The sequence below is a fragment of the Anomalospiza imberbis genome, chromosome 2, assembly GCF_031753505.1.
Source record: "Anomalospiza imberbis isolate Cuckoo-Finch-1a 21T00152 chromosome 2, ASM3175350v1, whole genome shotgun sequence".
In the NCBI taxonomy this organism is placed as follows: domain Eukaryota; kingdom Metazoa; phylum Chordata; class Aves; order Passeriformes; family Viduidae; genus Anomalospiza; species Anomalospiza imberbis.
Genome location: NC_089682.1, coordinates 35,746,983 through 36,029,492, shown reverse-complemented (window position 1 = coordinate 36,029,492; position 282,510 = coordinate 35,746,983). Strand labels below are relative to the sequence as shown.

Here is a 282,510-nt window from a genome sequence, read left to right as displayed (position 1 = left end):
GATGTCTACACAGATCTGCTTTTCTTCAGGGGGGTAGAAAACATGAGAGGGTTGGGATTGTTCAGCCTGGAGATGTGAAGGCTCCAGGAAAACCAACTGGCAGCCTTCCAGTGCCTAAAGGGGGCCTGCAAGAAAGCTGGAGAAGGACTTTTCCCAAGGGCAAGCAGTGTTAGGACAAGGAGAACAGCATCAAGCTGGAAGAGGGCAGGTTTAAATTAGATATTAGGAAGAAATTCTTTACTGTGAGAGTGGTGAGGCACTGGTTGCTCAGACAAGCTGCAGATGCCCCATCCCTAGATGGGGTTTTGAGAAACCTGGTCTAATGGAAGATGTTGCTGCCCATGGAAGGGAGGTTGGAATGAGATGATCTTTAGGATCTCTTCCAACATAAACCATTCTATGATTCTAGGTCAAAAAACCAAGTTAAAAAATTTTGTAAGATTCACTACTTTTAAATTCATTGTAGAACTTCAAGGTAAATGACATTTAGGATTTTATTTTCATTTACAGAAGAATTTTTAAAAATAAAATATTCACTAAACAAACCCTCACAATTTTCCAGATGTATTCATTTAGGGGACAAGATTCTCTTCCAACTTCCACCAGTCTAAATTAGAACAACTGAAATTAAACCAAATGGCAGCATTTTAACAAAAGCATAAATGAAAAAGGCTGTTAATTTTATTGCCACAGCCTTCAGAAAACTGGAGACAATACAAGAAACACAGAATGTGTGAAAAGCCCTGCATAATACTTCATCTTCCCGCCAGCCCTGGGTGCAATCTCAGCAGTGCTCTGAGTGAGCTGTGCATCATCCATTACTCCAGCACTTGAGAAAATCCAAATCACATCTCAAATCACGCAATATCCCAGATGCCAGTGATTAACAGAGGTAACTGTTTTATCCAGATCTCTGCGGGCATGAAAATGTGCACTTGTCTAGGAAAGCTAACTCTGGGCAAACAACTCCATTTCGAGCTGCAGGGAGGTAGCACAAGGGTTAAGAAAAACTTTACCAGCCCGTGTTGTATTGGAGCAATCACTGTAATGCCAGTGCTCTGGGCAATGACAATCTGTTAGGTCTTTTCTAAACCCAGTACAAGCATTTGTAATGCAAATGTTGGCACACTGAATATATCACACTGTTCCTACATCCACTGATACCAGCAAGGGGAGGAATCATGTGGCTCCATCCTCCCTCCGCAGCAGCTTGTTCCCTTCAGCTCTTCTTTACTTCCCTGTGTTTTCTCTAATCTAGTTCTAAAGGTCTTTAAGCACTGTGTTTGTTGTTCAGGACTAGTTATAGCATGCTAACCTATTTTCTCCCCTTTTGTGCGATTTTTAACTCGGTTTTGTTGAGCTGTGTTCGTGGTACCCCGAGTTCAGCACTCTATGAACAATCCTCCTGTTTAGAAATTGAAAACAGGAATAAAGGCCAAGAGTTGTGAGAAATTTATGGCTCGATTTCCTTGGAGTCTAGTAAAGTACTTAACACTTGGTAAAGTACTTAGAAAAACTGGGAAACTGGGTCTCCAACTGAGAAAAGTTCAAAGACAAAGAAGAATAGTCTAAAGGAAAATTATTATAATCTGATATTGCCATTCAGTTTGCTGCACACCATAAAGAGATAAATAACACACATACAGCCTTTTGTGTGCATCACCAACTCATTTGCTCTGGCTCACAACCGTCTTTTGTTTAGAAGCCACCATAAGGATTTTACCACAAAAAGTATTGAATACTTGAAAAAACAATTTAAGTCCACCACAGCTTATCTTTCTGACTGACTTTTAATGGATGTGCTAGAAACAGGCCACAAGTTTTTTGAGGGACTGGTAGAACAAGTTGGAAACAAACTGGAAAGTGTTACATGAGAATATTTACTTTTTTCCTGACAAAATCACTCCACTTACAGCTCACCATGCAAATGAACAGGAAGATTTTTTCCAGTTTTCCCTTGCCCTTTGTTAAAATAAACAAATACACCTCTCGGGAATAAAAATGAATCCAGCTACTTATCTTGGAAGAAATTAGCAGAGACAAATATATTACAAAGTACATTAATTGTATTCAACTGTTTAAGTCAGTTTAACCCAGAAAACGAAATTCTCAACTTATTTCTCCTTTCCTTTAAATGCATATTTGAAAACTAGGAAGCTACCAAATGTTCAAGGTCATGGCCATTCAAGGCAGACACATTTGTAACAGCAGTAGGCATAAGATCAAATTTCAGGGCTTTTTTGCACCAGTGCTGAGATGGAGTTCACAGCTTCTCACTTCTAGTTCTACAGAGACAAAAGAATGATAAGTGATATGACCTAAATATTACACTGGAGGACTTGCCATGACATGTATGTGAGCTGAACAAGACACGAGAAAAAGGTGCTAAGTGGTCTGCACAGAGGGTGAGCTTCCACATAGTTAAAATGTCTACAAAAATCTCACAGGGAGGGCTAGGAAGTACAGTGTAGACAAGAAATGTGGGAACTGATCCTGCAACAATCTGGGAACAATCCCAGTGTTCAGTAGCAGATGAAATTCCCATTCCAGGTGGTGTATTTGCAAAGCAGTAGGAACACACAATCCCACTGAATTAGTACAGATTCATTGGACTGACCATTGCATATATGAAAAGTAAAACAGCAATGAAAAGCAGAGTTTTACACTAACTAAAATTTTATTTCTATCCCTATGTATTTCCTAGTTTAAGAAATCACTGCTTCTAAATGAAGACAGAAAGTGTGAAGAACTATGAATACATTTTCAACAGTATCTAGCACTAGAATTATTCACAAAATCTGAAATATTTAATGGTGAAGGCTAAAGTTAAACTGATATAACCTTCACAGACAGACATGAGTAAAGCAGGAAAAAGTTTTATCTTCAAAACAGGAATAAGCAACTATTTACAATTCTACCATAGGACTGAAGAGCTGTTTGTGATGACATAGTAAACTAACAACTTGAAGACATAAGTCTTGTTTGACTGAACATCCCTTGTCCCTGCAGTAGACTCAAGCACCTACTCAGGTGATTGTTATGAAAATCCAACACTACATGTAAAAGTTTTCAATAATTAAATTAAGCACTATTTCTCAAATTCTCTCACTGACAATCAAGGACATTCCTGGGTTCTATTCAAAGTGATCCCCAAGCATGCAAGCCATTAAGGATTACTATTCTTCATCTACCTGGCTGCATATACTGAAAAGAAAATGAAAAACAGCCATTGCAGAATATAGGTTAGGCAGGACATTTATCTTTGTGCTTTACAGAGTAAAATAATCGAACTCATCAAAAACTAACTTAGAGGAAAAGAAATTTTAGAATGGATAGCATATAGCAACTTTCCTTATTGCATTTCTAAATGTATAGAACAATTCCATTTTGAATGGAAACAAATAAATTAATAATACTTTAAAAAACAGGGTCCACATCTCTTCCTCAAAGTATTTCTTTAACATTATCATCATTTCTTAGGGAAAAAAATAAAAAAAAGGATACAATTCTATTTAGCATATCAATGAAATTAGAAGGGAAGTCCTATTGAAGGACTAACTCTCCTTAATGCCCTTATTCTCCCTTCATTATGCCACTGATGCCCCATGACAACAACATTAATTTGACATGGATGAGTTATGACCCACAGTGTCTTGCACAACTCTCAGGAAGCCTAAGGCAGGGTTTTTCTGCTTTGGGTATTGGGACCAGAAGGACCATGCAGAAAACCAGTGCAATTGAAGGAGCAATTAAGCTACAGGTTGTTTTGCTGTCAGCAGTTAAGCAGCTGTACCTAATATATTATTTGATTATACAACATATTATAGCTTTGGCATAGATTGTAACCATGCATAAAACTAACATTCAGTGGCTTTGTATATTTGCTTATGTGATTATAAATTTAATTCCTCCTGCGACTCATTAGTGCACCCTGGCAATCCTAAGCACTCCTAGGTTTTCCATACCAATGGTCATCATGCTCAGAGCACTTCAAAAACATGGGCTAAAATACAATAATCTTGAGAAGGAAGTGGGAAAGGATTGCTATCACTTTTTCTTGCTGAAAAACAAGGCCACTCTCACCCAGAGCAGAAATGAGTAAGAGGGAGAAACTGAGGCACATATACATTGTATGTGCGTATATTTACAGTGGACACATGCAAAACACAACTCAATAGAGGTATCTGAGAAATTCCTGAACTAGAATCCTGATTTATTATTTTTTAATGGGTAGAATACCGTGCTAATGTACACAGCTTGTTTCTGGCACTTGCACTACCTTCCTCAGGAGCTCTCAATTATCTCTCTATGCAGTGCTTCCTGCCTGGGAGCTGTAACTATGGACTTCACATTCCCAGTCCCACAGTGACCCTGTGCTACTCTGCATCCTCAAAATTAAAGGGGAATTTGCTCTGTGCAAGGTCTTGCACAAAACTGAATTGAAAAAAATTCACTGCAAAACATCCCTCATAACCACTGCAAGTCTGAAGAGTTTCTCCCCATCAAGACAATAATTTTCTAAAAAATGCTGGTATATGAATCCTCTCCATTGCCTCATGTGGCCACAAAGAGCTGTGGAACCTGTCATTGTTCTCTAGCTGAATGTCCCAATCCTCCTTCGAGGACTCAAAAATTGTCAAGATGACTCAGAGGACCATCACACATCACATATAACAAAGCAGTGAATTAAGAACATCTCCAAAAAATTCAGACAGCAATTCATAAACTATTAAATGGAAGATTATAATAACAAATAGATGAATTCAGTCCTCCATGGATAATACATGTACAAAAATGCTAATCTTTGAGGCTAAATTATTCACAACGAATGAGTCAATCAGCCCTATTCCCTCAAAGACCACTGTTTCCGGGAGCTATTTATAAGTGAGACAAAACTGATGTGCTTGTATCATCTATTTCTCTACAAGAGGAAAGTTCATGATAACCCTCTTTTTATTCCCTTTATTAAGGCATTCCATGAATGTGAATGGCAACGAAAACCACAACAACCATCTGTAATTGATACTGCAGTGACAGCTAAACTGTTAAGTTAGAGAATTTGGCCAACATTACAAATTTCCTTGGTTCTGATCAGGCACTTAATAATGAAATACCTCACTTATTAAGTGATGTAGTCAGCAGAACTCTGAACAAAACAGCCCATGCCAGAATGCTGTCACTGTATTTTAAAATATCTGGTATACAAGGGACTATTTAAACCAAAATTTCTAATTCCCAGGAGTGGCTGCAATCAGAAAAAAAAAAAAAAAAAAAAGCAACTCACACATTTCTCTTCCCTGACTTTCTAGCCAGCTGCATTTCCCCCAGCCACAAGACCGCCTCCTACTTGGAGGGACTCAGCTCTCCAGGACAGCAGAGAAAACTATGCAAGTCCCGATAAAGGGACTTTTCTGCTGAAAGAAGGCTCAACCCCTTGAGGGCAGGTTCAGAACAACTTTAAGGGACTGGGTCATCAGAACTCTCTGTGGGCTGTGTTCTCCCTCTAAAATAGGACCAAAGTCCATAACTGTCATGCACACTTTTTTGGCAATTACAGCTCTATCAGAATCAAGGAGTAAGTGAACTTAATGATGATATTTTATAAGCAAACAGTTGCCACATTACTCATTTCAAAGGAAAAGAGAGCCACCACAGAAAGATGCATTTCCAGAACCAATTTAAAGGTTAAGCTAGACAAGTTCTCTGAATCAGAATCTAATGAGATTCCAAGGCTCAGCTCGGGAGACTTGAAGCTGTACCAGCAAAGGAGAGGCTGCTCACACCTCTTCTGTCAGCAACAGCTGAGCCTCTCAGAAGGATACTGACACTTCCATGGATCCTGGCTACCTCATTTACCAATGAAACATCCCAATTAACTTCTGTAGGGATTATGCATCGAATTCTTGCTGAAATTAATGTGCTCAAATGTCTTGCCTGGCTTTGTAGGATTGAAGCCTCATTTACGTGTGGCTGAGTGCCTCTCCCCATCCCTGGAAATGGCATATGTCTTATCCTAGCTGTATAAAGTGGCGATAGCATTAAAGGGTTAAAAGAAACTGTTAAGCATGATGTACAAATACAGTTTAAGCTAATCAAAAATAAATTAAATGCCTTTTTAAACAACAAAAACAACATTAGTTTATTTTTTTTAATTTGCTCGCACAGACAACAAAGAGAACATAGATTCAACTAAAATCAAATGAGATTCAAAATCGCTTCCAGTGTTGGTGCTGAAAACAAAGCATGCACAAGGGTCTACTACACTGCTCTCTTGCAAGGCATAAACCAGGTCTGCAATAAACTGCTTGATGCTGTCTTGCTGGTCATAAAGCTACCAAAAAAAAAAAAAAAAAAAAAAGGGAAAAAGAGATATGCCATTTTTTATGACACTTTAGGGTCCAATGCAATATAAAATATATCTTTCTGGCAGTGAATGCTTTCGGAGCAGATTCTAGTGACTTTGAGGTTTATATACACTTTTGTCAGAGAGGAACTGAACATATATTTTGTTGGATTGGGCTATAGGCAGCTATAGCTGTACCCAAAGGACTGTGTAAATGACAAGCATTCTGAAACTCGGAGGAAATATAAATCATTACCAACAAGACCAAGATAAGAGCTCCTTGAACTGACATTTCCAGTTTTAAGAGATAGTTTTCTATTCCCTTAATATTTAAAAGAAATATTAACTTTCTTAAATATATTAAAATCACATGGATTCTTCAAGAATACCATCACAATGCCACTCAGTAAATGAAACCCAAGAAGACCATTTCTTTACATCATTTCTTTGACCACATTGCCATTTTCATTGCCTCCTTCGGTCGTTCGCCACAAAAAGTGCAGGTGTCTTCAAGGTTTTCCCTGGCCTACCCCAAACTCCACCCTCACAGACCACACTGACTCCTTCAATTCTTTTTAAGCTTTTAGGACACTGTTATTAATTTTGCTTCTAACAAGCATCTTTTGTCTTCTCCTTACTGATGTTTTTTTCTAAATCTTAACTTCTTTTTACCTTGACACCTATGCACAGACAATATGTGAAGCTACGTAAATTGACTTCTGCTTTCTTTGCACTGCCCAGTTGGTTGACATTCACATACTATTCCTTACTATTTTGGGACAATATATTCTCTGGGGGATGGACTGATATTTTTTCCCCCCATATTATGCAGGATTCCAAACCCAAAGCAGTCATGTTCCTAGATAACAATGTCAAACAAATAACAAGCAGCAATAACATTAAGCTGGATTTTCTAGGTTTTAAAGGCATTATTTTAGAACTACCTGTAGTGTCTTTTACTTAAAAAAAAAAAAGAAAAAAAAAGGCACACATGTTCTCAAATCTGAACCTACACAACCCAAGCCTTGATGTGTTAAACTTTGATGTGTAGTGGACTTCAGCTAAATTACATGTAGAAACTTGACCACTAATGCAGCATTTTTCCTGGGCAAAATACACTGTATTTTATCTAAGAGACACATAGGGAGTACAAACAAGAATAACACTACCAAAAAGATCTTCTCTTAGGAACCTAAGATCTTCTCTTAGAATCAACAGATCTGGGTTACAGGCTAATTATTTGAAAACAAGTTGCTGAGGCAATATTCCATCAAAATGACTACTATCAGCCATAAACATATGGGACCCTCTAACTACCCAGGGTAATAAGTCTTGTATATTATTGCTGGGAATTCCTCCAAAGCCCAAATCATTTTTAGTTTGTGAAGTTCCCTAATTTATTTTCCATGGTTGGGAGGAATCTGGTGCTAAACTAAAAATACAGTTTTACCCCCCCCCATTATCTCTCCACATAAAGAGTCACAGAGCTTTGGGCTAGAATTAACATGAGATAGGCTATTATGACTGCAAGAACATTTAGCAGTCCCTGTAGACTTTGCAGTTTGTAATAATAAATATCCTCCCCATAATATCTTACTCTATTTTTTTAACTTGATGCCTTGAGGAAGTCTTGAAGCTTGTGATAAAACGCTAACAGTATTTACCTATTTTGTTGCTAGCCTGGATTTCCTTTTCTCCCTGGGAAAAGTCATTTAAAGAAATAATATTTGCAAGCAAAAGCTCTTAAAAGTATAACCTCTGATTTCATGAATGCCCTACAGAAATATGAAGTCCTACTGTATTTGATTACTGAAGCAAAACTGACTCTGCTTGTATAAAGTAATGGCACTATTTTATAGTGAAGCATTTGCTCTTCCACGAAGGAAAAACCTTGTAATCAGACGTGAAGGTTATAAAAGATGCAGTCTGCAAGTCAAAAGTGTCCTATTAGCACCAATCAAGGTGATAATTAAGACCAGATTTCTGTAAGGAGGGGGTAGGCTTTTAGGGGGCTTCACAAAGTACTAAACTTCACGCACATAATAAGCAGTTCAAAGTGCTCTTACTTTATTAGGAAGATGCTGAAAGTGACTAAAAGTAAGGTGTACTCTTGCATACATAAGTATCTTACTTTGTTAGGCTAACTCTGTGCAACAGAAAAAATTTGCCTACCCTCACATATATTAAATATGAGTGAGTTTGGCAGTTTTCTTTTTGTTGTTGGGGATTTTTTTTAGGGGTGGAGTTATTTTGGGTTGAGGTTTTTTTGCACACAGAATTGTTCATAAATGCATTTCGGAGAAAAAAAAATTGAGATGAAGACAACATCCTTTATACATTCAAGGTTTCAGTTCACTAAAAGCTTTTCAGCAAACTAGAGTAATGTTTCACATTTCAGGCACTACAGTTTTCCTTCAACTCATTCTTGCTGGTTTTTACTTATTCATAGGTCTGTCAAGCAAATTAAGCAGAGTATCAAGCAAAACATGCACATCACAAATAACCTCTCTCATAAAAAGACAATCTCAATCTCCATAGATGTCAGCAAGTACTCACAAGAACAAATTAAATCAAGCCATGCTTACACAACTAAATGTGTATTACCCTCTACCCGTTGCACCTTGTGTGGTGTAAAGCTTAGAGGAGTGGCAGTCTATTGGCAATTGATTCTTTTTAGGCAGGGAAAGCGAAAAACAATTAAGTTATGAATAAGACCAACAATAGACTCTCTGCTTCACACACATGCCCAGTTCAAGTTAAATTGTGAACAGATGGAAAGCAAAACATTCTCATATATTTCAGCTTCACCACATTCCTCAATATTTTTCTAGATATATAAAAATACATTTTTTAAAAATTAAAATGTTTAGAATTATAAGCTATTTCCAAATTGGCAATCCACTGATCTTTAGCTTACTGACTTCTTTCCCTTGGCCATGTCATTGATTGTGGCATTATTCTTACTGGACAGCAATTCCTAAAATGGGCATTTTTTGTAGACAGTTAATTTTCTCTTATGAAATCTGTTTTAATAATTTTACTTTCAGTGTTTATAAAGGTTATTTCATATCTGTGTATTTGCTAGATGTGACTCCTACAAATGAGGTATTTTTCAGTTCTTATGAGCTTTCCACAAATATTGCTGGAAAGATGTCTAATCTGCAAGGTGAGGGTGAGATATGCTCTATAAAACATTGTTTTTACACTTGCACAAATAAATAAATGCTTTCTTTTTTAATAAAGCAGGCAAACGAATCTGAACTCATTTGAACCCTCTAGAACTGCAGCACTGGAGAAAACCTCCACCATCTTACAGCCACAGCATTTCCCTGACTGCTCCTCCTCACCTTCTCTATCCTCTTTACTGGGGCTGTCTCCATTTTTTCTACCATTTCCAACTCCTTACTGTTCAAATATTTCCACCCTGGTTTTGTGCTGGCCACCACTCCTCGCCCGCTCTTTTCTGCTTCACCTTCTTCTAATCCTCCCAGATTTTGTGCCTCTTTATTTCCATGCCCTCCCCACCAACGGAGAGCCCACTCCCCTTGCCAGGTTCCATTATTAATGGGGGCAGTTAGAGATAACAGGATGACACACACCCAGACTTCAGCAGAGCCACACAGTGAACACAGCCACAACATTCCCCTGGTGCCACTGCAGATCCAGATGTCTGGGTGAACTGCAGCCTGAGCTTCATTAAGGTCTGAAATTTTCTCCCTGCTTTTTCCTTTCTGCCCCCCTCCTAGCTCAGCTCACCTTCACAAGACAAGGTATAAAGTCATGGAGCCTTTAGCACATTCTCATGAACTCTTACACAAGTACTTTGATTCCCATGGAGCTCCTCCAGGATAAGGTAAAGCATTGCAGAATTTGGAAAGTGGCCACTTGCTGAGGCACCAAAGACACTTTTCCTCATAACTTTATTTTACATGCAAAGTGCTGTGCATTTCATATAGCAATACATTTATATGGTCTTTGATAATTTATCTTTCTCAGGCCTCTGTAATTTTCAAGTTAACAACTTCATTCTTCACTACACAGAGCCTCATTTAATTTCCTTATATCAGCAGAGCAGGAATTACACAGGCCCAAAATAGATCAAACAGTGCTGAATTTGGGTCATTATCCACAAAGCATCCCAAGACAGTCTGCCTTAGTTGTCAGTGAAAGTTCAGTTGCAATATTTTACTCACACTAGAAAAGGAGATAGGGAAGACTGGCAACCTTCATTAGACCAGAAATCTTGAAAAGACTTAAAGCATGACCCCAAGAGCTTCTTCAAGGCTCACACATCTGAAAACACACCTCTCCTTTTTCTCCCAAGAGCATGGTCAGGAAAGGACTTTTTTTCAAATCAGATTCTTTATCTGCTAATCTATAGAACAGTACCTGAAAGTACCAATTTTCCAGGTCTCTTCATAGCAGCCATTTCCTCTGATCACCTAAACATGCTTAGACTTAAGCAGACTGAACCTCATCACCTGGTTTAAATTAACTATGTGCTTAAATACTCTAGTGCCCCAATGCTAGAATAACTTATCTATACCTCTAAAAACAAACCCTCCCTCCTGTCTTTTTCTAAGTACAACTCTAGAGTACTGAACACTAGCTTTAATCTGTTTCTGTTATCCATTCATTTTTCATATTTTGAATTGAAGGTTTTCATTTTTAAATTAATATAGGATATTAAATCCTCCTGCTAAACCAAGTTGTTGTGTCCCAGTTTCACTGTAAATCCAACAAACAGGAAGCACAGAGTCCTTGCTTTGGTTTGCATGAGATATTTGCATATAGTCACTAAGGAAAGGTTATTTATTCCATCTGATTGATTTTTAAGATTTGTCTGTAGCATAAAGAACTAAGGCTTTTTTTTTTTTTTTTTTTTTTTTTTTTTACATTTTGATTCGTGATTAGATCCTGAACCAAGTCAGAATCTAAAAGAAACACTGATATTTAAGCATTAATTTACAAGATAAATTTGAGGTCTTCTTTTATCACTATTATCAATACATACAATAGCATTCCAGCATTCAGGCTACAGAAAAGTAAGTCTTGGCAAGCAATAGCTCAGACATACTGTATTTATTGTAGTCATGAAGCCTATTATGGACATCTTTATCTCATCACAATTAAACATTCATGAAGAAATATTATGGAAAAATGCATTTCTGGTCTCATAGCTAATTAGCACAATTTAAGAGTACCCCATAGTTAAGCTGCCCAGCCTCTCTCTCAAAGAAAGTGGGGATCTGAATCTAAATTACAAGTGCTCTCCTCCCCCTCATCTGTGCATTTGCAAAACCTGAATTTCAGTCTTGCTTACTAACCCATGTCTGATCTGACCTAACAAAGAGTACAGACGTGCAGGAATAAACTTCAAAAGTGTATTTTATTTAACTTGCCTCATAGAGAAGCACCAAATTTCCACAGTATCAATGTCATTACACATGGTCTGGATTTCAGCCTGTAACAATCAGTGAAAAATAACTAAAAGGACACATGCAAAACAATGAAAACTTGCTATTTACAGCAAAAATCAGTGTTTTCAGAAAATCAAGGAATTCTGACAGCAAGCACACAATCTGTACCTTCCCATGCCCACATACATCCTTACACTGCTATTACAATATTCTAATAGATTGTTTCTCCATGCAAGGTTATAAAAGTGTGGTTTATTAGGGTACTGCAACCATAAACTTATGATTGTTTCTCAGGCTGAATTTACATCTAGCCATCAAAATGCATTACTACATTCCAGTCACTTCTTTTTTTCCTTGCACATTAACATAATCATCCCCAACACTTCAAAGTAAGGGAAGTTATATCTAGCCGGTATTCAAACCTACAGCTCTGTCTTTTTTAATAAAGGCCATCTTTTTATTTTCTAAGGGCATGATGCATATGTAGGCAATCGCCAACAATGAAACCACAGCTACGTTATAAACTACCTTATTAAAAATTTAGGATTGTAATTACATATTGAAACCAAGAAAATTATTGTTCTTTTTTCCTTACTATTGTGCACAGCGTTGCTTGTGACCCTCAAACAAAGGCATATCCAAGAAAACTGATGTGTGATGAGTTCTTCAAACTCAGCAATGGCTTGGGGTGAGGGCCCAGAGCCGGGATGATCCCGAACAAAAAATCCCGAACCGCACGGTTCATTTGTCAGGGACAGGCAGCGACCCCACTGCTTAACTGTGTGTTTAATTGACCTGTGCCCAAATCCCTCCAGATGCCCACGCACCAGGTTTCCCTATAGAAGCTCGCTGAATTCCCATAGTATCTGTGTACACATGATCTGGATTTCAGCCAGTGAAAAATAACTAAAGGGGCACATGAAAACCAGTGAAAACTTGCTATTTCCAACGAGACCGTTGTTTTCAGAAAACCAAGCGGCGAACCCGAAGAGCACCACGCTGCCGAATCAACTTTTGATATGTTTTCATTTTAATCTTTAATAACTACACGTACAAGAAGAGAACCCAAGGCACCGAGCGGGGCAGGGAGTGGGGAGCCGGGACAGCCTCGCCCGTCCCTGTTCGCCCCCAGGATGGCCGGGCCGGTCCCGCAGCGCTTCTCCCGCGGCTCGGGGTGGCCAAACGAAGGCGGACAGACAGCAAACACCAAGCCGTGAGCAAGACAAGCCGCAGCCGCTCCGCTGCCCACGCCAGCCGCGCCTCCGCGGGGCCAGCCCCGGCCGAGCCCCGCAGGGTGGGCGGGCGCAGCGCGGAGCCCCGGCCCGGCCCGGCCCGCCCCTCGGCGCCGGGAGGCGGAGCCGGGCGGGCGATCGCGGCCCGGCCGCTTCCTGGTCACCGGAGCAGGAGGCGACAGGAGCCCGCCGAGGCGGCTGCGGGGATCCGGCTGCTGCCATGGCCTCGCTCTTCAAGAAGAAGACCGTGGACGGTGAGTGGGCGCCCGGGGAGGCCCCGCCGCGCCTCCCCCCCCAGCCCTTGCACGGCCCCGGGCGCGGGGCTGGTCCCGGCCGGGGCTCCGGGGCAGCGGGAGCCCCCGGCGGGGGTCGCAGCCTCGGGCCCCGCGTCCCGGCGGAGCGGGAGCTCGCAGGGAGCGGAGCAGGAGGCCCCGGCCCGCCCGCCGTGACTCACCGGCGGCGCTCGGGGAGAGCCCCCGGGCCGGGCCGGGCCGGCCCTGGCACAGCGGGGCGGGGGATTCCCGGCGCACCGGGAGGCGTGGGAGCCGGGCCCGGCCATCCCGGGCCGTGGGTGAGGGAGGAGGAGGAGCAGCATCGCTCGGTAGCAGCGAGGGACACAAAACAGGCCCGCCAGGAGTTGGTGGGGCCCAGGGGGAGCCGGGACGCGAGCGGTGCCGCTGTGCGGGAGCCACGTCCAGGCTGCGGGAGCCGCCGCCGCCCGGCCCTGGGCTCCGCGCCGGCGTGGAAACAGCTTGGTCTTGGTTCTTTGTAGCCGCTCTGGTACCAAAACGCTTAAACTTCAGCAGGAATAACGATCCTCAAAGTAAAGCCCCAAAGGACGCCTCAGCTGCCAGCAGGCCGCTGGGCCATGCTCAGCTCTCCACATTGTCGTGCTCCAGGGCTGGCGAGCCCCAGGTTTGGCTCTCTGGTGTGTTGGGTGTCCCGTGTCAGAGCTGGTGGGTCGGCGTTTGAAAAGGGCTCGCAAAAAATGACGCTGCACATCAACCAATTGTGTGTCACCGGAGGGGAACACGCACGGGTCCCCCCTGGCTCTTCCCATTTTAGATGCGGCACCTGAGGGGGGAAGAAGGGGAGTTGGCATTAAGCTTCCGTGACCAAGGAAGGATTGCAGGAGCCAGGTCAAGCCCTGCTGGATGTCTCTTGTCCATCCTGTTTTAAGGAATGCTTCCTCCTTGCCCTGGTGTGCGTGTGACGACAGTGTGACACACAGGAGTGGCTATTGGCATAAGACCTATCTCAGAGTAACCTGTCGTATTCTGTCTGCTCTAGTAGCTGGGAATTTTCCTCGGTTATCAGAAACAAACAAGAACCAAGTTCTCATCTTGGCCTTCACTTAAAAAAACAAACAGTCTGTAACTGCAGATAGTTGTTTTCAGTTTATTGCTATCCTTAGTTTAAGCCACTGTGGGGGATCAGAAACTACAGAAATAAGCATCGTGCTTACCCTTATTGTCTCCTATTGTCTTATTGTTCATGTTTGCTATCACCTTGAAGTTCCTACCTCTCAAACTCACTATATTAAGGATTTTTAATAGTGTAGTTAGAAAAGCCAGTCTTGTATGTAGCTGTCAAGCTTTTTCTTTCAATTTCACCAAGTGCAGGCTGAGCAAGTAATATACATTTATCTACCTTCAAAATTACTTGCCTGTAGCATTTTCAGAATTATTTTCTCTGCTGTTTTGCCAGTGTGAGGAGTGCAGTTATATTCCATACCATCTTTCAGTTCTTAGTTATTGTCCACTGAAAAGTCTGCATCTCCCAAGGATGCTTTTTCTGTAGTACTCACAGTAGTAGTAGCATTGTAAATACATGTGTCATTTTCACACTGGTTTTTTTTATATATATATATATTTCTTTGCCCAAGAACTGGGCAATCTCCAACAAGGTTGGAAGAGGAAATGTATATTTTGTCTTTAAAATGCCACTAAAGGTTTGGGATTTTGTTCTGATTCAAACCTATTAATGTTGAAGTCATTTCAGCAGTGGATGTTCTACAGTATTTCTGGCTTTGAGAGTGAAGAATGCGAATGCTTCTCACTGTTTGTAGAAAAAATGCCTCAAACCTTAAAAAATGAAAAGGGTGGCCTGTGAGTCTGGAATTTATCCTTCATGAGCTCTAAAGAAAGATTATGTGACAATGTGCTCCTTTCAAACTCCCACCCAAAATGCAGACATAGGAGTAGCTGAATCTCTCCTCCACAACTGCTTTCTGCTATGGAGGTCAGAGGATGCTGAGTCACACGAAGACGTCCTGCTCTGCCTTTGCCCAGGTGAATCACACCCAAGCATGTGCTGTAAGTCCTATCAAAAGTGAGTTGCAGCTAGCATGATTGATGCCTAGACTGTAAATAATATTTGCTTTAATAAGAGGATGTTATCAGTATATAATTTTTAATAGTACAGGGCATAAAACTCCTATGAAGGAAGATAGGTTTCACCTGACAGTGTTCAGGCTTTGCTTGCTACATCAGTTGTCAGTAAACTGAAGTTTGTTGTGAAGGCCTTCACTTTCTTACCTTACTATTCTTAAGCATCTCCTAATTGAAAAGTTTCAAACACTGTTGCTTTATTGACTGACTTGAAGAAGGGCTACACAGATGTGGAGGAGAGGAAGCTCCCCCAGAGCAGAATAAGGACAGAGAAGAGCAGGATCCAGGACTTGCATCTGGGATTATTGTCACTGTTTTGTGGAGCTGGGAACTCCTCACCTGCTCTGAGATCTCATAAATCAAGGCTCCTTCAGCTGCCCTACCTGTTGCAGTTAGGCCTGGCTGGGGGAAAAGCAGTGGGATTGCAGTGACCATGATATTGCTGAGTTAGTGCTGGGCTTGCAGGAAAGTGTGTACACAGATTTCTTACTGTGGGGTTAAGGCTCTTGCTATGGTTGTGGTGCAAAGTAACATCCTAGGTAAAACAGCTTTTTTTGTTTTTAACAGGATATAGCCCACACTGCTGGCACGATGTTGTTGTATACACCAAATTGTATTTTGCTAATATTTTCTTTCTCTGAAACGCTGACACTTCACTCTGAATAAAGGTGTCAAACATGCTGCATGTCTGCAGGGTGCTTAGCAGATGTTTATGGAGTATTGAAAAACTTTGCCCAGCTATCAATATTTTCTTTCCAGATATAATAAAGGAGCAAAATCGAGAGTTAAGAGGTACACAGAGGGCTATAAGCAGAGATAGAGCAGCACTTGAAAAACAGGAAAAACAACTGGTAAGTATGACAGGGAACGTTATTTTGCTCATTAAAACACACACGTGATAGAAAACTTGCAAGGTTTTAAAGATAAAAATCAATGCATAATAATGAAATACTAAAAAAAGTTGTCTTCCCCTTTTCATTTCTCATTTAAAATTGTGTTGGAAAATATTTACTGTCTAAAAGTGATTCTCAGCCTTTGACGTAGGAAAATCCTGAAACACTGTGTTTAGATAAAATAACCACATTGGGTTTTCCCTACAGTTCCCAGCGTTCTCTGTCCTTCAGAAGGTTGTTTTTTTTTTTTTTCCTAAAAGGTTTGTAAATCAGTTGTCTTGTGGTGGAAAAATTAAAAGAAGTGCTATCACATGTTACCATAACTGTCCAGTGGGAGAGAGTACTTGAAAAACCACAGGATATCTTGAGTACCCCTAGAACTGTTCTTTTCATTCAGGTAGAACTTCCCTAAAATTAGCTGATAATAGTAGGACTGTTTGCCTAAATTAAGATCTATTCAGAACTTACTGTTTGTGAGCTTTCAAGTACTCAGTGGCTGAACGCTGCACCTGTGTGGCTCTATAAGAGGAGAAATGGATGTGCCAGATGGTGGGGTTTGATGCATGAAGAATGCTCTGACTGTGGGAAAAGCTGTGCAAATCCAGCCTGTTCCAGCAGCTATTGAGGTGGTGGTTCGTGGCAGCAGGTTCCATGAATACCAAGAGCAGGGAATAATAAGCTAAAAGATCAGAGAAACTGTTTCTGGAAAGCCTTGGATGTGTAAGATATAGTAGGTTGCTCATAAATAAGGCATTTTTTTCCAGTATGAAATATTCCAAATATGGAAATAACTTTAATTTTAGTGACTATTCAGGCTGGAGTGTTGATTACTTAGCACACTAAGTGGTTTCAGAAATGTTGGACTTCTGAGGAGAAGAAGAAAGGAGCAGTGAAATATGTCTTTGAAAAAGTTGAAATTTGCTGCTGGAATGAGAGTAGCAATGGACAATAAATACTAATTTTCAGTGTCATATCAGGTGAAGTAGGATTAGGGGCCTATCAGTCAATCTCAAAACATTTCATTATATGCTTTCTCTAGAAAGACCTTTTTTTCCCCCTTAAAGTACTACTCTGAGAAAACCCAGTTATACAGTTATATTAATTCTGTGGATAAAAATACCTTAATGTATGCAGACAGTTCTGTTTCAGTTCAGTAACCTGATATAACTATAAGAATTTTGATTTTTTTTTCCCCAGAAGAACATAACTGACTTCAATAAGCTTGCCCCAGACCTCTCAAAAGCAGACAATGTACACCAAATTTAGCTAAATTCTTTTTAATTAGGAATAAAATCATATGTATATAGGGTTTGATTTCTGCAGGTGGATTATCTGCTGCGATTTAGCAATGGTTTGTATTTTGCTTTGAAAAAAACAGGTTATAAAAGGTCTTTCAACTTACTGAGAAAATCCCTATATTCAAACATTTGCTGTTAAAATAAGGGGTGCAGACTAATCCCTCCAACCTTCACAATACTTTAGACACACACACAAAAAAATGAAGTAATATTCTGGTGATGTTACAGGAATTTTTATGGCTTCTGTCAGCTGCTTTCAAAGAGCACAGCTTTACTTCTATTTCAGGCCTGTAACGTTTGAACAGTCTCATGCTGCTTTGTTGCCACTCTATACCTTCCCGGATTAAAAATAGTGTGTGTGACACACCCTTTAGAAATTATGAATCTGCAGAGGAGATTTTGGGCCAGAGCCATCTCTGGAATAAACTTAACTATGAACTTTTCTGGTAGTCAGGGTAATGCAGTGGGCCAGTTTACATCTGCCTTTAAAATTGACTGTTCTGCATGTCCTGGGGAGTAGAATTTATCTTTTCATAGCTTCTTATAAGTGCAGTTTTCTGGATTATCAGTGCACATAAAGTGAAGCAACTCCCTACCTGTAGCAGGCATATTCTCCTGAAAAATCCAGGAGAAAGCTGGTCTTTAAAAGCTGCTTTTACTTAATGGTAAACATCAAAATGGACACCTACAGAAAACTGAGCCACTGTGGCAAGACCTGCTTAAAAAGGCTGTAAAGAAAAAATTGTTGCAATTTTTAATTACCAAGTCACAAATCAGAAGGCACACTTTGAAGAATCCCAGCTGACAAGATTATTTGTGCCAGGCTTTTTCCTGGTACCTCTGGGCTAAACAGATTGTTATTTCTCTTTGAATTGACAGATTGGGGTTTGGTTTTCTAAGACAGAAGTGTCTTTCTTACAGCATAAGCACATGTTAAATTATGCTATTTTTTATAATGATTTAAGTCCAGCTAAATCATAAGACTAAAGAGCCTATAATTATTGGTCATCTACCTTTATCTACTTCTTCCCCAAAAAGGCTGTGAGGTTCTCTTGAGGCTGAAAAAGGGTTGAAAAGAACTGTCCATTTCTTATATGAGTGTCGTTGTTTGATTGCAAGAAATCAAAGTTGATTAGAAGCATGGCGCCAGTAGTTGACTGGACATCATAATTCCTTCACTTTCTGGGGCTTTTTTTGAAGTGTGGCTGCTTATCCAGATATGGAATCAAATGCGCACATAGTAGTGAATGTGACATCATGCAGTGACTGAAATCTTTGGGGGAACTGTGTGCTACCACACTGTAATTCAGTTTCATTGAGTTTTTTCCTTGTGGTCAAATCATACCAGCATGACATTGATTCTGCTAAAAAGCCTTGTTAAAAAAGCAAGAAGCTATTTTTATAACTTAAATGTCTTAAAAGATTCAAGAGGATAGTAAATTTTGAATTTCATTATTAGCGGTTAGGCTTAATTATAGTCTTTGCGTGGATGGAAATTCTGTGGAATTAATCTCACATCTTTTTTCACAGGAACTGGAAATTAAGAAAATGGCTAAGACTGGTAACAAAGAGGCCTGCAAAGTGCTGGCAAAGCAGCTGGTGCAGCTGCGGAAGCAGAAGAATCGAACCTATGCTGTGAGCTCCAAAGTCACGTCCATGTCCACTCAAACCAAGGTCATGAACTCCCAGATGAAGATGGCAGGAGCTATGTCAGCTACAGCAAAAGTAAGGCACCACAGGACATTCTTTTATATTCAAATGCAGCATATGGTTACAAAAATTGTGTTATTTTGGGTAACTGCAGGGCTAAAACTCACTGCACAGGGGTAGTGAGGATACAGTATGGAAACATATTTTGGGTTTATATTATTACAGTTTTGTTTGGTCAGTCTATCCACATAACACCTATGTACTTTGTTGGGCTAGACATCTGTCAAATGTTTACATAATAAAAATAAACTAATGCCAGTGAATTAAATCTTTTAGTACATAAAAAACCCCAAACCCTGCTGCTACAGTGCTGTGTCTGTACTTATTGTCACAAGCAGTTTTTACTGGGAAAAAATAGGGCATGATTCATCTAGAAATCAAGGCAGTGTGTCACAATAGCTTTATGGCTTTTGGAAAATGTAGGTTATTGCTTTGGATCTGAAGTTACTAAAAAAATCTAATCTGGAGTTTGCTGTCATTCTCTCTACGTTCTCTCAGGAAAGAGTATTGCATTAAGTTTTCTCCCAAATCTCATCTCATAAAAGAGTGAAAATTCTCAGTTTTCCAAGCTAGGTGTGAACTTTCCCCTGTTTCCCTGAATTGATAAAGAAGGATTTGGCTTTTGACAAAGAGGACTGTTCAGATCGAGGTGCAGGAAGCAGAATTAGTATGCATCACTGTAGACCAAGCTGGGCTTTGATCCCAGTCCAAGTTAAATCCAGTTAAACACAGCAATGCAACTCGGTGCAGAAAGGAATTACCACAAAGGCTTGGTGGTCAGGTGCCTTTTTAGACACAGCATGAGGGCAGATTCCAGCCAGCTAGTGACACAGAATTGTGACTCTGCAGCAAATTTACAAATTGGACTTCTCTGACTGATCAGGTTCAACACCTTAGTCAGTGTTCTTACAACAGCACTCATGAACAAGTTAGTCTTGCTTTTTAATTATTACATGGGTGACTTGTTTTTACCTGTGATAGATGTTGGATTAAATTTCTCAAAACCAAAGTCACTGGAGTAGTTAGGAACATTAGGTCAGTAGGAAAAAAAAATCCAAAAATATTTTTAAACAGCAGGTAATTGTACATATAATTTGTGTAACATTATTGGACAGAAAGGTCTTAAATTCTTTTGATCTCTTTTAAACTGAATACTTTGTCTTATCAACATGGGAAGCTTAAAGAATTGTTAATCCCTTAAAACCATCAGTGAAAAATGTTTGGGATCAGTTGCCTTAACAAGCAAGGCAAATATGTGAATGCAAAGCTTTCAAATATGTATACTTTCAGTATACTTCTCAGCATATATGTTGCTAATTTTGAGCATAGTAAAGTCCAGTTAAGTTGCCTGTTTATTGTATTCATGCATCTGACCCTTATTTTCTGAAGATATGTGAACTCTCTATCAGTGCAGATACTTTTGACATCCATTTATGCCAACACCTTCCAAGTCCAGAACAACTTCTTACATTCAAATCATGTGACCATGAGCACAGTCTTTGAAATTCAAGTAACATTAGTACCATGATACATTATTGCCTTGAAAAAACTCAGACACGAAGGCAGAAGCCCTTCTGTGAAGCCTGTAGTGGCTTGTTACCACCTCTTTTAATTAACCAAGTCTTTTATCTTCTCAAAGATGGTTAAATTTTACATTTGGATCGTTTATGTCTATATTTAGATTCTGATATTCCACAGTAAGTTGCTTTTTAGGAAAGAGGAAAGTACCCCATAGCAGTGCCCACAAAGGCAGTGCTGCACACCTGTAGTAAAACGGGTGAAGTTTATTTCACTGTCACAGCAAGATCTCCACCCATTACACAGGTGCACCCTTAACAAGTACTTCCTCATCACTTGGTTATTTTCTTTCCAGAGTAAAGTAATTTTTCCATTAAATTTTAACATCAAGAAACAATTTAAGTCCTGTCCTCCAGTGGTGGTTCAAATAAATGGTCCTTTCTGAATAAGAACCTGCAGCCATTTACTTCTTTAATGCGTGTAGCCTTCAAGTTAGGAAAAGTTCTCCATTCATTTCATTCAGATCACTTGGATTTTTCCTAAGACAAGGCCAGGGGAGGGTCATGGTGCAAGAAAGATGCACACATTTAAAAGTCTGTCTTATCAGGCCACTAGATAGCAATATTTCTTACTAAATGCAGGCTGTACTATGTCACTTACCTGCAGTTCTCATGGGACGTAAAGAGACAAGGAAAGTGAAATTTGGATTAAAGCATTTTTCTTAATGAATGCACTGATATGTACTAATGTCTCATTGTACGATTTAAGAGTTTTTTCCATATTAATAGACAATGCAAGCAGTTAATAAGAAGATGGATCCACAAAAGACACTACAAACTATGCAGAATTTCCAGAAGGAAAACATGAAGATGGAAATGACTGAAGAAATGAGTAAGTTCTGCGCTGCAGGGGACTGGCTTCTCGTGGCAGGGAAGAACCAGCTTAAAAACACTGATGTTTGAAGTTTATTTCTATAGTTAATGAGACTGACAGCAAAAATGTAGAGCAAACAAAACAATCTATGTCTGAGTAGGAATGCTGAGCCTTAGACTTTTTAGAAGCTCTATATATTAAATCTAGAATCTGTTCCTTCCCATCTTCATCAAAACATCATATTTTTAGAAGAAACATTCTGAAAGGTGGGGAAGAGGGATTGAGACCCATTCAAGGCCTTGATGGCATAACTGGTAGGGAGACTTGAAAATTTGCCTTAATTTAGATACTGACAATCTCAGCTTTCTGCACATGGTGGTATGATACAGTTCTGTCTCCTTTTTCTTAAATTAAGCCATAAACAACTTTCCGGGGAGGCAGCAAGTTCCTTGTTCCTGAGTGTGTGTGTTCACTGTCAGCTAATTTCTGGTGTTGCTCACAGTGTTCTCCCCGTCCCAAATCCTGCCCTGTTGATCATATTAAGTAGCATGGACTCAAACCAATGCTGTTGACCAAGATGGAAGCACCTCAACTGCACACAAGTTATCTGAGTAGTAACAACTGTGCAAGGTACTCGGAGGAAGAAGAGAGGAAAGGGAGTTTTATGAAACTATAGGTGTTTTGCAGAAATGTTAAAATCTAATGGAGGGGGAGATATAACAGCTGAACTCTTTTGGTGGAACTGGATATTTTTATAAAATCAGCCATGTCTTACCCTGTTGTGGCCCTGGCTGTGCTCACAGGCTTTACAAGGCAGAGCTAAGAAAGCCTCTTTAACACCCAGGTGCCTTCTGCTGGTATCTTACACCATGGTATTACTGCTGTGTTCTGGGAGGGTAGAAAGATGGTTGCTTAATGCAGTCTGGATTTTTTTTTTTTTCTTTCTTCTAAGTTAATGATACTCTGGATGATATTTTTGATGCTTCTGATGAAGAGGAAGAAAGCCAAGATATTGTTAATCAAGTGCTTGACGAGATCGGGATTGAAATCTCTGGCAAGGTATGGCTATTTTTGCACAGTTCATGTGCTTTTTCCACTGCATTCCATTTTTTAAAAATAGTTTTTTCTAAAAGTCAGCTTGTCATAACCTGCATTATTCTGACTGAAGAAAACTTCTGCCTCCTTACAGATGGCCAAAGCTCCCTCAGCTGCCAGAGGTTTGCCCTCTGCATCGGCATCGACCACCACCACCATATCGGATGAGGAGATCGAGCGCCAGCTCAAAGCCTTGGGCGTGGATTAACTGATCCAGTTCAGAGTCTGCCTGCTGGGTGCTCAGCTCTACACACATGTACAAAGTGCAAATACTCTTTCAATGCAACTGATTTCTAGGAAAACCCTGAAGTCTCAGAAATGACAACTTGAAGATGAATTTGCAGAGAAAAGTACTTTTTATTCGTCCATTGCATGGAGTCATTTTGACTCTGGACCAACCAGGGCTGTAGTGCTAACAATAAATTCACTTACATCTGATCTAGATTTGTCCTTTGGATTCCAAGTTTTCTTCCATCTCAGTTCCTGATCTGTCTCTAGAACTGGCTATCTGTGGCTGGTCATGCCACTTCCTAGGACAGCACCCATGTAATATTCATCATTTTTACAAAACTATCATTAGAGAAACATTTAGTCTGTCATCTCCTAGCACAAATGAAACTTCACCTTGGCTCTTAGTTGGAAACTTTTTTTTCCATGAGAAATAGGTTTGAATGTCTAGCTAATTTAGGCAGAAAGAAAAACCATTTTATGTATTTCTTAAGAATTCCTTTTGAGCTGATGAAATAATAGGTTGTTACTCTTCTTACCAGAAGGGAAGGATACACTCCTTGTGCAGTTAATTTTTCTGGAAGAGGAGTTACATTTGTTAGTGAACTGTGTTGCATGAAAGGCACTGATTGAACTCTATTGTACTGTAACATAGCTGGTTTCAACAGAATTGCTGTGCCTTTATGTATATAAATCTTGTACCTTTGTGATTTTCTTTCAGAAGGAGTCTTTGAAAGGTGAGCAAACTTAATTATTAAGATGGTTTTACAAAATGCTGTGGTGAGACCTCTCTGTACACTTGATGGGACTCAGCGCTGAAGTGGAGAGATGCACTCATTCAGAAATGCAACTTGTGCACTTGAAAAAAGGACATTTGCCTGAAGCAACATTTGTATATATTTTACAGTACTTCTTAATGGAAGATAACTGCATAATTGTATTGTTTGCTAAGATGCAACTGATCACATTGATAAGCTAAATCTAAATATTAGTTTTGAGAACAATTTTGGATCATAAATAATAACTACTTGTCTAAACACTATAATAAAAGTGTTCTGGTTCTGTGAAGGGTTTTCTATGGTCTCTGAACTGCATCAACACAATTCTAGCTTTAAGTGGAATATGCATTGTGCTAAGTAATAAGAACTGTTGATACTGGAAATAGACAAAATGAGAATGCAGTTCCCAGATATTACTTCCTAGATGGGGTGATACTCCTCAGTCCTGACTGCTGGAGATATTTACCCCTCAGTGTTCATATAGTGGTGCTGCTCATTGAACAGAAACAACAATCATTTTGGCTTTAAAAAGAGAAAATTAAAATACCTCCTAAAAGCAAAACCAGGAAAACTGGGGTGGGGGGAACAAATCTCATAGAGAGACTTCACGGCTAGGCAAAGTGTAGCAGGAAACCTCAGTGAATCTGCTGTTGTTGCACCATCTGCTGTTTAGGACTGAAGTCAGCAAAGAGAATTCATAGGAGAGCCTTCCTCAGGTTTTAGGCCTGGAATTGCAGGTGTTCTTTCTCTTTCAAAGAAATAATGCAAAACTCAATCTGTCAGGTAGTGGGTAGGAATGTGTTAAGTTAATATATTGCATATATCCAATATGGGGTGATTTTTTTTTTTACAAGTTATTTTGTAAAAATCTAATAAAAGGCTTTTTATCCCACAATGACTTTGTCCTCTGTAGGGTTAGTCTTAAACATCTTTCTCTTACTGGGCTTTCTTCGTGAACTCTGGTAAATACTCCTTTGACTTGCTTTGGTAAAGCACCATCATATTTATTGTAGTTGCTTGTGGGCCTTTGATTCAATATTCAGTAAAGACTTGCTGAAGTTTGCATTCCCTTGTCTGGAACCTCATGCCCAAGTACTACTGCTCTGTGGTACTGAAAGAGAAATCATAATGTGAACACAGGGATAAAATGTTAGTGGTTGTTTGTAGTCTGGTTGAACACCAAGGCCTGTGTCCTTTTTGAATGAGGTGTGCAGTTGATCCTTTTAATAACTGTCAAAATTGGGCATAATTCCATAATGAGTTCTTTCCTCTGGGTCCTTGAGGAACAGGAAGAAAGCTACTGCTTTTTTGGTGCCATTAGGACTGCTGAACTAGGCCTGGTGTCAGTATCAATCCTGTGGTTTGTTACGAGTTACCTTTTTAATCCTGCAGCTCTAACCTGTGTAAAAATCTTTATGTAGCAGGGTGAGAAGTGCTGTATGTGTCTGCAGTTATGGTCAGTATGTTGGATCAGTCTAAAAAAATTGCACCTCCTGCTTAGATATAAATTCCTTTTAAATCACATTGAGTGATAAAAAAAAAAAAAAAAAAAAAAAAAAAAAAAAAAAAACAAAGAAACCACTCAATCTTAACCCCTTCCTTTATAATCCTTGCTAACACCTAAATAGGAACTGGATCTGAGTCTCCATCTGGGAGCAATGACATAGTTGTGCACACACCTAAAAATGGCTTTACCCAGAGTCCTATTCCTCAAGTGCTCAGAGGCAATTCCCAGGAGAGCAATGAGAACACAATGAACATCGATGATGCTTCTTCCCTTAATACTCTTCCAATCTCTGTTTCAAAAACAAAATACATCCAGAGCAAGTTCTACTACACACACCTGCTTTAAGTCACTTTCTCATCTGAGAACTCGTCCATACAAAGGAACTTCTGGCACCCACATGTTTTTTTTCCACAGATGTTTTTTCCCAAGCATGTTAAAAACCACCACTTTGTTTGTTTGCTTGTTTTAAGCTTCTTTCCACTTTCCATCTTCCTGTATTTACTCTTAGTTCTTTTATTAGGCAGGAAGGTGAACAGCCTTCCTCCATCAGCTTTTTAGTACAGTCTATAAATGAACAGACTGTAGCATCCCATGCACACACATAAAGTCTAGCAGAGAGTAACTTCAAGTTATTCACCTTACCTTTGCTCAGCAGCTTGGCCTCTGCTTGGTCAGTTGCGCCCCTCACATGGGGGCATCACAGTTCTTCAGAGACAGCTGAACCTCAGATTTAAACGTTGTGATAACGCCTTGTTTTGCCCTCGAGTGTGGTTTCAACAGCCTGCCTAAAGTTAGCATGGGAAAAGAAGAGCAAGAAAAAAACCCCACAAATATCTCAAAAATAGTGCAGCCCAGCTTGGCTGAATGGCCAACTAAACTCCTGCAGGTTTATAGAGCTACTCCTTGGAAATCCTGCTTTGTATGCAGGTTGGGTTCCCCCCTACCCCAATCAAGAGTAATTGATGGCAATTAAGTTGTTCCTAGTGGAAAAAAAAATTAATTGCCACTTTCTCTAAGTAAAGCTCCAGCTGCAGCTGTTGAAATTTATTTCGTCCAGCTTTTCTTCTTTAAATAATTCTTATTTGTTTGTATTTCTGTGGCAGTAGGTAGGTGTGTTGAAATGGTGGCTGCTTCCTTCCTTGGCCTTTTGTCATTCCTTTGCAAGACGATTTTGTTATGTGTCACTTTCATTTTATTGTACTCTGTTGCTGCAAATAGTTTTCACTTGTGAGACTTTTTGAAGGGCAAGAGACCACCATGTTACAGTGAGGCTGCTCTGGAACTATCTGTTAGAGCATTCTAAAATACACTTCAGCATGACACACAGCTTAAAAAGAGTAAGTGTTACCAAAACAAAACTACAAACCATTGCCTGGAGTGCCAAAAGTATAGGAATACTTTATTGGATGAGGAGGTTGGGGAGTACAGGCTGATAGCATTTCTAGGAAGCCTTTTATAATTAAGAAAAATAATTTAGAATATAAATATAGTTTTTATATACCAGATAGTGATTTCAACATACATAACAGTTGACCACATCACATGAAAGGTACACCAATGCATGCCACCACCTTTCCTGAGTGCTGATCCTCTCAGCTAAAACTTTTTTTGTAAAGTTCATGACCTGCTGATAACCTGTGGTGGATAAAATATGCACCTTGGTCTCTGCTATAGTGGGTGAGCTATGCTAACAATGAAAGCAGCCTGAAGGGATTACGCAGCCACAGTTTCTCTCCTTTGAGTTATTAAATTGAAGTTTTCTTCTCAGTTCAGGGCTTAGAATGGTGCATTCATCCATAAAAATGTATTTTTTTTAGAAATCCAGGAGCCTAATTTCCATTTCTGAATATGCTTACGGTCAATGTAATAAGTATCAGAGATAATTTAATGTACACTGGAGAGTGAGCACTTAACTTGTACATGCTGCTCCTAAGTGGTCTTGAACATTAAACTCCTTTGGCTTTCTGTGGGCCTATTATATAGACATTTTCTAAGTCATCAGGTTTGTTTTATGGAAAAATAAAATGTATCTGGCCAGTACTACTTGCGTGTACTCACTTTATTTCAGCCCTGGGAAAACAGTCAAAATACTTATATGGTAATGGGCTAATTCCCATAACAGTTAGCAGGGCTGATGAGATGGCTGGATAATCTATCCCTGGTGAGTACTACAATCATTAATTCAGTTTTCTTAGTGCCTGCCTGATAGGTGGAGCTCTGGCACTGGTATTTTTTCCCCCCTCGATTATCTCTAGGCTAGAGGATGACAAATAAGGGATTATTTTCAATTAGTGGAATATAATAGAGGGGGGATATGCAGTGCAATAAATTCTTCTTTTGTATACTTTTTAGCTTAATGCACCATCTCTAATGTAAGTAAGTCCACACATGGTTTTAATCAGAAGAAAGTACAATGCAGAGAAAGACCAATGTAATAAAACCCCTGATAACTATTTTTCTTCCCCTCAGGCCACAAAGTCCTAAGGTCAGATAAATTGTATTCCTGTTTGTATAGCTAAGCCTACCCAAACCAAACTTTGAGGCACATAACAAATTAGCAAGAATTACCTTTGATAACAAGCATTATCCAAGCCACTTCTACTTGACACCAGTTCAAGGCAGTCAAATGTTGGGCTGAGACAGAGCATACAGTAGGAGCAGCGTGACAACTCTGTCTGGGTGAGCTCACAGTGCCTTAATTAATGACAGCAAAATCCTTTCCATGCTACAGCTGCTGCTAGCATGTAGGAGGAACTAGTGGTTTACTGATTTTTCTCTTTTCTCACAACACAGTATTTACAATATTTACAAAAAGCAAAACAGAAATCCACATCTGTATATGGAAAAGCTTCACCGGCATTCATGGTGCTCCTTGATAATAGAACTGAAGGCGTTCTGGTGTAAACTGGTCTTCACTCTTTTTTCCCTTTGTCTTCTGTTGCAAAACCAAACTCTCACGACTTCTTTCTCAAGATTGAGCCCCTCAGCCATCCTCATAATTTCCTGAGAAGATGGCTTACTTTGTTCTCCAAAGTGCCTCTCTAGGGCTTCTTTGGCAGCGATGCTGGATACAGGGGTAAAATTTCACCTTTAAAAAACTTTTCTGTACATTCAGGCTTTCACCACTAGTTCAAGACAAAGATCAAGTAGCAACACTGAAGGCAGTGACTTGGTTTGTTTCATCTTTCTCTACATAAAGGGAGCCCAAAGCCCAAAACTAAAAATACTCTGTAGTTCTCTGCTGACACAAGCAGCGTGACATCGTGCAGAATTTTGGCATGGGGTGATTAAAAGGCAAAAATAGCATCAAGTTCAGTGCAATTTCAATGTTAATTACAAAATATTTGTGCTTCTCCTAGATATTATCTAGGAGACACAGCTACTAACTAGTTGTGAGTGGGGTCACAGGAACTGGAACAAGCCTGACCAGCTTTCTGCCGCAGGAAATGCACATCAGTGGTGTTACCTGGTTGTATCAAATCATTTGGGTTTACAGAGAGGAAGAGCTCCGTCACTTAGATTTGGGAAATACTGTGTGTTTTACTTCTCACTAATTATAGAGACAGCACCAGAGTATTCCTATAAATCACAGAGATTATGGCCAGTTGTTTTAGCCATTATCACATTCTCCAAATGTCTGTCCTCATCTGTTCCTCAGAGTCAGCAGTGACCAAAACTGAGTGGTTCACTAAATAGAATAATTTAATACTGTTATTTTTTTTTTTATTTCCAGATAGAATTTGCTTCCAATTTCTGTTACATACTCTAAAAAAAACACCTATGTGACATGCTTGTGTGCCACTGGGAGGCATCCAGAAGTTTCAGCAGTAGCTGTAATTTCTTTGAACACGAGAGGGCACTTCATGCATTACTCTGGAGGTGAAGTGCAGGTATTTGCTACAGAAATACAGTATCTGCTCGAGTTCTAGTAATTTCATCTCTTGGTCTTTCATTTACGGGTCAGTTTTTCAATATTTACTAATGTTTAACAAAACTGGCTAATTAATAGCATGGTGTTCTGCACATACAGAAGTATAGAAAGATCATTACTTTTGACTAACAACTTCTTAGGTTTTGAGCAAAGTATGAAATATAATATTTTGGAATTAATTGGGGGTCTGGAGGGTTATGCTGGGTTTTTTTCACTGGAATATTTCCAAATATTGGAACTTTTAGAAGCCCAAGATGTAGATATTCATTAATAGAAAAAAGCACTTAAATTTTGACAGAAGAAAAAGAAGCATCTTAGCCAAAATTGTTTCTAACCTGTAATAACCTAAACATTTATTACCTTATGGTGGTTCTGCGCTTCCTCTTCCGTTCATTCACTCCAACTTTTTCATTGTACAAAGCTGTATTAAAAAAAGAAGGAGCCAAACAACAAAAGCTGGCAGTGACATTCCACAGGGACTGGAAAACAAGAACAATCATTTCCAGAAAAATAGTCACTGTCTTTGAAGGAAGAAGAAAGCACAAGAGAAATTGCTGCTGAATAGGAGCATCACACACAGGATCTTTCCATTGTTAGGATGGCTGGTCATGGTTTTACCTCCAACTGTAAATGGTTATAGGCAGAAATGGTTAGAAGCAAAAGGACTTTGCTAGTGAAAAATCCCTGTACACTGCTAAATGGGCTGTCCTGCAGATCCTACTCTGGCTCTCTACAGGACTGGAATTGGTTTGCTGGGATGGGACTGGAAGAAATTTCTTCCAGCAGCCCAGGAGATGTTTCTGCTATTCTGCACACTCCATGCACTTCAGTTTTCCCCTCCATGCTCACCCAAAATAAAGATAACTATACTTTAACACAAGCACACCACAGCATTTAAAGCTGGTAAAACAAAATCTTTAGTCTGCAGAAGATAAATAATAGCTCTAAAACATTTATATGGGATTCTGCTTGAAGTGCAAATCACCATTTAGAAGATTTCAGTTCCCTACCTCCCACTTGTTCTGCTTCCTCCAGCCACTTGGACAGGATGGATTTCAGTTTGCACGCGTTCTTGAAGCTCAGCTGCAAGTTCTCAAACCGGCAAATCGTCGTCTGGCTGAACTCGGAGCCGTGCACAGCAGCCAGGGCTTCTCCAACGTTGGTTTGTGTATAACCTGCCAGAAACAAGGAGGAAAAAGCAACTTTGAAGCTTTCTAGGAGGGTTACTTTCCTTGAGATGCTCACCCTTCGCTGCTGGCTCTCGTGGAGAGTGTGTGCTGCAGTGCCTTCAGGCTGAGCTTCCTGCAGAGGTCTCTGTGGCCAGCTGAGCTCACCTCAGAGCTGTGCTCAGTCTCCTGGTGGTTTCTGTGGAGTGTGACACTGATTTAGTGGAGTTTCACACTGCAGGATTAGGGATTTGAGAGGGATTCAGACACGCTATGTCTTTCTGTAGATGGTGCAAGAGCAATAAGCGAATCCCTAGAGGCACTGCTGGTCTCCTGTTATTTGTTGCAACAACTAAGCTGAAGTCCTCAGAGAAATCCTGCAGTTTCCAGGCAGACTCTGACTTTGCTTCTACAGCTCCCCGCTCATTTCTCTGAATGTAGATCTGGGGGACTGGACCATCATCCTCTTTTTCTGCTTTGGTGCCAGACAAGGTAGGATCTCTTTAGGCACTCAGTGTCCCATGAGGCACCTTTTAAGCTCCTTTTTGACTGCACTAACCCTGTGTGTCTCAGACCCACAACCTGTTTTGTCGTGTAAAGTTCAAACTCAGTTTATTTTTCCTGTGCATATTGCGTTTCTCCCATTCTACAGGCTCCATGTCATTTGCTTGCACTAAAGGAGGTTTTGTTCCCTCAAAAATTCCAGATGAAGGTGCAGTGATTAACTATGTGTGGCCTGGCAAACGCTTTCCTTCACTGTGGCTGACATCAAATACAAGATATACAGGAAAATTGGCTAGTTTGCAAATAATTTTTAAACCCTAATTTCTTTTATTTCTGTTTAGACTGCAAATGGAACATACTGGCTTTCTAGCTGTTGAGATAGTACACATACCCCATATAACCTTAGAATTTTTCTAGATTTATAAAATAAAAGGATTCCCTATAATTCTGATGCATTGTTATAAGTGATAATGCCAAGAACGATAGGGCTCAGCCCACCTTTGTCCTCAGCAGTTATCTCACAGCAACAAAGATATCAATTGCTTCCCAACTGTCATGGCACAAAAAAAATAAACTAGGAAGAGATGCTTCCTACTGGTGTGAAGGATTTCCCATGGATGTCCCTCAGTTTATACTGAAATGACAGTGGACCATCGAATGAAACACTCTATGGGGAAAAGAATGGGTATGGGAGATTAGATGGTTATGAGGGCATCTGCCCTTAGCTGCAGAAAATTTGGAGCTGTGCAAAATATTGCACCTGACACTGAATGTAATTTATTGAACAGAAAAAAATTTCTCTGCATTTAACACAAATAATTTAAGGGCAGGAAAGTTTAAAGTCCCTTTCTGCAAACTAAAAGCTGACATTTATTAATTCCATGCAAGTCTTCTAGGAATAGAGAAAGTTTTGCAGGGTAAGGCAGGATTAGAGTTATGCTCAGACAACAGCAGAGGCCAGACCATAAAACACTCAGAAATAATTGGGCTTTCACTGGAATCTTCCAGCCTTTTGTTCGTGGACATGAAGCACATACCCAGCTTGATTCTCCGCAGCTTAAACTCATTGGCAAATTTCTCCAGCTCCCTGATTTCAGGAGAGTCCATGTCCATGGGCTCCTCCACAGGCTTGCTCTTCCTGCGGAACTCCTGCTTGAAGTCCGTGGCAGCGGGCTCGTCCGTCAGGAGGGGCTGGGGCAGGGGAGTGAAGCCGTGGCCCAGGGCACAGGAGCCAGCACTCAGCGCGTGCTCCGGGAACTTGTACAGGCAAGGGGTCAGACCACCTGGGCAACGCCAAAGAGAAAGTTCATTGCAGTGATTCTCTGCTGCTGCACAGGAAAAAACCTCCCCTCACCGCCTCGTCATCCCTGCCTGCAATTTTAATTATATAATACACTTGAGAGAATCCAGGAGTTGGAATTTCCTAGGATGAGTTTTCTCTTTTTTGCCCCAGCATACGGAAACCTATCAACAGCCCTTTTCACCAGCCACAGCCATCCTATCACTTAGCAAACTGTGAAGCACTTACATAAGAGGCAAATGGCCTAAACTTACACAAATAAAAATCCATGCTCTAAGCTGGACTTAAGTGGCACAAGATTGATGGATCTGCGTCATTTTGAGTCATTTAAAATGTGCCAGTCTCTACTTTCTGGTACAAAGAATATTTCCATGTAGATGCCATTTGATGCTCAGACAAGGTACTATCTTGGCTTAGCTGCAGCATAGAATTTCTTTGAGGAAAGTACACAGGTAAGATCTCAAAGGAAAAAAAAAAAAAAAAAAAAACTCATTCAGAACGATCCTCCAAAAAAGAAATTGCTCAAGGATAAAACAGAACTATCTTTCACTACTTTTTGTTCCCAAATGTCAAACTTAATAAGGAGATGCAGTTAAGAGTGAAGGCTGATTTTTTCCCTAGATATTGTATGTAGAGCTAAAAAGTCCCTGACCTGACAGAGGCATGGAGGGAATTATTGGAGAAATATTAACACTCCTCAGTGTATCTGGAGCAGCCAGTAAATTCCAGGTTCTCAGGTCATCCTTCCCAATTTTCTAAACTACACAAAACTGTGTAGAAGAACTCAGAACTTCATTAACCTCCCGCTGCTTCCTCCATTTATTAGGGCTAGGTTTTTCTTCACTGGCCCAATTACTCCCATCAGTCTTGGAGTTTCTAACCCCATAGAACTATTTAATACACTTCACGCAGGATAACCACCAAAAAAAAAACCTCAAAAAATAATGAAAAATACTTTAAAAGAGGGGGACTTGCTTTGCAAGGTGCTGACACCATTTACCACGTTGGGGTGGGGCATGCTGCATGTCTGTAAGATGCGAGTCTGGGAGAGACTTGCTGAGAGCATCTCTGGAGTTGCAGGCTTGATGCCTAAGAAAATAAAGAAAAGAAGATGGAAATAAGAAAAGAAAGGAGAAGAATACAAATGTATTTATTTTGGAATTAAAGAAAACTAATTTAAGCAATGTAATTTATTATTACTTATTAACTGTCTCTAGGTACCTGGACAATGCCAGGAATGTTTTCAAAAGACACAGACATGCATGATGAAATACAAGAATTTGGAAATTTGCATACCATGAAGGAAGCCTACACTCTGTCCCTATGCAGGCATATTTAGTCTATGCTGATTTACTCTAGTATTTCCTTAATTCTTAAATGAAATAAAATTCTGAGTTTGATTTTGGAATATTTCCAAGTCCCAGTTATTTCCTGGGAGTTATGTTAACTTGGTTCATGTCATTATCTCATTGACTGCTACTTAAACTTGCACAGGACAAAAGTGCCTCATTCTTACTGAGCCTGGGACAGGGAAGAATGAGCAGGATGCATTCATGAGTATAAAAATCCATGATCACATGGCTGATCTGCCTGCTGATTTCACCTATTCCTTCATTATGCCATCGTTTTATATTATAGCTTCAGCCAGGGCTTCATCAGCCCAGGTACTGGTCACGCACAGGTGCGTTGGGTATGTCACTTCTGGCCCCTCAAAAAGTGATAATCACCAGGAGAAGTGGCCAGATGTGAGCAAAAAGAGCAGGACTTTCCCAGTCTTGTAGGGAGACATAAGATACAAAGTGATTTCACAAGAGTTGCAGAGGTTTGGGACACTCTGGGCACTAATTTCCTAACACCTTAATCCAAATCCCATCTTCTTTAAACAATTGTCTTGGATTGGTCCCTCTAAAGGATAACTGGCTAAGATCCACATGCTGACAGCTCACCCAGCTGAGAGGTGGCCTCTTACCTGTCATCACCCCGTAGGTGGAAGGTTGATTCCCATAGTGACAGGAGGGCACAGAGTAGTGAAGGCCTGGCCAAGGGTGTCCCAGCGTTGTCGCGGCAAAGCCAATGCACGAACACGCACGAGTTGGGAGCAAAGAGAAAACAGATGACACTCGTAAGAATTCAAGATTCAAGACAGAGGCTTTAAGTTTGAGGCAGGCAGTGCCTTCTGTGCAGTTGTAGCTTCTTCTGTGAGCATTTAACACAAGGTCACAGCCATCAGGTTAACAGGGAGAACTGCCACTAGAAATAGTGGGACATCCTCTGAGGCAGGACCAGGAATTGCCATGCAGTCCCTTGATGAGCTGCTTTTGGTATAATCTATGGGCATAACCCGGTTTGCACAAACTGCTGAGCAGGGGAAGCATTGCACACTTAAGGAGGAGACCTGTTCCTCTCCTCACACAACTTCCACTGATTCATCCAATCTCACACAAAAACTAATTCTATGGTCTCAGGAAATTGCCTTCACTGTCGAGCAAATCCTGCAGCAAATGAAGGCCTGGGTTTCCAAAGGCAGCAGTTTGGGACATTTGCTTTGATGTGTCAAAAAATCACAATTTCTTGGGTGCCAAGCAATTTCAGAGTGCTTTGTTGAGGTGGTAGAGAAACAAGATGGTAAATTCTGGATTCTACTAACAAGTCAGGCCTAAATAAACATTTTCCATCACCAGCACCAACAAACACACTGTTAATTTATCTCTAGTGTTTTCACAGGGGTATTTCAGGTCTGTGCTCAGTAATAGCTACTGCCTGAAGAATAAGACCGTTTTTTGCTGAATGCAATATAGAGATATGGCTGTTTCTCATGTATAAATAGAAATAAAAATGCAAGTACTACCCCCTCTAACAACTACAATAAAACGGAATATTAAAAATTAATGTTCACGGACATTCAGATATGTAAGACCACATTTTAAAGAACACATTCCTGTTGTTCAAAACAGTCTATTTAATTAGGGATTAGAATCTTTGATTTTTACAACAGTAATCATAACAGTAAAGTGTTCTATTTAAATATACTCGTACAGATATAATTACTACGACAAACATGCTTATACTAATGTAGATGCAGTGAAAATAAAGATTGTGCTAATAACTGCAATGCATGTACAGCAATTCAACTTTTCTGTCAAGATCTGAGCCTTTATAGATTGCATTTTTCCTATATGTCATAATCCACATACTATAACTTTTACACATAAAAATACAAATTTTTTATTTGCTAATAATGATTTAAAATTAAATAGTGAGGATGATGCTATTTAAATGAAATAATAGCAGTTAAAGTGTTGAGGATACTGCAGCTAAATGGCATGGTGTAGTATTTGAACAAAGTATTTTCACCTTTCTTGTGATGAAGAATTGTTACATCCATTTTTAAAGCTTTTGACATTTAAAATAAGTTGTTATGCAAAATTCTTTCACCATTATATTGTGCACAAATTCTCCTCACCTGTGCTCAAAGTGGCACTTTTTATGAGAATTCCTTAATCTATGTATGAAGTTTGTAAATCTTGACTCATTGTAGTTACCACCCTCTGTTTCTGCCTTCCCAGGGTCATTTTTTCACAGGATCATCTTTTGGATGTGATCCTGCAATCAAAATTTCCACTGTCTGCAGTGGTATTTGTCCTTGGGTGGCAGATACAAAATACCAAAACCTAAACCTGCAGCAGGTGAGCAGATCCTTTGGGCCAGCCCTCATCGTGTCCTTCCCATTACAAGTCAGATGAACCTAGAAAATACTGCTGTGATACAGACACATAAATTTGACCTCATACAAAATTTAAATTCTCCTATTCCCTGCCACTATTACTAACCCACAGCTGCATTGGGATATTTTGAGCCTCTTGCTTAATGTATAAGATGATCCTGTTTTCTGTTACCGATAATCCATTTTCACTACATACACGCTTTTCTTTTCATTAAAATGCTTTATTACCAATGCTTTTCAGGAAAAATCTGGTTTCTTGTTAAGACTCCAAATGAAATTCTAATGTTAATGCAATTTCAAATAAACAACTATTTATTTTTCTTTCCCTGAAGGCTTTCTATCAACAATTCCTGTATTCCAGAATCCCACTTTCTGCAGTATTAACGCTGCAAGAAAACTCTCTTTGGCTCAGATATTCAGTGATTAAATACTCCTAGTATTTAAATGCATCTAATTGGATTATATACACAAACATACAAGATTCAAAAATAATGACAATGTTTCTACTATGCATTTTGAACAGCACATTTAAACCTTAGTCTTGATTCAGTTTGCAATATGCCTTGCAAAGCAATGTTTTTCCTTCTTTAAAATTCCCCCAAGCTATATTTACGCTTGAGGTCTTCCAAATATATTTCCTATTTAAGGTAATTTATAATATTTGAAATTATGGTTGCATAATAAACAACCTCTCAATTAATTTACATGACAGTTGTCATTGAAGACTGTAGTTATACCAGCATCAGTGCCTGAACCTGTTCTAAGTTGGCAGCATATTTGAGTCTAATCTTGTAACAAACTTAAAAGAAAATTACGTATTTAGCTAAAACACCAACATTTGTGCTTTTCCTGATTCACTCATATGCAGAGCTTTGTGAAATTGCTTCTACTTTGGCATAGTCCCAATCATACATAACACTGGCACTGAACACTTTAAACACTGAGAACTCAGTGAACTCATCTATAACCCAAAAACTACAAATGAGAGCAAGAGTATTTTCAAAAAGTACCTGTAGACACAACATTGGTGGTATGGTTGGAGACCTGCAGGCACTCTGCAGCGCTGTGATGCATTATCAGAGGCAGAGAGGGAGAAGAGTCAGAATTCAAGGGCACAAAGGTGTCTGAGGAAGCAAATGCTTGGCAGCTCATACCCTCCTAGAGGCAGAGCTGCCTGTCCTGTGTTCTACCAGAGCAGATCCTGCAGGATTAATGGCACCTCAAACTCTATTCCAGGACTTTACCTGCATATACCCACAGAGGAGGGCTCTGGAGCACAGGGAGGTCGTGTGCAGGTATTTATACCACTAGGAAATCCCTTTATCCATTTTAATGTTCTTTTCCCAGCAATATTGCTACCCTGGTACAGAGCCTCCTTCCTTCCCACACAAACACAATACGTGTCCAATTAATGGAGGGGCGGGGGAAGAAGAGGGAAACCAGAGACATGATTTGACAGATATTTTCAATTAGGTCTTTTGTGGAGGACAATGACCAGGAAAAAAAATTAAAATATCGTCTCCAAAGTCGGTGGCAACAGACAAGTGAGTTTAATACTAAGTTTCCACAGTTAACACCTGCCTCCAAAATCTCATCCAGGCAATTGTCTGGAAGGCAACCTGTCTGAGAGCTCAAACAGAAGTCTGCAATAGTCAAGAACCTATAGCAAAATAATCTGAATCAACCTAATTCTCAGCAGTTGCACGGTGATCATTTGTCTTGACCTATACCAGTATAAATCAGAGCTGTGTAATATGAAGCAGCTGTAGCCAGAAGGAAGTTTTTGAACAGATAGCTTTCCATAAGCATGATGTGCTAAATGTTTATCTAAGATGAGCTCTTGACATAGTCCATGGTGTCCCTTAAAACTCATTCACAGGTCCTCTTATTAGTTTATACTACTGCAGCATCTGAAGTCCTCTCCAGAAGATCATAAGTAAAATCAGAAACCTTACTCAAAGAAGAAAAGTGATTTTTTTGACATGAAACTGGAATAATTTTGGAACATTAGAGAGCATACAGGTTACCCTAAAAATGATGAAAAATTCCGTAGTACACCACAGTCACATATTCTATATAGATGCAATAAAGGTGGGCTTGGTGTGGATTTTGCTACCAAAGATGTTTGGTCATATTTTATGTGAAGATGACAATATTTTTTCTGTGTTTCATATTCCAATGGGTTAAATGTCTGAACTAGATTTTTGACAACAGCAACTTCAGATACATGAGATGGAAGCAATCATACTTGTTATTGAACCATTTTTCAGGTGTTACTGCAGAAAAGTGGCATTGCATTGAGCCATTCTGCAGAATCCTTTAAGTGTGTTTTGGGAAAGGCTGTGTCTAAGATTGTGAAGAAATTTCAAAAGGACTGCTATATGGCAAATTGCACTTTGTGTGCAGTGTCTTTAAACTGTAAACTGTGTCTTTAACAGTGGTGATCTACTACTTACACAGGCACTTTCAGATTGCAAAATATACAAGAAATATCAGAATTATTATTACAGTATTATGGAAGATACTGTCATCAAATGAACCCCATCTGCATTACTTTGGCCTTGGCTCAATGTATCCTAATGCCTGTGGATTCATATTCAGAAATTATTTTAGTTATTTTCACCTCCTTTTCCCCCTCAGCAAGGGGCAAGATAAATCTAACAGGGGGTCCCCTCCACACACCAGAGTTTTGAAGCCATGGGAGAAAAAGAATAACTTTACACCCCTGTCTTTGACAATTTTTTTCTCAAATCCCAACAGGTATCACTGTAGATAGTGATTCAGTACACAGAAAATTTACAGTTTCACTGGAAACTCACGTCTAGATGCAAAAAAGTCGCAGCCTGTCCCCAAGTACAGGATGGAGCTCACTTCCAGATTTCCCTTTCTTGATGAGGTCAGGAGAAGCTTACCCAGCTTTGCCCAGGTGCTCAGGCTTTCCAGACCTATGGAGCTCATTAGAGGGGGTGGTTGTGTGTTCGTGGATGTCGCTCACCCACAAAACCTGGGACTGGGAAAGTAAATTCAGTCAGGAGTCACAAGGCACTGAGCTTTCCTTCAGAGTGCAGTATAAAGGTGATCTGTGACAGCATTCCAGACACCACCTCAAATGAGTTTTTTCATGCCCTGGCTATTCATTATTGTGCTTTACAGTGCTGAATGAAAAAATTCTAATTTTGCATGTTTGTGCTATATTGACTACTTCTTGCTAATAACTTCACTATTTTTAATTTTGATTATGACCAAGTTTCTTTAGTTGCATTCAGTTTCAAATAAAGTTTTTTTGCATTATTTTTGAGGATCCTGGAAAGCTGGATTGTTATCAATTCTAGGTACTGGAAAAATTTCACATTCTTCAGAGCTCATTTCTAATAAGAGTAGCACCTCTCATAAAGCTTTGTTACCACCCTCCACAGATACTGTGCTAAGGCTGCAGATTGCCTGACCCAAAGTTACCCTATATTGTGATTTCTTGGTCAGTTTTAAGACTGCTTCACAGCACACAGTTGAGCTGAAAGCTTTTGGCAGGAATTTCAGGCCACTGACTGAAAGAGGTCATTCCTTCTATACACTTGTAAGTGCTCTCAAAATTTCAGTGGGAGTTTTCTGCCCTGAAACCCATACCCCATTCTCCATTTGGGTGGTGGCATGATGCTGGTAAATGTCACAGTGAATCCCATCTGCTTCCTGCTGAATCCTCAGTTAAACTGGCCTTTTGAGGGGCAATTACTTCTATAAGGAGGATGGGGGAAAATGAAGATTTATTGGATAATTCTGAGCTTACCTTAATGTCTTTCCTTAGGTTGAACGCCAAACCTTATTCCAAGTCAGTAGACTGATTCTTTGCCCCATAAATCTCTTCCGATTGAATTCCAAAATAATGAAGACAGCCATCAAAAACCCATTGAGAGTTTTTAAGACAGCATGAAATTGTCTGTTTTAGTGGCAAAATGATCCCTTCATGTGGTTTTCTTAGCTCAGAAATAGCATCTCCTTGTAAGATCTCAGGTCTGGCCATGAGATAGCCAGGGAAACACCATCATTTTCCTCCGCAGGAGCACAGCATTTGTCTGTGAAGAGATGATTCCATGCTGGTCAACAAAATGGATTTCCAGCCTCATCTTTGCCAAGAACCACAAAATGACAAAGAAAATCTGGCACAGTGCAAGTCTTGGCAGCATCTTTGATTCATTCATTCCTTTTCCCAGGTCTCCAAGCCCGTTTGCAGATAAATTGAAAACCATAAGGCTTGTTCAAATAAAGAGCTTGCAAAGGTGGAAGTCTCTACGAGCCTAATCACTATGACAGTCCTGCAGCTGAAATATATCCCACTGAAACAGCCTCTCACATATACATTTACACTTTGGAGAGGAGCGTGTTTGGATGTCAGTCTGTCTGTCTATCTATATATCCCAATAATGCATCTCAGACAACTTGTGGTTTTTTGGGAAGTGAGCTTCATTTTTGCCTTCACTGCACATGTAGAGGGTGATCTTCAACTCTGTTTTCCCCCAATAATACTGCAATTTGCATCCTGTCACCCCCTACACTTTTGTACAATGTACTCGTGTGTAAATATTTGTGTCACATTTCATTTTATTCAGAATACTGAAATTCACAGGTTTTAACTCTATCATAATTTCATGGTTATTTTTTATTGGGTTGGTAAAAACCATAAAGCTGCTCTAGAGATCTGCACATTTACCCAATTCTTTCCCTTGTTTTTCCTGTGCAGAAAGTCCTCGAATGGGAATGACCATGCTCGTGTTATTGAAACCCCCACAAGACAGAGGGATATCACAGATCCATGGTGTACTTCCCACACTGTAAATGAAAAAAACATCTCTAAGTGCATAACACTGTGCATGGGGAAAGAAAAAAAAAATAGTTTTACTTAGGTAAGACACAAACTGACTCACAAACTGTCAGTGTACGCCACAGATAGTTTCATTCACAACTGATGAGGGGAGGGAGAGAGGATTAAACATTTTCAAGGAAGACACTTTCCCAGGGAGCAGCACAATGCAATTTGCTTTTAAAAACCTACAGAAAGCTTATCCAGTCTTGCTGCCAAAGTCTGGCTCACTGGAGTCTGAGTGAAACACATGTGCAATTGCATTAGAGCAAACAAAAACCTTAAAGCCTGATTTAGACTGAGTGGGACTACTTGATAAAGACCATAAAGAATGTAAGATTAGTTGTTTCTCTGAGCCACCTGTCCTTAACTTTAGATCACCTCTGCGGAAAAGAGCCCCCTGAACATGCAGCACAGACATGATCTGTTATCTGCAGGGAAAGGTGGTGTTCCCACGGCTCTCAAACAACAACCTGAGCCAGGGCAGCAGCTCCCATCATAAAATATGGTTAAACTTTGCTAGAAGAGCTACAACCTGAAATAACAGATACAAATTCCACTGCTTTTCTTCATGCTCCCAGTCAGACTGGTGGTCCTCAAAATGATTCACATTGCAAATATACTGGTGGAGACCCTGGCACTTAATGGAAATTATCCAAGTTCATTCCAGCCTTATTCCAGTGAAAAACAGGGTAGGATCATAACTGCAAACAGTAATGACTGGGACCAGACAGGGGACCCATACCAGGAATGAGTTTGGTCAAGTAAGTGGAAAAAAAAAAAATCAACTTGCACTCAACAACTTTAAAGCATTTAGAAAACATTAGTACTGACAAAGATTTCACATTTGTTGAAGGCCAGGTTTAAAACTCACATGCATTAGAATTGAGTTTGTACAAACATTTTCAGTTTTTTCAGGCTGATGTAACAACTTCAATAGCAAAAGTCTTTTCTCCCCACGGTTTCCTTTGGAAAATTAGAACTTTTCCACAGAGAGAAATATATATATATATACCCAGTTATGAATTCAAATCCCCATAATGCTATTTCTAGGAACCTAACTTTTCAGGGATTGCTTTTATTCTTCTCCAAGTGACTTCTTTCCATTTTTGTTATGTCATTTCAGAAAGGAGATCTGTAATTTCAGGAAGTTTTCATCATGCTACAGTAGCCAAACCATTAATTCTTTCCCAGTTTTGCTTTTAAAGGCACATGTCAAACATTGTTTTCACAAAGCTTTGGTAAGTATCCCTCTTCATAGAATGCAGTGCAAGTGGTACTTTGAATCTTGCACATGCACTTTACAGGTCCCTTCACATACCATAAAATGGAGCAAAATATGCATCCCCTGCTTCTGAGTTTATGCTTTCATTAGCAGAACACTTTTTCCCCAAATGCTGTTAATCAACAAGTCTTGTTTATTTAAAAATAAAAGAGGTCAAAAAAAAAAAAGGAAATAAAGGGAATTGACCATTTCCACATCTGAAATGCTGCAGAAATGCCCCTTCAGACATACCCTGAGATAACACTAAGATGGAAAGAAGAGAAAAACTGAATGAGTTTAAATACAGCAGGGCAAAAAAGCACAGGAAATGAATAGAACTTAAGGGAGATTGCTTGCCAGGGTAAAGCTGCTAAGTCAGATTGCTGAGACGACAAATCTGACCCTAGAAAATACCTTGGAACCACCCAGGTCGGCCATTTGAATATCTACCCCATTAATACTGAAATTCATCATCATTACACATCACCTAAGAACACACCATCTATTGCTACATATCTGCTATGAATTTGTCCTTTTACTACTTAAGTTGGCAAGAAAAGTTTCTGTCAGAAAGCCAGAATCTAACCAGCAGTACAAACTAGTAATGCTAGGCCCCTGCCCACAGTGCAAAAATCTACTGAACACAACTTTTCCTTGGAAACTGGGCTTACATAATCAAGCAAATTAATGAAAAATAAAAAAGGACAGTGAACAACCCCCCACATACTTTTCTTGTAAGTATCTTTTACTTCACATGTCCCTGAAAGCAAAATTTCCTTTTAGTTCCCAGACAATACAACCCTCACCATCTTTTGAAAGGATTTCAGAAATTTCCAAAATCCTGAAAGGCTCAGAGTACATTTAAAGGCTCAAAACATTCTTCCATGGCTGTTTGCCACAGCAAGATGCCTTTGGCATTACAGCCTGTGCCACCTTTGAACAGCTTGCACCTTCTGCTTTTTGCTGGGGAAAAGAACTCCATGGTCTCAGCGTTGCTCCAGCACTTGGTGGGTCCAAGAAAATTTTCTGCTACAGCAAGACAATCCTTATTAGCATCTCCATGACACATGTGTAGCCCCATCTCCAGCTATTAAAAATTAACTTAAATAAAAGCAATAACCAAGAAAATTTCCTAGCCCAGGCACTTTCCATGATTCACAGGCAGAGGTGAGTGTGTGTGCCTCACCTGCCCAAGACTCTCCAGGGAAGTCTGAGGGACATGTAACAGGCAACAGCTGAAATAAGGTTCTGTGAGACTGATTAATAATTTTTGCCCATTGGTAATTTTTTTTTTTTTTTTTTTGAAGCCTGGGACAAGCATGTGGTAAAATTCACAGGGAATGCACTGAATAATGAGGATGTTCTTTTTTTCTCCCCCTTCTTCTCCCTCTGGAATAAAAATCAGCCTCTGCTGTGCTCGTGTGCTTCGTGCCTCCTGTCCCTACTCCCCACTCCTCCCTCGTTATGTGTTACATGAAAGAGAAACTGGATGATATGTTCCCAACTACATTTGGATATCTGACCAGCAGAACTGATAAACACTTCAGCTCTAAAATTGTTCCAAAACGAAAAGCGAAATCTTCAGTTTCAGCATAAAATCAAATCAACAAATTTAAATGGAAGTTTTAATCTTCAATAAAAAGTAATTCAGTATTTCAAAAACTGTATCAAAGTTCACTCCTAATGCTCTGAGAGTCTTTCATGAGCTTTCATAAATTAATTTTTTTTTTTTACTACCTGAGGTTATTTTAGAAAAAATATCCAAGTTTTTTTATATGCAGCATTGTGAGCACTGTATGGGACAAATTGTACAAACAGAATAAACTGTGGGAGGAAAATTTTCCAGACAAACATCAACTTCAGACATCCACTCTTTTGGAATTTATCCAGATTTGTGATCATTTATACAATGTTACTTAATAAGATTTTCAGTAGTAAAGGCACAAGATAAAAAGGAAATCTGTGGATTTTTTAAAATTCAATTGAATCTTCTGAGGTCTCGATTTTTAATTTTTTTAGACAACTTTAATGCTTTAGATCACAACCCTGTGCAGATACATTTTCTTTTTTTTTACCAAGACAATTGTAATGTTCATACTTCAACCTGGTAATTTACTTGCATTCCTCTAGTTTGAGTCTAATGAAAATGAGCAAGCAAATAGGAAAAAAACAAACCAAACCAAAAAAAAAAACAAAAAAAAACCCCAAACCCCAAAAAGACTGAAATTCATTCAAAATATTGCAGTCAGACTTTGATGTCTTTACTGAGCAGTGAATTAAGCAGTAAACATTCTCGCAATACTTCAGAAACATTACTCAGTAAAAGTACAAGATGAAGGCTAAGTGGAACTTTCTGATTTCACTAAAATGATTAGTGATGAGAAGTCAATTATTTTCTGTATTCATGGAGATGAGTGATAGAGTAACACCACTTTCTGTCATTATCAGTGTAAAATAAAGGTCATCAGCTGGTTACAAAGACCAAAACCTAAAGGACACCATTCTATGAGCTCCCAGAAAATCCTGGTCATCTATATTCATCCCTGAACTTTGCCTGCACACACTGCATGGATGAATATTACTGTCTTAGACAGACAAACAGCAGCAGCTCAACATGGTCAGCAGTTTTGTGTTTCATTACCAAACAAAACATCTTGCCAGCAAAGTGATTTCATTAGCATATTCAAACCACTGGCTGGCTCAGTCTGAAGGTCATTTAAAATTCCTTGAAATATGAGATAAAATTTTAATTCTTAAATCTCAGATAACATTTAAAATGCATTATTCTTTAGGAAAGTATCTCATAACTCTCACTGAAAATTTAATCCACACAACCCGATTAATCAACACCAAGAAGTGTTAAAACTGAAAAGTTCACCTTCTCAGGAGAAGAATAATCATCATGGTAGAGCATGATTTTTGCCCTTCAGGGTCTCCTGTCAACTAAAGATCTCGTTTTTGTCCCCAAAAGGTACTGCTTGAATATTTTGGGTGAGGAAATCATGTGTTAAGCAGCTTGCCCAAGAGAATACAAAATCAGAGGCCAGCCTGGGGATAGCAGCCAGACCTATTGACATTTTGATCAGATCTTCACTTATAAAACTGTACAGCTTTTAAATATATTCCTGTGTCATGGGGGGAAGTATGAAACCTCTCACTAGGCTGAGATAAGAACTCAGAAATTCCACTTGCACTTGTTCTGGGGTGTGTCCACAGGCAAAGAACCATGTGAGCCCAGTCTTCAGAATTCAGAAGCCACTGCCCAAGATCTGAGCTGATTCAGTCTCTGTGGAAGTTGACAGCTGAGAGAGCATTCTTTTCTTCCAAATATAAACGAGAATGGGGGTTAGGGAGAGAGGGCTTTCTGGTTTATTTGAGGGTGAGAAGTAAAATTATAACATTGGTATATGCACACCTCTTAGAATACTGTTCAGGTAAAAGATGGAAAGTGGGAACTTCCCAGAGCAAAAACCAACTCAAACAATAGTGCTTGGAGCACCTGTTATTTACAATTTGCATGGGCATAGAAGAATTACTTACTCTTGGAAAACATTCAGATGTTTTCATTTCTCCCCAAAGCAAATATTTTAATGCTTCTCCTCAGAACTGTGTCTACAGCACTTTCACAACATCACTGCTCTGCTAAATCCCTTTGAAGAGCCCAGCTACACAGACACCACAGTAAAAGTCAGGAACAACAGGGCTTTGAAAATTCCTTTTAAATCCCAGCGCTGCACTTGAGTCTGACAGCATGTACATTTAACATATGGCTAAAAGCTTCTCTCCATCAGCAAATGTTCTGACCTGAAGAAGCAGATATTAAAAAAAAAAAACCATCACACCATTTTCCAGGTGTTAAAAAAAAAAAAAAAAAAAAAAATAAAAAACGCAACTGAAATAAGTACATGGGAGGAGGAAAGCAGAAGAGGGGGAGCCCTTCTGTTCTTTACATAGACTCATTCCAGGGAAACGAATCCTAGGTTTAACTCAATAGCATTTAAATCTTTGAAATAAATTCCCCTTTCTTCTCATGCAGGGAGAGCAGGAGTAGCTGTGGGTAAGGAGCCTGATTCTCAGCCTGGCTCGGTCATGGTGACCTCCTGCTTTGTACCACACCCGAGGCTGCCCTGCAATGGCAGGGGTGCAGGAGGAAGGCCACCACGTCAGGAAGAGGCACAGTGGGCCAATTTCCATTTGCTCCAAGGCTGTTGGCCAGCCTGTGAGGCCACAGGTAGCCAGGGAGCACGAGCACAGCCACACAGGAATTCTGACATTTCACTTGTGAGGTGCAGCAGCAACAGAACTTACTGGGAATTCCCCTTTGGAGGGGGATTTTTTTTTTTCCCTTCCAGAGCAGTCAAGCACTCAGCACCCAGCTCGTTCCTCGGTTCCTGAAGTAGCCCCTCAAGGAAAGGATGCTCCAGGCCATACCCTTTTACTTCACCTTCCAGATCACAAGCATCTCAGGAGCTGGGCTTTTAATGAGGCCTCTGTTAGGACATTTTTGCAAAAGCTGCTTTAATTCAGGGGACTCCCAGGGTACCGAGCACAACACACAAGGGATTTTAAACATGATTTTTCTCTGTACACTCCTTCCTATGTGGGCAAGGATTTCACCTGAGTGAAATTCCTCCATCTGTAATTGCAGCCTCCCCTGGCAGGGGAAGGAAAAGGAACGCAAACTGAGCGCCATTCCCTACATCTTTTACACCATTTACCAGGACATTGCAGTGGATTAGAGGAAATAAAGGAGTTATTGCAAGGAAAAGGTAAGCCAACCCTTGCTATAATTTAAGGCATAACACAAATAACATTCTTCATAAGTCACTGTCAAACTATTGGGGTTTTATTTTACAAGAATAATAATTATCCATGTGTGATGCTGAATAACAAATCAGCCACACAGGGGATTCTGTGCAGACTCCATGCTCCAGAAGTGTTGTACATAGGGAAATACTAACTTTTCCTAACCTCATACCTGGACCAAGGCTGGGCAGATGCAGGAATAAAACATAACACTGCCTTATCAATGTAACACCGCCTTAGGAAGAATTCCAAGAGAATTCCCCTCCTCATTCACCCTCAGATCAGTAAGAATGGGTATTTTCAGTAGCAAAGGGGAAGCAAGCACAGGGACATGATTTATAAATAGCATCTCTGAGTTTATTATGGTCGCAAGGTCTATGCTGCCAATGGTGCCATGATCCCACCACAGCACTATAAAATCTATTTCCAGGTGTGGACTTCAACAGACCTCAACAAATCTCAACAAATAACAAATCTAAATTAAATTTAAAAAAGAAAATAAATGGCCACTTTTACTAACCTTCCTGTGACATGATCCATCACAAACCACAAGAAAAACCTGAAGCCATAGACCTATACAAAACATGTTACCCTGAAAAATATAATTCAGCTGAGTGCATCTTCCCAAAGCTCTTTAGATAATCAAACAAACATGGAAAATTTTTGCTTTTCTGCCATTACCTTATTAATTATCTTTGTTATCTTCTCCTCTTTTCAAACATTGCTTTCTCCCTGACTTGGAACTGGCTATAATTCCCTTTTCCAAACTCCCTCCAGCTACTCAGTTAACTCAACCACACAGTGCAAAATCACTTGGAGAACAACATTATTTTCTTGTTGCCCAGTAAAACTTAAAACTACAGAAACAAAAATGTACACCATATTAAATAAAAGGTTGGCATGTGTAAGAGAAAGCCTATATTAGCACATTTTTTTCAGAGATTAGGCATAGTCCAACCTGTTTATATTTAACTAGAAGTGAATTTGGGTGGTGTATTACTGCATCTTCAATAAGAAAGCAATGAAAAAGCCAGCACATCCCCTGTTACAAAACTGTAGTAAAGGAAAAAACCACCACCATTGCCTCTGCAACTTAGCATTTATTAGAAGCAGATCAGAGTAATACCCTCATATTCCAATTACTTTTATTTGACACTAGTTTTATAAAGTCTAAGTGGAGTTTTTCCAGAACATCCCTTTGGATTTTTTCATACTGACTAAATATCTACTTTCCACACAGGAGAGAGGTTTCCTTAGACTGAATAGACACCAACTTTCCAATTCCAGTCCTGTTGGAGCTGTTTAAAATACCTGGTGCACCACCTGACTGCTCCTTTACAGAGAGCATGCAGGTGTTTGCCTCCCTCTTTGCACCCCAAACACAGAGCAAAAGGAACATGAAATCAGATCTCCCTTCTCTACTTCAGTTCACTGAGAGCATGGTGAGTTTTTTAAATGCCTGGGGAAAAAAAAAAACCCAAAACATTTGATTTTTTTTAACATCCCCATGTTGATATGATTCACAGCTATTGGTATTTGTTCTGTTTTACAATTTTCAAAGCAGATCATCAGCCGAGCAACCTGAATGATTAATTAAGTTCTTACAATTAAATTCTACTTCTGCCCTTCATGACTGTTCTATACCAGCCTGAAACAAATTATCATCAAGTCCCCAAAAGATTTCACAGAGATTAACAATGTTAATTCTCTTTAACAGAGAAAGATAATTAAGAAATATGGAATTAGAGAAAAAACATAGGCATTTCTAGCAATGCCTATGATAACTTCTCATCTCCACAGAGCAAACACGGTACCTGAACAGAAGATTTCCACAAAGCCAGCTCTTAATCTCTTTCTTAATCCAACATTCAGCCTCATCTTCATGTTTGCAAAACATAACCACTTGTTCTTTTTTCCCTCCAACTGTTGAAATCCTGTCCATATCACCAACAGAATATTCTTCTAAATGAATAGCAAGATGTATTCCCAATAGCAAGCCATTTTTCAAGATGCAACAAACTTTATATAGAGTATAAATAAATTTATAAAATGAATACTTCATATCTGAAGAGAGAACTAATTGATATTACTAAGTGCCTCCACCTGTCAGAGGATTTTATTAATAGCTTTGTTTTAAACATTCATTCTCAGGTAAAGATTGCTTATTTAATTTTCACCGCTTGCTCAATGGTTAAAAATTTTATAAACCACCAAATTATCACACTGGTCTGTGTTTGTTTCAAGAAAATCTCTTTTGTAGAAAAAGCTACCAGAGTGATATTAGAAAGGAATATTGGAAAGGAGTTATATACTGACACAAAACAAACTTGTCATAGAAAAGGGAGGCAAGGCACCGTTTTAGTGTGAGTTTGGATTTAAACACATCAAAACTCCAGAGAGAATTTCCATGTTCTTACATTAAATTGCATGTTAAAAATAAGGGTACCAATCTAAGAAGTTGGGGCAGGATGCTTTGTTCTCACTGCCAGATCTCAAAAGGTGACTTCTGCAAGATCGAAATTTTTCTATGATCGAAAATCATCTTTCAAACATGGGAAATGCATGGGAAAAGGGGCAAAACTTGCAGCATCTATTTGTTTATATGCAAATGGATGCACGTACTTTACAGCTCTGCTTCAGACAGAGGGACAGAGCTGATTGTGTGCTTATATTACACTTACAGCTGAAACACTGAAGTTGTTCAATACCTGCACAGCCTCCTTCAAAACAGAGATGCTTTTAGTTCCATGAAAGGACACTCTAATAATTCTCAGAATTTTCATTAATATTAGCAATTTTGAGTAAAGCTGAACAAACAAAACTACTAGAAAAAATGGCATAGTGGAAGCTATAAAATATAAACCCTAGGACACATTTTGGTCACATTAGTAAGCACAGAATGTGACAAGCAGACCCTGGTACCAGGGTGTGTTAGGTCAGGGTAACTGGTACAGACTATAAATATCCATTGGTCATGCAAGGTTTTTTCCTGTTCTTCCACCAATTCAAATTAAATGTGGGTTAATATTTGAATTAATAGTTTTTGACTGCTGTGAAGAGGAAAGTACTGTTAAAGCCTTCCATTTTGAAAGTTGCCACCTTTTTGTGTTCTCTGGTGCTGAGAGTTGTAACTTTGAATATGACACAAAACAGGCTTCAAAAATGATCAAGAGATGAGGTTCAGAGTCATAGCTAAGTGTAATCTTTAAATAAATTTCACTGAGGAATAAATTGTTGTATGCAACACATAAAACTTTCTTAGCAACTGCTTTAACACAGTGATCACAAAATTAAACTTATTTAGTACCCACTTACTTTCAGATTTCTAATGTAAACTACATATTAATTTAAACTCTCTTAGCTCCTCAAAAACACTCTTCCCCACATTAAATTTTTAAAGTTTTTGTTTACTAATGAACTAAGTAATAAAACATGATGGTGATTAACACCACCATGGTGGTCAATGAAAAAAAAAAGATGCTCAGAATCTGCAGTGCGATGATCACTTCTAGAAAAAGCATGGACCTATGAACATATGTGACAGGTAAATTTTCATATCAAATAACTAGGAAAAAAAATGTGATTTGGGATTAAATGAAATAAACTGAAAGGTTAATAAAAGTAATTTATTAGATTTTTTTTTTCTTACTAATTGAAAAATAAAGAAGCAATAAATCTATTTCAAAATTCATCTTTCATAAAAAGAAGTAGCTGGCAGCATCCAGCATGTCTTGAATTGCAGATTTTACAACACACTTCTTTCTGCCTAAAGAAAAAAAATACCATAAAAATGAATCCGTTGTTATGAAGACACCAATTAAAAAAGATTCTATCCTTCACACAAACCTCTGCATTGTACTCTTTCCATACATTGGCTTGAATTTTTTGGCACATCAGGAATCAAAAATAAGAGTTCTTTGTGTCAGCAGGTATTTTGCATCTCCATTCAAACTAAAGAAGAGTGGATAAATTAATGCTGTCATAGTCAGTCCAATGTCCAACTCCATGTAGTTTTAACCTTGTTTTTCCATAGAGGGCCAGAAAAATTGCCTCACAGAGATTTTAGGTTTTCATTTGCACCATTACTCCTTGCATTTAAAAACAATGAGGGATAAAACAATTCAGCAATGTTTCAGTGCTTGAATTCAATCAGATACCATAAAACTTAGTTATAGGTCTGTTTCATTATCTTCTCATTTCATTGTATGTCAGCGTCAGGCAGAAGCAACAAATTCATTGTGCTGTGCCAGCACCCAATGAGCCCACAATCTGAGGAACTGGTACCCAAAGGTTGGTGGAAGCCTCTCTTGAGGACTGAGATCATGATTCATGAAATAATGAGTGGGAGTCAGAAATGGAGACTGAGATCACCCAGCTGTTGACCTCCTGCTTTAGCAAGTGTCCCACACCTCTTCTCTCCCAACATCACCCACAAGCTGCTCTGTCTGAATACCTCTCCTTCATGATTTATAGGTCAAGCTCTTAGAAAGTAGAGTTTTAGGCCTTCAGTGGAAATTATTTAGGTTGTTCTCAGAGGTGCCTCATCTGCATTCAGTGAAGAAAAGATTGATTTGCCTTCCCTTCCACCCTTAAAGTACAGGTGAGAGTGCATGACATCCTCCTTAAAAAAAAGAAAAAAAGTCCTATATCAGGGTAACTTTTCTGGTGTAATAATAGGTCAGCTTGTGTTGTTTACCACAGATCTAATAGTTATAGGCAAATCAAAGCCTTTTTCTGCCCTAGCCTAGGCACACACCTTATCTGCAAAGCCGAAACTCAAAATGTGGGTACCTCAAAACTAAGGATGCCTTCACCTAATCACTTCAAAATAAACATATTCTAGGAAAGACACAAACATGCATGCTCTTCTCTTTTGATTCTTTATATGCTTGACCTCTTTTTGTCCTGTATTCTCCAGCCTGTTCCTTTCTTATATTCCCATATCTCTGTCTCATCATCACTGCTCATCACCTCCTTGAAGACATTAAAAAATATGGATTATTGCATGCTTTTAACATGCTGAGGTTTTGGGTTTTTTGTTATTGTGGAGAAAGTTACAGTCTTTTCAATGTTATTTCCTTGACCAAGCACAGGCCAATTTCCAAAGGCACATTAAAAGGCACCTCTCCTTAGTCCAAATTTTGAGCACAGAGAAAAATAGATATAATTGAAAAGATGCTTTTTTGTATTGGTGGGTTTTTTAAAAGATGATCAAAGCCTTTTCCCCTTGCTCTTCTCTCATAAAAGTGGAATTGCTGAAAGTGTCCATAAATATTCATCTGAAACACCCTCTAAGCATAAAAAATCTGATCCTGAGGTGTCAAAGCCAGGCAACTATAGCATAGCAAACATAACAGACAAAAGCTAGGGCAGTCTTAACAACAGGTTATAGCTCAACACATTTTTTCAATGAACAGACTTTAAAAAGTCTTGACAAAAAGAAAAAAAGACATTCAAATGCCTTTAAAGAAACAGCTAAAAGCCAAGGAATCACCTGCCTCATCTCCAGTGCCCACACACCTCAACAGGGAAGGTGGGGAGAGGAGTAGAAAAAAATTCTTTCATGAACTGGAGGGAGAGAGGGAAAAAAAGCAAAACAAAACAAACAAAACCAGCCCAATAACAACAACAACAAAAAAAAAAAAACCGCACAAAAAAAAAAAAAAAGAGACAGAGGGAACCTGTGCTCCCTGTCCTTATACCCATACAGAAAGGGGAGAAGTAGGTCCCCGTTGCAGAAGTGTCCCATGACCTCATACCCACAATCCAACTGAATCCACCTGAAAATTAACTCTGTGCTGCTTAGGATCAAAAGAGAGGCACAGAAAATGGGATGGAGCAGGACCAGAGAGCACAGACCTCATGGCCTTCAGTAAAACCATTCTGCTATGTCAAGTCCCCTTCAAGCAGCTGCCCTGCAGGTCCTCACAATGCCATTTGGGTTTTGCCTTTTTTCTTTTACATGTTCTCTGTATTCTCCACACACATTTTTGTAACTCTGTCACCTGTTGTATTAGGGACTAGTTTTCCCAGTCATTTTCCACAGCCTTTCCCTAGGCAGATTCCAAACAAATTCCAGAGCCCCAAGCCCTGGGAGATACAAGGCCTCCATCCTACCTTGGTTCTTCCTGGGAACCAAGGCTGAGAACAACTCTTTGAGATCCATTCTCATGGACAAAGCACAGCCAGTGCTGAAGTGGGGGCTCCAGAGAAGGGGCTTGGGCCTGGGGTGGGGGGGGGGGGGGGGGGCAATTGCATCGCCACTTGTCCTCCTAATTGGTGCTTTTTATCAATTATGCTAATTTCCTAAAACCTATAAAAATGTACCCACCCCTGAGTGGGGGTGAATACATTTTATCTTTCCATAACTGCCCCTGAAGGCCTTCATTAAAGATCCCCTTTTATATTACCTCCTTATTAAAATTATCTTGAGTTTCATATCCAGGTTGGGAAAAAGGCAACACTCAACACTTCCCATTTGGAAAGTCTCCCTTTCCCTGTGGCTGCCACAGGGATGTCTCAGACCTTGCCTATGCCCAGCCCTCCCCAAGTTATCAAATCCCTGCTGAAATAGCAGATGGCACACACTCCACAGGGTTTCACATCAGTAACTGCCAGGAGGCAGCTGGTAATTCTTGTGCTGTGCCAAAATCCATGTTATGCAGAAGACAATGAGATTAGTTCCTGTGGCAGGCTGGCAGTGGCCAGCACAGAGCTGTCACACACCCCACACCTTTTGGAGCAGAGAACATCATCTCCTCACCCCTCTGGGACTATTTACCCCTGAATTTGAACATGGATATAAGCTTTCAATGCCACGTGGTGCAGAAAATCTTCGAGGCAGCAGAGGTGCTGCAGGGAAAGGGAAGCCCTGGAACAGGGACAAGGACAGGGGCTGCAGCAGCGCTGTTAATGTCACAACTTGCAAATCACCACAGTTTGGGTGCTTGGGTTTGAGACAGAGACAGCACGGGCTGTGAGGTGGACGTGCCTAATTCCAGGAAGAAATCCACAGCACCTACCTCTGCTTGCCACCAAAGTCATGCTCTGGAGAGCGTTACATTGGAAAACTGAAAAACGAACAAGAAAGGCATCCTCCTCAGACAAAATAAAGGCTGTGTGTCATAAGATTTCTCTGCACTCTGACTTCGACTCTGGGCACAAAAAACCTGCTCCTTTCATCCTGACCAACTTTTGAAATGCATTTCTGGATAAGCTGTCCAAAACTGCTATAGGCAAATTTAAAACCTGGAGTTTAAATGGGATTGCCAAATTCAGGTCTTTCAGGTCCCTTTGAAAAACCAATTGCTAAAGTGGCTTAAAAAAACCTTCAGTAAACTAGGACTGAGCCTTGGCACTTTATAAAATTTAAGCGTTGCTCTTTGAATATTTGGCAATTTGCATAATCTGCAAATAAACCAGCAGCACACCCACACAAATTATATTTGAGAAAAACAACTATAGCCACACTCAAAACAAATTCCCAAGACAAGACGAAACAAAACAAACAAACAAACAAACAAAAAAATAAGGAAACCATTTAATCAGAGGAAATACTCCTGTAGTTTTTCTGTTCACTTGTGCTCCCATGGAAGACAAAAAACAAGTTATGGCTGTTCTTGCCAGCAGGGAGCAGTGCCAGCAAAGCATTTTCCCGCTTCCCAGCAGGATGAGGCTGCTGCAGCTGCATTTTGTGCGTGCACATCTGCTGCCACACCGAGGGTTCTCTCCCAGTGGTACGGATTATTCCAGGTTGGACTACACAATATACAAGCAGCTGAGCCCAGAGCTCAGCCTGGGTGCAGTGTGAGCTCAGCCCATCAGAGCTGGCAGCTCACAAGGATTTACAAGAATTGATTTGTTCAAACAAATTAACCATCCAACAACATGCAGAAACAAACAGCTAACTGAAAAGCACCCCAAATCCTACAATACAAAAAAACCCAACAGATTGTAAGAAGGATACAGAGCCAGAGGAGCAGAGCTTGGTTTCAGCCCTCTGGCTAGTTTTGGGTGGGTACCTCAGGGTGGAGGAAAGCACAAAAAACCAGCCTAGTTGTTAAAATCAGATTGAAGAATAGGGGGGCAGGGGGAACCAAACCAGCTTGTGGCCAAAGTGGGATTAATTTTCCATTTATTTCCAAGGCTGATTTATTTCACTTAACTTTGTAGATCTGCAGTAAAGATGTCAGCAGCTGGGCCTGGAGCCTCAGACTCTTTATAATTAATAGTGAGAAATAAGTACTTGAGGGCCCAATTGTCTGATCCATTTTTAGACTACATTCTTTTTTCCCCCCGATGAGTTGAATTGGAACAAAATGTGCCTGTTTCTCTCTACTGACCACAAAACAAATCCAGAACAACCAGGTTGGACATAACTGGCCTATACACACATTTTCTCAATAAAAGTTCCCTCCCCGGAGCTCTGAAAATCCATTAACATTTCTTTCCACAATTAACATCACCAGTTGAGAAGCAACCCAGCCACGTGCTTATCAAATGTCCCTCCATCTCTCTAGGGAAAAAAAAAAAAAATCTCCAGAAAGGTACTCCAAAGAATAAAACTTGTCTCCAGCACTCTCAAGGCGTTTTCATCACCACCCACCCCCAATACTTTTACTCCTCTCATACACAGGCTTAAAATATGAATGATTCCTGGCAAACAGAAACCGCTTCATGCTTTAATTGCAATAAAAATCCATTTTAATTATGTGACCACCTGTTGAGAGAATAAGTTAACTGATGAGAACTGTATAAGCCAAGAACAATAAATCAAGCTGAATGATTGAGTAAAGCTGAGAGAATTAGCCTCTAAGTATTTGATTTAATCCTTTGATAGAAGCATCTCATGTGCATATCAATAGTAAAAATTGTGAGAAAACAACAGGAAAAAGTTAATTTTCTCATGGGCTAAACTCTCCTGCTCTTGATTCTGTTACCACACTAAGCTCTTCACATCTCCATCTCCTTTGATATCTTACCAGGCAGGACTGAAAACAGAAAAAAAACCATAAGAGACAACAAACCTGTGACCACCTCAATTGTTTTTGTATTTACCTGCATTATTCTGTAATATTTTTCTCATGCATGGCATCCATATTAATACAATCTGACCTCCCTCCTCTGAAGCTTCATCTGATATTCAGTCATTGATTTTGATATTTGTCCACCTGGAAAGACATCAAAAAATAGAAACCACTGTACTTCAAGCAGCGATTTAGTGACCTCATCAGTTCAAGGTTCAGGAAGTCAGGATCGAGTCTAAATATATTTCAGTTGATTCCATCTTGGCTAGATAATGACACTTCCCAATGCTCTTCCAGAATATAAAACACGGGAACAGCAAGGATTGACTCTAAATTATGTGACTGTAGATGACAACTTCCTAAGCTTTGGCTCCTGGCACTGTTCCTGCAGATGGATAACTATCTTTATGATTTCAAAGGGCATGACCAGTTGAACAAGCTGGGTTTTTTCCCAAGGAAATCCAGTCAGTTTTCCTGCTACTGGAGGGCCACTACCTCTCAGATGGATAGTGGTTTCTAGTTATGAATCAGGAAAGTGTGACGTGCAGCTAGGCACAGAGGAGAATAATAACCAGAGCTCAGATACTTAAGAAATCCACAGCTTCCCAGGGCTTTAACAAGGAACACCTGTCCTATTTTTACTATCCTGATCCTCAGATTTGCCCTGAGATTTCCTTAGATTTGAAAGCTCCTGAACCTTGGCTAATTTTCCCAATCCTTTCCCTAAGGGAGATCCCTTTTGCTTTCATTTGCACTGTGATCTCTTCCCAGCTACAGAGTTAGAAACCTTCATCCTTTCTGAGCACTGAAAATAGATCTCGGACAGAAATTACTCTCCTAGAAATTCAGTAATATAATTTTTTAAAAAGTACCAGAAGGGTGCATACTGTAGTAGCAACAACTGATTATGTCAAACCATAAGAACATTTTCTGAATCTGAGTGATTTGGGAAAGTAACCAGCTCACGAAGGAAATAATTAAAATTCCAGAGAGCTGCACCTGCATCCAGAATGCTTTAAAGAAAGAGAATCAGAAAATGAATACTCCTGATAAATAACCAGGTCTGTGAACCAGGAACTTTTTTATAAAACAATACTCACTACTTATGGACCAAAAGCTGGATAACACACAGGGAAATGGCCACAAGGACACACAGAGTAGTGTGTGCATCTTCCAATAAGCACCCCAGTTCTCGATGTGCAGGGAATGAGCTGGCTATTCCCCACGAGCCAAGAAATCAGGACTCATGGCACACCAGCAGATATGGTCAGTCTAATCTCTCCCTCTATTTCTCTCCAGTTTTGGACATCAGGACAAAATTTTATCCTGCTGCTCTGCATGGTTAAACAGGGAGAGGGCTCCAGCCCAGTGCACTGAAATGTTTTTGAGCCTGTAGTTCATGGTCTGCTGGTGCTTCATAAAACAGAAGGTGGACTGTGAAATGCTTGCTACATCAGCCCCTGCTCCAAAAGCATATTCCCATACACAGGAGCAAAGAAAAAACAAAACCAGGAATAAAGAAAGACAAGAGAATGTTCCAACTTCTGCTTAACATTTTCTTAGTTAAAAGCAAATGCTGTGGCAAAGCTGCAAACACAGGTGTTTTCCAGAAGGTAAGCTATCCATAGATTTTAAAAACCAACTACAAAACCAAGAAAAAGTACAAGATACTGTTTCCTTTAAAGGACGCCTTGTATGCCCCTGGACTTCAGGGCTGTCAGGTCTCTAAAAAACTGCTTTCTCTTCAGGAGAATAGTAGAGGAAACATTGGAGAAGTAGCCTTCTGTTGAATTCTGTGTTAGTCTGCACTCACACACCCCTGTTTGTGACGTGCAAAAATAGAGCCTGTGCTGTTGCCAGTGAAACCCATAAATGTTATTCTCAATGAATTCAGAATCTGGACTTTACATATGACTTAAGCACTGATTGAAATCGACAGATTGTTTTTCTCCCTCAGTTCAACCCCTATAGGACCGAGTTGTTCCAATTCATTTCCTGACAGGCAGGTATCCAGATCACAAACAAAACTCCAAATTAACGTTGGCATTCTCACCAAAAATCTCAGCAGAGATCCAGAGAGAAGAGCAAGTTTGCAGGCCATCCCAAATACAGTCCAATGTGAATACAGTCTGAAAATATAAAAATACGATATTCAAGGGCAAAAGGAAAATATTTCCTATCTCTGCATATGTGTTCCATACTCCTCTAAAAGCTTCTGATTCCAAAGCGCCACTCACTGCCTTTAGTGGCAGAGGGTGGAGGAGGGCACCTGAATTAGTGACTGGTGGTTTTTAAGAATTTTCTTGTACTCTCTGGAAGGGATTTTAACTGTGTGTCTGGCCTTCAATTGTTCAGTTTCTGAAAGGAAACCCTTTTCCTGACAAGCTCGAAGATCCTCGAGTGAAGAGCCACTTGAGAACTCTTTTTTTCCTGAAAGAAAAAAAAAAAGGAAAATTTAATTTCTTTAATAATTTCTGGTAGGACATTTGCTTATTCCTATCTTATTTCCATCATTCACATTTAATTACAGTTAATAAGCAAACAATGTAGTTTTCTGTTTGCTACAGATGAAATGCACTTTGCTGTGCCTCAGAACATGGGCAGCAAACAAAGCAAAGCAGTAAACACATTTACTGCCTTCACTGTTATGCAAAGTAATTCTCCTAAATATTGAGGTTCAATAGTGCAATTATTTCCTTCTGAATGAAAGTCACTCAAATATATACATATATATATATATATATATATATATACACACACACACATATAGACATATCAAGGAAGTAGTATAGAAAATGTTAGGTGAATAATTTTCTTGCTTTGTTAGTTTTTTTCAGTGGTCACGGATATCTGATGTATTTTCTTTCATTTCCAAATGTCATCAATTAAAAAGAGTAAAACCACATTTTTTTAAGCAGTGGTTGGAGAGGCTTTTGGCTTTATCTTGTTAGAAGCGGATATATTAAGAGAGAAACCACTGTAATATTGAGAATGCATGCAGGTGTCAAAGTGCCATGCTCTGGGTATGCTGATTGCTAAGTTTTTTTATTAGCAGCCTTTTTTTGCCAGTCATGTCCTGCCAGGAAATGCTCAATAAACAGAGATAATCCTACAGAGAAGTTTGTAACAGCTGATGCCAAAAAATAAGCCTGCAAAATAACTTGTCATTCTCTTTAAATAAAGAAAAATGTACTATGCAGTCTGAGAATAAACCCTGATTTAATACCAGCTACTGAAATTCCAATGAGCAGCTTCAGCAACAGTTATCTGCCCGCAGTCATCTTCTGTGTGATGTAATAAAAAAAAAAAAAGGAATAAATAAAATTACCTTCTCCATTTTAGAGTCTTAGAACTCCATACTTCAAAAATATACTTCTTCACTGCCTGAGAGGAAAAATACAGGACATTGTTTTACACTGCCCTCTTCAGGAGCAGATTACCCTGGCTGGATTCCCTCTCCCTTGGAGGCATCCTGGCCCACACGTTCCTAAACCCCTTTAGGCAGGGCAGTCCCAAGCCCTTGGCTCTGTCCTCAACCCCCCACAGGTGCAAAAAGGAGACAGGAGGGCTGCCCAGGGTGGTTCTTCAGTAGGCTTAAATTAACACTTCAGTAAGAGAGCACACATCAAAGCCAGCCTGGATGGGGCTCTGAGCAACCTGCTCTAGAGGAAGGTGCCCCTGAACACAGCATGTGGATTGAAACCAATTGATCTTTAATGTCCCTTCTAACCCAAAACACTCTGTGATTCCATGATCTGCACCATTTTGGTCATGTTGGCATGATGGAGGAGTGGTGAAGGCAGTTTCAAGAATGGGATTTTCATCTAATTCTCTGGTTAAGCCATTCTCATAAAATTTCTGGGCACTCCAGGTGAGTAAATAGGAATTATTTTTGTGTTATAGTTTGCTTCTACAATTTTGGTTTGTGGTACACACATCTTTGAATTCAGAGCATCTTTTTTTTTTTTTCTAGAAATGTGCAGGGTTGAGCAGGACTGCCACACTTCAAATACAGGTGCAATTTCTCAAGTTGAAAATGGTGTTTCGCTGATGCCTAACTGTGCCTGCCACTCAAGAGGAAAAATATCCACTGTTAATCACTCTTAGATTTACAAGTGCAGACTCCTTCTCTCTAATGGATCTGAATCAACATATTAGAATTCTCCCCACTCCCCCCAACAAAATAAAAGTAGCTCAAAATCCCAAACAAAAGAAAACAGAACATTCTTCTATTTGTACTTTATAACAATATCATAGTTCCTGTTGAAGTCAACTATACAAAATCACATACAAAAGGAACTTAATTGCAGGTATAAACAGTATGGGCAATGAAAAAAACTATATATATATATATAGTAAGGAAAAATCTCTATATTGCTGATGCACCATGTCTTGTGATGCCAGCTAGGAAAAGCGTGTAGGTGTTCTCCTGACAAAAACTCAACCACAAACCCAAACACAACACCCACACCAAAATCATGTCTGTTTGTCCTCTAGCAATGGATTGTGAGAGATGACTCCATGCTTTGTTGAAGAGTATTTATTCCCTTGTACTGCCTTTCAAAAACTTAATTGAATAACCCTCAGGTTTCAAGTGCTTCAGTCAAGGTACACTGAACCACTTTCCTTTCTAGTCCAAATCCTCTCTTTTGCAAAGGTCACTGTCAAAGCCTCTGCCTCTCATTTTTTGTGCAATAGACAACACATTCAAAAAGTGCCATCATGCCCTACTGAAACCTGGAATCCAAATCACATCAAATTTTGTGAACTGACTGCGTCAGTCAATAAATGATGACCACACCTGCTTCCCAGGCTGTTAATGGTCATGTGCTTGGGCAGAAAGAGCTTTGTCCAGATTGTGGGCATTACTTTCTGCAGAGATCTACATTACTTTACTCATCTCAGAGAAGCCAAACACACGGTGGCTTTCTATTTCCAATGAGCTCTTTATGTCTAGATAAGCTGTGTCCATCTCCTGTTCATCACAGAGCACTCAGGAAAGTGGCAAATGCTCAGGATGGAGGCATGACAAAACAGAATATTTTCCTTTACTTTCCTAAACTTGGCTGTGGTCTCAGAGCCTGCACTGAAGCAGGTTCACTATCTGCCTTGAAGTGGCACCAAATGCTCTCCATAAGCCACACAGCCCCTCCTAACCCTCTCCAGACATTTCCTAGGAGATATCAAAGCTTTCCACTTGAGAGCTGTTGTGGACTTTCATACATGACAGTCTCAAGACAGCCAGCTTCTAACCACCGCATTTTAGGTTACACTGGAAACAGTCAGCAAACACAGCTAGAAAGTGTTATTTTAAATTCCTGACAGGAAAAATAGATGCAAAAAAGAAAAAGGTGATAGGTCTAGTTGCATTGATATTTTTATCTCAACTCTTTCCATGGTTATTAGGACACCACCAACTCTATGGACAAAATGGAGACTGTCAGAAGCTGAGAATGGAAGTTAATTCCTGTAAGAAGCAGGAGACCATAACATTTACTGCTATTTGGCCAAATATCTAACATAACTGATATTTGAACAAATAATCAACATAACTTCTTATGTTGACATAACTTATGTTAACAATAGCTAACATAAGTGATATTTGACCAAATAAAGGTCAGGAGTGACAGCCAAGGCCAGAGTGGGAAGTCATCTACAGATTGCCACTTGACTGTGAAAAGGATAACCTTGTCCTTAAACAAACAAGTTATTTCTTTAGAGGAGACAGCTAAAACTAAATGAGCTTTTGTCGTGGAAATGAGAATTGATGTTGACTGAAGGCTTCAAAATCAGTTATAATTAGAGAGCAGTGGTTTTAGATAAATAGCAAAAAGAACATGCTGCTTGTACATCGGTGAGCGCTACCCTAAACTGCAAACCTGATTGTAGGTCTGTGAAATGCTCTGTAAAATAAGGCACAAATAACAGCTTCTGTCTCCCTGGACATTGCTGTAAATAACAGCAGCAGCAGGCTGGGGTCAGCTCGTAACCATTCTAATCCTTGCATTAGCAAAGGCATCCATGTTATTGCTTCCTGCCCTGCTTCTCTGGTGTAAATCTATTCAGCTATTCCCTATTTAGTTAAATCCAAGGTGGGGATATTAAATGTAATCCTAAAGAAAGATGCTAATATAATATTATTAGGATATATTCTATATGTAAATTTATTCTATTAGGATTACACATAACAATCCTAATATAATCCTCCACAAGGTATTATCACACTGCTTTAAATTACTCAAATTCTTAGCAATTATTAGCCAGCTAATCCACACCTTGCTGGGTATGTAAATGGTGGGCAATGCACATCTCTTAGGTGGATCCTCTTCCCACACTTCTTGAAACCATTACTAGAAACACACTGATTTTGAAACGTGAAAATTTTCTTTTACATCTGCAAATTTAAATGTAACACAACACACTGTTTATTATCTGTTCTGTGGGAAGCCCAAATGAACATTGAGAAGTACATTTTTAATTGGATTTTTTCCGGTTTTTGGTGGAGCCAAGGGTCAGAATTTTATCCCATTGGGAGAGGAAGTTTGAATAGTGTGATCCCAATGGACCATATGGAACTCCATGTCCATACTATGGGTCCCACATAGCATAGGAAAATGGATCAGATCTATCCATCCAACATTAAACTGACACGTTTTAAAGCCAAACTGTCCTCTTGGAATGAAGGCTCAGATTCTTTATAAAAATACATATTTGATTAATAGTTCATTGGTGTGGATCATTTCATAGCACAAAAAGTCAAAGCTCTTACAGAATTTCTGCTTAAAATTGTGAGTAAAATCCTCCTCCTCTCTTAATGTACATTGATTTACCAAATTACAGCATGCCTAAAAGAGCTATGCACAATCAAAAGAATGTAGATAATTTCTTAGAATATTTCTCTATTTTCTCCTGTTCATTTACTAGGGCAATATAAAACTTTCAAAATATTTGCTTCTGCAACCATTTCAATGCCCTATTTATAAGGTGAAACAGAAATATAAACTTGACATTTGAACTCCTTCATAAGTTGTGCAACATTCTGGTTACTACTGTTTTGATTTAATTACTCCTATTTATGCTGCAAACCACCAGCAGTGAAAATTATGAATAACATAATTGATTATTAAATTCAGAATTGGCTCAAATTCAAGCATACAAGCTAACCTTTTATTTGTATTCAGACTAGTAAAAGCCCAACAAAACTAAAAAAGCCCCAACCAATTTGTCTCAAATTTTGAAGTGATTGCAACTCAACCCAGATTCCAGCAGTAAATCAATTTTGTGCACAGTATTCCTGTCACCATACAGACAATAGCTGAAAGAGGCACCATGCAAAGAATTTTCCCAGATTGACAGTATTTTTTTAAGCCTGGATTTTCTCAGGAATAAAAGGCAGTATCAAACTGAAAGTTTATATTGTAATATCACATAAAGTCCTGCACATTAAAATTGGAGCTCTGGATTTCACGTGAGATATACATCATGGTAGACACTACTCAGACTGCTGGGGAAAAAAAAAAATAAAAATGTCCACGTGTTTCCAGACAATTCTTGAAAAATTCTTGTCTTGCTAGCACTTGGCCTTGCTAACAATTTCTGCCAAATTAATTACTATGCAGGCAACCAATTTTTTCACCTTCTCTAATGCATATTTCTCCTTTAATGCACTGCTACTGGTGAGTAGATATCACTGTTCTCTTGCATTAGGGTTCCTGTCTCAGTCCAGTCACCCTGACAGTGGGTTCTTTGCACACAGATTTTGAAAATATTATTTAATTCTTTGGCCAGGGGATGTTTTTGGGCTTCAAATATCATGTCAAACATCTTAAGTAAGTTGAGTGACACCTAAACATCATTTTCTCATACACATGCTGTAAGAATTATTCTTACTGACTTATACTGTAGATTATAAGAGCTCTGTCACCTCCACTTCTTTTTGCAACAGTGACTTTAAAACATACATTCTGAGTAAGATGCTAAATTTGATGTATGTTTCATGCTTCTCTGCACTTAAATAATATTCTATCTTTGACAATAATATTCTAAAGAACTTTGCTCAAGACTTAAATACTCTAAACAGCAAAAAATGTGAGATTTTTGCTGAGTAGCTTCGCCCTCCTAAGTGTCAAACACAACATATCATGTACTGGGAGGGGAAGACTGAGAAGGAGGAAAATAATTATGCTGTGCATCTTGGAAGGCTGCTATGTGTCACAGCTAAGGATTTTTTAGACTCATAAGAAAAGTTGCTGAGCCTTGTACTCTCAGATAATTTTGTGAGATGTGTATTCCTGTGTCTTGTACTGCTGCATAGTCTTCTGCCATCTGCAGAGCTGAGGCATTGCCCTTCCACCTCCTTGTGAAATATTCTCGTGAGCAAGGGCAGAGTTGCCTGCATTAAAAAGCCAATTTCCTTGCTAATTCAGTAGGCCCTTATGACCTTCCAGAAAGTCAGAAAAAAGAAAGGACTGCAAGCCTGCAACATGTCTGGGGCACCACTGGAGAGCACCAGGGACAGACAGAAGAAAGAGGGATGGAAAGGCCAGTACTGTGATGCACCCCTAAAAAATGAAAAGTTTGTAGTCTTTCATTGCTTCACACAGGAGAAGCTCCATTCACTCCCACACATACACAGAGGTCTCTGCATTTCAAGCTCTAGTTTTGCTAGGAAAGAAACCCCCCAAAAAAATCTGCCTCCTGTCTGTTCCTGTCAACATTTTAAAGCCCAAATCTCTGAGTTCAGTACTTCTTTCATGTGCTAGAAATGTGGCCATGTCAGTCTGCCCAGCCTGCATGCAACACACATAAATGCCATCCTGACAAGTTTCCTCTCTTTATCAAATGTAAAGAATACAATTTAAACCTGTGGCAGGGGATACAGGAAAGTCCTAAGGCTGAAAATGGGTAAACTAAACTTTATCAAAAAGTTTACAACCCGATTTCCAGAAGATGTTTAAAGGCCAAATAGACAGCACAAGGAGCCATCACCTCTTTTAAGTAATGATTGGAACAAGAAGGCAACTTCTCTCTCTGATGCCAGTGCACAGAAAATAATGCAGTCATATACAAAGAAATCTCATCATTCAAAAGCTTTGTAGAGCACCAAGCCAGCAAAAGTTGTCTCTGTTCAAATCTGTGGTCCTCCTGCATAAAATCAACAGCATTGTGCTAATTACATCTTTTGAAGAGAAATATACAGATAAAACCTGCAACCTTTGACCACACAGAGTCTACTTTGATATTTCTAGCATCCTGAGTGAAAAAAAAAAATTAAGGATCCCCAAAAGACCATTAACAGTATGAGTTGTATTTTGTCACAGATTAACAGACTGGAAATTATAGAATCCTGCTTGCTCAAGAGTAGAGAGTCATTATCATGGAATTTTGATCCAGAAGATAAACATTGGCACAGACCTGATGTTTTTGCATGTTCTAAATCCTGATGATTTCCATTCACTCCCAAAGTCTCAATAAGTTAGACTCCTTACATGTCTTAGCAAGAACAAATCTTCTCAGAAAAAAAGATATTAAAAAGACCAGTAGTTGTTATGAGGGCTAGTCTTCAAATGGCAAAATTAATGCCTTTGTAAGTTGAAAGGCAAAAAGGACAATATCACTGAATGCCCAGGCTCATACTTCCCCTGGACACAAACCTTCTTGATGGCACTTCATCTCCAAATATCTAAGAACCAGACATGAAAGAGAAGATGGTTTTGTAAAAGACAGGAAGATAACAAAAAACTGTGTCAGAGTAGGAAAACAGACTCTGCTTTCCCTCATTTTGAGAAGGGGCTGTTGATGACTTTGCGGACCATCCTGAAGATTTCCTCTCACTCCCATCCTGAAGTGCAGTACCACAGTCCCAGACCAGCTGTAACCACTGTGCTAGCACAGAAAAAGGGTAGAAATATTTGAGAAAATCTCCTTGAGAGGTCAAGAATTTGTGTGCATGAATTCTTCACACTTGAGGAGCTGCTGCCTCTTGAGGGAAGGCAATTACACACTTTCTCACCTGGCAGTGTTCAGAATGAGCTGGGAGTTAGGCAGGCAGCACTGGCATGCATGGGCAGGAGCTAATTAGAGTCAGTTCCCACATGGGGAAGGCTGCAGATGAGAAAGTTCCAGTGTGGAGCATCATCAGGGCAGTCACCTCAGACACTCCTTAACGCTGGCCCTCCACAGCAAGTCACCTCTGGTGCACTTGTTCACTGCTGCTTTGAGCTGTTCCTCTGGTTTTCTGTCCCTGGCAGTCAGATTTTTTTTTTTTCCTAGAGCTGGCCTTTTACCAAATTCCTCTGTATTCACCTCAGGCTGTCTTTCTCTGGTTTGCTGACAGAATCACCCACAGGTGATATCTCTGCGTTGCACTCTTATGCCAAATTCTGTTCTTGTTATGATGTGACAATTATTTATGCCTAATGCACAGGTTTAAGTTGTGTCTTTTATCCATAAATCCATGCCCACATGAGGCCATCAAATCATCAGGATATTTTCTTTGTAAAGAAACTTGAGATCAGTTAAGATGGTCAGTAAGAAAAGATTGCTAAAAAAACCATGAAGAAAACAACAATTGAAAACCCACACCAAATAATGCCACATAAAGAGCAAACAGCCAATAGAGTTTCCCCCTCCAAAAAAAGAAAAAAGAAATCAGAGATGAACCTAGGTAACTTTATAATGGAATTAGCCTTAAATGGGCTCCATAAATTAAAGTAGTGCTTCACACAAATCCACACTACTCACAGCCTACCATTCCCAGCCCTCTTGCCCCCTCATCTGTGATTCTGCTTCCCATTTTCTTACTGATAGATGCTCCAACAAAAATTATTCATCAACAAAACTAAGTTTCACTTAGCAACAGTTTCCAGGTGAGATGTGCCATCCAAACCCTCAGCAGAGGCATTTCTTTGACTGAAACAAAGGAATATCAAACCTAATAACACTTAATACAAAATCTGTTCAAAATACAGCAATCTTTCTCTATCCTAGCAACTACCACTCTCTTAGAAAAAATAGTAACTAAGAAGACAAGCAGGAAAGTAATTTTTGCATCACAGCAGGCAAGAGAATATATTTACTGGACAGCATTTGTTAGACAACCTGGGAAAAAGTACAGCTGTATGAGGAAGATGCATCTCAGACAGGAAGATTTCAGCTAAGCCTTGAAAGAGGAGCACACAATGTTAAAAAGTTCCCAGAGGATCATAAACTACCTGAGTGCTTCCCAGAATTTCCATACAAACACAGGACAAATGTTTAAAATGGCAATATGGAAGGAGAAGAGGGAAACAAAACCCATGGACATTGATGGAAAGAGCCAGAGGGGGAAACTATGAATTCAAGGGTTGACAAGAAGAACCAAACATCTTTACATAATAATATGAGACAGGTATATGGGATGAAGGGCACCTTTTTTATCCAACCAGTTGGCTTTTGCATTTTTTTGTCTTCTACTCAAACAAACCGAAACTCCTTGAGCTCCAGCACTCTAATATTACAGCATTTTTGAAAACAGATGGAGCCATACTCATTGCATGCAAATATAGTCAGGTAAAACTGACTGAATGCCAATGAAAGATTTTTTTTTTTTTTTAACAGTTGTGGCAATGGAAAATTGCCACTGCAATGACCACAGCAGAGCTCATGCAAGCATGAGAACCTCCTTACACACTGTATATGGTTAGAGTAGCATTGAAAGCCAAATTATTGGCTATGATGAGGACCATTATTGTTCATCCAGCCCTGCACTGCTGCAGGACCCCACTTGTTTACACCAGACACAAAACAAAAGGGATGGGATTACACATAAACCTGGCTAGTACTGTAAACACCAGATATCTAATTACTGCCTTAATGCTTTGTTAAATTATTTTTCTCGGTTCCTCCTGTTAACAGGTCAGCTCCAACAGTTGACCCCTAGATTTTCTCTTTATAAGCAAAAAACTTTTCTTAGGTCATTTGAATACAGAAAGAAAGCACTTTACATGTTTGGTTGCAAAAATGACAGACTTTTAGGGTGTTTAATGCATGAGGTAAGAGAGACCAGTGGATATTGGGACAGAACAGGCAGATTTGAAAAAAATCTCATTACATTTATAGACTTTTCAGAGTATTTCTGTCCATGAAAAACAGAAGACAGCATTCTTTTAATTAAAAATTCTGTCTTTTTGTTGATTTTTCTGTTTGCCATTTGTTTCAGTTTTTCTTTAATTAAGAAAATAACCTGATTTTTATTTCTTAAACAGCAATATAAGGAAGTTTCTGTATGACAAGCTCCAAGTATATGCTTGGTAAGGGTTCTTCACAGTAGCACTTGAAATTCACTTGCATTCAAGACAAAAATGTCAAATTCATTTAATCACTGATACACTCAAATAGGAAGTTTTTCTGTCTCCAGTTATTTTTTTAATGAAATACTCTTCCACTCCAGGTAGTTATCAAAGAGAAGTAAAAATGTAGGAAAAGATATTTTGGCGTAACACAGATGAAAATTTTTAATCAATATTAGTTTATATCTTCTACCTGCAAGAGTATCTTAAGCCAACCTGGGGAAAAAAAATTGCTACTTTCAACTTGGCTGCCATGGTAACATGAAATGGTCCAATTTATTGCAGTTATCATAAATGCTATCAATCCTGGGGATAACGATGGGTGGCAATGAGCCATACTGAGGAGGATTATTTTCTTTTAAGTTTTGCTAAGGGATTTGGGAAGAAATAGAATAAGCAGTACTGAAGATGATAGCTGAATACAGACATTGGTAAAATGAGTTAAAACTGAAGATCTAAGCAATTATTTTGTTCATATTCCTATTCTGAATAGCACCAATCACTGAAAAGGTGAGGCACAAGTCTGCTTGCTTTTGGCAGAGAGTAGCAAGTTGAGACTTCTTTTGCTGCTTTAGGTACAGCTGGAAACAGTTTTCTGAATCTGTAAGTCTGGTTTCAACCACACTTTTGTTTCCCATGAGAACAAAATGAGACCTTTAACTGTTCTGTCTTTTCTTTTTCCTCTTACACTTTTAAAGAAAGAACATGCTGGTTTATATACCCTCTCCCTCCCCTCTCCCTCCCTACCAGGGAACTTGACTACATGTCCAGATATTTGAGATGTGAACCACAAATCATTCTGGTGGAAAGGTCTCTAGAGATCATCCAGTCCAACCTTCAGCTCAAAGCAAGACAAACTTCCAAGTCAAAGAAAATGGCTCAGAGTTTCAGCCATTCAAGTTTTCCATACCTCCAGGTATGGAGGTTCAACAGCCTCCCTGGGCATCTGCTGCAGTATAAGACTTCTCTGACAGCAAATCAACCCCCCATTTCCCCACAACTTCTCTTATTTTCCATTGGAGTTTGCCTTTTCATGACTTATGGCTGTTGCCCCTTGTCCTCTTGCTGTGCCCTGCCAAGGGGAGCTCACATCACCATCTCTCTAATACCCCCAGCAACCAGAACCTCTCCAAATCCTTCCTTCTCTAGGGTGAATAAATCCAGGATCAGGCCCCTGAAGGCACTGACAAGCCTTACAAAGGTATTGCTGATCAGTAGCAGTCTGAGATATTTTTCTGATCGAAGCAAAATTTAAGAAACACTTCAATATAACTATTCTTAGAATAGAATGTTTCCATGCTATATGAAAAGGAGGGGTCATCATAAGAAAATTACTGCAAGAAAATTTTCCAGCACAATCATTGTGAAAGCACAATCATTATTAAGAGCCAAGACTTGAATCATGCTGCGCTCTTAAGGCTGGGGGTGATACAGATTGCAGGAAACAATCCATACCTTCTGTTGATATGATAGTCCAGAGTAATAGAAATGCATGCATCAAAATTTGTACTGAGGCCCTTATTAGGTGAACCCTAAAAAGTGCCTCCTGATGCCCAGGGACTGAGCTCACCTCTGAGTAAGGGTTTCAGATCTTCAGAATTTACAGAGAGAGCTACTAATTTCCACATGTGTGACCACAGTGGAAGGTTTTCCAGTCAGGCCTTAAGGATCATTGTCTCACTCCACACTTCTACACGCTCATTTCTGGCTCAATTAACAGTTTGTTAGAAGCTGTTCAACCTCCTGTTTCACAACGTTTTTTTACCTTTGATGTGCAACCCACAGGGAACGTCCTTACCTTGAAGTCCCTGGTTGATTAAATATTTTTTGTTGCTTTTTCCCCCTCTTCTTTACTTGTCTACAAGCAAAAAGTCTTGTCCCACAGGTATGACAACTGAACAACCCAAACATAGGCAGCAGTAAATAGTTTTAAAAAGGCATCCCAAAAGAAGGGAAATAATTTCAAATTAATTCTTTAGTCTTGTTCTGCAGATGACTGAAGTGTAAGGTAGGTATAAGATGCTTCACAGTCACTAACTAAGCATAAGAAGCTTCTGAAGCGTAATATGCATGGATTTCTACAGAATTATGCAGAGTTGGCATGTGTTGTTTATTAAAAAGAAAATCACACTTATTAATGTATTTGGATATAAGGCTAACTGTACTCTGGCAAAGGGTAAGCCTCACTTTGCAAGTGATTTTCTAGGGCCTTAGAACAGCCACCCTTTGAAATGAGTGTAAAGAAAATGTCTCTTCCTAACAAATACATTTGTACAGGAGCCCTATTGAAGCAAGTGAAAGCATCCTACTGTTTGGAAAAGGATATTCCTGTCTTAATTCTTTGGAACAGTGAGCAACTATATACATGACAGAACCAAACATTATTCTAATCCTGGAAAAATAAATCACAAAAATGGAACTTCAAAAAGTCAGCATGAGAAATATAGGAGATTCCTCCAGGCTATATTTTAACTTCTCATTAAACAGGAGATTTTTTTTAACAAATTACATTCCACAATTTCAGTGCAAATAGAAATTTGTAGGGGGTAGCTGGAATTAAAAGACTTAACAAAGGTTTTTAATACAGACAGTTTTCTTGCAAATACATCTTATTGACAGAAGATTTCACAAAGGTTAATTGTTGCCATCAAAAGGTGATAATTAGGCATTTCTCACAGTTCAGCTTACTTAGAGAAATACATCTCTATTCAGGAATATAATCAATCATAATCTTAAGATAAAAGGGAACTTCCCAGCATTCACGTTTACAGGAGAACATCTATCACTCAAACCTCCTAGAGAACTAATGATAGAAGTATTTCCATTGTCCTCATTACTTAATACTACAGATTACCTCAAATGGCAGGAAATACTCATTAGCATTTATTTTTGCCTAACTTGAATCAGAGCATTTCTGTTTCAGCCACCTGGAATAAATTAAGCCAAGAAATAAAGAGATGGGCAGCAGCTTCCTCTCCACCCTCAATATCCATGGTAAATGGAAAGGAATGCTAAATTAGGAGACACAAAAGAGATTTGGATTAGAAATGCCAGAACAACCAATACCAGAATATCTGATATAAAAGAGATTAGGGAATTTTCTTTGGCATTGGACAGCAGTAGTTCAAATGTGCTTACAGAAGAAGGCACTGAACTTCAATATTCCTCACTTATTGAATACATCATAAAACTTGATCTTTTGGTGAATACTTCACTCCTAATTAAGCCATTTGAGAAGCATAATTATAAATTAATGGGCAGTTTTGCTTTTCCTTGAGCCTATGCTTTTCTGCTGATAGGACTGGTAGCTTAAAAAGTTCCAGCCTTGAACTACAACATTTATAAATAAGTACATTAAAATAAAATATAAAGATACCTTGTGTTATCATTAGATTGCTTAAGACTCTTTCTTCTTATTCTTCTATAGCTAACAGAGCAAATCACTGAGGCTAGTGCTATCTATATCATATTTCTGTCCAAAGTTGAATTTTTAGGGTAAGGAGGGTTTTCCCTCTTTGCCTTGGGTGGTGTGGGGATTGTTTTTTTTTTTTTTTTTTTTTGTTTTTTTTTTTTTTTTTTTTTTTTTTTTTATAGGAGTCAGCCATCTCAGGAAGAAAATCAGAATAAAAGAGTTCCATTTCTTTTAGAAAGGATAAAACATTCCCTAATTTAAAACCTCCCATATCTACTTTAAAGGCACTGAGGGATGGGTAGAAAGAGTGTATCCCTGATGTTGGAAACACATAATTTCCTCTGTTCAAACTTGGCAAGTTAAATGACTTTCAAAACTCTGGGGGTCATGAGTAGCCAGCAGACACCATGACAAAAGCAACTCATTTCCAGGAGCCATCAGCAGCATTAGACAAGCTCCAGCTCTCTGGGGAAGCTGAAGGATGACCTTTTTACACCCATCACTCTCCTGGGCAGGAATTTCTCTGCTTCCTTCACACATGCATAAAGAGGTGCAGGAACACAAATGTCATTTAATGTCCTCGACTAGCCTGCCACTTCTGAATCCCCAAAGGTGTGGAAATGAGGGTGCATTATTACTTTAACAAAAGGCAAGATAGATGGCAAAGCAGAGAGATGGAGCAGGACTTAAGCCATGTTGGTGACAAAGCCAAGGAGACCGAGCATGGCTCAGGTGGCTGAGTAAGGAGCAGCTGAGTGGCACACAAAGTGGGATTGATTTCACCCAGTTTTAGATGTTCATCTGTGGATTAGCCCACCCCTCATTCAGAGGGAAGTGCTGGCATGCAACCCCCTTGTTCTGTTTTAGATGCCATCTGTGAGAGTTCAGATACAAAAGCCTCTGTTGTAAATGTTTCTGTTTAGTTGTGTGGCCCTTCTGAAGCCTTTTGTGGAGAATGGGCAGAGAGCTAAGAGTCAAAATTAGGATTCTTACTCAGAAGGAGACCACCAGGACTGGGAGGTTATGGTTATTTTTCAGACAGCCTTGATTAAATAAATGTTCTCCAGTCTGAACAGTGTTTCAGAAAAGATTCCACTTTTTGTGGGGGGGAAATAGTAAATAAACATATTAATGAAATGCATACAATGTGTGGGAAAATAATTTTTCTTCGTAATAAATTTTCAGCCCCTCTCTCTCTCTCTCTCTCCTGTTTTTGGGCCTAAACCATTCATTGACAATCTGAACAAGCTTAGTATTTTGCTCCTGGATATATATTATTGTCAGCAAATCCTTTAAATATCAGAAATACATATTCCATAAATTAATCTGGCTCTCCTTGCAGAACACCTGCAATGCTGCATTTTTTTGTTGGACAGTGTTTAACTCCATCTACAAACCCTGTAAGGAGTGAAGGCATTGCCCTAAGGGTTGCAAAATCAAGTAGGTGACATAAATTACTGAATTAATCTTCACATTGGTGGGTTTATACCCAGCCAAAAGATGAATAAGTAACAAACTCTTTATAAATGCCTGGAGTTATATTAGATTTGTTTTATTCCTAAGAAATAATATATCTTTCGAGATTTTGTTATCAAAGAGAAACATCAGTCCCCAAAATTATTCAGACAAACGCCTTCTCGGTTCTATGTGTTCAAGTACAGGATGTAAAACAGAGCTTTAAGTAAGAAAAGGCCAGTATATTTGGATTATTTGGATAGGCATAAAACTGTAAAACTGTTTTCCGTATGAAATTTTATAGGCTTGAATACCCTCCCCCTTCTCCTGAAGCTTCAAATAAATCACACACTATGCAGTGCTTAAGTTGTACAGTGCAAGAAGACACCAATCACTTTCATAAAAACACCATTTCCCCCTCCACTAATCAATACAAGTCTCCATCAAGTGCACTACGTTCTCCATTAAGCAATCACTCTGCACATTGTACATTCACTCCTTCAAGGGTTCTCTAACCTCCGTGTTCTTAAATGGAGTCAAACTGGCTTTAAATTGCTAAATGTGTTGTTCCCCCAGAACTGAAGCTCATCCAGATGATCCAGGGTGCTGAAATTACTGAACAGCATAACTGAGAACTGAGCAACTCGCCCTGCATCATTCCTTTAATTTATGTGCTGGGATTTGGACATGAACCAATTGCAGATTTCCGTGCAACCTGACTAATTGCCAGTGCTCTTGAGCATCATGGGATAATCTCATTATAAAGAGCATTGGATGCAAAATCTGCATCAGGGTAGGTTTTCCTTCATATTTGTTTCCTTAACATTGCTCAAGTTCTGCTTGTTTTCATGCAACAGTTTCCAGAGTTTCCTTGTGCATGACAAAAAGATTTATTGCTGTTTGTGACACCACGGATCGCTTTAGGCTTTAATATCTTCATTAACTGTATCTTCCACATCTACTCTTTTCCTTTATTTTACTACCAAAATTTTGACAAGAAGCTGAAAGTTTCAAAAATTGGAAGCCTTTCTTGTGTGTGTGAGTATTAAGTAAAGTATAATAACGGACTGAAAATGCTATAGGTACAATAATTTCAGTTTTGCTAATACTGAAATATTTATCTATAAAGTTTGTTATCATATGGAAAAACTCTTTAACTCTTCAAAGGCCTTCAGTGTTGCAGCTAAAAATACCAAAAGATGTGACGCACATTTAATTTGCCTTTTAATTAAGCAAGAAATTCAAAAACCTGCACAAGCACAGCTGCCTGTTGCACCTTGGTGCCAATTTGCTAAGCTGGTACTGGGGAAATGCTCTTCCAGGCTATGCCATGTACAAGGAAACACCATTTTTGCAGACCTGGATTGGCTTCCCTAATGCTAAAGGGTTTAAAAAAAAGAGGTGGAGAGGAGAAGGAAAATTTGAAGTAACTCACTTAAAATTATGATAGAGGAAATGGGTTGGAATCTGAAATATAGGAAATTCTCAGAACTTTGGGTCTGTAACCCAAAGCTTAAAATTAAACACAGGATTTGATCTGAAACCTTAGAAAAGGTTTCTAAACTTAGGTGATAGAAGCAAGAATGAGGATTTATAGTTCAAAACAGAAACACATTAAGTTAAGAAGAGGAAAGTTTAGAGTTTTAGTTTAAGATACAGAAAAAATAAAAGTAGTTACAAAGGTAAACAAGAAGTTTAGAATGCAGTACTATAAGTTTGTGCATGATTGGCTAAGAAAGCTTACACTATAGCATGAGTCCATAAAATGAAATATTAAAGGATTGGGTCAAAATCATAAATATTCTTGTTGGCAGTGTTTTATTGGTCATTAAATCCTTAAAAATCTTGTAACTAGGGATCTTGTGACCTTCTGAACCATGCAGCATAGATGTGACTCAAACTCACCCTTTCTGTCTGTGTAGAAAATAAGAAAATTAATTGCATAATCTAAAAAACTTACAGGTCCCATCTCTAACTAATTCAAAATTCCTTCAAAAATCCCCATAGAAATGTCTAAGGCTCTAGAGAGGATCATTCTGGGTGCCATTGCAGCAATTTAAAAAGTTACTGCTCACAAACCTTTTTAAACTGCCCACTGCTAACCTGCTCCAGGGGGTTCCAAAAAAAGCTCCACATGGCTTCATTCAGACCCTGATGGGCTCATGAGGACCTGAACTACCCCTCTGACCTTGAGCTGTCACAGACTTGCATTCCCAAAATCCCATGCCAGGTACCAGACTTGTTCAATGGCTGCACTAAATCTGTAAATCTCTGTTTATCTCTCCCATTAAGAGCAAATGGGTCTGGCACACCCCATCCTCAAGAACTGAAGTAAGCCCAAAAGTCTAATAGGAGTAAGAATGAAATCTATCTTCCATATCTCCCTACATTCCCTCCCCTCTCCCCTTCTCTTTAGGTATTTATGTCATTCCAGCTATTTCAGACAGGGCCATCTGGTGGTCTTCTAACTATCAAGAAAAATAATGAAATAGCTGAGGTTGTCAAGAGACCAGTAATGAGCTGATATTCGGGCAATGCACCATAAAGGATTTGTCCTGTGACAGGCTTCTGGGTACCAAAGCTATCAATTGTTCAAGACAAATTCTTCCAAACAAAAGATGGACATGATTCATCTTGATATTCAGTTATGTTTCATTCTAGTCCTTCTGAAAAAAAAAAAAATAATAATTCAAGAACATAGACTATGCAGAAAAGTTTTTCTGTTTCATCTGTCATCTCTCTCTTCACACTGTTCTGGCAAGGCTATTTCCACTCTCAGATGCATTACTTTTCCTTTTTAGTACTACAGATAGCTAAACCACTTATAGACCAGTAATATAGCCCAGTCTGCTTTTCCTTACTCAGTTTCATAAAATGCATCTTATTTTATAATAATCTGTTTTATTTATGTGAGAATCCTTCATTGAGATTCAAAACTAGTGGGTTAGCAAAGCTTCAAGCACACATTGGCATTCACAAGGCTATGATTTTATCTCAGCCTTCCTTTCCATTAAATACTATTGGCAAAAGTCCAAGGTACAGATCCACAGATCAATAAGAGGCAGGTCCTGCTTGCTTCACTCTCCAGCAGACACTACCTAATGGAATTTATGGAGTTATTTCACCAAGAACAGTGGATGTTAATGAACTATAAGGTACAGAGCCAAGACATGCCTCTGCCCCAGTTTTTAGTCACACTCTAGGTCTTTATGGCATCAATGGGTACTACAGCAGCCTTCAGCCATAAATTATAAAAGGCACCCAAAAATCATAAATGTTTTTGGCAAAAAAATTCAACCAAATGGTACCATAAGTATAATTTTGCATCCTAAATTAATCACCTGTCATGCTTTACTTTTCATTTACAAAACTGACCAATTTTGCAGAAGAAGCAAACAGTCTTTGCTGCAAATTTTAGTTCAGAAAAGGACTTTCAAGTAAGTAATTACTAAAGACAAGGTTTGGCTGACTGTTTTTTTTTTGACTCAGCAGCCAGTAGCTTCTTAAGGTTTAGGGTGTGCGCAAGCCCTGTAGGAGTCAATAAAGGAGAAGCTGAGTACATTCTAGTGAAGTTAGGATGGATGCATCTGTATCAGAAACAGTTTAGCTGTTTTCTCGTGTATAAAAAGTCACCTTCCTAGTCACTCTGTTCTTTGCTGAAGAAAGATGGTTTTCTATCACAGACAATTATTCAGCTAATAATAAGGAATTAGTTAATACGCATTGCCAATTTCAGAATAAGAAGCCTTGTACTACTGGACCATCCATCACCTTAAACTCTTTAAACCTTGGATTTTTCTGCAGCCACTGCTACCTGTTTGCACATGACATTTGTATAAAGAATTTGCCATCAAGAATAACAAATGACCTCTTTGATTAAATCTTTATTGATTCATTTGTTCAAGAGGCCCTTCCTTCACTAACGAGGGAGGTTATTCATGCTGTCGCTTCAGCAGTTACTGGAGCTACTGTCCTTGGCCACAGAGAAACGTTAAAATAATAAAGCTTTGGCATCTACTTTTTGAAGACAGGCTTACATTAAATGGCTAAGCAGAAATATGCTGTCAAGGCCTGAGTGAATTCTGGGCTCTTCAGAGTTTCATTTAATCTTAAGACTAAAATCACTTCCTCTTTAAATGGTTTTTCTTCTCTTTACAAGAGCCTTCTCTCTTGTACAGATAGAAAATTACCTCCTGGACTTCCTGAATACATTCTGTGCAATAGTCAATATACTGCCATATAATTTTTTGTGGTATTTTTCTCTACAAGCAATTGTTTTCAAAAAACACCCACGTTTTCTAAAGACTATTAACTTGCAGAAACCTTTTGACTTTAAACAGTCTCAGTGGAATGTAGAAGGAAAAACATCAAGTTTCTCATCTGCTCTTGCAAGTTTGCTCCATTTGTAGGTGCAGGAAGTGAACAATGCAAAGTTGGGGGGAGGCAGATTAAGCAAATAATTATTTGAACATTATATATTTTGGCTTAAAAAAATAATCATTTACTTGTTTCCTGTTTTAATTCTCCACCACTCAAATGGTGCTCTCAGGAAAGAGCAACTTCCCCTGCCCTATTTCATATAGACACAGTGATTTCTGTGTCTATATCACAGACAGCGATTTCTGAGGTTTTTCTTTGCAAGTGACTGAACAATTATCAACACCTAAAAGGCAACTCTGCCATCAGCTGCTACAGAGCCTCACTTGCAAAGGCTCTTACTTGCATTTGTGAAGTCCTTTTCATTGCAAAGCCCATTTGAGGTTAGAAAGTTAAATCTCTCAGAACTAACAACATGATGTGGTATCAACTCTTCTGATACAACAACTTTGTGGTTGCTTAAAAGCCATTCCCTCCCCCACTTTTATATACTTATCAACTCCCATAGGGTATTTGTAGTCACTAAGTTTAATTTTACACAGAAATAAAATTCCTCCGAATGTCAATGTCAGAACTCCAGATATTTTCCTACTGTGTATACTCGAAGATGTTTGGGTAGATCTATGATCTTCTCAAGAGGAGATAGCTATATTTGTATTACAGAACAGAACTCATTTACAGTTTAGAGCATGTGCAGCATGCAAAAGATTTTAAATTGTCCATGAGAACATAAGACCATAAGCTGAAAATAAGATATTCTGAAGACTACACTACTGAGCATGAAAATACATAAATTCATGAGTAGAATTGTTCTCAGTATTCATAAGGAATATTTTTGCATCCTCTTCCTGACCTGATTCAGTTGCCATCCCAGCATTACTCTTCCTGGTTTAAGCACACACACTGAGACATAAGAGTTGGTATAGATATTTTTATCACCCTTTCTGATCCATTTATCACATCTGTGTTAAAAGAAAGCTTTTCCACTTCAGCTTCTAGCTTGCTCCTCTTGCCAGAATTGCCTGTACTTACTAGCTGTTCTTACTAGCTTACTTACTACAGTCCCACTGACTCCAGACCCCCCAGGGATTTAGGCAAAATCTGGTGGTGGCAGCAGCACCAGCAGGGAACAATGTTGTAGTAGGTGATGCTCTTCTTCAAAGGAAAAAAAAAAAAAAAGCATAAATCCTACTCTTTGGACTGCTGCCTACTCAAGCCAGCCTTAGTCAAACCACAAATATCTGAGCTATTTCAGACACCCAATCTCTCCCAGTTTCTAGCCATTTCAATGAGCCAATGCGTGATGCAGCAGAGCAGCAAGTAACAGAATTGGATTGTCAGCATAAGGGAAATTAAATCTCATAAAGAGTTCATTTATTTAGGTTATAGAAAAGCATGATTTAAAGTCTGAATAAGTTAAGAACTAGTTGCTGTTTATAACCAACATTTTGGCAAGGGACAAATGAAAAATTCTGTCCCAGAGCTCAGCCAGTCCCTCAGCAGAGGTTTCTGTTTTCACCAGGCAGAGCCCTGGCTGAAGCTGTTTCCTCTTTAGTGCAGAACCCACTTGGCAGCACTACACATCTGCTGGAGAGGAGCAGTCCTGCTGCTGCAGCAAATCTGAGGCCAATGGATTTCTGATCACAACTGCAAGCTGAATGTCCCTTCGTTCTGTGTTTTTACGCTAAAGAGACCTACTGAGTGCAATGAAATACTTGGGGGCTGGCTAAGCTGGACAAAACCTGATAGGTCTCTCTCAGATATCAAACCTTCTGCATGTGGTGAGCAGATTTTTAAAAGGAATCACCTGGCCTACACTCCGTGCTGTGCAGTTCTCACCTACACTGCTGCCAGCCACTAGGTGGGAATGTTCGCCCTGCAGACTTCAAGAGACAGCAGAAGCCCCAGCTGAAACCCTGCTTTCAAATAAATGCTCCCCTTGCTTAGAGATGTGCAGCCATGCAGTAAACCAGAAATGAATTTATTTCCTTTCAGATCAACAATTTTATTTATTTTTAACTATGCTTGCTTTTATGCTAAGCACAGAGAAGCATTGTCACAGCATCTCACATCCATTTGCTGCTGTTTTTCCCTTGGACCTGTAAACTATTCCAAAGCAACTCCACCCACCAGAAGTCAATTTCCTTCAGTGGAAGTTTCACAGGGCAGATGCATGTTGCATCACTACCATTCAAAGCTGATAGTGTAGCATTTTCCTTTGTTTCTCTGATATTGGAGCTAAGAGACAAGCTAGGAAAGAATCGGGATTTTATCCTCCCAGGTAAATTCAGGGTTGATGATTTGCTCATAAAATGTTACATTGAAGTCACCATGAAAAGCATACAGAACAGGTCAGAGAATCATGCACTGAATTTAAAGGAAAGAGAATATTTCTCTATGCATCCAAATCCTTCTGTGCACTGAAGAACTTATGAGCAAACGTGACAGAAAAAAATGAGGGCAGCACAAAATTCATATGCTCCAAGAATTGCAGAGAATAAAAATGAACATGAAAATATTCTGAGCACAAGAATGAAAATTAAAGCTCAGTTTCTACTCCTAGCTATTTAATCACAGTATTTTTCTGATATTACAACTTCCCTTCATCATATAACTGTTCTGTGAAGCTGAAGAAAAGAGGTAACTGCTGCAGTTGGTCACAATGTTCTTTTTTTCCTTCTTTTCCCCTGAGGAGCTGAGGAACAAGGAACAAAAGAAGATAAAACTACTTCTGCTTAAATGAAGGTTTGTTACACAGACCAAGAGAGAAACGAGAAAGTTAAAAACCTGGTTAAGCTATTTTAGGGAGGTCCCTCAAAGTAGACTTATTTCAGAGTTAGACCTATGCCTGACAGCAGAAACAGAACAGAGACTCTCTGCACACTTCAGAATGTCCTTCTCACAAAGTCAGCAGGACAGTCTCCCTTGCTCTGTGTGTTCAACTAATTAAGTATTTAGAGGCTGAAAGGGGGAAATCTCCAAATAGCATGAGTGAAAACCAGAACTTATCCGAGCCACATTTGCTCCAGAGATGAAAGCTTCAAATCACTACTATGAAATGAAGTGACAAACACTTCTGTTTAGTCTGGTCTCTTACTGGCAGCTATTTGGACCCTTGTGCAAACGTGTGCCACATCCTCACAGATGTTGCCTGCACTGGTGTGGGAGAGCCCTGTGTACAAATGCTTGCTCCATTACAAAACAAACCACTATATTTGCTAAAATCATCCCCTTGAAAACCAAAATCAATCCCTAAACCAGGCAGGAAGTTTGCTCAAACAGCAAACTTCACTCTTGGTCACAAATTTTGGATAGATTTGTGTGAATTACTGCAATTACTTTGGAAAAATAGGGGAATAATTCATCTTAACCTAGATAATTCATCAGAGAAGACAGCTGCTGAAAGCAAGGGAAAATTGCAACACACAATATAATTTTACAGTTTTATTTCACCACTAAAGAAATATTTTTAAGAGTAGTTAAGATAATTTGAATTGCAGATGAATAGAACTTCAGGTCTTGGATTGTTTCCTGTGTGGATAAACCAGAATTTCAAAGGTCAAACAGTAGATTAATACAAAGCAAGCAAAGTTAATGGACCTGCACCTACTTACATCAGGACATAATTTAACTTATTTGTGGGTTTTTTCCTCACATTTCCTCTCTGTCCCATTTAATGGAAACTCAGCAGCTAATTCCAAGTATTTGAATTTGTTATGTCTGTGCATTCTTAGATTCTATCCAAGGCTACCCTTGAAGGATTCCTTGTCAGAGTCATGAGTTGCTCTCGGCTGTACTTCTTGCTGAACCCTCTGATAAGCTCTTAGTAATATTGTCATGGAAAATTGGATCAGACCTTATGAAAAGGAAATAACTTATTCCTTTTCTTCCATACATCTTCATTCCATTTTCCTTAAATAGCTGCAGAATGGCAGAAAGGTCTGGGCAATGTCCAGTGAAACAGCCTGGCAGCTGAGCCATGGCCCGAAACTGTGCTCCACTAACATCAAACAGGAATTATTCATGTCAGCACTCCTCGTGTATTCATTGGTTGTGTTGCACATACTACTTCACAGAAGCAGCCCTGCTAGCTAAGACCAAATCTGAATATTCTCAAAAAGCCATCTTGGCCATCTGATCATAAAATTGTGGAATGGTTTGGTTTGCAAGAGACATTAAAGATCATCCAGTTGCAGCCCCCTGCCATGGGCAGGGACAACTCCCGCCAGAGCAGGTCTCTGAAAGCCCCATCCAACCTGGCCTTGGACATTTCCAGGCAGCCAAAACTTCTCTGGGTCAACACAGACCTTTACGATTTTAAGGAAGAGCAAGCAGAAAGCCATGGAAAGAAGGACCCGTCCCCTTCCTGGGCACTGCTGGGCTGGAAGCAGCTCTAACAAAAGGACCTGGCCACAAACCAGCGCTGTGCTCTGGAGAAAAGCTGTCCAACAGCATCCTCGGGTGTCATGGCAGGAGTACAGCTGGCAGGCTGAGGGACAAGCTGGTGCAAACATTGACAGAGCTCATCAGGGCTCAGCAGAGGCTGCTCAGGGACTGGAGCTCTTGCCCTGAAGGAGAAGCTGAGGCACTGGGGGTTGTCTGTCTGGAGAAGAGCTAGTGCCAGGGGAATCTTAAGGCAATTTACCAGTGCCCAAAGGTGTCAGGGAGCTGGAGCCTAATTTTTCTCTGCAGTGCATGGCAGGAGGACAAAAGATGAACGAGTGAGCTGAAACATGGCAAGTTCAGATGAGCCATAAGGAGAAACTTTTTCAGAGAGAGTATGACCCAGTGGAGCAGTTTGTTCAGAGCAATTGTGAAGATTTTCAACACCTGTCTTGATAAAGCCCAGAGCAACGTGCTCTGACCTCATGACTGACTATGGTTTGAGCAAGTTGAACTAGATACTTCCACATGTCCCTTCCAACTTGAATGATCCTGTCACTGTAGGAATTCACAACTTAGGCATTTAATATTAAAAGAAATTCTGAGAAAAAAAAAAAAAAAAGTCATTTTTTACACTGGTTGTGATGAAAACCCAGAAAATATAATGGGAGTTTTCCTGTCTCAGAGAAGCAAAAGGATTATGGCTCACTACAACCCATAATTTTTAAGGTGATGGAATTCTTCCAAAAACTTTTAACAAATAATGGGAACCATAAAGGGACAAAAATACATTTGAATACTAAGCAGCCATAAGCCAACTATATATACAGATAGTTTAATCAAACTGCTAAAGTGGTAGGAGAGATCCAAAGAGTTAGTGATGCAAAAAAAATCTGTAATTACTTGCTAGACATAGATTAAAGAAAATTTAAGAATTCTGGAAGTCCTTTATAAACATAAGATAAAACATTTGAACGCATATGTTGTCAGCATCTATTTAAAGTGTTAGCTTTATCTTTAAGATAGTTCTGATAATGATTTAAGCAGGAAGGAACTGGGTTCTTGAAAAGAAAAACTGGTTAAAACTTCATGGTTAAAACTTCAAGGTTTGGCATGACGGTTTGTTTTTGACTCAAATAAATGAGTAATGAGGATCAAAGTTTTTTTGACATTACAGACTTTTGTGAAACATGAATAAAGTCACTACAAGTGTTAGGGATTTTGATAGAAGATTTGAGAGATTTATGATCCCAGCAATGTGGCCAATAAGACAAATGAACTATTTTTTATTTTAATAATGGAAATATATTCCAAGTAAAGTATAACAATTATACAGAAACACATATATTTTTACACTGTAATTAAGTCACCTTATTCTGCCAAGCAAAGTAATTTTCAAGTAATCAAAAATCTTATTTTATTACCTCCAGATTCCAAGTAAATTCCATAAATTGAACTTCTAACAAGAAAGAATATTACCCATACATCTTGGATTCCTCCTAAAATTTTCTTTACCAATTGAAGTGTGAGAGAGAAGAACCAATCTTGAGGGAGAAAAAAAATAAAAGCTTCAAAATAAAAAGCCAAACAATGCATCAAAGACATTAAGTTTTGTTTCTAGGATCAGCCCCAGCGAGGAAATTTACTCCAAGATACCTAGCCTGTCTCATGCCAAGAAATACATGGCTTGTGATGGGTATTTTTCAGTTTGAAAATGCAGTTGGGTGTTGTATTTTCAGTAATGTAGTTCTGTTTGAGGAATACTTTAGAGTACAATAACCTCTGTGTCATACTAGATCATTGCAAATGCTAAAATAATGGAACATTCCCTTAATGGAAAAGGCTACAGCCCTAGATTTCATCTAGTTTCTAAAATAATGCTCACAAAATAATTGGCCACCCAGACATTTTTAGTTTATCCAGCACTTTCCAGAGAGAGACCTTATAATTCTCTCCTCTTGGTCTTTATTTTTTAATATTTTTCTTCTTAAGTTTATTAATTGCTTGTAATTGACTACTATCAGATCCCCATTTGATCAGCACCTTCATTGCTTATTTTCCTAGAATAATTCATCTCCCTAGATGAGAGGGCATGAGGCACTGTTAGTCATTTCCTCCTGACCCATTATCCTGACTCTTATCTCTATACACTGGATATAGTTGTGAGCAATTTGAAACAAAGACCAGACCTGAAGTAAAAAGTTTAGGTTTTAAGTCAAGTCCCTACAAAGGCTTTTATGTACTGAAGCAAGAGACTTCCTCCAGAAGTAGAGATATAAAGTAAAAACAGGGAAATGCCCCAAGTTTCCAGTTGCTGGATCCCAGGTCCAGGTACCTGAACGGTTCAGTAGCCTCAAGAAGAGGAACTGCAAGGTGCCTGTGTGGAGCCTCAAGCCCTTTAAGCAGCCTGTGCCATTTCTTTCTTTCTTAGTGAAACAGTGCTTAAGAGAGGGATTAACTCTCTTGAGATCTCACCTGATATCTAAACCCCTTTTCTTAAAACATCAATTTTATCAGCAAACTTAAGAATACTGGAAATTTTCCACATAGTCACAATTTTTTCTTCCCCCACAGTAATTGTAGGAAGTTTATTTGGTGAAACTTTAGTTTTTCCCTCGAGTTTCAGGGCATCAGATACATGTGCAATGTCTCGCCTTCATTAAAGCCTCAAGGTGACCCTAAATTAAAATTCAAAGCAAACATTGTCATGGGATATATACAGAATGAGCTGAATAAATGCTGACAAATTATAGGACAAAAAGTGAGTAAAATGTCACTTGTCAGTGTCAGCCCTATGTCACTGATGCTGTTTAGAGAACAGACCTGATTGAAACATCAGGCTAATCAAGTGACCGAGATGATGACTCAGATAAAGAAATATTTGTTATTTTTAACCAAATCAATTAAGGGAAAGGTTTGCCACAATTCACCCCTAAGAGATCTACACAAGAAATTCACATAAATCAGACTTCCACTATGACAAGTGGGTTGGAAGGCTTTGTTACCTTTCCTTTTTTTTTTTTTTTTAGTAACAGGAAGAAATAAAAAAACCCCAAAACTTATAAGCTGTCCCCCTAAGTTTCCAGGGGATGGGTTCTAGTTATAATGTCAAACACCAACTGATTAGTTCTGCACTGCAGAGAGAGTCTGTAGCAGAGGAGAAAGCCAGGAGTTCACTCAATCCATGCTTTGAAGTACCACACTCTCCCACCTGCAATCATTTCCTCTGTTTTCTACTGCATTGGCAAAACTACATCCCAAAATAACCAACATTTGCACCACAGTCAACAGCCTAACTCTAAAGCTTCATCTGTTGCTTTTTGCTTCCTAGGATTATTAAAAAAAAAAAAAAAAAACTGTTGGAGGTTCTCCCCCTCTGAACATACTGCACTTTTTTTCCTGTTTATGTTCCTTGCTAAATATTTTGGCCCAACTTAGAGTAGCTTAGAGACCTCTACATTCCAAAATAGTAAATCTTCCTTGTCAAAGACTTTTTTTTTCTCTCGACCCTCCTTGGGGAAAGAAAAAAAAATTGAGTATTTCTCTGCATTTGGTAGTTTAAGGGGTTATTTTCTAGGGAAGTGTAAAAGTATTTTGTGTGTGTGTATGTATCTTAATAGAATGCACACAGCTTTTACTATGAAAGCTCAAGGGCTTCTTGGAGCAATTCTTGCATGCTTACCAAGAACTGAAATGTAGATAATGCAGAAAACCCCCTTTTTTGTTAGAGACTGGAATCTATTAAATTTCAATTTTCCATGCATTCCAGTTTAAGCAACTTGTACCACAGGAAACCAAGTGTGTTTGGCTTGGCACTTCAGAAGCTGCAGAACAGATAAGGAAGACAGCCAGAGGGAAAATCTGTTTGCAGACACACACAAAACCCTGATTCCTTTCAAGAACAGGTAGGAATCTGTGTTATTAAATACACATTTCATCTTAGTTTGTCACAGTAACTCATCTCAAGAGATGTTTTTGAACTACAGCCAGAGCTGTGTAGCAATAGAATAGTTTGTGTTCCAAGGAATAAAGAGCTGATTATGGAAGCTGGTGCCAGCCTCTGCCCCCCATCATGGTATCTTATATCTTCATGCTCACTTCTTGCACTTTTAATCATATCGCTTGAAAGGACGCACATAAAACCTGTGTTCTGTTAATCATCTCTCACTTCCAAGCAGAAAAGAACTTCCATGGCCACCAGCAGTGTAAAACACCTCAGATTTTACTGTAAAACTTGTTAGTGTAATTGACCATCTCTGAGGAATTGGACACATGCAAGCACAGCATCAGATTGAAATGTGTCTGTATTTTACCTGTCTTTTTTTTTCCTCTTACACCATTAAGTCTTCTGGTGCTATTGTTTAAAAAAAAAAAAAAAAAAAGACTGGCTCATTAGATATTAATGAACATAAAAATTTCCCAACACAAATTTGGAATAAACAGTACCCATGTATTGTAATGCAGTTGCAGTCCCCATTTCACCTTGTCACAGAACCTTTTCTTATAAGTAATATTTTGAAAACATACAGAAAATATACACTATTAGGTTAGGGAATACCGTGTTTTCAAAACAGATTTACGTTTCAGACAGTTCCTGACAAAACACAAGCAGACATACCAACAAATCTTTATGCAAGCACCTCAATGTGGACATGATACACAAATATAAAGCAACGCATTGCAGGCTACTGGTAGATGAGTAGCTACTACTCATTTAACTACTTCATTTGTCTTTTGTGGGAGCATAATGGACATCCTGCGGATTAGGATATTTGGATAACCTCATGCCCTAGCCTTTCAGCTCAATGATTTGAGGAGAATAATGTACTACTGGAGACCTGTTCTGCAAAGTGTCCATTTATCAAACAACAGGCAGTCTGTCAGAGTATTTCTATTCCACTCATGACATAGCTGCAGGTAGTTTTAAAGAGGGAAATATCAGTAGAAGGAAAATACCCAGTTAGGACAGAACTTTAAGGCAGGGCAGAGGCTAACAAACAAGGGCAGGAGCACAGAGCTCACACTCGAGTAAGATACTAAACTAACAGCAACTACAAAATCTAACAAGAGGAAATGGCCTGCTTGATGAGAACTTCCATGAATAAGTGAAAGAGATACTCTCTTCTGGAAGGGGCTAGAGAGAGAATTGTTTTCCAGAGCTTTCCTGAAATACTATTCCATTTCGTGACAAGTAGTGATGCTACTGAAAATGCCCTCTTTTCAGTAAGCTTATAGAAACTCAGCAGGGTGTTTTTGAAGGCACTAAAATGAATACCATAACTAGGCTTATTCTCCAGTAATTTATGAAAATTAATTCATGAAATTATTTCATTGTGGTCCTGTTGTATTTGCAGTTAAGGCTTCTTAATTTTTTGTATCATCATGCCACTCCACAAATGGAGACTCCGTGAGACATTCAAATGCCCCAAAACTGAACAAAAACTTGCATTCTTACTGCTAGTAGGCAAATTTGCTTTCTCTTTCACATGAAGTCACATGAAATATAATTGACTGAAAACATTAGAGTTACCTTTAAGAGGAGGCAATTATTTGAGCTCTGATGTATTTCACAATACAAAGCCAGAAATACACTGTGTACTGTTAGAGTATCTTTAATTCATCTCCAATAAAGTAAAATATTTTTCCTATTACTCTACAGTGCTTTTTTGTTAATTCATGGAAAGTACAATCATTAAAACATTGAAAGACTTAAAATGGACAAATTAGTTTCAAATAATGTCTCTGCTTCTGCTATACTTCTGCTAAGGAAAAGTAGCACAAAAAACATCTTTCACTGGTCATCGTTAAAGGCTGCCAATTTGCTTAGTATCCTGATCTAATACAAAGTCATTTTAGTTACAGGTCACAAGTCAGACCTAGCACCCAACACATAGATAAAAAGAAAGACTGGTAGAAAGACAAAGATATTATTAGAAAAGAATCTGGTGTTTAAGTAGTCAAAGTTTTCAGAGCCACTAACTTACGCAGAGAAACTCTAGTTTTAGTAGTTAATTTGAAACATCTGTAACATCATGTAAAACCAACAGAATGATTTTTCTTTTATCAGGATAATCACTCAAGAACTGACATAAATTCAACTAAGTAAAGATACTATACAAGAACTTCACTTTTCTTTTTCTAAGGTCTGTTCCCCTATTCATATCAATGAACAAGACCTAGTAACCCTGCCCTTTGTTGCTTGAATCAGATAGCTCATGAGACACTTCTGAGTTTTCCTCATGTAAAGATCAATACCTATCATTCCAGTCCTGATCACCATTTTTTAGGGGTTTTTTTCTGACTGCAAAGAAAGGCAGCAAAATCAGGATGGTACATTTTATTTGGTGTTTCCAGGGACTAAGATATTCAAGAGAGTCACCATTAAAAAAAAATATTATTTTCTACCCCTACAAAAGGGATTGTCTTTTTCTAGATTTAAGTAGTTTTTTTGAAGTGCTTACACAGGAATTGTTACACTAAGACACCAGGTAATGTTGCATTTCTATAAGTTTCTACTACTTATTCTGGCATTTAAGTTTCCAGAACTGGCATTCTCTGTAGTGACCAATTTAGGAATAAAGAAGGTGCAAGAAAATGTGGTTAAATTTTTCCACTTTGGAGAATGACAGAAATTTTCCAAAGCGAGTCCTGGATTGCAACATCACTTCTGGATTAACTCTTCTGTAATTTCTATGGTGTTATACAGGGCCTTTGCACAGCCTATGGGACAAATGCAGAGATAAAAAATGTGGGAGTTGGGAAGCCATCCAAAGCTAACTGGATATGAGTGGAACTGTTACCTTCCCAGGTGGATATGATTGGCCATGGATGGTTTTGGAATTGCTGTATTTACTGCCAATTTTTGTTCACATTGTATTCTCAGCTGGGCTGTTTGCTAGCAATCTTTTATTATTTTCAATATACAGAGCCTGTTTTAGTTAAAAACAATAACGTTATTTTACAAAAAAGATAAGAGCCTCCAATCAGCAAGTGCCAAATCTGTGGCTCAGAGATAAATTAGACATTCATGTTTGCTTAGAAAGGAGGCGGGTTTTAGTTTAGTTTCCTCCCACAATTTGACTTTAAACAAATGTATTTAAACACTTAAGCTCCCCAACCATGAAGCCAAGGTCTTGACCATATTAGAATGTAAGACATAAAGGATATACCCTATAAGAGCAGGCAGACTTGAGGGAATTAGCTGAAACATAAATCTACTTTAAGGTTCCAGGTCACAGAAGATATTCAGGTGGAGTAGCAAAGGGAGGCCACGGGCTCAGACAGATTGCACATGAAATGACTCTGTTACACCACATAATTTCACACAGCTAGGATTGGCAAGGAATGAGATTGGCAAGGAATAGTTGTATATTAGCCTGTCCTACAGAACAAAAACATGAGAGATTGCAGCCTTACCACTCTGGCTGCTCAAACTGATTTTCCCTTTGAGCAAACTGTATTCTGGGTATTCGGGAGAATGTCCTGAATGGTTAATTTTGATTTAATTAGGAGGAAAGAGATAATTACCCTGCCTAGCAAGACCTGAACAACTCAAAGTCTTAATATCCTCAAAAACAAGTGCCATGTAAAAAAGTTACTTCCTTCTGTTGCGAGGAGCATCAAGCTGTTTAAGCCATGGGAAAAATCAACTTTCAATATCATTACCTAGAGGGTGACAGTCACAAAGTAGGAAACAATTACATTGAATGCCAGAAAGGTACAAAGACTATCAAGTGTGCAAAAGTATTTTTGGAAGAATTAACTCTCCATTTTCATAATGCAATAGCATTTGAAATAAATACATCACAGGCTTTCCATTGAGAAGCTTGCTTCAGCTTTCGTATTTTTCACATTAGGAGAGTAAAAACCACAAGTGGCTACAGATTTTATTATAAATTAAAACATACACAACATGGGGGAAAGAAGTAGTGAATCCTCTAAAAATACAACTGCTTTCACATAATTTACAGTTATAAAATACCATCTTTAGTCACTGTCATCAAGGAACCTCAGTAAAAATATTCATAGTAGGGTTAACAGTGAGACCCTGTTAAAAAAAAAATGATTCAGAGACTAATTTATTTTGTTCAGAATGAAATACATCCCAGGGTGCTGTTTGTCTTGCACTAAGTGACTCATGGAAACTTTCTGGCATTTCTTAAACACTTCCTGCCCAGCAGCACAGATTTCCTGTTGGACTTGTATGGAGAAGGGAATCAATACCAATCCAGCCTGCTGGTCAGGGAGGGATTTTATTGGCTGGATGCTTTGGAGAGAAGCCAAGAGGAACCCTACCTTTCCACTTTACTCAGAGATGCTGCCACCTGGGTGCAGACTGTCCAGAAGCAGGAGCAGAAAGGAACACACAGGCACCAGAGATGTGTGAACATGCTCTGTTCTTGCTCTGCTTTGTTGGTTTGCTGCTTACCTGGCAACAGCAGAAGCACAGAGGGTTCATTCCAAAAGATATTTACCTGAACTTTCTAAAACACATCCTTGCCTCTCCCAGCAGAAAACAGAGCATTATGATAGAGAAAAAAAAATACAAATAACACAAAAGAATCAGTGCCAATGAATTTAGCTCTCATTAAATGCTGTTTGCAGTTTTCCTAATTATAAGGCCTGTGTATGATCAATTTTGCCTTTAAACATTTCTTTCTGTCTGCTGTTTTTATTCTTGCTAGTTCACTTTCACTAGTCCCAAAAGCAATACAAGCATGATGCAAATTTCATCAAGTGACCAGTCAAACAATGTCTGCAGACCCCATGCAGGTCTTCTCCTGTTAACAAGAGAAGCTCTCATACAAGCTAGTATATTAAAAAATCACCAGAGAATCCCAACTGAAGGAATACTTCCCCAAAGACTCTCATTTGGAGGCTGTTCCCTTGTTTCTGGTGCTCAGACTTGTCTTTGGTGACAGAGGCAGAGCACTGACACTCTCTGTGAACACCAACAAATGTATTTGCCACTGCACACCTCTGTTCCCCTCATTACTGTAGGAGCACAGCGATGCCACGAGCCACCCTCCATCACCTCCTGCTATAAAGACATTATCTGTCTGCAATTACATTACTAATTCGAGGCAAAGCAGGTGGTAGCTTGGAAGTTAATGAGAACAGAACACAAGCAATGTTTTGTTTTCAGATTAAGAATTCCCTAGAGAAATGACAACTTTGTAAAATTGCTTGCAAAGCCAGGCTCTGCAGCAGCAGCAGCCCAAAACCTGAGCAGAGCTGTAGCACCTTTGCTGGGATTATTCCCACAGAGCATGAGTTCAAACAGCAGTCAAATAATCTAAAGATAAATGCAAGGTCAGTCTTCATACATCAAATAAAAATGAGATCTTGGGAAATAATAGCTGTTAAGTTTTACAAGATGAAAATGAGGAAGGAGTCCTACAGCAGCTATACCTGAGGTTTTTTCTCATTTATACTTTTGTTTGTTGTGCCTTTCACAAGGTCATTTTCCCAGTGCTCTCATTTCTTTCTTGCTGGGCTTAAAAAGTTCATTTTTGTAGGCCTCTTGTATCTGTTGGTTACACAGAAAGATTCTAAGCCTTTGTCAGAAGTTGTTTCTCAAGATGGCATCAAACTACCCTACATAACGAGGTACTAAAAGCAGTTTTAAAAGACAGAAGTTCCATTGTACCTTTTCACTGTGGGACCAAACATGTTATTGGACTAAGTACATAATTCTTTATATCTGCATGACCCAAGAAACTCCTGAAGTGAGTTTCTGAAGTGAAACTCCTGAAGTGAATTCTCACTGAAGTGAGAATATATCTCACTTCATTTCTATTGACATCAGAGTAGTTATATCACTATTAGAGCCTGCCCTGAAAACTCAGAATTTTGGGTTCTCAGTTTATTAAAGAAGTGAACCTTCCTGCCAAGAAACAATTCCACCACTGGGATGTATATAAAAATCAGATACAGCAAAAGAAGTGAACCTCAGTTTAATAGAACAGCTATTAAAAACAAAACCACACCATACACTAAATTAATCCTAGAGACTGACTCAAGTTATTTCAGGATTATTTACTTTTTCTGCACCTTGTGCTGATCTTGTGGGCTATTTATTATTCAGGGTAGGAGGGAGATAAATTAACTTCTATTCTGAGAAGGCCTTTGATTGCAATGAAGTACAAATTAATGGTTTAATTGACTTATTGCAAGTAGATATCAACATTATTACAACAAACTTCCAGCTCAAGAAAAAAAACTAGGTAAAATATTTTCAAAGAGGAAACATAGGCAGAAAACAGCTGTTCAAACCACAAAGATGCTATATTAAAGTCAAATCTTACTTCTTGGACAGTGTTAAAATAGCTATGATAAATCACAGGTAATAAAAACCTCAGTTTTACAGCTCCTTTGAAAAATGGTTTCTCTGTAAGCATAAAATAGACATGACACACTTCATTCACCCTAAAATGACCTAGAATACACAAGGTGCCTATTGAATTACAGCATTCTGTAATGCTTCCCCAGACCTTCAGCCATGTGCCCCATCCTCATGCCAGGCCAAACTGCTCCTGGCTAAAACCAATTATAATCTGGCAACATGGATGGATCATGCCCACAGGTTTGTGTTTTAAATTGAAAACCATAGAAAATATTGTATTAACCCATTTTCAAAGCCAAAATAACATGCATGAAGCAGAATTTTGCCTTCAGAGGTTGAAGCAAGCACTTGCTACCTGCAGGGAGAATCCATACACTGACCCTACTGCTGCCTTTGGACCTGTAGCAGAGAGAGTTTCACACAACATACAAAGTTAACATAAGGACTAATACTGAGTAAAAAGACCCAACTTCTGATATTAAAAAAAAAATCTGAGAATGCACTGTAATTTTGGTTGGCTTTAAAATATGGTATAATTATTACTCTCCAGTTAAACACAACTACTGCTTTGTTCTCAGTGCAAGAAGACCCCATATTTAGAACATCCAGTTCTTGTGTGCTGCTGTCAGCTGACCTGATCAAACATGATATTAAATATCCTATTTATATGCCAAGGAAAGGAGAGCAGCAGAACTTTCATAGTCTAGGGTTTTACACACTATGAAATGAGGCAGAGGTGGCTGCAGTGAAAGGCTGTGATAGAGAATATTCTATGTCAGTAGAAACAAAATTCTCTACGTCCTATTGCCATTCCCAAGGTCTGCATGCATTTAAGTTTGGCCCAAGGTTCCAGCATTTTCCCTGGATTAGATGCAGATGTGTTCCACATGTGGATGTTCCTCACACCCCTCCCCAAATGCTTCTTGCTCCTCATCTTGTATGAAATTAAAAAATGACCTTAGAACAACTCTTGCTGGTTACAGCTCAGCAACATAAAATCCACTTCTCCAAGACTCTAACCTGGTATCTATTCACACACTCAAAACAATGGAAGACAACTATGATGTACAAAACCAGAAAAAGATGTTCTTTCTGATGTTAACAATTCCAGAACAAACCAGTACAGCCTAAGCTACATTCAACAGACCTATGGGCTACACCCAGGCCCACACAATTTCTTCACAATTTCTTCATTGTCAGCCCTGCAATGGCCGTGCAAGGTCTTGTTATGCTAACGTAGGATACACAATGCCAGAGAAAGTTCCTAGAGTTTTCTCCTTCCTGTTTTAGTGTCAGTCTTTTTCTCTCACTGTTCATTTTTTCCATGACTCATGCTATCTTCAGATTCAAATAGTCACAAAGAGCAAAAGGCCTTTATCTTACACTATGTCACAGAGCACATTAAACAGCACCCAACACAAAAAAAAGAAAGATGATCTCTAATCTTCCAATTTAATCACTTAAACAGCAAAACTACAACTTCTCATGAAATCTAACAGCACAATCTCTCCATTTTACTCACAAAATGTCACTGAATTCCAAGGCACTACTCTGCACTTCAGATTTTGAAGCTCAAGACCCAAAATAACTTTGCTCCAAAATTTCTGTGAAAAAAGTCTTTCTGTTCTGCTGGTGAAAACAGACTCTCAGAAGATGCAGCAAACCTCATTATGTTAAGCCTTTTAGAGAAGGAGATTTAACTGTTACCTTCTTGTACCAGTAACTTCAGTTATGTGGTTGTTTTCTAGAGACACCACATGATCCAGTTCCACTTGCCACAAACTTGTTTTGTGCCTTTATCCTACAGACTGCTCTCTCAGACACAAAATGGAACAGGCTGTGGAATACTTAGAATAGAATCTATTCCATCTGTATTGATAAAATGCTATCCTAGTTTAAAAATAGGAACTAAGTTTAGGCAAGTCAAAATGGGAATCCTATAATGAGAAGAGAAGCAACCATATGAACAAAACCTGCTCAGGACCTGCTGATTGTTCACACCATTGTTGCAGTTCCCCAGAACCAGACTCTGTTGTGAGTCAAGGACAATTTGGGAAGGTGTAGGTCTCTTCTGGCACTCACTCACAGTAAATCAGTGAAGGGATCACTTCAAAGGGCGGCAAAAAGTGAAAAGTTAGAGCAGTTGGGGATTAACTGTTCCTCATGAATCATTAGGAAACAGAGTCCTGACAGATATTTCCCACAGCACTTTTGGAGGCTCTCTCATTTAGAGCCTAGCCCTGTATGAACAGCCTTCAGCCTAATTCCCAGTTCCAGTGATAAAATCTTCCCAACGCCTCAGTAAGACAGCTCAACTTAGATCTCAAAAACCCCTTTGCTGTACTTTAGGTCACATTTCAAATATTATAATGCCAGTTTCCAGTGGTTTTGGCTATTTGATCAATAAGGAGGTGATATCGTGTCCAAGACAATTGGTTCTCTCTTCCAGCCTTTTTCACCCTTTTAGAGAGTATTGCAAAAATATGACAAAAATTTACTGCTGTAACTTGAAAGAAGGTGGCTGATCATTATGTGAAGCAGGTCTTCAAAGTAATTCAGTTGAAGTCCCACACTATCCAAAAATATCAAATATCCCATTTGTTCCACAAAAGGTAAGCATTTTTAACAGTACCAATCAAATTACATCTTTCATGGATTTACTTTATGTTCACACTTCTAATTAGCCAGAAATACTTTTTTCTTTTTAATAAAATCACCATTATGCAAATAAAAGATGGCACTCTGTCATATCCTTGCATTGACTTCAACAAATCCTCAAAGGTACATCATTATTATTTCAAGCATGTTTTGAAGATTTCTCACTTTCTGAACTTGTTCCTTACCAGTTAATCAGTAAAAAACAGTCTCAAGAACATGATGAAATGAAATTTAGCAAAAAAAAAAATCTCAGAATAACAACATTATTCATTAATAGCTCCAGGTTAAAAGCATTCTAAGACCTAATGTTTATAATTTTTTCCACTTGAAACTGCTGAGACGCAATTAAATCCTAAGTTAGTTCTTGTCTCTTCAGCAAACAAGGAGCCCTGATTTCTGCTTATCCCACCAGACACTTCATACATGTGGACAATTAGGAGTGTCATTAATTACACTGCTGCTGGCAGAGACTGGTTAGTTGTCTGGAGTTGAGATATTTTTCTGAGGTGCAAATATCCCTTCACACTTTGGAGCAGACCCTTGGTCCTTTAATGACAAATATTTAGTATTACAGGAAATTCAATTGTCATAATCAGGCTACTCTATTCAAAATTGTTCACAGGCAACAACTGCTATTGATCTTGTGAAGGAAATACCAAAAGGACCAAGAGGACAGTCCTTTGACATATTACTTGCAACAGGGAGTGACACAAAAGGAAATTAAGTCTCTTAAAAAGAGAAGAAAAAGACCATCTGATGAAAAGTGCAGCCCGTATGCCTAACAAATGAGAAATTCAATAGATTAAATGTAGCCTATGCTGTCATTGATTTTTCTACAAGAATGAATATGGCAACGTGCATGTTGTCAAATTTCCCCTAATATGGCTCAAGATGAAAGAGGAAGGACTCATTCTGACAGAAAAAACTCCTGTGTGTAATGTAGAGGACTGGTTCACAGGGCAAAGCTACTCAAGGCAAACTACCACCACCAATAACTACTGTCAGGGTTATTCACATGCTGAAATTGACTTATTTTATTCCAAAAAGCTTTTATTAAAAGCTAAATTTCATCATAAAAACATGAGAAAATGACCAACTCATGGCTGGTGGCACAAAGGTGGCCAAGTCTCACCAGTTCGCACACAGTGATGTTCTGTGTGAGCTGAAGGGAGAATAGCTTTAGAAAGCAATTCCTCCTGAGCCCATGTAAATGCAAACAGCACAAAAAACTGCACTCTGAGAACACATTCAGAGCACAGCTAATCAAAACCTCAGCACACATCACTCTCTGCTGCTGTCATTAAAATGAGACAGGCCAAACAGCAAACCATCTTGCACAACCAGTTGCTTAAAGAAGATATAAATTACAGAGCATATGCTGCTTTTCAAACAGCTACCCAGCACTTCAATGCAGCTGCTCTTCCATCCTACAGCAAAACAGAAAAGCAATTATTTCCAGTGACGCAGGCCTGCCATCTGAAGTTATTGGATATACTTTGGCTTCCGTTTCTCTGAAAACAGATTAGTTTGTATAAACATCATTTTCATGCTTTTATCACCCCAGACTGATTAAGTGCTTCCTGGACCACAAAGGAAAGAAAAGAAAAATCCCTTCTTTCTCTGTTATCAGCAACCCAAAAACTTACACTATCATAAGCCTGGCCTGAAGCCCTCACACCTTGGAATTAGAGCCTGGAGGATAAACACCAGCTATCAGGAAACAGTAACCACGATGGTCAGGGAAGCCCCATTTTTACACAGAGCCCTTGTCAGCAGCACCTGGGAGAGAAGGAAATCTATTCCTCAGCCTTTTCATGGCCATGATAAACCCAAGTGTATAAGCTATCCCACACAGTGGCACAGGCTGTTGGCAAGTTGAAGATTTATCTCAGGACCTCCAGTGGCATCTGTGTGAGAGCCTAAAGTCTTCAGGCAAAGCTAAAAAGGGCATTTGTGTATGGCCTCAATTTTATATATTGATTTATATTTAAATCAATCTTCTTTGATGAAATTTATTGTTCATTTGAGGTGTGACACAGCCTTAAAATGAGCCAGCATTTCATATATTCCAAATTATTTTAAGCCTGCATACAAATTGATAAAAATTGAATACATAGTCTTAAAATAAATTCTATAATTGCACTATCTCAAACCTAAAGGTAAATAAGTTGGATCCCTCCCTGCCTCAATCCTGCATTTTTTAAACACCCTTCTCTAAACAGGATAGGTGATAGCACCCAAATTTCATAGAAGTGTAAACCATAGTTGTTTCACTCCTGCCAGAGATCACTTAATTTAGACTCTAACTACATGTAAATCCAGATCAGTTTGCTAGGTCTGAATTTTTATATTACATTTCAGGTACAAATATTTCAGCATTTATCTCAAACTGCATGTCAATCACACTCAGAGCTAAGCTATGCCATCAAGTTGTGTCAGTCATTTGAACACCCAAGCTCACAATTCCTGATAACCATCCCTGAGAATTTAATGTCTCTTTCTCTTCACAGCACTGAAAAAATAAAGGTACTGTCTAAAATAAAGGTACAAGTGGAAAATAAATTTCTTATTCTTCCTCTTCATGACACTGCTCCCTTCCCAGACATGAGGAATTAGAGGCTTGGTAGCTGTCTCTGTTCTCTTTGGTACTACCCCCTTTCATAGGAAAAAAGCCAGAGCAGGGGTTTCAGTTGGCTGATATATGTCACTGTCCTGCATCACTGCACTGATAAATAGACTTTTATGACTCTTTGAGACCTGCACAGAAGTTGTAAAAAAAAAAAAAAACACCTCTTGTTTACTATATGATTTATATTCCAAATGAAGACAAAAAATATGGGAAGCTTCTAGGGAAAGCAAGATGCTGAATAAAAGAAGGGTCTGGTATAAAATAAACACTTATTTGCTCTACTTAATGAATTTTAAAAGAAACACTATTCCTTCACATATAAAAGGTTTCAGAAAGTCCTAAAAATTGGCCAGACTTGGTAAGATTAATTTTATTTTCATTGATGTTTCACTAATGCTTAGTGTGTTTAGGAGGAGGATTAACCTGTAGCCTAACCCAGATCAGCATGAGATTTCAGAAAGCCTCTCCATAAACATATTAAAGTGTTTTGATTTGATCAAAATGAGAAATAAGTAAAAATCAATGCAATTTAAGGTAATATAAAAGCAAATGGAGCAAATATGATCAATGAGCTGACAATCCCCAGAAAAACACCAGTGATTTATCGGAAAACACAGTAACAGAAAAGGTGAGCAGCAGTTATCTTCCTTTGAGTACAGAACAGCCTCCATGTCTACCCAAGCCTAGTACCTTGACTGCATTCTTTTAAAACCTTCTGCACAAGGAGGGTTTAAGGGTTTTTCAAAATACTGAAATCACAACAAAAGCACAACAAAAACTGCACCATACATTTCAATCAATATAAATCAATTGTCATTAGCAGCCTTTGTATGCTGATCATCATGACACTGGACTTCTTTTCCTTGCCAGTTCCTTAGTTTTCATTCCCTGCTATTGAGCTGAGCCAAGTACAGATTAGTTCACCCAGGCTGAGCTAGGTGGCTCTTTCAATTAACTTGGGCAAACACGTTTGCACAATCAGTTGAGCCACTCAAAGGATATAGCTGGTTAATCTAAAAGAAAGGCCACCTTCTGGTTACCTTTCTTTTGAGGTAAGTTCAGTGAGGGTTGGGTTTTTTACTGGTTGATTACTTGGTTTGGAGTTTTTTCTCCTTAGGGGCTTGGAGGTTTTGGTTTGGGGTGGGTTCTTGGCACTTTTGTGAGGGTGTTTTAGGGTTTTTTTCTGGAACAGCTGCAGTCAGTCACACTCTACTTTCCTCCCTGAGCACGTCACACTTGCACATCTCTGAGCCTTCTTGCACTGCAGGGGATTATTGAGTGGTCACTGTGCTGCCTCTGCATCCCTTATCCTTGATTCTTCCCACTTCCTCTGCCCCATCAACCCCTTCCCTCCATTCACATCCTCCTTTCTCACTGACCTTTCCACCTGGAATTGCCACCAAAACATCCTGCAGGGCAGAAGAGAGTCCAGCCCCACGTGGCCTGCACAGTCCTCAGCCAGGCACTGCTCAGCTGTTGGCAGATACACCAGAAGCACTTTAAAACCCTCTCAAATATCCAGGAAAACACAGCCAACCTCATAAGCAGCCAGCCTAGGGTAGACACAGAACCAACACTGGGTGAAAAGTGAGTGTGAACTGTTGCCCTCAGTCCCCAGCATCACCACAGCCCACCTACATCTCAACCAGCCTTTCACACATTGTGATGCACTCCCAAACTTCAATTTTCTCCCTGTCAGCATGTCATCACACATTTAGGCTTGGGCTGGTCTAATCTTGGTCTACAGACACTGCAATTCTTTAAAAATTATGCCAGCAGATAGGCTGCCTGTCTGCCCATATCCTGATTTTAAGGCATCTACAAAATAGTCACATAGCAACATATTACAGAAATTAAATCTTTTACTAAATAATTGCAATAGCATCATTCCTCGGATCAGTCATATCACAATGAGCTGTGTTTTCACAGCAAAAAATTAAACACCATCCTTGCTAACTCATTTTAAACTGACATTTTAAAATGAAAAGAAGGAATAAGAGCACTCCAAGGCAGTTCAAGAATCATACTTCAGATAATCCATAGCTAGGCTGCCACATACAGCAAAATCTGTCAGGTAAATTTTCCTCAGATTCAGGCCAATGATATTTGTCTGATATTTCCAGACAGTGGAAAATCTATGTGTCAACTTGCCTTTGAGACACTACGAAATGTATAATCTCATATTTTAAGAATTAAATACCAGGTTAAACATAGCAAGCCCTTTAAAATACAGAGCTATAGAATCATTTTGAGGCTGAGAAGATGAAAGCTTCCTTGCAAGGAAGTTGAATTTGTTACTCACTACCCATCAGGGGAAGAATGAATACATTACTAATATTGCTACCTGAGCTTCTGTCCTGGCTTGTAAGATAAGCATATATTCTATTTGCCATCTGTTGGAGGTGGGGCAGGTATCTTCTGTTAAGTTGGACAGTTTTCTTATCTCTTCCAAGAACAATGTCTCCCTCCGGGGAGATATCTTCTGTTAATGGGCCATTGAATGACTCACTGTGACTGATGGGGTTACATCATCCCATTGTGAGATGCTCCACCCAGAGGGAAGAGCCAAGCATCCCTACCTGCATAAAATGAGCAGTTTTTGGGACATCACAACAGCTTATTCGCTGGATTCCCAGAAGAAGACCATGCCCATCTACTCTTTTACCAGACTTTCAGAGAAAACTACACCCTTCTACAGGACCACCGCTTCAGCAGCATTTCATCTGCCACTCTAGGAGGAGCAGCCACCATTTAACTGGACTATCACCAACACCCTAACTCCTCAGGGTGTCAGGTTTCTGACTCTATCAGTAGTTTTCTTTGTACTAATTACATTTTTTTAATTTAGATTTTTCCTAGTAAAGAACTGTTATTCCCATATCTTTGCCTGAGAGCCTTTTTATTTTGAAATTGTGGTAATTCGGAGGGAGGGGGTTTACCTTTTCCATTTCATGGGAGACTCTTGCCTTCCTTCACAGACTCCTGTCTTTTCAAACCAAGACAGTTTCACACTTGAAAAATGTTTGTCCCCCTGAAAACATGGTGGATTACTTCAAGTGCTGGCTCCTTGTGATCCAAGTGCCAAAGCTGCACAGTGGTAGTCACTGAATGCTCAGCATTGTTGCTTTCCAAGAGTTATTTACCTTGTTGTTTAGGAGACAGAAATCATATTCCACAAAACTAACCATTATTATCTACCTCTGACAATGTTTGCCAGCACAGCCAACAGCTCGCAGAACAGCTTTCTCCTCTGTGCTGCTTTTATCCCATGCAGCACCTCACAGCCTCTGGTCTCAAAGCTGCACAAGCTCCTTAAGACTGTCTCACTTCCCTCACAGAATTTTTGTGCTTTTGTCTATTTGTACACAGCTTTAATGGCTTTTCGTCATTGCTAGCACACTCCTGTTTCTCCAGCTTTTTGTTAAAAAATTAACTCCTTATTAAAGAGTTACCTGGACACCATGTGAGTATATTAAAAGTGCAGAGCTTCCAGCCCATTTAGTGGGACTAAAAATACCTAAAATTGTAAAAACCTAAGTTCCTTGAGCTTGAACTAAAATACTCTCTTCCAAAATACCTGTCAGCTGAATTTCATGGAAATCACAACAGTATCCTTAAAAGAAAATAACTTCTCCACAAGAACTTTTTTACAGAAGCCACTTTTTTAGTGAGCCCAAATAATCAGAATGCTTTAAGAAATTCCACGAATATGTTAGAAATCATTAATACCATCACAACAGTTTTAGAATTATTTTTGCAAGATGTAAAAGAGCAACTATTCAGAAAGCTTCAGAATCATGCCAATTATAAAGGAACTAACAACAAATTCAGTGAATGCTAATGGATGTTGGGAGTAGCCAGCAAGATTGAAGGATAAAAATATAAAATAAAAATTGGAAGTGGTCTTACCACAGAAATGCTTTTTTCCAGTACATTGTTTCTTAAATTCAAAGTTCATTCCTCCAGCCTAAAGTATGCCATATTCTTTTTTCTATTTTACTGCATATATTATCACATCATACCATGATCCAGTTCTGTTCACTTTGGAGAATGCCAGTTATTTAAAGACAGCTTTGCAAGAGTTACTGTGTTTATATTGCTCAATATATAATCAATATAAACATTGCCATCTCCTACAGCAGATGGAAAGTGCAGTTCTTAAATTATACATTGGTAAGAGGCTGCTCCTTTGGGTTTATCTGAAAGAGCCACTGGGAAAGATATGGATTAAAATTCAGCTGAAATTACATAAAAAGAACTTAGTGACAAATTGGATATTTGTGACATCAGCATTCCATGATTTGATATAGATTATGCTGAATCTGTAACTTAGAAAGACTTGGGCTATAAGAAATAACTGGGGGGTTGAATCTTTTCCCATTTTATGCTGTGTCTTCACAGGGCAGACAGGAACTGCACAAAACCAGTAATTGTCTACAAAATGGTAACTCTTACATAGTACCCCTTTAAACTGCTTAGAGTGTGTGGGGATAAATATACACCAAAGTGCACCACTGGAAATTAAACCTAGTTTATGGTACAGAATAAGGCAGAATAAAACAATACACAATGGGTATGCCCTAGCTACAGTGCACATGAAGTATTAGGAAGTTGCATGCAAAGTAAGATCAAATGAAACCGCACCTAAAGCATTTTAATTTGAATTCAGCAAACTAGAGTTTCCTGGCTTTTCATCAGGAAGAAAATAATTTATATTTCCACCTGGTAAAGGTCAAAATTTTAATTCCAATTTGAGAATAATTAATTTTGAAATACTGAAGCTTCCAGTCAAAACAAAGTTCATGGCTTTTAGCTCACAATTTTTTAAATAACTAGCCATACTGCACATAAAATTTGAATAAATAAGATGCCACAGAACTGATCCATTGCTTATGTAGCATTGTGAATGCCAGGGTGGAAGTTTTTTGCCTCCTGTATTGAGACCCATAAAAGCTCCAAAATATCTGCCCTGTGGAAACAAAACAGCATGTAACAGGGTCAGAAAGAAGAAGATGATCTGAAAAGGGCTTGTGGCTTTGATTATGGAAATCTAAATGTGCACATGAAGCAGTTCTCTAAAGACTGTTGCTACGCCCTTCAGGCAAGATCTGTCACAACTCCGGGCCAGGAGTAGGTGGAAGCAGACTGGGAAGAGGTACACACACAGATTCAGCGACCGTCCAGCACTGCCATAAGCCACAATATTTTCCTATTTGTTAATTTAACATCTCCACTAATTCTCTGGTGCACCTGTAGGAGCTGTATTATTCATTCACTTACTAGAGGTATCACCACACTTGGCAAAGCAATGAAAAGCCCTTGGGCATTGAGCTGAAAACCTGAGCACCTGAGAAAGCTTCATCAAGGAAATAACCCTGTTATTTCTATTTCAAACAGCAAAAAAACCTGGTTTGTATCTCATTTCAAGACCATGATTTCCAAGCCAAAACCCAGGAAACCACCACCAATTTTGTGAACTGCCTCTGTTATAAATAATAATATCACCAACAAATGTGAACATAATACACCTCCTAATGCAGCATATTCCCTCATTTTGGATGTGAGCATCACAGCAAGAAGGGAAAGGTACCATTCTGTGCCTCTGACAGTACTGCAGACATCTTTTCTAATTTTGCTTTTCCTTTGGGAAATTTTCTGTTAGAGTACAGACTAGTGCTTTTTCCCACACACTGATGTCACTGAGATGTAAATGGACCATTGGAAATATAGTTACATACAGAGATGATTTCTCAGGCTTTTGTAGTCTTCATGGGAAACAGCTCCTTCACAATCATTTTCTTGGCACAAAAAGTCATGTGATAATAGACATGAGCAAATCTCTTTTCAGCTCAACAAATCTCCATGCAAACCAGTGTTTCACATTTTGGAAAAATCCTCCATGTTTTAATATTAGGTGCTAGAGTAACATCACAACTACCTACTCTTACCTAACACATAGTTTGACTCTTTGGCTTTTCTTTGGAAAGGTTCAGAAAGTTTTCCCTTGTCAAGCTGGTTGGAAGGGGAGGGGAGTGGGAAGAAGGCAGTGGAAGTCTGAGAAAACAACTTAGTTATAGGAATGTCTCAGAATACTGCCATCAATGGATTAAAACCTACCTGCATGTGTTAGGGGGATGATAAAAATGTTGCATTCTGCTCATTTAATTTAAACTTAGACTGACAGCAATTAAAATAGAATTTTTCACATTGTTATCCAGACAGTTCTATTTCTTAAGTTGTTGTTTTTTTTAATGATAGAATAGTTCCACTTGGATAAATTACAACTGAAAAGAAAAAAAGATTGCAGTACAGCTGCCAGAAGTTGTCTTTCCACTTAATTTGCTGGGGTTACAGTATTTTCAGTAAGTGACACTTGGAGACGAAAGGTAGAAACAAGTCACACAATGAGTCTTGGCTTCTTGAAATATAGACTGAATTACCTTTTCCTAAATAAAGGCACCAGCAAGAAAAACAATCCAAATGTCTCAAAGTCCTGTGATCTTTGAGTCAGTGTCATGTGGTATTACACTCAAGGCTTTAACAACAAACTGCTGTGAATTAGTAATTTAAAGAAATATGTGTAATTAAGCAGTAAATTATTCATACAGCCATGAACAGCTGCTCTGTAGGATTCAAGACATGAACCATGATATTTATAGAACTATTATGCCTAGTCCTGTTTAAACAACTGGTAAACATTTCAAGTGAAAGAATTATTAGAAAGAAAAAAAAAAAAAGAAAATAAAAGAAAAAAAAGAGCAACGTAGGAATCCCAGCCTAAGCCTCTCTCAAAATAGGGCAGGCTCATTCACCTACATTCTTGAAAATATCACCAAGAGTTTGCTCTTTTAGTTTTGGACAAGAGCTATAAAGATATTATTTATTTAGCAATAAAGATATCGCTAAATAAGAATGGGAGTTTTTTTTTTAAACTTCCAGTTCAGAACAGAAATAGGAAATAAAGCAGGAGTAATTCACCTCATAAGTAGCATTAAAACCAGGACACAAAAAAGCTTTTGATGAATGAAGTTTGCAATACCTTTGGCAGCTGTATTTTGCCTTAGTTCTACAATGAAGACTTTCTCAGAGACAAATTCATAACATAACACATGATATCTTTATCTTCCAATCTGAAGACAGGAAAGTTTCCAAGCTATCACTGTCTTACTCTTTTCTTCATGTTGAGTAAGTGTTCATAGCTGAAACACAATTTAGTGTGTTTAGAAATATTATCTAAATTATTTACTTTGTAATATTGCTCAAAATTATTTCTAGATTTTACCTCATACATATTAGTCTTTATATTACAAAAATCTCATCTGGTTTCGAATGGCATTCAGGTTTTTATGTGGTAATAGATAATTAGTTGACTGATTTTCATAGGGCAGAAGTAATTTTTAAAATTAAATAGTCCAAAGATATTTCTAGAAAAAGTAATTGTTTCTTTTTTGTAACTTCATTTTTTATTTTTTAAATTGAATGTGAACTGTGAGACATTAATCAAAACAAGGGTTCAGTCACAGAGGATATCTGATAATGTAACACTGCATGGAGGGGAAAAACTGAAGGGAGTTATAGCAATTTTCTTTTCAAGCTGTTCTCAAAATGGTTATTGAGTAATGTGATACTTTGAAATAGTAGAAAATTATGACAAATTGTTAAAATAATGAAATTTTCATTAAAATCTTATTACCTTTACAATAAAACCTTTACAATAACAGCCTGAGACGTGACTGTATAAAGCTGATATTTATTCTTGCAGAACTGTCCCAAATGTCACCACAAAAATGTTAATGTTAAGTAAACTAGAATGATTTAAATGTATCGGAGCTCACTGCTGTACCACTTGGAGTTCACAGACCAGATGTCATAAATAGAAACAGACCCCTGGGTAATCCTTTACATAACACACCTATTCATTTGTCCTAAGCTTGTTTGTTGTTCTGCTACATCTTACACCAAATTAATATTTTTTTCCACTGCTATGAGGATAGTAACACTGGCATTGATTAAGAGAATAAAACCCACATGAAATAATCCTGCCCACTCTTGTTTCCAGATTTCTTTCTACTACAGTATGAATGCTGTCATGTATTTTCATTTGATAAACCACTCCAAAGTTTATTCACATGCAAAGCTAAACCAGACACTGTTTAATAAATTCTGATTTATGCCAAGATTGTACCATCTCTGATCACAATGAGCATCATATATAAAATTATTTCAACAGATGGCAACATAAGTCAAGGGGCAGAATAGGGTCTTTAGAGATTATCAGTATACCTAGTTTCTGTCAGAGATAAAGTGTGTTGGTGGTTTTTTTTAGCCATATTTGGAACACTTAGAGCCAGGTTTTTGCTAAATGTGTACAAGCACCAACTCAGGCTGGAGCAGATTTGATATAAAATCACTTCCAGAACAAACATTTCCAGGCAAACAGCAAAGCCTCCGTTGTGGTAGAGAATCATCTCAGCAAAAGAACATGCAATATTTACCAACTAAAAGTCATCTCAAAATAGCAGAAAAGTGTTTGCTTGACAACACAAACAGCCAGCACACAAGGCAAAGAGTACAACCCAAGAGGTATCTCCCAAATCCAAGTGGAACACACACTGAGAACTCCTGAGAGGAAACCTGTATCCACAACCATCTTTATAGAGGCAGAAAAAGGAGCAATTGCTGATGTTCCTCAATCATCTCTTGGACACGCTTTCTTTTTCTTCCTTCTTTCTTTATTAGAAGGAAGCTACAGGTGGGTTAAGAAGGAATGAGATGAGCCAGTGGGCTCTGTACACACCCAACCCCATCTCTGTCTGCTCTGGTGTCATTTGTCACCAGACACGAAAGGGGAGATTTCCCCACTCAACCGGATTTCAAGCAGTACTGGGGTTATCCATCTATGCAAAATCCAGCTGGAGACATTGGACCAAGAGTAACATGTTTGTCAAAAATAAAACTGTCACTTCTCCTCACTCCCCTGGGGTGTGTGATTAGGCAGCAGAAAATAAGGGGTTTAGGCCCAAACTTTTTCTTCTCATGTCAGACAGAGACCAGCCACTGAAAAGTTATAAAAAGCAAAGCAACATGTGATGTAGTTCCCAATGAAGTCTTCTCTGAAGCTATAAAACATCCTCAGCCTAAATCCCCCTGTGATCTGTGGCTCTGCTATTCAGAGCCAGGTCCCCTTTTAGAAATATGAGCACATTAGTGGCTCAGCTGGAATCAAGATATATAAAGCAATCAAAAATTGAAACAGATTATTTGAATACAATAAAGGAGCACAAGGCTTGATTTCACCTTTAATTCCATCTTTCTCCTTGTTTGCCTCTACTTACATAGTTTATCCTTAAAGATTTGAGATTATCTAAGATAAAACTCCTGATAGACTATCAGCAAAGTCTGGAAGCTGACCAAAACTGTAACATTTTTAAAAAATTTAAATGCAAGAAGTGCTAATAGAGGAGGAAATATTTTAATCTCATTATTTGGATTACCATTAGGACTCCCAAAAGCTTGGCAACTAAATGTTTAGCATGATCCATCTGTGAAGGTTTTTTGCTTCCTCAGATTTAGGAAGCTGAACTGAAGTGGAGCAGTTCTAACCTTGAATCTTCTCACACAATTTCTTTCGCCAAGTTTAGTTAGGAGCCACTGCACAAGCACTCACCTAATTTAGTCTCCTAATTTAGGCAAGGAAAGGTCAGTGCTTAGCTTTCTGAAGGAGACTCTGCAGAGAGCAGAGTTCAAGCTGGCACCTCACCCCACACATCTGCAAGGTGGTTTATGAGCCTGAAAACCAAAACAAAATGCAGCTTTCTAATTGCGAGATAAATTTGGAAGGACTTCCGTAGCCTGAAATTATCTGAGTATTTCCGATGCATTTATAAATGTATCTTTGGTGTTTTGCCATTCAACTGTCTTGTACAGTAGAAAGCCAAAGTTTCTGTGGAAATAAGGTATCTGACACAATGGAGAAAAAGTGAAATTCTAAGTGCTTCAATAACCTCCAAATGCTTCTCTCCCTTTTCATTAGAGATCCATCTAACACATAGGCTGGCCTGAATGTTCCCTGATTATGATTCAAAAGGCAAAACAAAAGAAATTAAGATTATGGAAGCCATAATATTGTTGTCTTAGGATAACTACTCAAATTAATCCACCACCTGTACAAAATCTTCTGTCCTTTCTCCCTTATTATATTGTTTTATTCTGCTTCTAGAAAGCTTGGCATTTTAAGTAACCACAGAGTCAGATATCAGCTGCTCTGCCTGGACCCTAGAGTATAAAAACTTCTAAAAATTATTTATACTAGAATTATTTTTCCCCTCCAGATTTTTTTTTCATATTTCTGAGACAATGTAAGAGTAAGGGCAGCACTGAGGAACAAAAGGAGGGGCAGAACTGTTTGAACACAGAGTTCTAGCAATTCATACCAGGAGTAGGCAGTTCCAAGTCCTCCTGTAAGACTGCAGGGCCATATCCCCAGTTTTCACAAGCACAAAGCAACTGACTACTTGAGCAAGCTTTTATCTGTGTACTTCTATGCCATCATGACATTTTAGGCAGACCTGCTCTGATATATTCAGGGTGAAAGTTTTTCATTGCAAACCAGTGACATGTAAGGGTATGAATGTTTGTGAACATTTTAGTGACATTTTCAAGAACCTCTAACATTAAACCCCAGAAGTTAGACCTAACTTCAAGGTAGGCATTGGACTGGTAGTGAGAAGTTCTCCCCAGCTGTTGAAGGGCCAGTAGCTCACTTACTTGGCCATGTTTAGAAAAAACAGGAACTTCCTGGGCTACAGGAAGACCTTAGGTTTAAATTAAAAAAAAAAAAAAAAAGGCACAAGCATTAAAAATATATATAAAAATAAAAATAAAAAAGGGAAATCAAAGAATTACTAGGATACCAGGAAAAGCTTCTTCACCCACAGCATGGCTGAGCACTGGAAGAGGCTCCCTAGGTTAGTGGTCACAGCACCAAGACTCACAGAGTTCAAGAAGTTGTTTGGACACTGCTCTCAGGCACAAGGTGTGACTCCTGGGGTGTCCTGTGCAAACATCTAAAGAAAAGGTTTCTTCCCCTTTTTTGTGAAGTCCTGAGCCTAACGAGGACTTTGAACAGGACAGCAATAGGCCACCCAATCCCCAAAGCTGCCCTCACCATTTGTGCCTGTGAGCTGGAGCCATGAATGAAACCAGTATTACTGGGGATTAATATAAATACCAAAATAATACCTGAAATAAGGAAAGACATATGCTCTCAGCCCATCTCCAAAGGGAGATAAAGATACTGCAAAGATGAAATAATCATTTCCCTAAGGTTTGGCCTTTTTCTCTAGAGGCTTTCAGCTAATTCAGGTGAAAGCAAACTCCTGCTAAGCCATCCCTGGCTGTGAAGCTCCCTGAGGAGTTACCAAGCAGTGATATCACAAAGTGTTTCCCAAACAAGCCAGCAGTTCTTGATAAACATCATTTATTTATCAGTGATTCTTATTAACCAACAATGTATCATTTAAAGAGATTGCAATTAAGGATCTCAGTGAATAAGTGAAACTTAACCCATCACAGCTTGTAATTGGAACTGCGTTTAATTAAAATGTGTGCAACAAACCAACTTATTTTGTACCACTGCACTTTTGGATTTCACTGCACTCAAAGGACAAGAAATAAGTTCAGAATTTGTAAGAGAGAGCTCTTCAGAGCAGCAGTGACTCTGCTTTACCTTGCATATTGAAAACAAGTTGCTACAGGATTAGTTCCCAATTCTGGTCAGAGCATCCTGGCAGCAGCTAATGCTGCACAGGCAACATCAGTGCTATTACTTAATGGTTTCAAAACTACCAGAAAAATCTTAAAACCATTAGGATGATCACTACTCACATTTATGAAGATTAATATGTGACAGGACTTAAATGCCTTTAAGTCACTGGCTACTGTAATACTGAGCTCATTGCTGTTGCAATTTTAAGGCCTGTAAAACTTCTTCTAAAGATGAAAGGATCATGGCACAGAACTCAAATAGCTTTGATTCAAAGGGTTTGTTTCAAGAAAAGCATGAGCAGCACAGCAGGTAAATTATGGTACAAATCCAGCCCGGGATGTCAAGTGAATTTCATAGTAATGAAATGAATTAGGCATGCTGGCAGATGGAAGCAAGAAAGATATGCATCAGTATGTTAATTGTGAGAGTCTGTCAATGACTTCATCAAGTTTAATCTGCTTGGTTGCCACTCTCCATAGCCTCTGTGACAAGACCACCCCATCTGTCTGGAATTATCAGACACATCCTCTCCTTCCTCAGTGAGTGCAGCTTGATCAGACAAGCAGCAACTGGCATGGAGAGCTTTGGGTTATTTCAGTGACAGATTCAAAGAAAAGAGGCAAGTAATTTTCGAGGAGACAAACAAAAAACCACTGCCCGAGCTTTGAATGTGCACAGAAGTGCAGGAAAGCCAAATTACCAGGTAGAGCTGTGATGAACAGACAGTAAAACAGCTGCATGATTAGAGTACGTAATTATACTGAGTCTGGCTGGGACAGAGCCAACATTGCTCATAGGAGCCTGCAGGATGCTGTGCTTTGGATTTAGGTCTAAACCCATGTCAATACACACCAGTGCCCTGGCTGTTGCTCAGCAGCACAGCAGGAAAGGGGGTTTGAGGTTAGGTTTCTCCATTCTACTCTGTCTCCAGTGATGCAAGAAGTCGGAAGAGAACACAACCAGGAGAGCGAACCTGAACTGACCCATACCACTTCTCATCGTGCTCTGCAATTACAGCTCAGGGAAAGGAAAGAGACAGGAACATTTGTGGTGATGGCACTTTTCTTCCCAAGCAGCCACCATATGTGATAAGGCACAACTGCCTGGACACCTGCCTGCTGATGGGAAACAATGAATGAACTCCTTGCTTCAAGTTGCTTGCACACAGCTTTTTTCAGTTTATTAAACTCTCTGCCTTGACCCACAAGTTTCCCTCTCTTAGTTTTCTAGTTCTCTTCCCTATCCTGCTGTGGGGAATGACCAAGAATGACCCACTAACTTAGTATAAAAATAGAAATACCTTGAGTTCCACTATCAAGAGATTGGCACCTTCTGCCTGCAGTGCCCACTAAATCCCTACTTTATTTTCCTGCTAAATTCTCATTTAGATAAGTAGAAAGCAAAACAGCAGCAATGCCAATGCAAATATGTTTAACCTGTAATTATAAATACTGTGAGAGGATACATGGTCTTCACAAAGTACTGGTTTAAAGGCATTTGGATTCAGAAGTATGCAGGTTCACACTGTCACAACATTTGTAACATGTACATTGGGAAAGAGCTCATATTTCTACTAGGAAAAAAAAAAAAAAAACTTGGAACAGGAACCAACAGAAAGCTCTGGTTGCAGATTCTCAAGATCAAAACTGATATCAGCTCCAAAATCTAAACATTTCTATCCTAGAAAGGCACAGAAGTGCTACCACCAAGCCTCTGCTGGTGTGTCCCTGTAGCTGTGTGTCCCACATGCCAGGTTTTTCCATCATGATGGGTCCATTTACAGAGCTCCAGGACAAGGTTTAACTGTCTGCACAGCTTATCAGAAGAGATGGATCACAAAAATCAATTTTCTATGTAGAGGATAGAGAAGGGCTCAGTTCCTCAGGGTCTTCTGTGTAATTCCATGCAACTGCAATGAGGTGATTTGCCAGGATTTTTTTTCCTCAAAATGCAGCCTTGGAAACAGTTGAACAAGCAGCTTTATGAAGTAGGAAGCTAATCAAATACACATTTGTAATAGGATAAAGGATTACATAAAGTCTAGATATGAATAAAACTCAGTTGCAAGTAATCACGTTAATTAATCAAACTGGTGACAACCCTGAACTAAAAATATTGCATTTTCTCAACAAAACCAGCAGTATGATGGGAACTGAGAACTTCTTCCTCTTTTCCTAGTGTGTGGAGGCAAGCAGCCCCCTTCCCACACACACCACCACCTATATGAGCAGCCCCAACACCAGTCCAGCCCTTTACCTTCACAGGGGACTCTCTTTACCACTCCACATTACTGTCAGAGTCATCATGAAAAACCCTGATGAATTTAATTCACAGCTATTTTAACAAAAAATAGCTAAAATCTTCACCTACTCTGTCTTCATTCACAACACCTGCACATCAAACAGGCAAAAGGATTTGTGATCTTACCAGAAGTGACAGTAACTTTTCAACCAGATGCCCACCACATCTTGCAGGAAATTAATCAAAACAACCATTATTGGCATTAACAAATTATTGATCAACAATCAAGGGGTCATTTTCAGTATACATATGTTCAGTCTCCATAATTTTCCCTTTTCATGTTGTACAATACATTTAAGAACAAATCCATTTTCACAAACACAATTATGTCACATTTTCTAACACCTGCACCTAACAAGAAAGAGGGGTCATAGAAAAATAGAAGAGCTTAGTACCAGTGAAATCAGCACCTTATTTTTCCTCTTGCTGTAACCAAGATTTCAGTGGAACACCTAGAAACCTCAGAGGAAGCTACATTAAGAAATTAACTTCGAAATCTTTGCTCAACTTGTTGACTATAGAGAAAGAAAGGCTAACAGCTGTCTTACTGATAGGTGACTAAAAGCTACTGTAATTAGAGTGGCTGAACAGCAGGTAAGATACTTTTATTGTATTAAATATTTGCTACTTTGTTGGCAACATTTTCACACAAATTATTCCCTTCCTCACAGAATTATTTCCTTTCATTTTCATCAAAAATTTTGTTAATGAAAAGCAATATCTCTTCTCTTAAATCAGTTAAGAATAAGCCCCTTTACTTTCATTAATCTTCCTGGCATATCCATTTTACTTTAGAATTGTTAAAATTTCTCCCTCCTCAGATATTATCCTACCAGCCACAAATTCATCACATAACACCTACAATAACAGATTCTCACTAGGTTCAAAGTATTTTCTTCAGTACCCAGTAAATGGACAAGAAAATAAAACAGGATAAAAGACACATTTCTGAAATAACCTGTAATATCCCTCCCTCTCTTCCAGGAATACCCATTTTACTTGATTTGCTGAATTCCATGGCTAAAAGATAGGTGTGAAAGAGCTCTACTGGATTTTTAAAAACGTTTTTGGCTAAGCAAACACATTCTTTGCATGCAGTAAAAAACACAAAGCAGTCCCATTCCTGGCACGAGCCAGCACAACACACTGCAAAGATGTTTCAAGCAAGGCAAGAAATGAAGAACTGAAAATTGTTCCACATTTCCTAAGTTCACTGCAAAGTTTTAGTCCCCCTTTTTGCACTTTTACTATGAACACCACAAATATCAACAAATTTCTGCCTGTATTTTACGAAAATGCAAAACTACATCTCATTTCATTCGTTGATAGATGCTGCTTTGTTTTCTGAAGAAAGATACTGCTACAGTCACAATGACTAACCTAAACTGGTTAGGAAGGATCACACCAAATGCTCATGTCTAAATCTGGATGAGTCACCTTTGGTTCTCTCTCCAGTCAGTGGAGAAAAATGGGCATTCACAGGGCATGAGTCATCTTGTCCCAGCATCCACCAGATCCGAAGCAGGTCAGACAAAACACGACCTAAGAGCACCCCTGTCTTTTCCCTGACCATGAAGTGCCTCAGCTGGCTGGAGCCCAGATGAAGACATCAATGCTGTGCAGATATAATGGTGGATGATGTGAATCCTGCCCGTTGTGACCAGAGCACAGCACAAGGTGCGACTGTTACCCCAGTGCTCCTCACACAAAGCTCTCCCTGCACTACTCCTCTCCTGGTCCAGATCTCCAAGTCCAGGTGATTAACACCACATGAATAATAGGTATGTCTGTCTGGCAGCCAGACTTCAGAGAGGACAAAAAAGAAAAATTACATTTAGATTGTTCCAACAAATGCTAAACACCTACGGGGAAAAAACCTTCAGAAGCACTTCTCTATAAATGGGTGGAATAATAGCAAGGGAAAAGAGAATGAAAAGAGAGCACATTTCCAACATTATAGGAGTTGGGGAGTCTCTTGGCTGGCCACAATTACCACTGCCCAATGACTTTTTTTCCTTCTTCTTAAACATGTTATCACAGAGGCCTTATCACCATTTCTGATTCCATCGTAGCTGGCATTGGCTCTGTTGGACATGGGGGAAGTTTCTGGAAGCTCCTCACAGAAGCCACCCCTGTAGCCCCCCCACTACCAACACCTGGCCATGCAATCCCAACACATTCTGCAATTCAGAAGCACCTACAGATGTTCTAAATAATGTTATCTGTTACAATTGAGCATTTTAATCCCCTGCTTTCCTCCCTGTATGTAGCACATTACGAGCACACACCACAGTCAGACCACCTCCATCTGAAGCTATAGGAAGGCAGCTTTCTCTTCAAGCATTAGACTTCACTGTCAAACTGACTCAAAAATCAGACACAGAGAAAGGACTGAGCAGGACTGCTCAATATTAGAGCTTTCTTCTTTAAAAATAACATACTCACACTTCCACAATAGCCAAACATCTTAAAAAAAAAAAAAAAAAAAAAAAGCCCAAAACAAAGCAGGAAACAGGAAAACCACAAAGCTCCTTAAAAGATGGAATGAATGTCAGTGCTGGGTACTGCAGTCTCATTTTCCAAGTCTGTAAGATCCAGAAAGTTGATGGCACCTTTTTTTAACAAAAGCTGTTTAAAATGCTGAGGGAAAATGTCCTTTTTCTGTAAATCACACCTATTCTACACGGCAAGTATAATTGTATAGATCCTGCTCTGTACAGTAAGTCATGATGAAATCCAAGCTGTGCAAGTTTCCTTTCCCCTCCATCAACTCCTGACTAGATTCAGCCACAAAGAATGTTTCCTCAGCTCTAGCTTAAATTAAGACATCACAAAACCAGTAATTTCAGATAGCTGAAGCTAATTAGTCCTGCTTGATGTTCAGCTGCAAGATTTTGTAGTGGGGGAGTACTGTGCCAGCTTATGTGATCAAATACCTGGCTTTAAAATATTTCAGAGTGGACTAAAGGGATTGTAGCACCAATTACTTTGTTAACATCTCACAGGCAGGATTATAAACTTCTGTCAGAGGGTACAACACTGCAGCCTTGCTGGAAGGTCTGTAATGAGGAACAATTTGTCCTTACACCAGAAATCATCCATGAAGATTCACAGCTCCTAACCATCCAAAACTGCAGCTTGGTTTCAGGGATGGGAGAATACATGGATACATAGCTTTGGATAAAAAAAAAAAAAAAAAAAAAAAAAAAAAAAAAAAAAAAACCACAGCAGCAGCACCAAAAAATTCTGTTGGACTTCCTAGCCATGAAAACAGTAGCACCAGGAAATGGGTGGTAATTTGAAAGCACTAGCTGCTCAGCTGAGTAAATAGATCACAGATGTAACAAAAGTACTTGAGATGTCCCGTCACTGCAATAAAGAAGCAAAAGGTCATGTACCCATCTGTCTGCCTACTTCTAGATCAGCAACCAAAATTGAGATGAGATGATGGAGATGGAGCTTTTGGACAGAACAAGGTGCCTTGGGGTCAACGCTGTCTGCATCCCAGCTTTGGAGAAGACTTTTGGAGGAGCTTTCAAAGCCCTTTTTGAAACATGCCACCTTATTTCTAGTTATTGCAGAAATTGTATAAGCCATTTGAGACAGAAAGCAGTTACAAATATGCAGTAATTTTGTCTGCAAGAGATTATTTTCTTTTCATGTCAGTGAGAGACTGTGTGGATGGGAATTCTGATAGTAAAGTTATATAGATATTAGCCTATGAATTTCCTACTGTATAAAGCTACAGAAATTGACATGTTTCAGTCTTACCCCCATGTTGTAGCAACCACTTAAGTTTAAAAGAAAAAAAGGGGGTGATTTGTAGCTAGCAATTTCCACACAGCAGAATGAAAGTGACAGGAGAAATGCCTACAGGATACCTATTTAAAGGAGTTTTAAAAAACTTGTCTTTCCTCACATTAAGACAGCATTTGCAGAGGTATTATCCCTCTTCATTTGTCTACAATATTACCTTGTTACAAATTCCAATGAGCAGTCATGTTATAAAACTTCACTCAGTCAAAGGAAGGGGGGGGGAAAGACTGAAGCAAAATAATTGAAGCCATTAAAACTTTCATACCTAGGAGACTAATTTTAATCATTGACTTCAAAAATAATAGGGTAACACAGTTCCAGCAAGTAGATGTTTTGGTGATGCTGTAAGCACTGCAGAACAGCTTCCTTCTGCAGCCACATCCTGTCAAAAAAATTGCTATTGTACAAGGGCAGAATGATGGCAGGCACAAGAGCAAGTGCACCCTGCAATAGTGCTGCCTCTTCAGGAAACAAAGTTAAAAACTCTTCAATGGTGAGCAAGAGTTCTACTGTACATCAGAAATGTGTTAAAAAACCCTAAAGGCTGGAACTGTGGTGTACAGCAAAATAAGCAGCTAAAGGCAGGGAACTGCAGCACCTGGGCAAGGCTGAGTGCAGTGCCCTTCCCTGCAGGAAGGCAAAGGAGCAGAGAGCACAGGGACCCAGAGCACAGAGTGGAGGGACTGAGGTAGCAGGACAGAGGAAAGGATGGTGACAAGGCCACCAGACGTTGTAATTACAAGTGAGGAATTGCAGAACTCGTAGCACTTGTCTTGTTACACTTTCTTACACGGCTTCAATTCTGTTGCACGTCCCTACCTGTGCAGCTGAAATAGCAGCAGTGATTTGTTTTACCTGGCTAGTGTGTGGATAAATGTGTTTATCAAGAGGTGCAGATTCTACCACCAAGGCAGCAGCTGTGCTGGAACAAGCCTGTGCTTCTCCCCTCAGCATTCACTGCAGCTCAGGGTTTCTACATTGCACCATTCCTCCCTTACCAGGAAACACTGCCCAGCCTCACGGGCAAGGTGCATGTCCTCCCTAATTAGTGGAGGAACTGCTCACTCCATGAAAGCCTTTGGTTGCCAAGGGACAGCTTCATTCATTCCCACTGAAGATGACCTGACACAGGGATCAGCAGAATTTCTGTTCAGCCTTTGCAGTTTTGGGGTGGATGAGCCACTGGATGGAACAAGGCTGCTGAGGGATGAAGCAGTCGTAGCAAAACCCTTTTGTGCAGAAATTTTGCTGCAGCTATGGGGTCCCTTTAAACTTTGAACTTGATGTCTGCTTTAAAGATTCATAGTTCTCTGTGTTTTAGGCACAGAAAGATGAAGATTTGGGGGCTTTATTCAAGCTTTTCAAATCAGTGGACATTTTTATTCTGATATTTCTGCCTCTCCATTCCCCTCAGGTAAAATGGGAGGGCATCACTTCACCTTGAAAATAGCTACATTGATGGTAGCAAAGCTTGTAAGATACCACAAATACAAGCATTACCAAAAATTACTGTTATAAAAAGTATTTTCTAGTCAGATCAGGATTTGAATAATCTATGTGAACAACACACAGGACCACCTTAAAGCATAAAATCTAAAACTAATATCAACTTGCTTTTAATGCCATCCATCTTACAAATTTCATGAGTCATAAATCCATCGAAGAAGTATATGACCTCATAATTAAGAGCAATTGTAAAGCACATACACACACGAGGAAGCTTATATAGGGTAGCTTTGAAAGAGCAGTTGTTTAAAATAAATAGAATTAAGATATTACTAGAGTAGCAGAAAATATACAGAAGAAAGTATTCTCTAGAAATGGTTTTTTGCTGTGGTGTTCAAATCATTAAAAAAAAGAGCTTTCCCCTTTCTTATTATCTCTATTGAAGTCAAGATCCCAGGCTGAATATATTACTCCTGTAAACCATCACAGCATCTCCTACCCTGTGCAGTCAATCCCTTTTTTCAGTAGTTTGTTTTCACATATGTTTGACAGAATGGGTCAGCTGGGAGGGACCACAGTGGGTCATCTGGTCCAACCTCCCCGCTCCAGCAGGGTCATCCCAGAGCACATGGCACAGGTTTGTGCCCAGATGGTTCTGGAATATCTCCAGTGAGGAAAACTCCACAGCCTCTTCAATCAATCTGTTCCACTGCTCAGACAATGCACATAAAACGTTATTCCTGTTAAGGTGCACAGCTCCCTGCCCATTGCTTCTTGTCCTGTGAGCTTCAACTTTGTTTCCATGCCATCTCATCAGTCACTTTGGAAATCTCAGATACAAACCAGATGTTTAACTCTTCCTAAATTTCTAGGGGAAGCACAATTCCCACACAGCTGCCATCCACGTGCTGCCCGTAATACTAAAAATATTTTATTTCAACTTCCAGTTTCAAAACTTGCTAGTGTCATAATGAATTGAGAGAGAATGGAGAAAAAATACTTCAATGCATGATATTTTACATATGAGGAAGGCTAAGAAAATAGCACAATGCAGGGACTGCTGCAAATATTTCAGTGAGTTGAATTACACAGGTATTGCAGAGCAGGGAAGCAGTCCATTTGAAATCCTTTGATGCAGTGATCTTTAGTCCCAAAGCCAAATGGTCATAACCACATTGCCAACCATAACTGTAAAACTTAATTTTAAATGTAAGGAAATATTAAAAAATACTCATTTTTTCAAAACTAAATGCAATGCTAAAACAGATAAGCAATTATGATGTGAACTTTTTACTTTCTCTTTAAAGTATGGATGACATTTATTCTTCCACAGCATTTGCTCTTCATTGGCCATGGCTTAGAATTACACTAATTAAAACTATAAGCCACCCTCTTTTATGAGCAGGAGGATGCAGAGTTGCTAGGAAACAGAAAGTTATGATCCCAGGGTAAACTTCCCTGACAGTTAGAGGAAATATTTCATTGGAAATCCAACTGGGGCATTTAGGGAACAGAATAAGAGACAATGGAAGTGGGAGTCTTTTCCATATTTAGTTCTTCTAAATTAATAGGACATTTTGTGTAGGCAAATTCCTGCATCTCATGCTAAAAACTCTGTCTTTGAGGAAACAACCTATTGAGAAATATTAAACAGAAAAGAGCTTCCTCCCTGACCTACCCCTCCAATCAACTAAAAGCCACTTAACACCCCACACAAAGTCATAACTGCAGTATTTGCAAACTGGAATTAGCTGGAAATCTGGGAGTTTAGCAGCTGAAAGGAGCTGAAGAGGTCCAGAAGAGGTGTGCAACCATGGGATGGTGTGACCAGACTTAGAAATGGCACTTCTTACAAATCTATGAGGTAACCAAAAGGAGGGATTAATATGGTATTAAGGACTTATGGGAGCTCATCTTTAACATGACACCCTTTAATCAGTGATGTTTGGCTTGAATTAATACAGAAAGGTGCAGACACACATGAAAGACCCCTTTATTAAAGAAATGGTGTTATGACAACATGAGAGTTCAGGAGCCATGCTATGCAAACAGAAACTATAGCTATATACACACTCAAACATATTTATATGTATGCACTTGGATATGATTCTAAACCAATGATACTGCATGAAAGTTTTCTAAATAAGATTTCCTATCTACAAAAACTTCTCTCTGCAACTGGGCTGCCTCTAAAGAGTTCAGGTGGCTCTTTTTGTATTGAAATGACAATTCAGTATTTTGCTCATTTAGCCAAGTGAAGCAAACAGAAAGACCACATACTGGGAGCAAAACAGACGGGACAGAGAATGTGTGCTCTCAAATCCAACCTGGGACATGTAAGGGTTAATTACAATTCAATCCTTATCAGACCTCTGTAACCACTGAACTCACCCACTTCAGGAACAGGTGTTCACTTGGGGTTTATTGACACACTGGTGGAAAAAAACCCACTCTTCCTACTTCTTATCTCACAGTTGGCTGCATATTTGGGTTTTTCCCACATGCAAAGAAAAAGGAAGTCCTCCTAGAGACAAGAACAATCAATCATTCTCCTCATTATCAGTCATCTGAGAAAGATCTGATTTCTAATCTCAAATCAGCTGCTGCTGCAGATGAAGACCACAGCACGCTGAAGGCATCCGAGAGGTTTTGGTGTCTGTATTCTTGTCCCTGTAGGAGGCACAGCTCCCTTGACATGCTAATTTCCCTTTCCACTAAAGAAAGCCTCACGGGAAGGCAAGAAAACTGAACTTTAGTCTAGGCTAAGTCTGGGTACCTTCCCAAGGGTGCCCAAGAGCAGCTTGGCACCCAAACCCAGCCCAGTGCCCTCCTGCACCATGGAAATTCCAGAAGGATGCAGCTCAGCTGTGCCAAAGCTGGATGTTAGTGGTACTGAAGGGGGAGGTGTTGCCCTCCTTCCAGATTCTCTCCAGCAACAGCCTTGCCAGCCCTTCTATTTTCATCAGCCCTGCAATCTGACCATGAAATATCATAGGAAATCATCATGATTTTCAGGCTGTGCAAAGCAATAAACAAGCAAGAGGCAACATAGATTTCTCCTTTATAATCCATTTCACCCATAAGGATCAAAATTAATGCCCACTGAGGGTGGATCAGGAGAGTCTGGCAGAACACACTCAACACCAGCAATGGGGACAGCAAGCACCAGCAGCAGAGCTGGGTGAGAGGCCATCACCACCCCAAGCAGGATGGATACTCTGTTCCCTACAGAATACTCAGACAAAGATTCTTAGAAATATCTAAGAAAAGCATGCCATTCAGTGTTTTCCTCAGTGCCTTTCTCCACAACATGCATTATTTACCTCAGTGACATAGAGAACAAAGTGCCCAGCACTTCCCACATCCACTGGGACTTGGTTAAAATCACGGTTAGCAAAGCAGAGTGGGTGAAGAATAACAACTGAAACACAAAGGCTGCATCTGGATTCCTTCCAAGGTCTGTCCTAAAGCAACTTTCATATTTACAGGTGTTTACAAAAAAATTCTAGTTTGGGCTCCAAATATTTTTAATAACAGAAATGCATTACTCTGGAAACTTTATAGGAAAGAGCTAGTCACCAGTAAGTCTAAAAGTTCTGTTTCTGCATGCAATCTTCACCTTGCTTTTGTTCTCAGATCACCACTGCTGTAACAATTGCATTAGCATTCTTTACAAAACCTGCTAACGACTCAGTCAGTCTCTATGTACACTATGCAGTACTGATCTGGCAAAAAAGCTGAGATCTCAGACATCACTATAATAAACATTCATCTTAGAGGACAGGATGTTTTCTCAATACCTTTGTTGCACATTACTGACTGCACAGAAATCCAACACTGCCAAGTAAAATCTGTCACTTGAAAGGTTACAGGATGCTTTGCAGAAGGGGCTTGGCAAAGCTCCCCTTTGTTCCACAAGCAAATTCCCAAGCTCCTGAAATCTGTCAAGATTCACAGCTGATACATCAGATGAGGGAGGGTGATCAGGTTAAAAGCCAATTTAAATGAAGTTTGGTGATGGCAGATCAAGGATTTTTATTCAGAGCAATATATACAGAATATATTTAGGGTAGGTCTGCAGAGCCTGAACTCACAAAACATCATGTCTAAAGCCTAGCACTGAAATAAATCAAAAGCTGAGAGGAATATTCTAGCCCATACATGATTTTTAAAATATCACTTTTGTTTTGCAAACCAAAATTCATTGTTTTATAACTGTGGTGATTTTTAAAGACAGACAGCACTAGCAAGCAGATGAAAAGAGACAAAGGAGAAAGTTGAATGTAGACTCCCTCTGCATTTGAACAGTGGCTCCCCTTTTATCAAGACTGCGTGTAGGATGTTCAGTCTTTCAATAACAGGAAAGCAGAAGTTTGTACCTGCAGGGATTTACATGTCAGGAAAGTCTGCGAGGAACCACAGACCTGACACGGAGACAAAGGATTCACCTTCCCCACTTCCATGCATCCCACTGGGAGGCCTGCAGCTCCCCAGGACTGCTTTCCTGGACTGAAAAGTGTGGTGAGTCCAGCATCCTCTAAAGACACCTGCTGCTAAAAGCAAAGGCCATGGAACCAACATCCAAGCACTGCTGGATTCTCCTGATTCAGGGCACGTAGCCACTGTTTCATTTAGCACATTTAGCTCTCTGCTCTTCCAATAAATATAAAATTCACAGGAAAATCCTCTTAATTGCTATTTGTTGATCAAGATGTCATGTGAAAACCATTTAACAATTTGAAATTAAGAATTTGAAATTGCCAAAAAAGAAGCCCAGCTCTCATAAAATGGAAAAAGTGGAACAAGAGGATTCTTGCTGTAATAAGTCCTCTGTCAACCTGTGATTTCTGAACGTGAACAGTGGAAGCAAGATTTCCATCAATTATCCCTTGTGGTGCAGGGAACTAAATTGATGGTCTCTTCAAACATCACTGTTTGGGCTCCAAATACTAAGTCATTCCTCTGAGCAATAGAAAAATCCCTTCTGAGAGGGAAAGATTTTGGAAGAAATTATCTTATATTTAGTTCTGAATCACTGTCTGTATCCAAGTAAAATCAGGGCAGAGATATTTGCAGGTATCCAGTCAGGTACTGTAACTTAATATTTACTTTGAATAAAATCCCAGGAGCTATTCTGGGATATTCACACAGGGGAAAGTGAAAAACACAGTTTTAGGTGGTTTATTTTAATGTGAATCCAACTAACTTGCTGGTCCACATATGGTAGGGCTGTTTTGCTCATAATCCAACAGATCCTCCAGAGAAACTGCCTGCAGGATTTCAGCTAACACAGCTTCATTCTAGAGTTTTAAACAGTTTCTGGATGGCTGAAGAGAGCACGAATCAAGGGCACGCCACTGACAGAAACCTCCAGGTCACATCAATTCCTATTGGCCATTTATACTTGCTTCAGGCTTAAGGTATAAAAAAGGCCAGCTTTTCCCTTCCCTACACGCACACTCCAACCCTGCAAGACTAAGTAACTTATCAATTTTCAGGGCTACATTAACTGCTGATTAGTTGGGTGCTAAGTTAATTAAGCTTGTCTCCTTTTCATTATCAGATATGGCCCAGTACTCCATTTGCTCATTAAGCGGAATGCCACGGTCATTAGAGGTGTTCTGAGTGCAGTTTTCCAAAGAGGGAGATAAACAACCCTGTATCTTTGCTAAATGTCTGTATCAATGTTGTATATATACTAAAAAAAACCCGAACACAAAATCCCCAAACTGGGACATGATGTGGCAGCTGTCTCAGGTGGGACAGCAGGGATGGATATTGTCCTGGTTTCAGGTGGGGTAGAGTTAATTTCTCTCATAGCTGGTACAGCTCTGTGTTTTGGATTCAGAGTGGTGTTAATAACACTCGCATGTTTTGGGGTTTTGCTAAGTTATGTTTATCCTAAGTCAAGGACATTTTTTTCCCTTGTCCCATGCTTTGCCACTGAGGAGGTGCACAAAAGAAAACTGGGAGGGAGCATAGCCAGGACAGGTGACCCAATACTCAAAGGAATATCCCACACCATAGAACGTCATGCCCAGTATATAAACTGGGAGGAGTTATCCAGAGGGGTGGCCAGTCTGGGTTCAGGAAAGGGGTTCTGGCATCACTCAGCACAAGGTGAGCAGTTGCATTGTGCATCACTTTTTTTTATCCCCCCTCTTTTTTCCTTTTTTGTCCTCCAGATCGACTACAGCAATCAAGAATTTTAAAGTCACTGAGTAAAAAGCCTTTACCAGAAAGAGTCAAGCAGGACAGGCAGAGTAAAAGGGGAGGAAGAAGCAGGACCATAAAAAGGGTGACTTTTAGAGCTATCATCAAGGTCATAATCAGAACCAGAAGAGACAACCATGACTCGATCCCTATCCCTGAATGAACTGCAGGAGATATGAAGGGATTTCAGCTTTTGTCCTTGTAAACTGAGACAATGGAGCCAAGAGTTTGGAATCAGAGGGTAAGGAAGCCAGCTGGGATTACTTGCTAAGGAACCAGGCATTGACAACACAACTGGGAAAAAACCACAAGTCCTTTATCTCTGGATGTGACTCTTATCAAGTGTGAGGATAAGGTGTACCAACAAAGATGATATTCCATGCCACTCAGGCAAATGGACTGCAACAGAGAAAAGTATTTAATACCTGAGGGAATCAGTCATGGGAGAAATTACCTCTTTTGGAACCAGGACTTTCTCCACAGTGAGACTTTTTATATATGATGCAATTTGAAAGCATCTCTTTCTGTCCTTTCCCATGGTCCATACTGAAAATAAATCCATCTGGATGGATCAAATTACATCCAAGTGAAATTAAGTTTTTCATAATGCAAACAACAAATGTGAATCTTGGATAGAAGAAAAGGGTTTCACAGACTTGTGAAACTATGGTTAGCAGGGATTTCATATACTGGCATGGGTCTCTAGCTAAGAATTCTGGTACTTGCCAAGGCTGATGTTGAAGAAAACCTGTTGTAATTCTTTTACCTATTTAAAGGCATACTAAATAAATAACAAAATACAACAAGTAACAATGGCTGAGGGTTGAAAATAATTCAGAAATAAAGTGTGAGAGAGAATCCAACTTATTTGTGCAGCTGCAGCATTCCCATTGTAGAACAATAAATTAGTCTATAATTTCCTTGCTGCATTTCAATATTTTCCATCCTAAACTAACTGTTCACCTGTAAAAAAAAAAGTATCTCTTCCAAATATATGGAAGCTGGATGAGAGAAAGCTAAGTTAACACATGGTAGTTTTCAGAGATTACCTATATTTCAGCAATACATTTATACACTTTCAGTGTAATTTCAGTTAAAAGCATTACCAAGACAAAAGCAGATTGAAAATTGATTCAAGACCTTCGCTGCACTTGCATTCATTTTTCTTATTGTCAGAGCCAGTCTATTCATATAATGGTGATATGCACAGTATTTAACCTGAATTTCAGGCCACCAAAGATTATAGTTTTAGGTTACAAGCTTACACAAGTGCTCTATCTGGTTGCAGTTATTACATTTTTGTGATTTATAGGTACAGTCTCTCCTCATGAATTACAGAAGCAAAGTGACACCTAGTTTGTGATTTCTGGGTATTTTTTTCTTTGTTATCTCACCGTAAAACACATCTCTCCTATAAAAGAGCACCAGAAATAATTTAAAAATAAAAATTTTAAAAGACACAAATTCAGTGTTGGCCTTGAGATGCATTGCATATGAAGAGCGAGTTCACACTGGCATTGGGCTGAGCTATAACTCAATGTTCCTATGTGATCTGTGAAGCACACAGAGGGCAATTTAGGACAGCCCAGGAGCACATTCTCCCCGTGGACCACACAAAGAGCTACAGCTCTTTATTCCTGCCTTCTCATTTAGCTAAAGGTGGGCTCTGAGGCATTCACGCCATCCAAGTGATAAAATGAGGTCATTTACATTTGTCTGCTGTTCACCTAATGTGCACCTAGGAGGCTTGAAGAGCAAAATCCATTCCTGGCACAAACAGAAGAAATGTTAATTGAGGTCAGTAAGACGGGCATTTGCTTGCTGCAAGGCTGCCCTCCACTCTATGAGCACAGGGACATCATATTGTTCAGCTCAGAAAATCCTTATCTCCTGCCTTCTAGTTAAATGCTTTTCCACCTACCTCTTCCCATCATCAAGCAGTCTGTCTTCTTTTGCTTTTTCTAAGTTTGTGGAAAGGGGACTGCTGAAGGTCTAAGGCTATTTTGATTTATCTCATTATACTTAGGAAAGTTTGTGCACAAACTGTACTCCCCAAATACCAGATTATCTGACTTTGTACATAACTAACAGGAACAGCAGCTTCTATCTGACACCTCCATCATACCTCATCTGTCAGCTTAGATGACACTAACATTTATTTCTTTCAGGCCTCAGTGTACATCTCAATACCAGGGAACAGAAAGAAAAATATTAATAATGGAAATTGGATTATAGTATTATTTAATTCTCATGGCGCTTTCTGCACCAGAAAATGCAGAACAGCATGGACAAAAATCCCCTATAATTAAGCAGAAGATGAAAATCTGATGGTTATGCCTTGTGATTCAAATGGAAAGATGTGTCATTTCACTATATACTGAACTAGCAGGACAACAATAGGCACAGGTTAAAGCTCAACCTGTATAGTTTAACCTAAAGATGGATCAAGGCAGATTGGATTGCACTGACTGAAAGAAAGAATTCTGGTAATAAAGGGCTTTAAATCTACCCTCCAAATTCTAGAAACTACAGGCAACTATTCCATATTACATGAAGGTACTTACTTTAGAAAGCAAAGACAATTAATTAGCAAGATGTCTGGCTCAAGGACAGAGCTTTCACTCTGTAACAATTTTAAGCCAACACAAGACATCCTGTAGGAGATGAGCCAGGACTGAGAGCCTCTGACAAGCCAAGAGCCACCTGACAAGTCTCTACAGCTATTCAAGACAGGGAGGTCATTGTGTTGACTTAAATATCTACACTTAAATAAGAAAGCTATCAAGATTTTAGCATAAAACACGGTACTTTTATCCTCAATATTCTCCTTTAATTTAAAAGTAGGTATCAACTACATTTGTGACTGCCCAAAGCACCTACAAACAGCAGTAATTATTTCTGGTCTCCTGAGATGAGACTCACTTCAGTCTGTTTCAAACACTCTTATCCCAAACATTACACTGTCAAGGTAGGGCAGCCAAAGAGGACATTGAAATGCCATTCAAAGCATTTCTGTCAAAGGTTAAGGCTATGTATTTATTTATTTTAAACAAAGTCACTGTCACCATCAGTTTACCATGGAAGAAAGCTGGGATTTTAATTAAGAGAACAGCAATTTCTCAGGTAATGCCTGGATTGTCACCCCTAAAGTATCACTGCAAGCACAGACTTCTCTCAAAAAGGATAGGCCTATCCCAAATTACTTCATATCCCATTAAAGCAACATGGAGGAACCTGTAACTGTCTCTAACTCCAGGTGACTCAGCACCAAGTCGGGGTTTTTCTGTTTCAATGAAGATCACAATCAAATCAGAGCACTTGTGTCCATGTCTACTGGACTTCCATAATCAGACTGTCAAAAAGCTGGCATTTTTGGTTCTGAAAGTTGCAAGATTTATATCTCTCCCCTCCCCCATGAGCACTTTGCAAAAATACCAGATAAGTCCCTTAATTTCTTCATTTTGCAACTTCACTAGAAGATTGCTGGTAATACCCAACTTGCACTTTATTAAAAAAAAAAAAAAAAAAAAAAAAAAAAAAAGAGAGAGAAGAAACCACCAGGCTTCACCCAGCAATTGCTATATAAAGAACTGGCATTAGCAATATTCAGAAGACATATGATGTCCAATCCTGAGGGAAAAAGCAAGGAAACTGAAGCACTAGAATGTGGCTGTTTTTAGCAACATAACAGCACTGACGAAGCTGTAGGTCTGAACAGATCCTGGGATGTCAACAGAGCACTAATGTCCTCACATTAAGTACCACTGGCAAGATTCAGTACCAACCTGGATGTGGGGGAGGAATGGAAAGAAAAGCAAAAGACAACAGCAAAACACAGTGTCAGGTAAGGACAAAGCATTACCAGATCAGATCCAGGTGGGAAAGCAGCCCTGGGCTTCCAACAGCCCACAACAGCATCCCGTCTCTGGAGGACACACAGAGTCCACAACACATGGTGCTGAACACAAGTGGGGCCTGAGTCAGCTCTTGCCTCAAGCACAGGCATTCCCCAAGGCTCACAGGGAAAGATGCAGCCAGGCAGAGTTTTGGAATAATCTCCGTTCTTCACAAGCTCTTTCTGAACTGAGCTGAGTAAATGAAGCAAATCCACTGCACTTTCCCCAGAAGCTACAGAAATTCAGTTCAATTACTTGTACTACATCTAGGGGGAAAAAATACACCCCAGGACCCTCACCCTCCTCATAAGAAGCAGCAGGAAAGCATTTGAGTATCAGGAATTGTAAACAACATTCAGATTTCAAGGACAAAAGTGGTTTAGGGATATACAAGATCAACAATCTCTCCACTCCAAAGGTAAAACCGACAAAATGCAATCAATAACTTCAGAACCTTTAAAAAGAGGTTTTTTTCAACTATCATTTCAGATTACACACTTGGAATGAAATGCTGTCCAAGCTAAAGCAGGCAGCACAAGCCACAGTCAGGAAGATTAACTGAGCTGGATTAACTGAGTAACTGAGTTTTGTAAATTAAGTAGCTGCTCTAAGTTTAGCATATATCCCATATCACCATAATTGTAAAAACCACCATTTTTTAAAGTCCTGAGTCAAGGAATGGGTAAGAGCCTGCACATCACAATCTGAAGCTGCATTACCAGAAAAATGCTTATCTGTACCTCCTCCCTACCTGTGGTGAAAAGGTGTCTCACCAAGTGTCCTTAACAGAAACCAACAGATCAATTAACATATCAATTAACTGGGAAGAAGAGAGCACAACTCTGCAGCAACCCAGCCTTTATTCATGTTGTGCTGCCTTGGAGAGCAAGGTAAAGATCACCCACCCCAAGTTAAAACAGGTTTGTTTCCTAATAGATCATAAAGCTGACTCAAAACACTTCATAAACCTATAGCTGTATTTTTTTATAAAATGCTTTAAAGCTGAAGGTGAATAGCAAAGGTTTGGCAGACTCGATGCTGAAATAGATAGGGATCCAGAATGGATCAGGGCTGGAACTGCCAACAGGGGGAAACCCGGACTGGATTCCCCTGGGATACGGAATGGGGGAAAACCCGGACTGGATTTCAGCTGGAATACAGAATGGGGGGAAAACCCAGACTGGATTTCAGATGGGGTACGGAATGGGGGGAAAACCCGGACTGGATTTCAGCTGGGGTACGGAATGGGGGAAATCCCGGACTGGATTTCAGCTGGGGTACGGAATGGGGAAAAAACCCGGACTGGATTTCAGATGGGATACAGAATGGGGGAAAACCCGGACTGGATTTCAGATGGGATACAGAATGGGGGAAAACCCAGACTGGATTCCAGCTGGGGTACAGACTGGAGGAAAAACCCAGACTGGATTTCAGCTGGGATATGGACTGGAGGAAAATTCTCCCAATGAGAAGTAAGTTTTCTTGCTTTAAGTGTTCACCTTTTCAATGGCAAAGACTTAGGGAAATATCAGAGGATCGGGGCTGGGTACAGAATGGCAAAATGCCCAGGCTGGATCTTCAGCTTGCAGGATGGATAGATGTTGCAGGGATAAAGGAAACAAGATTAGGTTTGTTTAAGCAAACAAAAAGAAAATATGGGAAGCTGCAAATTTAGGGGTTTCCAGCATGTATCCTGAAAATACAGTCACAGTCATTCACAGGAATGTCTGAGCATAGTGAGGAGAAAACATGGATATTAATTAACCTCCAGTTTCACTGTCTCAGGAACAAGGACAGCAGCATGTGCCTCAGTCTAAGGGTGAGCTACAATAAAATGAATGGCTATTTGGGGACTGCAAATATATTTGAGTTACATTTTTGTCTCAGATATGATACTGAAGGTGGTTGTCATTGTCCAGTTTTATTGTGGGGAAGATTCCTTCCTTCACCACACTGCTCTACCAGAGAAGTAAAATCCAAAGAAGTAAAATCTTCAGGTCAAGGGAAGGAAGACAGGCAATGCCCTTTTTCCACATGCACACTCCACTGGGAGCCCAGCAGCAAAGCTTCTAATTCCAGGGGTTTTCAACCCACCCACAACTTCCTATAAATAAAGGGTCATGGCCAGGCATCGTCTCAAGGTCAGCTTTTTTCTGTTGTTGAGCATGGCTCACAACACAAGAGAGTTTCTCTGAATTTATTGCCTGTTATGTAAAATCTTCCTCTGCTCCTGGGTTCACAGTCCCAGGATATCCTAGCAAGGAAACACACATGAGGCTGCACTTTGAGATCATTTAAATAAAAGAGAATTATAATGAAGAGCGGAGGAAGGGGGAAGAGGAATTTTCAGAATGCTTAGTTTACACATACTTATGGTTAAAACCTCCCACTGGGTTAAATTCAGTTTTCTTGCTTTAGCATTCACCTTTTCAATGACATAAAGACTTAAGGAAATATCAGAGGCAGCCAGTGAGCCCTTTGAATGATACTGAATCAGGAAACATGACCACAACGTGAACCACTTAAACACAGACATCCATCTTCAGCAATTTTTACTTAGCTGAAGCAAACGCTCCATAAACCTGTTCTCTGCACAGAGTACAGTCATCAAACATTTTCTTGTGAGGATAAAAGGGGAAAAGGCCTCTCTAACAGCTTTTTCCTTGCTCTTTCTTCTAACAATAGTTGAATTTTTTTTTAAGAGAAAAGTTCCAGAAGTGTCTTTTCAGAGATGTTGCATCTATCTCATGCCTAAAATTTTATTTGCAATGAATTTTCATATTGATATCAATGGGAAAAACCTCAGAGCAGTCTTATATGAATCTTAAGCTACAACATTGCAGAGCAACCTTCACAGCAGCAGTTACTCAGCAATTTTAACCCACTAAATTACTCTGCTAAATAGTCTTTGTCCCAAATACAATCCCAATACAAGCTGAGGAGTGGTATTTTCAGCAGGTGTATGCCTCTTCTGTGTGCTGTGCACAGAGCAGGTTAAAATAGCCCAGAAAGAATGGAAGGCAGAGAAATTGCCCTATGAAGACCTGTGCAAAACCAAAAATGCAGTGCAGTCTCCATAAGAAAGGGATTGGTGGCTTCACAGAACTAAAACATTTTCCTCCAGCCTTCCCATATATTCCAGCAGGTTGCCACTGAAGCTCAGAAAGCCACTAACAGTCCTGAATGTCCCTTTTTGATAGAGCTGGAAGGATCTTGATAAAGAACACATTCTGAATCTGATTTTGGAAAAAAAAAATACAGAGACTTCCCCCTAAAGGAGAAGTGCTGCTGAAAAACATTGCTTTGTACCATTCACTGACATACTATGAAATTTGACTTCTGATATTTCTATTTTCCATGAATCAAAAGAGTATTTCCCTGGTATTAGAAGTGTGAAATTTCATCTGAAGAGAAAATAGTGCTTTTACCAATCAGTGACATTTCCCTCTCTCCCCAATGTATCAACCTAACCTGAACTGATGATTTCTAAAATATCAACTATATGCTTTCATAATAGTTAAATGTCTTGGGGTTTAACTAGAGCTAGTGAAATAAAATTTACTCAAGGATGGTAAATTAAACTGGGATTGCAATATTTGAACAGGAAATTAGAGTGTACAGACATACTTTTTTAAAAACCTAGTGATTAGATAAATGCAGACCTTCCTGTCTTTCTTTAGTGAACCCATACCCTATGTTCCTAGAAAATATGACAGCCAGAAGAGTTTCAGGTCAGAATATATATCTGTTCTCATCATTACAGTCTCTCCTGTCTGGGACACCTTGGATAATGCAACAGCCCACAGAGATGCATTTCCTGAGCAAAGTTACATTAAGAGTATTTTTTTAGAGTTGAATCCAAATCATTGGTTGAACCCAGTATCCATACATTTCTAACCATTTGGTGATAAAAATATACACAAAGGCTTAATAAAGAGGCAAGGAGATGTGATATAATATAAAAGTAAAATTCATAAGAATAGAAAGTAGTTTTGTGCTCAAGGACAAAGCTTGCCCTGGTAAATTGTTTTGTGCATATGAAGTCTCTCAGCCTGAAACACCACCAAGTCCAGCTGACTTGCCACAAAATACAAGTTCAGCAAGCAGGTCACTCCTTTGATCCCAGCACTCAAAGTTGTTTTAATAGCTATGAAGTTCAGGATATCAGGTAAAGCAAGTTAGTTATGGAGAAAAAAAGATTCATAAAGTTATTTGCCCTGATTGCAATATTTCCATCCTAAAGCAAAAAACAACAAAACTTTTACCAGGAAATCATCCAGAATAAACCAAAGTCCTACAGGTTAATTTAAAGCAAAAATCCTTAACAAAAGAACCTACTCTATATGCACAGACCAGACTAAAAATTACCTAAAATTTCAGTAAGCATATTTATCAAATTAAATATTTAATACAAAGGATCCAGTCTAGGAAGTTTCTTGAATCAGGAAACTTTTATCTATCTGTTTTTAAGGGGATATCGAAACAAAACTGAAAGATTAATCTTCTGCAATTGAAAATTAGGCTTGAACATATCAATTCTTTCATGTTGCTGAAAAAAGATTATTTAAATGTTCATTGATTTTTGACACCTTATACAAGTGTAAATGATGCTACATGAAAAAAATTATTCAGTGACTATGGTGAGTAAAATTCACTATGAAGAAAAATTAGAAACTACTTTATTCCCTGATTTTTCACTTCATACCCATAATTAGCATAAAATATTTCTAAATACACCATCTGGGAAGGACACACTTGATGTGAAGGAAGAGAGACTGAAGATACAACAACTACTTGTGTGTGGTCAGGGTGACCTGTAGGAACAGGGCTGAGAACTTGCTGAGCTTCATGCTGCAAAACCTGATGCACCCTCTGTCAATGCCCCATAAGTTAAAAGCAAGTTAGTGACTTGTTTTTCCTTTGGAAATGGAAAACTCTTCCATCTTCCTATGGTCCAGGAGCTTTCACCATTGGCTTCCCTTCCCTCAGGGCAGGCTTTTCTTCTGCTGGTGGGAGTCATGTGTATAAATAGAATTGTTTGCAGCTATGCCAGGCACATTTCCAAGCAGCTAGAAAGTTAACTTTAAAGAGGACTTCTTAGTTCCCCTGCTTTTTTTTCTGTCATAAAGATATTTCAGGAAAGCTGCCAGCCCCTTCACCAGAACAATGTACTTCCAGCATATAGAAACCCTCCTATTTGTACATTTTTTGCACAGTACAGTTTTATTAGAGATTCCGTGCCACAGAATAACATTAAATCATGATTTTCAGAATATTCAATACCTTGAAGGTACAGCTACCATAGAATGACATCTTCAGCTTCATTTATGGGATCTATAGTGATACACACCCTGAGACAAGGCATTTTGTACAAAAGGGAAGTGACTTTTCCTGGAACTTAGCAAAAAAAATTGAAACTTGGGAGTTCCCCATATCTGCTCCTAAAATGATGATCTGTTAAGACCTTCTAAAAAGAGCAGGGTCATACACACAACTGTTATTTGGGCATTCAGCAGAGGGACTATGTGAGTGAGCACAGTGCAGTGGTTACATACCCCAAAGGACAGTAGTGATAGAATCACACTGTGAATTTTGACAGTTTATCCCCTCTCCTGAATAGCCCTGTCACATGTATTACCTAGTAAAGAAGTCTCACTTCTAAAAACCTACAGTATCACACCAGGGATAGAAGTCATTTGATACTATTGCAAGTGCACAAAGACAAGAAAGAGCTGCACAATGTTTCAGGTAAATTAAGATGACAGGATGCTGAAGGGTTCAATGAACAGTCTGTTCAAATGCTACAGCACAAAAAGAAAATCAAAACTTTTTAAGCATCAGAAAAGGAAAACAGCATATTTTCCCCTTTGCCCAGCTTTCACCAAGCAGATAAAATCCAACTTGTTGTTCTGTCTTGCTCTGGCAGACTGAAGTAGTTTCTAGGTCAGATACCAAAACTGATGTTTCCAAAATATCTACATGAACATTCTTTCAAGCATCTTCAGGCACATTTCAGTGCACAAACAGGCAAACATTTGCTTAGGAGCAGGTACAAACTCAGTCTTATATCCAAGAGAAAAACAGTGGCAGTGAGGAAGACTAGACAAAGCCACTTGGAAAAGAGAAGGAAAATACAGATCTGGAATAAGACTGAAGGAGAAGGATGGGGGAGATCTCTGCAGGAGAACACAATGCAGTGGCAAAGTGACCACCTGGGGAAGGGATGAGCAAGAAAACAGGATCAAAACTCATCTGGCAGGCAAAGACTGAAGGATCCTACCTTGTCAGGAAACAGGGGACAGCATGGATCAGAAATGGGATGTGCTAGAATTGGAAGAGAAACCAGGGAAAAAGGTTTCACTGATATGGGGTGAGTTAGGCAGGATACACAGAATCCTATGCAAGACGGGAAGCAGTGGACACTGCCTCTTCCTTGCTCTCTCCCATTTTTCACTTTCCTCCTTTTCCTGCTGCTCCTTTTTTTTTTTTTTTTTTTTTTTTTTTTTTTTTTTTTTTTTTTTTTTAAGCTACCTAAACCCAGCAGTTATACACACAGCCACTCTGGCCTCCCCTAATTGAGCCTTGTTCAGTTCTGGTTGTCACAATACAGATGAAAACCATGTCTTGTGTTTGAAGTGCAGAGATTCAAGCTCAGCCATGTAGAAATGCAGCAGTACAGCACAGTCTGTCCTGGAATGTGAGACTTGAGAAAATGAGAAGAAAAATAGTCCTCTATATTGTTCCTATTGTACCAAGACTTTCCCAAAGTCTCATAGGCCCAGTGCTGAATAATTTCGAAACACAGCACAATTTCTGGAGACAACCCTCTTCATATGCATTGCCATATTACACAGCATTCACCATTTCCAAACAGCTGTCCTAACACAGTCATTTGTCAGTCAGGTCTGCAACTCCCCAAATTCCTATAGAGAGCTTGGAGGAAAGTGTTCAGAGTGCCTCATCAGTATTTTGCCCACCAGTGTTTTAGGTGCAATGATTTGTTACAGACCTTGGTTTAGTTAAATTGCTAAACCAAGCAATTTTGTTGCTGTTATGAAAAAAAAAAAATAACCAAGACCTCAGCCACTAGAGTTAGGAAAAGCTGAAGCAACGCCTTAAGAACCTGCAATTCTGCCAGTATGACAAGTAATTGAAGCAACAGAAACTATTTGCAAACTTATTACAAATATTTAGTCTATACTGAGAATATTAAATTTGTGCTTGGTACTCTGAAAGGTACTTAGCACTTATACATGAAACTCAATTTTTGTCATGCAGTGAGTTAGAAGAGACAGCAACCTGGCAATTCCATAGAGGTTAAAAGGTCAACAGGGCTTCTCTCAACAGATCAATGCAATGATGGGATCTCAATACAAATTTTTTGTAATCGTGAAGCAGTCACTCAAAGATCTGGAGAACTGACTGCTATCAGCTCAGCTAAACAAGATATTGTGAAACAGCACAATTTAAGCTTGTTTTTACTTAAACAGAGGACAATTACACACTGAATCAGGTCAAGTATAAGGGGTCCACGCCCTCACTGCCTCTTGCCACTACTAGCCATTATCAATACTTAAAGAGCACCTAGCCAGGACATGGCTCTGCCCATTTTCCTACCAAGCAAGAACTGCTGCAGTTTGGTACAAAAACCTTCTGAAAAAGAAGTGTTGGTTTTTTTGCATCTTATAGTCCTTGACAGTCTCTCCCTCACCACCATGAATTCCTTCAGCTTTTAGTTTCCATAGCTTCCCATGGCAGGAGTCACACAGCTCAGTGGGCACCATCACAGGGCCACTCAAGCGCCTCCTCTGCCTGCATGATTCTGAGAAGAACTTGGGGGTTTTTAATGCTTCTCAAGAGTCAGACCATGCTTTCAGATTAAAGGCTTTTTCTAAAGTTCTCTTTCATACTGATGCTACAGTGAATTTACACAGCAAGAGCAATATCAATATCTGTTCCACAGTTCTTAAAGGCACAGACACTCTGCTGCTACAGCAATGGGTCTTACAAAAATCTTCAAGGCACAAATTTCCATGTGTTTCTTTTCTGACTTTCAGCCTTGATCTTGTGAGCATAACCTCCCCAACAATCCCAGCCCAAATCTTTTCACCTCAGGCAAGTGCAGATGCATGTGGCACAGCAAGTAATGACATTACTCATGCAGGAGCCACATCACACACAATAGCAACACTTGCCACTCAGCATTACAAGGGAAATGATTTCTGTAGCTGGAGCTCTTCTCCTCTAGATCCAGAGGAAACACCATATCAGGTATTAATTAATTTCTTTGGGTTTGTGGTGCTGCTATTTTCTTCCCAAAACATTAAGTACTCACCAGTGAGAACTGTTCTGCTTTAGGCATTAAAAAAAATTGAAGGTTTTTCTGTGTTTATTAAGAGAGAGATGGGGTGCTAAAGTAAGAAAACAAATATTAGGTGATATTTGCATTCCTGTAAGGAGTCTTAGCATCTTAGTCAAGCACTGGAGGACTTCACAGGCATAAAATATCCACAGATTTTAAAAATTCTGTGAACCATAACTGAACTATTTCAACTCAGTAGAGCCAGAACATGCATAGTGTGTTCATCAGCTCTGAGAGTTATATTACCCCTTATCCATTTTATGGAATAAATTACGTAAGTACTTTCCCTGCTCCTCTGATGCACCTCTACTGTAACTTAGAAAAAGCTAAAAGTACTACCCTAGTGAAAATCTACTTTTGAACAGGTTAAAAAGGTTTCTGTAAATGTGAAGATGAGAAAGCCACATGTTTTATAGCAATCCTGCTTTCACTGGAGGAGGGTGTCAGGTAGAATAGCAGGAGCTCTGCAAAGAGCAGGAGAGGAGTGCTTGCCCAGAACAGCCGGCTCAGCCCCCAGAACTGACTTGGGCTGTGCCATGGCAATCACTCTTCCTGAGGAGAGTAAATACCAGTGCCCCAGGCAGCTCATCCCATCCTTGCCTGCCCACCACTGCTCTCTAACCATGGCTGAACACCTTCTGAGGGATGGCTCTCAATAATCCCTGCCCTTTTTTCAAGGGCTACCATGGCCCAGAGCCCCTGCCCAACCCCAGAGATGACAGCCAGTGACCCCCTCTATAACCCATGGGAGCCAGTACCAGGATGCTTAAGGAAGGCTCCTCCTCCACTCTAAAACTACCATTTGTTTGCTCTCTCAGAGCAAACAAATAAACTGATAAGCAAATTTAAGCTAAAGCCAGCCCCTCTTAGGCAAGTCTTGTTGTCAGGGGGTCAGGCTGTTCTCAGCTTCCAAAAACAAAGCTCATGAAGATGGTGCAAGCCCGACAGTGCTGAAATATCTTTCACAATGCTCTCCTCACTAAGCAGCAATAAAGCCCAAGCATTGTAAACAGATGTTCAGTTTTAAAGCAGCTTTCAGCTGCAGTATATAAATACAACTTATGCTAAAGAAAGGTCTTCAGTGAATTTTGTTAACAACAGCTCGTCATGAGAAGCCAGTATGTTTATGTGGCAGCATTACAGATTGTTACTGTGGCTTTATGGGTAGAAGTGGGTCAAATGGATTTATACAGCAGCCCTGACAATATAGATGTTATTAATATAGGGGTAGTTAAGTTTATGACCAAACAATGTATTCTTATCTCATTTTCTCAGTACTCCAGAGCAAAGTCCACAATATGATGCACATATTACATACACACCAGAGCAGCAGACAGCTGTGTTATTAAAGGCACTGCACCACCAGGAGCACTGCTTCCTAAACAGTTATGAATCATGAAATAAAACATTAAAAGTGATATCTTTTGTGTGGACGTGAAGAGAAGCTTTAATAGAATTAGAGACTTCATTTGGCTGTTATGTCACAGAAGTGTTCATGAGCTATTAAGTAATTTGGCTGATTAACTCTTTTGTAAACCAGTAACAAAGCTAATAGAAATCCAAAGACAAATGCCATTACCATCTTGTTAAACAGTACCAGAAACAAGGAAAATGTGTTTTGTTTTGCAACAGTGTGTAAACAAACACGATTCTTACCCACACAGAATATAAAAGCAAAACAACAACAAAAGTCCTGTAATTGCCATAGAAATATTCAGAGTTTTTTGGGAAGCCTTTTATTCTTTTCTATAAAATATTTTGTTTTATTCTCTTCTATAAAATACTGACTTTTATGTTTGAAGCTAATAAACTACACCTGCCAAAAATCAGTCATGTCACTCAAAAAAAAAAAAAAAAGTACAAACGCAGTCAAAAAAGCTACATGTCTGCTCTGGCTTAAAAAAAAAGCTGAAGTCAATGAACCAAGTCAGCAATTCCTGAAGTACCTTGGGGCTAACATACATGTCTGTAGGAACATCCTTCATCATCTTGTAGCAACATGGACCATGCTGAACAGCAACTCCCACAGGCACAAGCTTTGAAACCACTTACCCTCACATTTCTAAACTGGAAATTACTTTATTAAAAGGCACTTTAGAGCAAAAAAAGCCTCATCTGATTATAGCATTATTAGCCAAATAAGGAGCTTTTTCCCTGTTTAATATGCAATTCAAATGAAGTTACAAAATGCAAGCAGCTCTCAGCCTGGTTTGAGCAGCTCCCTGAGCACCCTCCAGGTCAGAAGACCCAAAAAGCAGGAGGCAGCATCCAGCCAGGTGGCACCTGGAGGTGCCACTTCCAGAGAAGCTGCAGATCACAGATGTTGTAGGGTTTAACCAACAAATCCAGACACCAGGTACATCTCAGACATCTCACAGAATCATTAGAGCTGTGCCAACCCACAGTGCCCCAACCCACAGCGCTGCTGCAGCTCTTGCTTGCGGGAGCACTCTCACGTCTCAGTTCAAATTCCACACTGCATTCTGTGATCATGTTTCCCCTCCAAGTATCCTCACCCACTGGCCAGGATCCTGATGGCTTCGTGTCACATTTCTGGAATAAGCAAAGTGTCTCTCCATGTAACTGAAAGGGTCATTCTGCAGTCATGAGAGGGCGGGGGAGAGAAGAGTTTTCATACTTCTGTTGCCCAGCAATCCAACAATACACAATCCATTTTGGAGCTTTCTTCAGTGGTTCTTTTAGTCGTTTTGTCTCCAGGAGAATGCTCCCAGACTCTGCACACCTCCTCTTAGCAGAATCTTTCCATACCACTAATTATTTTTTGCTTCTTCCACCTCCATCTCTACACTCTTGACAGCAGCAGGCTAAGAAAGCACACACTGCTTTCCAGGTGGCTGCACACCACACTGAGGGTGACTGTTATTATTTCCCTTGTTCTTTCCCCAATCTGCTGGCAATTATGTTTCTTTATGGTGGCAAGCCATTTGTTATTTGTGGACTGAAGCCAGTAAAAAAAGAATGTAAACACCACACATTATTCCTTCTGTTGTACATGAACTTTCACACACCAAGGAACAGTTTGACTGTGCTATACAGCTGTTTCATTTTGCCAGGTCCTTGCAAAGCTCCTTAGTGTAGCACATGCCTATTAAGCAGTAAACAGGATGCTTCAGGGTTCAAGAAACCTGACTTGAACATGCACTATCTGAAATGGGACCTGGTAGTTTCTGTGATGTGACAAAAATAGTAATTTTTACTCCCATAGCTTACCACCTTCCTTTAGGACCCCGTCCTCCATCAGTTTCCCTGGTATATTTAGTGTACTTTGGCACTTTTCAGAGGATTGTGAGGAGAAGGCAGGCACAAAGAAGAACTGAACAGCAGGACCCAAATCTGCTGACAACACCACACTGGTGTGTTCAGCCTCTCCAGGCACGTGCAGAGGCACCCTTTAGCCCAAAGCATTCAAAGCTCCTCAGCTCAGTTTGAAGGCAGAAGGTATCATTTATGCAGATCCAAGGATATTTATGCCTCTCACACAAAGCTCCAAGTCCCTTTCCTGATATTTAGTACTGCAGGATCAATGTTTGGATATGGTTCTGTCTAGAACTGCTCCTCATAGAAATAATTTCCAATACATACATCTTATCTCCAAATACAGCTTATCTTCAAATGGCATCCAGATGCACAAACAGGTAGCCAGCAGTTGACTACACCACTGGAAGTTCTCTGGTTGTTATTCAACATGAGTAAAGGTGGCCCATAATTGAGCATTTGTTGCTCTTTATAGCAATCTCAATGTTTCACCACTTGGCAGTGTGATCAGAAACAACACTGAGAAGTCCACCTGGCTAAATCTGAGATGGATCTCTCCAAGAAAATTAATTGCTCAGACTAGCATGTTTCACCTATCCAGCAATAACATTGTGTGAGCACATAAGTGCACGTATTTATGTAAAAGAGCAACACAGGGTGTTGCAAGAGGAAAAATGAGAACTAAGGCAAAGAAACACTTTCACAAGATGACTCAGGAATTTAAACATTTGCATGAAAATGCTTGAAAAGGAATATAAAAAAGGCAAAAGGTGGAAGAGTTGTAAAATATTGTAATTACCAAAAAAAGAAAAAAAAAGAAGTAACAGACAGTAGAAAACAAGCAGACATAGAAATTAGTTTTATTCTACAGGCATTTTGAATATGCCTTGGTTGCACAATTAGGAAATTGCAGATGCCAAATATATTTCCAACTCTACTGAAGGTCATTTGAAAACACAAGGTGAGGGGTGAGGGGAACACGGGGAGAAAGCTGCTTCTAAAAGGAAAAAAGCCTCCAAAGGCAACAAAAAATCCAGGACAATTTCTTAAAATAGTTGAGGTTTAAAATGCTTCAGAAATAGAAAGATCCATAAAATGCTTGAAAAGCTATTTCAACACCTTGATATTGAAGAAGACTACAAGGCATCCTTTGAACATGACTGTCATGAGCTGGGGAAGTCTAGGATTGGGAGAAGTTAAGAACTAGAACTTTCAGGAAGCGCACAAAAGCCTTGTTGCAACTGCAAGACCCTACTAAAGCAAAATCTTACTTGGACTCCACGTGTGCTGCAGAGATAGCTGGCTGCTCCAGCTGGGCTAGCAAGAGCAGGATGCAAGGCTGGAGTTACCTTGCAAGAAGCTTGCCATCAATCTGCCCAGTGCACCTAAAGTCAATAAATCCTCAGGCAGCTCTGAGAAACTCTTTATAGACAGCACCATGTTCAGAATTCAGCCCACACCATTACAAACTCCACCAGACAACCACTAACATGAGGATTTCAAATACAGCATTGATTTCCTTCTCCAGCAGTTCCCAAGCCTTCTTATAAAGGCATCACTGGTATTTGTACTTCAGAGGAAGTATACAACCTAGGGTTCATTTGTTTTGTAAATAGTTGATAATGTCTTAGAAAAAAATAGGTTTCCCTTCTGTCCCCTGCTATTTTATGTTGAAGATATAGGAAGAAAAAAAATAATACTCTACAAACACAGCTTGTGGTTACTTCATTTATTTGGATTACATCAAGAAAAATGTTTTTGCAAAGTAATATTGCCCAAGGCAACAACTATCACTCAGATGAAAAGAGAATTCACATATTTTCAGTCATCACTTAATCCAGTTTAGCATCTGTACTGACACTTCCACCTAGTTTTTTGCATCCACAAAATCTCAAACTGATGTTTGTGCTGAAGAACATTTTCTCTCAATTCAAGGAAGGATCTTTGCTCTTTGCTCCTATAAAAGAAGCAACAAGCAGACACCTCAGGATAAGCAGCCAGCTCAAATGTCTAAGGAAGAAATAAAACCCCAGATTCTGAGCAAAGACAGCATCTGTTCTATAGCTGTGGAATTTCTCCCTGGGGCTTCATTGAAATGCAGTTGCTTGTTAAAAGCAAGGAAGCAGGATAGATTCAGTTGTTTTACCTACAGCTACTCTTATTCCAGAGGAGAAGCTGAAAAACAAGGACAGAGTGCCTGTGTAAATCCCAGATGATGATAAAACTGGAACCTTGGGCACTTGGGCACATACATTTGCTCATTAAGAATTAGGGTTCAAATCAGCAGGGAGAGATCCATGAGCACTCCAGACAGATCTATAAGGGAATTGGCCTAAGGAATATTTTTTTATACAAGGCAGCACAGAAAGAACAGAGGCTTAGAGATGCTTGCTGCACAGGTCCTGGCAGTACAGTACACCACCATATCCTGGCCATTAATTTTCAGTGTAGAGCCTTTGTTTTTTCCTTTTTTTCAAGGACAACAAGTAGCTTAGAAAAATGCCCATGAGGAGGGAAACCCGGGGTCTGCACTTTTACATGGAAGCTGTTTCACTGAAAACCCATCCTTTCTTCTTTCTACATGATAGAAGTCCTCCAAGAGCATTTCTGAAAAAGCACCAGGGACACCTAAAATACTCGCCACTCTCTCCAAAGAGCTTCAGTTTGGAATTCATGGAGTACAAAGTAAAACAAACCATAAAGCCACATAATAGGCTGAAATATTACTCAGCTGTGAGGAAACATCAGAACTGATGCCATGACAAACACTATATACTGAGATAAGCAACACAAAACTGCTGGAGTGAAAGAAACATCCTCACCAGCACACATAGATCCGGGTTCTTGAGAGAGCTGCAGTCTGAGCGCTCTGGTCACACAAACTAAAACCACAAATTCCAGCAGAAAGTGAGAGAACAAGAGCAAACCAAACTTCTGGGAAGCAATCAAACAAAATTAAACCTGCTTGGCTACATCAGAAAAAAGATTTCCTTGTCTTGGGAGCACTCAGCATGCATCAGCTGGTAAAATACTGGACACTTGCTTCCCAGATGGATTTCTGCATCAGAGCTGTTTCTATCTGGCTACAGAAGCACAGCTCTCCTCCTGCTTTACCTGACAGTGTATTAAGCTCTACAGCTACAGGGAAAGCACATGAAACAGCACTCTGGGCACATCTCTTGAAGTAAATGAGTGAGCTGTTTACCTTGGAAAATCCTGGCTTATTGAACTGTTAGCAGAGATTTCAGTTTAATATCTTCTTGCTGTAGCATGCAGAAACTAAGCCATAGTTCACCCACACAAGATAGTGATCAGTTCAATGCATTAACATCAGCATTTGTCTTTTATGCTTGATCAAATACAATCACTTGGAAATAATTTATTAGCTTGCTTACCATCTCAGTTGTTCCAGAAATGGAGTCAAACTAGAAGGAAAACAATAAATTGAGCCACATAATAATGTACAACACTGGCTTGTGTCACTCAAGTATTGCTAACAGCTAAGACTACTCTAAAATCTAAGAGTAGAACTAAGACTGCATCACAACAGCATTCTTAATATCCAGCCTAAACCTCCCCTGACACAACTTCAGGTTATTCTCTTGGGTCCCTCAGTGCCTGCTTCTCCTCTTCCCCACATGAGGAAGTTGCAGACTGTGATGAGGTTTCTCTCTTTTCCAGGCTGAAGAAGAATAGAATCAGTAGCAAGACTGAAAGATTAATTCATTTGAACCAGTTACAATAGCCATTATGAGAAAGTAATATCAACTTTCAGGCGTGTTGTTTGTTGACCTGCTCTAAACATCTGCAAAAAATAAACACCACTAGTACCACTGATGGTACTTTGTGTTTCTGAAGTGAGTTGGGGTTTCTACTGTTCTCAAAAATTAATACTTTTTTTATGCACAAACCCCCAAAGTCAAGATGCTGAATGATTTGCATTGAAGCAGCAAAAGATAAATGCTGACAAGGCAACCACTACCTCTTATTGCTGAGTATCACAGCTGAGAGCTTGAACTTACTCCATCATTTCAGGTTGCCATTGGTGAATTTATTGTCTCCTAAAGACTTCCCAGGATGCCTCTCAGCCAGCAAGAACTTAAGTCATGGCCATATTAAAGATAATTAGCTAACATTTACCTGAAAATAAATTATTTACATCATGGGAATCTGGTCTATTTATAAAGTGGAAACCTTAGGCCTTCACCTGCTTTGTATCTTTGTGTTTTCAATAGCATCAACTCCAAGTACAGCACAGGATGTTCCTTGGGATCACTTCCATGTTTGCACACAAATCCAAACCTACTATAAACTCACCTTTCTCAGCCTTATCAAGCTACTTGATCCTATCATAGAAATTCCACTGTGGCAATGGTAAGAACAGTCATTTCCAAGTTCAGATCTCTTTCACTATGAATAGGAAGGAACAAAGGCATGAGTGTGACACCTCATTTTTGACACAGCCTGGATTAGGCAAAGTGTTTTCTCCCCTTCCCTTTCAAGGAAAATGCCATAGTAATTCCTACAAGCAGGGCCACTCCCTTACCAGATCTGCTGCATGACCCCTGACTGACTGCCAACTGCACTCATCCCGAGCTCTTTTTTGAAAGCTGGATTAAATTAAACCAGAATTTACATCACCTTCTACACATTTTTTAAAAAGTACATCAGTGGTGAATTGTATAGGCAAGGGACAGTTGTTGGGCTCATTTTGTAGTCATTCACTTTTGGGAAGTCCTTTCACCTTTCTGAGTAGCCATTTTGGGGACAGAGACACAGCAGGGTTGCAATCAGTGGCTCCACACCCATTTGTATGGCTCTCAGGAATCTGCATCTCAGATGTCAGGAAGACACAGTAAGGTCACTAGAAGTACTGAACAAGTCCTCTTGGTACTTCAAGCCAGCAAAATTATTATCCACTTCAACCTGTTCCACTCAGATCCCTTTGATAAAAGCAAAGCTGTGTTTTGCAAGGACAGGCAGCAGTAACCTGTAAGTACTTTATCAATTACTGGGTGTTCTGGATGTTTATTCACTGAGTTGGAAATACTACAACACTGAAGAAATACAGTCCTTGTTTCTGGAAACAAATCCTATTATAGCCCAAATCATTAACTTCCCCAAAGACATGATGAGTCAAATATTTTCCTGCATGATAACAACATCCACTGTAGCAGAGTACAAATAACAGCATGTGTGCTCTGGCAGCTGAAGAATCACCATTTCAGTGGTAACAGCTTTTCACTGTAAGGATCAACTAAAACTTTAATTGCTTCATGCTCACCTCTCTTTTCCTGCTCATCTTTTTTTATATTATACCCATCTTATCATTATGCTGCTGTACCACTGTCTTGCTATCCTCAGTTCAAAAGCAGAGTAAGATAAAATGGTTATCTTTAATCACTGAAAAGATATAGATATTTGCATATGACTCAGTCTTACTACTTCAAAAAGTAGAACTTAATAAATTAACTTTTATCTTGAAAGATCATTTCTCTGACCAGTATCATTTCAACTACTGCTCTAGCATCTTTGCTGCACCACAAGTAAGTTATTTCTTCCATAGTACTCCTCACATGACACAATGTAGCTTTTTCCCTTCTTGCTTTACTTCATATAGTGAAACTGCAAATAGAACACATAAAATGTGAGCACAATCACACCTGTTTATAAAGTATTGTTCCATTCTCCTCATGCCTTTTTAAATTAAAACACAAGCTTTTCAAACTTGAGGGTAGATATCTCACACCATCCATTTCAGCAGGTTTTGTCTTTGTTAGTATAGTGTATTAGGTACTGCAGCCAAGCTCTTTATTATAATTTTCTTTACTCTTTTGTTATTATCATTATTATTATGGGGAAGGGACAGGAGGGAGAAGGAAGGAGAGGACAGAGGAAGCACTCTTACCCTTTCTATAGGGGAATACAAACTGACCAACCTCCTGAGTAGAAGAATTTGTTGCTACAGGGACACTAAAAATGAACTTGACTCAATGATATCACAGTGAAATGAAGGTGCAGAGACTGTTACTAGAATTAAATATTGTATAATAGCCCCTCTCTTTATAATGATCCAATATTTATCTAAATTTTACAAAGATACATCTTTAGAAATTGCAAAAAATAGTAATGTTTCAAGATACTGCTAGTGCTGCAAAAGCACAAATCAAAATGCCTGTAGTTCTCTAGTCCCTTATGCATCCATCAAATAGGAATAGAAAGATGACTGGCTTTAAATTAACTGACAAAGCACTACAAAACACAGCTATCATGGAAAGATTGATATTTAGTCTCTTATGTTAATGAAAAAATAAATGAACACGTAAGCCTTACAGACAGATTCAGACTTTTAAAATAACTTAGCCCAACAGCATTGATGTGTCATTATTCTCAAGTTCAGTTATATTAATCCTTGCAATCTTTCCAAATGCACAGCTTAAAAGCATGTCTTCCAAGCAGTTTGCAGTCCCTTTGATGACTAGAGGTTCATCCCAGGAGAAATCTTTATGTAATAACCTCATCACCAGTTACACAGGTGAGAAAAAAGGAAGTCAGAAAGCCTTATTTGTAGCTGTGTCTTTCTCTAATGACTGTTATAGCACAAGATTATAAGCAGGCCTAGCAATACATTGTTACACCTCAGAAAAGATCACGTAAGTGACAATACAGCATTTGTCCATGGCAACATACCCTAGGGTAACTAAAAGTTACGAGTTACTAAAAGTGACAAGTGCTAAAAACAGCAGATGAATTCACAGAGAAGGTGTTCCTTGTGTGGATAGGCTAAAATCTGGAAGCCCTGTTCCATCTTCAAAGAGCAAAACTTTCTATTTTCTTAAGAAGTGCAATCGTTGTGGTTCACAAAGCCAGCATAAATCAAGATGGCTGTTTTTCCAGCAGTTACTCTACGTTATCAAAGCTTTCTTACTTTACTATTTCCCCAAGTACTCCATAACATCAAGAATTTGTGGATTTGAAGGGGAGCAAAGTAAAATAAAAAGTATACGGGGAGGAAAAAAAAGCATAGGCGACCAACAGGAAATGTAATTCAGAGAAGAGCAAGTCAAAACCAATCCCTCCCATACAGATGGCTGACAATGGTGCCCTCAGAACTAGAACTGGAGTTGGCTATTTCATCCATTCTCCTCCCTGCACAGGCTCCTCGGATAAGCCATCTTCTAGCTTTGAGCTGAGCTTCCAAGTTGTGCTTTAGAGTAGATTTAATTACAGCACAACCCAGTCTTTAAAGAACAGGAACACAGAGCACACACAGCTCCCCTGAGCTATCACAGCATTGGGGTTTGGTCCAACTCCTACATGCTATCCTTGAGCAGAAGTGTTTGGAATATGTCTTTCCAGTTAAGAGCTGATTGCATCAAAATACTCAGCAGGAAAAAATATTCCCCAGTTCACAGGAGTGCCACACGAGTTCACTTCTGGTTGCAGGCAGGGTTTAAACAGACTGCCTGGGGATACAGAACCAGTGTGTGTGGGGAGAGTGAAACACCTCCAAGGGCCGCACAGATCAGCTGCTAAACCCCGCTCCTGCACACGCAGCTCCTCACAGTGCACAGCACACACTCCTGCTGGCAAGCTGAGCCTTTCTGCCTAAGGCAGCATGCTTCTCAGCCTGTGCTCTCCTGGCTCAAAAAAACTCTGTTTCTCTACTTGCTCTCTCTGAACATAAATTCTCCACAAGCTGTGCTGAGGCTTTGCCTCCCCTCAGCGAGTTGTTTTGCAGAGCACATCGGCTTTCTGCAACGTACTTCCTCCAGCAAAGGGCTGGTTTTGACTTTTGGGCAGGATACAAAGCTTAAACATATTAAACATAGATTTATTTACAGGATTAGCAAATCCCCAAGTTGTGGTTTTGGTGGGAAGGGAAGGATGGTGTTTAGATGTAAAAACTATGATAAGACAGCATTATGATTAAGGTTTTAAGATATGAAAACCAGCAACTCTCCCTTGATCAACTCAAATGCCTTTAACTCTCTTTTCTCCTAGAAATCTAACTATCACTAGGAACAAGTTGTACTTTGCAATGTTTTCAAGCCTGCTACTTTGATAAACCTCCTTCCATATACTGGATCATTCACGCAGAGCGGCCACTATGCCCAATGTCAAAGAGGAGAAGAAGAGCCTGAGATGTACTGCATAAACCTCTAGCTTTAGAGTTGCAAACACAAACCAAACACCATTAAATCAACACTGAAGTCCCAGGCATGGTAAGGCAGGAGCCAGGCAGGGTACCAAGACAATCCCTAAGCCAGTTCTGTGGGGTTGGACCTGGCCAGAGGATCCCCCATGCTTCACTGAGGGAAGACAGGTCTCACTCCCACAGGCATTTCCCATCTCACTTCTCTCAGGACAGTGTGAATGATTTTTTTATAAAAGATGACCAGCAATCAGCACATTAATAGCACCAAGAAATGTTTAGACTAATGCTCTTTCAGCAGCTGGGGGTGACCAGAGTTTAAAACATCATCAAGCCATATTCTCCATACTGGCAGAATTGCCACTACTGCATTATACTTTCCATGCTGGTAGACACAGCTGGCAGGAGCAGTAGGTCAGGATTTAAGATATATTATGGCCAGAAATAGGCCACCACACACACCAGTGGATCACACTGGGGTAGAGCCTGCCCTAGAAAACCATGGTTTGCTCTACAGGCATGGCTGAGTTGGCCACCAAAGACATGGCTTCAGTTACCAAAATCATCTACATGAAAGGTGCCCATGACACTGCATAGAGAGTCTTAGTGAAGGATTTGAAAGTGACTAAAATATTTTAAAAATTCACCCTTCTCTTCTGCAAAACAGTTCCTGTGGCTGCTTAAGAAAAAGGGAAGATGATGCCGTCTCCTCTATCAACATTTGCATCAGAGCAACAGCTTGCAGCAGCTAACACTACATTTCTGTGATCACACAGAATTTCTGGCCAGTACCATCTTCAGATCTTGTTTTTCCCCTTTCCTGGAGGGATGACAAGTCCATGCAGAGAGCACATCATTAGAAATAGGAGCAAGGGGCACGTAAGTGTCTGTTCAGTTCCATATCCCTCCTGATAAATTGGTAGTGAACAAATGTGTGCCAGCTGTTTGCAAATGGATACCTGTTCACTTGAATTACAATAGACACTTGTTTTGTATTGTTGCTGTGGATAAGCCACATCTACCTCTTCTCATCCTTTAAGTCTCACAGCAGCTTCAGATATTTGAAATGCAGTGTAAGCTTTTCATGTTTAGCAACAGCTTCTTTTGTAATGTTCCCTGTGTTTGTGAGCTGTACAAAAGAAACTGAACAAGGAACAGCTACTTGTACTAGCAAACAGCTCTGTTGGGTATCTTGGGATACTGAATCTCTCCCATGCCATGACACCAGCAGTGGGACAAAACAAACTGACACTCTTCCCTGTTAACTTCCAAAAAAACATTGGGATTCTACATGAGGATCTTGCTCAGTGACTGCAGTAGAATCCTAAAGACTCATTAAAGTTATACAGATTTCTTTAATAAAAAAGGGCACCTGCACAAACCCAGGTCCCAGAATCAAGTGCATAACCAGGTAGACATGGTTAAAATGCTGCTGTGGCACAGAAATAGACTTTCAAAGCCTTTTTCAGTATCTTTCCTTTTGCTCATAGCCCTCTGATTTTCATTTTCTTATGAGCTTTTTCATTCTCTCTTTCCAGTCTGACTTAAAAGTTTGCCAGGACATCTCAGAGGATCCACACAGAAGCAATGAACACTTTGCTGAAGACTATCACATACTCAAAGAAGAGAGGTAAGAATGTCTTGAGATGCAAGAGCAAACCTCTTCCCTATCAGGGAGAAGTCAGTCACTAACAGCAAGGATTAAAGCAGAATCTACTGTATTTCAATATCATTTTCTCAAATATAGTTTTCAGTAAGACACTGGACAGCACATCCTCTACCCAAGGTTTCTATCCCATGTCTCTTAGCAAGATTATCCACTCACACCCAAGGTCTGGAGCTCTCAGCCTTGCCAGGAGTGTTTGAAAGCCAGGTGGGCTCAGAAACCTCACAGCCTCAGCATTTCTCAGCATGGGAAACTGGTATTGGAGACACTCCACCAGACTCTGATCTTACAAGTGAATCTAGACAACAGTGCCAAAAAATGTGACGTGAAAGTGAAAAGGCTTTTTATTGTTTCCCAATTGAGACATCTACAAATTCAGCAAATGGCATTTTCAGGCAGTTTTCCAGGTTGCAGATGTTGGCATGAGCATATCAGCTCTTGGATTCTTTGCCCACCAGTTCAACCTTCAGATTTTTCCAAATCATTAGCATAAGATCTCCAAGTAAAATATTTTCCTTGATGTAAAATATGAAACTATTTCCACAGATATTGATTGCTGAACTACCGCTCTTTTCAGAAGAATCCAGATATAGACAAGGATGTGCATTATTAGTCTGATGACATACAGTGTAATCAAGCTAATTAATTTGACAACTTGAGATTGAAAGGTACAAATTGAGGCATGTGCTGTAACAAAAGTAGGAAAACATGACAGATTCAAGCAAAATATTGCATGCAGAATTCAATGTTTAAAAAGGAAGTTTAATTAGAATGACCATATTTTTATTGTTTTGAAAAGCAGTAACTAGAAAAATTTCCAAATTGTTAATTGGAGAGAAAGTGAAAAAATTCTTTCTTCACAGTGATGGAACTGAATTAATTTACATACAAGTAAGCCAATGAAAACTGCATTAGAAGACTCCTAGAAATTAAAAAAAAAAAAAAAAAGTTCAAAATGATACAATAAACTGAGAGCAAGAAAAGCACTTTTTGTTTCAGGCACCTAGTAACTTATCTTGGAAAAATGGAAAAATCACCATAACAGGCAACCCCATTGAAGTAAAATTCACTGGAGGAAATATTTTGCTCATCATTTTATTGCTAACTACCTCCAACTGGCAGTCACTTCCAGTCCAAAGCTGCATCTCTACTGTCCAAACTTTTTGACAGTATTGAGCAGCACACATAATGCTTACACAGCAGTATTCATTTTCTTAAGAGCTTAAGATGAAGAAATGCCAATTGCAATGTCTCCCTAAAAACATTTTAAAACATCATTCCTTCTCAAAAAGAAAAATGTAACCCTAAAACACATTTGTGAAGAAAAGGCCATCAAGTTCAAGTTATTTTTGCAACCAATATCCAAACACACCAATTTCATTTAAATGACACAGCATCTCAGTTAAGAGAAAAGGCTTGAAATCTTCTACTTCAAATGGAAATTTCTGGTTCTCCAACTCAATTCACTCATCAACTCCATCCTCCCTCCAAGCTACACATAATTCTTTCAGATCTTCCAGTAATCAGAATGTAACACAGAGGTAAAAACTGATCTTCCATCTTATAATTCATGTTGCTATTAAGTGTTCATAAATATATTTTGGGAAGTAAAAATAGCTAGTCTTTCTATTCTTGGAATGGGATTAAACACTATCAACAAAAAAATGTGAAATTATTATACTAAAACAACACAGAATCTCTTTAACCCTCCTAGAAAGGGTTCTTAATGAACTTCTATGATATAAAACTGAAAATATTGAACAAACATCTGTACATCTTACAAGAAAAAGTGGGTGTAGTTATGTGGAAAAGATCGGTGGATTCCTGTTATAGAAGATTTAGATCCCCTTAGACCCACACTCAAGTATGACAAAATTGTGTTTACCATTATTCATGGAGAGGGTGAGCACACATTGATGTTGAAGAGAATTAGCCAAAAAAAAAAAAAAAATTTTGAAGCGATAAATGGTTTTCATCCAAATCCCCTTAGGTTCATATCCATACAAGCCATAGCAGATAGGAAAGGGACCACTAGGTTCAAACATCACTCTGACACATTTTACCACCTATCCATTCACATTAGCATCGCCAAAATCAGAGTATTGAATGCTTCAAAAGCCCAAAAACAGGTGGGGGCAGAAACAGTAGGGCTCTCACCTATTCTAGAGACACAAAAAGCCCACAAAAGAGGTTTGGGGACACACTCATGGTCTCTGATATCTGAGCCATATATTAATTTCATGACAGTACTCCAAAGGTTCCTTCACTGCATCCAGAATTAATGGGGTGGTTGCTTATAATTTATCGATGCCTCACAGGCAGCACAGGTACAGAGGCTTTTAGGTGTAAAGTTTAATGACTGAATACACCAAAAACAAAATACCATTTAATCTTGCTTTCTGTCTTATGAAAGCTTCTTCAAAACCATTTCATTGTTCAGGCATATTTTCCCCCCTGGTTCATATTTTTCTTTTTTTTTTTTTTTTTTCAATTTTAATCCTAAACACATTTTCAGGGATTAAGTGTGGCTGAGGTTAATGCCACACACAGCAGACAAGCACCATGAGCTCTTTCCTGTGCAGTGAACAAGATTATTTCTTGTCACATATAATCATATAATTCATAAAGCAAATTAAACATGTCAGAGTTGGTGAATATTGTGAAAGTGACTCTTGGAGAGCAGTCAATATACGGAAAACAGCAAGGTAATCATGGCCTCACTAATTACTTACAGGCTGAGATTTTTTGACCATCTCAAAATTGTAGTCAATAGAGCAAGGTGAGACTGAAAACATTTGGCAAATACTGAAAGAGTAAAAGTTCTTGGCAAGATCTCTCATAAGAAAATATAAAATTTTTCTTCTCCATATGAAAGGAGCCAAATTCTCACAAAGTGCAGAATCTGGATAATTTATAACTGAAGTGTTGCACTAATAAACTAAAGTAGAAGAATGTCTTATGTTTTTTAGTAAGGCAGAAGTGTTTTGTATAGATACCATTGCAGCCCTGCCTAGTGCATGCCAAACATGAAAAATTACAAAGCTGTGAGTGCAGCAACTTTAAAACCCTTTATGAAGGTTTATATATACAAAGATGAAAAGTTTGGCATCATTTTCTCTTGTTCCAGAGCATTACTAAAATTTCTCAAAGAACTTGGCTTTTGCTAGTTCCAGAGCTGGATTAGATAGAAAACAAACCATTTTGTTGCAAATGCCAAGTCAAAACGGGGAAGAACTGCTGACTTACTGCAAGTTTGTATTTTGGTCCTTCTTGTGAAGAGGAGGAGACTTCATGCCAACAGCCTTGGTATCTTTCTGTAATAAATCACATCTCCTAGTAATTATACTATCACTCATAAAAAATGGTGTCATCTTCTCATTACTGTGATTGCAAATCTGCCTCTGTCTCACCAATCTTGTAAGAAAGGATTTCATTTTCTTTGGGGCAACAGAGTAAACGGGAAGAATCAAAAGGGAAAACTAACAAAAAAGGGATTTGGGAAACGAGAAGGAGAAAAGAACTAGTATAAGAAAGCAAGCAAAACAAGAAAATTCAACATTTCTTCTCTTTGTGAAATTTACTTTGTACTCAAAGTCAGAAGCTACTGCCATTATTCCATGCACCCAAAGCAATATATACATATACAAGTTGCTGCTTATTGTAAAGCTAAACCAAAATAATTTTTAGCTGTTGTGCTTGGCTCATTTCTGCTCATGGAGAAACCTTTTCTATGTAGAGAAAACCTTTAAATCTGAACTAGCACAGCCAATTCAGGGTGTGAACCAGAGTTGAATTCTCCCTTTACTAACACAGCACAGGAAGCCCTCCAAAGCTCTACCACTACTTTATCCTTCTGGGTACATGGATGGAGAACTCAGCAGTAGGTTTGCTGACAAATAATTCATTGCATTAAGAATTACAGGGAAAGTTCTTAACACAGCCAATAACAGCAGCACTACATATGACTTTAAAATAAATACCTCTGATATGAACTGAATGTCATTTGCAGTGGAAAAATACCACTGGCAATGAGCCCTTTCCCATTATCTAAGTACATTTTAAATTCATATAAAATTATATTAGTATAAATAATAAAGAGATAGTTACTTATTTTAATTGCTGTTAGATTTAAATGGTAGAATATGTTACTGTTAGTGGAAGAGGACTAAAATATTTCAGTTACATAAAATGAACTTCACCAGTGAACCTAGATCAGTGGGCACCAGAAACAGGTGACAAACTTCTCTTAGAAGAAAAGATACAACACAAAGGAGGTTGTGTGATCATGTGCACATCCATACAAGTCCTCAAAATCTAAATTCCTTTATAGCAAAGACAAAATAGGCATCCACATCTCCACAGTGACAATTTTTGCAGAGGGCCAATGCTGCACTTGTACATAGAGCTGGAAACATTTTTATTAATGAAAATTATGCAGCGGTCACCAAGCATCATAAAATCAGCTCTACCAACATCAAAGAGGTTCTCATCAGAGAGGACCTGTCAGTGTGACCATATCTTACACAAGTATGGGGCCAGGGGAGAGAAATGCTTCGACATTCAAAAAAGACCCTATCAAATCAGAAGGCAGAAAACAAAACAAAATTTCTATATTTATATTGTAATTGAAAGTCCAAATATCTTCAGTAAGTGGTCTCCATGAAGTGGAGCCGTTGAATTTCCCATATTTAGGATCTTGCAGTGTCAAGAAAAGAACAATGAAGTTGTAAAGGTCCAGTCTCATTTATTCATGACTGATATTCCAGCATGTGCTATATCCATGCAGCAGCATTAGTGTTCTGTGGGCATCTTTTTCAATTTGCACCAACAATACCTCTGCCATTGTAACTCAACCTAAAATCCATTAAAGCTATTATATTGTGCATAAAAACTGATGAACAGCAAAATTTTGAGCAAACCTAATCACCCATATATCTGGAAACATCTGTTTGATTTTTACAGGAAGGCTCAGCAGGGTATAATGTGTGTCATAAAGCAATGTAAGTCTCAGCTAACTACAAACCCTGTAACCAAATAAGAATTAGAACAAACATAACAAATCTGGGGTTACCCCATGGTTTCACAGCAGCCTCCTGCTGTTAATGACAGTTTCAAAAACTGATCTAATCTAACATTTACCACATAGCTGTTCAATCCTTCTCATAAGGAGTAACAGATAGCCTGATTTCATATCAGCACAAGAAATAAATATGAACCATACTGTTCAACAGCTTAAGTCACAACCTGAACTTAGAAGAAGCTGAGAGCTCAAGATTTCAGGTTAGAAAGAAAATTCTTCAGTGAAGAAAAAAAGAAAGGGAAAAAAAAAGGAAGCAAAGAGTTTTTGGTTGACCTTGAACTGCTTTGGCATGTTTTATTTTTCAATCAACACCTTCAAGCACAATTAATTCCCATCTTCCTCCATGTTACACAGCTGTTTATTTGCCTACCTATACTTTCATGAGTTCAAAAATTCATATTTCACTGAAAATGTGGAGCTCAGGCAAACTTAGAAAAGCATCTATTGTCATTTGTCCTCCTAAAAACCTGCTTGTGTCCCCTGGAAAAATCAACGTACCATAGGTGAAAGGGCAAGACATGCCAGCACTCCTTGAATCACTCAGCACAAGCATCAGCACTTTATAACACAATAAGAATGAACTATTTCATGTCAAGATTTTACGCATCTTCAGAATGGGCACTTCCTACAAAGAATGAAATTTTGTCCTTAAACCAATGAAAAACATTGCCTGAAGTCAACCCTCAAGCAGCTGTGTGACCTTTGGATATTCTAAGGAGAAAAACAAAAGCTCTTGCAAATATCTGCATTTATTTGGTTACAGAATTAATGGTGCCAGCCCATCTCACAGATGACACATGAAGAAGCAGCAGCAGCTGCTCTTTCAGACTCTGACTGTAGCCAAGTGACCGTGCCTTGCCTTGAAAAAATGGATTGCACTTCATCAAAATTCTCTGTGATGTGATTTTATGAAGGCAGTGTGATTTAATTCCTAGTGTAGAAGCAGATACTTTCCTGAATGATGGATTTCACATCTAGACATCCAAGACACTGGACAGATCAGGTTTTTCATAACTAAAATACCAGTTTCTTATTAAATTGACAGCTGAGTGTGTGTTCATGCACATTCACACTTTGCAAGGAGTTTAGGAAGCTCACAGGAAGCACATTCCTGTGTGTGGAGCCCACTCTATGGGAAGCAAAATGAAAGCCTCCTCTGGTCCATTCAGGTTTCCATGGACACTTCAGAACCAGGTTGGTACCCTGGAGGTGGTCAGGAAATGAAGAGCACACTGAAGAATCAGGTGGTTGCTACATCATCTCACGATGGGGTTCAGCAGCAAAATCAACATGGTGAATCCAGGCACTTGATGATGGGAAAGGTTTGTATGATTTATGTGTTCCATGGTTAAGTGTTCTGTCTGCCAGCACACAGACTTGTTTAAAACTCCTTTTATAAATCCCTGTATAGAGTACTCTTTCCTTAAGCATCGATTGCCTTGGCCATCACACTGTTCACTCTCTCCTCACTCCCTGTGTCCTTACAGGGCACTGGGGGAGGTGGCTGTCACTCCTCCATCACCTCAGTCCCTTGCAAACAGAGATAAACACTCTCACAGCCCACCAGAGTGGGCAGTGTTCCCTCCTCTGCAGAGCAGAGGAAAAACCTTGTGTCTCCAGAAACAGCAGGCTTCAGGTGCTCAGTGACTGACCAGTAATTTATTATCCCAAAGGAGGAACTTGAAGGTTTGAAGCACAAAGCTGATCAATAGTGTCATTAGAAAGAAGAACGCTCACCAATCTTCTGTGCCATTCTGGAAGTGCAGCTTTCAAAACCATAATGTAAAGTGTTCAGGCATTGTATGTGCATTAGTCTATTTGCATTGTGTATCTAAGAGTTTCAGTCAATTTTTTTAATAAACATTTTTTATTTGGAACATTAATCTGAAAATATTCCAGCTTCCAAGATTTCCTCAGTTGTCTGACTACAGAAGACCCTCTGCCTTCTACTATTAGTATAATAATAATAAATAAACCCAGCTGATTTTGGGTTTTTTAAAGAGATGTACAAGTGTCACATCAGCAAACTCCATATGATGAAACCCTCTGGAAAGCATTAAAACAAATACCTGTCCATCCTGAGTAGTAGCCAGAGCTTTTCCACTGGTTACACAGAAAAAAATCCTTGTTATATGATGCAGTCAGAATATTTGTGCTCAGTCCTAATTTACCCCTAAAAAAGCCCTACCACAACTTCATTCCCAATTATGACCAGAAATTTTATCCAGGACCCAAGAGAGTTTAATTTCCTGATTAAGTCCTGTCTGAACTGGCACTTGAGAGAAACATCTACTGCAAATTCATGATCACCACTATTTTGAAACATCCTCACACAGCCAGCAGATTCAGTGAGAGAAAGAGGTCACTGTGAAATTACTGCTGCTTACAAAGTTTTTTTAGTGTGTGGAAAACTGGGCCATTATTTCCATAAGTCATATTTTCCATACATTTAGTATTATGCAAGAAATCAACCTTATATCAAAAAAGTATTCTCCATGAAGCATTCCAGAGAATTATAAAATATCCATTAAAAAGATATTTCTCACTTTTTGTCATTGTCCCCAGTGGTCAGTTAAGCCAGGTTTCACAGCATTGTTTCTTTTAAGTCTGTTTTATAAGTGATTGAATGCTAGAGAGATGAGCAAAAAGCTGCCTGCAGTATTTATGCTTATTTGTCAAAGCTTGAAATTGAACTGGGATACTGAGAGCATTTCAGAGCCTGTGCAAATCCTCTCTTTGGATTATTTACAACCTGTTGATGCATATTCAGAAGCACACCATAAAATATCATTAAAATGATAAATCTGTCCTCAACTACTATGAGCCTCCCCATCTCCTCTTGCTCTTTCATACATTTTCAATTGTTTTCCTTTCACTGCTAACCCAAATATGACACCTTTCTAATAATAAAACAGACAGAAAGTGCACAATGCTGAGATAACTCTGCAATATCCTCACCCATGGTGCTGTGAAACTGAGGGCAGAGACTATTTTACTGAAAAACAATTATACTGAGTGAAGAACAGGAGTGACAACTATTTACTGTAAATAGATGCTGCAGATATCAGCTAAGATGCATTTCATTGTCACTAATTAAATTTTAATATAGGAATTGCAAAAAAAAAAAAACAACCCACAAACCCAAAATGATAAATGGTTCCCATCCATAGCAGAAAATCTTTTCTTGAAATCAGCCTCTGTGATATTCACACAGCAGCATTGCTGTTAACAGTTTATAGTGAAAACTCTTCTCTCTTAAATCTCCAAGTCACCATCCTGCAAGCCTCTATTTTACTTTTTCCCCCTACAGCTTTGATTAAAGTCAAGAGAGTTAAATTCTTAATTCTTGCCATCATTTCTATTCCCATATTGCAGGCAGAGTTTTTTGTGCTAGAAATATCCATATTCTAAAATAGAAAAGAAAGTCAAGGTCCCCTGGAGTGCAGTATTTCTTTATCACAAACATCCTGTATACTAAATGGCATCTGTCACCCTGAAGTTTTTCCTTCTTCCAAAGTAGTCAAATATGGAGTGCACTGAAAGCTGTATTTTGTGGTTATTACACAAAAGAAGAAATATCCCAACGTTTATTCCCTTTCCCCAGGTGACTGTCAGATTACAGCCAACTGTAATTCAGAGAGAGGCAGGGGAGAAACACAAGTGCTTAATCAGCAAGCAGAAGTGTTCACAGGCTAAAGGGAGTGTGTGCCTTCACAAGAGAGGATTTTGATAGCAGGAGAGGTTGACTGTATCTTACTCATGTGCTGCTTCTGCCAACACCATCCCTGATGTTCCAGGGCTGCATGGTTCCAGAAGAACCACACAAAAACACACTTAAGGAGCAAAGATTAAACCAACATTTTATTGCTCAGACACTATGAGCTGTCACAGGCAAGCACGTGGGGGATAAAAGGCAGAAAATCTCTTCAATGACAGTTACAAGACAGCCAAGAGTCTTTGGCTGATGATGATCACACTAAAGCCAGGGAATCTCTCACACAGAGTCTTCCTCAAGGCATCACCCTTGCCATGCCTTATCCAAAGCATCCTCTAATCCCTCTCCTCAGGGCTGTGCTACAGCAGCTGGCAACCTGCTAAGCCACAGCTTGAGATTCACAGAGGCTTTTGTCCCAGGAAACACAGCTTAATTACCATCCCAGGAAAAATGGCACACTACCTAACTGCCTTTTGCTTGACCCACAAGCTCTTAAAGCAGTCAGACATTAAAATATAAGTAATCTTATCTCTGGTTTAACTGCTCCTGCATCACAGTGCTAACCAAATCCTGGCTTTACACCTTCTGCTGTACAACCATGTATACACACACCCCCATCATCAAAGGAACATTATTATTAAAGCCAAACTTCCAATGTAATGTGAGGACAGGAAAAAAAAAACAACAAAACATAAAAGATAAAAACAAACCAAACAAAACAATCAAAACAGAAACCACTTGACATCAAGAATTGCTCATGGTGTACATATTTAATTAATTGAACAGAGAAATGCAGCATCAGGTTGATAACCCATCTTCCCTGATCCCAGCCAGACTCCTGGGCAGGCCCAAGTATTGCAGCTTCCAGAACAGCTTGTCCGTTCACTGAGCAAAGCTTCTGATAACAATTCTACCCCTCAAATATCTCAAACTGCTTTTTACTCAGGAATTAGCCTGGCATCTCACCAAGGTGCTTTTTTCTGAAGAGAAATTCTCTTTAACCTGTCATCTAAAGATTGTTTTGTTTGTCTCATTTACACTGCTGTAGGAAGTGTACTTGTGATCTGAGGTGATGGTTCCTCCTATTTCTGTGGTTAATAACTGCATTAAACAGGTTTTCTGCAAAACTAGGAGAACATTCCTCGCTTACTAATGTCTTACTCTTACTGGAAGAAAAGAAACCAATAATTTCCATTTAGATTACTGATCAGAAAATGGAAATATTACATGTAACAGCTGTCAACATGGTTTAAAGGACTCTTTTTTTTGCCGTTTCTTGAAAACTCTTCCAAGTCCAAAAATCAGAAGTCAAGAATTAATTCACAAAATATTATTTCAGATATTAAAAATGGAAACCTAACCTGAATCTTGCAGTTGTCGCTATTTACTATCAATTTATGGCCACATCATTGTTATATGTTTCTTAAAGACCATTTAGATAATTTTGAGGCATGTCCAGTATGGCACAGTTCACTGAGATGAAAGGTAACAATAGTAGGCAACACAAGGGATGAGCTGTATGAAAAGAAGAAACGTGTCCAGTCTGTGGGCATAAGTTCTGTCTAAAGTTGCTTCATTTTTTTATACATATGTTTTTCAAGCCACACACCAGGTTTTATTTACAGTGTTAGCTATTAAGCATTTCAAATACTTAAGACAGCAACCATACAGAAAAATTATGTTTCTGCTGTAATTAAAAAAAAAAACAGTTTGCAGCATCAAGAGACTTCCATAATGATTCAAAAATCATTGTTATTATCCAAAAGTTGCATTATGCCTAGTGCTTTATTTATATTGCATTAAAGCTGTCTGTAAGTAACTTCAGACTTGCAGGTAATTAACAAAGTCACTGAACTCAAAGTAAAAGTATACATACCATAGAGGAAAGAAAAAAGCCCCACATCTTGTATTTAGTTACTGGTTATCACCCTGCACAAGGACACCAGGAGAACTTTAGGGTAAAGATCATCTCTATAAACCATAACTTCCTATCCAAACCATCAGCACCACCACATCTTCAGGCCTCTCTGTAGCAAAATTCCTTTCTTCTGCATATCAGGCAAGTTCAGCTGATCATTTCACATTTACTCTAGGTGATACCACACAATGAATTCCTCCACCTGTACAGATACTTGGGGATTGTGTGGCTCCTCCGGAAACAAGTTTTTTGCCAACTTTTCCACAGGAAAAGAGAAATCAAGAGAGTTAATCTTCATGTAGGCATTAATAATCAGTGAGTGATCTCTGGCTATTGTAGCAGTCCTAGGAGAGAACAGCTCCTCTGAAGAGCTGGGCTGCTTGTACACAGGGTAGGCAGCCACTCATCTCACTGGGCTCCAAAGCCCAGCAAGATCCCCTCCAGCTGTGGAGCATTCAGAGGTCCTGACTGGAGCACATTTTTCAGAGAGAAGAAAAACCAAAAGCAAGTTGTCTGCTGAGAGAAATTATAAATATTTCAGAGACTACTGTAAGAAACACTTCAAAAACTCACTAGGATGAGGCAAGATTCCTGAACACAGGTAGTGGAGGGAGGAGCTGTGCAGAGTCAGGCACCGCAGACTCACAGAGAGGCTCCCCTGAAGAAGCCCAGGGCAGCTACAAAACAGCCTTTACATTTTGTCTGCAGTTCCTGACAGCACATCTATCCCAAAATGCTCTCAGTGGAGTTCCTAACTCTCACCTTGGCCTGAGCTTGGAGGAACGACGGTGCTGGATCTGGAGCAAAATAGGAATCAATGACCAATTTGTGCACAGGCAGATGTTGGTATGAAAGCACAGTGTAACAGTATACTGAACATTGCACACAGAGACATGGATGTAGACAAGCTACATCAAGACTTACAGATAGTAGGGGGGAAAAAAAAAAAACTTGGCAAAACTCTAAGTCTCCCAAGTTTCTTTTGTAGTGTTGCAGCCTTGAGCAAAATTCTAATAGCATCATTTGGATTTTACATTCACAAAATTGAGTGTGCAAATTCTGCTGCATACAAATAAGATATTTGCATATATTTGACCAAGTTCTGTAATTTTTGATACAATTTATTAACTGCTATATCAGTACAGTAGAAAAATCCACCCTGATGTTGATATGAACCACTTTGAGGAACAATAACAATAATAAATCAGGCTTGGCAGAAATTGAAGTTCAGAAGGTAGGCTGATCATCAAACTCAAAAATGTTATTTAGGGATGTACAATAAAACAAATAACCTGCATTCTCCAATTCCCCAGTTAATGTTTATTGATTAAGTTTTGTTAGGAAAAAGCTATTAGCAGTGCATATCCTTGGACAGGTGCTTAAAGCAAGTGGTGTAACTTATATCTAACCGTTTGTTCACTGAAAAGCACTTACAAGGAATTGTTTTTCACTCTTGAGGGGGAAAAAAGTGGGAGTACTTTGCAACAATGCAAGCAGGACAAATTGAAAAAAATGCATTCTATTTTATTGGGTTATAAAAATAAATCATTGCCAAAGTTGCATAGAGGTACAGTTAGTATGTTCAGCCTTATGTTGTATTGAAAAAGTTGCTTTTCTATTTCCAAACTTCAGAATAAGCTTTGGAAAAGAAATCCCAACATTCCCTAATGCATCAGAAATAGATTTAAAGTACATTAATTGCACACAGCATTCCATTCACCTACATCTATTCTGAAATTAAGCCAGTCTTGAAGATTAGAATTTCCACCACCATTCTTGCATGTTTTAATCCTGCGGAGCAGTTTTCATTCTAAATTAGTCAAGGAGAAGGGAAAAAAAAAGCTACAAACCATTAGCAGGCAGCTATATTATTGCTGTAAAGGCATCAACCAGGTGAATCACTTAAACCTAGACAGAAGAGAACACTCTGTTCTTCTTCAGTTCTCACCTTTCAAGAAAAGGAGTTTACTACAACAGCAGCATGATAGTAATAAATTTGTAAACAAGTATGAACATTACCTGGACATTCTCTTATGACCTTTGCTTAAAGCAATTACATGTTTCCGTCCCAAACAATCTTTGTTTTTAATTGCATTTTGGGGAATCATGGTTTAATGAGCTCAGCCCAGCCCCACCCAGCCACTCACTCACTCCCCCACAGTGGGATGGGAGGAGAGAATCAGAAGGCTAAAAGTGAGAAAACTCATGGGTTCAGATAAAGACAGTTTCATAGAAAAAGCCATAGATGGAAACAAAGGACACTTGTTTAGAGCGAAAGTAGTCATCCAACAGTTTTCTACTGAGTGAATTTTACATCAAATAATTAATGCACAACATGTTTTGTGGTCTCTTCTGCAAAACTGGTAGTGTTTCAGCTTAGTATTCAGCAAAATAGATGTTCTTAAATACATGTTGGATCATCATCAATAAACAACACATTCTAAAGGTCAATATATACAAGTTTTCCAAGAAAGTATAAAGGAAAGTCAGCTTTAAACAGTGGGAGAGCAGGAAGAGCCAGAAGGATACTAAAAATATTTTATTAGAGTACAGCATCCTCACAGGAACAATCTCTCAGTAATACCACAGGTGCTACTCTGCTGAATCTTTTGTTTCTTTCCAAGCTTATATTAGAAAGAGTTATCACAAAGGGACAGTTTTGTTTAGGAAAGTAAGTGTGGAAAAAGGCTAGTGCTGCAGGGTTTGCATTTCCAGCAGTATTCAAAACCTTTCTGTAAACTATCATTAACTACAAACAACTACACAGAAAAGGAACCAAGTACTCTTGCCCAACCTCTCTTGTGCCACACCAAAGCCCTTTACAAATTATTTCATTATTTCATTTTTTTTTAATTTCATAAAGCCCAATTAATATACCTTACCTTGACTTCACTGAGATCGATTAGAGATGCTCGGTGGAGTCAGCAGCACTTGCCTGTTCCCCAGCATCCACCAGGCCTCACCCTCTGGCCACAGCCTGAACGCTGGCACTTCAGGTGCCAACCCCAAACTCCCATCTTCTCTTCCAATAACTAAACTTTAAGTTGCAGAGCACCAAAATAAGCTGACAGCTTACCCCGAGGAACAAGAGTTGCCACTGAGGTGTTACTTTTGAGGATACCCTCTACTGCTGAAGCAGAGTGGCCACCCAGCCCAAACAGCTGAAAGCAGTTAAGACCCCACCACCACCTCCTCCAAACAAGCAAACCCAACTCCTGCTTCTGTTGCTTTATGGAAATCACCTGTTTCCCAATTGGATAGGATAACAAAGTCAGCTGGTTCCCAGCCTCAAGCTCCACCTAGTCTGCAAAGCAGGTCAACAGTTACACTTGTGAACTCAATGTGTTTATAGTTTTGAATGTGTTTTATTATTAACTTCAAGTGCTTTTCCTCATAAACACTTTGCCAAAGACTAGTGAATGATGTTCCTATGTTCATTATATACATATATATACATACACACACACACACATATATCCAAATGTGTGCATGTGCATAAAAGTTCAAGAAAAACACAGAGGAAGAATCTCAATTTTCATGTTGGACTTCTCTTTTCCTTGCAAAGGCAGTTTCATAACATTAATGCAAACCAAGAAGGATTAAAGTTCAAGGAAAGCAGTAGCCGAGCTCCACACAGATGATGTCAGGAACAAACTAATGAGACACTGGTCACTCCTATATCAAATAAATCTCAAGATTATGGACGTGACAGATGTCCTAATGATATTTTACTATTCCTCATAAAGATTCTAGGCTATTCTAAGACAAAACAGGAGTAAGAAGCAAGATCTACCCTCAGGGTATGAAAGTGATTTTGAAAGATTGTCCCTACTAAACGTTAAGACCAAAGGTTTTGTTAGAGGTGGAGAGTCAGATTAAAGACTGAAAAAGCAAAAAGCATGCACAACACAGGAATCAGAGGAAAGAACATGCTCAGAAGGCATCTTTCTCTGTGAGGGAACAGGTGAAGGTCTAATAGCTTTGGAGGCATGCAAGGGTTTGCAAGGCAGAAGAGACAGAAAAACACTAATGGAAGGACAGAAAACATTTGTAGAAAGTGGATGCTCCCAGGAAATGTATGAAAGAAAAATGTTCAAAGCTCCATGGTGGCAGAGAGAGCCCAGCATCTCGCAGAAAAAAAAGGGGGAGGCACAGGGATGAGTAATGCTAGGCAGAAAACTTAACAGAGGTGGTTTTCTATTGGGAAACAATGGGAAAAATTAGCTAAAGCTTTTCATAGCAAAACACAACTGCCAGTAACTTCCTCAGTCTTCTTGTCTTTGGTGAAAGGCAACTATCCCTAGAAGTTTTCCCTCCATTTTAAATAACTGGAAGTCTGGATGTAGTGAATGACCATGAACTTTATCAGCCTCAGAACTTGGGGGTCTCATCCAACATGCAGCCAATCAATATAAATCTATGTTAGTGCTTCCCCATGACAATCTCATCATCACTAACAAAGTTACATTTAAATATCTCTTGAAAAATAAAGGCGTAATCTAGTGATTTATGTAAAAAAATAATATCACAAAGATTCACCTATATTCTTCCAGCAGGACTTTTGACAGATTGAAACTCATCTGAACTTCAAAATAGTATGTTTTTCAGAGATGGAGGAAAACATATAGATTATATGAATGGGGGAGGGTCCTTAAAAAGGATTTACATTTTTACAAGTCAAGAAACTGAGGGGAAAAAAACCCTGATCTTACAGATTTCAAGAGATATAGCTTGGTGGCAAATCTGCTTTTTAGAAAACAGAGACTTTAAAAATCTCAAACCCATTCCATAGTCTCTACTCAAAGCAAATGCACCAACATTTTGCACAAAAGAAGGTGAACAATCAGCCAGCTATACACTATTCACTAATGATGCAAGAAGCTATTTCAGAGAGTGGGATCTTTAAAAACAAATACTGTAATGGAAAGATGCATTTATTTAGAAGTCATTAGAACATTTGTCTCATCTATTCTTCCATTTTCTCACCTGAGCTCCGTCTGTTTAAGAGCAACACTTTCAAGCTGTTTAATAATGGAAAAATCAAAACCTTTGCAATAAATATGTCCCTAGGCTATTTATTTTCCAATGCAATTTTCAAAATATTAATCAAAGCAGCAGAAAACAAAAAGACTCAGAGATATCCAAGAAAAATCTAATAATTTTAACTTATATTAAATGTTTTCTCTCTTGTGTGAGCAATTTATTTTTTACTCAGTCAGAACCAACTATACACAAGGATTTCTTTAAGAGAAGCAGTAGAAGCTATTTAGTGCTAAGCTGGGTTGGAATTTTTTTAATATCTTTCTGGATGTGGTGGGCTGACACCAGGTGCCCATGGAAGCTGGTCTATCATTCCCCTTCTCAGCTGGAAAAGAGAGAGAAAATATATCAAAAGGCTGATAGGTCAATATAAGAAAAGGGAGAGGTCACTCACCAGCAAAAGAGATTTGACTTGGGGAAATGGCTTTATTACCCATCAAAGTCCTTTTTCTTAGTTTCAACTTCACTCACAATTTTCTCTCCCTCCTCCCCACCAGCAGCACGGGGTAGAGGGAATGGTGGCAGTGCTCAGTTCCCCACAGCCTTATTTCAGGCATCCACTGACAAAGTCACATTTAAATATCAGGCTCCACTGTGGGATCCTCCATGGGCTGCAGGGGAATCCCAGGGGTCTGGAGCACCTCCTGCTCCTCATTTACCCTGGGCGTCTGCAGAACTGTTTCTTCCCTTCTCTGCTCTCTGTCCAGCCATAGGTTGTTGTGCAGGTTTTCCTCCTCCTCCTACTCAAATCCCAGAGGCTGTTCCACCAGCCCTGAGGGGCTTGGCCTCTGCCAGCAGTGAGTCTGTCTTGGAGCTACCTGGCATTATTTCTGTTGGACACAGAGGCAGCTTCTGGCAGCTTTACACAGAAGCCACCCCTGCAGACCTCCACCAGCAAAACCTGGTCATGCAAACCATTATACTCAATCAAGAAGGGGAAGGAAAGAGAAGAAGATTTTTTTTTTTTTATTAAGAAGTCCCACAGTCTTTGTGGCAGTCAGCACTTGGTTGAAGCAAACAGTGGCAAATACTGATATAGCTGTGCTTGTGTAACATCAAAAAGTCATGTTGGTGTCATTCAGTTAAAATCATGACAAGTGTCCATGAAAAGTGAAAAAAAAAAAGCTTAGAGCAAGGGATGCTAGACTTGACAGCACTGAAATAAATGCATGCACACCATTTAGCCACCTTGTAAGACTTGCTTCATTACTCCTCTGCTGTTTGGCTGTATTTTTCTGATTCTTCTCCAGCATAGATCCTAGGTTCATTTTGAATAAGGTTATGTAGAAACCTCCTTTGTCATTCCTGATGACTGATATGGATGACTTTTTCTTTACTGAAGAAAACAGATCTAAGTACTCTTAACATTTGCATTGTTAGACCTGCTTTTTTTACATCAGGTGGAGGCAGTTATTCCCTTCAACAAGTTCTTATTCATTTTAAAACTATCTTGAATATGACAAAGATTCTCATTCTCAGTGAAAGTGACTGAGCCCCACAGACCTCAGTAAATCTTCAACAAATCTGATTCAGAACAAAATCAGCCCAGTAACTGGTCAGCACCCTTGGGCAGACACCAGAGTGGATCTTAGCAACATGATTCTGGTAGTTTGTTGGAGGGAATGAAGTTCTGGGTTTTCCAGACAGGAGTCCAAACAAAATGCTTCTAAACTCTCCAAAGGGAAGGAGTGTTGTAACATCAGAATGTGTTAGGGGTTTTTTTACCTCTTCATCAAATCATAGAATTTTAATGGGCTTAATGATGTGCTGTAAGGACACTATTACTGTAGCTATCAGGATATTGTACACTTGCTCTGTAATAAGCAATTTTCCCTTTTGCTGGTCAAACTCCTCCTTTTCCAGGGGGATGTTGCCCTGATAGCAGGCTCTGTGTGTTTGTGTGTGTGTGCATGTGTGCAAACATGATCACAGCAGCTGACAGAACAGCAGCACTCAGCCAAGTGGAAAATAAAATTTTCAGAAGATAAAAAAACATGCATTCCCAGAGACAGCAACCTGTCTAAATAAGTCATCTGGTAAATATAGTTAGCCAGTAATGGAGCAGTGAAAATGATCAAGATTTCTAGTGTCTCTCATCTAAAGTTTTTCGATGTTCTTTGTTATAATTAAAAATAGATTTCATAAAATCATAGACTCATTAAGGTTAGAAAAGACGTCCAAGGTCATTGAGTCCAACCTTTGACCCAACACCACCATATCAACTCAGGGCTGTCATATCCACCTACCTCTTAAGCAGTTATCACTTTGGATAAATAATTGTATTTCATAGAATCTGAACTTTAGAAATATACAAAATATGGAGGACATCCTCACTTTTGAAAGACTGAGGAAAATGCAGGGCTTTTGGCAGCTTCTGTGGTTCTTACATGAATATACACTCTGGTATGCTGAAATGAAGAAAGTCACCAAAGTCCCAGTGGACAACTGGAATGGAAGTCACTAAATCTAAGAAAGAGGTAATAAACTTCTCACTGACATAATAAATTAGGATATAAGCATCCTTGTCGTCCCTCTCAGCTGTGTGTCATATCCAGTTTCCACATTCTGAAAACTCAAATTAATTTTTCTGGTGACAGTAAGACCCATGCTTTTCTTCTCAGTGATTTCTCACTGCATTCTGCTTTTCCTGTCCATTGTGAAGTAACATTCATGCTTTTTTAAATTCCAGTCTTTTTCTTCAGTCTCCAGGTGCTGGGCATCTCCTTTCCCACCATCTGACATAATAGGTGTGGCATTTTCTTTTTTCCAAGAGGCAGCCTGAGCTTCTCCAGTTTTCTTTCAAGAAGAGTAACACACCATGCCCTGCCCCATAGCCCCTGCTAAATGTGCTAGAGTGCTCCCTTGAGCTTAATGCCTTGGCCTCTGTGATGAGAGCAGGTTTGAATACATGAAGTGTAAATATTATTTACAGGGAACAAACATCTTCACGTTTTTCCCTCTTTAGACAGATAGCAATGAGACACACACATTTCATTAAGCAAAAATGATCATCTGTTTTCCTAAGCAGCAATCTTCATTCTTGCTTAATAATCAGCCTTTAAGTGAACTAAGAGTGTTTAATTAAAAGGATGCAAACAAATGGTCTGACTTTGAGAGATGCTGAGCACCTGGAATTGCAAACTGCAGATGGTCTGTCCCTGCTCCCCTGACCTGCTCCTCTGACCCTCGTTAAGGGCACACCACAGCACATGATGGCTGTGCAGAGTCAACTCTCACCTCTCTAGACATCATAATGTAAATAATAACATCATACATAACCCCTGTCATCTAACAGAAGCTAACCTGGCATCTGCATGGCATAGTTTATCCCAAACGTGTAGGTATTTATGGTAAAGTAGAAAAGGCAAGAACTGTGGGGGATCAGGTTCTAGGTCATCCTAGGACTCAGCAACAGCTGCTAAAGATGGCTCTGATGCAAAACACAGTTCAGCCAGCTCCCTTTCATCTTTCTTATCCACAAAGTCATTGAGACTCCTCACACTGCTCTGAGAGGGGTATGTCCTAGGGCTGAGGCTGCCCCAAATGTCTGTGTCACACTGATTCAGTCTCCCTTCACCCCACATGAGCTAGTCAGGATATGCACAACAGACAAATATGCTCTGAAAGGAAAGCAAAAGTGTAGAGGGATTTAAAAGCAGAGGGAAATGGTCAGCTATCTTCTAGGAGCACAGCAGTAAAAATCAAAAAAGGATGTGCATCCCCTGCAATGCTGAGTTATCGCCCTAATAAATGCCGCTGCCAAGGAGGAGCTTCTTGCACAAGACAGTGTGGCCCCAGAGACTAAACAGCCACTTTCATACTTGCCTTTCATAAACCCAGTGGGAGGAAATTTTTCTGACAGCAGTATCTGCCACATTAATTTCTTACATCAGTTCAAGCTGTTTTATCTTCTGTTTGGTGTCCTTGGTTATAGTCACACAAATGTATTCAGGGCCTCTTCTCTACTCCCCAGAAAGCAAATGCTTCCAGGGGGCCCTGATGGAGAGCGTAGTGGTGTCACAACTGTAAAAACCTCACTAAAACTTTCCTTTGTCCCTCTGTCACAGCTGATATCAGCAGAGGTAAGGAGGTAATATGAAAGTTAAGGGGGAAGAACAGGAAGGAAAAAACTCTGGCATCCCAATCTGATTAACCTCCAGACCTGCAGTTACAGCCCAAGAAGAGAGGAAAGGCATCTGCAAGCAAACTTCAGCAAGCTGATCCACGTAAGTGAATGGGAAAGGATGAAGAAGCAGGAACCCACTAAAGCTTCCTAACATTTCTGGAAAGAAACATCCCAGAAAGGAAAAGAGCCTGCAAAGGGATGCCATACAGGAAATACAAATTATGCACCTGATTTATTGCACAAGGGGAATTTAAATGCCATGGAAACCCCCAAAAGTTTCGGATGTATCAAGCCTACAGTGTCAAGAAGGGAGGAGAGTTTACAAATGAGGATGGCTTACAAAGAAGCTCTAATCCTTCTCTCACTACATAGCCATGTGAGGTTATGAAAGAGGAAAGTAACGTGGACTTCACAGCTGGAATTTCAAACAAGGTGCTAAACTGAGGGTTTCCTGCCCTGCTCTTCTCCAACACCAGATTTACACACCAGCTCAGAGACCAGCCACCATATAATTTTTAAACTTTCTTTTTATTTACCATTCAAACAATCCACTATTACCATTTTAGTGTAATTGTGTCTTACAGCCTGAGTCCAGGATCAAGACTTTAATGCAGCAGGTGTCGTGCACACTCAGGGCAAAAAGACTGTCTCAAAAAATTGAGATTCAAGGATGTGTGGGCATTCTTTCCCAAATAAAACCTGAATGCAGCTGTTTCCAGTTCAATTACCTATTTCTGTATTTTTTTCTTTTTAATTTCATGCAGGCGATTAAATCATTTTATCTAAACTAACACAAATATCACTTAAGCTAAGCAAAAATTTTCCACCACTTCTTGACTTTCAGTTTGACACATTTTTTTGAAAGAAGTTAAAAATAATCAAGAAATACTTTTCCATAAGCCCCATGGCTACATGTGCAGTAGAGTGCCTTGCTGGAGTAACAGAGTGGATACCAAAAGCAGAAACGTGTTCAAAAACCACCTGTAGGCACTCTTTTAAAAAAGATCCCTCAAGGTGGTTAGATACAAAGGCACAGGCAGTGTTTCAAACCTGCATTGCCTAAGCTTCAGCCAGATGAGAGGGTGTTCTAGGACAAGGACCTCCCTGTATTTGCCCAGGTCTCGTACTCTTTTCCCAAGTACCCACTGCCAGCCCTCCTCAAGGAGAAAACAACGGACTCAGAAAGAATTTCTGCCTGCCCCAGCATGACCATTCCTGTGTAAAAGACAATGACAAAAAAAATTGGCTCAGAAAAATAAGCTTTAAATTGCTACCTGATATGATCAGAAAACAGAAAAGCCCCTTGCTACAACAAATCTATTTCTGTGAGGCACAGCAGCTGAACAAGATGTCACTACACTGAGCAGGGCACAGTCTGAGGATGAGCCACAGTTTGAAACCGAAATAGCACACAAAATAACAATGAGCAAACTTTTAGCAAACACCACAGGAAGCAAGAGGTCCTAAAGAGATATTTGAAGGAGATGGAGAGACTACTTGCTCTCACTGTGACATCCAATGCCCTTGCATACTGTTTTGGGAATTACTAGAGAGTTTCTGCTACCATCAATGTCACTCAGGCAGTTTTCCCTAGGAGAAATGTATTTTAAAGGTCTACAGACACAGCAAAAAAATAATATACTAAATTGTCAGTTCTAGAGAGGCACTTTCACATTCCTGCTGGACTGAGTGTAATGGCATCAATCTGACACCAGATGCAGACTATAGTGCAGAGATTAATCATAAACAGTTGACTTGCACTGGTCAGGAGCAATGGATAGAGCAGGAATGTTTTGCTATTATTTCTGCCATTTCTAAGGTCACTTGTGGTATAATACATTAATTCAAACAGTAGCCAGTGATGCATGTAGCTGAGAGAGGAGACTGTATTCACTTGTGCCCAAAACCTGCAAAAGGAAAAACAGTGTTCAGCTCGTATAAAACTGGAACTTAAAAAGCCTGCAGAAGACAGGTCCTAAGCAGCAAGTTCAGCACCTGGCAGGCACCAAATGATGGGGGAAACTGCATCTAATTAGACTGATGAAGTTACAACGTGGCTGTGTGATGCACGTAGTTTTTAGAACTTCTGTCTTCAAAGGCTTTGCTTCTCTTAACAAACAACATTAGAAATTACCTTCTAGTACTTTCAACTCTTTTAAGCTTTTGTGGAATAAATTTTTGCAATGGGATGTAGGGGCTGGTTTCACTGAGACACATTTTAGGTTTGCTTTAGAAACAAAAACTCATATAAATAGAGGTCCAAGCAAACAATAAACATCATGAGCTAAAGGAAAGGGCACTGAGCAGCACTCTGTATTACCTGGCACCAAGGTAAAATGCGCAGCATGGAAGGGAGCTGCGAACAGCATGCAAAGAGGAGCTCAAAGCACTGCCTGCAAACAGGTTGTCTGTGTGGCACTCAGCCCTCCGATGATGGGCTGGAAACAACCACTGAGAGGTGTTGAGTCTGAGTCCCAGCGCTGAGTGCCGAGGAGAGGGGGAAAGAAGGCACCGAGTGGGTGTGCGAGCGTAGGTGGGTGCTGAAGAGCTGGGGCTCAGCCCAGGGACAACAGGTCATAACTCCCAGGCGTGTCTGAGCTCGTCGGCAAGCTATCACCCACTTCAGGTTCTGCTGGTCCAAATATGCAACTCCGACAGCTGCGCTGTTTCTCTGCAGAAGAGCTGAGCACATGCTTGCCCACCTCTGCACCGCTTTACGCGCACCCTGGCACCCCTTCCTCACAGCCCGGTCGTAACATCTCCGAGCAGATGAACAGCCTCACCCACGAGCACGCACTTGCGAAGATCCCAAATCCCACACAAGTCGGGCGCTTGGAACAGACCTCCCCCTTCATCCCTTCTCCCGACAGCAACCTTTCCACCTAATTTAGCATACACCAGGGCCCCCCCCACTCCGGAGGACTCGTGTGGCCCCTCCCAGCCCTGGAGCCGCGGAGGCAGCACAAGCTCAGGGTCCGCGGTCAGCATCGCACAGGGGCTGCAGGTGGGCGCATCCCGGGAGCCGCGGGCGGATCACTCCGGGCATGACGCCGGGCATGACGCCGGGCATCACGGCGGCTCAGCCCCGGCACCGCCCGCCCCGCGGCTCCCCCAAGTTGCGGGGAGCGCAGAGGGCGCGGAGCCGCCGCAGCCGCAGCGCCGGGCAGGGAGCGCTCGGGGCGGCGCCGGAGCTTTCCCCGCCGGCCGCCGCTTCCCCGCCCCTCCCCGCCTTCTCTCGTTTCAGTTTTGGCGGGGGCAGCGCCGGCTGCGGGGGGAAACGCTTCGCTCTCCGCGCTCCGGGACCGGCGCCTGCCGCGGTGCGGATGCGTATGGACGAATCCTCGTGAAAACAGCTCCCGACGTTTTCCCCTCAAAAAAAAAAAAAAAAAACCACCCAAACCCAAACAAACCACCCACTTGGATAATTAAAACGGTAAATCTAGCTAACTTTTCATTATCTTGCTTGCTGTGTGCTTATATATGTAGATATTTGTTATTTATCTGGCTTCGTTTCGTCATCCTTTGGTTTTTGTTAATTATCTGATCTTGTGCTGCCGGAGAACTTGAAATATTGGCGTTTGGAACAGAGGAGGACTCAGTTTCTCCTTCCTAAAGTTGGACTGAGGAATGAAAACGTTCCTAGTTCATACCAGCATTGTGAATATGTTTACTTGCATTACCAACCTGAACACAGATGAGATTTCCTGTGGCAGCATCCTCTTGAATTTGCTTTTCCTTTAATTTTTGCCAATAATACAGCAAAGATGTGTGTATGCTACACACATGCAGTCCTGTAGGCTGATGGATTTTGTATGCCGGCATTCACAGCTGAGATTCCAAGTAGGCTTTGAATGTCTTTAGTTTATGATGTTAACAAGTGAACTGTCTTCTGTTTTCATCCTAATTCAACTTGTGGATTCTGCCAAGAGATCATCTAAACCGAATCAAGTAGTGTTTCTTAGCCCTGTAATTATTTCATTGCCTTTTCAGAGATAGAAGCATGCTCTCGTTTGTACAGGTCACACAATTTGTACAGCTTTATAATCCAGAGGGCTTTTGTTTGAGAGGATATTCATTTTATACAGTCCCTGTACTGGTTGGATGCTTTATGAGACTGGGCAACCCCCAGGCTTTCTGCACATTATGAAAACCAACTTTAGGAAATTAAATGTCTTTGTTAGGTATTATAATTCCACAGATAGTTATGCTTGCTACTATACTCTATTCTTCTTTTTGGACTATTAATCCAGCAGGTATTTACCTGAGGAAAAGAAGACTGAGAGGTTAGTTAAAAAAAAAAAAAAAATCAATGTATACATGGAGAAAAGACTGTCTTAGTCTCATCAAACAAGAGAAAATGAGAGCATCAGTTGCATAGTTGTTAAAAATTACTGACCTGAACTTTGCTGTAAAATATGGGCTAAACTTCCAAGTCTGACTTGGGAAAAACTTAGCTCAGGGTAGACTCTGTTGCTCTTCATTGTTTTTTTTTTTTTTTTTTTTTTTTTTTTTTTTGTTTTTTTTTTTGTTTTTTTTTTTTTTTGTTAGTTTCTGAGACTTCAGTCATGTATTGAAATACATACCCATACATGCATGAGCATAGTCACCTGCACAGGCACACATCTGATACTGTCCAAGTGCAGGACTTGTGAGCTGAGGTTTTGAGCCGCAGAGGACTACAAACAATGCAGGGGAAAGGAAAAAGGAGGAGGGATTTACAATATTTGCTGTTGGGCATGAATTTTAGGGACCTTGCCTTGGAAATGAGTCTCAGTAGTCAAAGAAGAGAGGCAGGACCTCACGTGCACTTGGCACAGCTTCTGCTCTGAACTACTGCCTGCTGTAATTACATCTGTGTTTAAATTAACCTTCGAAAAACTTGTGTTCATCCATCATTTATCTTGTTCATGTTAAAATGGGATAAAACGTGCATTTGCTGGTTAATTTGGTCTGCTAAATTCTAAGATCTGTTGACCCAAGAGACAAGTACTTTACTTAGGGGCTGAAAAAATTATTTCTGTTTATGATCATACAAACTGCTGTGTGCTGGCGCTGCACGCTTCACTTCTTGCAGTGTTGCAGGACTGCAACAGGAATATGGAATTAGGAGGCATTTTTTTCTCCTACACATAGGACTTAAAGGGGTTAAGAGACTGGTCAGCAGCACTTCCCAGAGCATTAGTAACTCCAAGGATTATTACTTTCTGAACACTTGGAAAGGTACAGGTTGCGTTAAGTTACTGTAAGTAAACTGCTCTTGGTACCCCAGCCTCTTCACAGTTACCATTCATACCTTCTCTCTTTGGTGGAATTTGTGCAAAGTTCAGATTTCCACCAAGCCTGTCATAAATAGCTGGAAGTTTCTTCTTTTTGATTGTGGAGACTGAAACACCTGGAATATTAAAGGAGAGAAAAAGGAAATCAGCTCCAAGCCATTGTGAAAAGTTAATAGAATATCTAAAATAGGATTTCTGACTTACTTAAAAGTCTGCTTTTTTAATCAAGCCTTTGTTGTTTTGGAGTTTTATTGTTGTTATTATTGTTATTCCCAGAAGTTTTGGACTCTACAGCTCTCACTGCCCTCAGTGAAACCTGCAAATAAGCATGTTTCCCTGCATGCTTCCTCCTCCCTTCCCTGAGAGCTCCAAATTGCCTATTTTTTCATCCAGGCAGCAAATGAAAGGGATGACAGAATTCGGGCAGGAGGCACCCACTGCATGCAGAATCTGACTCCTCAGTACTGAGATTCCTCTTGAGCTGAGGTTACAGGACATCTCTCAGGTGCTCATGCCATTTTGTGCTAATTTCACATCTGAGGGTGACACCAATATTCTAGTGTTTGAGAGCGCACAAGTAATTAAATTCAGATACTTTTAATGACTTACTGATGCACAGCTGTTAAAAGTGGCAACTGAATTTATTTGATCTGAAAGAGTAACACCTTTTTGCCCCAATTTTTTCTAAGGTATTTACTGAGAAAAAAGCCTTAATATGCTGCAAGATTCAGTGTTTGGCCCTACTACTAACGCCTCACCCAGAAACAGGGGGAAAAGGCACAGCTTCAAAATGCATGAAAAACTGACTTTAAGACAGCTTTAGCAGTTGAGATCAGTTTTTATACCTTTGTCTTTTAAATGACTAATCTCTATCTGTGGGTGTCCATTTAACCTGCGATATAACTTTAGGAACTGCTGGAGGCAATTTGTACTATAGGATCTGAAGTGATTAACATTAGGTACACATATACATAGAGCATTTTAGTATTTGATGGGTTGCATCTCTTGGCTTTGGATGCCTTTCTCTTTTTTTTAATGTCACATTCTCATCTGCAGGGTAATTTATGAGCACAAGCAAAGGTTACAGACTCCCTAATTCAAGCTTCAACTGTTATGGCATTTTTACACAAATGCTCATTTTCTTTGTCATATCATTTAGCAAAAAGGATCAATGTGATCCATTATCCTGCAACTATTGCTTGAAAAAAAAGTGGTTCTATCAAAAATGTGTCCCCTGGTTGTATTTTTTTTTGTAAACCAATTATATATGTCAGGCATAATGTTGCCCTCTGCTATTACATTCTGTTTCCAAATGCAATAAAGTTGGGGAAGTTTCAGTGTATGAAAAAACAAAGTATTTTTCCCATGGGCATTTGATGTCCATGGCTGGAGATTTACTCCTGGCAGAGGAACAAGTCCTTCTGCCTATACAATTCACATTTCAATTAAAACCAGGGCACATTTTAGAAAATGCTGGGAATGTATATTATAGATACTGAATTTCAAGTGTTATTTTCTTGATGTTTCATGTTACAAATTAATGCTGGAGTAAGAGAATGGAATTGGAGGTAATTTCCTCTACATTCTCTTTAGATCCTCAGTTTTGCAGTTACTGGAGGAAGAAAAGCACATGGGAGTACAGTGAAATATACAGACCAAGACATCCTAAGAATTGACTAAACACTTTTGAGTTTGCCTTGCCTGCAGTAGGAGTGTGTCACATGGTAATTTGGGAAGCTTGCTTGGAAATGGAAGAGTTATGAAACTGGGTTTGCCTCCTACAGGTGCACATCCCTGTGTGTGCATTTGCAGGTTTGCCATAGGGGAGAGGTCGAAAGCCCAAAATTAAAAGCAGGATGGCTAATTTTAAAAAGGCTTGCTCTGCCATGAAGCATCAGCTGCTCAGCACTACAAAAAGTCCAACCTAAGGACTCCCACATCACTGGCTCCTCTGCAAAATGGGAGGATTGGAAAAGCTCTATCAGTATACAAGAAAAGCAGCCTTGTTGACTATGTTTAAGTATTGTTTCTTCTTATCAAAATGCAAGAAAAGCTTTGAAAATTTTGAGTGGCAAGCACCCCCAAATTTAAGACAAGGCTTATCAAAGTAAAAAAATGAGTGCCTAAGTTTTTTGGGTTTTTTTTTTTTGTTTTTTTTTTTGTTGTTGTTGTTGTTCCTAGAATCTTGTGCCTAATTCATTGTATTTTGTAAGAAACCATTACATTAAATGGTAGTGTTACGTTTTCAGGCTTTGACTGAACTGGATTTATGTTGATTGTAAAAATAGAATGGTTTGATGGTAAAAACATCCAAAAAGAATCAGCCAGTCAGCTGGCTCATGCACAAACACAGCAGTTATGCCCTAAGTGCCTAACTGTTAAAAAGTCATTCTCTGCCACAGGGAATACTGGATTGCAGAGGGACAATCCTGCTATTGAGCTGTCTGTGAGGTGCAAAGAGGGGCCAAGGTGATATAGCTGTCTACTTCATAAATAAGTAGGTGTCTGTGCTTATATGTACACAAACACACAGAAGAGTTCCATGGAGGCCAATACAAAACCCATGTGAATGAACAAAAAGTTGTGGTGAAATGTGAAGCAACAATGGGATGATGACCTGCTGGAGAAATAGGAAAGGAAAGCACAAATGAAAACTAGGAATCACAGAAATGTCTGATCCAGTACGTAGATTTTTGACATGGGTGAGAAGGGTTAGAACTACCAACAATAGTGAGGGCTACCTCACTCAGAAATGCTTATGCAGTAATGAGAGGGGATTATAATTTGATGGAATTCTGCCAAAGGGTACTTTGTACCTATTGAAGTGTGGTTTCATTTGGCAGCTTCTCCTGACTTGAGAACTTCCAAATTCTGCTGCCATATATCACAGTCAAAAATATGACGATGTTAGAACACTTTGACCTTCAAAATAGAATCTGAGAGTATTAAATTACTGTACCTGTAATATAGTCGTGTCTGCAATAACAATTACAGGCAAAACGACAAGAGTCAGCATCCCCTTCTCCCTTTTTCACAGCAGTGTAAATAAAATTTCATTTTAGTCAAGTTATATTCCTTTTCCTTTCTTCCTAGAACTGTCTGTAGTTGGTTCCTGCAGTAGCTGAGTGAGCAGAGCAGGACAGTTGGCTTGGGTCTTTTCATGGACTGGAATGCCAAATGTTCCTGCTTATTGTTCCCTCCCTCTGACAGGGGACATGCTGTTCAGTGAATCACTCTTATGGCCAGCAGCAGAACATGACTTCAGCATCACCTTGCATCTTCTGTCCTCCCAGTCCTGCTGTTTTTCTTGCCTCACAGCAATTAGGTTTCAGGCAGACCATCCGTCCTAATCCTCCGCTGTTTGAGCTTCCTGGGTTTTGACTTGCTGGATTCCACTCACGTGGAAGCACTGACCGGCCTGCAAAACTTCCTGCGTGGGCAGCAATAATCCTTTGGGCTGTTGTTTCTGCCTGAATCCAGAAGCCACTGTGCATGACACTTACTGGAGGGTGGCTGTAACACATCAAAACAAGCATTTTCCAGTTTTAAGTGCAGATGATTTATTTGTATTATAACCACATTAGCTAGTCTCTAGATGGCCATAATTTGGGCCATAATTGGATCTTTCGCTGTAAAAGAGGGATCCTTCCTCTAGGAGGAAAGAAACACATTCTTTTTTTTTTCCTAGCACTCTTGATTTGATAGCATTAAATCCATCCAGCTTATTTGTATTAAGCCTAAGATTATCTCTAAATTTAATATGGGGGTGGGGTGAAGTAGCTATCAATACTCATTTTCTTATTCTTAGCTTTGTGCTAGATTATAAAAGATCAGCCTGGCTTGGAGAAACCACTGCAGTAGGCAGTGGTGGAGCCCACGGAGTACAAGTTTGTCACCTCACTGCAATGACTGTGGCTCACTGAGTCACTGATGAGAAGGGGGTGCTCTGAAACCAGCAGAGACAACTGAAACAGGGAGGTCTGTGATCAAAATATCCTTAAGAGAGATTTCAGGCCATGGTTTATTGGTAACTCAACTACTAAAGGATGTAGGCTAACTTGGACCTCATCAGTATTACTTAGAGATGCAGCCCAGTCAGTTATCAGAGTATCTTCCTCTAATTTGTGTTATAATAAATTCTGGTAAATACAGCACAAGCTTTTAACAGTGCCACAGACACAAAGCAATAAGTGTGTGTTGGGTGAAAATACTAGGAGTATGTACCATTGTCTGGAAAGCTTTAATCAAAAATAGCTCATTATAATAACTATTGTCAAGTTATAAACCTTACACCACTTGTGATTGTTCAGGAGACTCTCCTGGGTACCCTGAAGTGTTTTAATTAATAGTTTAATAAAAATTAGTGTTTAATTATTCATTAACAGTTGAGCTGAGGGAATAACCTCTAAAGTTGGTAAGCATGCAGGTAATGAAAGGTTGGGGAGGAAAGCAAATGGATGGAACAACTGAGTTACAATTAAAGACTGTCTTAAAAAATGCAGCTGAATAGAACCAGTATCAGGAATGCTCTTGGGCAGGAACCACCAAGAGTGCAAATTTAACAGGGGAAATGACAGGCTGGGCAGAGATGACACCCCAGCAATATCACAGAGCTGATTCATGTCTTGATGATGTCACTGGTGAATCCCTTTAGAAAAACTGCTCCATGGCCATCCACATCCCAAACCTGGGCACCTGGGGAATAGAGGGAGCAGGGCTGCTCTGCAAGGAGGACATGGGCTCGGAGCCGAGGTGACCCCAGCACAGGCACTCCTCACAGAGGGGACACAGCCAAGCGCAGGCAGAGCCAGGTGCCCATAATGGGACCAGTGACAACCCCAGATCAGTGAGGGGCCACCAATGGAGCAGCCAGGAGCAAAAAATGGCAGACATTATTTAGTGTCACAGAAAAAAAATCAAATGTACCAGAGAAAACAAGCAAATAATATAATTATCTTCTCAAGAAAAGAGGAAAGACAAACCAAACTTTAGAAGTCTAATAGCATTTTGGTCTCTATAAAAGATGCATTTAAGGCTGTTGATTTCTTTCCTGGGGAAATGACTTCCATTCTGTCCTAACACTTGTATCTACATAAACATTTTTCTGTATTGGGCTTGCCCAACATAATGGCATCATTACCATCTCTTCCACACAAAGAGTTTTTACATTAGGGTCATAAATCAAGCTCCTTCTCACTCTGCCTTTTACTGAAAGCTTTTAATTTTTTTCTTCCATTCTAGTCTCAAAGACTGTACTGCAGGTCTTATTATGAAATTACCTGAAGACTGACAGTTGCCAGTGGCAAAAAGGGCCCCTGCTGTTTTGTAAAAGGCAAAATGTGTTTCTTTTCATCTGGACCAAAGCCTTGTGTGATTATGGGGTTTTGGCTTTTTTTTAAAATTAATATTTTAGGATGTTTACATCTAGAATTAACAACCATTTACTATTAATAATAAGGATCCATGTCTACACTGTCACTTCTCTGATTTGCTGCTATCTCCTGATCATCAAAGCTGTATCAGTTTGAGCTTGTTTGGACCCTGTTACGCGGAAAACCAATCAGCTCCTTTCAAGACAAAAGCCAGGTGTGGATTTATAGGTGATTTGCTGAGGAGACCATTTCAAATAAGCACAAAAGCCAGGACCATATCCAGATTGGGATCTTTCTGTGCTGCACAGTGTTTTCCAGCACACTTCCAGCAGATCTTCTGCTCTCAAGGGCTCGCAAACCTTCGTGCCATGTCCAAGGATGTGCAATTTATCCCCACTTTGATATTAGGCTATCAAACTACCAATTCCCTGATTGAGCCCTCATGTCAATTTAGGACTTTTGAACCATAAAATCTCTAAAAAACAGTGATGAGGTCTTTCAGCCACATGACCCCGTGTTACAGGCCACACAGTGTGGGCACAGCTGTTTATTCACACTGCTCTAGATGGAGGTAACAGGAATATTATGGGCACCAGCCCCACTTCAGCTAGGGAGCAGGGAACTCTCAGCAAGAGAGACATCTTTTTCTGTATGTTTTGGAGATTTCTGATTCAGGATTAAGTTTTTTGTTTGCATTTCAGATTTTGTCAGTGGCCTAGAGACACCCTAAGGTTTCTCCTTGGGAAAAGCAGATCAGGCTCTCCTCAGTCCAGAGCAAGGCAGTTGCCACTGGACAGATGACAAAATGAAACAGCAAGATGAGCAGACCAGGATGCATCCATTAGTTTTTGGCACAAAAGTCAGTGGTGCTTTGAATTCTCTGTAAAGACAAAATCTGACCTACAAAATACCTGTATTTGGATCCAGCTGCCAAAGAAAGACAGGTAAAGAGAGCATTAAGTGTGGAGCCTGCTCGTGACTGTCTGTAGTGACATTCAGCACCTGTAAGTGTTGGACCATCCAGATCCCCTTGTAACAACAAAGAATAGGAGCCTTACAAATGCTGCCACTTTTCCAGGACACGATTTGCTCTTTGCTGAGGCAGTTACAGAGCCCCTCATGAACAACAGCCTGGGCTGTGTATGTATATGGTATTGGGACACAATGTGCTGTTCACACTGGAATTCCAAATCCACTGTAGTCACCCAAAAGCCAGGAGTGTCATCTGCACTTAGATATGTGATCTTTAATCAGCAGCAACAGCGCCGGGTGTACATCTTGTTTTTAAGATGACCTATGAAGCTGTCAGCTGTAGCTGCTTGACCTATAACAGATAATGCCATCAGGAGGAACAAGCACTAAAATGAAAAACAGCTTTCCTTGCTTTGCCTAACATTCATCTGACACTCCTAAAGGCTGGAGCTGGGCAGCACAACTGCACATAGAGTACAAGTTCACTATGAAGGTGTGCCTTAATCACCTCTTTCTAGTGGGCTTATGTTTCTTCTCTCAGTTCTCAGGTAACAAGTCAAGTCTGCTGCTTATTAGTCCTATCCTTGATCTTATGCTGAAATTATTTATTGGCTCCCCTGGTAGTTTGTTAGACTGATGGCACTCATTTCTTGTTATATACAGCTACACATAAGAAATAAGCAAACCACATTTTGTCATTTCAGTCATTCCAATCTACAAAATCTCCCAAATAGAACAAAGAAAAGGGGTGCTTAGATGCACTGAAACTTCATCTGGTTTTTAGTATTAACAAGCTAAATTCAAAAAAGTGTGAAAAGTATTATTTAGGAAAATTAGGCATTAAATTTACAGTGAGATTCTTTGGGGTTTTTAGATATTATCCTTCAGAAGCAGCTGCTGTCTCAATGGCACACATCACTGACTACATGAAAGATTTCTGTCGAAAGCATGACATCTAATTTCAGAAAAGCAGTCATTATTTTCTAGCTTCAAAAGTCTGTAAAGCGTGTCAATCATTAATGACAATTAACAAAAAATCTCAATGTAGCAATAATTTAATCTCTAAAAAAGAAGAGAGGATAAAAACATGTCTTGGACATTTGCAGATTTATATGGTTAAACTAGAGAGTTTTTGTCAACACATTCTGTCTTCAGCTTCAAAATGTTTTTTGTTTTGTGCTCTGAAGAGCTTCAAATTGTTTATTGTCTTGTGTTCTGAAGAGCAAAATAACCACTGTAACTGGTAGAGGAAATAAGAATTTTAGTGGGCCATATATCCATCAAAATAATGCCATTTAAAGAAGTAAATTTTTTTGTTGATACACTCTTTTTTTTTTTTTTTTGCCAGAACAAACCTTAACCAAACATTGTTGAGCGCAGCATTGGAGTTTTTTTAACAATCCTGATACAGCAGTAAAGGAAGGTAGTTGCAAGAGGATGGCAGTATTTCTGTTTCCCTAATAGTTCAGTAATTGGAAAGCACAGTCCAGGCATAACTTCTTGCTCTTTGGGGGTTTTTCATCTTGCAACAGTTTTAGCCTCACCAAGGACCACTATCACAGTCTCCTGCTCCTTCTGCTCATTACAGTCTGTTCTCAAACAGGCTTGGAGCAGCAGCAAGAAGGGCTCTCTAGCCAGCTTTTGTGGCAGTCCTGAAGACAGAAATGCTCTGGTTCAAAGCCCTTTAATCTCCATTTAAGAGGAGGGCCTGAAATGGGCTGAAGTTAGTGGTGTGAGGGGCAGTGGGAAGAAAGCAGGGCTTTGTGTTGCAAGGTGTGCAGGCACCCACACTTTGAACTGCTTTGTCCATCCCCAGCACAGGCAGAGCTGACCTCTGCTGGAATCAAAGAGTATAGAAAGTAAATCAAGGGATTTGATTTACGTCCACATGAAGAGAGGAACACATTTTTGGCAAACTCCTCATTCCTTCTCAATATGCTTTTGCAGAAAATCCCATTAAATTCCTCTTTGTTGAGACCTATTTGTGAAGGCTGGTGGATGCAACTCATGAATAATAGGAAAACAACACACCAGAAGCACAGGGTCTGTGTTGCATCCACTTGCATGAATGGCCTGGGTCTGCTTGATTTGGACATATCCTGAGGCAAGGATGGAGAAGTAGGAGGATGGGTCCTGATTCTTTTTGGAAAATGCTTTCCACTGCAGACCCTCAGAGATGCTTCTCTCCCTTTAAAGCCTCATGTGGTCTCCACTACTGCAGTATCACCTGGGTTTTACTGAATGTCCATCCCACTGCAGTCTGTGAGGCTGGAAATGTGACAGTTCCTTTAATTTTATTGATTCAGAGGGAGAGGCAGACCCCTGCCTATGGATGGTATGGGGCGTCAGGGGTTTTGCCTCTCATCTCCCCTGATAACACAGCAACGATGCTGACTGACTTCTCGGGTGTGTGGTGAGGATAAACTGGTGACCCTCTGCAGCTACCAGGGCCATTGCAACACACCCAATCAGCTCATAACAGTCAAAGCCTTTTTCAGAAATTGCTCATCTCTGCTCCATCAGAAAAGTTACATGACAAAGCTCTTTATGAAATACTGGAAAAAGACAGGTTTGGCCAGAATTTATATGGAAAAACATAGAATTAAAATGGACTTAAATGCAGAAAGATGACAAAGCAACCACTTTTCTGACCTGAAGGCATCAGTCTGCTGAAATCTGACTTCAATGTATCAAAGAGGTATGTGACCAAGAAAGAAGGGAACAGTACATATATCTTCACTTCTCATAAATCTGGGAGGTACCTTGGTGGAAGTGGAACAGAAATCTGGATTGAAATTCAATGCAAGAGCATAGAACCTAAGTTAAAGTCTCAGACAGAGAGATGTGCTGAAAATACATATGGGATGAAGCGCCATTTACACAGGAAGGAACACTGGAAACTGCAGGAGCTGCTTGAATTCATCAGAACTTATTTCACATAGAAGTGTAATTCTGACTTTTTTATTGCCAATTCTTTTCATAAAAGTTGCACTTTCTTTAGTTGTGACCAACTAGTTTCTTCTCTTAACTATTACTGAGGGAACTACTTATGCAATGACATAATTTAGCGATGCCCTTTCTGCATCTTAATGTGTAGTACACCTGTGACTAAATGATTTTTACTTTCTCATTTTTTATTGAGACAATATTGTGCAGACTTCTTTGGCAGGAACCTGACATAAAGCTTTGTCTGAGCAGCCCAAACACATTTAATTTCTGGAAACTCATCCATTTAATCTAAAGAAACGTAGATCATTTGAAGAATGATAAAATTACATGGTCAGCCTGAAAATTAAGCCATTTATATGAAGAGGTTTGCTCTTATGCAGCTGTAGATATGAGTCACTGACCTAAAAAGCTAAGGCATTGCAGAGATATTAAGAAAATAAAAATAAAGAATTTAATAAGTTAGTGAAGTAATAAAAGAAGACAGGAAATAAAAGACTTGTTTGTCCCGACTGAAACAAAAATCTTCTTTTTGTGGTAATGAGAACAGATCATACCCCTCATGTTTCCTGTTACAAATCTTCTGGCCCAACACCTGTCAGATGCAATTGCTGGATGTTCTGCCCTTTAAAGAGCTGTAGCAATCAATGATCAAGGATCGAGAAGTATTGCTCTTGATTTCAGTAAAGAAGACTGTCACTCCTTTCTTCAGACTTCCTGCCTGCAATTGCTGCCAGCTCAGAAAGAGCTGAATTGCAATGAGGAAATATCCAGGAGGGGTAGAGAGAGCCTTGTGGGCAGAACTGTTCTCCTTCTCAGACACAGCTACCTCCCAGCCAGGGAAGAGAAGGTAGTTTTGGGTGAGGGTAGGGAGGGGAAAAGAAAGGGTAAACAATACCTTTCTTTCTTTTTTTGCAGCCTCATCTGCCTCTAAAACCTATCCTAAAAGTGAGAATCACTTTTTCTTCTGTCTCTGTGGTGGAGGGAACTACAGGAATCTGTTCTCACCTCTCATTTGGTGCCTTTGAGGAAGAACTGTGTCACTCCAAGCTCTCAGGCAAGAGTCTCATCTCCAGCATCTACAGGGGAGCAGCTCATACATTGCAATAAACTGGCTTGGAGTCAATTCAATTTAGATCAAAGTGATGATAATGCCTTAAAGGAACTAAAGAGGCGATTCAAAAGATGTTTCTGCCTTCTGGAAGTTTATCCAGCTAGCTACTCTTATCCCTCAGGTTTGTTTGCAAATTTAGGTTCCAAGTTACTTCTAAGTACCCCTTGCTCAAGTCACAATGTTTTTGTGTGTCTTGTGTGTCAAGTGCTTGTCTGTTTTTTAGCCTGTTTTAGCTGAGTGATTGCAGAGGCCAGTGGGATGTAGGAGGGTCCCTATCAGAGCAAAGGTAATGCCTTAACAAATAAACTGTGAAGACAGAAATATTCCTAGTGCAGTCTCTGCTTTTCAGATTTAGATTCTCTGTGTTAGGGAGGAGGCTGTACCACAGACTGTGCCATGGGGCTCTGTGTCTGATTGCAGAAGTAAATCCTTATTTAAACAGGTTTTCCTGCTGATAACTTGCTGCCTCTCAGACACAGGCACACACAACCACCATCCCTTTATGCTCCTTGTCAGGGACTTATGAATGTGCTCACTGCCAGCATCTGCAAGTGGCTGCAGGGTGCATCTTCCTTAGCAAGAGGCAGGAGCTGGGCTGGACTCAGGGACTGTGCGTGCTTGTGTGGAATAGGGGTACAGGAAAGTCATTTATGAGGCAGAGGAATCATTCATGGATTGCAAAAGTCCAGCAAGTCTGAGGCAGGAATTCCAGTCTCAGGGTCTGTGGTGTTGAGGTGACGCCAAGATTGTAAAAGTCCTTGTTCTCCCAGCCCATGCAGCCAAAGAAGGAGACTGAATGCGTAGGATCAGCTTCTCATGGTTATTTTTCCTTATCGATAACATTCTTTCTCTGACCTGCTGAGCTCTGTCTAGCAAGTCTGCCATGGCATTCTGTCTGCCCTCAGGGCGGTGTTTACATTTTATACCAAAAACTACATGTGCTATGTTTACAATAATGTGCCAATATCTATCATCTATGTTAGACAGTGTGTCTCTACCTTAAACCAATAGAAAAGTGTCACCACCACACCAAGACATGGAGGGCAAGAAGAAGGAGAAGAAGGCCAGGACACGCCCAAATCCCTCCATCTGGTACCCCCTCATCCCCATTCTAAAAAGCCACAAAATTCCACTTTTTCACCCTGTGTTAATTCAACTACCACACTACTCAAACCCTTGTGGCTTGTAATTCCTCACACAAAGTTGGCAGCTTTTTCCACAGGTTAAAATTGAAGCCACAGGTGTTTTTGACTTCATGCCAAGGTCTCCAAGCCCCCTGTCAGGGTCTGGAGACAGCCAGGGCAGCCAGAGGGATGTCCTGGATTCCCACATTCCAGTAAAAGTTGTAATCAGATTGCAAATATGCATATTAATATACATATTAAATATGATCCTAAAGAAGTTGCTAAATCAAAATGCAATAGGATAAACACAGATGATGAGAAAAAGACGGAATAATTACAAGCCAGAGACTGAAACTTAAGTTCTGCTATATCATCTATCTGTTTTTCCCTCATACCACCCTAGCATTCTTGCTAGACCTTTCTGAATCACACTTGTGATATATTGTCACTTCAGCAGCAGAGCTGGGGATAAGGCACCATCATTAAATCCTCACAGAGACTGTAACTGAATAAATCAAATTATGTAAGTAGTTAATTTTCATAATTTGAAATTACTTCACTTTTATGCAGTCAGAATCAATCTAGGCTATTAGCAACTACTTTGGGGTATTTTTGGACATAGTTTATAAATTCTCTAAGGGAAGGCAGCAAGCCACTTTTGTAAGCAGGTTTGTAATATCAAGTCTTGCACTGGGTTATACTCAAAAGTAATTTCAAAAGTGATGGCATAATGGTCAGTTCTGGGAAACCTGATAGGCCAAAGCACAGTCAGAAAAGTGCAAGCAGGAATCAGAGACCTGGTTTGAGAAGGAGGAAAGGCAGAAAGCACATGGAAGAGCTTTCCACCCTGTGGAGAGCCCGAGGCTGCCCCTTCCCACAGCTCTCAGAGTCACTGCCAGCCCACAGCTCAGAGGGTTTGGGTTTAACTTCATCCTCTGCCAAAATGTGTGACCTTGGTGTCACCATTTAGCCTCCCTGCATCTCACTGTCCTGACTCATAAAGCAAGGTGGGGAGCCTTCCCCTGATTAACAAAGAACTGGCAATAAAATCCACACTGAACAGTAAAAGACATTTGAGCTCTGTGAGGATGTGCCATTGCTTACACTGACAGATCTCTCTGTGAGGAGCTTCCCTGCAGCTTCGAGGCAGGGTTACTCAGTCTTTCTCTTGCTATGGGAACAGGCAGAATACCTGCAAGTAAGTGTTAAGCAGGACACACAGTTCTGGAGGCCTCCACATAAGAGACATGCCTCTGATTTTCTTTATAGCCAGCCTTGAGTTTAAAGGACAGGAATTTGCAAGTGGTGGTTTGGTCTTACAGCTCTCCCCTCCCACCAAGCTGACCGAAGGCTTTCACAGCTAGTTCTGCAGACCTTCACAAGACCTTTCTGTCTTCTCTGCAAGCAGCAATGGCAACTGAACATTGATTTTCAATGGGGCTTTTCATCACTGAAACGCTGACACTTTAATTATCAGGAGGCCCTGCACAGGTTGGAATTAGAAAACAATTACAAGTACTTACATCATGGAGCTTAGTACAGCAACTCCCAAAAAGTTATCTGAGCAGTGACACTTAAAGCTTGTTTGCTGTAGTTTTTGTTCTTAAAAAAGTTTTCAGTCCTTCTGTTCCCTCACACAGATTTTCTAATGTCTAATAATATGTTGAACACATGCTGTGGCCTTTCCATTAACAGGGGCCTGCCTTGTATCTGCTTGTTTTCATCAAAGGCAAAGGGACTCTTGATCTCTCTGCAAGTTTAGTTGAAACTGAGCAATGAGTTCAAAAGGAGCTCATGGAGACTGACAGCGGCACAGTCTTGTAACTGTTATTTCCCAAGGAAACTGGATTAAAAGGAAGCATCTGACTATGTGGTAGGTTAAGTCAAACCTTCCTTTCTGTCAGTTAAAAAAAAAAAGTGAGGAAACACATTTTTGCGCAATGTTTACCAGCTGAGTTTCAGTCAGAGGGAAACTGACTCCTCATATTATTTTTTTTCTCATTAGTGGGTCTAGAAGAAGGACAGGTTTATGTCTTTGGACATAACTAGAAGAAATTACTCTTTTAAAGTTCCCTCTTTTATTAATTACAGGCAATTACCTCTTTTATTAATTGTCAGGGGTTTCCACGGCATGGTGTCTCCTTTGAAATAATTGCAAAATAATTCTCTCCTTAAGGTTGTTTTGAGCAACATGATGGAAGTCTCCCATAGCCTGGTTTCCTATTGGAATTTTTTTCCTTCTTGGTTATAGGCTGTGTTCCCATGACAATTCCTGTGCTCATGCATCCCAGAATTAGCTCCTAACACGTTCCAGCCTGATGGTACATTAAGCCCACTCAGTGCTCTGCAAACTACATGTACGCTCTAGGCTCTGAATATGTGGGGAGAGGAAGGTCTTAATTTGGGTACCAAGGTTATGGGATTTAGAGATGGGAGAAGGGATGGACAGAAGGTAGTGGAGGAAGTAAAAGATGCCCAGGTTTATTCCTCTTCTGTATTTTTTTTTAATAGAAATGCCTCGTGTCTGCAGGCTAAGAAAGGTATGTAAGAGTAGTAAGTATAAACTTTTGGTGAAATGGAACACTTGCTTGAAAATGGCATCACTTTAACTTCAGAGTCAGCTGACACGGAAAACAGTTCTGTGTTTTGAGATAACTTTCCTCCAGCTTTCCTTCACTGAGCCCTCAGTTTAGCTGTAAGCTTCCTGTTTCCATGGGGTGCCCATGTGACATTCCCACTTTAAACACAGCAGCGTTCCAGCTGCAGAACTACACACCTTCCTAGAGATCTCCTCTTAGTCCAAACCTGAGGAATCCTAGTAAAGACTTTCTCAAAAGGAACAGCTCTGTGCTCAGTACTAGCTGCCAGAGCAGTGCCAGAGCTGATGGTAGCAACCAGCAGTGCCAGGAGCCAAGAAGGGAGCACTTGGATACTCCACCACTGCAGGAGAAGTCAGGGTCCATTGAGAAAAAAGGCTCCCAGTAGGTGCTGGTTTGGCTCCAATGGCACTGACAGATTATTAGGAAGATCACCACTGCATTCCCATGTTTAGTGGACAGCATTAATGTTTCTCAGCCAAGGCACACGGAATTCCAGCCAGGACTTCTGATGGATCTTCATGGACATCCAGCACTGCTACCAGAACACATTCAACCACGACAGCTACTGAGAGCGCTGCTCACTGACTCTTTTCCACCAGCAGTCACAGTTCACACATTAAGGCTGTTCTGAGGCTTTCTGGATGTTTTTGCCCCCAGCCTGTTCTCAAGAAGCTGTCCAGACTGGAGAAGCAAAACTCTTCAATATGTTTCCATCTGAGAACAGCCTACCATCTCACCATCTGTCACAACAGCACTTTCTAACATTTTCTTCTCCCTCTTGGTGCTTCTTATGCCTCTTCAAAGTTTGCCCTCTGGCATTTTCCAAATGGCACAGCAGCGTTCAGCAGCGTTGGGACAATTGCATTTGTGGAGTATCAGAAAGTCTCCTCCCTCCTAGATTTTCTTGCTCAGTATAGTGGTACCATGAGGGTTTAAAAAAACCCCAAAGCTTATTATAATGCAAGCATGGTTACCAAGATATCAGGTATAGGAGAAAATGCAATTGAGATTGTAGTTTGCTTTACAGTTCGAATGATGCTCTGAGCCTTCAGCTACTTTTAACTTCTACAAGACACATTACCCAAACTAAGACATGTAAAGATGCCTACAGATTTTTAAATGCTCAGTTTGTAATTAATCACAGTCTCACACTATTAATGGTCTGAATTCAGAAAAAAATAGTGCAAAATGTCTAATTTTTTGCTAAGCAATTTGCTCAGACCTTCAGGTGACCTAGACCCAAATTTCAAGGATAATACATTCAAAGGCAAGAGTGTCTGTCTGAGGGGTCACCTTTAGCAGTGACATTGACCTCTCATCCTCACAGAACCTCCGTGAGAAGCTCCCCACACAATAATTGCTGTCTACTGCACCAGCTGCCATCGCCATCTCAACAAGACCCTTTCTGTTCCTTGATAACAAACCTCCTGGTCAGATCTGCCCCACACCTCAGGGGCAGCCCATAGATTTGCACCAGGAGGTTACTACTGATTTCTTCAAATCTCATCCATTTTCCAACAATTCAAAGCCATACAGGCACTTCCCCAGTCCCTGTGCCATTGCTGATCTCCAGGCTGAGCCCAGGAGGAGACCATAGGAGGGAAATTCCAGGAGTAAGGGAAAAACATTGCATTAGTGTTGCTATGGAGATAAAAATTAGCACAATAACTATTGTGTTCTGTTTCAAAGCTTCCCAGTCTTCAGTTTTAACTCCTTCCCCTACTCTACTACTGTTTCAGTTCTGTCCCAGAAACATTCCAGCACACCTGACAGATTTCTCAGCCAGGAACTGGAAAGGAAATGCCAGAACACATAAGAACCTGAAGTCTGGGCATACCAGAAAAGAAGGAGAAAAAAGTGAGGCCTTGTAGATGGAGAGGATAAAATAAAATCAGGGAAAAGAGAAAATAAATTAGAAAGAAAAAAAAAAGTGAAAATTGTAAGAGGCAGGGATATGGAAAAATTGCTTTTGAAGATAGTGCAGAAACAGAATTGGAAAATACTTTGGTACCATATGGTCACCCTCTACCATTCCATAGTGAAGCCCTGCCCCTCACAGAGAGCCATGCACAGGCTGTGCACACTCAGCAGTGAATACTGAAATCTCTTCCTTCCAGGATGCAACAGCCTCTCACTTTCCTTCAGCACAGAGAAGAAAAGCAAAGCTTCTAGGAAGGAAATATAACATCATGTTTTCTTCTCAGAGGAAGAGCAAAAACTAGAATTAATTTGATAATTTGGATGTTTTTCACATCCACATGGTTGCACTGAATTAGGTGGTTGTGCCATTTCTGATAGGGTTTATGTTTCAGTTCCCTAAAGCTTGCACTTCTTATGGATGAGTTGTTGTTGACCTGAGTTCAATCCTTTCCATAAAATCACTTAGGCTGTAAAAGTAATGCCCTGCCCTTCTTCACAAACACTGGAAAAGCATTCAGCAGGGTAATAAAGATTCAGTGGAGCTTGTAGATGAAAATTAGGAAGATGAGGCACTTATGATCAACTAGGCTTCACAACTACCCACAGGGGCACCAGAGGCAGCATCTCACCAGCCGTGTAAAGTTTCTCTGAATACACCTTTCACACATGGAAAATGTTGTCTTCTTGCTGCCACAGCCCTTGTACAAAACACAGTGAACAAGCCTTGCTCTGTTACCTCTGGCTCTGCAACAAGCACTGCCTTTGTCCTTCCACCCTTCCAAAATCTCATTCCTTTGCAGCCACTGTGGATACAGCTGAAATTGTATTTTGCCCAGCCAGCAAGAGATACCACAAAGCAGTCCATGAGCAGAGGATAGAATGTGTCTCCCAGGAGAACAGCAGGATGCCAGGTCCTGCCCAGCCACCCTGTGCCAGGGAGTCACAGGGAAAGGGGGTTGCAAAAAGGGTCCAAAACGTGGCTGGCGGTATTCACACTCATACCACTGTTAAATACCCTCATCCCACATCACATCCATTCCTAAAAATGAATACTGATTTCCTAAGCCCAGAAACTGGGTGGTTGGAAGTCCATTTGGTGCAGGCAGAGCTTACAAAAACTATTCCTTAGACTTTATCCTCCTTTGTCCAGACTGACAAAGCCACTGACTGTTGTGGCCACCCATCTGAGCCATGGCACACCCAGAGACAGCAGCACCCCCACAGCGATCTCACTGCACCACCTCCCTTCCCCGCTGGCATACAACAACTGGAAAACGGGCATGGTTTGCAAAAGACATGTGAATGATACAGAAGATTTTTGAGTTTATGTTGGTCTCCAGTCCCAGCATTCCCAGATCTTCTTATATGGTTTCTCACCACCCTTTGAGGGGGAAAAAAATGCCCACAATAAATTTCCCCCAGACCTTCAATATGAGAGAGACTAACCTCTCTCTAACTTGCATTGTAGGCAAGCCTTCAAAAGCAGGGTGATGAATGTTTTCCCTCCCAGAGTTTAAAAAGGAGGAAAAGCCTTCAGTAATTTATTGATTTATAAGGTATATTTTGTGGAAGCTCGAGCAAGTCCAAAACCAGAACAGAGATCAGTGAGACTCTCAGTCCAACTATAATTCTATTGTTACCATCTCATTTCTATCTCCTTTCCCCCCTTCAGCCTTGCAAAGGAAAATAGCTTCAGACTAAAAGTCCTATATCTTCTGAAGGCTCATTCCCTTGCTTTCTTGTGAAGAACTGCAGAAAAGCCTTTCTGAGAAAACTTCAAACCAGACACCAAACAGAGACAGAAAATCTGCTCTTTCAAGCTCAGAAAGTTAAGGAAAAGGCTGTTGCAAATCAAGACTTTCAATTAAAGTTTCTCCAGTCAACAAAACATCAGTCTATCTTCTTCTTCTTGAAAGATTATCTTATCTAACAAATGATCAGTTTAAACTTGAAACTCACATGCAGTATAGAATGGCTGAAGTCTGAAAATACTGGAGGAATCATGGAGTTGGGTGAGTATGCTATTAATTACCCCTTTCCTTGAAAGTAATTTCATTTTCTTTTTATGAAATATAATACATAAAACTGTGACAAATAACTCAGTTCTTTCTAATTGAGGAAGTATCAGGAAAGGGAGAAGCAGCAGGGTATGGATTTTGTTCACATGCCAAAAGCATGGTATATGAAATGTCATTGTGAAGTTCCAAAAACACTGAAGAGTCTTGCTTGGCAGCTGGTTGGTTGGGGGAGATATTTATCTGCTTAACTCTCTAGCAGTGCTGAAAGTTTTAAGTGAAATTCAAAATCATCTTTCTACCATGATTCCCTCTCACACTTTTGCAAGACAGGGTGATGAAATCCTTATTTTGTGAACTTTAAAGAAAGACAAGAGATTACCAAGATATTTTTTTTAGCTACTGTACCCTAATCTTTCTGGTTTTCTGAGTTGTTTTGTCTTTAGGATTATTTGCTTTATCTCTGGAATTTTATCTACCACACAGAGGATGCAATTTTTTAACAACGGAGTACATGCTCATCTTTCTATTCAGGGGTCACTTCACAGACAAAACACTTGTATGAATGCCTAAATTAATTATTAGTCACACTGAAATAACCCAAACACCCAAGCAACAAACGCAGTTTTGGAAAATGCCATGTTAGGCTGGGGCCATACTGTCTTAATCTAGATATTCCCATCCTGATGATGTCACTGAGACAGGATTGGTTTTGCAAGGATAATTAATCTCATTTTCCCTGTAACTTCATGAATGCTACTAACCAGTCCATCTAAGTTTGTGCAGTGTTGTTATTAGCATCATCTCACAAATAAAACTTATCCTGACATGTCAGTAACTTGGGCATCATCCATATTAACAAATCCTTCTTACACAAGATTTATTCTACAATTTCTATTTTTTAAGCCTTAAAAAAACAGGGTCAGTGTTAAGGTATGGAGAACTTTCCCACCTTTAGTGAAGGGCTGGACTGGATGAGTTGGAATGTCATGAAACACCTCAGATGTGTCACAGTGATGGTCTGGTACATGCAAAGCCACACTTGGATCTTTGAACAATGCCCGGGTGAAAAGCAGTAGAGCTTCTCGGGGTGCTCCACCCCACCTGTACTAACGCATCCCACAGGAAACACGCTGCCTCCCTGGGCTCTGGTTCTAATGCCACCTGATGGGGAGTGAAAATGTCTCAGGTGATGCGAACAGAACAGAAATCCAAGCTGAGCTCTATCAGTTTGACTCCTGAATGGCCAGAGTGGTGCCACATGGTCCAGCAGAGAGCTGCTGGATGGTGATGCTGCTTTCTCTCTTCCAAGGACTGCTGTGCACTTGGGAAGCAGAGTTAGGCCTTCTGCACATAATGGCACATGTTGCTGGGGTCCCTCCACTGTCATGTAAAAATCATGAATGTTGCACCAGCTGTGCTTTGATTGTGGTGTTTTTCAAGCCCATTTTCGCTTTCCCTTATGCTCAGCCTTTCCAGCTTTGATCACAATGCAGCATAGCTAAAGGCACCTGAGAAACATTGCTAGGCAACAGATGCTGCAAAGGACAGCTTCCCCTCCCCTCTCACCGAGGTGGCAAGAGACCTTACAGTGCTCTAAGTTGCCTATCACAAAATATTCAAGGCAAAAGCTGCTCTAGTTTTATGAAGGCGGTCAGTTGAAGCAAGAAATTACTTTGAAAGTAGGAACTGAAAACAACCTGCAGTAGGGAAAAAAAAAAGGAAATGCAACGAAATTCAAGAGAACCATGATGGGAGACAACAAAAGGCAACCTTAATAAGGAGTAATTAGATGTGTGGGAGCAGGTGGAGAATATGTGGAATGAAATTAGCAAAACACACGTACAAAACAGAGTTGAAAACTTCTGCGTTACCATAAATATATCTATGCTTAATGCACTGTCCTTGTTATAAACGTTGATTTATTGCTGAAATTCTGGTTAGTGTTCATTTTACACCACCATATCAAAAATTATGTCTTCCTAGAGGAAACCAATACTACTGTTGTGTTTTTCTTCTGAATTACCGGAGTACTTCACATTCATTCTTGCTCAGTCCATAAATGTCATCCATGGAGTAAATAGAAAAGTTTCGTTTCATCACCATTTAGGAGTGAATATAGAAGCTACATAAAGCCACATAAATCTTTATAGAACACAAATGGGTATTTCACCCAGAATATCGCTTGAAAGCCACATATAAACAGAAAATGGTACGTACTAAGCAATGCTAAGTAAGCAAAGGGAATATTGCATCTGTCTAATGAGAGTTTCCTTTAGGACAACAAAAACAAGCTGCTAGAATAACCCGACCTGGAAGCTGTGAAGCACAGTGCAGTACCAAATTTAGGAAATGTGTTTTTCCATCGTTTGAATCTTTGATTGCTCTTTTAAATGTGTAAATAGGCTTGCCCAGTAGGATGAACAGTGGCAACGAAAACAGATGTTGGGTATGAAGAACCAACACAAAAGTACTGAGCATCAAATTAAGCTGTGTGTTAGAAATTAACAAATGCAGACTTACAGTGAAAATTAGACTTGGCAGAGGATATTAAAGTAAACTGTGGGGAATGGAGTTACTATGCAGGAAGGACAGAGATTAAAGATAATCTAGGTATAGCCCAAAAACTGGGTAAATACTCTGTGCCTCATTTCAATCAGAGGAGATGATGCTAAACATGGAACAAGAGGCAGAATGGCTAAGGGGAATCAGGTTAGGAAAACTGCTAAGGAGCTTATTTGGTCTTTTGAGAACAAATAATCATCACAGCAGAATTCTGAAAGAACAGGATGCAAAATAGCAGGTAGAGCAAATACTTTCAGTAATTCTGCTGTGTCAATCCATTCTTAAGTGACCACACAACTGCAAAAAGGTTGCTGAATGACTGAGTTTGCCAAAGTAACAGCTTTGGCAGATAAGCATTCTGTCAAAAAACATACAGTTGAAGTAAAAACCAGAAAAGGGAAAATAATATTTTAGCTGAAGGGTAATGTTGCTATGAAGCAAACACAACATGAAGTTAGAAGAACATATCCCACCTTCAGTGCAATGAGGTTGGGTTTGGGGAACAGTTTTCTAAGGGTAATTGACACAGAAGTATTTCGAGATGGAGATTGACAAGTTTGGATAATTAATTTAGAGATGAATTTGCCTGAGCTGGGTAGAAGAGAGACCATTCCTAGACCAAAAACAAACAGGTCTGTTCTTTCTGTTCTCTCAGAAGGCAAAGGTTTCTGTTCAATGTGCTGGCATGACACAGACTGGGTTCTGCCAGTTGTTCTCGGAGAGTAGGAAGGAAATGCAAAAGTCAAGCCCTGCCTTCTGTAACAGGGGTTGAAATCCCTACATGGCTCACCCTCCACTCATGGAATTGGCTCTACCCATGCTGCCCAGATGAGAGACACACTTAAGGAAAAGCAACCAACTATTTTCCCTCAGTCAGTCACTTCTTAACTTTAACAGAGTTTATGCAGTTTGTAAAACCTAAACCAAACTACTGACTGTGTTGAAATATGAGAATAGAATAGAAGGCACGAATATCTTTAGATAACTACTGTTATGCTTTTCAAGTTTCAAGTAAATGGGATATTCCCTCCAAGGGCTTAACCAAACTTGGGTATTTGTGAACTCTTCAGTCAGCTCTCTCTGCCACTGACATCACTTTGATAAGTCCCTTTTTATTTGCTTCCACACACCCAGTTAATATATCTGACTCATTTCATAAATGCACTTTAAGGTTTCTTATTAAGGAGCTTTGCAATAGTCCAAGAGAAAAAGGGTTCTGCAAATAAAGAATAAAGTTGACTATTCTATTTTTGGAAAACGAGAGCAGAGCTAATTAGCCTGCAGCAGTCTGATGGTGAAATTCCCCATGCCCTACCAGGCAAGGTCACTGGAGTTGTGCCTGCATGTTGACACAACCTTTTAATGCATATACGCATTTAAAATAATTATTTTGCATATCAAGCTGTATCTTCCTCTTCTAAGTTCATTTCCACTGTGTAATGGATGGCTTGAAATCCAATTTAATTCATTTTCTTGATGCAATTTTCTTCCATGTCTACTATTTTCAATGCATATTACATCTTTACTACTTCTGAATGCATCTTATTAAGTAATAATTGCAAATATATATAAATATACACCATGAATTTCAATTCTGTAATTTCTTCTTTCAGGCAACTCTAATGTTTGTCATTTCAGAAAGCTTAAAAAAAATATTGAAAAAAAATGTTGAATAAGTATGCACTTCAATTGTTCTTCAAACGCACTGAACAAAGACATTATGTAGCTAACTTGTATTTATTTATCCCTAAAACCAATTCCATTTTCTATTGAATCTTCTTAATGTGGGGTTGGTTTTTTTGGGTTTTTTTTTTTTTTTTTTTTTTTTTTTTTTGCTTTTATAACAATTGATATGCAGTTATGGAATTCAATTGGATCACAGAATTTTTTTCAAAGCTGGAAATGAAATTTGTTAGCATCTCTTTTCACATCCTCAGAGCGTCAGTTTGATGTATTTCAAACATTGCTACAAACCATAGAGTGAAAAAAGAGAACAGGCGGCTGTGGGAAGGGCCAGAGAATCTACTCTCCTTCTAACCCTGAAGCATGAAGGGGTCTGGAGGGATGCTGGGACATTGTTACCCTATTGTTATCCCACATAGAGGAGAGTTCAGGATTTTGGGCAAAGAGGTTTTTTTTAGTTTTGCAATCCTCATATGAGGTTCCTCCTGTTTATGTAAGACCAGTTCTTTCAAAAGATTCAACTTTAGGAAGAAAATTCTACTTTTAAATAAAGCAAACAACAACAAAAAAACACAGTCTATCTTAAATCTGGCTATCTCACAGTCACTAAATTTCACAGACCCTTTCATTAAAGCTGCTTTTTTCTCCAATTCTGTTTCACAGAAGGGACAGACTGTTTATCAACATGTTTTTCATGATGCATTTAAAGGTGTTCTGTACCCAACTATTCCATTCCAAACAGATTTAACTTGACCACAATGAAATCTTCAGGAGAGGGTGGTGGTGCTTTCTACTTCCATTTAAATGATGATTATGTCTGCAAAGTGGTCATACAAGCAGCAGGCAGGAACTTTATAAGTTGTTGTCTGTCAGTTATTTCCATGTAAAGTATAGATTATCTGCAAGTTAAACTTGGTTTGGTTTCCCCAATCTGTCAGTGCTACCAGCTCAAGCTGACAAACAAGCAAAGTCCTTCTCATGCATAATTACCTTTAATGAGGAATTCTCTGGCCCAGTTGTTTCACTGACACTTGAGCATTTTTTCTTGCCAGTATTTTTTTTTTGCACAGACAGTACAGACCAGACCTCAACAGATAATGCCAGTGACACACAAGAAAATGTTGAACCTCTGTCAGCACATCTGTGCTGGGCTCATACACCAAAGAAAATAGTTAAAACAGCAGTTTGAAAGGCAAGCAAGTAGCTTTGCTTTTGAATACACATAAATAACGTGCTGAGTGGGCGGTAATTTTACATCGAAGTGGGAGATGTTAGATAAAGTCTCTTCTCAGAGCAGCTTTTGAAATACCTGTGACTTGAGTGCTGCTTTCACATTCATCTTACTCTGCCCTTTGCTGAACACTTTCAGCACTTCCTCTTTACCCAACTCTATGGAAACATTTCTAGGACAAATAAGTTTCCAGGGCTTGGAAAGAGACAATTAGACAATTAGTTTAGCTTTCTCCTTTAAGAAACAATGTAAATTTTAGTGCTTAAACTTCTCACTTTCGTTTTCATCCACTTTTGGCCTTAGAAAGTTGGAAAGTTTTATATGCATTGTGCAGGGGTAACAGCATGGCCTGAGCACAGGTAGAGTGTCCTTTATCTGATACAATAAGCATTTATTTTAAACTGGAAGCAACAAACTGATAATTGCTACTTAAAGAATGAAAAATGTGTTTCATAAAACACACTTTACCACATAATATTTGTCTTATATCCAACCCCGCAGGCCAGATGTTGATTCTCATTTGGATCAAAGGTCAGGAATCCCTGCCAGTGTGAGTCAGTATTAAAGCCCTCATGAGCAGGAGTGAGGTGATCTCTCAATTTTTTCCTTTTTTCATACAGGGTAACATACACTGGTTCCTGCTAAAAGTATTTACTTTTATTGTACTGCTATCTGCTTTTCACAGTAATTTATGGAATCACATTATACACCACTCATCTAGTGGCTAGGAAAGACCCATAAATTTTGCTCTGATGAAAGACCACTGTGCCACACACAATATCTGTGAGACATTTATGTTGTACCCACTCACATTCAGAAGTCAGCCAGTCCCTCATGCCTAAGTGATTACTTTCGGTGGCAGATGAAACTGTGTTCCTTACTTCTCCAGATGCATGAATTTTCAGCTCACTGCTTTTTTTTTGGAGGAAAGGGGATCAAAGTAAAGATGATGATAAATCTCTTTTACTCCATCCATATCAACATCTTCAGACATAAAGATGAAGAGCTTTAAGTATGTTTGCACAAAGATTCTTTCAGCATTATACTGATCTGCAAGAAATGATATATGTACTAGTGTCAGTACTGCAGAATTTTATAAATACACTTGAAGATGAAGTTGTCAGTTAATAGCAAATAATCCTAACATTTGCTGACACAGTCAACAGAGGACTGTTTAAAACAGACAGATTGTTATTTACAGCTGTGCCAGATGGGACAGTTTGAAATATGTTTAACTGCTCTTTAGTTAACATTTAAAGTATATTCCTCAGCATCCTCAAATAATTTGAAGTTGCTGAGGTTTTTATTTGAGTAAACATTACCTCCAAATATTTTTACATTCCTGCTGTCAACTACAATTATATGTGCCTGTAAATAACAGAGAAACTGTCTACAGAAAACTCTTACTGGAGCTCACAGAATAGAAGCATTAAATATTAATAAATTAATACATCAATTTCATACAAACTGAGTGAATTTGTGGGAAATTTAACGTGTTAATTTACAGTAATACATTATTTTAACATGACATCCTGCATAATGCATTGGTGGGGAATTAGTGCCATCTGTGTGTCTAGCTCTCAGACAAATGGTTAATAACTAAACCATTAAGGAAGAGCCATTGAGGTGGTGCTGTTTTGATTCAGTGTTATTTTCATATTTTTTTAGACCCTATATCTTTCTGCTATTTTCTTCCAGCCTTTTGCAATATCCTCTGAGAATTGTAATATTAACAAAAGATTTTAGCAGAGTGGCTGGAGTGATGGGGCAGAAACCATGGCCTACAGAGCTGGACACAGCTTTATGGCTTAAAACTAAAGGAAGTGTTAGTTTTTCTATAAAGTCAGAAGTAATCAGTAAAACACAGTTGTAGCATTGTCATCAGACCTCCAGTGAGGCATTACACAGCTAGTTCATATCTGAGCAGCAACCTATACTGTTTTACAAGCTTTTAGAAATTTTGTTAACAGTGTTTGTGTACAGGATATGTACCTGGTGGATAGGCCAGGGAATGTATCTGTGTGAGATACTTTTTTTTCCCCCTCCAAAACAGGTATGTAGACTAAAGCACCTGAGCTCCATAATAACTTCCTATTGCCCCTTGGATATGATTCAGCTCAGATCTCCAGTAAGATCTCTGGGGACATCACAACTTCAGACTTTGGCTTGTCTGCTAAGACTTCTGGCAGCACTATCAATTATTTCAAGAGGTACAGCCCAGGATCCACTGAAACCTAGGAAAAGTTAATTTTACAAACACTGAAACAGCCATTGTTAGCTTGGGCTGGATTTGAAGCATCAGCTTGAAGAAGCAGCTTTAACCACAATTCCCAATTCCCTAACAGCTCAGGGACAAGAAGAAAAAAATATAAAGGCACAGATAAAGGAGATAATACAGGAAATCAACTTGCCCTTCCCTCTGGTATTCCAAGGCATCATTTTTTTGTGGTTCAGAATTCCAAAATGATGTCAGCAGGGGGTTTGGAAGAAGGTCATGCTGAGGGGTGGAACAAGGACAAAGGGGTTTCTGGGGTGGTGCCTGGACTGCCCCAAGCACAGGGGCCAGACCCAGATCCAACCCGATCCTTTCTAACCCCACAAAACCACGAGACAACTCTCTTCCCTGTGGCAGGGCTTTCTCTGCTCCTCCTGGTCTCAAACTTTCAAAGAGAAGAGAAAATGGTTTTTGTTTTTAGATGCACATAACGCATCAGTACCATGCATCAATGTGCATAAATAGAAGCCTAAAGTTTTCATTTTGATGCATGCCAGTAGCTTATGTTTCTCTCATGGCATTGCCTCAAGCATGAATTTTAGCACAGGTGCAGAACAGAATCTTTGAATTTGCATTGGTATTTTAAGCACTATGTGTTCCCTTCAGAATTCTTATTGAAATTTGGATGTATGTCTAAGAAAATCCAGTGTGAAGTTGATCTAACCTATTATTTGTATAAGTGGTTTGGACAGTCACTATTTTATTAACTGTTAAATCATTTAGCCTGTGCATTGTTTCTGCTGTTATGTGCCGGAAACACAAATTACAAGATTCTTGTAAGGGTAAATCAATATTTATTCACTTTTGGTTTACCACAGGGGTGGATGGGGGGGGCACAGTTAGCCACTGCTTTCATACACTTATGGCTACCAGAAGTGGTTCTGGTGGGTTTGCCTTTGGGGTGGGGTTTTTTGTTTGTTTGTCGTAACACTGTGCAAAATAGTCTCTATCGCTCAGGAAGAATGTGGAGTCAGAAAACCCAGTAAACCAGCTGGAGAAATTTAAGAAGAATATTTCTTTTGCTTTATTTTCCAGCTACAGTAGCTCTAATGGCAGAAGCATTAACACATTGGATCAATAGCCAAATGAAATCTACTGTTCTGGTCCTTTTTTTCACTCTTCAGTAGATGAGCAGGGAAAAGGAGGAATAGGGAACAAAAAGTTTAAATAAGAACTCCTCAGAGAACTGAAAGATGAGTTTAAGTTCTCTTGTTCTCATTTTAAAATTAAATTTGCAAGATGATTAATGCAGAGCTGTTTAGTCATGGTAATTTCAGATTTGGCACAGCCCTTTATGTACTGTGCACAGATCAGGAAAGGTCTATATCCAATTTCCAAAATTCTCACTTGAGACATGAACTAAATAACATACATTCTCTATTGTAGTTTAGCACACACCTTCAAAAGAGATATACTATTAGGGAGCAGATCTTTTCCAGGACTGTGGGAAGTGCAGCCAGTTGCAGCAACTGCAGAGATCTGGGGCAGTTACAGGGCCCCTAAAAAACTTCATTTATGGTGACTCCTGACTGCAGTGAGGAGCTGCTGCTGAGCACAGGGCTGTAGGCTCTGCTCAGAGCCCTGAACTGACCCAAAAGTAGAACTTCAGGTGTTTGACTACTGCAGGAGGTTTCAGAGGAGGGACCTGCAAAAAGTATGAGCTCCCTGGCCTCTCCTCAGCCAGGTGGACTCTGGACTACATGTTTAAGTAGAAAAGAACTCCCTTACCCCCATTTCCTCAGTAAAAAAAAGAAAATCCTAGCTTAGTAGGAGAGATTTGCCAAGTGGTATTGCTGATCCACTTTAAAGCATGCTGGATTAATCACAGCCAATCTTCAGTCCAGCCAGATATTCATACAAAATATAGTAATTCAGCAACCATATATTTTCTATAAATCTATTTTTTAATGAAGTTATATCAATTGGTGCCATTGAGACAAGATTTTAGTATGTAATTTAGAAACCTATCCAGGCAGGTCATCCCACGCTCTCTTTGTAGCCAATAAAGTGAAAAAGACAAAATCCTCTCATCTGTTTCAGACATTTTACTTTCAGATTTAAAGCACTGCATCCTAGAAAGACTATCGAACATAAAGAAAATGAAAAAAAAAAAAAAACAACCTCATAGTTTATACATCTTTGCATTACATACATCCAAAGAGGAACAACAGAGCTGGGGAAGGGTTTTGAGAAGCAGCTGAGGGAGCTGGGGTTGTTTATCCTGGAGAAAAGGAGGCTCTTATCACTCTCTGCAACTCCCTGAAAGGAGGGTGCAGCCAGGTGGGGATTGGTCTTTTCTCCCAAGTAACAAGTGACAGGACAAGAGGAAGCACCCTGAAGTTGTGCCAGGGGAGGTTTAGATTGGATATAAGGAAAATTTTTCTTATTGGCTGTCAAGCCCTGGAACAGGCTGCCCACAGAAGTGCTGGTGTCACCATCCCTGGAGGTGTTTAAAAGATGTGCAGATATGGTGCTTAGGACATGGTCTGGTGGAGGACTGGGCAATGCTGGCTTAATGCTTGGACTCAAGGGTCTTTTCAAGCCTAAACTCTTCTATGTGTCTACATTTAAGGAAATGTCTCTCTTCCCTGAAAGTTTTAAGTCTGCTGGAGAACTAAATTTCCATTAAAAGTACCCATCACTTCTTTAAAATGGATGGATTAAGGTTATATAAAAATCACGCTCCTCTAAGAATTGTGTCACTGGAATGCTGTGTTAACTTCCTCAAGTAAAGGGACTCTCTTACAGTAAAAATATTCTCAGTCACAGGCTAAGCTGGTTCAGGATACTTAAAGTGGAATGGGGATTTTATGAACATTTACTCCTCCTAAATAAAATTATTATAAAAATAATCAAGCCAAAAAGTTCATTGCAAGGAAGCATAATATGAGAGAAGAACACTACACTGAGCATAAAGGATGTCTGGCTGATGAGAAAAACTTTTAATTTCACCACATATTCTCTTCCAGATGTAAAGATACCTCACCCATGCTACTGTCTGGGATTGTTTTAGCTTCTAGCATTACAAGATTAATTAGTTGTTCATCGACTGAGATGGATATATGACACCCTTCAAGATGATATTGCCACTACTGTGGCTTTTAAATAAATTTCTGACATTTGATAATTGTTGGATCTCATTTCTTGATTGCTTAGCTTCCTTATTATTGCCCAAATTGTCTTTACTTACATTACTCCTTCAATAACTCCTACAAGAAATTCTTGACACACCAAACCATCCTTGATCACTATAAGCATTTGATTTCAGCACTTGAGTTATTAATTTTCTATGCAGCAATTAATTCTCTAGCTTTTCATGCATTTGAATTTGTAAAGCTCTGGTAAAACTCTTACATTTTCAGATCAACTTTTTTTTCACAAGGCTCTGTTTGTCTAGTACAGAGAGCTGCCCACCTCCTTCTATTATCAATGCATCTGAGTGCACATGCTCCAGTGGCAAAAATATTGTTTAGTTGGTGCTATTTTCAGCCATCAAAATACTTTGCAAACATTGTCTTTGGACACTGCAAAGATAAGATTTTGGAGTATTAGTGCCTTTAACTACAAGAATTATCAAGGAGAATAGATGCACAAAGCTTCTGAAGGAGCACAAAGTTGTGATTTGAACACTCTTCTATCTTCAGGCTGTTTGAATCTCTTCTTTCCTTGACAAGCTGTGCTTTGGCGACACACATCAGAAATAGTAACAATCCTTTCCTAATGCATTTTGAAAATATGTAGGTATTGAAAACATGTTGGTGTAGAATGGGGCTGTTCAGCTTTTATGTGTCTCGTCAGGGAGAGAAGAACATCATCTGCTCCTCCCTCCATCTTCCCATGCCTCCTCCATTCCACATTCTTTTCAGCATCCTCACAGCTCAATAATCTCCAAGGAGTGACTTGTGTTTAGTCCCTACAAGCATATCAGATGTAAACTTGTGGGAGTCATGGAATGTAATTTTTTGTAATCTGTCACTATTAGGGAATAGAACAGTGGCTTTTTGGCTTTTAGTCCACATTGTGAATAACTTCAAATTTTTGCAATTAAATGCATTTTGTTTGATTGTGCCATTTGTACATTTACCTGCTTCTTCCCCGTAACTAAATATTACCTGATAAATAGTCTGGTTATAGACAGGAGATCAGAGCAAGGTCTGCAACATTTCTCTACAAAGCTATAGGAAAAACTTCCAGATCATCCTCTAGCATAGCAGCTTGGAGTGGTGTTTTTAACACTGAGTTTGTTTTTGAAAACATCTACCCTAAAGAAAAATCAGGGATAAAATTGTTTATACAGTCAGAATCTCTTCACTTTATGTATTTCTGTTATATTCAAATTCTTGTTTGTTTTGGCTCTTGCACATATGAAATGCCTAAAAGCTTGTAAGTCTGAGTATTGTGTCCAACTTAATTATGTTAGTATTGGCTTTTATTATTACTTTAATCCAAAAGAGTGGATTTGGCAACCAAATCCTTGTCAGGGTTTCTCTTGCTGTTGTAACCATGATCACCAACCTGCATGGGCCACATTTTCGGTTTTATATGAGTCTCAGGAAAGTTTGGAGGTTTTAGTTAATCAATGAATGAGATTTATGCTTTTATCCTTAAATATGACCTTGCAGAATGCTGCCCAACATGACTGGAGCTCTCAGGTTTCCATGCCAAGAGACAATAACACATTCTCCAAAAAAAAAAAAAAAAAAAAAAAAAAAAAAAAAAAAGAAAAAAAGGGAAGATATTTTATAGTTTAGGAAATGGAATTTGATCCCTAATCACTATTTGATTAGGGATCAATAACAAGAATTCATACTATTTCCATAGAGATTATGTCAAAGAAATGGCTAAAAGGAGGAAAGTCAGGTTGCACTGGTCAATCAGCACTTGGCTTTGAGTTGTCGGTGTGATGCAGGTGTGGAAGAAGTTAATGACATCAGAAAATGCTTTAGGCAAGATAATTTTGGAAGAGAAAAATACTGTTTTTAAAGATTTCACTGAAATACTATTTGGAATATTTTTCTGGTAATTCACATTCTGAAAAAAGTAATGTAAGTTAGAATGGTTACAGACAAAGAACAGAAAAATTATTAAAGGAATGGAAAAGTTACAAGAGCTTGGACAGTTTTGTCATGACAAAGTTGAGAGGGGGCAAACAGTAAAATAAGATCTATTTCAAAGGCATCACTAAAAATTCATACTAAAACTCGTAATGCATCAGATAGAACTGGAAACTGGGCAAGAAAATAATTGCTTTAATGCTTATCAGCATGAAACTCTGGATCAATCTTCCAGACAAAGCAGTTGGGATGAAGAACTCTCACTCTTTTAAAACATGGTTCAATCACATTATGCAGGGATTTATAAACCTAAGAATTGCTGCAGACTGAAAAACAAGTCTGTACTACAAGTTCTTGAGTGGTTGAGTGGTTGTTGCAGCCAAAACAATTACTATTTAAAAAAAAAAAATTACACTTATACTGTATTGAGCCTCTGCATCAGAATTTCTTTTGTTTACCTGCCAAGAGCAAGAAAGTTCTTTCCACCTTTGACACATCATTTATTTTCCCAATTTTTTATCCTCCTACCCCAAATCCCGTGAGATTAAGTCTAGAGTGTCTTTCAGCATTCAGCTTTACTGCCTCAAGTTTGGCCCCATTGACTGGCTGCAGCTCAAAACAGGCTGTGAGTAGCACGTGCCAGCTTCCCTGCCAAAATTCAATTCCCAGGTCTAGGGGCAGCAATTCCCCTGCACTTCCCTCAGGCTAAGCCAAACCATTTCAGCAGCAGCTGAGAAAAGCAAAAATAAATAAAATAAAATAAAACAGTTCACTACCTTTAACAAGAGAGAAAATCTTTTGGAGCTCTGGACAATTCTTGTATCATGTAACCTACTATTGCAAGTACTTAGTCTTTTACAATATTTTGTTTGTCCACAGCTTCTGCCATTTTACCACATATGGCCTGTCTTGGTAACAGCATTATCAAGCAATTTGCTCCTGGACTGCTTGCAAACATGCAAAGTAGATGTTTTGCAGCCCTTCTAAATCAGACACCTGTGGTCAAACAGCCTGTGCATGCAGGAGGCTGGCACAGGTTTCCAAACCATTAATAGCATCTAAAAGAAATTTAATCCTGTAAAACAAATAATTGTAGATGTGGAATGTATGTTTATGTAAGTGCTCTGAAACAGCAGTTGAGCTCTTCTGAAGTTGATAGTATTTACCTCAGGCCAGGAGCACTGTTTAAGCTCTGTTTGAAAATAATTGGCAGCATGCCCTATATAACTTACTCTGAGAATTAGGTTGCTAAAACACAGTAATAGACATCAATTTCCTAATACCCTTCCAGCTCAGCAGTTTTAACACCTCCCCCTTGACCAGCAGCTCTGGCTGACAATAAACTCCTGAGACTTTTTCCTACTTATGGAAATGCATTAAAGTTACTCACTGCACAGAGAGCTCAGCAAGCTTCTGCCCTTCCATCGATGGCTGACTGACCTCGGACTCTCTCTAACTCTACTTTGAAACTTCTCCTTCCCCAGGTGGCCTCCAAAACCCACCTGGCCCCAGCCAGTCCCCTGACCTCCCTCCCAGCCCACTCCATGACCTTTTTCTGCCCTTGCCCACAGGGCCCAGTTGGATTCAGCTGGGGCTGATCTGCACCCACCACATTCCTTACCTGAGTCAACCATGTAGAGCAGCAGGGAATGCATTCAGCAGACAATTTTATCATGCTGTTAATAATTGGAATTGTTTTAACTGAACAAAACATGCTGCAAAATGAGTAGGCAGTAATGGTAACTATTATCACTTGCACTATTCATGTGCAGTGACAAGGCAGTATGACCTAACTGCAGCTTTCCTGTAGTTCAGCTATTATAGACATCACAGCTGTGATTTCCAAGAATGGTCTTGGCAGTTTGGACACGCTGCTGCCAAAAATAATAAGTGAATTGCAAGTTCAGTGTCACAGCCAGCTTTAAATATTAATTCATCCTCTGATCTTGTTTACTAAGATCTAAGATCTCTTCTTTTACTTTTCTGTAATCACAGTCTTTGCTGAGAGAGGATCTTGGGGATGTATGCAGGAGGATTCCTTCTCAAAATAGGAATAGTTCAAAAATTAAATCACCCTACCATATAAATGGAGGAGCAAATTCTACATAAAAGCAGAATTAGTATGCTGACTGAAAGCAAGCAGAGAAGGAAAAAAAAAAGAAAACAAATATATCCCTTATTTAATAATGGGTGTTCATTACAGTTTTCAACAGTGTGATCTCCTCTAGCCACATATTATGGTTTAATAAACATGATGGAACTCCCCAGGTGTGGGAGTTGCAATATAAACTATCAGGGAAAACAATATAAACAGATACAAATCAAAACAGAGAAAGACAATCTATTTAATCATTTACATAAGGCTGTAGTACTTTATGATTTCTCCCAAATATCATTCACTGTAATATCAGAGATTAGATTTCTCCATAGAATAGTACTTTTAGAGGCAATCATCTGCCAATTAGTATTAATTAAGATCATAAAAGATGAAGTATTGTATAGGAAGCAACTCTCTAGGGTGAGAAATATTAGAGCATCTGTCTGCTTAATGGGTTGAATCCTGTCTAAGCACTCAAGTCCACCCTTCTATCAGCATCCACACTGGCAGTCCCTTGCATCCTGCACTCAACCTGGCTCTTTTCCTGCTTCCCAGGAGTTTAGAAAGGGAGCCTGAAACACTGATTTCAGACATGACACTGCAAGAATTTGGACCATGTTGCACAATGGGTCTCCTGTTTCCAAGTGTTGCTGATGACTTTTAAATTCAAGATTGAAAAATACGTTCAAGCTAGGGAATCTGTGGGAAGTTGTGAGCTAGGTACATCTATTGATAGGTTTTTCAGGTCAGAAATGTTCTTTCCCCTTCTAACAGTCCCATCCTGGAGTTCAGGGTGGTCCCTGCACGCTGCAAGTGTGTCCTTGGTGCACTTGTTATCAGGGGAAAACAAAAAAAATGGAGGAAAACTGGAAATGAAACCAGAAAACCTACAGATCATAACTGATGATAACAATAGGGAAGGTGATTAAAGAAGATCTTTGGTAGGGGAATTTGAGCCACCATCAACCTTGGAGATAACATCCAGTAAGCAACAAAGAGCTGACAACAAATGTCACAGCCCTGAGCCAGGGCAGCCAAGCCCCTCGAAGCAAGAGGTGACACAGGGTGCTGATGCCCTCAGCATCCTGACAGGGGGTCCAGCCCTTCTGTGGAGAGAGAGGTCAGGGACAGGAGAGCAAGTTTCAGGAGACAGACAGTTCTCATATATACATATACTGGAGGAATGGGGTGAAAAGATAGATCAGTTTATTTGTAGAAGATTCTAGTGTCAAACCCTCTAATTTGGAAGAACATCAGCCAGCAGGTTGGACTGCATGCTGGGTGGAAAGTAGTGAGGAAGATGAAAGGGAAAAATAACAAAAAGAAGCAGCAGCTAATGGAAACAATTTCTGAAAACGAGCCTAAAGAGTTTGAGAGGCATGTCCCTGCCATGTAGAGGTCTAAATGTGTAGGAGGAGAGTGGGGGTGGGATTTCATGCAGGCAGAATCTGATATCCAATACTGTCTCTGTCTCTTGTCTAAAGTTGTTGAAACCCCGTCCTAAAGAAAGCATGCTTTTACAGAGATACTCTTCTAACAATTTCTTCACTTCAAACACGGAACAAAAGAAATTCAGGAGGAAACTTTTTCAAATCATGATGGAAGTAAACACACAATTAAAAGGTGACTGTTAAAGCAGGTATCACCTGAGATTATTTTCGTTTTCTAAATCCAAGAAACAGTGTGAAATCAATACAAAAGAGAGAAAGAGTTCGTTGCTAGAAGGTCATTTAAACAAGGAGCTTCTTAAGAGATGTAAAGCAACTTGAGTATTATGTAATCCCAGTCACTCAGCAGGGTGTCAGAGACCTACTCTCTTCACTGATATCCCTCCAGACTATACCAATACCTGAAACACTGCAAAACATTTATTTATGCTTTTGTATTTTATAGTGATCACAGAGAAAAGCCTTCCCTGGTTTCTAGGTGTTAGGAAACAAATCCTACCCAGTTTTGTGAGGCAATCTCTCCTGCAGATGCTGTTGTGAACCCACAGAGCAGAGTCACAAGTTCTGGGCCTTATTTGCAGCCATGTAATCCCACTGCTCCCTGAAGAGAAAACAACACATGCAAAGGAGATCAAAAACACATAATGGCAGAGACCCAGATCCCTAGAGACAAACTAACAGCAGAATAAATGCTCTGAGTCATGAAATAGCCAAAAGGACAAATACTGACACGAGGTAAAGCTGAAGTCTAAGAGAGTTTGGGCTTTTTGGCATTAGCAAAGAGCTTAAACAGTCAAAAGAAATCTTGTTAAACACCTGTTCCTTGTATTTCCTGCTGTTGCATCCAAATGTTATTTAAATTTGGTTCTTTCCTTAATTAGTTTTCAGGTTACAATATGATGTCACCCTCACAGTCAGAATCCTGCTTCTCCTTTTATTCAACCCTTTTATTGAGATCTGGAGACTCTTGGTGTCTCACTCCTTCACTCCTATGCAAATATATACATAGATATAGATACATATAATACCCTGTTATGCATTTTCTTCATGATCTACAGTAGCTGATGATTTTTTAACATGCTATTCCTGTGCTTGTGAATAATAAGGACTAATATCCAGAAATTTTAAGACGCACAATATAAAAATATTTACTCCAAATGCTCAGAAGTACCCTTAAAAAAAAACCAGCTGTGTCCTGTTTTCTGCTAACAAGCAGGAGAAAAAGAGGTGAAAAAGCTGCACTGATCTCTGGATGCTGAAATTGGCCAGGTCACTTAATCAAGCATCAGATCATTTAGTGTGAACATAAAGGAGAGCTGTAGCTTTCAGTTTTTCCTTCAGTTTTTGAGAGGGCATGAGTAAAAGTCAGAGTGTACCCAAAAGATGAGGAGGGCAGGGATGAAGAGAGAAGCCTTTGGAAATTGCCTTTGGCTTTTGCCTCTTCCCTCACGCTTTCTCCCTCCCCTTTCCTTCTTCCACTTATGTTTGTTCTCCTCACTCTGAGCAGCCTCCCTTGAAACTCCACTCCTACTGTCACCACCCATCATTCACCCTGCTTGTACCTACACTCCTCCATCTTCTTGGCAGATGTGGAGCCACCTGCTGTGTTTTATCATCAATCCTTCCCTTAACCTGCCAAGCAAATATGTTAGGAGGGAAAAATAAACATAATTATTGAATTCACATTGGCAAACTCCTTAAATGTAATCTTTTCCTGAAATGCATCCTTCACCAGAGTTCAGCAACACCTTCCTCTTTCAAAAGCATCCATATGCTGGTGGGTTTTGTCAGCAGAAGTCCTCAAGGTCCTGCACCAACCAGCAGTAAATCTTAGTCTTCAGATCAGCATCAGCTATAGGCATTCACTATATAGGCATTAAAAATCATATGCTCAAATCTGCCAGTGCTGGAGCCCCACATATTCCATTTGGCTGCCTCAGAAGTGCAGAGAGCCACTCTCCTCCCTCCTATTTCCCCTAAAACAGCCAGAGCAGCAAATGTGACCTTCCTCTCTGTTCTACCACTATCCTTCCCTCTGACTCCCCTTCTCAAATCTTGGCCAGACCAGACTCTCATCCTTGGGATCAAAGATTTCAATTGTGGCTCCACCACTGGCACACCTTGAGCACGTTCTGTCTCAGCTGTTACCATCCCCACTACTAAACCAGACATCAGTCACTGCAGAGACCTTTCCCACAGCAGAAATCCTATCTGCTCAATGAGCCACATGGGTCCTGTGGTATTTAGGAGTAAATCTAATTGCCTAGGCTCTTTGAGCACAAATCATAAACCTCATACCAGCATTAACCACACCCATGCAGACCATGGCTAGTTATAAGCCATTTGCCTTATCTCCAACATTGCTCATCCAGACTTTTCTTCTGTGGAATCCTCCAGTCGCTGAAGGTTATGGTTAAGCTGAGGGCTAGCAAAATCCCCCTTTCCTGCCCAGCACTGTTCCATTGCTGTGCCCTCTTTCCTGCGTCTCTTGCCCTGCAAAGTAGCTTGAGAACAAGCTGAGTAGGGCAGAAGAGAATCTTGGCTCAGGTCACTCCTTCCCAGGCAAAGAAGAGCAGCCATCAGTGCAGTTTTCCAAGCCTACTTCGTGTTCCAGTCCCCACAAGCAGATCAGATGCTGCCAGAGATGGAGATGGCAGCAGTTGCTAGGAACAGTTTTGAGGCAGTCACAATCTCCACAGGAGCCACCCTGGGGCAAGTGCCAGACCTCCTTTGCATCACATGAGGTGAGATACAAGACTATCAGCTTGCACATCTCTGTAAACACACAGCCAGGTGTTCCAGTCTTGACAAGTGCTACATTGGCTAAGAGAGGCTTCAAACAACAGGGTCTCTCTAAAAACCCTGGAATCTTTCCTGTTTCAATCTCCTCGCTTAGAGGATTTGATATTTTAAGACTATTTTCCTCCCGGCTAGCTGAGCTTGCAGCTCTGCCTTAACTCTCCAGTCAGGATAATGAGACATTTGGTTAGACCTCACCATTTCTGGCTGAGGTTGTACCTTGCTCCAACATTGCAATCTATTTTAAGAGGTGGAAGAAGGGTTTTTAAGAAAGGGAAGCATTACTCATGATTGAAAAGTAAGCAGTTCTGTCTTCAGAAGCCAAGGGGGGAGGATATGAGCCTGAGGTTTAGGACAGGAAAATAATGAGATAAAACATTTATCTGCCTTTTCACTATACATCCAGCTTTCTTAAAGATATTTTTTTCTCTGATGGAATCTGAATATGAAACTCTGAGATGTTCTGCACATTTTTCCATTACCTCACGGCTTTTATTTTTGCAGCATCAAATCTTGGTTTCAAATTCTTGAACTGCCCATAAACAATAGTGGAAAATTTATGGTGGAGCAAGCCCAATATAAAGAATTAATTTCACAAGAATATAAAAGAAAATATTCTATTACTCCCCAAAAAAATGCTCTGTGTGCATTTCAATATTTTCAATATAAAACTGATTATCTAATCTTCTGCATGAACACTGTGTACTTAAAATCAATACCATTTTTCCATTTTAAAACATTAATATTTTGAACTACCTGTACATTCCTATAATTTGCAATGTAAAAGGATGCTGAGGACAATGAAAAAATTGCTTTCTGTTTGCTGGAACTGAGTGAAAGAGCCAGTTTCAAGTATGGTTAGTTACAGTAGCTTTGCCTACCTTCATCCCCTCCACTGCACACCTCATTCCAGCCTCTTGTCCTTCTCTGACCTCTCCTTGCTTATTCTCCGTCCTTGCCCCTGGCAGGGGGGTTGGAACTCAATGATCTTTGAGGAACCCAAGCCATTCTAGGATTCTACTGAATGTCCTATTCATTAGTAGGACAGGCAGGATATGTCCTGCCGTTGGTATTTGTCTGCTTTGAGGAACATCTACCACTTCTTGACAGATTGTGTGGATTTTTCCATTAAGAAAGGAAAAGATTTACTCACTTCTTTAAAAAAGCACTTTCATCCATTGTTGCTACCTACAGCTTCTTCAAGGCAGGTATTTAAATACTACGAAGCTTTAGGTCCTAAAAGTTTCTAACAAGCTGAAAGCACTTCTGCAGGTCTTGTCCTCAGATCCGTATCTCCTCCTCTCCCTTCCCTTTCCCTATTGTTAGATGCTTGGTTTCTCAGAAGTGCTATACATGGTGAATTGATGAGCTGTATCTTGAAAATTCCCAGCTTTTCTGTAATATACATCTTCTCCAGAGAACTGGCAAGCCTAAAAAGTTTAGCTGCAAATACGTCAGCCTGAACCAAAGAGGTGCAGATTGAAGGCAGTGACTCACTAGCTCACGATGGAGTGGCTTTGTGCACTCAGGTTTTTCCCACATTAAACAGTTCTAGGAGAAAAAGTTGTGGGGCTGGAGACAATTTTGGGGTTTTTGCTTATGTGAAGACTTCTGCTCCATATTAGCCTCTGGTTTTGTACAAAACGAAGTAAACCTAGTAAACCTTTTTCACAAGGAAATATAGTTAATAAATTCCTCACTCTATCATCCATTTTTTCTTGGAATTTGCCAATATAGGCTCAAATGTGCACAGATACCACCACCAAGTCCACAAAGGAAAAAAAAATTCTGTAAGAGATAGTGATCTGATAAATGTGCACATTTATTTAAGCCTGGAGAAACTGGATGAGGTGCAATTGACCATTCTTATCATTGAAAACTTATCTGGTTTCTGATCCATAGTGAAAGAGAGCACTGGCAAATTTCAAATCTTTCCACAGAGAATGGACAACAGATATTGCAACTATCTCAGCAACTGTAGCAAATGAAAAATAAAGTGTTTTCACTCACAGCTAAAGTTGAGCCATTAAGAATTTGCAGCCTGTAGTTGGAGAGGGGTGAATGAATGCTTTTGTCTCAGAATAAATAATAGCAGCAATGGTCTGTGACTTACACTGGAATACAGTTATTACCGTGCTGGATCATAGTGGTACCTCACCTTTAATCAAAAATAGGCAGAATGCTAAACTGGCCACCCTGGGCTGGAAAACGACAAGGAAGAGAAGGGCATTTTCTACATTTGGTACTAGAAACTGAACTGTGTGATTTTCGAGCCCTAGCACATAATTTTTAAACTAAACCCTACTGTGAAGTGTGGACACTTTTAATGGATAGAAAGATACAGTTTAGTACACGATTCAGCAAAAGATTTTGGAGAGCTTTTTTTATGAAAATATTTTAGAGAAATCTAAACATCTTTACCTAAATCTGTGGTCTCTCTAGTTGATAAAGTTTTTATCCCAAATGTAAAACAAAGCTGGCTATTTCTCCCTCCACTGTCTTTTAAATAGAAATGCAATTACTTTTGAGCAACTTTCAGGTAGAAAGCCAAAATAAAGAGTGCACAGCATTTTCAAAATTCCCATATTTCTATGGTATTAAAAATTGATTTCTTCATAAAAGAAGTCCCATTTTTTCCTCATTTAATTACAAACCTCTCTACAATGTTCTCAAATACATCAACAGAAAACACTCTACATGCAGAAAGAAGTGATTTATAACTACATATTAAAATGATGTGCTTGAGATGTAATCTCAGCCAGGCTGCCAGTGAATTTTCCTAAACAGATCCAGCTTTTCGATATGGCTTAAAGATTGGAGTGCTGAAACAAAATGTAATTTAGCAGAATGGAGAGCAATTCTTTGACTGTACATCACCATTAAACACATCTGTTTCAAAAGGTACCTCTGGCAGCAGCATCCTTTGGAGCTGCATTCATCAGGGCCTCACAAACACCAGCCAGTTTTGAAAATATTGTATAGAAGTTGAGATTCTTAAATTGAATTTAATTGAAAGCAGCAGTGAAGGATAATATAAACATTTATGTTAGGCCTACAGGCCTTCTCTGGAAGAAAAATATAATCAAGTACATTTAGTGGCCCCCTGCTGTATCCATCACCATTTCTGTGTTTCACAACTGGAACTCTTCCCCTAAAATTCTTCCAGCAGCAGCACCTGCATCAGGAAGAAAGGAGTTAAACAGCCTTAACATGTTTCTGTAAGCCAGCATGGTGTCCAGAACCCCATACTCTGAGAGTAAAGATGAACCAACACCAAAATTGTCTGTCTCCAAGGGTTGCCAAGCCACTGATAAAGCTTATGGCAAGATTCCCTTTTATTTTCCAAGAACTTTGTCTCTTTTAAGTCTTGCATCACCAGTAACTATATTTTAAAAGAGAATGACTATTTCAGGAAAGTTTGAACAACTTTGCTAGAATGTTACACAGGACTGAAGGGCTGCCTGCTCTAGAGATATGACCTTTTGATATGTTTAACATTTGTCTGTGAAAGACACAGTCTGTTACACCAGTCCAGAAACAACATACACATTATTTTAATTCCATACTTAGTCCTCTGCCTGTTAATCCCTATTTTTCTTCACTAGAAGTGCTCTGATTGAGTGATTAAATGACAAGAAAATGAACTCATTTTAGCAACAGAGCTTTTGCAGAAAGATACTGGTGTACATCATAAACTTAGATGACCAAGAACCAGCAGGTTACATCAACAAGTCTATTAATATAGCTAAAATGTTATTTGCCTTTAATTCTAAGTCTGTGGCGTTTCATTATTTCCTTAAGTCACAGAGTGTTCTCCAGATGACTTTGAAAAAGACATTTTTATCACCAAAATGAGAGCCCAAAATTTGTCATGGGAGAGACAGACAGAGATGTGGAATTGTGGTTATAACTTTGTTGGCAGAGGAGGTAGTTTTACTGCATATTTCTTTATTAATTAAAATAAACATACTTTCTCCTTGAAAGTGGAGTTCAGGCTTTATTTTCAGTCTTAATCCAGAAATCATCCTTTTCAGTTTCCTGATCTGTCAAGGTTTGACAGACAAGTCCTGAAAATTGTGACAAAACTCTGTGGTTTCCATTAGAAGTCTGAAGGTAATTCATATCACTCTAGTTCAGCTTTACCACTTTTTTGAACTCTTGAGTCACTTCTGACCTTATTGCAAGGCCTGAAGAATGTAGAATTGTTCTTTACAGTACATGAAGGGGCATTTTCATTAAATTTCCTTTACTTATGTGACTCACTGAGGAATGATCCATACAGAAGAGCATAAAGCAAATCTGACTATTTGGCCTTACTTATTGTGTCCTATCTCCTCAGACTTCAACCTTTCAAAGAATTCTAAGGCTAGAGTAAAATGTCCTTCCAAGTAGTTCACAGCCCTATATGGGAACTTACAGGTTCTTTATGATACAACATACATTTCCACAAGAAAAAGTTCTCTCGGTCATGGTTAATCAATGCCTGGGAGCCTAAATGGTTATAAATATTGTATCCATTACTTGGATTTATGTTTCATAATTGATTCATCCTGAAGCAAAAGAGAGGGGAACACTCACTGACATAATTCTGTTGTAATTCCACTGAAGTTATGTAATTCCTTAACCTTATTAGCCAAACTGGTAGCTGTTTGACATTAAGAAGTGGGAATGCTCACAGATGGTGAGGGCTTGCTTAGCCACTGCTACTTCCACACTTGTGTGGTGTATGTAAGGATACAGTGACTCAATTTACAGTTTAATACAAACAGCAAAAAATCTGTTGAGGAGAAAGAAACAATTCCACAAGTGTAATCTGCCTTTTTTTTTTGAGTTAAAAGTAATTCCTCTTTGCAACTTCACACTCCCTTGTGCATTATGAGCCAACTAAGTTTATGTAGTCAGAAATGGGTCTTTAGGAACAGTAAAGAAATCAGTCTTTCATCCTATTCAACAACCAACAATTTTCCCTTGCCATAAGGTGAAGACAAATGTGGGAGAAAGGCTAACTTCCTGGAGCAGCAGAGGCTGGCAGAAAGCATCCACAGCCTAATCAAGACAGGCCAGGCAATCTCATCTTTGTGCTTCTCCTGCCCAGCCCTTCTTTAAATCCTCATCTGCAATTAGTGATGACATGTTTCTAATCCTCTTCATACAAGCCATCAGAGGATTGTAAATTCATATGGGAAATGTCAGGGGAAGAAAAATACAAAACAAGAATCCTTCCTTCTTACAAACAGCAAAGAAGGCGGAACTAAAAATAAAAAACAGACTGCAAGGGTAGTTTGTTTAGAACTAAATAATTCCAAAAAAAACAACTGGGCTTTTGTTCCTTTTTGGGATTGAGATCTTGTTTGAGGGTGCAGTTTATGCCTGCAAAATTTCATACTGAAGTAGTTGCACTTGCGAGTAGGTATTATCCTCTTTAGGTAATAAAAGAAATAATTACAACAATCAGATTTCATTCTAGAATGGAACAGTAGCTTAAAAACTGTCAACAAGGATTACTCACAAAGGCAAGGCAACCATTCTAAATATTTAACTCTTTCTTTTGCTGCCACTTTCTAGAATGCAAAGGTTTCTTTTAATTTTATGGCAATGAACACTGGAAAGGGATAGTTTATTTATACACAGATGATATCATATAATGCTTCACCCTCAGCAATATTTATCATACTCAGAAAAATGTTATTATTATCATCATCGCCATCATTCCTATACAGAGGAAATACATTTTGAACACATTTCTATTTTCTTCCAATTGTGGCAGGGAGTTTTTGACATTTGAGCATTGACTCTTTTTTCTTATTTTATGCTTTTGCCCTCTGGCCATTGTCAACCCCTGCAGTCTGAATAATGAATTCCTCTTTATTGCACTGACAGTGTGCTGTCATTATTGCAGACTTCTTCTCCTCTGGAAGGCTGGTTTGTAAGTTATTTCTGAAAAGATATACTACATATGTGTTTGGGATTTATAGGACTGTACTGATCCATCATTTTCTGGAACATCAGATGCAGCCACTGTAAATTTAAAGAAAAAGAGAATTCTCATCCAGCTATGGATGTTAAGCCATTCTAGGGAGTATTATCTGCTTCTAACTCCTTGCTACTTTTGTACAGGAAACACAAACTCAGCTCATGGTCACAGAGAGATTTCTGTTTGCCTTTGCAGTAAGATTGTAATTTTCTTTATGCCACCTTCACTTCCTGCTGCCTTTTGAGAAGACAAAAACTTGTGTGTGATCTTGAACTTAGATCTTCTGCAAGATAGGAAATTATGCTGCCAGCTGAGCCTTTAAAACAGCTGTTAGATTCATGGAAAGCTGTTTTTCTTCCATAATTATCCTAGAAAAAGGTACCATTTTAAAAACTCTTATTTAGCATCCTCCACACTGTAAGAAAGTCACTTTTATTCTTCTCATGGAGTAATTGCAGATGCTATTTTTAACAACAAAAAAAGCTTTCCTTCTACACATTTCACAAGATTTTTCCCGTTGTGTCTCACAAGACCAAAGCCCTCATAATATCAATGTCTTTGCTAAGAAAGGAGGGCAGGAGTTGATAGTTCTGGGTTTTGGTTACTGGCAGACTTCAACCTGCATAACAAATATTCAGACTTGAAGTAGGAGTACCCTGAGGCTTGAGAAGCAATGGAAACAAAAATGTGTTTCAGAGATGGAAGCAGGTCCAGAATTTCTTCTGCTGGACTACCTTCCTAGAGAAAGTTGCTGCCACATAAAAACTGAGACTGCTGGGATTTTGAGCAGATGTGAAATGATTTTATATTGGGTAAAAAGAGGTTTGGGATTTGTTCAGAAATATTAAGTCCTCTTATGTACAAAATGACTGTAAATCTTTTAAAAGCTTGGCTTCTGTTTATTAAACAAAACAGAGTTCATAGGACTTGGGGTAATTCCCCCTTTTTTTTTGCTTATCTGGGGATGTTCTACCATAACAAAAATTACTCTAATTGTAAATTACCTATCAATAGTTCCAAAAATCCTTATTTCTGCAGTTTTGTAATGTCTTCTCTGTCTTTGGCTGCATTTAGCACTACTCTAAACCCAGCCTCACTTAACTCATTGAATATTACCTGGGTTTTTTCTGATGCATAAAAGAAAGCATAAATCCATATGAACTTTGCTTTCCAGCTATGTAAGATTCATCTTGGAAATGTCTGTTCAGTTCCTGTGCTGATCCTCTAGGTCCAGGGACTTACATTTTAATTAAGCCAAAAATGATAAGGTAATGATAATGAAATTATAATGATAATGATAAATGAAGAGGCAAAACAGCTCCATCCATGCAGCTGTATCATCAACAAGGACTCCCACATCATTCCCATTCAGACAAGGTCTTCACAAGAGCTTGTAGGCAGCTTGCAAATCTCCCTGCACAGGAGTGGCTGGCAGCACTCCAAACAAGATAACAGGGAGCAAATAGTGATCTAAGCAACCAGGGGGCCTCCAGATCCCCTTCAGAGGTCACTTTCCCCATTCAGACAAGAATGAAGTCATTGGATGGCAGTGCCAACAATTAAATTCTTGACTGTGTAACCACATGCATGTCAGAAATATTCCTTTTTGCATTAGAGGACCAGGAGAGAAATAGGGAATGCAATTGGAGATGGCCTGAATGCAAAGAGCTGTGTTGAGATGAAGATGAAAATGTGAAGATGCAGAAGCTGAAAAAGAAGAGAATGGGAAAAGCATAGGCTGAAGGGGTAAAGCATGCATGAAAAAGACTTTGAGGTTGTGAAGAAACAGAGATTTCTTATTTGTAAAAAAAGCCATATAAAATCTCTGAGGTGTTTAGGTGCTGCCTAGATGTTCTGATACTTAAAATTTCTTACCTGGGAATGAAGGTGCAAGATCTCAAACAAGAACTAAAGCCAGCTTCCTCTTCATCCACCCCTTAAGATGGAAATCCATCTGAGCATTTTAAGATACCCCTAAAATTATCCCAGCTCTTGTGCACTCCTGCAGTCTCATTCAGAACAGAGTTTTCTTACATCTGAAGGAGTGTGGTGAGAGAAAAGGATGGAGGCAATGGTTGTAACATCTTCCAAACAAAACCAGAAAAAAGGCCACTCTGCCTCTACCTCAGTCAGTTACTGATGGTCATCTGGTGGATGCTCAATGAGATACAGCAAAGTAGGTCATTATGTCCTGAGTGCTGCATTTTCCCACAGTAGGTCATGCTGGCCCCTCTGCCTTCTGTCCTTGCCTAGAGAAACAGAAATCTGAACTACAAAGGAGAGCAGGAAAAACAGAGCACAGGCACTCATTTTTCTTTTTAAACTCTATTATTACTGCCAATAAGTTACATTTTGAAGGTTAATGTTCTGTACTAAGCAGGAGACTTAATTTTTGAAAAATGCCTTACATCTACCAGTGGCATGGGTACAAAAGTATCAAAGCTTTTACTTTTCCAAGTTTTTCCAAAACATGCAGCACTGGTGTTGTAACTCATGATTTGCTGGGTGCTCTCACCCTTCCATTACCAATAATGAAACCAGAACTTCCCAAAGTTGCCCTGACAACCTCAAGAAGCCACATGACCTACTATCCTAGCCTAGCCCACAGAATCAGTAAGGCTGGAAAAGAACTCCAAGATCATCAAATCCAACCCTTGACCAAACACCACCTTTTAAATTAAACCACAACACTAAGTGCCACATCCAGTCATTTCTTGAACACCTCCAGGGAAATTAGCCATAATGCCAACAAACATGTCTGTAACCACCCTCAAAACCTGCCCCAAGAACACTCTGAGCTGAAGGAACTCATCTGATACCAAGTAACAGCCAAAAGTTAGCATAATTATATTCTGGATAAATTACCATGTTATTTGATAATGTGTGAAAAATTATTAGGTTTTATCCTTTTTTTTTTCCCCAGGAAATCAATGACATTTCCTTATTTCTTTTGTCACTTTGTCTTCTTTTTATTCATTTTTCTCAGTGACTGCTATTTCTCCTTTGAAACAAGAGCTGCTTTTGTTATCTGACTTTCTACATTTTAAGCACATTAGCTATTTAAAGATTTTATATTTAAAATTAAATCAGCCTACTCTTGGTAGAATGATATATTTCTGCACTTCACAGTGCAGACTTTTCACAGTGCATATTCTTTTGCATTATGTTTCCTCTTTAGGCAGTTGTTTGCTGTGAGACATTGCTAACTGAAAAATAAAAAAGATATTAAAGTTGTGAGAATGCAAGAAACAATGCCTTGCAGTTCAAACATCACATACTCTGGCATGTTTATCTCTTTAGCTTAATCACAGCAGGTTAATACTGTGCAATGCCGAGTGCCCTGGGCTCCTGCTGCAGCCAGTGGGAGTTGACTATTAGCACCTGACTGATGCACTTGGGTGCTAAAAGCTTGAGACACACTAAAACTGCTGGTTTGGCCAAACAGCACAGGCTTCCTCCCCCCTTTCCTTTAACTGGTCATTTGTCTTCAGGAAAGTACAAGTCAGGCCTTTCGATTTCTTGAGTTCCTCAAGTGGAGTCGATTTCTGGTGTGTCCAATCCTGCAAGGACCTTTCTGGTCATTAGCTTGTTCCAAAGTATTTCTGTCATCACCAGCTATGCTCTTATGTGAACTCTGAGTGGGGGGAGCTCCTGGCACTGGTCTCTAAGCTTTTAAACAATCATTCCCAGTTATTTGAAGAGATCCTGAAAACTACAGTTTAAGCCTTTCTGAAAAATCTTTTTCTTCCTCTGAAGCAGACATCATTCATTGTCATTTAAAGAGCCTATATTATGGTTTTTTGCTTTTTTGTAGGTTTTTGGCAGTATCCAGTGTTGCTAAGGCTGACTGAATTCCTACTACCAGTCCTGTTCCCAAAGGCAGCTTTTCTAAGGTTATTCCTGACACAGGAGATGGTGAGTTGCTTTTTACCCTCACACACAGAGACTTTATACATGTGTTTGTGATGTATCTGCTTTAGAGATCAAATTCATTTGGTTGGGTCTTCCATAGGGATTCTGCAAAGCAGGTTGAATATAGACTTTTGCTGACCTCTGCCAGACTGACCTTTCCTTAAAGTAATACAGGAGGAGAGAAAAGTCTGCACTGCAAAAAGCCTTAAGTGGGAGCAGGGAAATGCAGCCAAGTGAGGGTTGACCTCTGGGGTTATTGAAGGCTTAATGGGGCAATATGAGCACACTCAGTGCAGTGGAAAGCTGCAGAGCAGCCAGGAAAAGATGTCAAAGAGGACAATCAGTTGAGAAAAGGAGAGCAGTGGCTGACAGAAGGATGACTGAATAAGTGAAGAATGTCCAGCCCAGTCTGAGAAATTCAGGCACCACAGAAGAAGCTTAGTCTGCAGTCCTAGATCTGAGCGACCTTCTCCACAGCCTTGGACATTTAAACACTCAACATCTACTTTAACTGAGGGGAAAGAAACAATGGTGCCAATATAATGCTTCATTGCACAGATATATTTTAAAGACTTAACCTTTGCAAGACATTTTGAAGATGGAAAGCCCAGTAGCACAATGATATTTTGTGAGAAGACTTTTCTCAATTTTTACATTAGCCACTGTATGCCTGATTTTATTTCTGGTTTTGCCTAGTGCAGTTTTACCAAGTGACTTTTTCCATAGTCTAATTGTAGATTTTTAACAACAAAGATGAAATCCCAAAATCCTTGTTTCCTGTAGTCATTCAAATACAACAGCTTAACATTGATAACGTTTCAGAAAGGACAATTGGTTTGAATATAAAAATGTTTAAAAACAGAAGGATAAAACTTCCTGTGGCAGTATCGGGAGAAAAAACTGTCATTTAACACGGAGACATGTGAATAATAAAGCAAAAAGAAACAAAGTAAATCTTCAGCAATCATTTAATTGCCTGAGCAAATGAACATGAAATATGATTGCTCATAAATGAACATGAAAATTCCACATGTTGAGACAGAGTAGAGTCATGTGCCACTGTTTGACATTCAGAGACTTTCTAAGGTATTTAATCACATTGCTGGTTTTTTGTTTTGTTTTGTTTTTTTTTTTTTTTTGCTAGAGGAAGAAAAAAACCCTTAAGGCTGATGTGTTCCCATGTTCAACTCTCCTTACCCTCATCTATATCTACACAAGTTCTGACCCCTATCATCTCAGGATTGTGTCCACACTCTGAAAGATACAGCAAATTGCACTTTAAAAGTCTTACAGTAAGAGGCAAAGACAAGGTTGCTGCATTTGTAATAATAGAAAAAAAAAAGTCACTGGGTAACTGTAAAATAGATTAAAGTCACACAGTTGGTTCATGGTACTGTTAATGAAACATAAAGATTTTAGTCAAAAATAGGTCAGAATACGGGCCAGTTTCAACCCTTACAAGCCTTTGCTGCTTCCATGAAGAATATATACAGAAAGACAAAGTTCCCAGACTTGTATTATTTCCTACTTCTAAGCTGGATTTTACCTGGGCCAGGAATTCCTCCAGCTGCCACCTGTACACTTCATAGAGAAGAGGAAGACTTTTACACTGTATCTGGGAAGTTCAGCAGATTTAGGGGTGGGGAATGCTTGGTTTGAAAGCTTCTCTTTCCTTTACTCTTGTCATTTTTAAAACCTATTTTCTCTCTTCTAGTTACTGCTTTTTGTGGAATGAAAGGGAAATTTTGGCTGTTCCTTAATTCTACTATAATACTTGTGGTGACATTAGAGAGAGAAATTACCTGGTAGGAGAAAATGAAAGTGAAGTATAAACAGGGCTTCTGTTTCTGATGGAAATGGTTTTCCTGGCTGCATGCTTGTTTCCAAAAGACAATGACAGGCTGGCAGCTTGGAGAAAACAGGTCTTGACAGCACATGTTAGTGAGCCAAGCGTTTTCTAACACCTTGTGCCACACAAAGCACTTTCATACCATCTGTGCTCCAGCAGTGAAGGGTTGTTCTGTCCCAGGCAGAGCCTTTTGTCTTTGCATAGTCACGGCAAGCAGAGAGCAGGTTTACAACACCTGTCAGAGGCTGGATGTGTGTCAGCTCCTCCTGCAAACCCTCTGTGTGTCCCTGAGTGTCCACAGCCTGCCAGGAGCACCAGCACAGCTCAGCAGACAGGCAGAGAGGAGTCAGATGGGAACTGGTTTTCTTGTTTAACGCTGCCTTGGCTGACTGAAGATAAGAAATAAAGATGGGAGGGAGAGGAGGAGGGAATGCAATTCAAAGGCGAGCATGTGCCTCATTAGTGCTCACTATGCAAGTTCCTTTTACTCTCTATTTTTCAGCACCTTTTCAAATATTTCTTTTTAAAAAAGGATTTTATAAGGATAACACATTTCTAAGATAAATATAAGTAGCATAACCTGCAACTTAAATAGAGACCAGGAGGGTAATTAGAAAGCATATCTTGATTACAATAAATTGTCTTCTTTGAGCAGCTTTGATGTTTGTCATTATTAAGTTGTAGGTTTCTCAGTGTTGGAAGAAGGGAAATCATTAAAACTAACACTTACATAAGTAGCATAAAGGATTATCCCTGATATCACTATCACAGGTTTTGTGCTAGTAAACTCCCATATGCTTATGGCAGTTTAAAAGTAACTGAGTTGCCAAAATTTTATGTGATTTGTCAGAATTAAAAAAAAAACCCAAAAGGCAAGACCTCTGGAAAGAGAGAACAGCCCCTCCCATGCAGTAAGTAAGCCCTAAATGCAGTCTCTCCTTTCAGTATTGTCATCTTTGAGGCTCAATATTTTTCTCATTATCATCCCTTTTTCATGGATTTTTTTCTTACTTTAATGAATTTCTCAGGCACATAGCTATTTTCTTGGCTATCTTGCTTCATTATGCTGATGGAAGCAGCCTTTTAATTTAAGACATTATTATCAAAAGTAATGCATGAAAGGCTTATCTGAAAGATATATTGGGTTGGCAAGAGATGCAAATCAAAATGCAACTGTCTAGGTACTCAATTATATATTTTAATGGAAGAATTTGAGAAAAGCTCAGGCAGGAAGGAAAAAAGTACTTATCGGCATCTATCATTTAAATTACCAGTATATTGGTAGACTGTTCCTATATCTCATACCCCTCAATAAGGCTGAGACTGAAGCTGGGTCGGTGGACAGCAGTTGGCTTGTGAAATCTCCATCTTTGGAATACACAGACAGCAGTTTTTCAGAAGTACAGGATATCCCTGCATTTTTTTTCTCCCATGGATTAAGTACTTGCACCTTCCAACATCTGGTAGGCTACTTCATCTTTTGTAATCCATGTAAACATTTACCAGCTACTTAGGCTGAGTGTGTGCTCCACAGGAATGCACCCCAATGGAGTGATGCCTCCACTGGGGCACTCATCAGACATTCAGCTGTACCAGCTATATTTGGGACAGCTGAATGTCTCATGGGGATTACTTTTAGGTTTCAGATTTGCAGGGCTTTCCTTCTCAGTTCAGTACAACACAAGTGACTGAAGTTTGTTGAAGAGGGCAAGAGCTCCTGCACATGACCAGAGAGGATGCCAGTGAGTTTAACCCCTGCAGTGCCTCATGGAACTCAGCCTTAGCTCTTTGGAGCCGATATGTTCCTTACTGCTCAGCCTCCTGGCAGCCACCTCAATCCAAGACCTTTGCAATGCAGCAGAGGTTGCAGAGATCTCTGTAATGCTGGGATCTGGGATCGAGCATCCTGAACAAGTACAAGATCAGAAAATAGGCACACAGATTCTTCTAAAACATGAATGAAGACTCTCTGTAACTTACTCCTTCCTAAAGGGGAATGTAATTCAGATTTTAAGAGCCAGCCCTTAAGCTTACCTATTGCTGTGCATGTAAGGAAAGCAAATGTGCTCTGAAAGAAACCTCAAGGTCATGGAGTACTCTGCTTCCCTGTAGAAGCACCTCCAGCAGGACAGAGAATGAGCTTGTCATCTCACTCTGTAACTGATTCATATCTAACACACAGCTTAATTTTATTCTTTTTTAGTTGCTGTCCATCTTTTTATTTTACAGCAGTCTGTCAGCTGAAAACTGGCTTGATGGTCAAACAAAACATCACCACATAAATATTAACGTTTCTCTATTTGTAGTGGCTCAGCTTAAACAATTTCTGGAGATTGTATGCAGCAACAATGCTGGTAGTGGTAAATTTTGTCTCAGCACTGAGCTAGAGCTCATCACAACTTTTGGATCGTCTACTTCTGTTTCTGATCTCTGTACCTGCACTCTTTTAACATATGCACCAACCTAGACTTCTAAAAGCAGCTTAACGAGAAGTCATCATGGCAGAAAAAAGTTTAAAAAGGAAAGCTGAAATGACGGCAAAGTTCAGATTTAAAATGGAAAACTGAAAAGAAGATAGGCCCTGCTTGTACAAGGGTTTCATTTTGGCATTGTTCCCATTAATATAGAATAATTTCTGCAGCAGGGCTTTTTTGTTCAAATATTTAGAAATTTGTCTGACATTCACTCAAATCATAACAGCTACATTCAGAAGGACTGATAATTTAAAGATTGTTTTATTTTCGTACAATAGGGCTAATTCAAAGGGTTTTATCAAAAATTTCACCTGCTAAATTTGACTTTGAGGTTATTTTAATTATACTGGAACCTTCTAACTTGTTTAAAAAGTCACTGAGATGCCAAACTTCAATCAGAAATTCAGGACAATTGGTACAGACACTGAGGCAGAAGAAGAGGACCTATCAGAAGACTGTACTTAATGAGATTTCCACAAGACATCTGAAAAGCTGACCTTTGCCAAGTGCTCCTTTTATCATGTATTGCCAGAAATATGTTACTTCTTTGGGTTATGTATCTGCAGTACAGTTTATCAGCTAAAATCATGCAAGTTGTAATTCTGCTGAAGCCAGTGCACTCTGGGGAGGACAATTTTAGCTACAAATGAAAAGGGTCATTTACAGTTAAAGGAAAGCAAGTTACTGCTACTTCAGTAAAATGCATACACTTATAATAATAGGGGGAAGAAACGTTCAGACTTTGAAAATGTGTTTTTTTAAATGATGGCAACCACAATATATTTAATAAGTTTGTGTCCTGTTTTGAACAGTGTTGTCATCAACTAAACACGTTTCGTTGAATTAAATCAAGCTCAGTTATTGCAGATAGGGTGGGTACAGCAAAACTCAGCAGATTCACTTTCTAAAACCTCAGCAAATGAATGCTCAAATTTGGGATTTTAGTCAGGACCTAAGATGCAGTACTAAAGGGCTTTTTCTCTTGCACTTCAATCTACTTCAGGGAAGAGACACCTTTTTCCCTTTCAGAAATGTGAGATTCTCAGGACACTAAACACCAGGACTATGCTGTAGTAGGATCAATTAAAACCTATTAGGATCTATTCCTGCTGACTATCACAACAACAGCTTTCCCACCAGAAAATTGCCAAATATCCCTTATTCTCAGTCAAAGCTTAAACACTTAGTACCTGCAAATAAAGGTTAGAATTCAACTAACCAAAGGTAGACATCTTGAACCAATCACTCCAACTTTCTTTTTGCAGTAATAGAGAGAAGCAGACACTGGTAAGGTACGTGGCATCTGGTGTAAATAGGTCAACACAATCTCACCCCAGTATTTGCTTCACTCCTCTCCCAAAAAAGGTGCCTAAAGTGCCAAAGAGTACCTGTCTAGCACAGATTGCTTTTAGCTTATGTAGACGCATAAAAGGAGGTGAGAGGACTTCTGCTAACAGAAGCTGAAAAACTTAGAAAATGACAGTTTCACTTCCCTCCATATAAACAGGTGCATGAAACTTTCTCACTCAGTAGGAGTTGGTGACTTCAGGAAGAGGAGTTTATCAGAAACATAGGAAAGAAAAAGTAGGGGGGGGGAAGTTTTAATTCACAGGGTAGATTAACATAAGCAAATACCTTTTGCAATGTCCCCAGTGCAGAGGAACAGGTAGCATGGTCTGGGAACACTGGCAAATCTTTAGTGAGCAGTAAATTCCATGAGTTCCTGTGTGTGATAGCTGTTGTCTGCTTTTAGTGTCCTTGCTGCAGAGTTTTTGACAAGGTCTGTGCTGTTTTGAGCCTTGTCTCCCATGACCGCTAAGGGCTATAATCCATAAAAATCAAAGCTTGCATGTAAATGTTGTCCTGAAAGAGTGTGTTTGGTTTTATCTGAGCCTGTAGTTAGAAACTTTTGCCCTGGGGTCTTTCAGGTCCTTTCTTGGAAAGGAAGATCAATATTTCTGTAGAGAAAAATACAAGGCAGCCAATTGAAAATATTACTTATTCTAAAAACAGGATTTCTTGATGTGCCTCTGACCTAAAGCATCTTCTAAAGATTGATCTGCTAAGAAAGAGCTGTTTGACAAAACAGGATCCTTTGGAATCAGCTGCTGACATGCTGGAGATGATGGTGCACCTAAAAGACTTAGCTTGGAGATGGAATGGAAATAAAATGCATTGTGTTTTTCCTATGAGGAAACAAAACTTAGCACTGGCATTCTTTGCAGAATTCATTTCTCAAAAATCTATGAAGTCTGTACTAAGCCTGTACACCTTGCGAGATTTTTTCTGTTACTTGGATTTCATTGAGCTTCCACAAAGATGTCAAGGCCACCAGCAAGGTCATCCTGTGTCAGATGTCAGGGTCATAAAAGACAGCTAGAATTTCTCAGCCAAGAAAAATATTCACAGACATTTTACATTGACAAGAACAACTTAACTTTTCTCTGTCTGCCTCTGAAAAACATGACTGCTGGAATATTCTAACGTATATTCCCTGGAAATGTCTGTTTCTTCTTTTCCTATGCTGAAAAGAAAATAACCCAAGGCTGACAGAAATTTCAACCAGCTAGTTAAGGTTAGCTTAGAAAGTAGAGAACAAAAGAGAAATAGGGCTTTGGAATGGAAATTTTGAGACAGAGATGATCAGATCTTCACCTATCCCTGCACCAAACTGGAAATTTAGATTTCATTCTGTACTCCTTCAAGGAGTTGGTATTTACTTGGCCAGGCGAACAAAGGTCCAGTTCTCTGAGGTCTGTTATGAGAATAGTATTTTCTTTACTTTGGAACAGGATTTGGTTTTAAATTATAAATATGTATACTGCTAAGCTGGATAAAGACACACATGCCTTCAGCTGTATCTGAAAGAGTAGATAGGGTAGCAAAAAAAAAAAAATCAGAAGATTGCCTGCTTAAATATGATTAATATTAAGGCAAATTGCATCAGTAAGCAGTTTACATTTTGCTATTGCAGCTTACAAAAAGGCAACCCTAAAACAAAAAAAAATGCTGTTTGACCAGAAGGAGACATTAAACCTGTATTTGACCTTCATGTCTTCAGATATCTTGGTCATCACCTCCATAAAATGATTTCTAAAGTTTAGTAATTAGCAGTTATTGCACTGATTAATTATGTAAAATAAGGAAGCAGTTGAGAAACCTGCTGTGGATTCAGGCTGGTATTTAAAATAATATAAATGGACTATTTGGCAACAAGTCTGATTGCCAGATGCTGAGCTGTTGCTCAGAGAGATGGATTTTGAACTGACCCATAAGAAGAAAGGGCAAAAATTGACAGTTTTGTTGCTCTTGCTCACCAGCACAAAGATATTGCTGGGTTTGGTCTTTTTTCTTTCCCATCTCTTTCACTGCTTTAAGACCCACAAACATAAGCCCCAATCTTCAACACTTGCAATTTATGTTTCAAAAAGATAAAACAGTTCCATTACTTGGAAGCTACAAACATATGTCATAAGTAGGCTCAGATTAGCTTAATTAATTGATGCACTGAGTAAGCTGTGAATGTATCTGAGGTACAAAAATGTGAATATGAAGGTCTGTATGGAATTACCCTGGAGTGGTTATTTGCTCCTAATTGTGTTACTGCGGTAGTGCCTCAAAACCCAGGCACTCGTAATGAACAAAAATACAATAATAAGTAGTCCATTTCCTAGAGAGCTTTCAGTATGAATAGGCAAAGTGAAGGCTTGGGGAAAAGTGGTTTTAAAAACACTTGTGGTCTTTCTTAGCCAGATGAATTGTAAAAATTTAACTAAAGCCCTTCAGAGGCTGAAGTTATGCCAGGCAATTGAAGGCCACATAGGTTGGGATTTAATAGTTTACATCTGCTGCCCATCAAATTCACCTTCAGTTGTAAACTTGCATCCCTAAGAATGTTTCCACAGGCAGCTGTTTTATTCTATAACTAACACACGGATGTTCCCCTACCCAGCTGTCCTCAGGTATTGACTCAAAACAGCTTAAACTGTATTTTGGGCTCACAACCCTTCAGAAGCAACACAACTATGAGAAACTTATCTGTGGTCTAAAAAGCAAGCAGACCAGCAGAGCCCTCTCAGGGACTGCAAGCTGTGGCTCCAGCTTTTAATAACTTTTCCATCAAGCATGGCAGCTTTGTGATTTCACCAGCTTATGTCCTTATTGGAAAGCAGAGACAAAAAAAAAAATAAAAAAACCACCAAACTTTGCATGGGTTTAAAGGAACCCTCCACTTTTTTTTGTTTGTTTGGGGTTTTTTTTTTGGTTTTTTGCAAGCTCTGGAAGAAGGGAGCAAGTGAGAGTTTGGGGGTTTGGTGTCTTGCTGCTGCCAGTTCTATGTGGCAGGGCTATGGTCATGGATGTTGCAAACACAGAGGGTGCAGCACAGCAGGTACTCATGCCTGTTTCAAACAAATCAGCCTTCTAATCTGAAGAACATTTAAAGAACATTTCTTGGTATCTTAGATACTCCAGGTGTTGAAAGAGGTAGTAGCAAAATTTAACAAGTTATCCTACAGAAAGGAAAGTCATAATTTTGTGGAAAATAGGGGACTATCCACTTTCCTGAGCTCATCTGAGGATCCAGCTAGGAAAAAATAAGGCATATAGAGGAAAACCTAAGGAAATAAAGCTAACAAGAGGCTTTTTGTACTTTGAAGTGCTGGCCTAACTTGCCAGCTCTTGTATCTCCCTCCCATTCCCTCATGAGCCTCACACACCAAATGACTTGTGTTTAGCAACAGCTTTTATAGGTCAGTGTGCTATAAGCTCTGGTACAGCACAGCCCTCACTTATTCCCAGCTGAAGAAAGGCAGAGCTTAGAGCAGCAGCCAGGGAAATGAGTCCTTGTGCCGATGGAGGGGAATGACTGAGCCCTCTGGCTCATCAGGGCCCAGAATCCATCACTAAAGGGAAGCTGCTACTTTACCACAGAAAACTTTTCAGCCAGGTTTTCCAGGGCTAGAAGAATCCTTTCAGCCAATTAAAAATCTGGCAAAAGCTTTCCAGCTTGCATGCCAGAACCCCACAGCACTAAACAGAGCATTGTCCCCATTAAGTTCTTTGCAATTCACTGCTATGAACCAATGAGATCTTCCATGTCACTACACAGGTATTTTTCACTAAGACCCAAAAAACATTCACTTAGTGACACCTCCTAAATACAGGTACACTGGAATAGTCCTGCTCAAAACATCTTAGGAGTTCCTGGGATGAAGGTTACCTGTAGAGTCATCACATTCAAATAACAGTGGTGGTTCCTTACCCATGAATTTGCTGTGATCTGTTTCCAATCTATTTTTATTGTTGGCTGTTCCAGCATCCTGTGGTGATCAGTGCTGCAGCTTTAATAATTTCATAGCCAGGGTCTCATGAATTCAGGAGTAGGGTGTGTGTGTTATTATCAAAACCATGCTTGCAGGTACCTTCCCTGCTTCCACTGAATTTTCTCTGTAACTTGTTTTGCACAGCTAAAAGACAAATTTGCAGCTTTGAACCTCAGAAGCTGAATAGGCATTATAGAGAGTTAAAAAAATACAGGAGAGGCTTCTGCTTGCACACTTCATCTCTCAACAGTTCTAAATCACTTACCTACAAATGACTTACCTTCAAATAATCACTTTGCTAGTGGAAATTAAAATTCAGAAACTTTCTCTAAGTTTAGGATTCTCCTCCCCAGTGGTGAGCATCTGGGAACAGCCAATATAGTTACAGCCCTGAAAATGTGTATATGTATTATAAATGGATATATAAAACTTTAAACAAGTCTGATACAACTTTATAAACTGTAAAACAACTGTATAAATTTTACTTAAGGTAATTTGAACTTTGAAAACTCTTGCTGGAACTGCCCTCATAATGGCATTTAAATGCTGGAAAAAAAAAAAAAACCAATGTATTTGGTTATACTTTAAAAGTAGGAAAAATGAGCTTTTAGAAATTTTAAGACCAGAACAGATGACTAGCACTTACATTAATTCATTATCTGCTTCAAAACAATTTATTCAGAAGCAATGGAATAGAAACAAATTAAAATGTCCCTTTAGATTTCACTCAGGAAATATATTCTTTTATAGGTCTTTGACTCCAACCTTCTGACAGCTAAAATTAACTTTGCATTACTGAAACAGATAATGCGCTGTCTTTATTCAATTCAGAGATAATACAGTAAATACTGATTAGGTTTAACACATGAGGTTTAGAGCAGAAACATTTCTTAATTTATATTAGTTTGTATTTTTGAATGATGTCTAGCTGCCCACTAGGCTTCACTATTTCAAAACTTTATTTAAAATCAACATGTCAGCTTTAATTTTTTTTGTTATGGGTTTTTTATTTTAGTGCTTCTATGTGTATACATTTATACAAATATAACTTTAAGTCACTAAAACTTAATAATAAACATTCTCTTTATTTCCAGCTGCCTGCCAGACAGCTTGCTTGTAGAGAAAAAAAAAATATCCTATTTCGGATTAAATCTGTTATGTATTTTCAGAGAACGTAATAATCTTCATACAGTAGCAGAAAAATGATGACTTTATAGTGCCATAAAACGTGTCCTTTTCCCAGGATTTTCAAGACTGCACTATGTAGGTTAATACAATCAAATCCCAACTATATAATGTGGCTCACAGTGATGAGAATGATGTTAAAGCACCATGTGCATTATAGGTAAGGGGAATGGTTTGGTGGCTTTTTTTAAGCAATCCTGTCCCTTTTCACTTTTGGGAAGGCAGCTTGGTCAGTGCGCAAATTTTTATGTCACACAGTGCACTTGTCCAACACCCCCAGCCACTCCACTTATTCCAAAGGCTCTGATATATTTCTTAATTAAATCTTGACAGGGAAATTGTAGTTTATGAAAACAGTCCATGGTGGTTTGCAAGCCAGTGTCTGTGCATATTAAACAAGCACTTGACCAGACTGGGTTTTTTACAGTTCAGTCAGGTATGCCTTGAAAGCATTATCAGGGATAAGTGGTGGGTATTTGAATAATAAGCACTCTATGTCTGTCTCTGGGATGAAATACAAAGCTCCTCAGGCAGTCTGCAGGGCTGTAAAGCTCAGTCAGAATGTTTGGTATTTTGTTCTGCTGCAAGCAGCCACAGTTTACTTAGACACCAAGCTATTTTTCTGATCCTTTTTCCCCTGGCAGCAGTGGTGCCTCATCAGCCCATGTAGCCAGAGGTGTTATTATTCCCATTCTCTCTAGCTCCCCTCTCTGACCTATATTCACTCATCTGTTTGTCAGTCTTTCACTTATAAACAGACTTTAAATGTTACTGTGTGATTTCAAATTTATGTTAATAGATAACACCTACTAAATAGAAATATTATTTTTCACCATCTTATATGCTTAGAGCCATAATTAAGATAAATTTCAAGCACACTTAAAACATCTCAGTCCAAATGCATGCACATTTCAGAAGTGCTCTTATTAGTAACTTGGTGATAATTATTTTCTTCTTTCAGTTAGAGATGAATTTTATTCCTGAAAAACAGAGTTGCTTTTCAAAGGACAAAGCTAATCTCCCCATTTATTTGAAATCCTACTTTTCATTTGAATGTGACAGTTTTGACCTTGCTTGCTCTGTGGTGACTCCTGTACAAATCCGAATGCACCAGACAAGACAATGTTCAGCAGCATTTTTTCAAGGTTTTTCAAGAAGCCAAAGGGGTTGGAAGTGTAGTGCCTCAATTAAAAATTCTAACCAAAGGCCAATGTGTAAATTAACATGGAAGACTTAAGGGAAACCAGGAATTCCCATTCCAGTTTAAGATATTCCTACTGAGGTAGATGTCATTTTCTACACAGGAGAAGTAGATATCTAGAATTTAGTCTTCATTTAGAAAATAAAAACACTGAAATTGTAGAATAGGCACCTGAAGCCACATGAAAATTGTCTCTGTGCAGCACACCAGCAAAAAGAAACACAGCCATCAAACCAGCTGGTGTAGATGGTCTCAGGCTGCCCAGACCTGGCATCCCTTGGAGCAAACATAATTTGACAATAATTAATTTTTTGGAAAGAAATGAATGGAAAATTTTTTTGAAATGTCAGGAGAAAATGAGGTGGACCAGAAAAGTTCCTGGGGGAAGTGCTGCCTGCACTGCATTTGTACACTTATCCATAGGTATTGGGACAATTTTCTGCCCTTTAGTTCTTATCACCCCTTTATTTGCAAAAGCCAAGAACAGAGATAAAGACTATCAGGTGTGAGTGTGCTTAGAGAACAGCAGCTGGAATGAGATGATTCTCTAGGAAGGCACAATTCATCACAGCAACTCATTTTACTCAGTTCCATGGTCAGCACAGGAAGCTGACCCCAAGTTTGAGCCCCAGAACAATCTCCAGTGTACTTCCAGAGCCAGACAGCACCTGCTGGGCCAGTCCATTTGCCAGTTTTTCATGGTGGGAAATGCTGCAGCCATGACTCAGGGCCAAAGCAATGTTTGATTTGAGCCTATAATCATCTCTCAGATATTCTCCCTCAGGCTGGTAGCTCTTGTGGCACCAAAAAATAGTTCTTATATATAATTCTTATCACAAGGTTGAGGTTTTTTTCAGGTAAAAGCTAAAAAGATGAAAACCCACATCCTAACCTGGTAGAGTAACATTTTCACACTGTAACAATTGAATTACATGGCTGTGCTATGGCATGAAGGAGTCAGAATTTGGATACAAAGGATTTTCTTGGAGGGGGACAGAATATGTGTGACACAGCTGCCCTGTGTCATTACTACTGCTCTGCAGCAGGCTCAGGCACAAAACCTGCAGGCTTTGGTGTTCAGGTTTGTCCTGTTAGAAATTGGCTTGTTCTGTAAGGCTCAGGCACAAAACCTGCAGGCTTTGGTGTTCAGGTTTGTCCTGTCAGAAATCAGCTTGTTCTCTAAGAGAGCCAATTTTAGTGCATAAACAGCGTGGATAATAAAACAGGAGGCAAAAAGGCAACACAGCCAGAGTGCAAAGGCAGCATCTCCTCAGGAAAATAAGGGAAAGAGGGAAGAGAAACCATGACAGGAGAGGATTTATGAAGCATAACAGTCCACAATATCCCACAGCCTTTTCCAGCCATCCTAGGGGAGAGATGGAGGTTGCTTTTACACATTGGGATCAAAATTTAGGAAAGGAACAAGAAGAAGTCCTCTCCCCTGCATCTCATAGCTAGTGGTGACAAAGTCAAGAAGCCATCCATCAGGTCTGTGGGTAAGACAGAATTAAACAGGAAAATTGTGCATCTCAGATTAAATTCTATAATTTTAAAATAGTACCCTGCTAGTTAAATAAAAAGAATAGATATTCTTTCTGAATCCAATTAGTTTTTTCAGATTTTCCAGGATTCTAAGTAAAGTAACAGTAAAGGTCATAAAATGATATATTAATATCTTTCAGTATAAATGATAGGAAGACTTTTAAGAAACACATTTTATATACAGTGCAGTCAAAATTTAAACCATAAGTTTTCTTAAATAAGTGTATCTATAAGAGATGGTATTCAAGGAGTTTAGACAAATTATCAGACTGATATTTCTAGATGCAAAATCATTAAAAATATCTTCAGAATGATCTCCAGATTAAAAGTGACACACTGAAGGATGGCTTAATTTATTCTCTGACATTGAGTAAAGTAGGTTTCTCTTACCCAGAAATGTAAAATAAACAACTGCAAACACCCATAGTGAAAATTCTAAAGGGAAAATCGATCACATTGTAAAAACACAAAAGTCACATAAGCAACATTTCTAGACATATTTGGGAGTAATAACCCCACAGCGAGTTGGAAATGCTTATGGTGTTTTCCAGTGGTGTTCATCACTACAGATTTTCCCAAAATCCAGTTAAGGCCTCTGCCCCAATTCCCATGGAGAGTGACCTTAGGTTTTACTAATGCACAGCCCTTTGGTTTTACTCTCCACCTCCTGGATATCAGCTTTTCACATCATCTTATCACTCCTGCAAATCAGAAATGGGCTCTCAAATCAAGCATTAGAGATTATACAGAGGGACAAGAGCCTGATTTAAGTGACTTCAGTGTTGGTAACTGATATTAGAACAGAAAGAGGACTAAAGCTGATTTTAAGATCCAGAGGCAAGTGTCTAATCCTGAAGTCTTTAGTTTCTTTTCCCTTTCATTGCCAATTCATCCTAAGGCACAAAATCAGCATGACAACTCTTTTTTATTTGGTTTGGTTTTTTTGGGGGGGAGTTTTTTGTTGTTGTTTTTTGGTTTTTGTTTGTTTTTTGCAAAGCTGCAGGAAGTCAAAAATCACATTTAGAGTGGAAAATACATGGATAGACTTAGGCACCTGAATGAATTTCATGATGATTACATTCCTCTCTAAGGTGTGAAACAGCAATTCTACTTCCCTTTTCACTCTTCTCCAGGAAACCTGGAGATCCAATAATGTCATACAACATATTGCAATGTGACAGCAGAGTGCTCATATGTCCTATACAGGCATTTGTCATTTTAGGTGTGGGATGGTTTTTCAATATATTCAACAACACTTTAAAATATTTGCCTAAATTAGATTTTTTACCTTCTGTTGTGCAAATCTAGATTCCTTTCATCCATACAGGGACATTCAAGCTAAAAGGAGCTGTTGTCAACACTAACAGAAATATTTTGTAGGAAATAGAAATCTCTATGAAAGCCAACAGGATGCAGAAGGAAGATATTATATTCTGGAGCATGTACAGTAATAGGGATACCAGTTTGACCAGATGTTTATAATTAACTAAGAAACAGCCAGACTACTACAAATATTGCAGTGCTCCCTGTTCTGTTCAGAAATGTGCACATTCAGAACTAAAATACTCTGTTCATCCATTCCTTTGGAACACAACAATTAACTAGTGACACAGGTAACAGAACTAAAGGGATACCCCCACACAAAAAAAAAAGGTTTATAGATTCATGCTGAAGTTGTCTTATATTTGGAAGGCAGTAGTCTGCAACCCAGACAATGCTGTTATTTTTATGTCTTGCTCCAAGTGCTTCTAACAATGCTCAGGACACATTTTGAAGAAATACTAATCTAGAATATTATGCATGCACCACTTTTCCCTCCTCAAAGCAGCTGGAATAACTGTTTGCTTCTACCATATTTCCAGGTTAGTTGTTACAAGTGACTTCATAGCTCAGACATGACAACAGCTGGTAGAGAGCAGGAATGATTCCAAAAGTAATTTTGGAAATGAAGTAATTGAAGATTCTATTGTATATTTGTTAACTATGCTCATTAGCTAAGTCAGAATTTAGTAAAATTAATTAGATTTTAATTTAGTAGAATCATCTACCAAACAAAGTGCTTCCTTAACCTTTTGCATAGTTTACTTTTTGATTTTTTTCCTCATTGTGTTGCCATTAATCCTTGGTGTGGAATTGGCTTTACTGTTTATACTTAATTTATTTGAAAGTCGCCATGACTTGTAGAACTGAGAAAAGATGCTACTTAAAGACACTAGGCAATGAACCTGGATTTTAAAACTATATACTCATTTTTCCTGTAGAATACTCCTCTTTTTTTTTTCCCATTTTAACCTTCCCTGAAGGCCTATGGTATTACTGTCTCCTGAGCTGCAAGTCCTCTTCTAGAACAACAGTTCAAGCACAGATAATTGCCTTTTTCTGGTAAAATGTGTCCTTGATTGTGCCACAACTCTGACAACTCAGCCCTAAATCAAGAACATCTGTGGGCAACTGGAGGAACAGCCCATTTAAAAAGACAGAGCCATTCATTATCCATAGTGAATTTCAAAGCACTACACTGAGTTAGAATAATCACCTGTACAAAGCAGGGCTGTGAGGGACTCTGCAGAGAAGGATTTTAGGGATCACAAACAATGCCATGCTATTGGAGAGGGGGGAAAAAAACCACAAAATATTATAGTGTAATACAGAAAACATCACCCCAGACCAGTCCATTCATTTTTGACCACTTTAGGAGGGTCAGGGTCATACTGGAAAGCACACAGGGAAGAACAAGGAAAAAATTCAAATAAGCAGAAAATATGGACTAAGAAGAAATAGCAAAGAAATCAAGTTCTTTAGTCTAAAGAAGGGAAGCACATTTGGAAGCCTAAAGGCTGTTGCAGTGAGGGAGGGACAAAAACAGGCTTCATTCCCACCCAGAGCCCAGCATGCCTGGCAACAAGGCAGGTTTAGCTCCAAATTCTGACTGTGTAGGGAAATGGTGCTAAGAATTGTTTCTTTCTATTGCTGGAGTGCCTTAAAGAGAAACGTAAATATTTGTCAGATGCAACAGTAACACTGACATGGTGAAACACTCAAGATTACTGTTCAAAACCAGTTTTCCAGCAGATTATATTTCTGCCTTGTATGTACTATTTTCACAAAGTGAGTTTTGCCTTCATAGAAGATTGAAATTGGGACTGGCATAACTGGGTGTTTGATTAGTGTAAATAAAAGTCCTTAAGGGGTAATAACTCCTTGAATTTTATTTTTGTCAACAGCACAGAAACTCTGGCAAAACCCAAACTTGCAGTCCTTGGAAGTCTTTCATTGCTCATTTCTGGCAAACTCAACGACTCAGACTTTCATATAAGCTTTTATTCTGGCTTTTATTTCAAAAATACTTACCAAGCATACTTATACCCTTGTTTGTGTTTTACCTACTTCACGTCTTCCTTTTGACTCCCTCTCTACACTTCACATTCAACACATTGTCTGGGGACAAAACATCCTCTGCAGTTTAGCAAAGCTGAGGTACCTATGTGTCAGAAGGATGCTCATGCAGGAAGCAGGGCATGTTTTACACTCAGGGCTGGTTATTTGGTTTCAGAGAACATAATTGCACACTTGGAAGGCAGTAAGTTCTTAATTACAGTCCTCTGGGGAGTGGGAGGAATCAAAGCAGTGTCATGTCTGAAAGGGACTTGACACAAGTAGCCAAAGTGGCCTAATCCCATCAGAGGAGAAAGCACTTGATCTGTGCTCCAGCAAGCGCCCAGTCTTCTTCAGGCACTCTATAATTAAGTATTTAAAATTGCTCCCCTCAGTGCACTTCTCTGCTTCTGCTCTTCTATCAGCTTCATCCCTGAAATCACTAGCCTGGTTAACCAGCCCTGATTTCTGCTTCCTGCCCTGTGCACTCTCCAGTTTCAGTGGCTGGGGGTGGGATCAGGGCTAAGGCACTGGGCCGGGGGTCAGTTCTCAGTTCCTGCATGGCCCTTATCATACACACTCTGGGTTTTGGGTGTCTATCATGAGGCCCGTCAGCTGAATGCCCATGGGAATTCTGAATGCATGAAATGATCCTAGAAATTATCACTTCTTTAAAAGTTAGGGCCTGGATGTTGGAAAGAACTCATGCTTGAGAACAGTGTTGGAGCACATGCTAGTTTTATTTATTTCAAAATATCATCTGAGTTTAAAAAGAACTAAAACACATTGCTGGATCAGGACATGTGACTGACTAAAAAAAGGGAATATCCACACCACTTCTAAAGTGTGTCATTTAAAAAGGACTGCAATTATTCATTCTTCAGCCAGCAGCCAACCTGCAGCTCATAGCAGTTAGGAACCAGCACTTTCTCCAGGCATGATTTTTCCATGCATTCATTTCAGGCACTTTCCTGCTTATTGTCTAGCCCTAGTGCCAAACAAAATCAGGATGTGGAATTGAAAGAGAAGACACTGATAAAATCAAGGATGGCCTCCCTTACAAAGCAGTGTGAAATAGGCACTTACTTTAGCTGAGGAGCTAAAATGGCCCAGCTAAAATGGTGGGCTGCTGCCCAGGCCCTCAACCACCACCAGTCCAGAGACCACTTTGTGAACTGTTTCAGGTCATTTTTCCTACAAACCCCACATTTCATAGTGGGAAATAATATAAGAAACTTTTAGGGTTATTATCTAAGTTCTCTTTCTGGGAATGCAGCAAACCATCAAATCCATGAAAACTAGGTACCATTAACACCACCAGAGATGTCCTCTGATGTGGGTAAACTCATCCACAGCTAAAGCAGGGTGGAAGACAATGAAATTGCAAGCACTAAACATCTCTTTATATAAAATGGGTAATTTTTTAATGCTACAACCAAGAAAGGAAAAAACAAATGAAAGAATCTTTTTGTAAAAAATTATAACCTGCAGAAACCTGAACATTTTCATACATTTTTACCAGTCTTGAACTTTGGCACCAGAACAACATACTCCACAGGGCTGGTGCCTCATTAATACAGCCACAGCACTGCAATCCATAAAGGAAGAAATGGGGGAGGAGGACTGTGCTAATTTAGCTCTGAGTTCCACAGAAGAGAATGTCACACTCACTCCCCCTCAGCAGTGGGCTTTTCATATGGCTGCATCCAGGATGGCTGGTGGCTGAAAAGAGAAATTGCTGCTGCTGAGAGAGAGCAAGTCAGTCACTCATCAGCCCAGTGCCTTTTTCTGCTGTCCTTAACAGTACACCTCTTGCCCTGTTAAAATACTGTCCCTCTTACCTACTGAAGGTCCAAGTTGAGACAGAACAGAATGAGGCATGCTGATTTCATGTTGTAAGTTTTTGTTGAAGACATCTATCAAAGCAAAAGATCTTTGTGGTTTCTCAAAACTAGGTTTTGCTTATTAGCCCTTTATCCTCTAGTGAACAAAGAGAGTCAAATGTGTGTTTTGCTGTGAATCCTCTAGGCAATATCAGCCATATATATTACATGTAGTTATCCCATGTGGCTTTCTCTACTGTAGACTACAGCCTAAGATTATTCCTTTTCTATTTTCCCATCAGAAAAAACAAAATGGTAGTTTTCATCTTTATATGTATATCTTTTCATCTTTGTATATAAACCTTAATATAAACAGCTTCTAAGAGATCCACTCAGAGCAATAAGGCAAAAAAACAAACCCACCACACTAGTAGTGCATGACATCAGTTATCACATGGTGTCAGAACCCAGAATGTCCCTTGGACACTCTTGGATGTTCCAGGTCAGAAGCATTTGAGACCCTGGAATGCAGCCACAGACCCCTGTGGCTTTGAACCTGATCCATGGAACAATTTACCAACCTTGCAGGAAGAACAAGAAATCACAAAAGTTTAGATATTATAGTAGAAGTAGTCACAAAGTGAAAGGAAGAATTTTTGAGTGCTATACAGGGGGGTTTTAGGCCTTGTACAGAGGGGTCTGAGTTTTGTACATGGGAGTCAGAAGTTCTAAGATGGAGGGATTTGGGTGTGCCCTGTCCTCTTTCTTTCTTCTTCCTAACCTCCATGTTCATGGTGATGCTGGCACTCACAAACTGGTTTAGAGTAGAAAGTCACTGTTCAATATAGGTGATAGGCATTGGGGAAAAATCATAAACATTTAACACGTAATGTATGATATAAAAGAAGGCACCAGCCCCCTGGGAGTCAGTGTGTGCCTTTGCCTGACTGCTGAACGGACCGCAGCAGCTCAGGGAGAAATCTTTTAGATAACACACAATAAACTACCTTGAGACCGGACGACTGAAGACTACTGAGTCTTTCTTTGAAGGCACGGTTTGGAGGAGAGACTTTTCCGCCTTTCCGGGCCACCCCAATCAGGGAGTGAGCCTAGACAATATGGAGATCTGCATTTCTACTGAAAGAGTTTTAGTAATCTACACATTGGCTGGTGAAAAAAAAAAAAAAAAAAACTTTAAAACTACTACAGAAGCTAAATACACCTAAATAATATCTGCATGGTCAATAGCAGAAGGCAGATAAACCTTGAGAGCGACTACAAAAATTAAAAGAAAAAAATATGCATAGAAACATATTAATTGGGGCCTTATTGTCTAAAATAAAGTGTCTAAAATAAAATAAAAGGGAGATCTGATGAAAATACAAGAAAAATTGGGGTGTATCAGATGTTAACAGGAAGAGTAATAAGGAAACCCCACCATGGGTTAACTGGCCACAAGTTGCCCTATTTACAAATAATGGAACCTTAAGAGAAGGGAATAGGCAGGAAGGCAAGCCAACATTTTATACCAAACAATTATTAATGCACTGACAGTCTGAACATTAAGTTAAGGTTCTATAATGAGGCTAACAGTCCGTGGAGATGGTTCAGTCATAAGACTGTTCTCGGCTTAATGGGTGCCATAACCATTAAAGATGAAACACAATATTTGGTAGGCAGAACAGATACAAAGCAGAAGAATATCACAGCGACAAAAAAAAAAAAAAAAAAAAAAATCTCATTCCATTCCATTCAGACTTGGCCCTGCACAGCAGGATGAAAAGAAAACACAATACTAGTTTCTCTGTATCTCCCACTGTTCTCACTTCTGGAAACTAAAGCTGAAGACATTCAAAAGGCAACCTTAGGCAATAAGTCTTCCATGGTTCCCTCTATAGTTAATGGATAGAGAAATCTCCCCCAAAAGAATAAATTGCAGCAGAAACTTGCCTGTGATTTTTTGTATCCTCTAGGATAATAGATTAGAAGTTTCTGACATGACAAAAGACAGACACAAAGGGACCTGGCCATAAATTTGAGGACTGAGCAAACAAGCATCATGAAGTTCAACACAGCCAAGTGCAAAGCTATGTACTCAGGGAAGAAAAACCCCAGGCACCTGCAACAGCAGGAAACCAAGTGGGCTGATATCAGCCCTGCCAAAAAGGTCCTGAGGTTACCATGGGTGTCAGATTAATATAAACTAACACTGCATTCGTGCCAGAAACACAGCAAATGACCTCATTAAAATAAGCAGGTCGATCAAGTCAAGAGGTTATTTTCCCAATCCAGTCAGCACTGATCAGGCCAGACTTGCAGTACTTCAGCCACTTCTGCAAAGAAGGGTGAGATCAAGATGGATGTGGAGAAAATGTAGAAAGTCCAGCCTATGAGATGATCAGGGCTCAGGGCACATGGCTTGTGAGAGAGGGTGAAGAACAGGGATTGCTCCCTCCTCAAAGAAGGGGTGATCTATCAGATTAAAAAAAGGATGATCTAGTGCAAATACTATTGTGGAGGTTAAAGACCATGAAGCCAAACTGGTTTTGAGAGTGGCAGACAAGATAATGAAGAATGACAACATTCACAAACATTGTCTTGATAGGTTCAGGTTGGACACTGGGAAAAACTTCCTCACTGGCAGAACAGGGCAGTTGTCCACAGAACTTGTAATGTCTCAATTACTGAGGATTTTCAAAACCCCTAAATACAAAGCCATGACTCACCTGGTCTCTACTGTCAGCAAGTCCCCAGCTTCAAAGAAGAGGCTGGATGAAGCAATTTGCACCTGCCCCATCCAACCAAGACCTCTGTGATTCTGTGACTCTCCACAGGAGTCTCACTATTAATGGGTTTAGGAAGACAAGTGTCACCACACAGAATCAAGGAGTGTGAATGAACCTCTCTGAACCTGCAGGAGCAAACGAAGCTTCAGATCTCTTCAGCCTTTCTATGGATTGTGTAAGTTAGAAAGAAAAGCTCGCTGCTCTCTTTCCTGTTTCACCAAATTAATATCGCAAACAGTGCTTCAAAGCGAGAAGCACTGTAGGATCAGCCTCGCACCTTGCAACAGGAAAAAGAAAGCCTTTGCAAATAATGTGGCACAAAATGCAGGTATTCATCAGCTACATTAGGAGTCTCTAGATAATAAGCAAGTTAATGGCGGCAGTAAATTTCAAGCTGGTTATTGCAGGCTGGGGAACAAACTCAGCATGGGGGATGGTTAGCAAAATAGACCTAGACATCATGTGACTGGTAACTGTAGGTCTCAAGTCTTTGGCAGTATTTTTTAAAATTGTTTTCAATAGCGGAGTACCAAATTTAAATGAGATTGGATTTTAACCAGCGCTGCATGTAGAAAGTAATCTGAATATGTGCCAAGAATTAAAAAAAAAAAAAAAAAAGGGTGGGGGGGAGGAATTTTTTGAGTTTTTTTTTTTTTTTTTAACACAGTCTGGGGTTTATTTAGCAGAATCCTCATAGTCCTCTCCCATAGTTGTGGTGGGTTTTTTTGTACTTATGCATTGCTTGGATAGCACCAGATCCAGGAATGTTGCAAAACAGTAAGAGAAGGTATTTCAGGCTATTAGATTTAGCTTAAAGCATGAACTACAAGATTTGACATCCCAAAGAGAGTTTGTTCCTCAGAAAGTTTTGGAAGTTTAAGCGACTTACACAGTATTCATTGTGTAAGCAGCTGAAATTGCCAAGGCACACCTTGGCACAAGGCTTTGTGACTAACACAACACTGGTCACCCATGTCATATTAGAGATTGAATGAAGCATGGTGCAAACCACTGATTAAATAATAAATATCTGTCTCCTTGCTTCTACATCTCTCTTGGGACTAGTGTGGTATGAAGATTTTATCAGCAATACTGCAATATCTTCAGAGACAAAGAAAGGAATGAGCTATCAAGGTTATTCCATACAAACACTGCTGAAGCTCGTTGTTAGCCTCTCCAAAATGATCAGCCCTCATTTCTGAGATTCAGAGATCCCTTCTCCCCCAAAATTCACCCAGTTCTCCTAGGGTAGATCTCAGTAATAGTTCTCCTGTTTTTAAGCACTGCAGGGTAGAATAGCATTTCTGAATAACCTCTCAGGAGATCACAGCATGATAACTCCTGCCCTCTGCTTCTGATCTGTACAGCTGCAACGGGTAAATGAAGGGGCAACTGGTTGCTTGCTTGGATGTGCCAGTATGGGCAGTAATATGGGGATAAAATTGTTCTGTACTGACCAAATTAGAAATAAGTAGCTGAATGTATTTGAATTTATGCCAGTAGTCTCAGTTAGGTATGACAGAAACTGAGCAGTGACTTATGAGATCTGCCATCATCACCCAAGAGCTTGTTTTATAAATAATAGTTGATTGGCAGGAACTCAAAGAGTAAAAGACAGAAAGATTAATCCCCAGTTAAAGTACTTAGCAGCGTTTCTCCTTGTGGAAGAAAGGATAAATTACAAGTGACGAGTTTCCTCTGCAAGACGCTGTTGTGTTGTGCACGCCTTGGAGAGGAAAGGGCTCCGGGTGAGAAAGGCAGTTCACACATTTTTACTGGGACAAGCTGGGAGAGGGAAGTGAGGGGGCTGTTCAGCCAGAGGCACGGGAAGCAGCAGCAGCACACAAACCCAGAAGGACTTTCTGCTGAGCCAACGTCAGTTTGTCACACTATCAGTGCAGACAAGCACTATAAACAGTGAACAAATGGCCACAAAACACACACACTGGAGTTCTGACTTACAATAACATATAGCACAACATGCACCTTTCTAAATAATTTCATGCGGTTCATCCAGAGCTGTAGCAAAATCCTGATCTTTTATGGGGAGACCACTGTAGGGAGAAAGAACCAAAAGGCCTGTGAAGAGAAGTTTCTAGGGACTATGAAGTAAGCTCTTCAAAAGAAAGAAATCAGATTTCTCCATCTGTTTTTACCTAGCACACGGGAAACATGTTCTTGGGTAAGGCACTGAAAGATCAGGAAAAATACCTTGACTGTTCTTCCAAGCCCTACAGCTGTCAGGGACAAAAATACTAATTTTGCCTTCACTAAATAAATCACCACATTAAATAATTCAATCAATTAACAAGACAAGCCTGTAGTTAAAGATATCACCATGAACAAAGGGTAGTAAAAATTGGGAAAATACTGTTTTCTTCCCTGTGCAGGTCTCTACTGTAAATGTCAGGTGGGAGGCATTATTGTATTTTATGCAAATAGCTTTTGTCACTCAGAAAACTTGCCGATACAGATAATCAACTTCTAGCTACGACCAACCCACTTCAACACAGAGGGAAAGTCTCCCACAACCTGATCCCTCCATATAAATTTTTATACCCCATGATGAACAGCAATGCTTTATATCCAGAGATCCCACACTTGATCTATCAGCATAACTACTGGTGTTATTTCTGAAAGGCCTAACTGGCCTTTATGAAATTACACGGCTGCATTTCTGCTCAGCAGTGATGAACTACCAAGGACATTGCAAAGACCTAAGTCTTAATAAAGTTCTACAGTCTACCTACTGATTTACTGAGCACACAGGATCCCCAAGCAGTAGACAGGTGTTGTTTGATGATAATTTTGCAGAAATCTGGCCCCTGCACAAGAGCAGCAGCTCAGCAATAGTTTAGCAGAGCATGCACAGCATGAAACCAGTGCAGGACAGATAAACCACTGAGCTACCAGGCCTTCTACTGCCCAAGAACCCAAACTAACAATCTTAAAATCACAAAAAGTTCAGTTTTCTTTTTTGTCATACCCTAAGGCGGAAGTCAGCTCACCTCGCCCTGCTCACAGCAAAACTCAGGTCAGCTCTCTTTTCCCTTCTTGTGCCATTTCTACCTGTAACATTAGGATAAACCATAGACAATCTGGGTTCCAGATCTTACAGCAGATAGATGAAGCCCTACCTGGTGCTAGAAACACTTCCCGTGGTGGAAGACTTGTATCTGCCAACGTCTCATGATATCTTTTCTACCAAAACTACAAGAAAGAGTTGTTATGACACCAAAGGAGGAAGAAGACATTTTTCTCAGTTATATGCCTTCTTATCATTTCAATTTTGTTGCCTTTCAGGTTTTGTCACAACTTTGCCATTACTCTCTACAATTTTCTAGAATTGCCATAAAAAATCAAAAGTTGCTGCTTTAAAAGAATATTTCAAGGTTGAAGCAATATTCTAGAGCAAGACACTGCTCCCTGTAGTTCTTCTTTAGAGGCCTGCAATCACCACTGACTCAGTTTGAGGAGATGGTAAACTGGGACTGAGAGCCATCAGCTGCAGTGGACAGCCTTAGACTGGTCAGTGAGATGGCCTTTTACTCAGGGAACTGCACTTGAAAGAAAAAAGGTACAGAAGTGCTGCACATCTACCTGTTCTTTTCCTTCCAATTCATTGAAATGTAGCCCCTTTGGGGCTTGCCCTTTGCAAGGCAGATTGTAAATCCATGCAGAAAGTAGCTACACTGTGCCTTTAATGGTAAAGGACAAATAATCACTCATTATCACAAGTATCATGAATTTCATGAATAACATTAAACACTTTATCTGTGGACTAACAGATTACCAGAGATTTCAAGCAACCTCCTGTTCTGTTACTTTCTGATATTTAAAAGTAAAGAATCTCTAAACTCAATTCTGTTAGATTCTCCCACACAGTATTCTCTTAAGTCAGGGTCAATCCTCATAGGGACTTTTAGCCAGGGCAAGAGTATTCTTTGAAGAGATTAGATAATCCAGAAAGAGATGGAGATTTCCTCCATGGAAACACAAACGGAAGAAACTGTGAAGTTATTTTGTGAAAGCAGTTTGTTTCATTTGTATTGAACATGAAATTAAATGCTCCAAGCAGCACTGAAAACAGTAATTATCTTCATGTAATATCAGTGACATTTTTCACCACAGCATGCATGGTGTTGGGTCTTGAGCTACAGCAAAATACAAAGCAGACAGGGGACTGGCTGAGAGGGAAAGGGAAGATGTTTGATTTGGTTGGGTTTATTGGGGTTTGTTTTTTTAATAAATAAAAATGTCAAACCTCATCATCTATCAGGTATTCTTGGACAGGAATTAATCTTCCTTGATGCATTCTGGTATCACTCAAGCAATTTAATTCAGAATGCTGATGCTCTTGCTGTAACCAGGCTGGTAGCAGAGCCTTCCAAAACCATCACCGAGACATTAGAGTGATACTGGATCCGCTTCCCACCTGAGGTTTTTGAGACACCACCCACTCCAACTGGAATATCAGCCTCTGTAAATTCAGACCTAGACACATCCACTTCAGGGACTGTGCCCTGCACTCTGCACAGTCTGTGGCATTCCCAAAGGAGGAATTTCTTACTGGAGGCATAGGTTGTCAGAGAACAAAACAACATTTAATGAGTTGGGAATAAGAAATCTTGCAACATTATGCAAGTATTTTTTAGGATATTTTTCATTCCAGTGACTTAGGCAGAGATCTAAAGGTAACTGATTTACTTTAAAAAGTTTAAAAATCAACCAGACTTTCCAGAACACAGAAAATGGGCAACTTTGCTGCTCTTTATCCTTCAATTCCAAAGGTTTTACAAGCCAAAAGACCTCCCCCTCTCTAAGAGAAGACTGCTGTGTGCTTTACAAGACTCAGTGGAGTACCCTGCCATGTTTTCTAGGAGATCACAGTGGTTTCAGTGTATCAGGCTGTCCTAGGCTGACAGCAAGCCATAAATCTGCTGCAGATTTACTGCCTCTCCCACCAGGGAGGGGAGAAATCACCATAAGAAAAGGTTCAAGCACATAAAGGGGGAAACTTGTCAAAGCAGTTTCAAGTTTCAATATTCAGGACAGTATGGGAAGGGAGGGATCCCTCTGGAGCTCCATCTCATAGCACAGGCTGTGAATTGCAGGAAGAACATGCTTGCAGCACCTCTTCAGCAAAATCCTTGTTATTTCTAGTGGTTTGGTTCCCAAGGGCAGTGACATAAATGAGACAACCTTGTGCTGTGGTGCACTTTCAAGAGAGGTTGCATTTATTTTGTCCACGGCTGGATAGTACTACTGCCAGATCCACACACCCAGTGGCAGAAGTTTCCTCCATTTCAACAGAATGGAACAAAATATATGTTTTTAAAGAGAAAAAAAGTCACACACAGTGTGGGTAAAATCTGTCCTGTCTCTGGCTGTGAAAGAAGTAGAAAGAAGGTGCAGGATTGTTGACAATAGATTGCCATTCATCAAAACACAAATGTTTGCAAACTGAAATAAGCACTTTCAAAATGCTCGCAGCATCATGTAAATTAAGCTGCAGCTCTAAGAGCCCTCAAATTTGAAGCCTCACAGTAGGCCATTTCAGGATAGACAGTATGGTTATTTCAAGCAATTGAACCCTGCCAAGAGTAACAATATTCAACAAATCAGAGATGGAAAAGCAAGAACAGGATCAGTACTGATGTTGAGAAAATAGGTTTGCAAATTCTTATACAATGATGAATAAAAAAACTGCTCCAAGAACAAAGCTGTCTGTAAGTCTAATGCTGAACAAGTACATGATGCTTTTAGCAGACAGCACATATTTGTTTACAGTAGCTGCAAGAAACAGAGTACTAAACCTCAGTGTGACTTCAGGCTTCTGGCAGTCAGTAGTGCCAAATTAAGTTTGTCCTGTAATGAACAACAACTTGGCAAGTTCCCCAAGACACAAAGTGCTGAGCAATCATGTCCCTTCAGAGGGGATGACCACAGCTCTCAATCAGAGACCTGCACCTTGAATCCCCTTGGATCCCACTCATTTTGGGACCCCCTTGTTCACCAGGTTCCCAGTACAGCATCTGTAGCCCACAGAGTGATGCTCAGTCACTTCTAACACAGGGGATCATTACTCTCCCTGCCCTCTCAGGACTTGAGCAGGCTCTCCTTGCACCTTTGCTGTACAGCAAGAATTAATAACAAGCAGAGCAGAGCCAGAAACCCTGCCAGCAGGACCTGGGGGAGGCACTGAGTCTAAGATGAAGCTCACCTGATGGATCCACAGAGGCCTTGGAGCAAGACAAGTGCCAGATCACTGTGCCCTGAGGGGGGATTGGGTGCTGTCTTGCTGCTAAGCTCTTTCTTCCCCATCAGAGTAGCTGTGAATATTTTGGCAATTTATAGTGTTGGACAGATTCCATGGAAAGGAAAGGGGAACACTAAATCTCTGACCGAGACTCTCACATAGACTTAGTCTTCCCAATAATTAATAAATTAGCCTGCAGCTATCCTACTCTCAATTTTTAAGACGTGATGGGCCAGAGAGGTCCCTTTAGACTGGAAAGGCAGTGCTGGGGAAGCCAAGTAACAACCCTCCAACTGCAGTTTTTAGTAAGTACTCTGTCTGTAGATTACATAACACATTCACCTGGACAGATAAATTTCACAGGTGATGATTACAGGCATGTCTTTTTGCATACCCAAATTTAACTATCAGAAAATAAAAGCAGCAAGTCTCTTTAAAAAAGTTAAGTCAGTCTCTCTTTTTAAATTACTATAAGGCTGTTTAAGGATGTTGTTCCAGTCCAGAAAGCTCTGGGGAAAAGAAAATTAACTGGCCCTATGTTCATTTGTAAAAGAGTCTAGTCTTCCATAAAGGGATTTGCTTACATAAAATAATTTAATTTTCACATCTTTCTCATCTCATAATAAAAGAAACAAGTTCTTACAAGCATAACGCCTGACCACCAAAATTTTGTAAATAGCATGAGCTACTAAATATATCCATGAATTGCCTCTTTTATCTACAAAACACTTTTAGAGCCTTCATTTTTCTTGTGCATTGTTTCCATTGGCTGTTTGGTACAGCTCATTCTTCTTCCCCTGAGGCAGCTCAACTTTCACTGCTCTGATGAGTAACTTCTGCCCAAAGGAGTTTGCTTTCAACTGAGGCCTGCAGAACAAAATGATAACCCAAAAAAGTAGACCAGAAGCTCATACTATGTGCTCGGTGCTCTCCCCCAGCTGCTGCTACCTCCTGCAGTATCTGAGCACACCACTGGGATAAGGAATGTTGACCACAAAAGCAACTAAGAGGCCTCTTCCTTGCTAAATGTCCTTTCAAAATATACTTACTAGTTGTATTCATAATGGTTTGGATATCCTAAACTATTTACAGCTGAAAACTGTTTCTTACTGAGCACTTTATTCTCATGGAGTATATTGTTTCAAACTGCCAAAATTGTCTTCTGAAACAATTTTTTTTGTGTAGCTTTATAGTCTGGTAGTGTAAATCAAGATAGTTGGAAGTTCTGTTCTATCAAAACAATCTTAAAAGATGCAAGTTAATTTCTTTCTGGAAAACATATGCTGTTTTTTGTTTACAGCAAAACCAAACTGGTTACATTCACTTTGCAGACCATGTGTAACAGCTGATGCTCTGCTCAGTCATATTCCCCTAAGTAAAAGCAAAACTTACAGCATCTGATCTATAAGGAAACACAAGGACTTATTTCCCTTTACATTACTCTGAGATATTTAGATTCATGGAAAGCTGTTTGTGACAGCTGTCAATGGCTTCCTGGAACTGGCACCCATTGTATCGAGCAGAGAACAGGATTTCTGTGGCAACTGCCTCATCACATTTCAAAAAACAGACAAATGAGAAGCATTCATCACCTTCTACATTTCTTATTTTCTCAGTAGCACCTTGTTTTTCCATTCTCCCAACTCTTTAGGACGAAGATAGGAAGAGAACACTTTTCAGTCAACCTCTATAGAAGTTTCTGGCTGCTTGGCCACCTGGTCATTAAAGCTCTGAGCTAATGGTTCCAAGAGATCTGTGTTGTTATTCCTGCCTCTCCTACTGACCCACAGCAAGACACTGCCAACTAGAACTTTAAGTATCCCCATTGTCCTAGGGCATGAGGCTGCCAAGGATGTCCAGTTTATCTCTGCCAGAGGTAAACACAGCTAGTGCACCCTGGGCTGGCTGCTACCACCAGCTGCATGGAGGGAGGAAGGCTGTGGTTCATCAGCTTTATTCCCCCAGAGGCCTTCAGAAAGGCATCACTTGTGTTCGTTCTGCTCTTCTAAACGCTTCTCTGAAATGTAGCTCGTGTAACAGTGAAGAAATTGCTGTGTGAGAAGGGCAGTCTGACAAGAAGGAGGGGCTGGAGAGGAAATACAGGACAGCAGCATCCCCAGGGAGACTGGCCTTTGTGCTGCATATTTGCACCTGTGCTTGCTGACACTGCAGTGATCTGAATGCAAGACAAAGCTGCTCAGATTTTAGAGTTTCTGAGGAAGAAACGTAATGGTTTTATTTTTAACAAGTGCTTCTCTGAAGTAGGAAGAGACCTAGAATTCTATCATCTTTTTAATTTTTTTCTGTTTCTTCCCAAAATGGACACTTTAGTATCCCCAGAGAGAGAGAGAAATATTTAAAGCATTATGTACATATACTCCATTCCCCTTTAGAAAGGACTATAAACAGCTACATCTTGTTCTGCAGCTCAAGCTGGCTATCATGGAAAAGACAGGCAAACAGCATGATTCAACCATTCTTACTTTCAAAGTATTTTTTGAAAGATGTTCAAACTTCTACCATTTTCAAGACTGAAACCTGTCAGTCACAACCCCCACATTTCTTTGTGCTCTGTTCAAAGCACAGGATATTGTTCTGTTAAGGAACTTCTGCAAAATTTTTTCAAGAATGAGCAAGTTCTGTCTTATTTCACTCTTTTTTTTCTAGTTCAATAGTATCAATGTGCTCAGATTTAGATACACTGCACTGACCTGCTCTAAACATAGACATGCATGGGATGGAGTTTGGGTTTCCAAACTTGCTGTGTACCACGTGAACTCTACTAACATACTCTATTTGCATACTGTATTTGTACTTGACTTACTTGGCTTACTACTGAAAATGTCATTTAAAAATAGTCAGTTTACACATTTCCATTAGATACCTAATGGATCGCCTAAACCATTAGTCCAGCAAATTAAAAAAAATCATCAAGCCAGTAAAACATGCTTCCTTAGCAAATTTCTCTCCTTATTTGTCCTTAAGGATCACTTACTTTGTATACACGCACGCAAATAATCTCACTTTCTGCAATCATTTAGCCTTATCTGTATGCAAGGTTATATTCATTATATCAATGAAATTGTTCATCCTTTAGTAATTCCCACAATGTTAAAGCAATAAGTCTTGCAATTGTTGCTTTAAAAATAGCTAGGTATTTATCACCAAAAAAGGCATTACTAAGAAAATGCATAACCATTTATTGTTGTGCTGTTACAGCTTCATGCTGCAGCATTGAGCTAATCAGCTTTCTTGGACAAATGAGGTTTATGGGATTTGAAATAGAGGGAATAAGATAATTAGAGAATTGATATTCTATTAATGAATCAATACCATTATTGCAGAACTAACATGATTATTGCAGAAACTGTTGCTCATCTGCATTGCATTGTAGTATCCTAGATGGATTTCTAGAGGACTGGACTGTTCTCTAAGAAAAATTATGTCTGGAGAGGGCCTTCATCATCCTGTAATTCTCAAAACCAGCAGGGAATTCACAGAAAGTTCATATGACAATATTTTATACAGATATATATTCCTATATTTATATAAATATATCTATAAAGTAAGGAAAATTAACATCAATATTCCAGTGTTGGTTGAGAGCTCCCACTTCATTGTTGGCTCTGGAGGGCAGGCAATGCTGGGAGCATTTTGGAGGAACTAACCAGTTTGAGGAAGGCCAAGCAGAGGCTGCTGCTCAGGTACAGCAAGATGAGCAGTGATACTGTGAAATGTGAAACTTCCTCTGTTTCTGGGTGCACAGGTCTTAGAAATCCCTGCTAGCCATCCATTCTAAACACAAAATAACTGCAAAGTAACTCCCAACGTTCTCCTTCCCCATAATACAAAGTTGTCACTGCAATGCAGCAACTTGAGGATGTATGGAGCAATTTGAGGACTCTTATCATATAGAAACATTCATTGCATTACTTGATAAAGAAAAGTATTCTACTTACCAGTATTATCAAAAGTGCTATGATGCAGGAAATATTTCTATCTCTCCTACTAAACCAATTCTTCCTACTAGCCTAGTACTTAGAACCTTTAAATCCCAAACTCTAGGTTTGATGTGACCACAAAGAAATGACCAGAAAATTGCAGTAAATTGTCAGGCAACACAACTGAATGAACAAGACAACAAACTAATCTGATGATGAGGGAATAAAAATTTGATAAGCCTTTCAGAACAGATGTTTCTTCAACAATCCCCTGTTATGTTGGTGAAACAGTTAATGTAATTTTGAACCTAGCAAGAAATTTTAACAACTCAATTGGACATTTCCTGCAGAGTAGTTTATAAAATACTTCTGTCTGAATTGAGGAATAAACTCATACAGGGCATTGCTTGACGTAACAAATTTTACATCGATTTAAGGAAATTAGTATTAAGTGATCTGAAACTACCAGGATGACAGTCTAGCATCCTACATTACCAAAAGTAACTTTCTGTAATTGTTCAATTACAAAAAATGCTAGGAACAAACATAACTTCAAACACAGATTAAGCATCAAAGTCCCTTGAAGCCCATTGCAAGCACCAGCATATTGGATGAGTTGGGTCATAAAGAAAGTGCAAAACATTGTGTACCAGCTTCCCTCAGCAGCATCACTCACAGCTGCCAGATTAAAATAATGGCCCAAAGGAGCTTTTCCAAGTTATTCATGGATCACTTAGGAGGAAGGATGTGAGAGTTATTGGAAATTACTCCCAGTGGTATTGGTGTGGGAAGGGTGAGGTAACCAAAACCCACATGGGGAGGATGGCTTGGAGCCTGCCCCATTAGGCTTCCCCAAAATGTTGTGGGCACAGCAGGTGGGGGCAGCAGGGCAGAGGGAACAGGCACCTCCTTGCCGCACCTCACCTGGACCAGGGCAGGCTGGAACCCAGGAGCTGGGAACACCAAGCTGTGGTGTCCAAGAGGACCACAGAACATCTGCTGGAAGGAGATTCCCCACTCCCCTCCATCCCTGAGAGCTTTTGCTTTGTCAAGGACCCATAGCATACACTAAACTCTCAGAAGTCCCACCAACAATGAAGGATGCAGGAAAGGATGATTTTTTTGGTATGATTCCCAGCCCTGGGAATCAGGGGTCCCATCTTTGGCTCCAGTTATCCCTTTCAGGCTGTGCTGTTTCCTCACAACCCCCTACAACAACTTCTGCTAGCACCTCCCCTCCCACTCAGAAAGATGCATATTCCTGGTTTTGGAGGGGGTTGTTTTGGGATTTTTTAGTGTGTATAAAAACCCCTATATATCTGTGTGTTCATAGACATTTTTCAATGTTATGCACACACAGTGTTTGCACACAGACACATTCTTCAAAACTACCAAGCAAACGCTTCACTATTCAAGTTCTCTGCCTTCAAATGCCAAGGTCTCCCCAGTGACCCCAAATACTCACACATCTGCTGCAATTTTCTTTGAGAGACATTTCTTTCATCCAAGAGGAAATTTATTAAAATGCTGACTTTTCATTTAGGACACTTTCTAATTAAGTACCAATCTTTAAAGCTTCTGCCTTCTAAGACTTATTGTTCTTTGCACAAGATGAGAAGGCAGTCACAATTCATTGTCTTTATAGAGACACATATTAGTTCAAAAAATATATATATTTAGCAGCTTGCAGTTCCATGTCCTTGAAATTAGAAGTGCTTTTATAGTTTAATATAGGGAAATAGCCAGCTTTTGCTGTTCTAGACACAGGCCCTCAACGCATCCCTAGGTCCATGGTACATTTTAAAACTATGTAAATTTAGCCTGTAATACATTGTTGAAGACTCACTGAAAGTTCTTTAGTTCCATAAACTGGGCCATTTACCTCACATCTCATATTCCCATAGTCTCGTTTATGAGAAACTGATTATTGCCAATAAGATAAAATCCAAGTGGCACCATATACAATTTTCCAGCTAGAAGAGAAAGGGGAAAGGAGAATTTTAATAACAGAAGTATTACAGGAAAGCACCTATCTTCTAAGAGTAATACAAACAGGCTGCAATGAGATGAAGCCTAAGTTCTCTTGCTTTTCCTCTGAGTTGCCTTTTACAAGACTGTAAAGACAGCTGGTGAACCCCAATGGGATAAATTCCAGCAGAGGTCATCTCAGTGTTGACATTATTACAAACATTCTAAGTAATGCTCCTTGCATGCCCTGCTCTGTTGGTTATCTTCACTGATGAACCACTGCAGCTCTAAAATTTTCATGCCATGTGTTCTCTGGCCACTGTGTAACACCACAATGGACATGACAAATGTTCTGCTTGGAAATCTTATCTTTAGATTTTCTACTATTGATCTCCTGGGCAGGGTTCATCTCCCTTAGCTCTGGAGGGGCACACTGCATGCTTCTATATCCGAGTCAGTCTTCCCAGGCTCCCTTTACAGTCAGTGGGGAGAAATAAGCACCTCCAGGCATAATTCACCTGACTCAACTGAGATAGCTACTTCAGGCTGAGAATAACTCTGCCCTGAAGAGGACTGCTTCACTGTGTAGGGTGACAATTAAGGATTAGATTGTTCCATTTAGTCATTTAAATCCCACTATTTCTGGTTTAAAATGTTATTGTCCCCCAATGTTCCCAATGTGGAGCATGACACACGGGTAGTGAAATCTCACACAGTCATAAGTGGAGCCTGTACACAATAACCTGCTGGAGATTTTTCCCTCTAAAGAGCTGATTTTCTTTTGAGAGTACAGACTCAACATTTCCCAGCAGAAGAAAATCATCAGTTTGTTCTAATTAATGTGACTGAACATGTGTACTAAAATGGACTTCCTCCATTCTTCACCCTCATGTTCAATGATTTGACAGAATACTTCATGCACTTAGGTGCCTATTTCAATCCAAAACACTCTCTGAATAGCACTTGTAGCTAATTGATTTGTCGTAATTTACTTCCAGCTTGCTCTCTAATGCTCCAGAAGGGTACTTTTTAAATTTTGAACACAGCAGAAAGGCCCTCCTGGGAGAAAAGCTTCTCTGAGCTTCCTCATGGGGTTTTCAAGCCGCAGTTCACAGATGAAGGAGCAATGGGAAGACAAACACCACCTCCAGCCATGCTAGAGGTGCATGAGGCAGCTGTCACTCCCACACACCACCTGAGGGACTGCATTTCATCCTTTTGACCAGCACTGACAAGGAGACAGGGTGATCCCCGAAGCTTGTTCCTTTGGGATTTATAATAGGGGTGGCTGCTGGGATCATTCCTCTCCAGCTTATAAATGGCGGTTTCCCAGAGGGAACAGAGAGGTCACTCTGGGAGCTATCTGACTTTTCCAGTCCCCAGGTCCAGTGCAAAGACAGACACAGAAAGGTTTTATTTTGTCCATACACTCAAGCAAGGTACCACAGTGTCAGAATAAACACCAGCTGTGAATCTTTCTCCACTACCAGGAGCTTAGGCCTAAGGATACCTTTCTCCAACAGAAAAAAATATGCTATTACTTTTAATCCTTCATGTAGCTTCTCCTGAGAAACACATGATCACTCGGTGTAAAGCATGGAGGAAAAGCTCTGCCTAAGAGAGGAAGCTGACAATGTAAAATGTGCTTGAAGACAGCCTACCAAGATACAACTTTCCTTCCTGAACTTTGCTGCTTGCTTTGCTTCTTGAGGTGCCAAATACACTAAGGATAATGCCTGACCCCTTTGTGGCAAGGGTAATCTACCTTAGGAACAGCACTGGTGATGCCTCATCTGGAGCTGGGTCATCTGCCATCACTGGCAGAAAAGTGTCTTTTCTGGTCCCACTGCTTACAAACAATAGCTCTTGCCAACAGCCATGGAATCAAATAAGTGCCACAGTTTAACTTCAGCCATGTGAAATGCAAAAGGGATCAACTTTCACGTTAAGTACCAAGTTAATTTGAAAACGAGGAGACTGTTGCCCTTTGAAGCACAGTTATTATTATGCCAGAGTTATTTTCAGCAACACTCATTTTCTTGGGAAAAAAATATTTTCTTATTAGAGAATATAAGACTTGGAAAGAAATTCTATAAAAACTGTCTTTCATGGATACATCATTGAGCCACACCTTTTTATGTCAGAGGTCTTTCACCTGTAGCTCTGCCTTGGCTAGAAGAAAACCCAAGAGCCTCCTTCTGTCTTGTTATGCTGAAGCACACCAAGAAGTACTTAGTCAAAGAATTTTGGCTTTACTTGGAGAGATGTTTACAGCTGCTGACCAGCTAAATTGTCTTTAAGTTATTTATACTCAGTTCTCTCTCACTAGCAACTAAGAAAATTACTGCAGCCTTATGCAAGTCATGAACATGTTGATTTGCCATGTCTGTTGATTTGCCATGTGCTTTAGATGTTTAAGGCATTTGGATGGTTTCTCCTGGAAGAAGTCACCTTTTGGCAGGGGTATTGTGATGGGTCAATTAACAGGCTCAATCAGCATTTGATTTCAGCTGACCCTGTGTGTCCATCAAGGCTCCCAAGGACTGGTGCAAAGTGCTTGCATGCTAGATTCCAGCTTGCACCTTCAAAAATCCTCCTACACTACCAGACCTAGTGAAACCATAATTGCTTCAAGGTAAAAAACCTTATAAATGCAAATGCTGCTGAAACCAGTATGTCATTCTTAATGGTAGTGTCCTGGTCTCAGACAGCTTTTCAGCATCCTAGACATCCATTACATTTCCAAATGGCTCTCCAGCCTTAATAAATCACCCCATGAAGTTCAAGCAAGAGCTCACAAAGTCCTCTCTAACCTTTCAGTGCGCTTAGGCTGAATTTCTACCTGATGGATCAGAAGCAGTGGACCCAAGAAGAAAATCTGCTCCCCAGGAGATGCATCAGGAAGGATTTGCTGCTGGGTTCTCTGCTGCAGAACTAATGGACAGTGCTCATGGCTCAGACTACTTGCAGGCTGTGCAGAGATTGGCAGGGAAAATGCGACCAACTCGCTGCTGCCAAGGGGTATGGAATGGGAAAGGCAGCCAAATGGGAGCATTTGGTCAAATTGCATGGAAAGATATTCTAAAAGCTCTATGAAACAGGGGACTGAGCTCAGCTATACTTCAAGACATTTTTGCCACTAGAGCAAAAGGAGAGTACTAATTCGACGCCTCCTGGGGCATTAAGTAATCATTTTTTTACATTTCTTTGCAACTAAAGCAAAAAGGTAAAAATCTTGTCTTTTACTGTACTAGTGTCTGTGTTTCTAGTAGATGAGGAAGGAAATGGGGGGGCAGAAAATATTCAACTTCTCTCCCTACTCACAGACACTCTACTGCTAATATTATCAAACATCTAAATGATTGATAAAATTAAGAAACCCAAAAACTATTTTTAGTGCCATGTGTTGTTGGCAATCCAGATGTCCAAAGACAAAAAATGGGTAATTAAATCTATATGTATGTGAATTTTCTATTGCCAATCATTATTAGTGTCATAGTTCTATGTGCTGAAGGAAGGGTTACATCTCCTTGATAGAGAAGGTTTATTTCATTAACTCCTTATGTACAAGTAGGAAAATTGCAGTAGAGCCTAGAGGAACAGGTGCACCATTAAGCCTAAGTATTAAAAATATAATTAAACAAATACATACTGTTTGCAATATAGCAGAATAGGAAAATACTATTTAACTACATTTAATTCCTTTAAATCACTTCAATTTCAGCTAAATATACTATAGCTAAATATCTAAGGTTGAGACTCATTTGCTTTAAATATCAATGCAAGATAAAATGTCCTTTAAAGGTACACAGGAAGCCACCTAGATGTTAAAAGAGTTTCTCAAGAAATTGTTGCATGAGGTTTCTTATCCAGTGTCATGGAGAACAGGAGATCTTTATGAGCTTTTCTCTGGTCATAAACAGAGCTTCAGGAAAAGTAAGCAGCTGAATCTATGACTTTTGGCTAAAGTCAATAAATATAGGTAGTACGGTTGTCTTTTCAAAAACTCTCCTATATATGACTACAGCATTGGCACTAAAAGCTTCTTTATAGCCAATATAATATAATTTCTAACCACACAAAGCCATGTCCAGAAGAAGGCATGTGGACTCCTCACTCCCTACCAAATGAATTGTTAGTTCCCTAAAATCTGTAGCATGCATATAGGAATAAAAAAATCTCCTGATTAAACAGGACACAGAATCTGAGCAAGACTTTAATGTTCTGATCAAATGGCAGTAGAATTTTAAATGAAAGCAAGGGCTTGAAATAGCAAGAACTGCTCAGACTGACATTTTTACTGTAGTCAGAAGAAAGTTCCTGTGCTCATCAGTCTCTTGTTTTGATAGCTATATGGTCCAAATAGTGCTTTCCCAGGACTAAGTCCCAAGCAGCATTTGTGACATTCTTAAAGGCAGTAACTTTTCAGACTACCTGCTCTGAGACCACACAGATAAACACTTAACACAGCTTATGAAAACTTCTCAAAGTCAATTGCCTTTCCTCTGACACACCTTTTGCTGATGTTACATAACTGCTTTTAAAAGTGCAAATGCAGTAAACATCAACCATGGTGAACTGAGAATATAAAAAAACCTATTCCCACATATAAGCCACTGCAATCTATAACACCACTTTTATTAGCAACCTGCAATGCAGCCAACACATGGAGATGAAGAAGCCTGAAGAAGTAACTGCTGTTGTTATTATTGTTCTTATGAATCTCTCATAGAGCGGCAGTCAAAAATCCAAATACTTCCTTCAGTTCCAGACTGGAAAATAACTTTGTCGTGCCACAGAGTCAATCAAATGAAGAGCCCACTGCCACCAATTTCCTAAACAGATGTCTCAGCAATTATTCTGCAGGCTTCTGTTAGCACAATGCTGTCACTGACGCAGCCCAGCTTCCTTCCCAGGCATACTTCCCACCCACACAAAAACTCAAGAAAGCACATTCCCAGCAGTTGAAAAAGGGTCAAAAACACCTCTTCCCTACTCTTACATGTGAGCAAAAGAGTCACAATGACACCAACTTCTTGTAATTTGAAGACACCTCAATATCTTTCTTCTGGGTATTCTGTAAAAACTATCATAGCAGTTAAAGATTTTTAATAATATTAGGCTGAAAAACTGCATTATTAAGTAACAAACAAACAGTTCTTATCTTAAAACCTATTAAAGCTTACAGACCCTAAGCCTTGATCTGGCAATTGTTCAGCCAGTCACAGAAAAATGCATATGAGACCATCAGCGGCACAGGGCAAGGAGCCCCCGCTGCAGTGTATCTACTTTTTCCAGCTGTAAAGGAATTACTGAGGGAAAAGGACTTATAAATAATTGCCTTGTGTTCAAAGCATCTGATGAGGAAACCCCCTTTTCGCTGCATTTCACTATGCAAACAGAAGGGGATGAGAGAAGGAGGACCTGCTGTGCCCCCGAACACAGTGTCACTAATAGCAGCTCCCTGAGGCTTCAGCCATTCACTCTTTCAGAGACCCAAACTTCTCATCATCACTTGTCCTTGAGAAGGTTACCTCGAGCAATATGCAACCATTTGACGATGCTGAAACCTGTAGATACTGAGCATTGTTATTTTCCAGTGGTTCTGCAGCATAGCTTTCTGGAGGTCACTATGGCACTCCACACCACAGCACCTAAGCAAACTTAGATGAGATTAAATAGATGTGATTAAAATATCCTGCACTCAGACTGAAGGAAGAACAACAGACTATGGATACTTTCCAGCCTAAATTCATTTTACACCTTAATTCAATTCAATCTTTCCATCACAGGACTATCTGCAGAGCTGACAGTTTTCAATATATTTACGAAGCACAGGTGCTGGATTATCCATTTTACATGCTGAAGCTATTCACTCACCAAGCTCTCCTAGTACATCATGAAACATGATTTCCCAGCAGTCATAAAGCAACAGCAGGGATCTCACCACCCTGCTTGTCACCAGCTGCTGGACACTGCAGGGCACATGGGACCTGGGCATGCAGGGTGGGTGTCAAGGTGGCAAAGGGGTGCCCTGGTAAAGAAGAGAGAAATCAGTTCAGGGAGGCGGAAAGGGGCCAGCACAGTTGCTTGGTTTGTATTGTCCTGCTCTGACATCCAACAGGGACCTTTCCAAAACAGTTTTGGCACCAATATCAGCTTCTCCCAACTGAATAACAACCTCTTGCATTTAAACAGATTTATCTGTTTCATCGGCCTGAAGAGACATATTTTGACACAGTTCTCTAAACTGGGCAGAGACAAACCACAAAGGGCAACCAAGCTCTCTGAGTTGGGCAGATGCAGCTGCTTTTATCCAGGATTACCCACATGGACACTGGCTACACTGTTCTGCTGCAACATCCACACAAAGAACATAATTCCTTCTTGCCACCCAAATTCAGCACTGCTCACTACAGGAAAAGTAATTATCTGTTAATCATCACCAAAGTCAGAAGCCAACATAAAAGCAGCAGTTATATAAAAAAGAAAACCCACAACAACAGACCCTGTCAGGTACCCGTTTATCTAAATTAAAATCTTTATCCATTTCAATGTAATAAGGAGCATAAACCTACTGATCCCATTAAATACAGCAGAAAAACATCTTACAGCAATGCTTTTCATCATAACAAAAGGTTAATCTAATGATCCTGTGCCATACTTGATGGTTATAAGACATAGTCAAATTTTATTTTTGGGGGTTGGTTTGTTGTGGTTGTTTTTGTTATTTTCTCTTTGGTTGTTTTTTTCTTAGACTTGGGAGGGGGGGTTTGCTTCTTTCTTCAGTGCTCTTCTGCACCTACTTTCCACAAAATATCTTATCTCCACTTGAGATAAGAGAAACTTTCATTTTTTTTTAAATTTAAATGGTTTTTTCATGGTTTCATCTTTTTTTATGGTTAAGAAAGCATTTAATTTTTTTTAATTTAAAGGTATGCAGCATTTTTTCCACTGCTAGCTGAAAATAATAGGGAAGCAAGGACTTCAGTGCATTGCATTTTACTTCCAACAACACTACCTCAAATCACAAATTTTCTGAAAGTTCCTATGCTGTTTATTATAGGGGTTTTTTTCCAAATTAAAATTTGAATTCAGACTTAGAATAGTTGATGAATGAATGGTTATATCTTTGCAGTTTTCTTCCATGCAGTGCTGCCTATTATCTAGTGAACAGAGAATATTGACAGTCAATATTATGGTCAAACCAGGTCATACTGCAGTAATCAAAAGAAAATGTGTAAGTGTATAATACAATGTTATTTCCCACACAACTGATTCTAAGATTTTAGGATAAAGTTTGCTGCATGGCCTAAATTAGTGCCTTTTTTTTTTTTTCATTAGGAGGCATTATCAGAAACAGAGAGAACAAAGAAACTCAAATAAATTCTTTGCAGGTAGAAAATACTTGACTGCTTGCCTGGGTCTAAAACAATCCATTTGAATTATCAGAAAGGATAATAATCTTGCAGTAGAGGTCAAGTAACAGCACAGCCAGGAACTGCAGCTAATGGTGTTGGAACTTTTCAACCTCAAATCCCAGAGCTAAGCAAGTACAAACAGATGGAGTTTCCATGTAAAAATACATGTAATTTCTTCAGATGCTGGCAACCACATCCATATTTCCTGTTCCAACAGCTGGTGATCTGGCTATTTCTTCTTCAGTCTTACTTGAAAGCTTAGATACTCAGGTCAACTGATTAGAGAGAGCATCTTCCTGATTTCTGCATATATAACCACCTGTGTCTTAAGAAAGCCTCTAACCCTTGGGACTAGGAGGGGGAATAATTAGTATATATGAACTAGTCACATCCAAAAGATCTCATCAGTAAAGAAACAAAGAGGAAAAAGAATCACAGAATGTAATATCAGCATTTAGTGGCTGAAGACAGGAAAACTTGAAATGAGGAAAAAAACCCCAAGGTATTATACAGAATGGGCACTTGCTTGAATCTGTTCATTGCTCCTTTCCAGAAGAGTTAACATTATAACATTCTTCAGCTTCAAAGAGCAAAGAAGCATTTTAAACACTAAGAAAATGTAGTTTTCAATGACAACTTCTTAAAATAGAAAACACAGAAATTATGGAGAAAAATATGATGCAATATACACATGTGTACCTACACAAGGGCAAACAATGTGAGAACCTGTACTACAGTTCTCATTGCTTGTCAACAGTACATTGATGTTAAAATGTTAAAAGCCTTTTTCTATAAATTTCAGTAGCTTTAGAGGTTAAAATTGAAAAGGCATTTTTGAGCAGACAGCTTTGAAGTTATAATTTGGTCTTTTCCAATCTCCTGGTAGAAAAACAATTTTTCATGCTCTAGTCCATAGGGAAATCCTCCAGCTTCCCAATGTGACAGTTGGGCTGTAAGCAACCTAGGGAAAGGAATTCAGCACTTCCAGCAGTGCTAAGCACAGACGTTGTTGTTCCCATACATAACAAACAAGCCAGATCATGCAGAAGCAAGGGCTCACCTTTGATTTCTCCAGGCCTCTTCCAGTCTCTGAAGATCAGCACTTTAACCATTTGGCTCTGTTCTTTACTTTTGCTTTTTACCATGTTATTATGTGAAAGCACATCTTACAATCTTGATCTCTTTCAGAAACGACAGGGGCCACAGAAAGCCTGCAATTGCTGACAATCCACTGGAGGTTTTCTGAATTCTCCTGCAGCAGTTCAGAGCATTGATGTGCCTTCTGTGGATTTGGGCAATTAGACAAGTCTGTTTAATGCTTCTTTTCACAACCAAACTAGTATTTCATGTTATCATGTGCAAGTACAGTCAAACAGGGTTTTTTAACAGTCATTGTGAAATATATTGAAATACATTGCAAGCGCGCACCAGGTTTTCAAAGAAAAATTCTTATCATATAAAAAACAAAAATTTCATTTCCTCAGCATACAACTTAAGAAGAAATCAACTGCTAGAATTATTTCCTCTTTATGTTATGATTACAATCTAAATCTAAAAGTTAGATATGCACAACCCTCTTTTGAATCTACATAGGTTTTTCTTACTCAAGAAACGAAGAGCTTAAGTGCTGCCTACGAGAATCCCTAGGACAAAGTTGTACCTAAACTTCTATATAGTGCTGAAGGCTTTCATAGTCACAAAGTTATGTTTTAAAAGATCTTAGAAAGCCAACATTGATAGAATCTCAAAGGAAAAAAAATATCAACAACAGGAAAACCAAAAACTTTACAATACTTCCTTAGCCTGTCATTCAAGATTCTTTAGCTTCTTTATCAATGAGAAATTTTGGGGGTCAGCTGGAGCTGGGTGATCTTCTTAGACAATGATCCTCTGTACTGAATTCCTGGGACAACTATAAGGTTGGTTTTCATAATTAATTCTGAATCATCTGTTTAAATTTTAAGGAGCCGTTCACAGTCATCTGTGCTGTATGTCAAGTGTCACAACTACATCTGAATTATGCAGAGGAAAAAAGTTGTGTGTGACAGTCTGCTATTTTCCTATCAGAAATGAAAATGAGTTCACAAAGCATTAGAGAGATTAAGAGCTGATTTAGTAATCACAGCATCTACAACAAGAGACCAGGCACATCCAGAAAACTTCCTAAGGAAGATAAATCCTTGTTTCTGTGTGTGGACACTTTTGACATTGTCCTGCTGCTACAAGCTTTCTGGAAAGTGTTGTACCCCTAAAAATACACCCAAGGCTGAACGTTTCCAGGAATTCTTCAGCAAGCTTTGATGGCAGCTGACCACAGAGACAATCATTCTCTGCCAAAATAGGATCTTGGGAGATTTTGCTGGGCTCCCAGTCCTGACCATGCACAAGTCATTTCTAGACCAGCTGCCAGTCTGGGCTAGTGGCAGCTGCTCCAGTTTGCCTTCCTCTCATCCTTGCTGCTGCAGACACACACTGAGCCAGGGAAACCTGCCAGAAATCTCAGAAACCCCAAGCCCTGACCTCCACTGCACCGCGTGGAAGTGCTCCTTGATGCATCTTAGCTTTTCAAGGCAGTTGCTGTATTTGTATAATTTCAATGCAATTCAGCACCAGTGTGGGATACAGACACATGCAAACACTAAGCAGGGGTTACTCCAGCAGCCCTCCTTCCCAGCCATTCCACTTCCTCAAGTGCTCCTCACAACTCTTGCACGGGATGTACTCTCCCCTATCTCTACAACTCTCCTCACCACACACTTGATTTCATGCAGGCTGGGACTTATTTTGCCAAAATGCTGCTGCTTTTAAAGAGAATCACATTGCAGTGCAATAAGAAACTGAAGTAAAGAGAAAGGCATGCTCAAGAGCTGCAGAGTAGCTGGAAATGTGAAAAGGAGGAAAGCTAAAGCCCAATCTACACTAGAAAATTTTGCCAGCATCCCAGATCTCAAGACACAGATGGTTTAAACAGCCCTGGAACTAATGGGGTTTCTGCCATTAGCACTTATGCCAATTCACTGTGTGAACATAATTCTTCTGGCTAAAGTATTCAGTTCTGTCAATGCTAGGATTTAAATCCCTAAAAAATTAGAACCAAACAAACAAACAGAATAAAAACCCCATCAACAAAAACTCCACACAACAGGAAAAGCAGATGAAAATAGCAAATGAGGACTTCCTGGTTATCCTGTGGTGCTCATGGAAAGTCTGATCAGTTACCTGCCCACATTAATGCTCTGCCTCCATGCAGGAGAAAGCAGGTACAAGAATAGTTCTCTGTATTGTATCACCAGCACTGTGGCACCCCATGCAAAGTACAGCAAAAATCACATCCTGGTTAGTATAGATCTAAGTTTGAAGGCAAACTTAGATCTCAGCCCCCAACCTAAGAGTACAAATCATCAAGGCAAGTGGAAGTCATCAAGGTAATGCAGCCTTGCATCCTCTGGCAGAAAAGCATTGTCTGAAAAAAAAAAAAAAAACAAACATTCCCCCGCAACAAAATCCTGTGCCCTGGATGCATCACTCTGAGAAAGCTTTCCACAAATTCTTCCTGCTTTTCTGGCAGCTTTTCTTTCTCTCTTTCCCATGGAGACTGGGCAAAAAAAGAAAAAAAAAAAAAAAAAAAATCTTGAGTTCTGCTTCCTATAAAATGTTGATGCTCTTAATATCCCTCCTTATTCCAAAATCATCAGCTGTATGGACTGTTCTGTTTGTTTTGCTTGAAGTACTTCTTGGCCAGGGCTACATGCACATCATTCAGGGGAAATAGCCTGAATTGTCTCAGTTAGTCCCAATAAAGGAAATGTTAGAGAAGTGTTGTTTAGGGCAAACGCAATGCAGAGTTTGCATCTGATAGGATTATCCCATGCCATGTGGATAATAAGATCAAGGGGAAACGACTTTCAGTCTCCAAGATGATCAGATGAGGACTAGAACAAAGACAAATGACACGGCGAGAAGAAGCACAGAGAAAGACACTGGGAAATATGCAGTAAGACAAACATTATATAAAATAGCATCTGTCTCCAAAAACTAGTCAGAGATGAGATTAAAGATTATGTAAATGCTGCCATCTCTACTAACTGTAAGTGATCAGCCACAGACTTGTGCTGTTCTTGTGTCACACAGAATCCTGCTGCAGATGAGGAGCACAGGACATGTCACCTTCACTCCTCTTCCAGCAAACTCTTCTGAGACCAAATCTCCCTCAAAGCTGTTCTGGTGATCACACAGCAGAAAAATGATTCCCCAACTGTTGGATCAGGGTATAGTCTGAAAATTATATTTTCTAACGTTATAAATTGAAATAGAGATCTTTTCCTGGCACACATTTGAAAATATTGTTTTGCTATTGAACCTCCTTCTTGCAAGAGTTTCAGAGGGAGGTCTGTCATTGAAGGAGGTTTGGGATTGCAGCTGCACACACAAGTGTTTTCAGAGGGCTGTCAAAGAACACATGGCCTTGAAGCATAAGGATGAGTGGGAAGTGGGAGAAACAAGGCTGCATTTTATGACTGTTCAAGCAAACTAAAACTGCCTCTCAACCTCCTTGCTCCAGCACTGCCTTGTGATTCCAACAGGTTTCAAGCCCTTACCTGAAAAGGCAGGTTTTTTGGAACACAAGCAAAGCCATTCTGCATTTTCACCCCCCTGTACCAATTTTATTGATAGCAATGAAAACAAGCCACTCCTGCCTAGTAAGAAACTAGTTGTACAAAGGAGATAAAAAAATAGATGATTAGTCACTTCTTTGATTCACTACCAATCAAAAAAAAAAAAAGGAAAAAAAGCCCTTCAAGTAAAAACAAACAGGAGCCTTGCTTTTTCTTCACCAGGACTAAAGTAAAAATTTTAAACTTTTTCTTAATACAGAAAATTTTTAGTTGAATTAAATATTTCAGGCATGTTAGATGCAAACTAAACAAAGAATGAATGCCAAAGAGTAGGGATGGGAAGTGAGTGGCCCACCTATGTTATGGAGGGTTCAAGTTCAGATCCCAGCCCCAGGTCCAAGGGGTTATGTGTCTCTAATGACAGGGTGGTGGCCATGTGGTTGCATGGGATTTTGTCCTTACAGAACACTTGCCATCATGAACATGCCACTCTGCTCAGTGTGGAGCTCACACTGGGGGATGAGGTGCTCAAACACTATTTCTCACATATATTTATTTATTTAAACAGCTATGAGTATCAGCAGCAGAAAAGATGGAAGGAAACAGCTCCTATGGGCTCTGTTGTCCAGGACCCGCCCCTCTGGGACTCTTCCACAGCATACATAACACAACAGACAACAAGCCAGGCCATTATCCTGAGAGATCTGGACTAGGGGCTCAGACCAACCTCAAATAAGAGAGGAAACCAAATCCCTTCATCTAAAGAAACAAATCACTGTCCTCTCTTCTGGAGAGCTATGAATAGGGGAATGAAATTTTCTTTCTCCAGCCAAAAATGATCAAATCATAACAGGTTCACTCTGTGACCACCCAAGTAACTGAAGCTTGATTGGGGAGTCGTGTATTATATAAGCAAGTCCACCATCCTGTGTTCTTGCTGCTCCTCCTTCCCTCCCCCCCACACCCCTCAGCTAGATTAAAACAGATGGGCATGAAATAAAGAGCAAACACAGGCAAGTGACTAATTTTCCAAAAGGAGACAGAAAGCCAAACCCTTAACTTCAACATTAGAAGCAGCAAGGAATGCATAATTACCCTCTGAACATCACATTCCTTCACATAAGCAGATGCAGTGGTTGCTACAGATAAGATGACAACAAGCAGGGGAGGGATCCTCCAGGCAGGCTTGACAGGCAGTCTGGGACTACACTGCAATCCTAGACAGACAAGCAGAGAACCTGGCAGAGGAATCACAGTAGGAAACATGAAGGTGAGTTAATTACACCAAGGAGATGAGGACAGAGCTATTCCAGTGCTTCCCTTTTACCAGAGAGCACTGTCTTCATTCCAGTCCTGCTGGAGTTGGTGCTTGCATCTCTCCTGTCAGCACCCAGTGGCAGAGGGCAAATTCCCCTTCCCTGGCAGCTCGAAAAGGCTTCAGACTTTGCATTTCAGCTGCTTCAGTGGAAACACTACCGATCTCTGTTGGTTTTGCTCCAGGAGCAAAAACATGACAGAGTAGACATTTGGGGTGGTAATTTGCAACGGGCTAAGTATATCAGACTTTGTCATTTTAGCCATTTGGGATTATTTCTGCTGGCTGAATGAATTTAAAGAGACATCCAGAAAATTTAAATACAGCAAAATCCTTGTTGTGCCTGGCAAAAAGCATACTGCAGCACATCATTTTGCCAACAGAAGGACTTTTAAGATTTTCACACAGCTGAGAAAAGCACCAAATCCAGGTTCAAGACACAGAAAGGGACTTTCCTTTGGCATTCTCTAAGAAATCAGAGTGCCTGTGCTCAGACATGGAGATTCTCCAGGACTCGGATGTTTCCTTCCTGTGTTATATTGGTATTCAGAGCATGCTGCAAAGCCTGTTTATTTCCCGTGCTTCTCCTGAGGCGTGCTTGGGAGACAGAATTCCACATTATCTTTAGTTGGTATTAGTTCAATTGATTTGCCTATAATTTTGCAGTTATTTGTTGTCTGTGTTTCTAAGTCTGTTGTGACCTTTTACAAGTGGAAATTTTAAATAACTCCAGTTTGTGGAGACTCCTACAGAAAAACTAAACAGCTTTTAAGATATTCCTCCAGTTGTCGATACATTTCAGGTCCAAACTGGGCTCAGTCCCATGGAATGGATAACATCACCCAAACAGGGAATCTTAAGCATTACTTTAGCATGCATATACAAATATTTGCTGACAAGATTAAGGATTGGAAATAACTCTACCTCTGATTTAAACTGCAGATATGGGGGAAAAAATTAAGGTTTTAAGCATGAAGAAATGCAGACTGGGTAAGGAGAGTTGGCAACCTTGTAATTTCTGCTTCGCACTTCAATCTGCTGACAGACATCTACTTTACATTCCAGGAAAGGCAGGTTTGCTGCAGCAGCCTTCAGCTGGCAAGGAACTTCCCTTACAAACCTTCCCTGCCTTCTCCCAGGGATGCACTGTAGCTTTAGGAGCCTTAGGAAGAGTTATTGGCAGGAAAGAATTTAAGGACACCGAGAATAAGATGAAACTGTCCCTCTACTTTTCCTCGTCTGTTGGGACATGGGAGTTCAAGCTCAAAGTAGACATCCCCTATCAGATCCAAGTACAAGCTCATCTTTCTTAAATGGATTTTTAAAATCCAAAGCAGCAATATTTCCTTCTACTCACACTTAATATGATGGATGAAGCTAATTGTCATTAGTACATCACCTGGTCAATATCTAAAGACACACATTAGGATGCATTTGTACAATTTTATAAAGCCTCATAAAAAATTTAGGTCCAATTGGTTTGCAGATCAGAGTGGCCAACAGAGCAAGGGACACCTGCTGGCAAGTGTTTCATTTCAAAGATAGCTGAAGTCTGGTGGAAGGTAGAAAAGTAGGAGCTTTCTCTACCCTAGCACAGCTTTGTGTTTACTTAAAGCACAAAGGTTGCTATTGCTGACTGTTACTGTTTTTTAATTAAGACACATTTTGCTAATGAACCCCCATGGAAAAAAAGCAAACACCTTCTCCCACCCCTCCCAGTACTCTCAGAAAACCTGTATTCAAAAGCAGTACTTAAACCCTAATCAGCAAGTTTTCTCCCCATCAATGCTTAAAGCAGTATTTTTAAAATAGAAAAAAGCAGGCCCAAAAATCAAGAGCTGTACATTTCTAGCAGTTCAATCTACATTCAGAACCCCAAACAGCAGACTGATGATGCCTTTCCCAAAGGTATTCCCAGTCATGTTTCTCCAGCATTGGGGATTTTAATTATTTTTCATGTTTTCAAGGGCAGAGTAGTACTGTTTTCCAAACCTGGAAGGGCAGACTAAGGCTGTTGAACAAGAGCAATTACATTGTTATTTTGTAAATCTTAGTCACAAATGGTGGGCTATGGGCTTAATAACACACACGCTCAGGAAAAGCTGAAACACCAGCAACATCCATTTTTCTTGAGTGGCCACTAGACAAACTCAATGTTTACTTTTGTGATAAAGTTGCACAAATATTTTCACCCGTGCCTTCTAGACATGATCACTAAGATGATATATGCGTGTGTTTACAGATAAGGAAGTATTTACATTCAGGTCACCTTAATATGCCAGATCTGGAAGGCAAGGAAAAAAGATATGTAGAAGTGGCTAATTCCTGCAAAATAATAATATTCTTGTGTCCAAGATAAGAGGCATGCTATCTTAGGTGAACAGCAGCTTCCTTAGTTTACAGAGTTCTTGTTCAACAATCATAAATAATAATAAATAATATTGAATAAAATACAAGACACCATTTTCACCAGTCATAAATTCAGGACAATGTAATACAATCAAAATTTTCAAGTCTTTCCAGAGTTTTCCAACAACAGCTGAGTATTGAAAAGGTAATAATAAAAAACAACGCTTCCATCTGCAGCAAGAGCAGGTGCCATGGAATTTATCAGTGATAAGCTGATAGATTCTACAAGAGGGGCACTGAGCTGCCAACTCCACAAAAGTAGCCTTACAAACATCTGGACTGTAGTAATTCTTCTGAAAACAGCTGCATGCTTAAAATAGTCACTGCTAAACCCATTCCACAAGAGATAAATCATGCTACTAAGAGAAAGCAATAAAAATAAACAAACTAAGGTTCCAGGGAATTCTTCTTGTTTTACAGTGAATTAGTGGAAGCACTATAATAAATTTGCTCAAAAATTGACAAGGAAAGGCTAAAGCAGAGGGGCAGAGGCCAGCTCTCCTGCATTCTAATCCAGTGCACTGTCTACAGGATCATCCTTCATACTCCTAAAAGTGGGTTGGTTGCTTGCTGAGGACAGAAGCCAGCCACAGCAACTGGCTGAACTGAGTCCCACTTAAGAAAAAATCCAGAATTAGGTCACTCTGGCCATTATCAAAACAGAAAGAAGCAGCAGTCCTTAAATACTACCAATGCTTCAACTCCACATATTTATAAAACAATATTTTTAGTTAATGATCACCCAGTAAAGCTGCACCAGTTAGAAAAGGATGCCCACCTCACTCAACCAGGAGAGCCACCAAATTTTGTGACTGGCAGTCCTAAGCAGCACAGCCCTCTGCATGGCTCTGTCTCCACACAGAGAGGCATAATCACTGCACAGAAATGTACACATTTCTGCCACTGTGCTTCTCATAAAGAGCCTCCAAATCACAGCAGCACTAAGGAAACTACTTATTCCTACATGCCACTTTTACAAATCTACCTATACTATCTTCCCTACTCCACAGTTTCAAACTGAAGAATCTTTCAAAAATGATTAATCAGCTTTCATTAGCTCTAAATTGCTTTTTCTTTGCTTGCAATTAAAGACTAATATCCAAAGAGTTAGACATTTATAAGGTGATTAACCATAATGAGCAACTGTTTTAAAGTATGATCAACTGCTGAATATCAACAGATATCTTCATTTTTTCCCAATAAACTTTTTCCCCTATGTATTTGCACAAGCTTGAAAAGGAAGATTTATTTAGCAGAGGTTGAACATTCACCAAATAGTAGCATATGTGTCTGTTCTTTCCTTAGAAGGCAGCTAGCTATAGACAAAAACCTGCAAAGCAGAAATTAGGGTGGATTCAGAAGGTTTTAAGGTGACACTGACATGATGAAAGATCTATTTTTATATGTGTGAAATATATTTCAAGTTCAGAGAAAGGAACACAGAAAGCACACACATGTTGCAATCAGCTCAGGTACAGGACAAGTATCTGCTCAGTATGTCACCATATAAAATATATTTCCTTTCCTTGTGTTTCTATTCAATTAAATGTTGGTCAACCAGTGCTAAAAACATTTTTGAGCAGTCAGTAGCATATTAAGCACTGCCTGGGTTAAAATATCAAACCAAGTGAGTGAGTTGGGTCCAAGGTTATAAACTGTAAACGAGATTCTTTTTCAGCCACTCCAGCATAATATCAAAAAGCTTCAGTTATGTTAATGAAACCAAATTTATGAAAGAAAAATTATTCACTAATTTCATATATTTCCCTACATGTGGCATCCAACATAACACAAGTGCAACTCACTCACTACACTCAAAAATCTGAGAGAGATAACCCCACTTAGATGTTCATCAAGTAGATCTTACACAAGAAATTGCAGGTCAACACTCACTAGAGGATGAAACCTGATCCTCTTTAAAGCAGAGCTTGTCACTCACAATAAAAGCTGGAAACTCCAATTCAGCTGCACTCTGCAGGGTACTCAGAAACTCTTCTTGATAAGAATGTATCCTCAGAACACAACCAAGAACTTATTTCATCAGTATTTCTCTGCATTTTCCTTCCCACAGAGCCATAGGAAGAGTTAGGCTATTTCCATAGAGAGAGTCATTAGCAGAGAGTCAAGTAGCATCCAATTTTTCTGCAGTTTTCTTTGGCAGAAACCACAGAACAGCAAAACTTGAGGAAAAGTAAAGATGTTCTCAGGACTCTAATGTACATATAATACTTCAATTAGACAATAAGTGAACCATTTGAAGCTTTAAAACATATTAGGCTGTTTCATTTTAGAGATGTGTAAGAGGAAGACGTAAAACAACACTTTTATCACACAATTTTTTTCTTCTCCTGTTTGTATGGCGTCACCCTAGGGCATATGGCAACGTTTCACATTTCTATTTTCTCTTCAAAACTATGTCCCAGTTAAGAAACCCCATGTTTAGCTAATACATGAGGAATGAGTCACTTATTGATGGGGAAAATAAGCATTATGCCGGCTGGATTAATGTTTTCAACAGTCATTACATTGCTTAGTGGAGCAGATAGCACGAGCTTAAAAGTAGTAATAGTGCTTACTTTAGGATGAGGTTGTTCGCATTAAACCAGTTTCAGGACTCCTCTACAAAGCATTCAGAATAAGTGCTTCTAGCTGGAAGGGAAATAAGTATTTTTAGCCACTCAAGGAACAAGGCTGGAATTTGGAGCCAGCATAATTTCTGTTGATAAGTCCGAACTTCTTGTAAGCTTAAGGCCCACAGTCTTTTAAGATGACAAAAATCAAGGGTGCAACATCTGAATGTTTTTACTTTTCCAACAGGTAACTGCTACGGGTAAAGATCATCTTTAAAAGGGAACATGGATTTAATAAACTCAACTGAACAAAACAGTACATCAGAAGAACCTTTCAAATGGGCAACATCCAAGATTCTCATTTCCATTACCCTGTCTGTGCTTGCTCTAATGACAACGGCCATCAATTCTCTCGTGATGACTGCAATAATTGTGACAAGAAAGCTCCACCACCCCGCCAACTATCTAATCTGCTCTCTTGCAGTGACTGATTTCCTTGTGGCAGTCCTGGTGATGCCCTTCAGCATTGTCTACATCGTAAAGGAGACCTGGATCATGGGGCAGGTGGTGTGTGACATTTGGCTGAGCGTGGACATCACATGCTGCACTTGTTCCATCTTGCACCTCTCTGCCATTGCTTTGGACCGGTACAGAGCGATCACAGATGCCGTGGAATATGCCCGGAAAAGGACACCTAAGCACGCTGGCATCATGATAGCAGTTGTATGGATCATATCCATTTTTATCTCCATGCCACCTTTGTTTTGGAGGCACCAGACAACCAGCAGGGAGGACGAATGCATCATCAAACACGACCACATCGTTTTCACCATTTACTCCACATTTGGCGCCTTCTACATCCCACTGGCCTTGATCCTGATCCTTTACTACAAGATCTACAAAGCAGCAAAGACTTTTCACAGGAGAAGCGTCAGCCGGATCGTGAGGGAGGAGGGGGTGAATGGACAAGTCCTTTTGGACGCAGGTGAAAGAAGCACCAAATCAGCTTCAATGCCCAGCACAACAGAGAAGACCTCAGATCCCCTGGTGAGCTCTGATAAAATCAACATCACCCTACGAAGTCCCAGGTCTGAATCCAAGCATGAGAAGTCCTGGAAAAAACAGAGAATCTCCAGCACGAGAGAGCGAAAGGCAGCAACAACGCTGGGTTTGATCTTGGGGGCATTTGTGATCTGCTGGCTCCCATTTTTTGTAAAAGAAGTAGTTGTTAACACCTGTGAAACATGTCACATCTCAGAAGACATGTCTAATTTCCTAGCATGGCTGGGATATATAAACTCCCTTATTAACCCTTTAATCTACACAATCTTTAATGAAGATTTCAAGAAGGCCTTCCAGAAGCTTGTACGTTGTGGGCAATATCTTTAAGAGCTTTTGTTCACATAAGGAGAACACAGTCATTATTTTTTAACCTGTATAAATTTATATAACTGAGATGGCATTTGTTGTATTTAAGGCAAAGCACCAGGACTCTGCATTTACTTTATAATGACTTTTTTTGTATAGGTAATATTGGGAGCATTAATTGCCCAAGTTTTAAAGAGATGGATCATCTGGGATTGGTTTTGCTCTAGAAAAGGGGGTAGCTCTGATCCAGCTGGGATTTGCACAGCTGCCTAGCTTGAAGCATAAGGTATTACCTTAAATACGAAGGAAATACGCACTTGAAATAGAGGAGGAAACAAAACGTTTTTAAAAGTAACCAACCCTCAGTCATCAATGAAACGTTAAGTAAAACAACACACACATTTTAAATCCCATTGATATAAGACGGAAAACAATCATGGAATGACAACATGATTTTAACAGTCTGGCACAGGCCTGCAGCATAGAGCCAAGCCATTCACAGCCAAGGGTAGTAGCTTTAAATATATCTACCATCACCCTAAGCCAGTGAGCTGCAGAGTGAGCTGCAGCCCTGCCTTGTCCCATAGGTGGATTTCCCTGTGTTACAGAGCACCCCAGCAGCAGGCACAGAGCTCTCATGGGTTACCAGTTTCATAGAAAGCCAGTGTTGGGAGCCCTCTGCCACTGCACACTCGCAGCAGATGTGAACATAAGCCCAAGGGAAACAGCCAAACATCTGGGGCACCTCCAGTGCGCTGGGTACACGGAGTGCCTGGTGCTCTGAGACACCGCTTCCGTGGGAAAGGGAAGGCTCATAAAGAGTGGCAGGTTCTTCTTGTGGAGATATTAGAAGGCAGAGAAGCAGGAGACAAGGAGACACTCCTTTCTCCATGTCCTCACACCTGGCCAGGCACAGAGCCTGTGACCTGCAGCACCAAACCAGCCACAGCTCATGCCAGGGCTGAGCACTGCTGACGGAGGGTGGCTTAGTGAAGTTTGAATAACTGGGGCTGACAGCCCCAGCTCAGCAAGTTCAGCCCTCCATCCTCAGAAGGCTGATGGCCCCGAGCCTCTTCTCAACTGCCCCATGCACCAGGGCTGTGCTCCCTTTCCAAGCAAGTGAGAAAGCACAACAGTGCCAGCAGCATGGGTCTCTGGAAAAGGCACGTTCTGCAGCAGGGGGAAAGGGAGTGACCTCAGTATGCATTGCACACCTGGGCAGGGGATCCTGTGGGACACTCACTGAGAAGCTCACCTCTAAACCCCTCCTTTCCCCAGAGCACCCACCCATATTCCCATTCCCAGAAGAGTTAAAAAGGCATTACAGGAACTCCAGCCCACCCTAACTTACCTAGTCAAAGATGACGTCTATGAACAAATCCCTCCCCAGGCTGAAAGATGGCAGCTTGGCCAATCCTGACTGACATGCTCTAGATGCCGAGCCATGAAGTTGTTAAGAACCACACCAAAGCCCAGGTTTTGCACTTTTCAGGACGAACAGATTCAGGCTGTGTCACTAGGAGCCCAGATTCAAATTCTTTGTCAGACATTCAGTGCTGCTTCACAGGAACAGGTACCTGAGGCTCCCTACAGGGATTACAAACCCCGCTGTCAGCAGCAGCAACCTCCTGCAAAGGTTCACCAGGTTGGCACCTGGGCCACCAGCCTAGGGACACCACAAAGGAACTGAGAAATGACAGCACCACGGTCACCTTTAGTTGGGGAAAGGTATCACTGGACCTTGCAATAGTTCTTCCAAGAGACTTCCAGTGGTTTGTATTAGGCAAAAAAGAAAAACACTGGAAAAAAGTCAACACTGTCATTTGTCTCTCCCCCTCTCCCTCCTCTATATTACAAACTCTGGAGTTTGTAATAATTTTTGTATTTTCCCCACTGGCTACCAGCTGACACAACAGCTGTCAAAAGGGTTTCCCACAAGATGACAAGGTTTGAAACTTGAGATACTGGACTAATTTGTTTCTGTTACTTGCAACTTCCTGTATTCTGCTTTCACATCAAGGTCCAAATGAAATGCTATTCAGAATTAGCAGAAACAGCGCATTTGCTTGGTTGTTGATTTTGACACAGCCAGGAATCTAATGGAAAGCTCACTTGTCATACCATAGAGCTCAGCACAGCAGTGGCACAGCTAAATTTTGAAGATACTGGGATGCGACAGAGTGGAATTGGCTCATGCTCAGTGCAAGCCAGCACACTTTATTACCATTGCAGTCAGAGCACAGCCTCTGCAGCCCCCATGACCTCAGCACTGGCTGCATTATGCTGAGAGAAAAAATTGCTCTCAGCATCAGCTGTGCTCTGCTGTCTCCAGAAAAAGCCATGAATTTTAGCTTTCCAAAAGGATTAGCAGATTAGCAGGAGGCAGCACAGAAAACCCCACAAAATCATTCACCCTTGAAGACCTCTGTTTCCCACATTTCCTAAGTCATAACCCTGGGTATCTTGGGGGAATCTATTCCTCTCCCCCTGCCTCTCCCTTTATGGCTGCTGGAGTACAGACTATATTGTTTATCCTCTTACTTGTAAGATGTTTGACAATATCTTGTGAAATCAAATTGGAAGGAAAAATAGGGGCTGCTTTTCAGGAGAAAAGATACTTAAAATACTCATTTAAATAATAATGGGTGAAGATCAAAGAAGGAACCATATGTAGATAAACAGAAAATAGCTGTCATTTATGCACTGTTAACAGTATTATACTCTGAAACTAATTAAGCTGCTAAACATTTCTCAAGATGCAGGGTGGTTTCTTTTGTATCGTTTTCACCAAGCTGTATCTGCTCACCCTTCAGCACAGCGGTGGGAGAGGCAACTACAAGAAATCTGATCAAACAAGTGGGAAGTTATTCCATTAAAAGCATTTGCGGCTTGTGGACCATCATTTCTCGGTGTCTGACTGCGACTCATCACTCGTTCCCTTACAGAACCCACTGTGCCAAACACTTCCCCACACAGCATCATTTCATCTCTAGCATTTACCCATGCATGTGATGCATCCAGAACAAAAAAAAATAAAAAAAAAACAAGAATTCCCCATTCAAAATGGATAGATGTTAAGATGTCTGCAGGATTCTGCTTTTCCTCCCCATGAAGCACACAGACTTGCACTGGACCTTAGCACCAGGTTCAAGGAGTACAATTTTATGCACTGGAGCTAAGATTTTTTGCAAGTAGCTCTGTGCCCTGTGAGAGTTCAGTCTCAGCAAAGAGAAAAAAAAGTGTCTGGTTTCCCACCTCCATCAGAAGACTCTGTGAGTGTATTTCAGGGAAAGGGTTCACATGTCCTCCAGAATTTGCACAAAGCTTCCTGGGTTCCTATCCTTGCTGCAACTGCCCTCCCCATTGCTGTTTGCTGCCCACCCATCAAGTTTAGATTTCTTCCAACACCCAGAGGACTGGATATGGAACAGCTGACCCACTCCCACTTCAGCTTTCACAGAGACTTGTTCCTGAAGCAGCTGTGAACACAATATCCAGCTCAGGTGGATGGTTTTTACGAGCAACAAGCAGTTAGATAAACCTCATTGTGCTGTACTCATTTCTTTGCCTTTCCTCCCTGCCCTGATGCTTTATTGGTGTCCTTTCCTCCTGAGGGTGGCATACCCCTACAAAGAGCTTGGGGACTCAAAAATACATTTGTTTTAGTGATGCAGTCACACTCGTTAACACATGACTGTACCACCCAGAAACACCCACCTCATCCAAGTGCACTTTTGGCAGTTGCTGTCTTCAGCTGGCGCCTGATTGTTCTCCGTGCTGGGGAGGTGCACCAAAATAGCTCCGCGCCAAATTATTTTCTCCAGTACTTACAAACTCAGCACATTATTTCTAGGCAAGTACACATTACTACTCGACCTTTGCACATCAGATTCCCCTCGCAGAAGAGAAACAGAAAATCACTGCTGTAGCTGCTGGGAAAAAAAAAAAAAAAAAAAAAAAAAAAAAAAAAAAAAAAAAAAAAAAAAAAAACAAACCTCTTTGTTTGTAACTCTGCACACCAAAGAGTAAATCCTGCAAGAAAGTGAGAGGAAACCCTTGTAACAGCCCTGTAAAGATCAAGAAGAATCTTAACACTTGTGTCAATCCTACTACACGGACAGTACTACCAATAGCAGAACTGCTAAAAATTACTAGCAAGATGTTGATATCTCCTCCCCTGTGAAATCCTGAAATTAATTAAACCAATTTTTTTTTTGATCTTTCATTGTCTTCTGGAGAACCAGGATCAAATTTCTTACTTCACTTCTCAACCAGGAAAGCTAAACATATAAAAGAAACATAAATGGTTTTGTGATTTAGTGTTTCTAGCCATCATAAAGTAATTCCAAAAAATTAAATCTTTGATGATACTGATCTTGGCTAAGAGGAAAGATTACAGAGAACAGAACAAACAGAAGTCAGCAGCAAGGGCTGTGAACAGCCAAGGTTACCAGGCAAATTCAAAACAGACTTTCTGGTGTCAAATCCCCCACACATAATGAACACCAGTGACTGAAAGCAACTTTATATCCTCACTTTCTATCCTAACTTACCACAGTATGAGTCTCATAAATTTCAGTTGTTTACTTCACATTAAGTGAGTTACTTCTTAAGTAAGAACTCTGCAACTCAGGAAAATTTCAGAAGGGAATATTTTCAGGCAAGGAAAAAAAGTACTGTCTTTCATTAGTCAAAGTACATTAGTATAATTATGAATTTAAAATCCTGGTTGGGGCTGTCTAAAGTCAGAGATGCTGCTTATCGAATGCTATTGCTTTTAATCCACTAATAGCTCAAACCAATTGTATCTACTCTTGTTTATAATATAATACTATATTATATATATAATATAGGCCTAAAATTATTTAAAATATAGTTTTGAAGGTATTCATTGCTATGCACCAGATGGGCAGCACTAACAAAAATTAGCCTCTCTTTCTACTTTAAAGCAAGATACCTCCTATACGTGGATGATATTTTCCCCTTCACTAAATTAAGACTTTTCCTTTCTTCCTGTACACTCATTTATCTGAAACGTAGAGCTGTATTTCATGGTTTGGGTTTAAAGATGAAAAACACATTTAACACCACAAAAAGTGCTAACTGCTAAGGTAATGCTAGAAGAGGGATTAGTCTTCTCACTTTCAGTTTAGATCATGACTGGTGGTAGACATTTAATGCAATAGCTGGTTCTGTGCTCTGGCAGCACTCCAAGATGCAAAAGCTGTGGTTAATTTGTTTGACAGCAAGCGTCTGCTAAGCAACTTGCTCTTGGCTAAGCCTGGTTTCCTATCTTTCACAGTACAAAGCTGCATGAAACAGTCCACAGCTACAAAATAAGGAATCAGCCAGTTTACACTCCAGATGTTTGTAGTCTGGCAGTAACTGGAAGATAGTTGCCCCACAAACACACACCACTAACCAACAGCAGCAAAGCTGTGCCTGCATCCACAGGAAAAAAAAATCTTTCACATTCATCTACTACTTTGGAGGCAGGCTGAACTGATTCATGGCCAGGTGGGCTCAACACAGAGCAGCACTGCTCCCCAGCCAGACACAAAAAGAGATCCCTTCAAGGAGAATGCCAGTGATTAGCAAAACAGTATTGAATTACCTCAACAGCTCTGGTCAATACAGGGCTTATATTCTCTGTCATCAAAAAGTTCACCTCTGAAGCTTGAGGTGATCCATCAGCTTAGATATAAACAAAAATTCTGGAATTTAAGGTAAGAAAAATTCAAACTACGTGTTTTCTGGTTGGGGATTTGTCTTCCAAATCTATTTTAACAGCCAGTGAATTGCAGTCATTTTGAACCCAAAACAGTTTTCCAAGCAAGATATATCCACAACAGCTAAGCAGGACTTCATTTTTCACACACACAAATATATGTTACTAGTGGACTGTTTCAAACCTCTTTCATTGATGGTGTCCTCCATTTTGACAAGTATTTCTTTCATCTGGTTTTCAAAGTGTGGAAGAAATACTAATTAATTAATTACTTATCTCAGGTGGGTCTTATCTCATTTTTATAGTCAGAAAACCAAAAGCTAAGGGAAGAAGGCAGCCAGCACCTCATCCTGAGGTCCTGGAGTGGAGGGGAAAGCAGGGGAAAGGAGAACAGGAATCCTTTTTTAACTGAACAAGGAATCACATGCTACTGTCTGAGGGATGAAAATGAGAGCTGTGGAGCAAAGCAAATCAGGAAAGGGGAAGGAGGAGGAGAACAGGGAGAAAGACTGAGCAGCTTTCTCCTTATAGGGCCTGGCAGCCTTGAAATAAACTCGCTTGAACTCATCACAGCTCAGATCCAGCTAACAGAAGTGCCAGTTCACTTCGGAGCTGCCTGGCACCTCCCGGAACTGAGAGAGGGAGAGGAGGTGGTTTTGTCACCTCCATCCCACCCAGGGTCAGTGCAGCACTGCACAGCTCAGCACACGCGATCCTTCTCCAAAACTGCTGTGACAACGCTGGTCAGCACCAGCCATGCTCAGCCAGTGAGGCTGGGGAGCTGCAAGTACTGAGATCTTGAGAGGTACAAACAGCAGAGGGAAGGGAAAACAAAACAAAAAAAAAAAACATTAGTAGTAAGAAAGGATATCTTAAAATCTCATCTACATTCCAACGCCCTTCTGCCTTCTCAAAAGGCTCCTCAAGTACCTGGAGAGCTGAATGGAGACTTTGTCCCTTACTTTAGACAGGGATAAATGCTCAGCTTGCTTTATATTTCAGAACTTATACAGTCAAACCACTGCCATGTTTCCTGCTCTTCTTAGTTAAATACCCCAGTGTCCGCCAGTCCTCCCCAGCCCGGCCCACGCCTGTGTCTCCAGCGCACTCAACATGGTGTTAAAGCACTCCATAACAATTTACTCCAGCACTCCTCTTTTTCACTTGACTGGAGAAGAATAACAAAAAGCAACTAAAATACCCTCCAAGCTCTAAACCTGAAAATAGGGCATAAAATAGAAATAGAAGGAAGCAGCCTAGATTTAAGAGAAGATAAATCAAGTGACAGTCTTCTGAACTACCCTTTCTATTCACCCCACTTCACAACACACACACACTGTGAGGGAAGGGAAAAAGTTTTTTCAGTAGCAGGTTTGACTTATTTTTTATAGTTGGGTAAAGAGCTCTAGTTTAAAGATCCTTCAGGGGAACGAGGAAGGCTGTGAAATGATAACCTGGTTTGCCTTCTCTCATCTTCAGCTGTACAGACAACCAAAGAGGAGCGAGGGATTATTGACACGGGTGCAGACAGGGAACCACAGCACAGAGGAAGGGAGAAGGAGGAAGGAGAGGCTCCCGCTATGGGCTGGGTTCTCACGGGACAGAGCAGCTTTGCCTCAGCCCCCGGCCACTTCGCGAGGGGATGACCCCAGCCCTCCTCCGCGGGCAAGAAGCCAGGAGCGCACAGCCAGCGGGGCGGGAACAGGAGGGACGGGAGGCGATCTGCGGCTGCTTTCGCCGTGCCTGGCCCCCGAGCGGCTGGGCGCGCTGCAGGGCCGGGGATGTGCTGGGCCGCGGAGCCTTTTCCCGGGCGGGCGGGTCCCTCTAGCGGCACCTGAGCCCGGCAGCGGCTCCCGGTCCCTGCCTGTGGGTCACAGCCCGGCCGCCGTCCCCACGCACCCTCCCGGCCGGGCTGGGCTCGGCTGCTAGCCGAGTGCCCAGCATGGCACCCCGTGCCGCCCGGTGACCGGCATCCTTGGCGGGGGAGCAAACGTGCCGACAAGTGGGAAACCATCAGCATGGGATCCCCCCTTTGCCAGCAGGATTCCCAGAACCCCCGTGTCTACCTTCACCCCCATTCAGTAGGGTTTGTCAGAGATTCACAATACCCTGATTTGTAAAGGAACCACAAGGATTATCGAGTCCAACCCCTGGTTCTTGCACGCCCCAACAATCACATCGTGTGCCCAAGAGCTTTGGCCAAGCACTTCTTGAACTCGGGCACGCTTGGATCTGAGACCAGTTCCCTGTGGAGCCTGTTCCAGTGCCCAGCCACCCTCTGGGTGAAAAGCCTTTCCTGATACCCAGGCCACTGTCTCCTCCTCGACACAGCTCCCTGCCATTCCCTCAGGGCTGGGCACCAGAGAGAAAAGAGCTGTGTCAGCCGCTCTGCTTCCCCTCATGAGGGTGTTGAAGACCACTATGAGGTCTCCTCCAGGCTGAACAGACCAAGAGATCTCAGCCATTCCTCATAAGGCTTCCCCTCCAGCCCCTCCACCATCCTCATGCCTCTCCTTTGGACATTCTCCAATGGTTTCACGTCTTTTTTTATATCACATCATACAAAACTGCCCTCAGGATCTGAGGCAAGGCCACACCAGTGCAGAGCAGAGCAGAACGATCACCTCCCTCGAGTGGCTAGTGCTGCTGCACCTGATGCACCTCAGTGTCTGCTCACTTAGAGACTTGGTGTGCCACACACACAAAAGGAAGAATTGCAGTGAAAGGTTGATTCAAACAGGGAATCATCAC

At 39.7% G+C, this 282,510-nt stretch overlaps 3 protein-coding genes and 3 long non-coding RNA genes across 9 annotated transcripts; 2 read left to right on the top strand and 4 right to left on the bottom strand.

Annotated features, from left to right (window-relative positions):
- Positions 1-13,088: 13,088 nt before the first annotated feature.
- Positions 13,089-24,359, top strand: CHMP2B (charged multivesicular body protein 2B). Its single transcript, XM_068180580.1, has 6 exons — positions 13,089-13,249; positions 16,145-16,236; positions 19,107-19,301; positions 21,593-21,695; positions 22,630-22,736; positions 22,867-24,359. The coding sequence occupies exons 1-6, from the start codon at positions 13,216-13,218 to the stop codon at positions 22,978-22,980; spliced, it is 645 nt and encodes a 214-aa protein (XP_068036681.1). The 5' UTR covers positions 13,089-13,215; the 3' UTR covers positions 22,981-24,359.
- A 2,305-nt stretch (positions 24,360-26,664) lies between these two features.
- Positions 26,665-37,687, bottom strand: POU1F1 (POU class 1 homeobox 1). The gene is made up of 7 exons (XM_068180581.1): positions 36,922-37,687; positions 34,157-34,306; positions 33,163-33,276; positions 31,925-32,170; positions 30,228-30,392; positions 29,578-29,638; positions 26,665-28,350 (listed from the first exon to the last, which is right to left on the bottom strand). The coding sequence occupies exons 1-7, from the start codon at positions 37,061-37,063 to the stop codon at positions 28,137-28,139; spliced, it is 1,092 nt and encodes a 363-aa protein (XP_068036682.1). The 5' UTR covers positions 37,064-37,687; the 3' UTR covers positions 26,665-28,136.
- Positions 37,688-50,775: 13,088 nt separating this feature from the next.
- LOC137468691 (uncharacterized) lies at positions 50,776-65,162 on the bottom strand. The gene is made up of 4 exons (XR_010996110.1): positions 64,851-65,162; positions 62,138-62,256; positions 55,894-56,006; positions 50,776-51,457 (listed from the first exon to the last, which is right to left on the bottom strand). It is a non-coding gene; the product is annotated as an uncharacterized lncRNA (long non-coding RNA).
- A 106,343-nt stretch (positions 65,163-171,505) lies between these two features.
- On the top strand, positions 171,506-274,382 carry HTR1F (5-hydroxytryptamine receptor 1F). 2 transcript variants are annotated; one of them, XM_068180578.1, is made up of 3 exons: positions 171,506-171,660; positions 220,508-220,608; positions 272,911-274,382. In XM_068180578.1, exon 3 carries the CDS (start codon positions 272,949-272,951, stop codon positions 274,050-274,052), a length of 1,104 nt encoding a protein of 367 aa, XP_068036679.1. In that variant the 5' UTR covers positions 171,506-171,660; positions 220,508-220,608; positions 272,911-272,948; the 3' UTR covers positions 274,053-274,382. The 2 variants fall into 2 exon arrangements, with proteins under 2 accessions (XP_068036679.1, XP_068036680.1); XM_068180579.1 differs by lacking the exon at positions 171,506-171,660 and adding an exon at positions 191,432-191,563.
- Positions 173,444-230,625, bottom strand: LOC137468686 (uncharacterized). 3 transcript variants are annotated; one of them, XR_010996108.1, is made up of 8 exons: positions 230,522-230,625; positions 226,564-227,070; positions 218,818-218,942; positions 217,810-218,400; positions 215,137-215,210; positions 213,810-213,894; positions 176,463-177,016; positions 173,444-173,619 (listed from the first exon to the last, which is right to left on the bottom strand). It is a non-coding gene; the product is annotated as an uncharacterized lncRNA (long non-coding RNA). The 3 variants fall into 3 exon arrangements; XR_010996106.1 differs by having other exon boundaries at positions 226,564-226,886; positions 230,533-230,625; XR_010996107.1 differs by lacking the exon at positions 215,137-215,210 and having other exon boundaries at positions 226,564-226,886; positions 230,533-230,625.
- On the bottom strand, positions 273,566-280,126 carry LOC137468687 (uncharacterized). The gene is made up of 2 exons (XR_010996109.1): positions 277,749-280,126; positions 273,566-273,775 (listed from the first exon to the last, which is right to left on the bottom strand). It is a non-coding gene; the product is annotated as an uncharacterized lncRNA (long non-coding RNA).
- Between the last annotated feature and the right edge of the window lie 2,384 nt (positions 280,127-282,510).

Bases quoted from the DNA above. Each gene is read 5' to 3' on its own strand.
- CHMP2B (XM_068180580.1), top strand. From the start codon at position 13,216: ATGGCCTCGCTCTTCAAGAAGAAGACCGTGGACG. The intron at 21,696-22,629 runs GTAAGTTCTGCG...CTTTCTTCTAAG, and splicing joins GGAAATGACTGAAGAAATGA to TTAATGATACTCTGGATGAT. The intron at 22,737-22,866 runs GTATGGCTATTT...GCCTCCTTACAG, and splicing joins GGATTGAAATCTCTGGCAAG to ATGGCCAAAGCTCCCTCAGC.
- POU1F1 (XM_068180581.1), bottom strand. From the start codon at position 37,063: ATGAGCTGCCAAGCATTTGCTTCCTCAGACACCTTTGTGCCCTTGAAT. The intron at 29,639-30,227 runs GTAGGGAACTGA...TTTTTAATACAG, and splicing joins GGAAGCAGAACAAGTGGGAG to CTTTGTACAATGAAAAAGTT. The intron at 28,351-29,577 runs GTAATAAATGTT...CCCTGTATCCAG, and splicing joins AAGCGCAGAACCACCATAAG to CATCGCTGCCAAAGAAGCCC.
- HTR1F (XM_068180578.1), top strand. From the start codon at position 272,949: ATGGATTTAATAAACTCAACTGAACAAAACAGTACATCAGAAGAACCT.